Below are 264073 nucleotides of genomic sequence, written 5' to 3' on the forward strand. Positions count from 1 at the left end.
ATTCTAAACCTTCATGATTTGCGATGGTTATTTTAATTATCTTTACTTTCATTTTAAATAGTATGTGCTCGTCAAATTGTGGGATTTTAGAGTGTCAGCCTTGGCTCAGTGGGTAGCAGTTTTGCCTCTGAAACAGCAATGTGATAAAGACCAGATAATCTGTTTTAGTAATGTTGGTTGAGGGATAAATAGTGACCAGGACACCAGGGAGAACTCCCCTCCTCTTCTTTGAAATAGTGCCATAGGATCTTTTATTTCCACCTGAGAGGGCAAACTTGGTTTAACACCGGTTTAAGACAGCACCTCTGACAGTGCAGCACTCCCTCGGTACTGCACTCAAGTGTCAGCCTAGACTGTGTGGACTATGTGCTCAAATCTCTGGAGTAGGACAACCTTCTAACTCAGAAGTGAGAGTGCTACTAACTGAGCCACAGCACTGACACTATAATATAATGTAAAACAATACAATATAATGCAGTGCAATACAATACATAGTATTATATAAAACATAGCATCATATATAAGATCATATATAACATATAGAAATATTATATTATAAAATATAATAATAATATGTCTGTTATCTGTATGATTTCACCTGGTTGGGAGAGAAAAATACCAATTATTGGAAATAAGATGAACATTAATCATTTGGAAATTGTTACTGAGCTGTAGGGAAAGTGGAAGGAAAAACCAACCTGGAGCCAAGGACAAGGAGATGGTTTGATTCAGAAACTGGCTGTTTCAAGCTGGGGACTAGTATTTATTATGACCGCTGAAAAAATGCCCATCATTTGCTGCCTCAGTAAAGTTTTAGGTATATAATATACCAGCAATGGGGATGTGTTCTAGCTGCTTCTTATTTTGCCATTGGAATCTACAATGGATCCCTCTCTCCAGGTCTGAGGAGGGTGGGGTTTTGCACAGATTGATAGATGCTGGGTGTGGGTGAAGCCCCTGGCACTCATTCAGATGATCTCTCATATCACTTCCACACTTTGCATTAAGTTCTCATCATTTTAAGCCTACTGATCTGGATAGAATTCTGGCTCTTTAGCTCCTCTGCCCTAAACCAGAAGTAAACAATTTTACAACACCAAGTTATAGTCCAACAATTTTATTTGAAATTCACAAGCTTTCAGAGGCTCCCTCCTTCCTCAGGTGAATGTGGAAATGAAATCCTCGAACCCTTCGCATTTATAAATCACAGAACAATACCTGGTGATTACAGATAGTCTTTCCAACTACCCGTTGCCAAGGCAATCACAGTGTGCAGACAGAGAGGTGTTACCTACAGGGCCACCGAATATACAAACAACCAAAAAAAAAACAACACAAGAAGGACCAGGATCTCTTCCCTGAGTCAGGGTGCACCAGCAGACAGTAGAATTGCCCTGAATGAGAGCCCCCTGTGGGCATGGTATGTCCTGAATCAGGGTGCCCTGTGGGCAGGGTATGTTCTGAATGAGAGCCCCCTGTGGGCAGGGTATGTTCTGAATGAGAGCCCCCTGTGGGCAGGGTATGTCCTGAATCAGGGTGCCCTGTGGGCAGGGTATCTTCTGAATGAGAGTACCCTGTGGGCAGGGTATGTTCTGAATGAGACACCTTGTGGGCAGGGTATGTTCTGACAGGGTGCCTTGTGGGCAGGGTATGTCCTGAATCAGGGTGCCCTGTGGACAGGGTATGTCCTGAATGAGATACCTTGTGGGCAAGGTAAGTTCTTAATGAGAGTACGCTGTGGGCAGGGTATGCTCTGAATGAGAGTGCTATGTGGGCAGGGTATGCCCTGAATGAGGGTGCCCTGTGGGCAGGGTATGCCCTGAATGAGGGTGCCCTGTGGGCATGGTATGCCCTGAATGAGGGTGCCCTGTGGGCAGGGTATGCCCTGAATGAGGGTGCCCTGTGGGCAGGGTATGCCCTGAATGAGGGTGCCCTGTGGGCACTATTGCCCTGAATCAGGATGCCCACATGCAGCACTTGAGGGTGTCCAATCCAATTGAAGCTATTCAATGTATGTGCTGCGTGGCTGGTTAGCAGAACAGGAAACCAAAAGACACTTCAATTAGACAGTCAATATGCATCACAGCTGGGTTCAAATTGACAGACGGAGGTGATGTTCTTCCCTTCAAAGGAACATGTACTTCCCATCTAAATAGTCGGAATAAACATATTCACACTCTGTACTTGGTCAGAAGAAATGCATTCTTCTCAGGGTTGATAAGAACATATTCATAATAGCCATCACTTGAATTAAAAAAGAAAGACTTGCACTTATATAGTACCTTCTCACATTTTCAGAAACCTCCAGAAAAGCTTCACATGAATTACTCTGAAGTCACTGTTGTTATGTAGGCAAAAACGACAGCACACAGCAAGATTCCATAAATAGCAACGAATAAATGACCAGCTTATCTGCTTTTTTGACGATATCAGTTGAGGCCAGGACACTCCCTGCTCATCATTGTAAGATCTTTAACATCCAACTGAACAGGTAGCCCAGGCCTCAGTTCAACATCTCATCCAAAGGACAGCACCTCTGATGGTTCAATATTCCCTCTTACTGCACTAGAGTGCCAACGTAGATTAAGTGCACCAGTCCTAGAGTGGAGCTGAATCCACAACCTGACACAGAAATGAGAGTGCTCCCTGCTAACCCGAACTGACAGAGTAAATCAAATCTTCCATTCTTATGTAATTGGACTCAAATTGGAACTAAAGTTGTCCAGGAATTTATTCTGTTTGTCTTACTGCACAAACCTCCTGCCATTCAATTTTCTCTCTTTCCCTGCTGCAAGCACTAACACATGCTGGGGTACAGTTTCACGGGGGGTCGGCTGTCCTCCAGAATTTTGCCCATAGAATTAAAATTCTCCTCAGCATGGATTCCGGGTCCTGATCGGTATCCAGTGACCTGTGTTGGTCGGTGCATGTGCATAGATGCCCGGTGAAGACATGATTCGGCTTGGCTGAGATGCCCCCTGCTGTCAAATAGCCTGCTGGTACTCATTGCTCAGCTTGAGGAATGGCCACTTGGACAAGACACCAAAGAATAGCCAGTGGTCGTGGAACCATAATCAGCCCTTGTGATTAGATTTAACCAGAAAGAAGCCCTTTTTATTCTTCTCCATTTCTCTCCACCATTCCAGAAGGTGCTTGCTTTTGTTGGGCTAAGCTCCATCTGCAGCCCTCCAGTACCTCTCACAAGCGGCCATATTTCATGTGTGAGCTTCGACCGTATTCAACGGCATTCTGGCTGAGCCGGCTCCTGTTCCCACCCTACAAAGCACACATACTTTCCTGTACGTGTGGAAAACAGTCAGGAGCATGACCACTGGTTGATTTTACCCTTCTCTAGCCCAGGTGTGCTGAGGCTAACTTTTTTTCATTCATTCATGGGGTGTGGGCGTCGCTGGCAAGGCCAACATTTAATGCCCATCCCTAAATGCCCTTGAGAAAGTGGTGGTGAGTCACCTTCTTGAACCGCTGTAGTCCGTGTGATGAAGGTTCTCCCACAGTGCTGTTAGGAAGGGAGTTCCAGGATTTTGACCCAGCGACGATGAAGGAACTGCAATATATTTCCAAGTCGGGATGGTGTGTGACTTGGAGGGGAACATGCAGGTGGTGTTCCCATGTGCTTGCTGCCCTTGTCCTTCTAGGTGGTAGAGGTCGCGGGTTTGGGAGGTGCTGTCGAAGAAGTCTTGGCGAGTTGCTGCAGTGCATCCTGTGGATGGTACACACTGCAGTCATGGTGTGCCGATGGTGAAGGGAGTGAATGTTTAGGGTGGTGGATGGGGTGCCAATCAAGCGGGCTGCTTTATCCTGGATGGTGTCGAGCTTCTTGAGTGTTGTTGGAGCTGCACTCATCCAGGCAAGTGGAGAGTATTCCATCACACTCCTGACTTGTGCCTTGGTGGAAAGGCTTTGGGGTGTCAGGAGGTGAGTCACTCGCCACAGAATACCCAGCCTCTGACCTGCTCTTGTAGCCACAGTATTTATGTGGCTGGTCCAGTTAAGTTTCTGGTCAATGGTGACCCCCAGGATGTTGACGGTGGGGGATTTGGTGATGGTAATGCCATTGAATGTCAAGGGGAGGTGGTTAGACTCTCTCTTGTTGGAGATGGTCATTGCCTGGCACTTGTCTGGCGCAAATGTTACTTGCCACTTATCAGCCCAAGCCAGGATGTTGTCCAGGTCTTGCCGCATGTGGGCACGGACTGTTTCATTAACTGTAGCACGACTAGACTCCAACCGCTCCCCCCCACCACCCCACCCCTTTAGCTAAGATCAGCTAACTCAAAATGGACCAATATTCAGATCTTTCTTCTCTGTATATCTCAGTACAACATTGTGAACCATGTATAACCCCGAGGCATCGAAGGAGTCTACAATACCAATTCTAAATGCCGAATTAAGAAACAATCAAATCTATAAACACCAAGTAACGAGTACAGATGAAAGAATTCAATATACAATAGCAACATATCAAAATACAGTGTTCAGCTCTAAGAATAGTCAGAATGTTTTTAGTTGTATTGTTTCTCTAATTAACTGTGAAGATATCAAGAACTTTACAGTGACCCATTTCTGGAGGTCCGTGCTTTGAAAATTGAAGAAAATATTTTGTCCTCAGTAACTCACCCTGGAAAGGGCTGCAGCACAAATCACCACTCAGTACATACTTCAGTATAGGTCATCACTAAATCATTGTTCTTGGTTTTGAAGCAAGTGTGGAATGTGACCCCTAAAACAACGGGAAAAATCCTGGAATCCCATGTAATAAAAAACAAAATAGCTACTAACCCAAGGGTGGCAGATGCCTCAGTGCCAACAAATCTCATTAGCTGGGATTCCTGGTGAATGAACAAACAAGATCTTGTTTATCAAAGCACATGTTGAGTTTAATTTACTTCAATCTTTAGACTTACTTTCCAAGCCCGGTAAATAGTAAAAGGCTCTTCAAATTACTGTAGCACTTATTGAAAGGTTTGAGGCTTCATGGTAAAATAGATTACATATGACAGGGTAAACATGATGTATAGGATTCTTGTTCGTATCTTATTTTAGTACAAATTAAGCATTTAGCAGGAATTTGACTAACATTATATTACTGTATGATACCACTATATTACACCACTGTATTGCACCACTGCATTATACCACTGTATTATACCACTATATTACACCACTGCGTTATACCACTGTATTAACCAGTCCATTTGTACTCCACTATTCTGGCTATATATCCCAGCATTTTGTTAGATTTTTTTAATTGTGTCATTGGATTGACTAGATGTTGATAGTGATAAGTTCACTATTACTCCTAAGTCCCTTTCTGAGTCAGCCTACGCTGTCCATTCATTTTGTACTCATGACGCACAATATTTTGCATTTGCCACTATTACATTTCACCTACCATCAGTCTGCCCACATGCATAAATGATCAAATTATTCTCAGGAGTTACTACATGGTCCGTTTTTCAGTCCTCTGCAAATTTAACAATCTAGCAGTTGGTTTCAGAATCCAGATTATTTCCGTAAATAAAAAAACAACGCAGGTTGAAGCCCTGAACCCCAAGGAGCACCATGCAACATCTCCCTCCAGTCTGGCAAAATCCCCCTTATGAGCAGTCTGTGTTTCCTATCTAACAACCAACTTCATATCCAGTTCCATTCTCCTCCCATCATTTTCAGCTTAACTACAAGTCTTTCACGTGAAACTTTACCAAAAGCCTTTTGAAGGGTTAAGTAAACCATATAATCGGGAATTCCATTGTCTTTTTTATCTATAATGCCCCCACTGAATCTCACAACAAAGTGCCTTCAATCTTATTATTTATTCATAAAAGGAAAAGTGCGTAATGATAATTCTGGTGAGTGAGCAGAGAGGGCTGAAATCAGAGGACTAAGAAATAGCTGATAGTGGCTAATACAAACAATGAAATACTTTGTTTATAATCCAACAACCAAGTACAACATGAATCAGCTTAATTTATCTCCTAATATATTTAGCTACACTTAAGTAATTCAATACTAAACATTTAAATTGCTGAAAGTGAAAAAAGTTTTACTCAGTCCCAGTAATTGCTGAGCCTCTGAGTAAATGAATAACTAGAACTAAATTTATAATCGAACAGCAGCATATTTGGATTATAAACAAAGTATTTCATTGTTTGTATTAGCCACTATCAGCTATTTCCTAGTCCTCTGATAACAGCCCTCTCTGCTCACTCACCAGAATTATCATTACGCACTTTTCCTTTTATGAATAAATAATATGATTGAAGACACTTTGTTGTGAGTTTCAGCAGGGGCAATGAAATGAAAAGGGTGAACTGTCACTTTAAAAATATTGGTAATCCTACGATTAATAATTCATAAGCAAAATACTGCAGATGCTGGAAATCTGAAATGAAAACAGAAAATGCTGGAAATACTCAGCAGGTCAGGCAGCATCTGTGGAGAAAGAATCAGAGTTAACGTTTCAGGTCGATGACCTTTCGTCAGAAATGGAGGAAGTTAAAGAGTTAACAGTTTTTAAGCAAGTACAGAGCCAGGGAGGGGAGGAAAGAACAGAAGGGAAGATCTGTGATAGGGTGGCGGGCAGGAGTGATTAAATAACAAAAGGGATGATGGTGCAAGGCAAGGATGGTGATAATGGGACAGGTTAAGAAACAAACGATGGGTCTAGAGGAGCTGTAAACAGCAGAACCATTACCAGCACCTGCCGTCTGAAAAAATGGGGGCAGTGGTTAAGATCTGCTGTTATTGAAATCAATGTTGAGTCCGGAAGATTGTAAAGTGCCTAATCACAACTTCTAGCAAGTTGCAGCGCAAAAATTTCTCTGAGCTGAATGGCGAGGAAAAAAGTCTAACCAGCAGGGGCACAGCTCCTCTCCAGCAAATCCTCGGCCAAAAATTTTACCAAAGAAATGTACTGCTGTTCGATTGTAAATTTCGTTCCAATTAATCATTCACTCAGAGGCTCAACAATTGCTGGGACTGAGTAAAACTTTCATCACTTTCAGCAATTTAAATGTTTAGTATTGAATTACTGAAGTGTAGCTAAATATATTAGGAGATAAATTAAGCTGAATCATGTTGTACTTAGTTGTTGGATTATAAACAGAGTTTTTTTTTGTGAGTGAAGTAATGGACATTTATGATTTTTTTACAGTCAAGAATCAGTCATTAAAAAAGGTTTTAGGAGCCAAGAATCTTATCATACATGGTTCGAGATTCTGTGTTTTTATTCAGTAAATGTTTGAGGAGTTAATGTCCTATTAATACCTGCTGGACCCCCATTGCAACAGGGCTCTCTGTTGCTATAGAGACCAGACCCCCTGTTGCAACAGGGCTCTCTGTTGCCATGGACACCAAGAGTTCTTGCTGTGCAGGAAGCAGGTTTCCCACAATGCACTGCAGATATAAGCCTTGTTAAAGGATTCATTAAAATGGATCAATTCTACAATAAGATTCCTTGGAATAAATCCAACAATTTCGAAAATAGCACCATTATTTGTCAGGATTGTTCAATCACACGTCTATTATATTTTTTTTAGCAGATTCCCATTGTCGTTAAGTCCGTATCACCTCATATAATTGAACTTTTCTATCATTGAATATCATCTTTGGGAGAGCTTCTTTTCAGTAATCGCATGCGCTGAGGAATAAATTATTCAAACCTCATTTAACATTACCTCATTGAGCAAGCGCCCCCTCACTAATCCCATACAATGAAGGGTATGTTATTCAAACCTCATTTAACAGCAGCATAAAGAGGATAAACTATCTTTTCTATAATCCAACGCACTGCATATTATGTTTTATTCATATCACACCTATATGGTATGATCATGACAATCTACACTTGAACTCCTGTGGACTGTGTATAACGAAACTCAAGCCATAGACCAAAACCTGTTCAAATCTAAAATATTCCTAAACTTCAAAATCACTTTAAATACAAGAATGATGGTTGAATTCAAGCCATATGCCACTAGCTCCTACACTAACTCATTTTTTTTTCAAGACCTCGAAACTATGGAACTCCTACCTTCGATTATCTGCTTATCCTCCTACAACAACAACTTGCATTTATGTAGTGCCTTTAACGTAGTAAAACGTCCCAAGAACCAATTATCAGACAGAATTTGACACCGAGCCACATAAGGAGATATTAGGACAAAGAGTAGGTTTAAAGGAGCGTCCTAGAGGAGAGAGGTAGAGAAGTTTAGAGAGTATGTATTGTATTGGACTATTCAATACAAAATCTGGGCCACGGTAGTAGATTTATAGAAGGTTTTGGAGTTGGAGAGGAATTTTTGACTGAGGATTCCTGAACTGGCCATGATCTCTGCTCCTTTGCTTCTCCCATGAGATAAGGGGGAAGAAGGGTAGGTGTATGGAGATGAGTCCAACAAAAAATAGGGTGAGCATATATGGGCCTGGTGGCTATTTCTTGTCCTAGGTACATAATATAACATAACATACAGACTATTAAAACTCAAACTTGGTCTCATGTAACCACTATTCTTGCTTTTTCTTGTCTTTTCTCCTACTCTTTTCAAGCGTCTTGTACTATAGGCCCTGCCTCTTTATGTGTGTTTACCAAAGAAAGCAAGAAAAATCATACGGTATATTTTCCAGTCAGCAATGTTTTGGTACAAATGCTTAACATAATTGTACCAAATTCCTGTTTCCGCTATTTTAATGCCAGCATTAACTTGTTAATTTTAGTCAATTGTTTCCACATTATAGGAAAAGAAGTAAAAACACATGATATAGATCAGCTGTGATGGCTTTTTTGTAAAGGGATGTTCACTCAGGTGCAGATACAGTGATTCCAACTGTGCACGAAGTTGCACCAGCCCAATCTGTTTGGAACTAAACTAAGCAAAGAAAGGTGACCTACCTTGTACTTCTTCATTCCTCAAACAGTACGACATCTTCCACGTACTGCTGGAGTGGGCTGACACTGGCACATGGTACAATCCAATGGTGTGTGCAAGAAACTGGAATGAAGCAACATTCACTAAAGGGATGCAGGCTATCTGCTTTGTCGAACCTGCTTGACTTCTAGAAATCAGGGGATGGATGTCCCAACTTTAGTAAACTGGTTTCAAAAGTTTACATTCAGGTACATATATTTTGCCAAACCTTTGTATGTTTGAATTGCACTATGGATGTGGGATTAGTACATTTGTTTGTTGGAATAGCTGTGTGTTCAGCGAGAGCAATGCATGTTCAGGGTTGAAACGATTTGTCTGGTCGCAGTCCCCGAGGTTTGGTTGGGCTGGAGTTATCATAACTGATGACTGTGGATCAGATACAAAAAGGAGGCTGATTGCCACAGGTTGACTAAAACGACTTAACGGTGAAGCCTGTGATTGGCGTCAGCTAAGTTGCTTTTTGGCAATTTTCTAATCCAACTTGTTTCTCCAGGAAACCATGGGGGGATGGGGGGGTGGCAGGAGGGAGGAATTGAAATCCAGTTAATTTTGCAGTTGATGATATGGAGCACCAAAATGCAGTGAAGACTGCAAGTTTGATTCCTCCCGTTGCTGTTGATCCCACCCCATACACAGTGAAGATTGCAGGTTCAAGTTCCCTTACTGCTGTTGATGCCACCCCACAGAGAGAGACCTATGGGTTAGATCCCTCGTGATGTTGATTCCACTACCCCCCCCCTCCAATATACACACACATGATTAAAATAGTTACGTTCTCCTCAAAGAATATTAACTTTAAAAAGATTTGGAAGAAATGGCTACATCAACAACAATCTGACCCAAGATGGCATCACCTGAGTGTAGTTATAACTCCTATCGCAGGATTGGAGCCCAGTTGGTCTTTAAAAAGGAGTACAGGATCGGAATGCAAACTGACCGGCTTAACCACTACTAAAATTAGGTAACAATTCTCCATTACTGTCCTTTCACTATGTGGTGGCTCAGCTCCTTGTTCAGAATAAGACAGGCAGAGGAAACAAAAGGGGACACCGTCTGTTCCAACCAGCTAGTATCAGACGCATAGCGAATGGATTTTCGATCCTCCAGATGACTGCAGTCTTAGTATCAGACTGAGGGCCAACACTGATTAATAGGATTAATAATTTAGAGCTTGTGTGCTGACAGATACAGACAGAAGCTGCTGGCATCAAACATCAGCTAATGGTGGGTTGTGTAACTGCATTCATCCTTTAATAGACCTATTGCCATCAGAGCAGGCAGATAAGCAAAGCTGTCGGATGTGACGGACAGCTCCTTTCTCATGACTCTCTGTGATGTCTGGTCACTAGAAGTAGAATTTTCTGGTAGAGAAACATTGCTTTGCAGTCTCGTTACTTCTTTACTTTTGCTTCTTCACATGGACCCATCGCTCCCCCCGGTGAAGACATTGAGTATTCACCTACAGTGACATTTTAGAATCACAGAAGGAGGCCATTCAGCCCAATGCACCTGTGCCGGCTCTTTGAAAGAGCTATCCAATTAGTCCTACTCGCCTGCTCTTTCCCCTTAGCCCTTTAATTTTTTCCTTTTCAAGTATATATCCAATTTCCTTTTGAAAATTAGTATTGAATCTGCTTCCACCACCCTTTCAGGAAGTGCATTCCAAGGCATAACAACTCGCTGCATAAAAAAATGTTGCCTCATCTCCCCTCTGGTTCTTTTCCCAATTATTTTAGATCTGTGTCCTCTGGTTACCGACCCTCCTGCTTGTGGGGAAAAGTGCAGGAAGTGCAGAAAGCATGGAATAAGCAAATGCCATTCAATCAAATAAGTCTACTCAACAACTTAAGAAAATTCAAAGATGACAAAAGGCCATTCGGCCCATCAAAGCTCACCTCTCTAGTGCCTTAACGATTCTATCTTAGCATTCAACTGCATTTTGAATGCCTTGAATGGTTGGTCTCTATTGCCACACCTCACAGATTATTCCAAACATTTTTCACTCAGTAAAGAAGTTTTTACCTAGTATATCTGTTTTAAATTTAATTTTGATTAGTTAATGCCTTCAAGACCCCACTAGCCTGAATTATTTAGAAACAATATTTAGAGCCTTCACCCATCATGGTTTTGCACCCTGCAATTATCTTCCTCAAGCCTCCTCCTTGCTACATCTCTTCCCCTCTTTAAGTCTTCTCAAAATCTATGCCTTAAATCACCTCCACTATCTCTCTTTCTAACTCCTGCTCATATATTTCCCCCTTCCCATGAAACACCTTGGGATGTTTTACTATGTTACAAGTGCAAGTGTTGATAGGTTTATCTTATCAATATCATCCAATACCCATCATGTACCCAAATGAGATCTCTCCCCAACTACCTTCTTTCTAGACTCCTTCCCACAGATGCTTCATCAAGTCCCTCAACTTGTGCACCTCCTGAGGATAAAGCATTAGAGAAAATAAAGTTTAAGGCAATTTCCACCTGAACTTCAAATCATTGAGCAAAAAACTCACATTACAACGTACATTTTTCAGCCTGGTTGCCACAGATGATATTTGGGCCCAGCAGGCCTGGACCTTTCTGTTCCGTACAACACGTGATCATTTGAGCTCCTACTGACACCTCAGTGCAGTACTGGGGGAGTGCTGCACTGTCAGAGGTGCTGTCTTTCGGATGAAACATTAAGCTGAGGTCCCGCCTGTCCTCTCAATTGGACATAAAAGATCCCACGGCACTATTTCGAAGAAGAGCAGGAGAGTTCTTCCCGGTGTCCTGGCCAATATTTATTCCTCAACCAACATCACCAAAAAAAAATTATCTGGTCATGATCACATTACTGTTTGTGGGACCTTGCTGTGCGCAAATTGGCTGCAGTGTTTCCCTACATTATAGCTGTAACTACACTTGGAAAGTACTTCATTGGCTGTTCATTGAGGTCATGCAAGTCTTTCTTTCTTTAGTTATCCTTACAGACATATCTTTGCAATCATCAACTGAATAATTATCAAACTGCTTAAAAAGCTGTCATATTATTTGCTGTTTTTGATGGGTGCCCAGTGCATGTCTGTTACTCTGTACTTGTGACAAAAATAGAAATGTTTTCTTGCTAGGCTTATATCAATCTATATATTTTATAAAGCTTTAATAACTCAGATTAAGGTGGAGGTTGTTCCTTCCCCAAGTTTAAAAATGAATGACCAGAGATGCCCTATGAGAATAAAGGAAGATTCTTTTGATCAAGGCTTAATCGAGATAAAAGGTTTCTTTGATCTGGGAGTGACTGGGGACCATTTGTTTAAAATCTAAATGAAGATTGCATGGTGTTAGCACTTTAAAAAATACAGTGATCATTCTAATGCTACATCTCAGCAGGAAATTAGCTTCACTGTATTTTTTTTTAGAAGTCCACTTTAGCTGTATGTAATAGTCCCTGTAAAATTTCAATTTTAGAGAAATGTTAAAAGTGTACATTATCATGTGTCAAAATAGTACAAATATTTTGATGCTTGATTTAATGAAGATTGATTGTTAAGCCTAACTTCAAAAGTGTCCTTAAAACACGATAGTCCCTGTAGTGCATTTATCAATCTCAGCGCATTAAACAAAAGCCGGTATTACATGTACTCATGAGGAGAAATCTCAAGGAACCAAGACATTGCTCCAGGAGGACTTATTGGACTACTTCTGTCATTAAATACTGAAAACTTGTCAAGTAGAAGAAGCTGGGAGAACTAAGATAGCATCTCCATGTGGTGCATGTATGACAATATTGCACTTATAAGGGGAGATTTTCCTGGGTCTGTGCCCAGGCGCATTGGACAGTCTGGGCAGGATGAAGCGCACACTGGTAAAGGAAGCAAACCAATTCTCCACCATTAACTTAAACAGAGCAAAATTGGGTGGGTTCCTTTACAGCCATGTGGTCCCACTGCCCGTTTTCCAATATTCGCTGCAGCCAGGTGATCCAATGGTCCCAGGCACAGACCCCGGAAAATCTCCCCTATAGTACTGCCTAGTTCCTGACATCTCTATATACTATTAAATTAATACTGTAATAACTTTAGCTTTTCCCTCACATTATTGCCACCACCAAAAGCAGACTATCCGGTAATTAATTAACTTGTTGCTTGTGGGACCTTGCTGTGTGCAAATTGGTTGCTACATTTGCCTATACAATAATAGCGGACATAATAAGGTGCTATGTAAATGCAAGTTCTTTCTTTATATCAGTCTGGTTCTAAGTGTAATATTTCCATATTTGAATAGACTGAAGATATAGTAGGAACCCTACGTAGAGTTAATGCAAAATAAGGTAATTGTTAACCTTGGACTACACCACTTAAGACGTACACTCCAGGATCACAAAGGGTGCGGCTCGCTTGTGGCGTCTCTGGCATAATCATTGAAAGGAAAATGGTGTTCAAAGGCTGAAAACCTAACGCTCATGTCCACTTCGCAGGGTCAATCCCCTGACTCCAGTTTCCCTTCAGGAAGGAACGATGGTCGGGTAACTTCTGTCTGCATACTAAATGACTCCTTTCATTACACATTTTAAAAGCAGTCATTCCAAATCAGTTACAGGATCACAATCCATTTCGCAAAACAAGTGGACAAACAGTAAATGCACAAAGTTCTTTGGATTGAAAACTCATTGAATCACTGAAGTGCCAGCCTTGATTATGAGCCCAAGTCTCTGGAGTCAGGCTTGAACCCACGACCTTCTGACTCAGCGGTGATCCATGGATGTAAAACAGGTGCACTGAGGTCCAATTTCTACCCCCTGGACTCTGTACTGCAGTACCAGTGGATTCTGCCACTAGATCATCACACTGATGAATGGAAGCAATTCTCTTAGCCTTGAGTGTACCAATGAACTGAAAGTCGAATCTCCCAACGTTCAATACTCTGATAAATTGAAGACAGGTGCCTGCAGAGCGCAGTGCAGTAATAAACTGGAGGCCTCTTCTCCAAGCTATCAGCATGTTGAAGATGCGAAGGTGCATTTCCTGGGATTAATTTGCTGTCTTTTCTCTCAGTGTACCTTCATCCAAACAGAACATGTGTCACCTCAAGGCCACCACCAGGCTGCGTGGATATGTGCAACACAATAAGTATCAGCTCTTAGTCCCTCGGATGGTTCAGTGAGTTTATCCATTGGTAGCTGAGTCACAGAGACCAGGAACTTTTTAAAAAAAACTTATCTTAATGAGGAGCCCGGAGGAGCAGGAGTGCTTCTCCTGCCTCCGCAGCAATGCCGTGGGCCGTTGCCCGTCCTCGCTCGGCCCCCTCCCAGGACCTACCCGAGGGCTGCTGCTGCCGCCATCGCAGCGGTCAGACAGTCATCCTCGTTTTGCCAGTGAGCTTCTTGGGGACACACAGGCGTCCGTTGCTCGCCGGTCTTATTAAAACGAGGCCCGAGGCATGGTATCGACCAGGCCTCAAGCTCATTTGTCCCGGCACAGGGATGATTCCCTGTGCCCACTTCATGCCGGCCCCTCTATCCCAGCCGGAAGGCATATTTTCAGAAGGTGAGGGGAATGGAAAAAATTGTCAGAGAAATAGGAGGAAATCAATTAAATAAACACCAAGTCTTGTCATAAGCCAAAGCCTGGCAGCATTTATTCCTATAAGGATACATTTTCAATAATAGAATACCTGCAAACACAAATACTTCAATGGAATGCATAGTTTCCCTTAAATAGAATACAGTATAGATTTCAAATAATACACAATAGTGCTTTGGTTAACATTAAAGACTTAAACACTTTTCAAGTAATACAGTGCTGAATGTCAATTGGTTCTCATTAACTGCCTTGGGCTATTGATGGATCGGATGTCATTGGCACTTCTGTGCTTGAGCCATCCTCTTGGCTTTGGTATGCAAGTATCTGTTTCTTCCTTCGTCAAACCGTCTCTTTTCATCTTCCATTTCAATCTATTAATAAAAAAGAATTGGTGATATTAGTTGATTGAGTGTTTTAGTCAGGCATGGGAGGGGGGGGGGCTCAGGTGTACTGTTTGATCTGTGGCACATGGTAAAACCTGTTTTAACAGGCTCGAGGAAGGCATTGACAATCAAATTCAATCCAAATGTAGCCTTGTTCTTCTTTAATTAAGAAATATGCTATGCGTTGTTAGCATCTTTTAGCATAGATGATGAGCCTAATAACACAACACTTTTTTAGAAACAGCCTTGGGACAGAAAACAATCCCAATTAGCACCACCATACAGTATAACTGACTTTGTAAAGCAGCAAATCACTTGATTTACAATGAGCAATAGCACAGGAGAGCGGCGTGTGTATTTACTGATGAGTTGGCCACACTTCAAAGTGCAACCACTGTTATAACTTAGGCACAGTGTCAGATTGGCTCTTTTGGTGGCACGCTCTCCTCTAAGCCAGAAGGTTATGCGTTCAAGGCCAACTCGAGCATCTAATTTAAACTGAAACTTCAGTGCAGTACCAAGGGAGTGCTGCATTGTTGGAGCTGTTGTCTTTTGGATGAGATGCTAAATCAAGGCCACCACTGATTGTTTGGGTGGAATGAGAGATTCCATGAGCCTTTATGAATAGAAGCTGAGAGTGTCTTGGCCAACATTCACCCTTCAACCAATACTATCAAAACATACGATGAATGTTATCAACTTTGATCCAACAGCAGACATGATTAATTGAGGCACTATTGCATGATGCTGCCCCAGGCCTATTGGAATTTATAGCTATCAAAAGTTTTTTCAAAGAAAAAAAAGTGCTGTACTGATCATTTATCTTTAAAAATAATCCAATTGCAATAATTAGTTTGTGATTGAACAATATGTCGCAAGTAAGGACACCAGTTTGATAAAAAGACTCGAGGTGCAGTCTATTTCTGCCTATAATTCCAAGTTACTTCACTCTCGTGCGTCTGTTATTGTTTAATTATAATGAGGTTTCGGTAGTCCCATGTATTACTTGACCCACATTTCTTGTCCTTCAATCGAGCTGGTTGTCCCTCAATCCTAACCTACTGTAGACCTATTACTGATGATCAGTCTGGGAGGTTGCAGGCTTGAGCATGATGCTGCCTGACAGTTGAATCTGTCAGTGCGAACGTGATGAGTTTTGGCAGTTAATTGCCAGGCTGGTGTCATAAGCCCTCATGAAGAACATTACAGACAAGGAGCAATGGCTACCTCACCTCTTGCAAAGTACATGGTGCCACTGACGAAGGTGACTACAGTAAACTCTACAGCCCGTTATGTTATCCAAACCAAAGAAATCAAGAAACACGGGCATTGAATCCAGGATGTCTCACTGGATAACTTTAGTACCAGCCAAGTCACATAGCAGAGGGACCCGGTGAAAAGCAGGACTCCATTTACTCACTGTATCCCACATAGCATATACCTGTAGTTGCCTTAGAAAATAGGGGCATTGCCATGAGGGTCATGACACACTTCAGGACCTATTCCCTGCTCTTTTGACCAGAGAAACATGTCTATGATCACAAGCCAAAGTCAAATTCCATCAGTTTTAATGAGTTTGGTACTGGTTTGAAGAATTTACTATCTAAAGACTAAACGTGTTTCTTTTTTGCCCCTCTAATGTTCTCCACTCTGATGCTGAAAGTAACGACTTATACTGGGGTACGGTTCCATAGGTGCTTGGCATCCTCTAGTACCTTGCCCAAGTGGGTATGTGTGAGAATAGACAGTGAGTATCATCAGGGCAGCATCACGGCCAAGCCTGGCCGTGTTCTTACCCAATATTGACACACATGCACTTTCCAGCATAAGTCACTGGCTAGCTGCCAGAAGCGGTAACCCTGGTTGATTTTGGTAGGAAGAATAAGGAGGCCACATAATCCTTGGAAAACAAATCCAAATGGGGTAGAGAAGCAAAGGGATCTCAGGGTACAGATACACAAATCATTAAAAGTAGCGACACAGGTTAATAAGGCCATAAAAAAAGCAAAGCAAGCACTGGGGTTCATTTCTAGAGGGGTAGAATTGAAAAGCAGAGAAGTTATGTTAAACTTGTATGGAACCTTGGTTAGACCACACTTAGAGCACTGTGCACAGTTTTGGTCTCCATATTCTAAAATGGATATAGATGCACTGGAGATGCAAAAAATATTTACAAGGATGACACCAGAAGATTGAACAGGCTGGGGCTCTTTTCTCTAAAGAGAAGGCTGAGGGGCGACCTGATAGAGGTCTTTAAGATTATGAAAGGGGTAGACGTGGAGAAGATGTTTCCACTTGAGGGGGAAGATGAAAACTTAGGGCCATAAATAAAAAGTAGAAACTTCTTTATCCAAAAAGTGGAACTCGCTACCACAAGCAGTAGTTGAGACAAATAGCGTAGATGCATTTAAAGGGGAAGTTAGATAAACACGAGGACGAAAGGAATATAAGGTTATGCTGACAGGGTTAGATGAAAAAGGGAGGGAGGAGGCTCATGTGGACCATAAACACCAGCATAGACCAGATGGGCTGAGTGGCCTATTTCTGTGCTATATATTTTATGTAATTTTCCCCTTTCTAGCCCAAGGGCGCTGAGACCAACTTTAGTACCCCCGTTGCCATCACAGCTGAGCTTAGCTAACTCAGCATATACTTGGTCCTCATGGCTCATCGCTACACTGGGTAGTGCTTGTACCCACTAATTGGGGGAAGCTAAACTTTAACGAATAACATAAGGGTAGCAAGAACTTATAACCAAAAGAATGGCAGTAAGAGTGCAAAGAAATTGCGAAAGGTACTTTAACAATGCATTGAGTGGGTTTGTAAGCCCTCTAATTTATTGCTTTAGAAACTGACTGTAAAATAGATACATAGCCTCCTGTGCTGCAATTCTCTCTCAATGCCATTCAAAGTGTACTGCATTTTACACATTTTTTGCTAACGTAATGGAATGAATCTCGAGTGTCATTTCACCAACATTGCTCAACCATGTATTTGTCACTGAACATAATGGAGGTGTAGTTGGTGCCAAGGTCAAGAGACTAACCACACAATCACAGAATCAATTGATGCAGGCACAAAAAGAGCTATTAAACATTATTAGTGATATCCACTGAGCCATGAGTTAAACAATTGAGGCTAGCACCTGTCTAATAGCTGATGACCAGCACAGCAAAGAACCACTAGAGCAGTTTCTGGTTTAGAATTACGGTTGTAATGCTGAAAACTATGACATTTACCCAGTCGTGCCACCTTTTATTTCTCCTTTCTCATTGCATACTACAGCCTGCTTCTCTGCCTTCCGACTCTCCTGCCATTATCCTAGGCTTGAATCTCTCTAGGATAAACCCACAGCTGCCCTCTGCCCCTCTCTCGGCATTCTCCGAAGGGCCCATTAAGGCACTTGTCGCTCCCTCTTTATGAGCAGCAACACTAATTGCCCCAACCTCCTCCCTCATCGACCTCCCCACCCAGCGCACCCACTGGGCCTAATCCTGTCTTATGAAAACCCCACCCACCCCTGTCCATGGACACTGCCCCCGGATTCTTTTCTTCACTAACCACTGTCCCTCTCCCCTTTATCTCCAACAAGTGTAGTTCATGAACTTCTTTGTCACTAAAATTTAGACCATCCGTTCAACTGATTCTCTTGCTCCCTGCCCAAAGCCAAATTTCCCCCCAGGCTCTCCCTTGCTCCGACCCTGAATACGTTTTTCTCTAGTTTCTCTCCTAACTCCCACGATGCCCTCTTCGAGCACATCTTGTCCATAAGACCACCTGCTCCCTCCACCCACTAAACTGCTGGCAGCTCAACTTCCCTCCCTAGCCCCCATGCTAGCTGACATTGTAAATGGTTCCCTTCCTTAGGTACTGTCCTGCTCCCTTTCAAATCCACCGTCATCACCACCCTCCTCAAAAAAAACCCCGACACTTTTGTCCTTGCAAACCACCAGCCATCTTCATCCTCCCTTTCCTCTCCAAAGTCCTTGGATATGTTGTTGCCTCGCAAATCTCTACAATAAGGATTCCACCCCTGCCACAGCAACGAAATGCCCGAATCAAATTCACAAACAACATCCCCTGTGACTGTCACTGTGGTGCACTATCCCTTCTCAAATCTCTCTGTAGCCTTTAACATGGTCAACTCACACCATCATCCTCAAACACCTCTGCTCCATTGTTCAATTCGGTAGGACTGCCCTCGTTTGGTTTCACTCCTGCATATCAAATCGTGGCCAGAGTATTTTCTTCCCAGCCTCACACCATAACCTCGGAGCCCCGAGGACCTGTCTTTGGCCCTTACGTCTTCCACATCTACATGCTGTCCCTCGGTGACATCATCTGAAGGCATGGGGTCAGCTTCCACATGGATCCTGAGACATTGAGCTCTATCTCTCCAACACTTCTCGACCCCCCCCATTGCCTCTGTGGTGTCAGACTGCTTGTCCAACATCTGGTCTTGGATGAGCCGCAATTTCCTGCAATTAAACTTTGGGAACACCAAAACCATGTTCTTCTGCCCTTGCCACAAACTCCGTACCCATTCCACCGATTGCATCCTCCTCTAATGCTACTGTCTCAGACTGAACCAGACTGATTGCAACCTTGGCATCCTATTTGATCCTGAGCTGTGCTTTCGACCCCATATCCTCTCCGTCACAAAGACCACCTACATCCACCTCCGTAACATCGTCCACCTCAGCCCCTGCCTCAGCCCAACTGCTGCTGAAATTCTCATCCATGCTTTTGTCATCTCCAGATTCCACGATTCCATGATTTCCTGGACAGCCTCATATCCTCCACCCTCCATAAACTTGAGCTCATCCAAAACTATGCTGCCTGTATCCTATCCCGACCAAGCCCCACTTACCAACCACCCTGTCCTGCTAAGCTACATTGGCCCCTATCCCCCAATGTCTCCAATTCAAAATACTTATCCTCGTGTGTAAATTCCTTCATGGCCTCGCCCCTCCTTAGCTCTGTGATCTCCCTCAGACCTACAACCCCTCCAGAACTCTCCGCTTCTTGCCTCTTGCACATCCTCTCTCTCTTCACCCCGCTATTGGCGGCCTTACCACCAGTCATCTACATCTCATGCACTGGAATTCACTCCCTACTTAAAACCCATCTCTTTGAACAAGCTTTTAGTCACCCCTCCTACTATGTCCGCCTTTGGCTTGGCCTGCATTTTTGTCTGATTGTGCCTCTGTTAACAGCATTGGGACATTTTTCTCTGTTAAAGGTGCTATATTTTTCTCATCATTTTCTATTTAATGCTTCTCTCCTTTTATATTTTTAAAGTCCCATGTAGCATAGTTTACACCAGTGCTCCAAACTGCAAAGCTTCAAGAGAATTGCAAAAACATTTTGAATCATCCCATGCAAGATTTTTACTTGCATTTCCATTTTGTTAGCACACTCTCAATTCTGATGGATTTTCTGCATTTCACATGCTTGGAAATGAAAAGCTAATTATTCCAAGCGTTTCGTGCTTGAGGTGCTATGGAAAAAGAAAACACACCTAATTAACAAGGAGCATGTTACCAGAAATTAATTACATGCAGCTGTCACGTTTTTCAAACACCTTCAGGTAGAATCCTGACAGTACACCTGCCCAGGTATTTCCACACAAGTCACTGTGTTTCAGTAAAAGCATGATAAATGACACATTATACTTCATGAAGTATTCTATACATTTATGCAACAATCATTATATGTCACAAAACTGGGTGAGAGTATGGATTGAACCACACAATTACTGCATGAGATTTCACAGAATTATAGAAACTACAGCATAGGAGGAGGCCAATCAGGCTATTGTGCTTTGCTGATGCTAGCTCGCCAACTGGTGCTATTAGCTGTAATCCTGTTTCCCCATATCCTTTCTATATTCTTTAGTTTCAAATACTTGTCGAATTCCCCTTTAAATGATGTTACAGTGTCTGGGTCAATAGCCACGTCGTGAAGCATTCCATGTTCTAATAAACCTGTGCGTGAAAAAAAAATGCCTCTAACCTCCACCTGTATTCTTCAGATAATAGTGATGATTCACTAACCACTGGAAACAATCTTTAATTATTTGCCATTTCCAAACCTTTTAGAAGTTTTAAAGCCTCTATATGATCCCCCCCACAACCATAATTTTCCTTTTTCCACAGAATAATGGCTCAATTTTGGAAGCCTTTCTTCACAATCGCTTCGTATTATTCTAATATATCTAGATCTGTGTTTAATAACCAATAACAAAAGAGCAGGATAAATTCGGGATATGTAATGAGCATGATTCATATCAGATGAATCGATGGCTTGCCAACGTGTAAGTAACAAAGTCACAAGTGACATATGGTCGGTGCCATGAGTGGGATAATGTATGGCTTCTTGTAATGTTTTCGGTTTATTCAGCATCAGAGAAGTCGTTAACATATAAAAGGACACTGTGTTCATGACAAAGTGTTTGGTAAACTGTTTTGTTTTGGGAGGAGGAAGAGCAAACCACCATTATCACCATGGTGATATCATGTACAAGTGATGTAAAGATGTGTTTGGACAGTATTCGTGGCAACACGGGAGAGAAGAATTGTTCTAATCAGTGGGTACAATGGCACTGTACATCACTCATGAAGATTTCTTCTGGTTTGTTTACAAATACCAACAGAGAAACTCTTCCTGAACCTATTTACATTATCGTCACACATAGATAACAGAGCATGGTTCGTATTTGTAACAAACATGAAAATGGTTTTCCAAGGCACTATTTCATGAAAACAGTGACCCCCCTTCAACATGATTAATGGGAGAAAGAACTTGCATTGACATAGTGCTTTATCTGAGAACAGTGACCGCTCTGCTTGTAGTTCAAACTCAAATCCACACCAAAAGCTCAAAATGCAAATCCACAATCAAAAGTTTAAAAAAAAAATCAAAAACACATCAGAGCAAAAGCTTAGAATCCACCACTCACAGAATCATCTGTCTTTTTTTTCCCACAGCTTACTCTCTTCTTCCTCAGTGAAATGAGAGGGAAATTCTGCTGCTTATCCAACTATTATTAATTGCATTAATACTCATGAAAATAAGTCATTAACATTTCTTTTATTCCATAATTTCTGAAGTATAAAGCAGGCATTGTGCTATTGTAAGGACAGTTATACCAAACAAAACTATAAACCTATCAGCATAAGCTTCCAGCGATAGCAAGGATGTTTGTCCCTGTTTACTAATGTTAGCATAAAAAAGTTAACACGAGTAAACGGAGGAAAATGTCCACTGATTTTTTTTTACTAGCAAGAACTTGCATTTATATAGCGCCTTTAACACAGTAAATATTCCAGGGTGCTTCACAGAGGAGGGATGGGTGGTGAGCAGTAACAAAAGTGTCAGGGGAGATGACCAAAAGCATGGTTGAAGAAATAGGTTCCGAGGAGGATTTTGAAGGTGGAAGGAGAGGTAGCCAGGCAGAGGTTTTGAGGAGAGAGTTCCAGATTAGAGCCCTGAATGTTTGAATGCTCCAGCGCTGATGGTGAAACAGAGGGAGGGGGGATATACACAGAAGGCCAAGGTCGGAATACCCAAGGGTATGGGCTGTGATGTTGGGTGAGGAAGTAGCAGAGATAGGATGGGAAAAGGCCAGAGAGAGATTTGTAAATGAGGACAAGGAGTTTCAATGTGTTGGGGATAGAGAGCCAAGGGAGGTTGGGAAGGACTGGGTGATGTGCGAGTGGAGGACAGAATAATAGCAGCCCAGTTTTTAACAAGTTGGGAGTTTACACAGCTTGTGGAAGAAGCGAAACCTGGAGGAAAGAGAAGCACGGATATTGCTTTCAGTGGCAGTGGAGGTGAAATAAAGGTGCACTATATTGGAGGTAGAAATAAGCAGTCTAGGTGAGAATAGGAGGGATTTGAAACTCAGCTCAGGATCGAATAGGACACCTGAGGCCATGGGCCAGCCTGGAGATGGGTGGAGTCAGGGGTAAGGCCATGGAGGATGGCATTAACTAAGGGAACAAAATATACCCGGCACTGGCACTGTAGCAGAAGATCTCAGCTTCTGAGAGGAAACCAATAGAAATGAGAAGTGCTTGCTCTGTGCTGAATTATCTTTTGCATATTTTCATGATTTTCAACTACAAAGGCGATTGAAAAGGAGCAATGAAGTGTTTAAGAGCTGCAGCAGATGGGGCACACACTTCAGAGCAATTGGCTGCACTCCAGCATAAAAATAAAACATTTGATCTATTTTTCTCATGGCACCTGTGTTTAATATGAAAGAGAAAAATGCAGCTAGTGACTTTTCCTAATTGTGCAACAAGGTTCTATTTATATAGATGACAAGTTGCTTATGCCACTTGTGTTATCTTCAATGGCTGCACTGAGCGATGATAAATTCAGATCCTTTCTTCCTTCCCTTCTCTTCTAAAGGTGTTGATTCATGTTGGGCTACAGCGCCTTGGCTGCTAAGCATCCTCCACTACCTCACCCAAGTTACCATTCTTCCTGTACGAGCCTCCACAGCTATTCAACAGCGGTGTGGTGTCACAGTGTGAGCACAATCCAGTCTTCCTGATGTGGACTTTCCACGAGAGATCACTGGATCGTGATCAGGAGCGGGGACGCTGCCGAGTTTTCCCTTCCTTGACTTGGGGACGTTGAGACCAATTGTGGGATGTCTATTGCTACAACAGATGAGATCAATTAAATCAGCACGGTCCAGAGAACGAACCTGGGTCCTTCTGGTCTGTATGCCCTAGTCTCTCACCAGGTATTCGCATCCTTTTTATTTTCTAGATGCCGATCCAACGAGCCTCATTTATGTTGCCACGCTGGTTTCAGGAGAGCTGTACAATATCAACCTCCCTGTGCCACACTCCCCGTCTACATTTCCACTGTGAGTACACAGCAGTGAAAAGAAGTACTGGCTGCAAATGAAGGAGCGGTTACAATAATTTAGCACCGCGGGCATCACCAGAGTGATATTTACTCCACCAATCCCCCTCCCTTTGGGGATTTCAAGAGTGCAGATGTGTCATTAACAGCTATTATACGGCAAGGCCTCCATATGACACTGACAGATTAAAAGTAAAATAGGCACTGCCACAATTCACCTCAGGACTGAGCCAAGCAAGCTTGTGCAATACATCATTTCTTACATCCTGTTAAAAATTGTAATATGAAACAGACTGCTATTTTATATTGCTTTTTTAGTAGTTTCTTTAACATATTAAATAGACCCCTACTAGAATGCAATTATTATAATATACACATTTCTCAGCAGATGAGTCTTAATATGTGTGCTCAAGGCTACAATTTGCATCCACATACTCTGGTCTCACGCTCGCTCTCTGCCTCACTGAACACTCAGCCCCAAAGTCTCCTGTGTAATGCATTTCGAGCTCTGCAATGAGACAAAAGCCCCAATTTTAACCCAGCCCGTCCTGTGGTGGACGGTGCGGGCAGGGGGTTAATACGATGGCTGGGCGGAAGCTGCTGCGTTCCCGCCCCGCCGTTTTAACTGCCGGGATTCGGGCAGCGTGGAGACTGGCCCAACACAGGCGGAGGCCTGGTTAAAAATGTGAACGTTGCAGACCAATGACAGCATTGGCGCCGCGGCCCGACTGTAACTTAAAGTCGCGGGAGGCCCACGTGGGGCCAAACCCAAAGGCAGCACCTGGCGGCAGTCAGCGTGAAGGCCACGGTAAGTATTTAAATTTACCTTTCTGTTGGTCAGGAGGAGCAGGAGTGCTCCCCCTGACCCTGCAAGAAGTCCATGGGCGTCCCCAGCCCCGGCCTTCCCTCTCCCTACCTACCATCCCCCCCTACTACCACTAACTTCATGCCTGGAACGGTTCCCTTGGATCCCCGCCACCCTCTAGCTCCTGTCTCAAGTTCTGCTCCCGTCAGCCAGCCCTGACGCCACATCCACCGTTTTTCAGGTCGGAGACAGTGCCGGAGGCAAAATGGCCCAGGCTTCAGGCCGAAGTCTTCGCAGGAGTTTCTCGCCCGCCCCTAATTAAAATCGACCTTAGAATAATCGACCATCCGGCTTAAAGCCAAAAATACTGATTTCCCTTTGGCAGACATACTAAATAAACACTCTTAATTAAACCGGCTTCATTTTAGAAGCGGCCAAATTAGGTTGCTATTTCCTACAATCTGACTGGTCTCAAACGCCAGAGCTGAAAACACCCTACCCTTAGCAGTTAGTGTCCTTCTAACCTTTGAACTAGAGCTTAGCAATGGCATTGATCACATGGGTTTTTGACACTAACTGGGCTGTAACTACAGATGGTCCTTATACAGCACGTCAATTAGCAATTCTGATGGGGCCCTTCAGCAAGCTGGTGCTAGTGCACTCATCAGGGAAAACAGCTTGATCGGGAAACAGACACATCTCACTTTCATTAGACTTGTTTAAAGGGACACCACAAACTGGACATCTTAATAGATATGAGGAATAGCCACAATTTAATGGAAATAATTCATGACTGAATCAGATATGCACCGAAACCAATTAATAGTTTGTACAAACTATCTTATCATTATACCTCATAGGACACAAAGTACAAAATACTCAAGCATGGACATACACACAAGCACTCAACTCTCTCTAAAACAAGATCACAATGAACATGTCAACACATTATTAGCTAACTCCACTCTCAACAGTTCAGGGAGTCAATGTAGCAAGATGAAACTAATAGCCAGGTTTTTTACTTCTAAAATCAGGAGCTATTTACAAATGCATCTCGTTTTATGCTGAAACAGTTTTGAATACTCTTTTACATAGAATTACATAGAATGTACAGCACAGAAACAGATCATCGGGCCAAACGGTCTATGCCGGTGTTTATGCTCCACACAAGCCACCTCCCACCCCTCTTCATCTAACCCTATCAGCATATCCTTCTTTTCCTTTCTCTCTCATGTGTTTGTCAAGCTTCCCCTTAAATGCATCTATGCTATTTGCCTCAACTAGAGTATTCTAGTACTGTCGCATAACTGTGAATACCCTGTACTTTGCTCTGCTTCCCCCTTACATTATCATGATGTATCGTAAGATGGATGGAAAACACATGTGCAATTCAGAACTTTTCTTATTCATTTGTTAGCATATAAAATACGAAGGATTTGAAGCTACAATTATGTGGAAATCTGCTTCTTTACTTGTCCCAGCTGAATGAGGCTATACACTGCAAGAGGAGTCTGTAAAGGAGTCTGCAGTTTATTCTCTCAGCCTTCTGGCTAAATGGCAAAGAACAAACTCGCATTTATATAGCACCTTTCACATTTTCAGGATGTCCAAGTGTTCCCAACCATTTTTGAAGTGCAGTTACTTGTTATGTGGGCAAGTGCGGCAGCCAATTTAAGCACAGCACAGTCCCTCAACAGCAAATGAATGCATTAATTATCGGATAATCTGCTTTTTGTGATGATTGAGAGAGAAATCCCCGCTCATCTTCAAATAGTGCCTTGCACAGGCAGATGGGGCCTTGGTTTATTGTCTCATCTGAACGACAGATAATGCAGCACTCAAGTGTCAACATGGATTATGTGTTTAAGTCCATAGTGGAGTTTGAATCTACAACCTTCTGTTTAAGAAGCAAGAGGGATATCAACTAAGCCAAGATGAATCTGAGGCAACAGTCAGCAGCTTGCTTACCACTCTGCTAGCTATGGTCATTGTGTCTCTTGACCTTTCTTTTGTTCCTCCCAAGCTCCAATTATGCCTCGTCCACTCTCTTCCTTCTCTTTGCATCCTAAAGTCAATGAAATCAAGACCATTGCACTGATTCCCATTCTATCTCATTCATTCCCAGTCCTTCAAAACTATGGAACTTCCTAATTTCCTCAGTCTTTCCTTCCTTCTACGATCTTCAGGTTTCCAAAACCCAAGCTTGAAGGCATCTAATTTCTCCTCAATTTACCTCAAGTTCTCTTCTCAAACTTGGTGATATCCTGCACTCTGGACCTTAGACCTTCACCGAAGTTTCTCTATTAAAATAAAAATTACTTAAGGAGGGATGAATGTAGAAGGCTGTGCATTGCTTGCTCTTTGGACCTGAAGGACAATGGATACAGAAGCCCAAAACTCACTGATCACCTCAGTTTTTATGACAGAGTCTGAAGCCCATTCACTTGAGCACATTCCAGTGAGGTAAGAGTCTTTCTGTGAGGAAGGAATAAGATCTCATTTTTAAAGATTCAACATGATGAAGTAGTGTTGAATAAAACTCAGGAAGATGAGAGAACGAGTGTAATTCTACATGTTAAGATGGTAATGCCCAGTCTGATTCTGTGCTTCGAGCACTTTCAGCTGCAATGATTCATGTAGAGCGACTGAAATTGTCCTTATCCTCTTTGGCTGAGTGGCGCATCATGAATTTTTCATGAGTAACTGCGCTCAAGTACCATTCCGCATGGCCCAAAATAGCATCAGAGATGTTATTTATATCGTGTTATTATTTGCACAGGACAAAAATAGCACCTACAGATCCCTGCCATGATATTCATATTGCTCAGCCAACACAAAATCAATAAAGTGATTGCTCCTGGTTGTGTGTTGCATGGCAACATGTTTTCATCTAACCAGTTAGAAACTATTTTCTGCTTCATATTTTCACTTTTATCTAGTTTATAGTCAACACTTCAAAGCTGCTCACACATTCGCTAAATTCAGCAGGACCCGGGACCTTCAACAGGGAAAACTAAGAAGTGCACCTTCAAAATAGATTTTTAAGGGTCAATTGTTGCTGTTAACTGACAGGCTCAATGAGGAACTCTGCAAAGCATACTCGGAAACAGGGCGCACCGCGCACCGAAACAGGGCGCACCGCGCACCGAAACAGGCCGCACCGCGCACCGAAACAGGGCGCACCGCGCACCGAAACAGGCCGCACCGCGCACCGAAACAGGCCGCACCGACATTCCCCACGGCCGACTCCAAAACAGGACGCACTGAGTTACCCCATACTAAAACAGGATACACTGACAGACCCCATAAAACAGGATACATCTGTACAACCAACTCCCGACTCTAGATGTGGATTCACTGACACACCTTACACTGGACTCCAAAACAGGGTGCACTGTCACACCCATTACCTGACCACAGAAGAGGATACACCAACACACCCAAAAATCAGATTCTAAAACAGGGTACAGGACACCTGACTCTAGAACAGACTCCACTGACACACCCCACATCCATCTCCAAAACAGGATACACCAACACATCACACACCCGATCCCAAAACAGGATACACCAACACATCCCACATGTTATAACTGGAAAGCCAGGTGGTAAAGGATAGAATACTGGAGCATATCTTCAGTTGCTTCCAAGCCTTTATTCCCCCAGATCCCATTACATACCATGTAATAAATGGATACAAGATACCCCAATTGATACCACCACCTGAATACAATTAACACTAATTGATATAAATCACATGGATACAATTAACACCACACCCAATCCCAAAACAGGATACACTAACACACCCCACACCCAATCCCAAAACAGGATAAACTAACACATCCCACACCCGATCCCAAAACAGGATACACGAACACACCCCACACCCAATCCCAAAACAGGATAAACTAACACATCCCACACCCGATCCCAAAACAGGATACACTAACACACCCCACACCCAATCCCAAAACAGGATAAACTAACACATCCCACACCCGATCCCAAAACAGGATACACGAACACACCCCACACCCAATCCCAAAACAGGATAAACTAACACATCCCACACCCGATCCCAAAACAGGATACACTAACACACCCCACACCCAATCCCAAAACAGGATAAACTAACACATCCCACACCCGATCCCAAAACAGGATACACTAACACATCCCACACCCGATCACAAAACAGGATACACTAACACACCCCACACCCAATCCCAAAACAGGATAAACTAACACATCCCACACCCGATCCCAAAACAGGATACACTAACACATCCCACACCCGATCACAAAACAGGATACACTAACACATCCCACACCCAATCCCAAAACAGGATAAACTAACACATCCCACACCCGATCCCAAAACAGGATACACTAACACATCCCACACCCAATCCCAAAACAGGATACACTAACACATCCCACACCCAATCCCAAAACAGGATAAACTAACACATCCCACACCCGATCACAAAACAGGATACACTAACACATCCCACACCCAATCCCAAAACAGGATACACTAACACATCCCACACCCAATCCCAAAACAGGATAAACTAACACATCCCACACCCGATCCCAAAACAGGATACACTAACACATCCCACACCCGATCACAAAACAGGATACACTAACACACCCCACACCTGATCCCAAAACAGGATACACGAACACACCCCACGCCCGATCACAAAACAGGATACACTAACACATCCCACACCCGATCACAAAACAGGATACACTAACACACCCCACACCCGATCCCAAAACAGGATACACTAACATACCCCACACCCAATCCCAAAACAGGATAAACTAACACATCCCACACCCGATCCCAAAACAGGATAAACTAACACATCCCACACCCGATCCCAAAACAGGATAAACTAACACATCCCACACCCGATCCCAAAACAGGATACACTAACACATCCCACACCCGATCACAAAACAGGATACACTAACACACCCCACACCTGATCCCAAAACAGGATACACGAACACACCCCACACCCGATCACAAAACAGGATACACTAACACATCCCACACCCGATCACAAAACAGGATACACTAACACACCCCACACCCGATCCCAAAACAGGATACACGAACACACCCCACACCCGATCCCAAAACAGGATACACGAACACACCCCACGCCCGATCACAAAACAGGATACACTAACATACCCCACGCCCGATCCCAAAACAGGATACACTAACACATCCTACACCCGATCCCAAAACAGGATAAACTAACACACCCCACACCCGATCCCAAAACAGGATACACTAACATACCCCACACCCGATCCCAAAACAGGATACACTAACATACCCCACACCCGATCACAAAACAGGATACACTAACATACCCCACACCCGATCCCAAAACAGGATACACTAACATACCCCACACCCGATCACAAAACAGGATACACTAACATACCCCACACCCGATCACAAAACAGGATACACTAACATACCCCACATCTGACTCTACAATCTACACTTGACTAAAACCACGCACTTAACACCCGACAATGTCAGGATGGACTTGCTTGCTCTACTACTAACTGTGTAGTTGTGTAAACATATTTTAAAAATCAGCAAACTTGGCATCTACAGCAAGTGTGTGGCTTACTCACCTCTTGACGCTAAATGAGGCAGCATTGAGTTGGTGTATGGATCTTTCACCTCCTTAGTGCTACAAGAGGCTGTGTGAGGTGTCTGTGGACTGCTATTCTGGCAATGAGAGGACAGATATGACTACCTTATTTCATCACTCGACAGGCTTTTTGGGACACTGAAGTTGACAATGAGCAAGGCTGATATTTCTTTTTCACCAGCTTTTCCAGTGATCCTCACCACTTGTTTGTCTGAATGTACTTTAGAAGCTGAATGTATTTTAGAAGCTGAATGTTTGTGACTGAAGAGAGGCAGGCAGCCTAGTGGGTGCAGCACCCTCACAATCAATTCACTCAACAGCTATTGACGTGGTCTCCTCAGCAGCCCACATAACACATCATTTGACTGCCCACTCTTCCATGCTGTCAATATCTGCCTCTGGTGATTTAGTTTCTCTTTCATGTGGGGAGCTAGTCAGATGGTGACATTGTCAACAAAGTAGGTATTAAATTTTATGACATCAACCAAACCACTGATGAAGATGAGTAAATAGAATGGGGCCGCGAGAGGGAGAAGGATTGCCTATCAGACTTTTTTGTATCCAGCCCAGGATTGCAGGAGAGCAGCTTTATCCATTTCAAGCCATCAGAAATACTACTCAATGCCAGCTTCTCAATGCAGCCAGGATGTCAACATTTTTAAATCTCTAGAAACGTTATGCAAAGAAAGAAAAAAGATCTTATGTTTATACTGCAACTTTTATCTCCTCAGGACGACCCAAAGCCAATGAAATGATTTTTGAAATGCAGTCACTGTTGCTATGTGAGCAAACGTGGCAGCCAATTTTCACACAGGAAAGCACCACAAACAACAATGAGATAAATGACCAGTTAATCTGTTTTGGTGATGCTGGTTGATGGATAAATGTTGGCCAGGACACCGGGAGAACTCCCCTGCCCTTCTTCAAATTGTGTTATGGGATATTTTATGTGCACCTGATCAGGCAGGAGAGGCCTCCGTTTAACATCATCCAAAAGACAGCATCTCTGACAATACAGCACTCCCTCAGCACCGCACTGAAGTGTCAACTTCGGTTAAGTGCTCAAGTCTTGGACTGGAGCTTGAATCCACAACCTTCTGACTAAGCGGAGAAAATGCTACCACTGCCATGTTGACACTGGACATTGGACAAAACATAGGTGAAGCCTTCGGTAAATATTCTGTGATAGTTGGACATTCAGCACTGGAACTCCCTTCACTGAATAAACTTTCACTCTAGGAATGATTGGCAACCCTGGTTATCCTTTACAAAAGTGCATTGTGAAGGGTTTCCACCACTTTTCTATTATCAATAAACTGAGCTGGACATGAACTTAAACCACCAGGGCTGATGAGAGTAATCCTTTTAATGCCTTTGACTTCCCTGCAATCTCTTTTCCTGAATGTGCTTCTCTGCCAAAGGACATTGCAATTCTCCCCCTGATACTTGCTTAAACCATGAACATTTCAGATCATTATCGAACACACAGCTCAACACCGGGATGTGACAGTGTCTAATTTGCTCAGACAATATAAAATCAATGAATAAGAACTCATGTGATTTGTTTTCTCATTTACATATTCTCTGTTCAATTTTTTAAAAACAAACTGACAATCGCCTATTCTGTTCTGTTTATCTGCTACAACATTTGTACAATGTGGATGGCCAATTCTGAGATGCACTTAGAAGGAAACAAATGCCTCACACATTTCAACAGATAACATCCATAAGCCTCAACCTGTGAATATTAAGTGAAGAATGAATCAAATAGATTTCATAATCTGTGCTCTAAATCATACTTGAAACAGCACTGTAATACGTTGGTGCAGGTTATTAGTATTTTTGATGCTAACCTTAATTTAGGCTTTTTATTTCATAGAATTAAATAGAATTCACAGCACAGAAACAGGCCATTCGGCCCAACTGGTCTGTGCCGGTGTTAATGCTCCACACAAGTCTCCTTCCATTCTACTTCATCTCACTCTATCGGCATATCCTTCTATTCCTGTCTCCATCACATTCTTATCTAGCTTCCCCTTAAATGCATCTATGTTATTCGCTTCAACTGCTCCATGTGGTGGCGAGTTCCATAGTCTAACTGCTCTCTGGGTAAAGATGTTGCTCCTGAATACTTTATTGGATTTATTAATGATTATCTTATATTTGTGGCTCCTAGTTTTGGAATCCCCTGGAAATGGCTAGTCAGCTAGTTCCTCCCCTCCCCCCCCCCCCCCCCCCCCCGCACCCCCACCAAAAAAGAAATTTCCTCCCTTCTCACCTCAGGCAGTGACTGTCAGACGACTAGTTGAATGTTTTTACCTGATGTCCAACCTTTCCAGCAGGAATAATTGGATGATGACCAGGAGAGGATTGCGAGCTGCTCACCCGGCCTTGAAGCTAATATTGGGGACCTAATTGCAGCTTCGGCTAAGAGCAACTAATTCCCCACAGTCTGCTGACTGAAGCTAGGTTCTGCCTGGTCGGTACGGCTCAATTGCATAATGGACAAGCATTAATTCACCAAGCCATCAAGGACATTACATTTAACTTTTCTGTTATTAACTAATAACAGCACAATCAATTATTATGAATTTAATTGACTGTTACATTGATGACTCTTAATAATACATAAATCCATGACTCCGTAGATTAAGGGGACCAATTGTATGAAATCTGATCTCAATTCTTTTAAATTTCAATTAAATTAATGCTTCATACAATTTAATTGATGCAGGTGAGAGATCAGGACTGTTCCCTGACAGTGCTGGACACGGTGATACAATGGCAGACCAGGCAGCTGAGTCGAGCTCTTTCAAGTTGCATTCAAATTCTAATAAATAATCTGTGCAGGCACAACTACTAAATGTATTGGATTGCCCATTAATGTGACTTTATTTTGGATTGTCACACTCTGGTGTGCACTCTGGCAGGTGTAATCTGCTATAGCAATATATAATAAATTAGGATTTTATCAACACAATTAGATTACAAGGAGGAGTCATTATTTCAACTTCACAGCAGCTGCTTTGACATAAAACAATCTGCGTCAGATTGGGCATTTCTTGTTGGAATTTCTCGCAGGGCTATGCGAGGGGAGGAGAGGGGAGGGGGCGGAGGGGGGAGGGAGGAGGGATGGGGGAGGTAGCGAGGGATCGCGACAACTGTGGACTTGGGGGAGCATTCCTGCTCCTCCTGGCTCCATGGGAAGGTTTTTAAAGATTTGAAAAAACCCTCCTTTTGTTGGCGGCCACAGGGGCTGCTGTAGAATTCTGCCACCTTCTCCACTCATTGTACAATCATTTCAGCAAGGGGTCCTTCAACCGATGTTAGGCCACTCACAGGTGGAAAGGGGCCTAACACCCGTTTTAGGCAGCTGCCCGCTATACAGACCTATGCAGATACATGGGGCTAGTTGAGAAACTATATTCACCTATACAGATAATTGGGGCGGTTGAGAAACTATACCGAGGCGTTCAAATCATGAACGGTTTTCTTAGAGTAAGTAAGGAGAAACTGTTTCCAGTGGCAGAAGGGTCGGTAACCAGAGGATACAGATGTAAGGTGATCGGCAAAAGAACCAGGACGACATGAAGAAACATTTTTTTTACGCAGCGAATTGTTATGATCTGGAATGCACTGTCTGAAAGGGCGGTGGAAGTAGGTTCAATAGTAATTTTCAAAAGGCAATTGGATAAATACTTGAAGGGAAAAAATTTACAGGGCTACCGGGAAAGAGCAGGGGAGTGGGACTAATTGGATAGCTCTTTCAAGGAGCCGGCACAGGCACGTTGGGTCGAATGGCCTCCTTCTGTGCTGTATCCTAATATGACACTATGATACAGATCTATACAGATACTCAGGAGCAGTTGAGAAACTACACAGACCTATATAGATACTTGGGGCTGGTTGAGAAACATTACAGACCTATACAGATACTCGGGAGCAGTCCAGGATGCATTAGCTCAGGTACAAATGGTCACTGATGTCTATCTGGCACTGTGAGACATGACCGTACAATTCTTTAACAGGTCATTAATCAGCAATGAACAACTTTAAGAGGAGGATTGGGTTGTACAATTAAAAAGTAAGACCAAGAACATTAAACCAGTCAGTTGAAGAATGGCTCATTTCCTGGCAATCCCACTCCTCTTTGTATTGCTGGAGGATGTCCTGTTCCAGTCACAAGTCGATTTCACTGCTTGATTGCAGATTCATAGGAAATTTTATGTTTGGGCTTACGCTAATGAGTTTGCGTGGAAACTTGAGTGTAACTTCATCTCAGAAAAACCAGTGCAGTGTCCAGCGCATTGTGGATGCACTTTGCTGATTGCGCCAGTGGAAACTGCATGTCAGCATGTTTAAGAACCTGAAATCGGGGAAGCTTCTCAGTTTTTAAATGTGACAGAAAATACAATGCAAGGTCTCAGTGAGAATAAATCAAATTTTCACCTAAACTGTATTCAGAATTCCAAATACAAAGGGCCTTGAAAATTACACTGGAGCATAATAACACCTGAATGTTCAACATGTTTGTCTGAAACCCCTTTGTCTGCTCTTTTATGGGAGGCATTAAAAGCTGTTTAAAATAAATGGATTAACCTCTCTAAAATGGGAGACAAAGATATTTCAAATGTACACTATTATCCCACATTGTAATTTCAAGGGCAAGGAGAATTTGCTGGTGACTGTTAACTGCAACTCGCAATGTTTTGCTAACTATGAAAAAAAATTAATTTCAACCTTTCATTCTTTATCAGTGAATGCCACATTGATGTGAATGTTGCAATGAAGTGGGAACATTACAAGGTAAACGCAGAGCTCAGCTAATGAGTTCCTGAAGGAATTTTTTGTAAAAACTTTTGCGAAAGGCCTTAATGTAGTTTAGCCACGGGCTAAAGCAGAATGTTCAAATACATGTGCTTTTTTTTTAAAAGCAAAATTTGTTTTTTGAAATTAAAGGAGGACATTCTTTCTTTATTCTGGGTGTCCTTTGTGAAGGTGAGTGAGGACAGTGTTGTGGAATGAAATGGTTTCTTAGTTTGCCATTTGTGATAGTATCAAACAGGACATCACGCAGAAAGGAAACTCAATGTGGCCTCACCCTTAGAACAATGCCCCCATCCGCACTAGAGTGACACCTCCATTTCTCACAGCTGCTATCTTCGTGTTGTCAGGCTGTTCAGTTAGTGCCAACAAGCAATCTTATCGCTCAAACTCATGTCCGCAGAACTGGGATGAGACTTCTCAAGTCCGTTTTGTATACAAATCAAAACCCTCGAGTTGCTGCCATCAAGATAACTCTTTTTGGTGCACCTTTGCAACTTATGCCTTATCTCATCGGGCACTTTGACATTTGACCGGGTCCCTCTTAGCCAAATTTCAATGGTCCGCCTCCCGACTGGCTAACAAAGTGAGGGTTTTCAGCTAATCAGAGACCAAAGTTTAGTGATGCAGGACTTAGCTCCATGATGGATTGTAAGGAATACAGGAAAACTAGCAAGCTTATCACTCAAAATCAAGAAGATATCAGGAAAAATGTAAAAGAATGCAATACAGAAAAATGATAATACAACAGTTAAAATAGAGACTTGGGAAGGAAAAGGGAAGACAGGCAAAGAAGAAGTAACAGTTTTGGAACTACCTATTTCAATATATTCTAATACAATAATGCTACAGTAATAAAGGTACTATTGACATTGTGGCAGTATTAATACTGTAGAATAACTGCCACGGAGTCAGCAGAGATTTCTTTAAATGGTTGACTCAGAGAATACAGAATTCCATGGGGCTTCCAGCAATCGCGGGGTCAAAAGCCTCAGACTTTTTAATCCTGTCACAATGGACTGGATTTGAATCCTGGTCTTACTGCTGAAAATGTGGAAATACTGAATATATTTCACAGCGTGCGATTCCTATGTCGTTGGCATAGTTATAGGGTATACACCAACAAATGCAACAACGGAATAATGGGTGGGAAACTGGCTTGAATACAATAGTTGACTACACAGCAGTCTCAATTGGGATGGCTGAATAGGTAACACACTGGAACAGAGGCAATTAAAATTTGAGGCAATAGAGACTATTAAAACATGAGTACATTAGCCAGTCCAATTGATCTGGCTATAGATTATATGACTGAGAGGCACTACATTACAATGGAGGTAGGTGTCAGCACATTTGGACACAACTGAAGTCACATTTTTGTTGACTCATGACTATATCCTTTATCCTCGCTGTGTTGAAATGAAGATTCACTGCAGCATTTCCTTCTCTGACTCATTCTTTGACATGACCTTAAAATGTCCTCAACTCCCTCGGTCTTCCCTCTCTCTTATAATGCGCATGCTTTTCAAACCCAAGCTTGATGTCACTTAACCAGTGCATTTTGATGTATCTCAACTCCTCTTCTACTCTTTTTTAACCCTAGTGGGTGTCTGGATTGTGAGTCTTGGCTTTTCACCCAGGATTTTCAATTTAAAAGAAAAAGAAACGTCAGTTGTAGTTTATAGTCCGGAATTTCCTCAGAACTGCTTTGGCTCCGTTGCCATAAGTAACATCGCCAGACTTCCAGCGGCAGAGCGGGAATGGCTCCAAGGAAATTCCGGGCAAATGTGTCCCTTGCGTATGTCCATGTTATAACCCATGTTTATATTATAGTCTATGTTATATATTATCTGTGCTCGATCCTAGGGAGGGGAAAATAACCAGCCAAGGCTCCAATTCTGATGGTTGCTCAATGAGACCAGCTGGAAAGTGATGATTGTCACATGTGAGTGCAATTCTGTCCAGTTTCTCATGATCTGCTGGAAAAAACATTGCTGTGTTTTAGAATCATACCACTTAGCAGCACTTGGGGAATATTCAAAAGTTCTTTCTGCCAGTTATTAATCGTGGCTTGCAATAAATAATTCATTTTTTCTAAATTATTTAAAAATCTTCTATTCTCAGGCTTTCAATATGGATGTAGATGCAATGAAATGTAAACTTTTGTTTTAACTTCAATCCTTCCACGACATCCAATAGTCCACAGGGCAGTGATGAAATAATGGCATCCATTTATATCCTGGACTCTTCACTTTGTCTGAGAGTATGATTGTTTATATCTTTGGAGTATGCAAAGGAAATGTCCCCATCTTATTCACATTGGATTATGCAGGTGGTTTATTAATAGCAACAGAAAGACGATTCAATCTAGATCATGGAGATGATCTCTGCCTTGAGTGAGATCATGGATGATTTTCAAGAAAGAACTGATTTATTAAAGATAACAGCAAAAAAGATTGAATTAGATAACAGCAGAAGAGTAAGGCTAATAGGATACAAACTGCTGATAAAAGATCGATACAAATTAAGAGTTTACAGTTGAAAAATATGGTTTTACATATCTGTCAACTTGGCTCAATTGATATCAGTCTTGCCTCTGAACAGAAAGTCGTGGGTTCAAGCTCCACTCCAAAACTTGATCTAGTCGACATTTCAGTGCACTGAGGGAGTGCTACATTGTCGGAGGTGACGTCTTCTAGATGACACATTGAATTGAGACGCCATCTGCCTGTTCTGGTTGACGTAAAAGATCCGTAAGAGAAGTGTAGAGGAATTCTTCCAGTGTGTTCAGCAATATTTAGCCCTCAACCAACACCACCAAAATAGATCCGCTGGTCTTTTATCTCATTTGCCTTGCCGTGAGTAAACTGACTGCCGCATCTGCCTACAGAACAAAACAGTGGCTACACCTCAAAAAGTAATTTATTGCCTGTGAAGCACTTTGAGGTATCCTAAGGTTATAGAAAGTTTGTTCTTTCGATCTAGAAAGTGAAATACTGGAGACAATGGTTAGGCAAGATCTCACCTAGCAAAAGCAGCCACCATTTTCAAGAAACGCAGCAAGCATGAAATGTAAAAACTGTTCTCGGCGAATTGAAACAAAAATCCAACCACCTCTTGTAACCAAGGTGACAGAGGATGGTATTGTGATCTTCGACTGTTTGATTTGAAGAGAATATACAATACGGCCCAGAAATTCCTTGGGCTCAAGAGGGTGTAAAGAGAGAGTCCCGCCATGGGGCTAGAAATTTGGGGCAGAATCCACTTGTATTGAGTTTCTGCTCCACTTGTAATACCACTTTAAATTCTTGAGAGCTGCTACATAATTTAGTGAGACCCAGAAAAGGCCCCAGAGATAAGGATAATTGATCTCAGAGGGCTTAGAATATTTTGAAATGTCCCCAAATTGCTTCAGTTAGAGCAGCAAAATGTTCACTTGCCTTGGCTCTTTCTTTCAGCCCCTTTCCTGGCCTTGGGGTCCAGCCCCCCTGTCGGAGTGGCTGGGTGCTACTCCAACTTCAGACAGACAAACCGCACTGGCGCTGCTGATGCACCCTTGCAGACATGATGCGCCCGCCCCGGTCATGCAAATGTCCCCACCCACCGTGTACAGGGCTGGCCGTTTTGCATCCTCAGCTGCTTGCGGATGGACAGGGTCTGCTCTGTGGCACCTGCCGTGGCGGGAGAGGGGGGACCAACCCCCAGAAATGTTGGGGTTTATATTCTTTAAACAGAAGCTTAAAAGAGCATAGGCTGGCTCTCTAAAAAGGAAGGTTACTCCAGGCTGGCTGCGACAGTTACGATGAAAGGGCTCCCCTGAAACGTTAATCTTTTTTTTGCTTCAGATGCTGATGGCCTTACTTACATTTCCAGTATTTCACTTCAAAAACAGAACAGAGATACCAGTTCTGGTAAAAGATGATACTGGTGAATTTTGAGTGGTTTTTGTAAATAGATAAGCATCAAATGTTCAGTTCAGAAGCTAACTACGGATGTTCTGACTGTAAAAAGAGAAACATGCCTAATATATTGATTTGCTGAGCATCAAGACAACTAGCCCAGGGGATCAGCAGTAAGAGCATGGTTTGTGTTCAGCTTCTACCCACCCCCTCTCACTCACTCACAGTAGAGATGGATTTAAAAATAGCCTCAAAAACATCCTCAATGTCACCTGAAGACAGGAATATAAACAAACCAGTGGCTGGAAAAAGTGCTATTTTACAAGATACAGAGGTAGCAGTGCTACTTATACATACTGGAATGGCCACAGTGCTATTTATAGCCAGTGAGCAAGGTTATGTTCCTATTTTAGTGCATCAATAAGGATGCAATTTCTTCTCCTGTCCAACCATCAAATATGTTTTATTCCGTTTTTATTTTTGTTTAAGCTACAAATACCACTTGTACCCTGAAGGCCAAGGTTACTGCTGGGAGAATAATGAGCTCAGATCAGGGGGAAAATATACAGCGTGGACAGTGTTTGAAGATGAAGGGACAAATCAAATGTGACTGTGGGTCTGCATCACTTGTCCACTGCTTTGACACCATGAGGTGCAGCCGGGGTCTACTAGTTACAGAAAAAAACAATAAGGGGAAAAAAGTTTGTGATGTAAGAGGCAGATTGCAACAAATGCGATGCAACAAATAGGCTGTGTAGAGAAATATGGCTTTGTGACTCCATATTTCTGCTCTCTGTCAAAAATCATTAATGTTAACCTCAACATATTTCCCTGTTAATGGACAGTTGGTTTGTGTCGTCTAGTCTCGCACCACCTGCCCATAGTTGCCACCTGACATCAATGCCAGTGTTACGTCAGCTGTTCAGTCTTGAATTGGTATTGGGGAGACCAGCTGAAGTCAGCCCTGAAGGTAGTTGTCACTGCAAAGCCTGTCCTTCCTGTAGATGTGAACTAATGAGCTGTACAGGTACAAATCAGACTGTGTGCGAATAATATTTCACTTTCTGATCTTAATTTTAAAAAAAATTGTATTAAAAATGACATTTGGGGCTCGATTTTAAAATGGTGGCGGGTTGGCAGTGGTGGGGGGGGGGGGGTGAAGGTGCGCGTGGCAAACCCGAATTTAAAAAAAACTTATCTTTTCCAACGCGACCGCGATGTAAGTGATGGTGATTAAAGTTCTTTCTGGGTTTCGAGCCCGGCAGCCCCTGATTGACAGGCTGGCTGCTGACAGGAGCTGCAACGCCGGAGGGGGAGGAGGGTGGAGCGAGAGAGAGAGAGAGAGAGAGAGAGAAAAGTCATCCGGCGCTGGAACAGAGAGTGGAGGGCGCTGAAGGTCGGCTGGGGGGGAGGGGGAAAGAGGGGAAGATCGGGGAGGGGAGTGGGGGAGATCGGGGGGGGAGGGAGAGATTGAAGAGGGATATCGGGAGCTAAGAGGGACATCGGAGAGGGGGACATCGGACATCAGAGCAAGGTGGAAAAGTAGGTTTATTTTGTTCTTTTAACTTTGTGCAATGGTTTTTTATTTAATTTATTTCATTTATTTTTGCCTGATCCGGCCCTTCATACCTGGCTTCACCAGGCATGAATTGGAAGCCGTGGGAAAGCTGCCCTGGTGAGTTTAAAATCGTTTTAACTATCTACTATGTCAATGAGGTACATTTGTACAGTACAGCAGAATAATTATTCCTGTGTTCAAAAAATAATCTTTTGCATGTCCTAATGTAAGACCATACATCATACTATATCTATAACCCTGATCTAAATTACATAACTCTTTGGTTCGAGCTGGCACCAAGATGGCAATCTGATCATGGGAGATTGGAACCAAGTCTGTGGCAGACTCAGATAACTGAGTCAAGCAGGTACCCAGTACGCCAGGGTGCTTTTGACAATCGACCCACCAACATAGCTTGCTGATGGAAAATGGAGGTGTTGACTTGTTAATAGAAGCTGGGACTCTTCCCGCTTGACTCCGGATAACCAGGTAACCCAGTGCCTTAATGCATAGGGCGGTCCTAGCTAGACAAGCTGGGGAAGTTTCCCACTGCTCTCTAGTGGTTTTTAGCCGGTTAACCTCCAGCTGTAGAGCTCTGTGTACCCGATGCCTGAGCTCTGTTGACCTGTGCCTAAATATTCTGGGGTCAGTGGGGTGTATCCCTACACAAAGACAATGTGCACTCATATCAGGCAATTAGAAGTCTATCTGTGGGGAGTTCTCATTAGTTTGGTTTGGAGACTCTTAAGCATATTGGTACGGTTCCATGCTTGTCAGATATCCAGCTGACCAAAAAAAAATGCATCCTGAACTAACCCACTCTTTTATATTTCATTCATCCGGAATTCATCCCCCATTATTCTAAAATAAAGACAAAAATCAATGGAAATGCACAATATGTGTCAGTCAGTGTCTGAAAGAGAAGGATTGGTTAAAGTTGCAGATGTGGCCCTTTGCTGGATCTCTAGTACTGATTAAAGTCTCACCTGAAATGTTAACCTATCTTTCTCTTTTCAGATGCTGACTGACCTGTTGTGCATTTCAATTAGTTGTGTGTTTTGAATTCATATTTCCAGCATTTAAGGTTTTTCTTTTTGTCTGTGCCTATCATTCTGTAAGTACTATATCCCCAACTATTCTATCTATAATGCATCCTCACCTATTATATAAAACTACTGCACAGTACTTGCTAGTGACTAGTCCCAGTAAAGCTGAAAATGTAAAATGTTCCTTTTACAGGAAAGTGTGATGAGAACCCATTTCTAGGACATAAACACAACACAAAATCACTTCTCCCTATCCTCCCCCAACGGACAATGATTAATTTCACATATTACAGAAGGTTACACTACTTTGTGCTCTGTCAGGAAAGGTATTTCCTTACAATTTCAGTCCAAAGTATTTTATACGATTAAAAAAAGAGGAATCAATAAAAGGCTTTGATCTCCAAATAAAAATATCAGGCCTATTTCTTCAGCTTTCTAGCATTTTTCCCTCTGTTGCTGAGATCTCCCCTAGAGTTTAACTACAGCCATGCATCAGCCCCCCTGACAATTACATTAAGAAAGAGAGATAAGGAGAGGCTAAGATCTATGCAGTTATAGCTTTCTCCCTTCCCTCAAGATGCCATGGGTGCCAGCAGCCCTTCATTACCCCATCTGAGTGGCCATCCTTCATCTGTAAGCCCAAATAGAGACCATGGGGTCGATTTTACAATGGTGGCGGGTTGGCAGCACGGGGGGGGGGAGGGGTGTGAAGGTGCACGTGGCAAACCCGCATGAACAAAACTTACCATTTCCGACGCGATCGCATGTCGATTGCTGATGATTAATGTCCTCTCCTGGTTTCGCGCCTGATTGACAGGCTGGCTGCCGTTAGGAGCTGCAACGTGGGGGGGCGTGGCAGAGAGAGAAAGAAAGAGATCGAGACGCTGGAATGGAAGTCCGGGGTGGGTGGGGGTGGAAGATCGAGGGGGGAGAATGGAAGATCGGGGGGGGCGGGGGGAGAGTGGAAGATCGGGGGGGTGAGGGGAAGATCGGGGGGACGAAGAGTGGGATATCGGGAGGACATCGGGGAGGGGTGAAGAGGGGGAGATCGGGGGGTGTGAAGAGGGGAAGATCGGGGGGTGTGAAGAGGGGGAGATCGGAGAAGGAGACATCGGACATCGGAGCAGGGTACAAAGGTAGGCTCATTTTGTGTTTTAACTTCCTTCTATGGTGTTTTATGTAATTTATTTAGTTTCTTGTTCCCTGGATCCGGCCCTTCATGCCAGGCGTGAATCAGAAGCAGTGGGCAAGCCGCCTAGGTAAGTTAAAAATCGTTACAGTTACTTAATCTGTCACAGGTAAAGTGCTTTAAGTACCTCAATGAGGTACATTTGGCTCTTTAACTGTCATCCCGCTGGCTTTAATTGCCAGCGGGACTTCCGTTTTCGGGTCGTCCGCACGCACACAGGTGGGTCACTGCAGCGAGCGCACAGAACAAATCTTCCCCTTGGTGTCCACTTTCCAGCAGCCGTTACTGGATGGTCATCAGGAGAGGACATCCCTTCCTGGGAAGGTTTTTCCCTTCCTTAGCCCAGATACCGGGACCAATTGTGGCACCTTTACTGCTGCCTTGGCTGAGGTCAGGCATCAGAAGAGGCCAGGCACTGAGCCAGAGACATCTTGGGCCAAACTGAGCAAAACCTGACTGCCTTTTGCGAAATATTCAAATATACTTCAGCACTACCATTTATCTCCACAGTCCCATACAGCTGCATACTGCTGGGCTGACATTACAGCTTTAAACCTCAGCTTGCTGTAGATGGATTTCTAGTCTAAAGAAATACCATTCCAGAACACAGGTTAAAACTGGTAACACAAATCCATATGTACTCTCACCTTCAGCATGGGGATAGGAAGTGCCTTTCCATCCTTGTCCAAGGAAACATAAGTAAAGAATGCAGTCACAGCATGAGCCTTCCCTTTTGGACTTTCTAAGACATGGTCGACATCTACAAAAACTTCAATCTCCATGGATTTGTTGCTGGTAAATGTCATTCGACCAGACACAGTAATTACAGACCCTGTAAAGGGAAAACATCTCTGGTTAGAAAGAAGACATCAAATTCTGTCTTCAGAACAACTTGTGAAAGAAGAACTTGTATTCACATTGTGCATGTCACATCCTCATCACATCCAAAAGCACTTCACAGCCAATTAATTATTGCTGAAGTGCAGTCACTATCAGTAGAAAATTTTCACACTGTGTTGGTTGATGAATGGGAATATTGGTCAAGACACTGGGAGAACTCTTCTTCAAAAAGGTGTCATGGGATCTTTTACATTGCCAAACATGTGAAGGGGGCCTCTGTTTAGCAACTCATCCAAAAGATGGCACCTCTGACAATTAGCAATCTCTTTGTGCTACACTGAAGTATCCGCCTATATTTATGTGCTCAAGCCCTGGAGTGGTGCTTGAACACAATTTTCTGACTCAGAGGCAAGAGTGCTACCACTCAGCCAGGCTGACACTTGCGCTCTGTTACCTTGCACAGAAATCCAATGTATTCCACTTGACAATGTATTGGCAACACTCAACACTGCTCTACATGTAACATACTTGATTGGTGTAATATCCTTGATTATAGACCTCTTCCCCTACTTCAGGGGAATTCACCCCTCCTCTCATAACCTCACACATTCAATCATTTGCAATTAAATTAAATTAAATTAAATACTAAATCCAAGGTCGATTTGTGTCATTTTTTTTTATTCGTTCATGGGATGTGGGTGTCACTGGCAAGGCCAGCATTTATTGCCCATCCCTAATATATCATCATACCAGGTGTGTTTCAGTCCTGTTGTGATGTTTGTCAAAAACATAAGATTATTATCTCTGGGCTGCCTTCAGTGATGACAGTTTTTTCAAATGACTCAGCCTAACTGTGCACTTCAAGTATTTTATGTGAAAATTTAGAAACTTCAACATCATTATTGGTCAAGATTATATCAGTAAGTATGAATCATTATGCATCACTGACATACAATAATGAAGTGCAAGTAGTGTTCTAGGCCCTGACAGATAAAGGATGGCCAGTGGAGCATTATTTTTAAAAGGTATATTTTCTCAAGTGCACTGTCCAGTCTGGTGCTGAGCCACAGAGACTAGGAAAGTCCCCTGTCCTTGGTCTGTTAGCTGTTGAGTGGTTCTAGGAGCAGTATGATAGGCCGTGGCACCTCTAGGGTGATGGGGAGGAAATCAGCCTGCATTTCCTGTTCTTGATCACTGATCAGTGGCCCCACCCCCCAGCCGATGATAACTGCATATGAGAACAAGAGGTGAGCAAAGGATTGGGTTTAGCTATGATTGTTGGAACCTGTAATGTGTTTCTCTTTAAGATATTTGTCCAATTATGCCTTGAAGATATTTAAGCTTCTTGCCTCTACTACCTCCCTCAATAAGCTGTTCCAATAACCGACTATCCTTTCAGTGAAGTAATGCATCCCATCTAAATCTACCTAATCTCAGTTTAAACTCTTGTCCCTTTGCTATCTTGGTTGTCAAGATTATCAAACTACTCAAAGAATTCAGCAACAGTTCATAGCTGCATGCACCCACATACAATAGTTGCTAGGTTTTCTGGCATTGCGTAAACCTCAAACAACAGCATCTTCAGAATTAGCCAACACCTTGAGAAAATGATTGATAAAATTCTTAATGATACAAACTAATCAATGAAACACCAGCTACATGTAAACAGACTGAAAGAATAATTTCTTGCAAAATTGGGTGAACTGATCCAGAATTCTGATTCAGAATTCATGTTTGTGCAGCCTCCAAAGGAACAGTAAAGGAAGCAGAACAGGGTAGTGCTGTCAAAGTTGCTGCATTGGTCATACCATTCAAATGTCTTATCCGTGACTTTTATGTCCAGTGACCAAAGCATCTATTACACCACAGCATAGGTCACACTCAAGTTCGCAGGTCACTGAGGTACACCTATACACCATATTTTACAGCAAGGATACAGCCTGCGCTCTGGATCTGGCCTGCAAGGTCAAACTGTCTGATCCCCATATGGGGAGCACTGCTGCATTCCCCATCCCTTTAGCGCAGCTCTCAGCTCCTCCCGCTTTGGGGCCGCTGCCAGTTTCTACCTCCTATCGAAGCTCCCCCAGCGATTGATCGCTGCTTCAATTTGCACAATATCAGGAATTCCACCACACAATATGCGGCAGCCCTCACCTTACCTGGTGCAGCAGGAGGTAGGTAGTGGCAGCAGAACTGAGGGGTCAAGGAGCCAGGGGGCCCTCCTGAGGGGGAGAAGCTTGGAGCTACGGGAAGGATCGGAGAGTGCTAGCATGAAGTTGGAGGTGGGAGGGCAGAATAGTGGCAGCATGAAGTCTGAGGGGGTGGGGGAAAAGGGAACAAGAGAGCCACCTTGAATTTAGGGGGGTGGTGGGGGGAGGGGGGGAGGATTCAAGTGGCAATGCATCAAAAGGATGTGCCAAGGGTAGGAAACCATGGGAAGTCCTAAGCAGGTGCCTAACATTAATAGAAGTAGCAGTAATATAGTGTAAGGAATCTCACAACACCAGGTTATAGTCCAACAAATTTATTTTAAAATCACAAGCTTTCGGAGATTATCCCCTTCGTCAGGTGAATGACTCATTCACCTGACGAAGGGGATAATCTCCGAAAGCTTGTGATTTTAAAATAAATTTGTTGGACTATAACCTGGTGTTGTAAGATTCCTTACATTTGTCCACCCCAGTCCATCACTGGCATCTCCACCTCATCAGTAATATAGTGGTTATGGACTTGCAACCCAGAGGTCCAGAGTTGAAATCCTACCATGGCAAGTTGTGAATCTGAATTCAATAATTCTAGTAATCAGTGGGCCAGCACCAAGAATAAAAATGACCTTGAAAATTGCCAGATGTCGTAAAAACCCAACTGGTTCACTAATGAGCTTTATGGAAAAGGGATCTGCCACCTCTACCCAATCTGGCCTACATATGACTCTAGCCCACACAGCGTGGTTGACTCTTAATGGCCTCTGAAGTGGCCTAATGAGCAACTCAGTTATAAAATCAATTGCTTTGGCAATTAGGGACAGGGAATAAATGTGGCCTTGCTAGCGTCAGCCACTTCTCAAGAACAAATATTAAAAAAGTATACAACTTTTCACATAATCTGCAGGTTTCATGATAAGCAACTGAGTGGTCCACAAAAGGAAAACATTTGGATATCCCTGCTTTACAGTATTCGGTTGAAATTGCAAAGACTCTACGGCCAGCATAGAGCCTTGCGAGAAATGAAAGAGAGAACTTGCATTTATATAGTGCCTTTCACGACCTCAGGATATCCCAAAGTGCTTCACAGCCAATTAAGTACTTTTGAAGTGTAGTCATTGCCGTAATGTAGGAAACGCAACAACCAATTTGTGCACAGCAAAATCCCACAAACAGTAATGAGATAATGACCAGATAATCTTGGGTAAGACACCGGCGAGAACTCCCCTGCTCTTCTTCGAAATAGTGTCTTGGGATCTTTTATATCCACATGAGAGGACAGACGGGAGCCTCAGTTTAACGTCTCATCCGGAAGATGGCACCTCCAACAGTGCAGCATTCTCCCCAGTACTGCACTGGAACGTCAGCCTGGGATTACGTGCTATAAGTCTCTGGAGTGGGACTTGAACCCACAACCTTCTGACTCAGAGGCGAGAGTGCTACCAACTGAGCATAGCTCAGAGACAGAGCTACAACACCACAGTCCTGATTCTGCAACTCAAGCTCACGTGTAGCTTCGGCCCCACACCAGCAGTGGAGCCTTTCAATTCCGATCCTCTTACGTTTCTGCAACAGTAAAACAGTCAAGATAGATATTGAGATGAAGTTAACACCAATAAAACAAGGTGCAAAGGAAATACAGCTTTTTATCCATAGTGACAGATTTGCTAATTAACACTTTTCAGTCAGCAAGACTACTGGAGTGAACAAAATGTGACGCTGTTGGAAACAACAGCAACACTATTTTAAATTGGTTGTGGTATGGAAGACTCAGAGTTAGGACTTTCAATCTTTTCGTATATCTTATACAATTTTCTCTCCAATCTTGATGGGGCTATGGTTTGTTCTGGGTACAGTTGAACAGATGACGACAGCCCCTCCAGAGCCACACTCAAGCTACCATTCTTCAACAAAAAGAAAATGGGGAGAGATGTATAAAGGGCAGCTGTTCCGTTATCACCCATTTCACACTATCGCCCAAAGTCAAAATTACCCTCCATGGCTGAATGTGGAACTGTGCACCAGCAAGAGTCAATGCCTTCAGAAGAGGAGGGGAGGAATAAAAATGGAGAAAACCGGGAAGGAGGAAGGAAGTGGCATCAATATGAGCTGATTCCTCAATGGGGTGTGGGGTGGTGCTCACAGGGAGCACATCTCAAGAAACAGCAGGGGCACAACCCCTGATTTTCCTGTCGATTTGAAGTAATGGATGTAAAATCAGGGACTCCAAATCTGCGCGTGCCCAACCAATGCTCCCTGCGAGCCCTGAGCTGCGCCGGGGGCACCCGGTCGGAGAATCAGCCCCTATGGTGCAAGTGTTGAACATTACATTTATATTTTGCTCCAGCGTGCAGTCTGCCCTTAAAAAATGCTGAGAGCAAAACCCTTCCTGTTCAGGAAACGACATAACATGTAGTACGTGACAGATTAGAGGAAAAAGTATGGTTAATTGAGAATAATTTTGTACTCCCTGCAAATCTAGTGTTTGGATCTTATCACCTATCATTTTCCATGACAAAGGTTCTTAGTTTTTCCATGAATCACTTTTTTCACACAGAGAGAAATGGAGTTGTAACAAACAGCATAGGCAAATGTATTGAGTGTGTAAGTGTGAGTGTGTATGCATGTTAGTATGTGTGTGAGCGTGCACATATGTGATGGTGTGTGTGTGAATGTGGATACATGTGTCTGTGTCTATTTATTCTTGCACAGTTGTAGCAAGAATTCTATTTTTTAGCTATGATTTTTTTTCTCCCCAACAAGAGCGTGAATGTACATTCAGCAGTCATCGTTATGGTTAGTTATGGAAAGAGTTGATTATTCCTAAGATGTGTGGGAGGTCTCAGTTAATGATAGCAGAAGTCCGTGAAGACAGTTAATAATCAGGAATTGCTACCGAGTCCTGGAACAAAGATAAGAGAGTTTGATGTGCAATTATTTCAGCAATAAAAGTGGTGTCATGAAAAAGAGAGGGGAGCAGAAGCAACTCTGAATTTGGAGCAAAGTGAGTGGAAGGATTTTTCAAAAGGGATGAGGGGCTTGAGTTATGTGGGGAGACTAGAGAAGGTTAAGGGGAGATTTAATAGAGGTGTTCAAGATACTGAAGGGTTTTTGATAGAGTAAATATGGATAAACTTTTTCCACTGGCAGGAGGGTCGATAACCAGAAGACACGGATTTAGGGTAATTGGCAAAAGAACCAGAAGGGAGATGAGGAGACATTTTTTTTATGCAGCGAGTTGTAATGACCTGGAATGCACTGTCTGAAAGGGTGGTGGAAGCAGAAATAGTAACTTTCTAAAAGGAATTGGAGATATACGTGAAAAGGAAAAATTTGCAGGGCTATGGGGAAAGAGCAGAGGAGAGTGGGACTAATTGGGTAGCTCTTTCAAAAAGCCAGCACAGGCACGATGGGCTGAGTGGCCTCTTACTATGCTGTATCATTCTATGATTCTTTGAAAAGAAGGAAATAAATTCACGGAGCTGGTGAAAAACGACTTCTGGGTGCAGCCCGTTATGAGGTGGGTCAGGAAGAATTAGGCGTGGCCAGGTTCCCGTGTGAAGCCTCACTCGATGGGAGCACGGAATGGAAAATCGGGGTGCTCCCAACTTACCCGTAATTAAATTGAATCACTAGAAAATTCAGAGCGCTACGAATGGATTGCACTGACCGTCACACTGTGCTCCTGACAAGCGCCGGGAGCGGAACCTTACAAAATGTACCCTCTGAGCTAATATTAAGCATGAAGTTGGTGTTAAGTTTGGCAGGTGAAGCATTTGAAAACCAGCAATCATAAAGTCACTGCATTCAATACTGTGGTGCAGGTCTGGAACAAGGTATAGCAGCACCGTAGGACTTTAAAATTAATTTTCCCCAACAGTTTTGATTTTGGAAAACGTTGATGGTAATCTTAACTGCAGGGTATACATCCAAATTTATGGAGAAAACAATGGTGAGCAATTAAATTGTCATTAAGGGAGTAGTTATGCTACTTGCAGCAGTTTCACTGATGTGGAGCCAGCAGGCTTAAGTCATACTGCCAGCTCCGTTTTGCACTCTGGACTGCGAAAACGGAGATCTGTGCACGAATGGTTAATATTAGCTAAGACCTAACAGGAAAGTTGGCTCGTTGCCAATATTAAAAATCTTTAAAATGAAGTTTCAGAAGTTGTTGGGCAGTCCAACACATCTGGGTATCTGCAGACTTATTAAACTTCATTTTGCACTAGTTGCACTTATATTTCAGTTCAAGTGAAGCCAAAGTGACATGAGCTCATCTCCTTGAGGTGGTCTCACCCCATCTGCTAAAATACAAACCAACTCCAGTTCAGTGATTTCACACCTAAGTTATGCTCCACATTTTTGTGACAACACAGCATGAAAGCTCTTTGCAAAATGTACAGTGGAATTAAAATGTATAGTGGAACTAAAATGTATCGTGGAACTAACCCATAAGAAACAGAAGACTGTGATTTTTGATCAAACACTAGGGGCAGACAGAAAACATCTGAGAATATTGAAACAGATAAGGGTAGAAGCATGGGGTGAGGTTAATAAAATGTTAGATAGGTCATTAGATATAGACTGATACTAGAGGATGTGATGAGAGATAACATGAATCAGAGTTTTTGAAAAGAAGGATCTTGCATTTACATTGTGCTTTAACATGGCCTCAGGATGTTCACATACAATGAATTATTTTTGAAGTGGAGTAACCTTTGTTATACAGGCAAATGCAGCAGCTACTTTGTGCGGAGCAACATCTCACAAATGGCAAGTCAATGAATAACCAGATAATCGTTTTTTGATGATATAGGTTCAGGCAGAAATGTTGGCCAGGACTTCAGGAGAACTCTACTTTTTTTATAATAATGTCATGGGATCTTTTATATCCACCTGAGCAAGCGAAAGGGGACATGGTTTTAATGTCTCATCTGAAAGATAATGCAGCACTCCCTCGCTCCTGAACTGAAGCCTCAGACAAGATTACGTGCTGTTGCGGGTTTTAAAACTACAATCTTCTGACTTAGAGACTAAAAGAATCAGAAGCATGATTCTGTGAATCATAGACCTTTTAGCCAGATATCTATAATAATGAGTACAAAGTACTGGAGTCTATTATAAAGGAAGGAATTGCAGAGCACTCGGCAAGCGTTAAGACAATAATGGGTGATATTATGAGCATGTTATCACATTTCTATGAAATTCTTTTGCTATTTTAACAAGTGCACTAATCTTTTATTTTACAGGAATGTCAGAGGATCTTCAAACAAGTGCATTAATGCATTCATTGCTAATTTCACTCAGTAGGATTTCAGCAGAATCAAAGCCAACAGAGGTTAGGGAAAGATTAAGTCATGCCCAACAATTGAGAAGGTGGGAGATACATATTTTGATTTGGAGAAAACATTTAGTATGGTTCATTCTAGGAGATTTATGGCTAGTGTGAAAAATCACTGAAACAAGATGAAACATCACTGGACTATGAATTGACTGGGCAATCAAAGACAGATGGTAGTTATCAGTGAACATAGTTTTGAATGGGCAATTGTAATCAGTGGCGCCTTTCCAGGCATCAATGCTGGGAACCCTGCTGTTCACAGTAATTATTAACGACCTTCATAAAAGCAGCATCTTTAGATTGATTAAGCTGGTAGATGACACCAAGTTGCAAGGGAAAACAGAATGTTCCTAGGAGAGGAATAACATTCAAAAAGTCGTAGTCATTTTTGCAACTGGGCAGATGACTGGCAAATGGCATTTTATATTAAAAAATGTAATGGAATACAGATTGGTGCTAAAAGTAGTATAAGCAATTACATAATAAGTGGCACATCGTTAGATGAGATGAAGCAGAAAAAAGATTTGGAAGTGCTAATTGAACAAAGGTTGCATCATCACCCAGCATGCCAGCAATTGCCAAGCTAAATAGAGCATTGTGTTGCATAAGTAGGTCCATAGAATATATGTTCAAAGAAAAGACAATGACACTCTAAAAAGTACTCCACCATTTATGGGGTACTTCTGAATGTTGCACTTACAAAAAGAAAAAAAGCAATGAGAATAGTGTTGAGTCTTATAAATAAGTTTTGAGGAGAAGCTAAGGGAGCTAAATCTCTTCTCAATGGAAAGAAAAGGGGAGGGAGAGGAAATATGATCCAAGTTTTTAAAAATCAGTATAGAAGGGAATGAGCTGGCTGGACATGACAAAGTTCTTTGTTTGAAACTAGAGACCTTGATTATTAGCTAAAGAAAACTACAAACTAAATTTAACACAAGAAGTAACTACTTCATCTTATGGAACAGACTGCCACTTAGGAAAAAAAAGAACTTGCATCCCACAAACAGCAATGAGATGGTGATCAGATAATCTGTTTTAGGTGTTGGTTGAGGGATAAATATTGGCCAGAATACCGGGAAGAACCCTCCTGCTCTTCTTCAAAATAGTGCCATGGGATCTTTTACACTCACCTGAGAGGGCAGACAGGGCCTCAGTTTAACGCCTCATTCGAAAGACGGCACCTCCGACAGTGCAGCACTCCCTCAGTACGGCGCTGGAGTGTCAGCCTGGATTTTGTGCTCAAGTCTCTGGAGAGGGACGTGAACCACGTTAATTCAGTTAACGTGTATTCGATTTGAAACATTTGACAAGTAAGTTAACAGACTCCTAATTCAATGGGAAAGAGGAGGAAAACAGGCTTGGGGGTGAAGGCAGGTGGGAAACGAAAATGATCTGAATGGGACCTGGAAGAAGCCCTACATGGCTGGATAAGGTACTGGGGTAAGCACACATCCCCGGTACGAGAACCCACTGATCTGTACAGAGCACTGGACTCATGTGCAGCACCAGCTCTGGTGATTGCTGACAGTAGAAGCCAGATGAGCTGCCTCCAGGACCTCTTTCATAAATTCTGCTCTTACAGAAGTTGGAAGAAATTCAGAAAAGCCAGTTTCTCCCTTGAAATGGCAGAGTACTAGGAAGCAGATCTCTTGTTCAATTACCTTCCATCCTGACTGCATGCAATCTAACTGATGTTGGCTGCACAGACCCATTGTAACGGTTTTACAGCAGGGTGCGATCATTCTCATCTCATACATAATAGAACTGACCTTAAATATCATCATATAGCACAGGTTCATATTGAAAATGGATTTTGTCTATTCATATGTATAGTCAGCACATCTTATGAACAGAAATGCCTGCAGGTGACTAAGCCTCTGGAACTAAGAAAACCCTACAGCCACAAGACGAGGATCTGTGAAAAATAAAATCAATACACTGGCAAAAGAGAAAAATATTAGCTCCAGGGCTATCTTTGCAAGGCAAACATGAAGAGATTTCGTTTCCTCTGCCAGCAAACTCGTTAGTTCCTTTGTGTAAAATTTCTTAGTGTCGTTAGTGCAATTGTTACCCCATTGGCCAGGACACCGGGGAGAACTCCCCTGCTCTTCTTTGAAAAAGTGGGATCTTTTACATCCATCTGAGAGGGCAGATGGGACCTCGGTTTAATGTCTCATCTGAAAGATGGCACCTCCGGCAGTGCAGCATTCCCTCAGTACTGTACTGGAGTGTCAGCCTAGATGTTATGCTCAAGTCCCTGGAGTGGGATTTGAACCCACAAACGTCTGACTCAGAGGCGAGCCATTTACAACAATCTAAGAAAAATGTACAGTATTTCCTCGCCCCCAAGGGTGGGGCATAATCGAGAATGAGAGAGAATGTCCGAGCTACCCAGCACAATGGGTGCTGTTCAGCTAACAGGACAATACTGGAACAGCCAGCGACTTTTAAGATGGCTAGTCAATAATGTCCAGATTAACTATGTTTTAAATGGAGCCATAACTTGAATAACACACTGATCGTTAATGCTGTACTGGAATGATCAGTTCTCAGTCCTGCCTACGACAGAAGTCTTCTTTTACCTCGCAGGCCCATACGAGTATAACAATGCTAATGTGGATTACAGCACTGAAGTAAAGGGTTTGTATTGTTCTGTTAATCCAGAGGCTGTGATGACTGTTTAAAATGGAAGTTTTTGTAGGAAGTTTAAAACTTCCTACAAAAACTCAGTACCCACGGACCAGTTGAACCAGGAACACTTCTCACCATGATGGACGTCTCGGCACTCTACACCAGTATCCCCCACGATGACGGCATCGCTGCAACAGCATCAATACTCAACACCAACAACAGCCAATCTCCAGACGCCATCCTACAACTCATCCGCTTCATCCTGGATCACAATGTCTTCACCTTCAATAACCAGTTCTTTACCCAAACACACGGAACAGCCATGGGGACCAAATTCGCACCCCAATTCGCCAACATTTTCATGCACAAGTTCGAGCGGGACTTCTTCACTGCACAGGACCTCCAACCAACGCTATACACCAGATACATAGACGACATTTTCTTTCTATGGACCCACGGCGAAGAATCACTAAAGAGACTACACGATAACATCAACAAGTTCCATCCCACCATCAAGCTCACCATGGACTACTCCTCAGAAACGGTTTCTTTCTTGGACACACGAATCTCCATCAAAGACGGGCACCTCAGCACCTCACTCTACCGCAAGCCCACGGACAACCTCACGATGCTCCACAATTCCAGCTTCCACCCTAACCACGTCAAAGAGGCCATCCCCTATGGACAGGCCCTGCGAATACACAGGATCTGCTCAGACGAGGAGGAACGCGATGGACACCTACAGACGCTGAAAGACGCCCTCGTAAGAACGGGATATGACGCTCGACTCGTCGATCGACAGTTCCGACGGGCCACAGCGAAAAATCGCATAGACCTCCTCAGAAGACTAACACAGGACGCAACCAACAGAGTACCCTTCGTCGTCCAGTACTTCCCCGGAGCGGAGAAACTACGCCATGTTCTCCGCAGCCTTCAACATGTCATCGATGACGACGAACACCTCGCTAAGGCCATCCCCACACCTCCACTACTCGCCTTTAAACAGCCACCCAACCTTAAACAGACCATCGTTCGCAGCAAATTACCCAGCTTTCAGGAGAACAGCGTCCACGACACCACAGAACCCTGCCACGGCAACCTCTGCAAGACATGCCAGATCATCGACACAGATACCACCATCACACGAGAGGACACCACCCACCAGGTACATGGTTCATACTCCTGTGACTCGGCCAACGTGGTCTACCTCATACGTTGCAGGAAAGGATGCCCCGGAGCATGGTACATTGGCGAGACCATGCAGACACTGCGACAACGGATGAACGGACACCGTGCAACAATCGCCAGACAGGAGGGTTCCCTCCCAGTCGGGGAACACTTCAGCAGTCAAGGACATTCAGCCACCGATCTTCGGGTAAGCGTACTCCAAGGCGGCCTTCGAGACACATGACAACGCAAAATCGTCGAGCAGAAATTGATAGCCAAGTTCCGCACCCACGAGGACGGCCTCAACCGGGATCTTGGGTTCATGTCGCGCTACACGTAACCCCACCAGCGAATAAAAGTTATCTGTTTTTAACTCAACGGGTCATTTTCAGTCTTTCTCTTCCTTTCGGATGTTTCTCCCTCTCTCTCTCTCTGTTTTGTGTTCTGGCCGTTTGTATATTCGGTGGTCCTGTAGGTAACACCTCTCTGTCTGAACACTTTGATTGCCTTGACAACGGGCAGTTGGAATGATTATCTGTAATCACCAGGTATTGTTCTCGGAATATAAATGCGAAAGGTTCAAGGATTTCCTGACATTCACCTGACGAAGGAGGAAGCCTCCGAAAGCTTGTGATTTTCAAATAAAATTGTTGGACTATAACTTGGTGTTGTAAGATTGTTTACATTTGTCAACCCCATTCCATCACCGGCATCTCCACATCATGTTTAAAATGGGAGGAAGGGGCTGACAAAGTTCTGCATCGTGAAATAAATAATTTCCTGGGGGGGGGGGGGGAATCCTTCAATAGTTTGCATATTTCTCTGCTAGCTATTTTAACAGAGGCATTAACCTGTTTGTTTTTATCTTCAGTAAAACAGTGGACAGAGAAGAGTTGTACAATTGTATTAAATGTTCAGCCATTATTATCACCAGCAGTGAGCTGCAGGGAATTCAGGAGAAATTTCTTTACCCAAAGGGTGGTGAGAATGTGGAGCTCGCTACCACAAGAAGTCATTGAGGCACACAGCATAGATGCATTTAAGAGGAAGCTAGATAAGCACACGAGGGAGAAAGGAATAGAAGGATATGCTGATAGGGTAGATGAAGAGGGGTGGGAGGAGGCTCGTGTGGAGCATAAACACCGGCATAGACCAGTTGGGCTGAATCGCCTGTTTCTGCGCTGTAAACTTGATGTAACACTAGTCTTTAGAAAAGCCGTGAATATAAGAAAAGGGTGAGAAAAAAAACACCAGGCCCATCAGTGTTCATCCTATCCATTAGATGGTGATGCCCCACATTCCCTGACCAGCTCCCACTATGAGGATGCTCCTCGCCAGGAGCACCCAGTCAAGAATCAACACTAACGTCCACTTTTTGTGTAATAATCACACGCTTCCAGGGACGAGTTGGCAATCGGTGAATCAGCTCTGATTCTGCAGAGCAAATGAAAAGCGCTGTGTATGGCAAGCACATAGCCAGCTGATATACGGGGACTAGGGGTGGGCATTGAACTCTTGGCTACAGCAGTAAGAAAGGTGACATCCAGATCTTACCCAGCCATGGTTATCATGCACAGTGGTGTGGAGCAAGAGCGCACCGCACCGATCATTAAAAGCGAGATCTTCATTTGTGTTGCACTGGCAGAATGGTGCTCTGAGGTTTGATAGCACTGTCAGGCCTTTCAACTTTAGCAGCCAACTACATATAGTTTTAAAAAAAGAAAGCCTAATAACTAATAACAACTAATGTCACTTCTTCATGGTACTGAATAAGGTTTTAAGAACAGAAGAAAAGCCAAGGATGAGAAAAGACCATTTGGCCCACTGAAGCTCAGCCCTCCAGTATTTTAATTTTCCTAGTCAAGAATGCAATTGTGGTTTGCATGCCCCTAAAGTCTGCATTCTACTACCTTGTTTGACAGATTATTCTAGACATTTAGCACCTGTGTGTAGAAGTTCCTCCTGGTATCTGATCTAAGTTTATTTGTCATTAGTTTATATTTCTGACATCTGGTCAAACTATCCTCCCTTATTTTGAAGTATTATTCAAGAATTACTTTATCTAACTACAAAATATTTGTTACACAAACAGATTCCCCAGTTCCCCTCCTGGCTGTTTAACTGTTCATGATAAACAAGGTCACTGGTTTGAAGTTTTCATTGCAAAACAGATTATCTACAGAAATTGCATTAATTTTCTGGATTCAAAATATAATTATATTGTTCACATTTACCATGAAGTGACTGACATAAAATATATTCAGCATCATGAAATTTATGAGCTTGTGTCCTGTTTGCACTCCCAGAGCAGTATTTGTGTTAGCTCGGCTCAGTCTGGAGTATTCTTGTTGCTGGGCCAGAGGATTGTGTATTTGAGCCCTGCTCCAGGACCTGGGCACACAACTTCAGTGCAGTACTGAGGGAGTTCTGCATTGCCAGAGGTGGTGCCCTTCAGATTTGATGTTAAACTGAATACCTGGTATTCAGGTGGATACTGAAGAAACATGACACTATTTGATCTAATATGGGCAATCGTGGCAACATTTTTCCCTCAACCAATACAATCAAAAGCAGATTTAACTGGTCATTCATCTCATTGCAGTTTGTGAGATCTTGCTGCATGCACAATGGCTGTTGTGTTTGCCTACATAACAGCAATCAGTGTACTTCAAAGCAATTCACTTTATGTGAAGTGCTTTGCAATATTTGTAAGAGATGTGGTAAGGTGCTACATCAATCAAAATCTTTCTTTTTACTCAGTGCCTGATTATATAATCCTGTGAGTAATGTTAAAAATACACTTTTGAAAAAATGGAATGTCAAAACAGACCATTTTTGGCAAATAATTGACAATTTGCGAGCGAGAACCTCTTTTTCATAATTTTTCATTTCTCTTTGGATATGAATTTTGATGTATTGGATGTGTCACTTAACTCACCCACTTCTGCTGTACGAATACTGGAATGATACAGTCACGCTGAGAAGGACAGTCACTGCAGCATATTGCATGCAGCCAATGTGATGTCACCTGCATCCTCTCGATGCTAGTTTAATAATGATGCAATCCAGCACCTTAATGACCCCACGTAAACCAATAATGGGCCCTGAACTGACATTCAGTATGGGGGTTACTTGTATGAAGGAAAGACAAGGTTATCCCAAAAGATGATTTAATAAATTCTGTAATAACACAACATCCATAGTTTTGGGTATATTTCAATAACTGTGTAGTTTGTTTTTACATTAAATGGAATATTTTGGAAAAACTTGGGGTTTTCAGCGTGGAAAGGATACATCTGCGAGACAATTTTATACAGACCTTTAAGATAGTTAAGGGAATGGAAAAGGTAAATCTGGAAAATCACATTAAAGTAAATTGCAAGAGTAGGACTAGGGGACAAACTAGTAACAGGTGCAAACTAGTAAAAGGCTCATTTAGGACTGATATCAGGAAGCTCTTCACAAAAAAAAATAATCAACATATGGACTGAACTCCCAGATAGAGTAGTTGAGGCAAAATCCCTGGATTTTTTTTTTAAGAAACAGTTGCTGCAACTGGGGGAACTGTTGAGTCTTTCTGAGTGGATGAATTAAGATGAGCCAAATTTCCTTCCTGATCTGTAATGATTTTAAGATCTTGTGATTAGGAGAATGAACTTGCATTTATAGCATCTTTCACATCCTCAGGACGTCCAAAATCTTTTCAGAGCCAACGGATTATTTTATTAATAACCATGATGTGTAAGCAGTGATGACTGACAGATAATCAATAAATATTTATCTGAAATGCACTGAGTGAAACATAGTTACTGTCTTCATGCAGTTTGTCTCTGGTGCAATAGGGTGACTGTCTGGTGCCACAGTTTCAGTGTCCTGTGATGCCCAGCCAGACAAGAGGATGAAATGTGACTTCCAAAAAAGTGTGAGCGTCTCATGCCAAAGGGTCAGTTCCCAGACCAGCTAATGGGAGCTTCCCAGAACCTGTCTGTTCAACTGTTCACTGTAATGGAGCTTTGTCATTTTGCCATGTTGTGAGCACTGTCCTTTGCAAATTAGGCATTCTCCATTGTACAGTCAGCATCTGTACAATTCAGGAGCTTTCCTTCCAATCAGTATCAACACTTATCTGTAATGGGATGACTGCACTTGTTTACACAATCACAACTTTGCACAAACACTGAATTTGGGTATAATTCTACCAGAATAAAAAATTTATACATCAGAAATGAAAACGCCTTTCAATTATTTCAAAATATTGGGTTCTAATAAATTCTTAGTGAACTGTGCAGATATTTGATCAGTGTTCATTGTGACTCCCATTTTTTTTAAGCATGTTTCTGCAAACCTTTAGTTGATGCACTACCTTTGAGGTGTGATATTTCAGTACTGACGGAGAGCACAGCAGCGTAATCTGATCTGTGTGGTTATTTAATCACTCTTTAAGGAACATAATTGGTACATAAGCAAGCACAGATGTGGAGTGAGCAAACGGGAAGCGCTTTGGAGGCAGCAAGGAGCAGAAAGGCTAAATTTATTGGCAGTGTCTTGGAGATTTTAGCCAGCTGGCCAAAGGAACGCCCTTTATGGATCTGAAAGGCATCCAACGAATAAGCAGAAAGTCCAGAAGATCTGGCAGTCAGTCATCACCAGGGTCAATACAGTGGCTCGCACCCGCTGTACTTGGAATAGGTAAGGTGTCTGATTTAAACAAATGTGCCAATCTAAGTAAGAAGAATGACTGCAATTATCCTACACTACTATATATGGGACTGAGTCACAAATGACCTTGCTTAGCAATATCTGGGTCTGATTTTCAATTATCTTACACAGCTATATTTATTTATCTTACATTGAAGTCAGTGGCAATCTGGAGAGGAATTAGGTGTCAGCCATGGTTTAAAGGCTAGCTTAGTTAACGTGTGGCTATCCATTCACTTGATGCAAGTGCAGCTCAAAAGACAGATAGTAAAGAAACTAGGGTAGAAATTGGCAAGTATTGCGCCCGTTTTTCTGGCGTAATACAGGCGCAAAACGTGCCAATTTAGCAGTGGGACGGCCTGCACCCAATCTGTGCAGGTGTTGGTCTCACTGCTAAACTCATGGGGACCATTTTTAGGCGTCACAGGCGGACACCTAAAACATGCGTTAAGCCCCTTAAATATGTTAGTGAGGGGCCTAACTCCTGTTGAAGGATCCTGTGTTAAATTTGTTCCCGATGAGCGAGGCAGACCTTGGGGCTGCCAACAAAAGGTGATTGTTAAGTATTTGTTTTAAAGAACAAATTTTCCGTGGAGCCAGGAGGAGCAGGAGTGATCACCCCGACACCACAGTCCTGGCCACCGCCCACCTCACATTGCCCGATCCAAAGCCCCCCCCGCCCCCAAAAAAAAATGGGTCCAAACTAGTTCTACCCCATTAAATAAGGAGAAATAGAGTCTATAAAAATATGCATGCCATGTTGGGATGGCTTGTTCACTAACATTCTGAAATGAATCTCTCTCATTCAGTATGTGCAGCTAGTGAAGCATTTCACTGTACCAGCTGCAGGTATAAAGTGATGTAGCCTTCACTTCTCTACAAAATTTAATCTCATGTGAGGTATCCTACTCTTTTCTTCACAGAATAAAGGCCACATTCAAAAGCCTACATCAACTGGTGGAATATCAAACCCCTTACAGGGACACCATAACAGGATCATCAGGTAGAAGACCATGGAACCATGGAAGTTTACATTACAATTGGCCAATTGTGTCTAGGCCAATCCAAAAATAATCCCGCTGCTCTGTTCTCTCCCCATATACCTGTATCTTTCTCTGCTTCAAAAGTTTATCCAATTTTCCCTTAAAAGATACAATGGTCTCTGGCTTTCCCAATGGCAAAGCATCCCATTCCTCTAATCGCTCTCTCACTCTCTTAGTAACATTATTAAATTGATAACCTCATCACTGACTGCCCAGAGATAGTCTTTTCTTATACAATCTATCAAAACTCATAATTTTAAAAATCTCCTCAGCCTTCTCTGTTTCAGTAGAAATAGTCCCAATATCTCAAGTTTATCCTCATAACTTTAGCTTCGCTTTCCTGGCATCATCCTGTTAAATCTACCCTTTCCATTATTTAATGTGGGACAGGCAAATAGCCCAGTTGATGCAGAAGTTTAGCAATCAGGAATCATCCTATGTTAATTGCATCCATTCACTGTGTCAATGTTTGCCACTTGAACCAAATTCAGAGTAATACTGTATAAATGTAATGAGTCTCTAACATTGCTGATTAGGCCATGGTATCATGTGGTTAGCATGGACCAATCAGATCCCCAACACTGGTCCATTCCACCCACATGAAACCAGATGGACCAGATTGTTGGGAAAAAATTTAAATGGCTTTCAGTCATCATAATTGTTGCTTTCTTCCCTCTCGATAATGCTCCACCATAGGCATTTTATCAACCTCAGTTTCCTCTCAGTCCCCTCACCCTCATGCTCCAGCTTGTCTGCTTCCTTCCTCCTTTCCAAGTCCATCCCAAGAGATTCAGCTCTGGCTCCGCTCCCTGCTTTCCATTGAGTCCTGCCCAAGCACTCCAACCTTTGCTCTCTGCTCCCACAACCAACCCCCTGATGCTGCAGTCTACGGCCTCCACCCCCAAAGTTCTGCTGCCCCGCGACCAACAACATCCAGGCCAAATACTTTCCTTCTTGTACTCCCTCACTGATACAAACACTGTGACTAATATACAGAAAATCCTCTATTGTATGGAAATATTTATTTCCCCCTCTTTCTATTATGATTGTCGTATAAAAGAATATGGGGAAGGAGCAGGGAAACAGAATTAGAGTAGATAGCTCCAGCAAAGATGCGATGGGCCTGTAAAACCTACAATCCATTGGAAAATATTCGTTATTTAGCTTTGTAATGTTCGCTTGTAAAACTAACCTCTGTGTATAAAGCACGCCGCTTAAGAACATAAGAAATAGGAGCAGGAGCAGGCCATACGGCCCCTCGAGCCTGCTCCATCATTCAATCGGATCATGGCTGATCTTCGACCTCAACTCCACTTTCCCGCCCGATCCCCATATCCCTCGATTCCCTTAGAGTCCAAAAATCTATCGATCTCAGCCTTGAATATACTCAATGACTGAGCATCCACTGCCCTCTGGGGTAGAGAATTCCAAAGATTCACAACCCTCTGAGTGAAGAAATTCCTCCTCATCTCAGTCTTAAATGGCCGACCCCTTATCCTGAGACTATGACCCCTAGTTCTAGGCTCTCCAGCCAGGGGAAACAACCTCTCAGCATCTACCCTGTCAAGCCCCCTCAGAGTCTTGTATGTTTCAATGAGATCACCTCTCATTCTTCTAAACTGCAGAGAGTATAGGCCTCCCACACAATAGATCTACCTACTAAACACATTGGACTGGAGGAACACAAGAGAATTGTACATAATGGTAGCGATTCAACATATGCTGTGTATTGAAACTAATCTTGTATGATATTTGCTCTGGCTTGTGCTTTACATGAAAGATGGGTTTTCTGAATTATACACAGAGGCAAGACACTAGTGCATAAATGATTAATGTGTGCAATGAAATTCCTTCCTGCGTTATTTTAACGGCGGCGTTAACTCATTTAAAATAGATGATGTACCAACCCCATTACAATGGCGAAGAGAGAAATTTCAGCTGAACACTTTAAACATTCCCTGAAAAGGTGGTGAAAGCAGATTCAATAATAACTTTCAAAAGGGATTTGGATATATACTTGAAAAGGAGAAATTTGCAGAGCTATAGGGAAGAGCAGGGGAGTGGGACTAATTAGATAGCTCTTTCAAAGAGTTAGCACAGAAATGATGGGCTGAATGGCCTCCTTTTATGTTGTATAGTTCCATGGTTCAGACGCTAATAATGCAATTGCAAAGCTTGTGTTTAGTTCACACAATTTTGGGGTATAATACATACAGTGAACATGCTGAAAAATAGCAGCACTTTGTTATTTAGTATACATTTTGCACCATTATATTTACTAGAAGATGTCAGGTAGCTATTTGATTCTATGGAGGTAGAGCAATAGTTGACACAAAGAACTAATGTCCTAGCCAGTGGCCCTATAATCACACATTGCTCGGAGTAATAAGTCATGATGCAAACTATGTCATTGCATAATAACAGTTACCTTAAATTATACAATAATTATTGGCATTGTGTTGCTCCCGACAAGGATTCACTTTTTCAAAGGTTGCACAATATAGTCTACTCATTTGAAGTTGCTTAATTCAAATTATCTATTTAGTTGAATGGAAATTGTGCAAAAATGCCTTCTGTGTTCGATTGAAATTGCTTAATTTGCACTAGTAGATAAATCAGTCATCCCCCCAACCCCCTCCTCCCCCCACCCCCCAAGTAAAAAACGACTTTGTGATAGGAGTTGGCTGCAATGAAAATGCAGCACTATTTAATTATTCTTTTTATTATGAGAGAACCATAATTTAACTTTTATTTCAGCTAAGATCCAAGCCATGAGAGTAACAGTAATGTTACAATGAGTTAATGCCAATAACATAAATTCAAATGAATAATGACAGACAGGAAAAGACCCTCTGATCCATCCAACCTGTCCCACACAATTGTGATAAGTATATCACAATATATACACTCCCCATCCCACCCTTTTTAAAACCATGTGATCTCCTGGGAGCAGCAAAAAAAGATTAAAATCCCAGGTCAATTTGGGAGAAAAAAAATCTGGGAAATTCCTCTCCGACCACCCTAGGCAATTGAAACTAGTTCAGATCATCACTCTGGCCCTGGAAATTTTATGCTGTTGTACCTTTTGTACATCCTGATGGTCATCATTGACCAGAAACTTAACTGGACCAGCCATATAAATACTGTGGCTACAAGAGCAGGTCAGAGGCTGGGTATTTTGCGGCGAGTGACTCACCTCCTAACTCCCCAAAGCCTTTCCACAATCTACAAGGCACAAGTCAGGAGTATGATGGAATACTCTCCACTTGCCTGGATGAGTGCAGCTCCAACAACACTCAAGAAGCTCGACACCATCCAGGACAAAGCAGCCCGCTTGATTGGCACCCCATCCACCACCCTAAACATTCTCTCCCTTCACCACCGGCGCACTGTAGCTGCAGTGTGTACCATCCAGAGGATGCATTGCAGCAACTCGCCAAGGCTTCTTCGACAGCACCTCCCAAACCCGCGACCTCTACCACCTAGAAGGACAAGAGCAGCAGGCACATGGGAACAACACCAACCTGCATGTTCCCTCCAAGTCACACACCATTCCGACTTGGAAATATATCGCCGTTCCTTCATCGTCGCTGGGTCAAAATCCTGGAACTCCCTTTCTAACAGCACTGTGGGAGAAACTTCACCACACGGACTGCAGCGGTTCAAGAAGGCGGCTCACCACCACCTTCTCAAGGGCAATTGGGGATGGGCAATAAATGCTGGCCTCGCCAGCGACGCCCACATCCCATGAACGAATAAAAAAATAGTAGTACATAAAAATACTCAGATAGTAGGGATGTGTTGGTGATCATATGCTTTCAGGGATCATATATCGAAGATACAATGTTGTAGTTGTGCTTTCGATTTACGTTCCCTGGGAATGCAACTTCACCACTGGGACCGTGGGATTGCGGAAACACCCCAAATGTTCTGAGGTTTGCCAATTATTCCTAATCCAATTACGATTCCACATTTACCCGTACTGCCCATTCATTCCAATGAAAATTTAATTTCAGAATAAATCAAGAGGCATTGCAGATTAATTTTCTGCATTGATCCATCAGAAGTCCTCCCCTGCCCACTTGTAGAAATATTATGAGTGGATGGTGTTTATGAAGGTTCAAGATTATGATGCTCATGTACCTTTCATTCTTTTTCATACAAAGTCTGCCTGTGTCCATTCAGAAAATACCTACAGGGGGTCTTCTGATGGATCAATGAGTAAATGGAGCACATGCTGTGGTACTAAGCCATTCAGGCCTGGAAAGTCCCATGTTCTACTCCTAGTTTATACTGAGTGAGCTGAACTCAGCCAGGGCACCCCCCAAACTAAGGAGGGGAAAATTGGCCAGGTATTTTGCTCCTGATCGCAACCCAGTCCTCCCGCTGGGAAGTGCAGATGTGTGAACATCTGATAAGGATGTGATTGGGCTATGCTGTGTTGTATCAACAGTTGAAAAGACACTCACAGTCTAGGTTCACAAATAAAGGACACATCAAGTGAGGTGTCTGAGGACTGCTAGCTCCTGTGGAAACGTAGCCTAGCATGTGTAAGCACCTTCAGAAAAATAGGGCAAGATTAGGGGGGAAAAATCTTTTGCTTCTGGCAAGGATTAGGGGAGCAATGTACACACACGTGCAACTTGTATATCAAATAGTACAGTAGGTGAGGATGTTATCCAGAAGGATGAACATTTAAGTATATCTTGGATTTCAGATGTCAAGCTATGACAGTTTTGACTGCGTATCTGATTGAAATACATCTGATAGTAGCTGGTAATGGCATACAATCTTCAAATGACATTTTTTTTATTTCCTTTAAAATATGTAAATCCATTTTGGCTTATCCTGAGAGATGACCTAAAAAAATTATGTAAGCTTCTTTAAAGTTTATTTAAAAATCCTGAAGATAAAACACCTTGATTATGCGTTTTCGTCATACACTGCAGAAAGTAGGACGATTCTACATACATCCATTGAGAAACAGTGACTCCCAACTCAAAACAACAGGTTTAAAAAAAATATTTGCTATTGGGATGTGGGCAATGCAGGCAGGGCCACATTAATCACTCATCCCTAGTTGCCCTGAGAAGGTGGTTCATCCTAATTGCCCTTAAAACTGAGTGACTTGCTAGGCCATTTTAGAGATCATTAAGAGTCATGTCTAAGCCAGACTGGGTAGGGGTGGCAGGTTCCCTTCCTGAAGGGGATTAGTGAACCAGCACGGCTTTTACAACAAAACAACAACTTTCATGGCCATTCTTTCCTGGTGCTAGCCAACAAATTACCAGATTTATTGAATTCAATTTCACAATTTGCCATAGTGGGATTACGATCTCACATCCTCTGGGTTTCTAGTCCAGTACAATAACCACTACACTACCGTAACTTATACCCTCTCAATCCTCATTTCATCAATGAAAATAAGCTCAGTTCTGTTATTCTCTGTTCATAATTTGAAGTCCTAAAGCCTGAAATTGTCTCTGAACTCTTTCCAATATCAATATAATTCTGAAGGTAGAGTGCCCGGGTTTGTACATTCGAATGTGTCCTTACTAATGCATTATACAGGGCTAAAATAACCTAATTGAACTTGTAATCAAATACCTTTAACATGCACCCTCGTACTCGATGAGCCTTGCTAATAATACCTTCACACTGATTGGGTACTTTTAGTGAATGGTTGATTATCGCACTCAAATCATTTCCCATTCCCACTTTTGTTAATGCAGACCAATTTACTATGTAACTATGTTTTATGCATCCTTTTCTGATGTGCATTGCCAGGTGATGATCCATGTTAAAATGCATCTGTCATTCCTTAGACATTCACTTACTTTGTGTTCCACTCTCTACAGCATTGCTGCTGTAATGCAAGATCTGTGTCTCATGATAATATGTCCCACTCCAGGACATAATCTAGGTTGGCACTCCAATGCAGTACTGAGATAGTGCTACATTGTCTGTGTTGCTGTTCTTTGAAAGAAACATTAAACCGAGGCCCTGTCTGCCTGTTCAGGCGGACATTAAAAGATTCCACAGCACTATTTGAATAAGAGCAGGGAATTCTCCCAGAGTGCTTTTCATCTAATTGGAGATTATGCCTGGAGCATCATGTCTAGTCTTCCTAATACCACAAGATTCTATCTTGTGAAGTAGCCTAATGTGAGGTACCTTATCAAAGGTTTTCTAAAAATCCAGGTAGACGATGTCAACCAGGTTACCCTTATCCACTAACCTAGTAACCTCTTCAAAAAACGCAATCAAGTTTGTAAGACATAACCTTTTTCGGAAGCTGTGTTGAGTATCTCTAATGGCCCCTTCTCTTTACCAGTGATCATAAAGGGCATCTCTTAGGATCACTTCAAGCATCTTCCCAATGATGGATGTCAGGCTGATGGGCCTCTAGTTCCCTGGCTCTGATTTATCTCCTTTTTTGAAAATCGGAACTATGTGAGCTATCTTCCAATCTAAGGGAACTATCCCTAATTCTATTGGGCTATTGAAGATATGGGCAAGAGGCTCACAGAGCACTTGTTCCATCTCCTCGGGTAGATGTCTTCTGGACCCTACCTATTTTGAGATTTCCTATTCTATCCAAGATGATATTTCTCTCTATTTAAATATTTATAATGTTATTTAATTCAGGGCATCCCACAGCTGGAACATAAGCTGTGATAAAGCACTGTATAAATGCAAGTCTTTCAAGACCAATAAAGTGTTACGAATCAACTTAAAAAGTGAATTTTTTTTTGCAGTTGCTGGGTCACGAAAACATATAAGAAAAGATCATCAGTCTCCATGCGTGGCAGAACCCTCCAAGGAGATCAATTTAACACAGAATGCTGCGAAGCTGTCAAAAGAAATTGATACGTTCTCAGCTGGTGACATAAATGTGTCAGAATTATTATCATGATAATCCCCCTCATCTGTCATCCTGTCTGTACAGCACTGAAACTTCACAGAGTGAGTCACTGTGATTCCATTAGCAGTCCCATCCCAGCCTCTCTGGATGCTGGTATTCCGAAGTAGCTGCAGGCAACAGACAGCAGTGGAACTGAAGCAATGCTCTAGAGGTGTGAAATAAACAGAAATATTCAATTCAACCTCAATATCTTTCCACGTACTCTGTTCAGAGTTGGGCCCAAAATATCCCAAGTTAACCAAGTGTCTCATTAACAAGTTATTTGTCACCGAGCATACTCTTAAGTAATACACACCAGCAAAGACCCAGGTTTGATGCCCGGCCCTTACTGAGTTAGTTGATATCAGCTTGGTGCAGTGGTTAAGGATACTGCAATTGGACTCAGGACCCTTGGGCTTGAGAGTGTAAAGAAAACAGCCAGGGTTCCTGCTCCAGATTGATGTCGAGTGATCCCTCAACAGAAAAATGTGGGTATCAGTTGAAGACATAGTCCGGATCAGCTGTGATGTTGCCCAAGATTGAATACTAAACAGGTAAAAAAACAGTTCTCACCACAAACAGTATATTTAAAGTGATTACAAACGTGACTGTTCTTTGCAAAATGTCAAAAACACCATTCTGTACTCATTAAAGTTGGTATGAGTACCATCTTCCACGGGACATGGCATAGCTGCTGTACGTCCATCTCAAAAGAGACTAAATGAATGCATTCCAATCAGCAACAGGTCTCTTCAAATCTGTGATCACAATTGTTCACTTCCTCCTCTGTTGCATCAAGTAATAGTGGTAAGGGATGCGTGTGTTCGTGCTGGCAACACACTAATGCCCAAATTGGGAATCGCCTCCTGCCCCACTATCTAAAATGACCAATTACCCATAGCTGTAAATATGTTTGTCAGAGAAAAAAACCTTCTCTTCATAAAACAGATTTTATTTACAGCCTCTTTAAGTGCCACTGACTGGCATTCTCACCAAGGTTTCCTACCAGCAATGTTTTTGTAGCACTTATTTCACTGAACCACGGGCGCTGGTACAAAACATTACTAACACTGCCTCGACTGGAATTATTAAGAGTACTCCAACGGAATATTGCAAATGAACACCCCAGGTTAGTCATCTTGCGTTGACTGAATTAAAAAAAATCAGATATTCACAATAAAACTAAGCAAGAACATTTCCTGTGCCTCACAATTAGGCATTTCTGGAGACAATTAGATTTAAATATTATCGACATTATTCTACAACTCATTGCATTCAAACCTCAACTGGAATACTGACCTTCCAAGTTCCCCTCTGGATAGAAACAACCCATTTTTTTTATTAGCTTTAATAATCTTCAATCCAGGATTTGTTGTTTTGTTTTATTAAGCATTCATTAAAGAAAGAACCCCGAGCAGGAATATCTGCAACAAACATTTGTATTGGCATGGCCTGGTAGTCAAATCCCTGTGAAGGTCTTGGCAAGATAAGTACAACCAGTTCATGAGACTGAACACTTCCAAATCTGAAGGAGGAATAATTCATAACTAATTTGTGTATGTCGAAAACAGTCTCTGAATTCTACCTTTCCAAATTGTAAGAGTCCACCGCTCTGGAATGGGGTACGGAAAGCACTGCCTGAAAGGGTGGTGGAAGCAGATTCGACAGTAACTTTCAAAAGGGAATTGGATACTTGAAAAGGAAAAATTTGCAGGGATATGATGAAAGATCAGGGGAGTGGGACTAATTAGAAAGCTCTTTCGAAGAGCTGGCACAGGCACGATGGGCCGAATGGCCTCCTTCTGCGCTGTACGGTTCAACGTTGTAATAGGAAAAAAAATTGCAAATGGTGAAAATCCAAAATAAAAATCAGAAAATTCTAGAAATGCAGAGCAGGCCTGTCAGCACCTCAAACAGGAAGGGAGGTTAGTGTTTTGAGTAGAGGTCCCTCATCGGAACTGACGAGAGTCTGCATCTGAAACGGCCACCTGTTCTTCTCTTTCAGATACTGATGTGCCGGCAAAGAGCATTTGTATTTCTAGAACTTTTGTTTCTATCTTACATTGTATTTGTGCTGCATATTTTAAGCTCTCTCGAAGTTGTGTAAGCCATGGCTCAGTAGTAGCCTCTGAGTCAGAAGGTTGAGGGCTCGAGCCTCACTCCATAGACTTGAGCCCATAATCCAGGCAGACGCTCCTGGTACCAGTACTGAGGAAGTGTTGCACTGTCGGAGGTGCCATCTTTCGGATGAGACGTTAAACTGAGGTCCCGTCTGCCCTGGTGTCCTGGCCAATATTTATCCCTCAACCAACATCACTAAAAATAGATGATCTGGTCATTTTCACATTGCTGTTTGTGGGACCTTGCTGTGTACAAATTGGCTACCGTGTTTCCTATATTACAACAGTGACTGCATTTCAAAAGTACTTCATTGGCTGTAAAGCGCTTTAGGATGTCTTGAGGTTGTTAAAGGTGCTATATAAATGCAAGCTTTTTTTCATTTCCTAAACTTCACTTACACTTTGCACAGCCACTACTGTCTGCCAGAACAACACCCATCTAGAACAACAGTATAAGATAAAATTGTATCATTGAACGAGAAGGGAGGGTTAATGACATGACACAGATGGGTCGATTTCACCGCCTGCCCCATGTCATAGGCGTGAGGCCCGGGCCATTTTGAGGACCGGGCCACATTTACATTAGACCAGTGAGCTGCAAGTTCTGCTCCAATGCTCACAGGCAGGTTGGGAGTGGGAATTCCAGTGGCAATGACACAGAACCAAGCCGGGAATCTTATCCTGGGTATGGATGGTGGCAGCAGGCAGGGAGGTTATGCTCCTCATTCATGCTCCTCCTGCCCCAGAAAAATTGAAGCGACTTGTCTTTTCCCAAGTAGCCTGCAGTGGTCCCTTTAAGTACTGCTGGTTAACCGCTCAATGCTTGGTTACATAAGAACATAAGAAATAGGAGCAGGAGTAGGCCAATCGAGCCTGCTCCGCCATTTAATAAGATCATGGCTGATCTGATCCTAACCTCAAATCTAAACTCATGTCCAATTTCCTGCCCGCTCCCCGTAACCCCTAATTCCCTTTACTTCTAGGAAACTGTCTATTTCTGTTTTAAATTTATTTAATGATGTAGCTTCCACAGCTTCCTGGGGCAGCAAATTCCACAGACCTACCACCCTCTGAGTGAAGAAGTTTCCCCTCATCTCAGTTTTGAAGGAGCAGCCCCTTATTCTAAGATTATGCCCCCTAGTTCTAGTTTCACCCATCCTTGGGAACATCCTTACCGCATCCACCCGATCAAGCCCCTTCACAATCTTATATGTTTCAATAAGATCGCCTCTCATTCTTCTGAACTCCAATGAGTAGAGTCCCAATCTACTCAACCTCTCCTCATATGTCCGCCCCCTCATCCCCGGGATTAACCGAGTGAACCTTCTTTGTACTGCCTCGAGAGCAAGTATGTCTTTTTTTAAGTATGGACACCAAAACTGTATGCAGTATTCCAGGTGCGGTCTCACCAATACCTTATATAACTGCAGCAATACCTCCCTGTTTTTATATTCTATCCCCCTAGCGATAAACGCCAACATTCCGTTGGCCTTCTTGATCACCTGCTGCACCTGCATACTAACTTTTTGATTTTCTTGCACTCGGACCCCCAGATCCCTTTGTACTGCAGTACTTTCCAGTCTCTTGCCATCAAGAAAATAACTTGCTCTCTGGTTTTTCCTGCCAAAGTTTTTCCACCCATTGGTACCTAAAAGTTATGTCAGGATCCCACATGAACCATAGGACTTCGATTAACAAATGGGAATGAGGTTCCTGCCTGTAGCAGGTGCGCACCTGGGCCACCCATGCAGAGATCCCAGGGAAATGGCAGCGGGCGGAAATGGGGTGCGAATGGAGCGGTAAGTACAGTACCTCGATTTTCAGGCTGCTACCACCCCACTCCCGCCCGGCAGAGCAACTTGAAATTGGCCCCAGAGAGTTAATTACAATTCTGCGATACACAGCACGTCAAACTGGTGCAATACTATTATACACAGAATCTACCAAATGGCTGGAATGGGAGAGCTGATTTTGCAAGCACAGGAGCACAGATTTCAGAATCAAGCGACTAAAAAGCTATCAATGTTTTTTTGAGGCCGTGGAGCCACCCATTTTGCCTTCAAGTACCAAATGTATGGTAAATGGTCCCATGCCAAATCTCACAATTTCATTTAAAGTTGACTTCGTAAAAGTTTGTACTACCTTTCAATTTTGTTTGGAAACTTTGCATTTCTTTCTTCTTATATTGCACTTTTTTGATGCGTTACATTTTGTACATTGCAATACTATTACTTACAATTCCTTTTCCTAAAATTCTTGCTTCCATCTGCTATTTCAGACAAAGTGGGCAGGATGGGAATTCTTTTAGGGATTCCGAGATTCGAAGAAGGAAGAGCGGGCCTTGAGGGCACAAGGAAGTTAGATGCTACTACGCCTCAGGCGTCAAGTACGTACTTGTCCTTACCCCAGGACTAACATTTACTGACTCTTCTTGGTCATGTCTGAGGAGACCTGTCTTTGGCACTTCCGCTTCACAAAGCTATGCCATCTCCTGCAGACAACCGGCGAGGACAGGATCAATATCCTGCCGACAGCCACTCTCTGCACTCACACACAAAGAATGGCCATTTGGTTGAGGTGTGGCCACTTGGTAGTCAGCCCTTTGTAGATAAAATTGAAACGTTATGAGTGGCAGTTGAGATTCAGTCCACTTTGACGTCATTTTCTTGGAGAAATAATGAAGATGAACTATAAATTTTCTTGTTTGTGAAACATTGATATGGAATAGATAAAATGAATGCATTTTCTAAAATAATACTCAAAAGGAAAATGGTTCGAGACTGGGTACAAATGAAATGGATGCCAACAGCTGTATTAACAAGATACAGAATTGTATTTCCAGTTAGCAAGGGAAGCGTAAATTTAATTTGGATAAAATCATTTCTGGAATTGTTCAATATTTCCAAGTAAGTAAACAATTTCCTGGAATGGATAAAGTAGCATGGATGAGCAGAAGAGGAGTGTTAATGTAGTGCCAATTCGTTCAGCACTAAATGATCTTACTATTAAACAAATTGTATAGTATTTCCAAATTGCAAATTTTTGTACTCTTGTGTATTTGCATTGGATGCATACAATGCTGATAATTTTTGAACTTCATATTATTTTCACTTTGTGAATATTTTCAAGAGATTCAGAGCTGGAAATCTTGTGCATTTGCAGCTTGTGTCCTGAAACACGGAATGGTCCCATGTTACAATTGTCAGATAATAGCCTTCAATTGCGAAGATTCGTGTACAAACTCTTAAAGCATTCATAATTAAATAATTAAATTCCTGTTCAATCAACACCCCTTAAATTAGCGGGCCAACAAACTTCATAGGAATGTGTTAGATATCTCACCCCATAATTTCAAGGCTGGGATTGTATTTTAAAGTGTGACACTGCATATACTGGAGAAGGAGCAGAAGTCAACTCTGTGTAAGGAGATGGTAATACCACTCTCACAGAACTAGTGAACCATCTGAAAGAGTAAATATATTTATATGGTAAAAATTTATTTGAAAATATTGACGAGTAAAATAAATAAGTTTAGTAGTGCATTACGTTCTTCTGCAGATTGGTTCCAGTGCCTCTGGAGGTAGTGTGAGGGCTTATTAATTTTAATGTTGTTGGATAAGATTTTGAAGCAACTTTCAAAGGCCAAGTTATCCCAGTAATTAGGCAGCGGTCATATAATCTGCCTTTAATATGCAAAACATTTCATGGAAATGGTATCATGACATATACTGTACAAAATGTTCATTCAGCAATGCGCGAGTGCCAACTTAAGCACTCTCATAATAAGGAGGGTGAAAGTAGCAGGCTTGGTACCTTTCTCAATCTTCTGGTGAAAATTGATGGCGTCCACAGATGCAGTCACAATGTTGGTCTTGCAATGACGAGCTGCCACGATGCCGGCCACCTCATCCATCAGCTTCATAGTGACACCTGAAATGAAAGGTTCATTTAAATAATTGGCAAACACAACATATTGCCAACACCTGAATAAACCTTGACTTTGCTGTTTATGTATCGATATTTACAGACGTTAGGTTCAGAAAAGGTAAATCCAGTGCACTATTTCAAGGTCAACCTTGACTGTAGGATTAAGGAGTACGGGTTTAAATTAGTGAAAGGCAAATCTAGAACTGATGTCAGAAAGACCTTCTTCACACAAGGAATGATCAAAACTTGAAATGGACTTCTCAGTCGGGTAGTGGAGGCAAAATTTTTGGGAGTTATTTAAGAGACAGTTGAATGATGTGACAGTGGACCACAAGATTAATGGATTGATGAGCTCAGATGGACATATGTCTTTCCTCACCATATCAATCTTGTGAGCGTGTGTGGACGACTGCTGCCTCCATGATAAAGACAGTCCCATGTTTGTCATATTGTTTGCCAGTAAACTTGTAAAATACAATCCAGCACTTCAGCAGATTTGCCAGTAGCTGTAACTGCAATGTGCTATACAAACACTCTCATTCCGCCAGTGGACTCTCATCACAACATCTGGAAACTAGCTTCTTTTCCAGTTTATTTTGTTCTCATCAAGGGGAGTGCTATCAGGGCTGGGCAGTGGAACACTTTCCATCAGGTACCCAGTGTCAGCACCTAGTACTCCCAGATCAGGTGTAGCACAGCCTGCTGCTGAATAAAGTTCCCTCTACTGTGCCCCCGCAATGTGGCCGAGTTCCAACACAACCCTTACTGCACCAGTGTGACATTCGTTTCCCCACACCTGGCATATTACATTTTTTGAGTGAGATGACCAATTTTGTACCAATCAATTCCAAATTAGTGGCAGTTTTGAGTTGTGGTCCATACCAAGTATGCACCGAGTTAAGACTGCCTAAACTCAATTCATGTAGGACTCTTACAGCCAGGAAACAAGAGAGATTTTCAACCCATCAGTGTGGATTGTATTTGAGCTCAGGTACCAGAAGTAGCCTTTACTATTTTTTCAGTCAGTGAAGTTTATACTGAGCTCTAACTGCTGGCCTGAGGCAGAGGTCAAGTTACATAAAACTCATTGCTACATAATGATACTAGGGTAGGCTGCAATGCTGTTAAGCAAATACTACCATAATGGATCATTTCATGTTGCCAAGCAAACAATCCCACAATAGGTTGCTAAGCATTCTCCAATATTGATGATTTCTCAAATCAAAATCATCCAAAATTCAAACTCAATGTCTGTTTGTAGTAATCTAATATATTGGCACAGACACGATGGGCCGAATAGCCTCCTTCCGTGCTGTATCGTTCTATGATTCTATGATCAACAAATTGCAATGATGCAGGTGAAGTACCATGGCTGATTTGAGATAGAATTATAACACAGTAAGGCAGCCACAGAAGGGATAGGTATATCAAACGAAAATCTGTAAATATCCTGAATCACATGTGCCTGCTCCCAATTCCGGGAGTAGCAGGGATTCCTCTTGACTGGGCTGCACCATTACCCTCTCTAGGGCAGCAATAGTGGGGAGGTCTGTCAACAAGACATGAGCCAGTAGAGCTAATCCAGGACCCTCCGGGATGACTTTTAATGTAAAGTCTTGATCATGAGTCTCCTGGCCATCATTCTGAATGAGAAATGAATAAAAGGCAAAGAGCACTGCTGTCTATGTCTTGTCCTCTCCCCATCCCATTTATAAAAAGGATCATTCTCGCACTTGAACACTGAAGGTGTCTGTAGCCCTTTCAAAGACTATCATTAAGTAAATGTCTACACCCAGTGTTCAGTGGCTAAAGAAAAGACAAGGCATGAAAATAAAAATCAGTGTGTAATGTTAAAATTGATGGTCCAGATTGCACTTCTTTTCTGGTTTTAGTGACATACTGATACTTTTCTGTCGGCGCAGGCTGCAGTGGTAAGCTCGGGGGCACACTGAACCATTTCTCTACAGGATGAAGTGACATTAAATGAATAAGTGTGGGAGCATTTTTCTCTCTCCTCACTCCATTTGAGTGCTGGGTTGGAGACGCGCTATTGAAGAACACTGATGCGTAAGGTCGGTGCACTGTGTCTTTCCGAGCATCCTTTTATCAGGAGGAAGGAGGAGAGACGTTAATAGTGAAAGCAAACAGGTCACGATTTATGAGTAGGCAGTACAAGTCACGTTCAGCCCTTTCATTACTGAGCTCTGTGGGGTCAAAGGAAGACGAGTACACACAGTAAAACAGCAGCAGCCAGTTTTATGGCAGATTCCTGTTAAACTGCAATTTTCAGAATGTATTAATAAATAAGATTTATTGTTAGTTTGCATGAATGTTCTTTTTTAAAAAATCTTTAAATTTACTTCCACCTTATCCCCAATTTACTTTTATGCTAAAAAGCTGCAAGCAGACTCCTCCTGCTGGGAGACCATGGGTTCAATTTTAAACTTAAATTGCAAGTACGTTGGGGGCTGCGATATTTGCAAAAATGCAGAGCGGGTTCGGAAGCCGTCTCCAACCCGCAATTAAAGCCGGCAGGATGATAGTTAAAGAGCCAAATGTACCTCACTGAGGTACTTAAGGTACTTTACTTAGGTAGTTAGAACAATTTTTTTAAAACTTACCTGGGCGGCTTTCCCAGGCTTCCGAAACCAGGCGTGAAGGGCCGGATCAGGCAAAAATAAATTAAATAAAAAACCATTGCACAAAGTTAAAACAAAAAAATGAACCTACCTTTCCACCCTGCTCCGATGTCCGGGTCTTCCTCTTCCCCCCCACCCCCGATGTCCCTCTCCGATCTCCCCCTCTTCCCCCCGATGTCCCTCTCCGATCTCCCCTTCTTCCCCTCCGATGTCACCCCGATCTTCCCCTCTCCTCCCCCCGATCTTCCCCTCTCCTCCCCCCGATCTTCCCCTCTCCTCCCCCCGATCTTCCCCTCTCCTCCCCCCGATCTTCCGTTCCGCTCTCTTTCTCTTCACCCTCCCCCACCCCCCCCACCCCCAACATTGCAGCTCCTGTCGGCAGCCAGCCTGTCAATCACTTTAATGACCATCAATTACATTGCGATCGCGTCGGAGAAGGTAAGTATTTTTTTATTTGGGTTCGCCCCCGCCCCCCCCCCACCGCCAACCTGCCACCATTTCAAAATTGAGCCTTTATGTCACAGACTACTTCTGCTGGGAGGGCAATCACTCCTCCATGCCGCCCAGTGCAGCTGGGAGAAAAGGTCACTTCCGCACAGTTGAATTTGATTGAGAGCTGTAGACCTTTTCATGCAGCCTTAATCGGCTGGACGATTTTGTGTTGAACTCATCCAATAGTTCTGCTTTATATTCATTATCAAAAGCCATTACTCCAGTATCTCAATGCACCCAGATGTAACACTATAGATGTCATGTTGCAATGTCACACTCCAGACGTCACACTTTGTTACAGGTGCACAACAATGTTAAAATGCTTCTGACCTGCACTTCTAGTCCCCATCTTGAAAATGACAAGCACAGTCCAATATGCAAACTTCTCTGACCAAACAACAATTAAACTCTGAATGACCTATTCTATTTTCTTAACAACAATTAGATTATGCTGTCTTAAAGGAACACCTTAGCAAAATAATACAATATACATTACATGGTCTCAATCTCCTGTCCTTGTAAGCGAATTATCCTTAGTGTGAGAAATGCCACTGGAAATCTGCTAGTACATATAAATGCTTTACATCCAGCATGCAGCCATCAAACTCCAGACTTGACACTTCAAGGTGTCAAGCATTTTTACACAGATGCAAACAATCATATAAAAAGAGAAAGGTAATCATTTCATGCTGGATTCTTCTGACCTGGAGCCAGATACTTACCAGCAGCTACAACTGTTCTCTAACCAACGTCAGGAGCTTACAAGCAGCAACTGTAATCTGAATTTACCTATTTGTACCACTTTCTTAAAGAAAATACTTGAGTGATGGTCTTAAAAGGACAGGCTAGGTTAAACACAGCTCCAACTTTGCAGCTAAACATCACAACTATGCTCCAGACCATGAGCAATGCCACGGGAGATCCACCAGCTTTAAATAAAAATCCCTTTTCTGAACAGAATTAAGTCTCTAAAATGCTCTTCCCCCAATCTGTAATGTGCTGATAAAGAAGCCCCTCAGAAATATTGCCATTTCCAGCTGCAATCTTTTACATTAGACTGTGTGAAAATTGCTCTGTTTCAATTAATTCTGTTGTAACAAGCAATACGCACACTAGTAATAATTTGTCTAACCGCTAGATAGTAGTTTTTAAATACAGCTTGCGTAGGTCAAGTAAAACACTCAGTTTATTTCTTATTAATTCCCTAGAGGTGCCTAAATTATTCGAAACGCCAGTGTTTATTTTAGTTGCCTTTCTAATGGTCTAGACTGGATTTGAAGTCATATTCCAGAAGTGAAAGGATGGCGTGTTAATCCTATCCGCAATACAATTCCCCAAACAGTGTCATGATGAACCCTTTGATTACAGAAACTTCCTTACAAAATCTGCACACTTGGCCATGTCAATCTTTTTTCTTAATTGAGAAGACTTGGCGAAGGGCTGAGGTTCAGAGTGATGGACACCACCAAGGTTAAAATGAGTAGGAGAGAAGACAAGGAAATCAAGAAGCAGTGGAAAATGCTAGAAGTACACAGCGGGTCAGTCAGCATTTGTAAAGAGAAAAAACAAGTCAATGTTTTGGGTGTAGACCCTTCATCAGAACTGACAACCAAAATATAAGCAAGCATTTTAATAAGGTAGGAAAAGAGCGAAAAATGGGAGGGGGAGAAATAACAGATACTCCGATCACAGAGAGGGAATTAATAAGTTGCTTGACCTGCAATAAAGAAAAACTGCTCGATCGTATAAAACGTCATTCTCAGTGAGGCAATGGAAGGATATTAATAAACAAAAGATGTGCAAGTCATTAAGAGGATGAAAAGAGGTGTCCAATGCACTTCAGCATATTGGGTGCACGCCCTCGCATTCTCAGGCCTGTAGAGTAATAGATTGAAGGTTTCATTTTGGTGCTGAATGTCTCCTTTGGTGTGTTGATGGATGATGAAAAATTATTATGACATACCAAAGATTCTGGACTGAATTTGCTGAAAACTTATCTACGGCATACACCATTATTATGGTGCAGACACTCCAGGAAATTATGGCGAGTGACTTATGCCATTACGTACGCCACGCCATAGTTTTCTGGGACCTTGGTGCTGCTCCAGAGACCCTCACCAAAAAAGCTGAACATCTACTTATCATAGCTCAGTGTCACCCCCCCCCCCATTAAAATCAACAGCGAGATCAAGTTCGCTGAATTAACGTCAGTGCTCACTTCAGCTTCTTAGACCATTGTAGAGTGGTGCTGGAGGGCTCTGAATCAGTAAAGTATTCAATCGCTCAGCATGTTTTGACACAGTTTGCATGAAGTTCCCATTAAATAAAATTCCCTGGGTCTAAAATGATGCAGGAGAGTTATACTCAAATGTAGCTATTTTGGAACAACCTGATTACATGACGAGGGATTGTACTGATTTATTTAAAAACATAAGTCTAGTAACAGGAGATGCAAGGACTTCCTGGAGTTATTCAGTGTGGGTTTAGAGAAATCTTCTTTCATGTAAGTCCATCTTATCAGGAAAGGAAATATAAACAATTTTACCAAATACCTTCGACCTTTGTTAGAAGTACAGCTTGTAATTAATTGAACTCCTGGCACTTGGCCAAAAAAAGCGCCTGGCACCCTACAACCCCAAATCAGGTCGATACGATAACCTTGTTTGGGGTGGAATGGGAGTGAAATGAACCGGTATTATACGGAGGTGTGGGTTGTGTATGCACGGAGCTAACAGCTTCAGTCATTCTCTATTAAACCAGCCTTACTTCATAACTTTGTTTAAAATAAAGCAACCAGCCACTTACTGATGAGACAGGCCGTCAGAAGTGAAATTAACCAGGCATTGGGGGATTTGCAACGACGAGTGGCCCATGTTTTAGCAGCCTGATGCCCTATCGCGCTGTCATGATTATAGGCAACGAGAATTACAAAATAAGAAAAAAAAAACAAACTCCAATTAATCCTAATCAATTTTTAAAATCTGAAAATGGAAAACCTGCACTAATTGTTTGGCTCTTTTACTGTTATGAAATCGTTAAATAAGCTGTTGCTCTGCTCGGTGTCAGGCTCCAGACATAGGCCGCACTGCTCCCGATCTGTCGCTATTCTCGCTGTGGTGTATTCTAATTATTTTTCCAGCAGACTGTGGCGTGAATTCGCCACTGGAAGAGTGGGGAGCACACAGCTGTCTAACTTATGGCATTCAGTGCCAATATCTCCATTGCAGTGAATTCTGGGCCTCTGGGCCAGAATTTACTGTCAAAATAACCTGAGGCGAACAGCATTCACCGATATTTATATAAAACTTCAGGCAATGGTCGCTGTGCAATGTCTCCCTTTGTTGGCCCTGGTGAGATTGGGAACTGTCAGCTTGGTTCAGCTGGTAGGACTCTTGCCTTTGAGTCATAAAGTTGTGGGTTCATACGGACTTGAGCACATAATGTAGACTGACACTTCAGTGCAGTACTGAAGCAGTGCTGCACCGTCAGAGGTGCCATCTTTCAGATGGGATGTTAAGCCAATGTAAAAGATCTCCTGGCACTATTTGGTGAAGTGCAGGGAGTTCTCCGGAGTTCTGGCCAATATACCTCCCTTATTCTTTTTTAATTCACCTTATGTGGAATCACAGTCTCAAGCCTATGTCCTGCCATCGGCTGGGGCAGTACGTCTACACGCCTGAAGTAGGCAACAGTGATGCCCCATTTGTATGTATCTGAGGTGATTACTTGGGGTTCATGGACAAAAGGCATAAAATCTGCCCACTCTCTGTGGCGAAGGGGCCTCAAACCCTGCCACGTACACCCAGACCACCCAGGGGTAAAAGAGACGACCAGTGAGGAAAGGGACCACAAGAAAACTCCTCCCAAAGCCCTACAAAGGGCAATAAAACAACCTTGCCAGATCATCACTTCACTTAGGGAGAACCCTTGTTTTTTTATGTGGCCCAGTTGATCTCCAGGTATTGTTGACAAATTATCTTAACTGGGAAAACAGTGCACTATCCTCAGTGTGTGTACAGCTTTGTTAACAACTTCAAGGTACCAATGTATTCTCTTGTAGGTATACTTTGACAAAACTGTACAGCAACGTCATAAACCATCTATATTAAAAATTTTATGTATACGTGCATTTCCTGTCAACAAACTTCATTAAAATATATAAAACTGTGGAATAAAGAGATATGGAAAAAATAAAATGATATTCAACAGGATAGTCAATTGTGGTTGATTTTTTCACGACATAAATTGAGCCTTTGAAAGGAAAAAATAGAAGTTGCCAATAACTGACTTCTGACGGCAATGTCCAAAGTCGTAAGACGTGATCGGGCTGACACAATCAATCTATGTTTCCCAGCGCCACAGAGTATTTTAATTTTCAGAATTACTGTCCAAGATTTGCTTGATTATTTTAATTGGTCCTGCTGGGATTTGCTACCCACATACCATGTAGACAGAATTCAAAAGCTGTTTTCCAGAATCAGTAACCACTGAATGTAACAAAGTATTTCCAGAATATAAAATAGCATTTGGCTGGGATTTCTAACCAGGGTGTATGTTACCCTTTATGATCTGTCCCTGATGGTAAACACGGTCCCCTTTCCAATTCTTCTCTTCCACATACCACCCCAACCTAACTAGGATCATATACACAGCACGATACATTCTTGACCGCCCATTAATAATAGTTCTTCACATATACCACAATCTAGATTAGAATACAGATCTGGCTTGCCACTGAATCTGCTCTGGTATTTACAAGGAAATCATTTACTAAAATTAAAATGATGAGAGAATATTTCACCAACTTTCTTGTGGTACCCGTGGTGGCCGGTTACATGCTTCTATCTTCAATCTTCCAGTAGCCTGTCTTTGTCCCTGTAGGGGTGCATTATGGAGGGGGTCTTGTTTTAGGGACTTCCAGGAAAAGGGTCCAAACTGCACTGTTCTTGAGAAGGCTGAACTTGAAACTAAATATCACTCACGTTGACTCATGCTGTCTTCCCCTCTCCCAAAGGAGGTGATTCTTTGTAGGGATGCTGGCTGGCTTTCGGTACCTTGCCCAAGTATCATTCACCACGTGAGAGTCCAGACAATGAGTGTCAGCACACTACTTGCCCATAGAGGGCTTCACAGCCAAGCCCAATCCTGTTCTGAAGCGGCATCTCCACATATGCACATAGGGGTTATTGGATTGTGATCAGACCCTGGCAGTTTTCTCCCTCCTTAGCTCTGGGATGCTGAGGCCAATTATAGCACACCAGCTAAAGTACTGGCTAAGATTAACCAACTCACCATGGTCAGGAACCAAGCCTGAGACCTTCTGCTTTCTATTTAGTGCTACTTGGCACATTTACCCAATCAGCCATTAGAGAGGCTCCGTACTGGTTTTTATCAATGAAATAGAACGTGATCTTCCGCTGCAAATTTGTGTGTTGATATGCACTCCGAAGTTCAGTTGAAGAAAAAGTTCATACAATAGTAAATATTTTCAACTCAGCAAACTTTTGCAGTGATCCTACTAAAACCATTAATAGCAGTAACTTCAGCTTTGCTTTAAACTCTGCATGATGATGACAGCACACTGGTCCTTGAAGTTCTAATTAAAATCCATAGCTATGACTCCATTAATCATAATATCATGAATTTACAATCTTTGCAGAATTTTTACTTAAAGTTTAATTCAGCATGTATAGCCCTAGCCAGTTCCGAAATTCATCAGCAGTGATCCCGAGTTAGTCCAAACATACACTGCTGGACCAGGCTTATTACATATATTTTTTAAAACTCTGTTTCACTTAGTTTTACAATAAACAAGTGCATATATCTTGGACAATGGTGCAGTTAAGTTAGCAAATACACTCCCACCCTGGAAGGTCGAACAGTATTGCTTTCGCACAGTGCTCCATCCAGCCGTCTGACTGAGAACAATATTCCAGGCATCCCTGGAATACAAACTTACAACCTTCAGGTCAGGAGTCAACTGGTAAACTACTGACCCAGCTGATAATTAGTTACCAAAATTATTTCAAAGTGTAACTAACTAGCTGAATGTAACTTGATTACTTATAACAGCATGGAGGTTTACTGTTAAACTTTGGGGGGGTGCAGGGAGGGGGAGTGAAAGATACATATCACCTACATGCATACCTGATTGCTCCCATCCACTGTATATTTTCCACTGGCATATTCCTGTAACTATGGTCTTAGCATGCTGATATAATAATTACAAAACTGTGGGATATTTTAATTTCTGTCAATATTAACATAGGAATCCATTCTGCTGATCAGAATTATTGTGTTAAACTAAGATTTCTAAGACAAGCAGTAAAGAACATAATGCAATAATCAGTAGCTTCACATATTGCTCTATATTAGCACAATCCAGAACACTTTGCTACACTTTGACCCCTATTTAACACGGGCCTTGACTTTCCCCAGATGGTTAGTATTGGCTCATACTCTTCCCTGGACTGTTCGCTTGTGGCTTAGAAATCTGGGCAGTTGGCCATGATTTGGGACTTGGTTCTTTCCTCAGCTGATGCTCTTCACTGAATATCCCCTTTGCTGGTAGCGTTGACTTGGCACCTTGTGCTGACCCCTTTTGTTTCTATGAAGAACTGACCCCCCCTGAGTATTAACTCCCACTTGACCTTACCTTTGCCTCAAGGCCTCACTGACACCCAGGCTGCTAACTTAGTGCCTGGTGCCACCAAACATTGGTATCTTCAAACCTTTACAAGTCTCTAAATTCAGCTTCAACTCCAGTTTTCCATATTTTGATACACTTATGAGCCATAATATTTCTGTTCTTCACAAATGGAATTGTTCACACAATGACACTATTACAGCAACTACAGGATTTCTAATAGTTATCCATGTCAATGCTTCACAAAGCACCAGGTTTATAGATCATTAACCTACCATTCTGATGTCTCCTGAAATATTATATGCACTGTCTGATAAACGGCAATAACATTTCAGTAATACAGTGAGAAATAAATCATAATCAGAACGGTAGTCTAGGGATGATAATGGCCAGCAATGAATGGCACACCAGGTTTCGACTGATAGCAGCCATTAAATTTGTCACGTCACCATAAATTGAATAAATAAATGGAACGCCCAGCGCAAATATTTCAGCACAATGGTCTGAAGGCTACAGCAAAATTATTAGGTCCAATGGAACATCCACCCTGCAGATTATGTTAGAGTGAAAGGCATGTGTAACATGAACTAATAAGTGTACTGGGGTACAGTCCTGCGACAGGTATCCATGTAAACATGGAACTGTTGTGTTATAGTTTGGTTCAGTTGGTCGTCTTCTCAGATTCACAGTTACAGGTTTAAACCCCATAACAGGACTTGAGCATATAAAGTAGTTTGACCGTCCAGTGCGGTACTTGCAAGAGTGCCTCACTGTCAAAATGGTGAGACTTTAAACCGAGCTCCCATTTGCCTGCTTAGGTGTAGCTAAATACCTCGTGGCATGGCTTGAACATGAGCAGAAAGCTTTCTTTGTGTCCTGACCAACATTCCTCCCTCAATAAATGCCACCAAAAAAAACCAATTAACTGGTTATTCAACTCACTGATGTCAAAAGTAGTGAAACACTTTGAGATGATCTGACATTGCGATGAGGTGCTTTGTAAATGCAAGTATTTCATTTTCTCTGTTGAGGTAAAACAGCTAGAACTCACTAATTCCAGTAATATGGCAATTTTGACTAAAGACATAGTTCAGAGCCATTATTCCTCGCATTAATTAACACACAAGAAGGAAAGAAGAGTGCAATTACCAGATCACTTTTTTTCTATCATGACTAAGATGGATGGGTCTATTGGGTGCAAGAAGATTTGTAACTAGCTCAGAGAATATTTACTGCTGAGTGACTGTGATTTAAGGTAACTGCTAACATTACATCCTGTACCAAGGAGTAACAAATGTATTAATAAAAGTACTGCTGAAAATACACAGCAGGGCAGTCTGCATCTCAAAAAGACAGGTTAATGTCTTGGGTTGAATTCTTTAATGTTCTAATGAAGGGTCTATACCCAAAACATTAACCTACCTTTCTCTTTCAGTCGCTGACAGACCTGATGTGCATTTCTAGCATCTTCTACTTTCCGGCATTCAGAATTTTAAAAAAAATCAGTAAATCTGTTGCTTTGCTCAGAGTAAGTCAAATTTAACTTCAGTAAACCTTTATCCAGAAAATAAAACAGCTGATTCCGTCTCCTGTGAATTCCTTGATATGCTATGATAGACAAAGTTAGAACAATTTTTACAGTCCTTACTGTTTGTGTCACTGACTACTGACTGCAAATAAGTTGAGGACAAATTTAGAACACCAGGCCTCGCATCAATAAGAGATTTATGCTCAGTGTCAGGACATGCTCCATTTGCAGACTGACTGTCACTGTCCTGCATTCATCTTCTTTCATCTCACTCTGCAAACTCAGTGATGAATATGCTGACTGCAGTCTGCAACTAAATTAAATGGTAACGGTTCAGGGCGTCCTGATTCTCATTAAAATAACACTGGCAATGTAACAGACCCTCAGCTTTTCTGAGTGTGTGGCGGGTGGGGGGTGCGGAGATGAGGTTGACAAATATGTAGTGGTTTACTGGTTCAAGGGGATTTTGAAATGCTTGGAGAAAAAATGAACTACGTTTTTTTTGACTGGTGAAACTAAGCAGTGATGCAGTACTCTGCACGAACATAGTGGGTCTGAATTCTCAGAAAGGGACAGAAAGGCTGCTTTCCACGATGGCTCAGGTGGTTAAGTCAGTGAGTATTAAGGCAGTGTGTAGCGATTTCAGGTGAAGGGCTCGTCGGCTCGACTGCAAGCTCCACAGAGGTGGTGGCAAGTGCCACGCCATATTATTGTTGCGATTTCACCAGCCCACGGAGGAGATGTGTATATGTGTGTGCGCGTGTGCGTGGGTGGGGGGGCGGGGGGGAGGGTCGCCAACCCTCCAGGATTGCCCTGGACTCTCCAGGAATTTAAGATTAATCTCCAGGACACTGCTCCGAGTAACACCAGGGAGAAAAATCATAGGGATATTAAAATTTAATTTTCTTCAAACACTTTCGTTTATTAGTTACAAAAATATCAGATGTGGAAAAAAAAAGGCTGTTTCACTGAGTGAAGAATCACCCAATCCGGTAATGAAGAGTCTATTAACTTTCCGATTGGCGTAGGGAGGTGGTACACCGTGAGGATGGACATGTCGGACAATCAATGGTGGGAGCGTGGAGGCGGGGCAATTGGAGGCAGGAGATCATGTGATGAAGCTTCCTGGACTATGTCCAACCAGAGTTGGCAGCCGTAAGGAGGGGTGGGGGAGATGATAGAGGAGCTGCAGCTGTTCAACCACGGCCGAGGGCTCAAGGGAAGGTAGAGAGAATGCTCACCCCTTACCTCACTGACTGAATTTTGAAAAGGCACGATTCTCTGGGAGAGTGTGCTCAGTCACACCGGGATCATGGTCACCTTGTGTTACAGATGATGGGATAGTCTAATAGCATTCACTCTCACGGGAGAGGGAGTCTAACCAAATCTTGACACCGACATTGGCAATCGGCCTGTAGTGGAAGTACACAGAATGCAGCAGAGCTTGTAGACAATCTCTGCCTGACAAAGTGGACTTGCGTACAAGAAATTACATCGATAGTAAAGAGACTAGATGTTACATACATAAAATCAATTTCTCTATATTTCTAGATGACAGGAAGTTTATAATTTCTTGCTATTTTCTATGGATGATGGTACCTCCTATATGAGCCAACCTCCATCTGTGAATCGAGGTAAAATTGCATCCACGGAGGGAATCAAAGTCAAGCCCAATCCTGCCCTCACCTGACAACCATACACACACTCAGCTCCCAGAAGCAGAAACTCGACAGTGATCAGAAGAACTCTAGCTGATTTTCTCTTCCAAGTCCCAGGATGTTTGATCTGTATGGCTCAGTGCCACAATGTGTGTTTTTTTTTTAAAGATTTATTCTTGGGATATGGGCGTTGCTAGCAAGGCCAGTACTTATTGCCCATCTCTATTGCTCGAGAAGGTGGTGGTGAGCAGCCTTCTTGAAACGCCACAGTCTGTGTGGTGAAGGTACTCCTACAATGCTATTAGATAGGGAGTTCTAGGATTTTGACGCAGTCACGAGTGGGTTTACCCATCAAGAGATTTTGGGAACTTAGATGATTTCTGTGTTCGCTGGATATCTCTTTTGTGCATTTGAGCTGTTTTCCAGTTTTATTTTTATGCTATGCACAGTAGTCTGCTTAAAGTACAGCCAGTCAGATTTCTACAGATGCATGGCTTTTGGAGAAGGGGCAGGGTAATGGTAAGAGTAAAAAAAAAATCTCTGCCAGAGGCTGTCAGTCTGATCTAGTGGAACTCGATTCTGGGAAAAGTCATGAGTTATTCGAGGAGTTTAGTGAACTTGGCACGGCAGTTGGAAACTGTGTTTTAAATTGTTTATGAAACCGTATTTTTTTTTTTAAAAACATATTTTATCCCAGTGATACAATTCACAGCAGAGATCAGCAGAGGCTTACTATGTGGCTGTTCAATTTTTAAAAAAAAAAGTATATACTGCTGATTTCTGAAGACTATGGAGATCCTCATTCAGGTTTAGAATCATGCAATCTTACAGAACAGAAGGAAGCCATTCGGCCCATCGTGCCTGTGCCGGCTCTTTGAAAGAGCTGTCCAATTTAGTCCCAGCTTTTTCCCCATGACCCTGCAAGTTAGTCCTCTTCAAGTACTTGTCCAATTGCTTTTTGAAAGTTCCTATGGAATCTGCTTCCGCCCCCCTTTCAGGTAGTGCGTTCTAGATCTTTACAACCCTCTGTGTGAAAAAATGTCTCTTCATTTCCCCTCTCGTTCTTCTGCCAATTATTTTAAATCTATGACCTCTGGTTACCGACCAACTTGCCAGAGGAAACAGTTTCTGATGAGATTTGCAAAATATACAGTTCAAGAGTTCCACAGAGATTTTAAAAAATAACATCACGTCCATTAAAACCAAGCCAGGGATTTAGTCCAGAGCAAAGGCTTCATAGCAAGACAGTAATTGTGGGAGAATTGCAATGGTACAATACCATTCAGATGAATGTAAGGAATCTTACAACACCAGGTTATAGTCCAACTGTTTTATTTAAAAATCACAAGCTTTCGGAGGCTTTCTCCTTCGTCAGGTGAGCAAGTGTGAAGTTAATCCTAGTTGGGGTTCTGGTATTGTAGTATGGTACTATAGTGGTTATGTCACTGGACTAGTAATCCAGAGGCCAGGGCTAATAATCCAGAGAATGTGAGTTCAAATCTCACCATGGCAGTTTGAGAATTTGAATTACATTTTTTAAAATCTGGAGATAAAAAGCTGGTATCAGTAAAAGTGACCATGAAATAAAAACATAAAATGCTGGAAATACTCAGCAAGTCAGGCAGCATCTGTGGAGAAAGAAACAGAGTTAATGTTTCAGGTTGATAATGGTTCGTCAGAACCATGAAGCTGTTGGATTGTCATAAAAACACAGCTGGTTCACTAATGTCCTTTAGAAAAAGAAAAGTGCCGTACGCACCCGGTCTGCCCTATATGTGACTCCAGTCCCACACTAATGTGGTTGACTCTGAAGTGACCTAGCAAACCACTCGGGTGTTAGGGATTAGTAATAAATGCCGGCCTTGCCAGCGATGCCCACATCCTGAGAATGAATATAAAAAATAATGGTCAGATAGGGCTAACAGTTTCACTATCTTGAGAATATTATGGCCCTCATCAGCAGCAGCTTCACGTGCTGTACTATCTCTGTACAAATAGCAGTTACTAGAAGTCTCAAGAAACCAATAAAAATCAGAACGTTTTAGCACAAGATTCCTAACAATTGACCTATCAGAAATGAGTTAAATACTCCCCAAAATACTGTTGTACTGTATTAATTTTTTTGCATTTTTAGTCTACAATAATCAACTCATGACAAGAATTCAATATAGAATCACCACCTTCTTGCCCAGTCTAAAACTGGACGATGGGAGTGGTTTTGGGCAGGAGACAGGGTTAAGACATGGACTGGCTTGTGCATGCATGGAGTGTTTTTAAAATGTAGCAATTGGAAAACCTGGCTTCTGATGTAAGGTTGTTGGTTATTAAAATTACTGGACTGCCAGAAGCCGGACAGGTGACCAGCTTAGGTCACCACTTATGACCCTTTTTGTACTTGCCAGCCTTATGCAACAGCTGGTGGTAGGGGGTGTTCCAAAACAGCTCAGTTGCGATTTGAAACAACTTGCATTTATATGGCGCCCTTAAAAAACATAAGAGTAGGCCATACGGCCCCTCGAGCCTGCTCCGCCATTCAATAAGATCATGGCTGATCTTCTACCTCAACTGCGCTTTCCCACCCTATCCCCATATCCCTTGATTCTCTTAGTGCCAAAAATCTATCGCTCTCAGTCTTGAATATATTCAACGACTGAGCATCCACAGCCTCTGGGGTAGAGAATTTCAAAGATTCACAACCCTCTGACAGTCAGTTTTCACAGGTCCACTTGTCACTTGAATTCTAAAGATTCACAACCCTTACCTACTGCGAGGATGAGCTACAACACGGATTCCAACAAAGGAGGATAAAAATCTTCCCTCGTCCTCGCTCTAAATTTCTTGATCAAAGCAGGGATTGCAGAGTTTCAGAGAGAAACAAGTTAAGAAGTTTCACTGCAGCCATTCGGTGGCTGCTTCAGAGGGGCTCCCAGGCGAAGGCCGGTGGAACCTGACAAAGTTATTTAAACAACCCTGAAAAGCGGACCAGGGGGTCAGCAGCGTGTCCCTGTGCCGAGCAGGAAATCTAGGACAAAAACTGCTAAGAGCTGGACTATCTTGCCACAGTCAGTTTTCACAGGTCCACCTGTCCCGGAATAATTTGGAAATCTTTATTGTGATTTGAATTCTGGCAAGAATGCAATTGCCTGAATTAATTGCTTTGATAATGCGCAATGATATCTTCTCCCCTCCCTCCAGTAAATGCGCCAGATGTGCAATTAAAATTGGCTATTTCTGGCAATTTACTGCTTCTATTCAGGAAGAACAAATCTGACCTGAGGATTTAATTACTCCGAGGTCACTGCGCACGAAGACAACTATTCTCTGTGGCTTGTAATTGATCTCCTTTATCAGAAGATGGGTGCAGATTCTCAACGTCTAATGTGCTATTGTTCATTCAGCGGTAAAGCACAATGCCATTTCAGCAGTTTCGATTAAAGAATAAATTATTCCTGCAATGAAACCCTATACTGATTATATCTGAGGGTAGTGCCAGGAGAAGAACCACACACAGTGTTAAGAATGAACTTGAATTTATACAGTACACTTATTATGTCTCTCAGAAAGCTAGTAAAGCACTTCATGTGCTACGAATTACTTTCAAGTGCAGTCATTGTTATGTACGTAATACTGCAGCCATTTTGGTCCCACAAACAGCAATGAGACAAATAATCAGTTAATATATTTTTAGGTGATGTTGATCGAGGGAGGAATGTTGGCCAAAGCCTCATGATCTCCTTCAAGTAGAGCTATGTGATCTTTAACATTCATCTGAACCACTGAAACAACCAGATGGAGCCTCAGACAAAGTTTTAACACACATTTCATCCCACGCACCCCTTCCCCCCACCCCACTAATCCTCTGGCTGCTATGGTAATTTTAATCCCTTGAGAGATGGATTTAACTAAATCGTAGCATTATTAACATAAACTGCATCAAGATCCTCCCATCATCAGAAATCCCAAAATGTGGCAGGGAGTGATATGGCATTCAGAACCCAAATACTGGTATTTCCATGACAAGAAATAAATACACTAAGAGTGCAACACTCAACTCCTATCTCTTTTCACTAGAACGAAAAAGATTAAAAGGAGATCTAATAGAGGTGCTCAAAAATTGAAGATTTTGATAAAGTAAATCAGGAAAAACTACTTCCACTTATCAATGAGTCGGTGGCCAGAGGACATTAATGTGGGAAACAGAACGAAGGGAGAGGTTAGGAGAAATTTTTAAAACAAAAAGCATTGTTAGGACATGGAATGCCCTACCAGTAACAGTGGTGTAGTAGAATCCATATTAACTTTTAAAAGGGAAGTAGATATAAATTTGAAAAGGAAAAGTTTAAGAGGGTATGGAGAAAAGGCAGGGAAATTGGATTAAGTAGATGGCTCTTTCAGAGAGTATGATTGGCCGAATCACCAACTTCTGTAGTGTAAAATTCTAAGCTTCCAGGTGGTAATCTGGCAAAAAAAAGTGCAACTTGGAGGGAAAGGGGAAGCAGCCAACTGTGAGCTATATGAGGAAGAAGGGAGTAAGCAAGAAAGAAGAATTTTTAAAATGCTGAAACATGCAATGCTCTCAACTATGATTTACCAAAGTACATGAATTTCTCTACACAGCAAAGAATGTACCACGTAAGCTACATCGCCTGTCTTAGTATGCGTTTCTTGTAAAAGAGACGATAGATCAGTCAAACTATGACAGAGTTGAAACACAAAATCGCCACGGGAGATTCTGCTACTTTTACGAAACTTGAGGCCTCGACTTCCAGGGCTGCAATTACTGGTAACAAAAACATTCTAATTTTAGAACTGTAAATTAATTCACTCCTTCAGAGAATATTTTCTAATCACTGCCTGAAGCTGTATAATTAAAAAAAAGGGAACTGCCCGATAATGAACTGTTGCCATGGTAACCAACTTCTCGGATCACAAAAATTGCACTTCCTAGTCTTCAGCAGCGTCGATGTTTTCAACTGATCATACCATTACACTGGTTAAAGGGAGTTCTATGACTATCATTCTTCTTTCCTCCTTTGAAATCTTTGAGTTTAGCACTGAGCCTAAAAGTTCTACATTACTTTTCATTTTAAATTTTCAAAAATAGTAAGTTTTCCCCCATAGATAAACAAAACATCAATTAATAAAAGGAAAGAGTATACTGAAACTGATTGCCTTAGTTCCACTGCTGTAATTTCCCCACAGAATACTGCCTAAAATAGTTAATGTGTTTGCGGTATATTGACATACAACCTTAGTTATTTGTTGGATGTTAATGCTAGGGAATGGAACACTTGCCTTTTCAGGCAACCAGTGTCAACATCAAACACTCTCAAGTTAGAAAAAACACAGCTAGATGCAGAGTAAAGTTCTCTCTACTTTGCCCCATCAACGTGCCTTATCCCTAATCTCAGAATAGTGCTAATTGGAGACTGCAATTCCAGTTCTTAGCACAAGCGGAGACTGCCCAAACTCATTTCGCTTGGGTCTCTTACAGTCAACAGAAGAGTTTCAGTTCATCGTCTGGGCTGGATTTGAACCCAGGTCCAAGAGATGAAAGGCCAGTGTCAAGCAGTTCTCCAAGCTATGATATTACAAAGTCAAATCAGTCCCAACAAATAACTAACGTTGTATATCGATGGTATGTCACATCACTCAGTGCGGAGTCACTTTTCAAATGTCAGGATATGATTGCAGGTGTTGCCTAGCCATCATTAACCACTAGGATATCCCACCAGGAAAATAAATAAAATAAAAACAGCAAACAATGGTCTGTATATATTCTAAAGAATAACATGCTTTATAGTGTTACTGTCTGCTTTATAACGCCATCTCAACTGCTCGGTGCACTACTGACATAGCAACAGAAAATGTTTGACCTGCTGTGCATTTCCGTCAGAATCTGAAAGAAAATAGACCGGTTAACATTTTGGATGGAACCTTTCATCACAACCTGACCAACCCGCTGTGCATTCCCAGCATTTTCTATTTTTATTTCAAAATTTCCACCATTTGCAGTTTTTCTTTTATCTCGTGTACTATTGTCTTGCAATACTGCAGACTGTGTGCTAATCTAAATTTATACTTCTAACTTTATCAGCAAAGGCTTTCATTGCTATCAGTTAGCTCTTTTAGAAACAGTCATCTCCAGGGTACCTGAAGCAATTCAGGCCAGCACTGGGTGCAAATCAAAAGACAGAAATTGCAATCTATAGGAATTGTCCACTTTGGCCCTTCGAGAAAGAGTAGTTTATTATTCAAAGGCAATTGAAAGTAATTTTCCTTCAGCCTTCAACTTGTAGGTACCTACTCCCTACATTGCCACCAAGAGGCTCTATTACTTCAGAGCTGAAATACATTTAATCAAAAATCATTTGCCGTCATCAGTTAAATACAAGTATAACAGTGTGATGGAGTTCAACTCATCAGCCTTGGTGTGTCACAGGTGATTTATATCCTCCCAGCTGCTGGTACTGAAGAAAAGGCAACATGTCCAGTAATTGGCTCCTCCTGGATGCTAGAAAATGGTGTTAAAGATTGATCTGGTCATGTTTATCATGCACCCATGTCAATCTTCAGACATCTAAGCCTTAATTGGCTAAACGATCAACCTTTGGAGCCAGTTATCAGCCACAAAGAGGCCAATTTCCACCTTCAAAATAGACGGCAGGATCCACAAGGCAATGGAAAATAGCTATGTTTATTTTTAATTTTCACTTTTGCACTGCAGGGTTAATATTACATCACTAAAACTACTATTATGTAAGTGGCTTTTCCATTTACTGTATTAATAGCTCTTCTTTCAGTATTAGAATGAGTAAACTAAAAAGATATCTGCTACAAAGGAGACCAGAATTCCCTAGCGTTGCCTTCAGTCTAAGGGTTATTGACTATCCAACTTGTTCAAAATAGATTGAACTCTATTTTTGTATTCAATTAGTTATTTTGATAACATTTTAGATTTTGCTTAAGTTTGTCATCAGGCACTCACTTGCAGCTTGCATACAAAAGACTTGGATAAAACCAATAACGAGGCAGAAGTACACATCACAGCAATCCAGTTCCCAGTGCTAAGCCAAGGCAAGGTTTGGGATGATAAAAATATGACAATGCAATGCCAGCACTCTTAGCGCCAGTAAAAACAAGCTGGGGAAATGTTTACAAAGCTAATGTTTAAAACAGATATCAGGAATGCCTTCGTTACATAAAGGGTGATAAACATCTGAAATAGCCTACCAGACAGGATAGCAGAGACAAAAACACCAGGGCTGTTCAAAATGCAGCTGAATGTTAAGTTGGGAGAGTTAAGGTACTAGAGGGATGAGTCTCGGTGGGCAAAAAGGCCTTATCTCAATGCCAGTTTTTCTTATGAAATTGTAAAATCTATTCAAAAGAGCCTTAGTTCCCACGGCAATTCCTTTCTGATGGTGTCCCAAGTTCTTTTAACAAACTCTATGGGGAGGGCATATGGAAAAATTGACACTAAATCTATGTAGTGTCATCATAAAAATGTAGAAATGGCCAGGAATCTGCAGAACTGAACCATCATTACACACTATGAAGACTTTTACCTTTCAGCTGTTTTTAACCTCCTTTAACATATATTTCTGACACGTACCTCAATTGTAACATTGGGGTGCACAGTACAACCGCATACTGAGCTCACAAGTGTATATGAATTATGATGGTGAATGATTATTAAGAATGTATTTGTTTTGGCAAATAAGTATTACAATTTTTCTTGTACTGTTGTTCAGTGAGTTATGAGGCCTCACTTTAAGGTGTGACACTGGACAGACTTTTTTTTAAGATATGTGAAAACTTCACCAGCAATTACAGTATGTATTTTTTCCAAAAATGTCACTATTTACAGAAAAATGGAATTCAGATGATATATTACAAAAATTATACATTTCAAGATATAAATCAGGTTGCTTCTTAGAGGCCACAATATAAATCAGCCACTTGCATTCCAATATATGAGAAAACAAATGTGCAAATTTGGAATCAAAAAACAGAAAATACTACAAATACATTTTTTATATGATGGTTCATTATTATCCAAAAATTGTAAAGATATATTTACTTTTTTTTTGGTGTAGACCCTTTGTTAGCAGCAGAAACTGGATGGGAAATAGATGGTGCAGTGGGTTAGACAGTGGTCTTTCACCTCTGGGTCTTGGGTTCAAATCCAGTCCAGACTAATGGTCTGAAAGCCTCTTCTGTCTGCTGGCTGGAAGGATCTGATTTGAAATATCAGCCTCCATCCAGTTCCAAACTGGTAGTCGTTCTGACAGGCTTAAAGATAGTTATTGTGGGAAGTGGAAAAAAATGCTACACTGGTGCAGTGGAGATGTTCTTCTGAGATTGGGGCTGAGGGACACTGTTGGGGTGGAGTACGATAACTGACCCGGGAGAGCTTTACACGTGGTGCCTGAAATGAAAATGTTCCATCTCTTAGCTTAACGAGCACAAAAAAATAAATTAAACTAGAATCATAGAATGATACAGCACAGAAGGAGGTCATTCAGCCCATCGTGCCTGTGCCTGCGGAGAAAAAATGAAAAGAATTGGAAAGTGTGAGATAAGCAAACCCATTTTGTAGGATAGAACAAAAGGACGAGAGGAGTGCACAACAGGTAAAGTTATGATCCGGGGATGGGGTCTTTCAGTGCATCTGAATACTGTAAAAATCTGAATACTGTAAAAATCCGATTACAGTATCAAATAATCAGAACTGCACACCAAAGTAGTGTAAAACAATGAGGTTTCTATACAGCTCCAAGGTAATCTCAAATATGATTCATACAACACTCTGTAATGTGCTTTAAATGCCAGCCAAAGACCATCCCTTAATGCAACAATATGCTGTCTCTATTGCCTCAAGCAACCATCCTTCTGCTCTTTCTGAGCAAGGCTGTCAATTTTAGTACTAAATTGAGGGTAGTTTTATGCTGTGAGGTCATGCCCACAAGAAAGTGGATTCAGACTGCCCAAATTAATTACACTTAGCATCATATCAAATTGGGCTGAGTGAAAGTATACTGTTCTAAGCTACTGTGCCAACCATCCCTCCGGATGCATTTTTAAGTGAATGAAGTGACAAGTTTGTGTCCACTGTCAGTCACGGTCACAACTCCATTGTAAGAGCAGATCTAGAAAAATGTAACCGGGCCCGTTTCGATGTTTGATATAGCACCACCTGAGGAGCTCACTCCATGGCTTAGTGCTAAATATACTGTCCAATATGGGACTGAACCATATAGAATAGGAAAACTCCGGGTTTAATCCGTGGTCTGAGATGTTTGATTTCAGGTGGGGCAGCAGGTGGGGTACTACAGTTGACCTCGGTGCGCTGGGGTTGGGGATTGGAAAAAGATCAGCCAGGACTCCTCCTCCTGAGCACAAAGTAGTAACTCTGACGGAGAATAGTGTGGCCGGAGCAAAATTGCCAAAGCAAAGTATTTCTCTAGGTTGACTGGAAAATATATAACTCTCTTCTCTTGGTTTTGCTTGCTGTTTTTCATAGGCCATGCACCAACTGTTCCCAAGACAGAAACCTGCTCACTGGCATTCGCTAATGCTGCACTGAGCCAACTGCTGGAAAACTGTCCCATAACGGCTGAACTGCTTATAGCAGTGAGCAGTTGAGGTTTGGCAGACCAGGAAAATTTCAGGTCCAATCCCCGGTCTGTGCTAACCTAGCACTGATCGTAGTCAGCGGCAACAGCAAGGGTGCGACAACTCGCCTGACCACCTTTGGGTTTTGGAATGGAAATTTGGCCAGGGTTTCTGCTCTTGCTTACTCTCAACAACAACTCCTTGCATTTATATAGCGCCTTTAACATAGTAAAATGTCCCAAGGCACTTCACAGGAGCATTATCAAACAAGATTTGAGACGGGGAAATATTTGGACACATAAGGAGATATTAGGACTGGTGACCAAAAGTTTGGTCAAAGAGGTAGATTTTAAGGTGCAGAGAGAGGGAGAGAGGCGTAGAGGTTTAGGGAGGGAATTCCAATGCTTAGGGCCTAGGCAGCTGAAGGCACGGACGCCAATGGTGGAGTGATTAAAAACGAGGCTGCGCAAGAAGCCAGAATTGGAGGAGTGCGGAGATCTCGGAGGGTTGTAGGGTTTTTGGAGGTTACAGAGATAGGGAGGGGCGAGGCCACGAAGGGATCTGAAAACAAGGATAAGGATTTTAAAATTGAGGCGCTGCCAGACCGGACGCCAATGCAGGGCAATGAGCACAGGGGTGATGGGTGAACGGGACTTGGTGTGAGTTAGCATACAGGCAGCAAAGTTTTGAATGAGCTCAAGTTTACGGAGGGAGCAAAGTGAACAAAGAAGAATGTGCATTTTGCCCAAGGCGCCGGAGAGTGTCTGTGGTACCATTCCCCACGAGCGAGTGGGTGCCTTCAGGAGGAGGAGAAGGGTGAAAAATTGATGAACAAAAGAAGGGGAACAAGAAAAAAGAAAGTACGCATCAGGGACTTGTGGGCAATTCTTGCTGTGAATCTCCACCCCCTTCCAGCACTCCTCCGTCACTGAGGGGTCACCCCTGGCCTTTACCTTCTGCGACATGGGGCTGAAAATGAAAACTCAAGTGGCATGAAATTGAACTTAGGTCCTGCTGCTGGCGAAGTGCCACAAGTTAATGCTGCACCACCATGCCAGGAGGGAATATACAGAATTTGCTTTTAGATCTCCCGACTGGAAATAGAAATTAAAACATAGAAACAGACCATTCGGCCCAAGGAATGAGAAATAAAAATGCACCATTCATGATTCCAGCTATGCTATTTAAGTTATAAACTACAAACCAACTACTAGGCTGCAGTCTAATACAGCAGATCAGGATATTCTAAAATATGGAGTTGCTTCAAAAAGATTCAGTGAAATCCCATTAGACACTGCACTGATATCTGAATTTAGTTGGAACGATACACCTGCAAGCCTACTTCGTGTTTTCAGTAATCAATCCTGGTTTCCATGGCAACAAGCAAAAAACCTCTCCTTGGTAGCAGAAAAAAGGTACATCAGAGCGTCAAAAAAATTGCAACAGTATGCAAATCTGAAATGTATGAGAAATTCCGTACATGTACAGTGATAGAGAATATTCAAATACAACAAGGAATAGAAATTAAAAACACTGCATCAAATGCTGAAAATCTGAAATCAAAACAAGATTACATAGAATTACTTGGAATTTATAGCACAGAAACAGGCCATTTGGCCCAACTAGTCTATGCTGGTGTTCATGCTCCACACGAGCCTTCCCCCATCTAATCCTATCCACATATCCTTCTATTCCTTTCTCCCTCATGGACTTATCCAGCTTCCCCTTAAATGCATCTAAGCTATTCGCCTCAACTACTGCATGTGGTAGCAAATTCCACATTCTAACCACTCTCTGGATAAAGAAATTTCTCCTGAATTCCTTATTGGATTTATCAGTGACTATCTTCTATTTATGGCCCCTAGTTTTGATCATAAATATATTTAAATAAATATAAATATTTAGATGCTGCAGAAATGCAGTAGGTTCATCAGTTTCTGAAACTGGAACAGACAGGTTAAGGTTTTCAGGATAAAGGGTCTCCACACACAGCACGAGTCTGTCTGATGCTGTCGGATCTGCTGCGCGTTGTCAGCATCTTCTGCTTTTAAACAAGAAATTGAGTTTCACGCACAGACTCTGATCCTGTCAGAACTCCACAGTATTCACTCGCTCCAGCCCTTGCTTACATGCTCGAGCAGCTCAATGTGTGCCCTGTTTAGATGGAGAATTGTCAGCGCTGTGAGTCCAACTACGTTTAATCTTTCTCTACTGCTCAGCAGCATTACTGGCAATGAAACACAGAGAGCTAACCTTTCTCTTAAGCAGCGGATCACCATATGAAGGAAATATAAAATATTACTGAGCGGCTGCAGCCTTCTGGTAAAATCCTTGCTGCTAAATTCCGCATCATAATTATAGAATCACAGATATTTCCTAATAGATCATCATGCCAGTGCCAACAAACATTCCCCATCGCAGCTCTCCAATCCCATTCTCTGCTCTCTCCCCATACCTTGCAATATTTTTCTCTTAGTTTTTATCTTAATCCCCCCCTCCCTTAAATGGTGTGATTGACCCGGCTTATAATAATGCATGCCATATCCTAATAACTCAACGTGGAAAAAATTACTTGTAATCTGCCCCTCCAGTACTAATCCTGAGTTTATGCTCCTGTGTTAAAAATTCAACAACCAGTGAAAATAATCCCTATTTACCCCCTCAAATCCTTTCAAAATTGTGAACACATATTATAGCTCTCTCTTAACCGTCTCTCATCTATGATTATAGAATCATAGAAAATTTACGGCACAAAAGGAGGCCATTCAGCCCATCGTGTCCCTGCCGGCCGAAAATGAGCCACCCAACCTAATCTCATTTTCCAGCACTTGGTCCATAGCCATGTAGGTTACGGCACTTCAGGTGCACATCCAGGTACTTTTTAAATGAGTTGAGGGTTTCTGCCTCCACCACCCTTTCAAGCTGTGAGTTCCAGACCCCCACCACCTTCTGGGTGAAAATTTTTTTCCACAGCTCCCCTCTAATCCTTCTACCAATCACTTTAAATCTATGCCCCCTGGTTATTGACATCTCTGCTAAAGGAAATAGGTCCTTCCTATCCATTCTATCTAGGCCCCTCATAATTTTGTACACCTCACTTAAATCACTCCTCAGCCTCCTCTGTTCCAAGGAAAAAAATCACCCCAGCCTATCCAATCTTTCCTCATAGCTAAAATTCTCCAGTCCTGGCAACATCCTCGTAAATCTCCTCTGTACCCTCTCTAGTGCAATCACATCATTCCTGTAATGTGGTGATCAGAACTGTACGCAGTACTCAAGCTGTGACCTAACCAGTGTTTTATACAGTTCTAGCATAACCTCCCTGCTCTTATATTTTATGCCTCGGCTAATAAAGGAAAGTATCCCATATGCCTTCTTAACCACATTATCTACCTGACCTGCTACCTTCAGGGATCTGTGGACATGCATTCCAAGGTCCCTCACTTCCTCTACACCTTTCAGTAACCTCCCATTTATTGTGTATTCCCTTGCCTTGTTTGCCCTCCCCAAATGCATTACCTCACAATTCTCTGGATTGAATTCCATTTGCCACTTTTCTGCCCACCTGACCAGTCCATTGATATCTTCCTGCAGTCTGCAGCTTTCTTCCTCACTATCAACCACACGGCCTATCTTTGTGTCATCTGCAAACTTCTTAATCATGCCCCCTACATTTAAGTCCAAATCATTAATATATACCACAAAAAGCAAGGGACCTAGTACTGAGCCCTGCGGAACCCCACTGGAAACATCCTTCCAATCACAAAAATACCCGTCGACCATTACCCTTTGCTTCCTGCCACTGAGCCAATTTTGGATCCAACGTGCCACTTTCCCTAGGATGCCATGGGCTTGTACTTTTCTGACCAGTCTGCTATGTGGGACCATGTCAAAAGCCTTGATAAAATCCATGTAGACTACATCAAATGCACTACCCTCATCTACCCTCCTTGTTACCTCCTCAAAAATTCAATCAAGTTAGTCAGACACGACTTTCCCTTAACAAATCCCCGCTGACTGTCCTTGATTAGTCCGTGCCTTTCTAAATGACGGTTTATCCTGTCCCTCAGAATTGATTCCAATAATTTGACCACCACCGATGTTAGACTGACTGGCCTGTAATTACTCAGTCTATCCCTTGCTCCCTTTTTTAAACAACGGTACAATGTTAGCAGTCCTCCAATCCTCTGGCACCATGCCTGTATCCAGCGAGGATTGGAAAATGATGCTTAGAGCCTCCGCTATTTCCTTCCTTGCTTCTTTTAACAGCTTGGAATGCATTTCATCCGGCCCTGGTGATTTATCTACTTTCAAAGATACCAATCCCCTTAATACTTCCTCTCTCACTATGTTTATCCTATCCAATATTTCACACTCCTCCTCCTTAACTACAATGTCTGCATCGTCCCCCTCTTTTGTGAAGACAGACGCAAAGTATTCATGAAGAACCATACCAACATCTTCCACCTCCACACATAGGTTACCTTTTTGGTCTCTAATAGGCCCTACTCGTTCCTTGGTTACCCTTTTGCTCTTAACGTATTTATAAAACATCTTTGGATTTTCCTTGATTTTACTTGCCAATATTTTTTCATGCACCCTCTTTGCTTTCCTAATTTCCTTTTTACCCCTGCACGTTCAAAACTCCTTTAGGCTTTCTGCAGTATTGAGTTCTTGGTATCTGACATAAGCTTTCCTTTTCTGCCTTATCTTACCCGGTATACTCCTTGACATCCAGGGGGCTCTAGAATTGGCAGTCCCACCCTTTTTCTTTTTGGGAACATATTTGCTCTGAACCTTCACTATCTCCCCCTTGAATGCCTCCCACTGCTGTGACACTGATTTACCTTCAAGTAGCTGTTTCCAGTCCATTTTTGCTAAATCACTTCTCAGCTTAGTAAAATTGGCCTTTCCCCAATTGAGAACTTTAACTCCTGTTCTATCTTTGTCCTTTTCCATAACTATGCTAAAACTAACTGAATTATGATCACTACCACCAAAATGCTCTCCCACTGCTATTCCTTCCACCTGCCCAGCTTCATTTCCTAAAACTAAATCCAGAACTGCCCCCTCTCTTGTTGGGCTTGCTGCGTACTGGCTAAAAAAGTTCTCCTGAATGTAAAATGTTATGCCCACTAAGGCTTACACACTATTTGTATCCCAATTAATATTAGGGTAGTTGAAATCCCCTACTATTATTGTCCTATTGTTTTTGCACTTCTCAGAAATTTGCCTACATATTTGTTCTTCTATCTCCCTCTGACTTTTGGGGGTCTATAGTTTGGGGATCTGTGTCTATTGATAACAAACAAGGTTTAGAAGATGAGAAAAGCCCATTGAAAAGAAAGTGTTTTTCACAAACTTCGTTTTAGAAAGAAGACACAATATGAGATAGATTTTCCTGTTCTTGCACCTGGGATTGGATTTCCTAGAAGCAATGGTCAGAACATTGAATGCAGGAGTTGGGATGTCTTGTTGAAGTTGTACAGGGCATTGGTGAGGCCACACTTGGAGTACTGTGTACAGTTCTGGTCACCCTATTATAGAAAGGATATTATTAAACTAGAAAGAGTGCAGAAAAGATTTACTAGGATGCTACCGGGACTTGATGGTTTGACTTACAGGGAGAGGTTAGACAGACTGGGACTTTATTCCCTGGAGAGTAGGAGGTTAAGGGGTGATCTTATAGAAGTCTATAAAATAATGAGGGGCATAGATAAGGTCGATAGTCAAAATCTTTTCCCAAAGGTAGGGGAGTCTATAACGAGGGGGCACAGATTTAAGGTGAGAGGGGAGAGATACAAAAGGATCCAGAGGGGCAATTTTTTCACTCAAAGGGTGGTGAGTGTCTGGAACGAGCTGCCAGAGGCAGTAGTAGAGGCGGGTACAATTTTGTCTTTTAAAAAGCATTTGGACAGTTACATGGGGAAGATGGGTATCGAGGGATATGGGCCAAGTGCAGGCAATTGGGACTAGCTTAGTGGTATAAACTGGGCGACATGGACATGTTGGGCCGAAGGGCCTGTTTCCATGTTGTAACTTCTATGATTCTATGATTCTATAATAAGGGAGTCAGCCCTATTTTCCATCGGTTTGCATTAATGGGTGGAAAATCAGGCTGGCTGCTTTACATTCGCGTGCGCCTCTCTGCCCGGTTTATGCCTGCATTCACTACACTCAGACGACCCAATAGGCCCAGGAAAATCTACCTCCACATCTGTCGATGCTCCATTCACCCTCCTTGTCTCAATAATTATCTTCACCCCTGTACTTGCAATGATTTTGTTATTTTCCTTATTGAGAAATCTAGGCCCATACTGAAGGACACCATTAGGATGGAAAGAGTGGGTTAGAAGCCAACATAAATCATAGTAGTTGTTAGGCACTGCCAAGCTTTAATAGCTTGTAGACCGTAAGAGGAAAAGGAAGGGAGGATAAGAAAGATGATGAGTTCCAGGCTTTTGAAGTCCTGGGAGAGTAGGACATTCCCAAGCATCAGCAGCATAGTGGCTAAAGGTTCAGTCTCTGATGGAGAGAGTGGGGAACAAGTAGTGATGACAGAGGAGCAAAGGTTTAGACAAAATGCTGGAGACTATTTCGTAGATAGGATGGAACTAGGCCATGGAAGGACGGAAAGACGAGAGCAAGGATCTTGAAATCAATTCACTGGGGCACGGGATCAAGGCAGTTTTACTGAAAAATCATCGTAACTTTGCTAAAATAAGTGTGCGTTTTCCACGTTATATGAGTCACAGAAACAGTTGGAGTCGGTTCACTTCCTCTTTATTAATTTGCAATAAAATATTTAACAGCATTACAGGCTCCACTAGGAAGAGAGGCAGAATTTTCTAAAAATAAAATTACTGACAGAAATGTAAATGATTCATAGTAGATTTATGGGCACAGGACAGGGACTGAATCCAGAGTAAGACTTCATTAAAATCAGTTGCAACAGGGCACAATCTACCTTTAGTGTGACAAATGTAAAACCTCAAACTGGAAATTACTGTTACACCAAGTGACACGAAAGCCCAGATTTTCTGGTCCATGTTATTTTTAAAGTAGGCGGCATCCGTTCATTTTAAATGGGTTGAAGCCAGCATTAAAATAATGGCTTAAGAAAATCTGGGCTGTAGTATCCATCCAACAGGTAATGTCTTTGTCACTGTGGAGATAAGAAATACTGCCACTGCCTTGGTAAATTTGTCACAATTGCTTACTTGCGACACAATAAAAATGTTTTTGAAGCAAACGCAAAAGGTTTGCCAAACATTTCAGCCCAAATCTGTCCTCAGTTGGATGACACACACAGGCGCTTCCCAGCAGCAGAAGCAGGATAGCAATCAGGATCTGCAATCCTGGCTGCTTTTTCACCTCCTCATCCTGCCCCACCTGTTACGCTGGCCGAGATCAGCTAGCTCACTGCAGGCTATAAAATCGAAGCTAGGGACTTCTTGCTTCGTAGAGCTCAGTCGCATGCTAGCCTGAATCTCTGCTTAATCATTACACTGGCGTAAGTGCAGTGGGTAAGGAATTCTGCCTACCATAAGGATGCTCCCCTGACACCTGCCCATTTTCTACTCTGATTTTGGTGGGCCCCTGAGAATCATTTACATAATTTTGGTGGGGTCACCACCTGGAAAGGAGGGGGCAGAACTTCAGAGGTCTCTGTGCTGCCAGTTTAAATTGGGAAAGAAAATTTATTAAAAAAATTAAAATGACGCCTGTGCTGCCATAGCAACGCTGGATGCTGGGGACAATCAGACATCCCTCGTGTCCAATGTTGCTAAGGCACAAATGACAGAACATACATCAGATGATATATTTTGGTCGTTTACGTAGCATTTCATTACACTTGCCCTTATATGGAAAGATATATTGTACACCCCTGGCATAACTTCAGCAAAAAATCTAGGCTACTGGGTTTACCAACCGAGCAATCAGGATGACCACTATGGACATTTCTTTTAATGAAAAGTGCATCCCTTTAAGGAGACTGTGTTAACATCAGTTCACCTTGAAACAAAAATATTTCCAGAGAATTATAATTCATCTTCTTTGTGTTCCTTTTGTTTATTTTTTAAAAATATTTTAGATAAATGGTGAGCACCAGTAGGGAAAGATATGAAGGCCCCAGTTCAGGGTCCCTTTTGCCCTCTTCACCAGAGATCACTTTCAAAGACACAGTTAAGATTCTGTTGGAAAATGGGATAAATCTTTCAACGTGATAAAATTACAAATGATGGATGGATTACATAGAAACACAAAAGGGCATGCTGTTTTGTTGGTAATCCTGTTTTAATTGTCTACTAATTAAGAATTAAACAGTATAAGGGTTCAGATCATCAAGGGACAGCTTGCCACCTTAGGGGCAGTAATGAATCGGCGTCCACCACAGTGTGATCTGGAATAGTTTCAAAAAGGGCTCTGGCTTTGTCTCCGACAACTCTGGCAGAAAAGGTGTTTGATTGGTGTGTTCTCCTAGGGTAGGTAATTAGAGAAAGTCTCCTCTGCAAACATTACACATTATTACAGTGGAACTACAATGCGTTCTTCATCTAGATCAGTCTGGAGCAAAGTCAAGTCAATATTTTCCTGGATGTGGCCAGCTTCTCCTAGTGTGCTGATGCTTTTAGAAGTAAGGTACCCACCCTGTCCCAGTGACCATTTGCAGCTTACTTCTGAATCAGCGAGGTTAAAGTTAAGTAAGGGAGGATCAAAGATTGGATAATGGTTGAATGATGCAGGGCTCACCTTTAAATTGGTAATACACCTATTATTCCTGCCTTCCAGTCATATACAAGAGAACGCACTGAGGGCTTGAGAAGATGTCAAACCCCAAGCTTGAGCAGTTCAACAAATCATCAGAACAATGTTCCTCAGTTTTGGGATACTGGAAAAAGAATGGGTTAGAGTAGGAAATAGTGCAATGAGTCTTTATTTTAATACAATGAGGATCCAGGGAGGAGGAATAGTCATATACGATAATACATTTGGAACTTACAAAGAACGAGAGAGGAAAGTTCAGAGGAGCAATGACCATAGTAGCATCAATAAAATATAGAGAAGAGAAATGTTGCTGATGTAAAAGGGAAAGAAAGTCTAGGGAAGTACTTTTTTTTGTTCAAAGGAAATATTACCCCTGAGAATTTTGATTTACTATTTTAAAAAAATTGTCAATTTTGTTACCCTCAAGTCGTGTCTCTCTCGACATTAGACCACTATAGTGAGATCAATGACTGAGAGCATCAGCTTGTATTCTGGAGCTGTTCTATTGAAACAGCAGGGGGGGGTTCACAATTTCAGATCTGCCTGACAGCCTTGGGGGCCACAGTAAACTTTGCTATTGGGTGACAAAGCAACATTACCAGTCAATAGCCCTTCCAGGGTATCACAAATCTCAATTTGAGGGTCTCCATGCCAAGAATCAAATTGATAACATTTTATAAAAAGCATCGATCAAAATTCTCCTGAGGCTAATATTTTCTTTTAGAAAATGGGAGAGTACTTTCAACAAAAAGTACTCCCCCTAGATTGTCCATCCCCTTTACGGATTATTTCCTTTGTTAAACCTTTATTGTATGGGTGTTTTCCAGCCAATCATTGAAATCACTTGGGTTCATGTTCCTCCGTTTGATAACGTTAGTGAAAAAGTTGGGTCCTTATAAAATGAGTTTCTCTGACTTTTTCTTTGCTAGTATTAGCAAATGGGAGAAAATATCCTCCCACTGCTTTTAACCTATAGGCATCAGCTCCTCAATTCTGGCAGCAGCAATGATAGGTAAGCAAAACAGCAATCTGTTGGTCAGATCAGCAACATTAGATACCATTCAACAATCCCACGGAAACCAATCTAGGTGATTTTTCCATGCTTTTGTGAAGAAACAAACAAACAGCCTGATTCAGGAGGTAGCCATGATGTGGAGATGCCGGTGATGGACTGGGGTTGACAATTGTAAACAATTTTACAACACCAAGTTATAGTCCAACAATTTTATTTGAAATTCACAAGCTTTCGGAGGCTTCCTCCTTCCTCAGTGAATGTTGTGGAAATGAAATCCTCGAACCCTTCGCATTTATAAATCACAGAACAATACCTGGTGATTACAGATAGTCTTTCCAACTGCCCGTTGCCAAGGCAATCACAGTGTGCAGACAGAGAGGTGTTACCTACAAGGCCACCGAAAATACAAACAACCAAAAAAAAGAGAGAGAGAGAGAGAGAGAGAGAGGCAGAAACATAGAAACATCCGGAAGGAAGAGAAAGACAGCAAATGACCCGTTATATTAAAAACAGATAACATTTGTTCGCTGGTGGGGATACGTGTAGCGTGACATGAACCCGATGACGACGAGCACCTCGCTATGGCCATCCCCACACCTCCACTACTCGCCTTTAAACAGACACCCAACCTCAAACAGACCATCGTTCGCAGCAAATTACCCAGCTTTCAGGAGAACAGCGTCCACGACACCACACAACCCTGCCACGGTAACCTCTGCAAGACATGCCAGATCATCGACACAGATACCACCATCACACGAGAAGACACCACCCACCAGGTGCATGGTTCATACTCCTGTGACTCGGCCAACGTTGTCTACCTCATACGTTGAAGGAAAGGATGCCCCAGAGCATGGTACATTGGCGAGACCATGCAGACGCTGCGACAACGGATGAACGGACACCGCGCAACAATCGCCAGACAGGAGGTTCCCTCCCAGTCAGGGAACACTTCAGCAGTCAAGGACATTCAGCCACCGACCTTCGGGTAAGCATACTCCAAGGCGGCCTTCGAGACACACGACAATGCAAAATCGTCGAGCAGAAATTGATAGCCAAGTTCTGCACCCATGAGGACGGCCTCAACTGGGATCTTGGGTTCATGTCACGCTATACGTAACCCCACCAGCGAACAAATATTATCTGTTTTTAATATAACGGGTCATTTGCTGTCTTTCTCTTCCTTCCGGATGTTTCTATGTTTCTGCCTCTCTCTCTCTGTTTTTTTTTGGTTGTTTGTATATTCGGTGGCCTTGTAGGTAACACCTCTCTGTCTGCACACTGTGATTGCCTTGGCAACGGGCAGTTGGAAAGACTATCTGTAATCACCAGGTATTGTTCTGTGATTTATGAATGCGAAGGGTTCGAGGATTTCATTTCCACAACATTCACCTGAGGAAGGAGGAAGCCTCCGAAAGCTTGTGAATTTCAAATAAAATTGTTGGACTATAACTTGGTGTTGTAAAATTGTTTACAATGATTCAGGAGGGGGTGGGGTGATAAGTCTTCTTCAAGCTGAGGGAACTAGTTCTCCGGAGACAGAAGGGCGCAGATTTGTCATCTGTGCATTGCGGAAAAAGCAACAGGTTGCTTGGACTTCAAGGTACACCTGTTGGCGCTGTTTGAAATTCATTGAGACACCTGACGTCAACTCATATCCAAACAATATGTAAAAGCTGTCATGCAACTCTTGTGACACCATCATTTTAATTAACGCTTCCATGACTGATAATCTCATCTGCAGATCCACTAACTTGATAAACTGATCACAAAAGCTCACCAGAGCCGTTTAAGTACAGTCATCCTAATAAAGTGGCACATTCTTTATCATTGTCCATTTACACAATTTTTCACTAATTTTGATCGTGGTGATATTGCCACACCTTGTGTAATTGTGCTTACTTGTGTACTTCAATCATCTGTGTTTCTTTCCAAGGTCGTTCCCTTTAGCTTTTTACTCCCTCTGGGGATGAATTGTTCTGCATTCTGGTCACTAAAGGGTACGTTTTCCAAGACTTTGCTATCCAGTGCTTGATGGAAACACAGATCAGACAATTGAGCACGGAGGTGAGCATGCCTGACTCTCCGATCTGCATTCCCAACAAGTAAGACTCCACACAAGAAACAAAGTCTAACCAAACTTACTGCTATATGTAGCAACATTGCAAATGCATTACAAAAAAAACTGTTCATGATTTTGCTACACAATGAAACCAGAGAAATCCTTGCCCCTCTGTTACTAGTTACACTGCTAGACAAAGTGCTGATGCAATGGAAATTCTACAAGCTAAAGCCATGCCCCAGTGAAAGATGATGTAATCAGATCTCTGGTAGAATCACTTCAGTTGTCCACACATGCACAGAAGAAAACATTCTCCCCTTAATATACAATGCTGAATGGATATTTATCGAAGTAACAGGTGGAGCAGTACAATACCTCCTTGAACGAATTTGTGGAGGGCACAGTCAGATGGTCCCACAAGGTGAATCAGACTAGATTGGCTGTATCCTACGGTAAATGGCTCTGCAATAGAAGAAAGTAAGAGAAAAATATTCTGTCATTGTTACTGGAACAGAAACACTCTCCGAGCACTTTGAACAAAGATGGACTAATTGGTCAATCGTCAAGGTGATCTCCAATTCACTTCACACCAATGACCCCTTTCATATCACTATCTGCTTTCCAGTGCATCAATCAAAGGCACTCTGCAGCTGAGTTCTATCAAGATGCACTGAAAAATAGAATCAACAACAACTTGCATTTTTACAGTGCCTTTAATGTAGTAAAACATTCCAAGGCGCTTCACAGGAGCGTAATCAGACAAAAGTTGACAAAATCATAGAGATTTCAGCACAGGAGGAGACCATTTAGCCCATCGTATCTGTCCCGGTGCTGGCTCCACCTTGGAGCTCTCATCCTATTTCTCCGATCTATCCCCAAGATCTTTAATAGCTTTCTTGAAGTGTTGACTCAGCTTCAATAGTCACTTGTGGCTAAAACATTCCATATTTCTCTAGAATAAAAATATTTCTTTTAACCACTCCTTTGTGCATCCAGTACTAATCCTAAATTTACGCCCGTGTTACTAACTCACTGACTAGTGGACGTAAACTTTCCATATTTACCCTTTAACATGATTCCATATCCTTTTATAATAGAATGCTCAAAACTCCAGTGTAAATACAGAAATCTGTTCCTGCAACCTCAGATTCCTGACATTTAGGCGATAATTTTCAACTTCGCCGCCTATGGAGATACCTGGCGGAACGGATCGCCCACCCAATGTACAACTTGTCTGATTTTTATCCCATTGAAATGAACAGGATGAAAATCGGGCAGGTTCTGTTCTACAACAGAGGACAATCCATTCTGTCAGGTTACCAGCCAGGTGGTGAGGTTGAAAATTACCCCCTTACTGTTGTATTTCTCTAACATCTCTACTTTAAATTCACATCAAAGCAAATGGCCGAGTGGGTAAATGCATTGACTAGTGTGGTACTGAGTCAAGAGACCAGAGAGGTTCCAGGTTCAATTCCCTATCTGTTCTGTGCTAGCTGACATCAGCCAGAATGGCAGGATGAAACCCCAATTAGGCTCAGATCGCGGCTGGAGATGGGGAAAATCAACTTCGGCTCTTGCTCCTGAACACTATTCCGCTTAGCCCGACTGCAAGGTGTACATGTGCGGAAATCAGATGAGGACATGATCCAGCTCAATTATAATAATATCTAAAATTGAAGTTCCTGGCACTACCTATTATCCAGGCTCAGGATATGAAGATTGGCCAATTGGGTAAGGTACCAGATGGCTACCAGCATCTGTGAAACCATACCTTAGCGAGAGTCAGTGTCTTCAGAAAAGAATGAAATATGGCAAAAAAATTCACATCCTGCACCTGATGTTCTTCCTGTGCTGTGGAATTGCAAATATAAACAATTGGCTGTCCCTGATAATGGATTGCAAATTCCAAAATTAATGAATTGGAAATAAACCCATTATGCTCAAATGTGGTTGGTCCATGAGACATACAAAGGAAATGGTTCTCTTACTATAACCAGCTGGGTTAATGATCTGTATTTCATCTGCTTTGTCCATGGATCACACAGCTTCAACAGAGTACAAGATATCCTGTGCTACATAGATTTTAATGATCTGTTATATCAAAATGCTTGCTTTTTTTTTTACAAAAGGCACTTAAAGCTTTGTATCAGAGCTGAATTATAGAAGTCATGGAAAAAGCCTGAGCTACTTAAGACAGTGAACAGCTGAGCCAAAGAAACCTCAAAGATCCCAGGTTCAACACCCAGACTGTGCTGAGTTTATTGATCTCAGGTAGGGCAGCTGTGTGGCTTTTACTCCAATTGGTTTTAATGCCCAAGCTTGGAGGAGAAAGTCTGGATAATGCTCCGGATAGCTATCCTGAAACTTCTGCAGGCCAAGTTCAGCGAAAAGCTTTGTCTGCTTTGCCGTAAGAACGCACCTTAACCCTGACCTAAAAGAGGCACTCCCTACCACATTAGTTTGATACTTCCATTCCACCATATCAGCCATTCTTATGGGGTTTGTAAGTGAGAGTGCCAATTTGTGTTGTATTGTAGACAAGTTTGTTCTGAAAACTAGATCACCATTGCCCAAACTACTCACTGCAGGTTGCAGGAGAAAATCAGACTTTCTGGATTGAAACTCAAGTCCCAGAGGTGAAAGAGCATAAGAAAGTAAAGAATGAGAAAAGGCCATTCAACACATCAAACTCATTCCAGACTATATACAATCCATTCTATCATGGACTCTGCCCCACCCATTTAACTTCTAAGGGAAAGTTCTGTATAAATACTTTCTGATGCTCACAACTTCACTATTCTACTCTAGTCTCCTGTCCTCGACAGAAAACTCCCCTAATCTACTACTAAAACAACTTGCATTTAATGACATCATCAATATAGAAAAACATCCCAAGCTGCTTTACAGCAACATAATCAAAAAAATAGATGCCAAGCCAAAGGAAAGATTAGGAGGGTTTGGTCAAAGTGGTTGAACCAAGCAAGGGTAGTCCCATTGAGCTGGACAACGGAAAAGTGGCATTGGAGGAGGAAGGTGTGGTCAACTGTCTCAAAGGCTGCAGAGAGGTTAACGACAAAGACAGTCACAGTAAATCTCATTTGTGACTTTAGTTAGGGCTGTTTTGGTACTGTGGCAGGGGCAGAAACCTGATTGGAGAATTCAAACAAGGAGTTGTGGGAAAGATGAACACAGATTTGGGAGGCGATAACACATTCAAGGACTTTGGAGAGAAAATTGAACATGGTGGGGGAGGGGGGTAGTTTGCAAGGGCAGAAAGGTCAAGAGTGTTTTTGAGGTGGGGGGGGGGGGGGGGGCGGGATGATGGTTGTTTTGAAAGGGAGGGGGAACCATTTATAATGTCAGCTAGCATGGGAGCCAGAAAGGAAGTTGGGTAGTCAGTAGTTTAGTGGGAATGGAGAAGATGAGCTCAGAGAGCTCATCAAAGGGGATGGGAGAAATCTAGATAGAGATGTGGGGTCATGGCTAAGGCAGGGGAGATTTTGCCTTGGTGGACAAGGAGTCGGGGAGGGAGGCAGTGGAGGCAGCATCTTGTCCATCAGTCTTTCAACTGTTGCATCTGGAAGTCCACAATAGACTCAGACTGAGGTCGGGGGGTGGGGGGGGGGGGCGCGAGACCATGTGAATATGGTAAAACAAGGTTAGTCGTGGCATATTACTCAGTTTATCTCCTTTTTATTTTTTCATTTGTTCATTAATCACATTTTCATTTGTCAGTGGCTTGTTTCCTGCACACTGAAGTTTTTTTAAGAAACAAATTTCTACGGTAAAATGGAATGCAGTTCACATACAGATAAATTTGAGAAAAAATGGGTTGTAAATAAATACATATTCTTCCAATTTTGTTTTGATTTATTTTCATTGCCCTTCCTTATCATTTGCCGTCTATCAGCACCTTTCCTACTAGGTTCCGCGACAGTACGAACTGAGAGCACATTGAGATTTAAAATGCTAATGCTGTTAACGATCAATCTCCGTTATGAGAAAATCAAATTTAAATTTATGTCTAAGACTAATGTTTCATTCAATAGGTTTTAAGTGAAATTAAATTATCTCTTAAATTAACTGCAATAGCTCTAAAATTGTAAGCCTGGTCCCAAATTAAGTTAGAGTCCAGATAGTTAAAAGCCAAGGAAGGAAGAAACAAATTAATTCAGGGCATCATAATAGAGCATAGTTTGTTCCTTGTAATCGAGAGCACCCACAGTGAAGTCACCTGCAGATAAGTGATCGAGTTCCCAGTGGTTGCAATATTATCTCAAAGGATTTTCATGTGAAGAGCCAACTACTGAGTCCATTCAAAATAATACTTATTGTAAGCTTGCAGTGAACTTGATCAGACTTCAGTCACCCTCAATAACACCAGAACCTGAGCCTGGCAATATTTGTTGCTAGATGCTGCAATAAGGGTAGTCGGAACATACTGGCTTCATGAGCCACTCAGGTGCAATTACAGAGATCCGCAGGCCAAATATAAACAAACAGATACATACAGATGTGGGTCTGGAAGACTGGAAACAGCAACTCTCTAATTAGTGGATTTAGATCCTAAATCTGCCAATGAGAGAGTAGCCCTTTCCAAACCACCAGGCCTACAGAATTCAAAACAAGTAAAACGAACAGCAGAATGAACAGAGTTTAAGCCAGCAATCACGCAAATGGAAAATCAGAGACTGGAACGTCGTGGGGTGGATAACCAGAGTTCAAGTCTATGTGCGGAAGTTTGGAAACCCCAGTGCAAAATGACTTAGGAGCTTTCCATCATCTGAGCTATGTTTTGGTCAAAATGGGGGTGTGGCATGGAGCTTCACCATGACTGAATTCAGGTTAGGTCAAGGTGAGGGACAAAAAGAAAGTAAATTGAGCAAAGTAAGACGAGGAAAAAATATATAAAAGCAGCAAACCCTTCAAGGAATGTGGTCTACAGACCGCCGTGTCTCAAGACTAGAGAACAACAATTCAGCACAGAGTGGCAATCACGCTCAGAGGCCATGAGGATAGCTGACAAATGTTATAAGGTGTCTGTAAGAATGCATTATCAGAGTAACATTCTAATACAACAAATCACTGTCAGTAAAATAGTACAGGATCTCTCATGCTGTGACAAAGCTCTGCAATTCACAGACATGTAGATGAAATAAAACAATCTGTTTTCCAACTGTGCAAGTTGTACAGGAAAAGCAATTGGACATAAGACATGCTGTAAAAGGGCTTAGTGACCACAATGTTATCTTGAGAATTGCAAATATGCACTGTCCCCGCACAGCACACCAATATCTAGGGGCCCATTCTTTTCTACCTAGTGCCTTGCCCAAATTAAGCATGTGGGGAACTGTGGGTTCATACCCATATCCTATAGCTCCATGGTGAAACCCATTAGTGTGCCGAGCCACCACATTGTCCTTGGAACTAACTATAAGTTATTACTTCCATTTAAACTATGAATAGCAGTTATTAAGCTGCAGTATTCCAATGCCTTTCCCCCCCCCCCCCAAAGTATTAATTCCCCTACACTCTGCCCACTTGTCTTGATCTCTCGGATCATGCACTCATTGTGGGCAAGAAGGCGAATGAATGACCACGTTCCAGGTTCTGCCAATTGCATTCTGAGCCAGCTACTAAGAAGTGCCACCTGAGGATGACTCTCCAAGCTTTGCGTTGCCTGACCACTACTGCTTCATTCTGCTCCTTTCAATCGTGGTCGTATCCTTTAGATGGTCTTGGCCATTCACCTAGGTTTCTCAAGAAAACTTGCCCCTGTCCCTTTGGGAAAGCAAAGGGCCTCCACTCACTGCAGTGATCTCAGCCGGATGAGTAAAATGAAACCCCTGTCCCACCACTCTGTGGTGGCATTCATTTGTACTCAACCTCTGGGCTGAACAACACCAGAATGTTTTCTTCTTAAACACAGAACTCTATACAATAACATCAGATCATCAGACAGGCCATCAAATTTCGTATGTCGTATTCTGAACCCCTTCTTACGCTTTCTCAATAACAGGTACTTTTATGTAATCTCTCAGACAGACTATGCAGCAGTATTCACCTATACTTTTGCTCCAGGACCTTGAACCTTGTGATGTAAAATGCAGATTAGTCGTACTTATACAAGGGAGGTTCGAAGAACTGGTAATAGTAGAATGAGGCGGAGCTTACCTTTAGACTGTCGGTCTGTCAGGGAAAGTAATAATAAAAAGGAAAAAAGTAAACTAAGGTTAATGTAGTTCAAGGAAAATGGATCCTTTATGTGGTACAGTCTTAACTTGATAGAAATTCTTTAAACATATTTCACTTCCATAAACATTCATTCTATTTTGATCTGATTCAAGTTCGGCGTAAACTGTGGCAGAAAGTTCTATAGCATTTATGTCCTGTTGTGCTCCAGTGGACTGCAGATACAAAAGGAATTAGAAATATGAGGCTAGAAAGTACCAGTAATAGAGAATGAACATTTAACATGTTCACATGACAGTCCTCTGTTATTTTAACCATGGGTTAATGCTTCTGTTAAAATAGCATGATGTGGAGATGCCGGTGATGGACTGGGGTTGACAATTGTAAACAATTTTACAACACCAAGTTATAGTCCAGCAATTTTATTTTAAATTCACAAGCTTTCGGAGACTTCCTCCTTCCTCAGGTAAATGTAAAAAATAGCAGACAGAGGAAATACATAGAAGTTACTACACGAAAACTGGCTATTTGGCCCAACCAGTCCGTGTTGGCGTTCTACTCAGATTTACCAACCCTACATTCATACAACCTAACATCATATTTCCTGTCGTGATAGGAGCTAGACATTGCCTTGATGTCTTGAGGGATCTATTTAGAATCATAGAATCATACAAAGTTACGGCACAGAAGGAGGCAATTCGGCCCATCGTGTCCGTGCCAGTCGAAAAAGAGCTATCCAATTTAATCCAACTTTCCAGCACTTGGTCCGTAGCCCTGTCGGTTACAGCACTTCAAGTGCACACCCAAGTACTTTTTAAATGAGTTGAGGGTTTCTGCCTCTACCACCCATTCAGGCAATGAGATCCAGACCCCCACCATCCTCTGGATGAAAAAAAATTCTCCTCAGCTCCCCTCTAAACGATTCTTCCAATCACTTTAAATCTATGCCCCCTGGTCAATGACCCCACTGCTAAGGGAAATAGGTCCTTCCTATCCAGTCCAGTCATAATTTTATATACCTCAATTAAATCTCCCCCAGCCTCCTTTGTTCCAAAGAAAACAACCCCAGCCTATCCAATCTTTTCTCATAGCTAAAATTCTCCAGCCCTGGCAACATCCTCGTAAATCTCCTCTGTACCCTCTCTAGTGCAATCACATCTTTCCTGTAATGTGGTGACCAGAACTGTACGCAGTACTCAAGCTGTGGCCTAACCAATGTTTTATACAGTTCTAGCATAACCTCCCTGCTCTTATATTCTATGCCTCAGCTAAATAAAGTATCCCGTATGCCTTTTTAACCACTTTATCTACCTGTCCTGCTACCTTCAGGGATCTGTGGATAGGCACTCCAAGGTCCCTTTGTTCCTCTATACCTCTCAGTATCCTCCCATTTATTGTGTACGCACTTGCCTTGTTTGCCCTCTCCAAATGCATCACCTCACAATTCTCTGGATTGAATTCCATTTGCCACTTTTCTGCCCACCTGACCAGTCCATTGATATCTTCCTGCAGTCTACAGCTTTCCTCCTCACTATCAACTACACAACCAATTTTTGTATCATCTGCAAACTTCTTGATCAAGCCCCCCACATTCAAGTCCAAATCATTAATATATACCACAAAAAGCAAGAGACCTAGTACTGAGCCTTGCGAAACCCCACTGGAAACAGCCTTCCAGTGGCAAAAACACCCTTTGCTTCCTGCCACTAAACCAATTTTGGTTCCAACTAGCCACTTTCCCTTGGATCCCATGGGCTTTTACATTTTGACAAGTCTGCCATGTGGGGCCTTGTCAAAAGCCTTGCTAAAATCCACGTACACTACATCAGATGCGTTACCCTCATTGAATTTTTTGAGGAGGTAACAAGGAGGGTTAATCAAGTTAGCCTGACACGACCTTCCCTTAACAAATCCACGCTGACTGTCCTTGATTAACCCGTGCCTTTCTAAATGACGATTTATGCTGTCTCTTAGAATTGATTCCAATAATTTGCCCACCACCGAGGTTAGACTGACTGGCCTGTAATTACTCAGTCTTTACCATGACTTCCAAATCCCTTTCCTGATTTGTCTTTGTCAGTATTTTCCTATTAACTTTATAATTCCTCTGCTTATTTCATATACCTAAGTGCATGACTTTATATTTATCTATATTAAACTGCATCTGCCAATTGTCTGCTCATTTCCCAGCCCAAGTCTCCCTGTAACTTGTCCCCATCTTCTATCATATTAACCAACTCTGATATTTTGGTGTCAACCACCCACATAAGCAACAGTCATGCCCTTTAAAGTAATTCACTGTATCGAGCCCCAAGGCTTTTTTGAGGCACACGATAAGGAATTTTATCAATTGAATTTTTTCTTTTTTTCTCTAGGAGAGAAGAGAAAATGGGGAGATAGGAGGGGAGAGTAAGTCTTGTAAATTCTCACTATAATTCCTAGGTCCCTAGTCGTCGTTTGGCCTTGTACCTATTCATAAAGGGCCAATTTTCTGAGTTACTCTGCTGCTGGGGAGCCTTGCCTGCCAGCCACACCTAATGAAAAATCATGGATAGCATACCCATGATCTCCAGATAAGTGTGCCCGATGGGTAAGGCTCCCCACCGGCAGCACAATCTCAGAAAATCGGCCCTATAGTCTCCCTCTTTAGCTCAATGCTATTTTTGCTTTCTCCTTCTCTCTGATATATGTGACTGAAAGTTATGGCAGTTTTTTAAACAAAAAATAAATATTGCTGAACTGTGAGTTATTAAGCAATGCTTAGTGTATTTCATGTGAGAACGTACAAAAGAACATCATAAATACTCATTATCTAAATATTTTTGAGGAAAACAATTCATTATGCAACTGATGTAGTCTCAACAATTATACAGGTCTTAGTCAATAATAGCATTGGTAAATGCCATTGACAAGTGACAGTTATGTAAGCTGTTGGGAGTCAAAGCAAATGTATGAATATAAATCCAAGGAAGTGTTGCTAACATTTTATGAACCATTAATGAGATTACATGTGCAGTCATCATTCTTAGGGACGTTATATTGATGCTGGAGGACTGGTAGAGCATTACCTAAGTGGAGACCAGTGACCTGTGAGAACACACTCTCCTTTTTACATTTACCAACGTGTCTCTGTTGCGGTCACTGCAGGGCCTATAGACAGCAGCTCCATATATATCTCTTAGCCACTCTTAAGACCCAGGAAAAGTCTCATCCTAAATACTAACAGTTTGCCTCCTTGGTTTCAATTCAAATATTCTCTGATATACAGTATCATATCCTCAATAATACGGAACCTACATTTAGAATCCACTTGATAAGCCACCTCCTTCCTCGTTACAATCTAATTTCTGCACATGCCCACACCCCTGGTCCCCCACAAACCTCAATATAAAGGGGCTTATAGCTTTTATACTGGAATATATTAAGATACCTAGAGTTATGGCCTGGAAATTACACTGTGATATTATCGAGTTAACTTCTGTATCAAATTCTCTCGTCTCTTATTTTAATGGGGGCATTAACCCATTTAAAATAAACGGGTAAAATAGTGGACAGAGGAATTTGGTGTAAACACATTAAGTGTCCGTACAATAATATTGCACAGGGTAATTTCAAGCCTTTTAAGTCATAAGATCACATTCCAACTACTTGCAGAATGTATATAATCGGTGGATTTTATTTTACCTGCGGATGGAAAATGATCATAAGTAAATACTATTTTTCAGAACGAGCCCAGTAGCCTTAGAATTCGTGAAGCTGCACTTAACATTTTAGCTTTTGTGGCTCAGAATATTCCTGAACACTCAGTGGAGTCCATAACAGCCCCATAATTGTTGGCCATGATATACTATGCACAGAACAGATCACAGTGACCTGCCCTACACTGATGTATCACAGTTATACTCTGCATGGAACAAGAGGAAATAAAGCGCTCTGAGAAACCAAAGCCTCTGCCAGCTTTTGGCTATCAATGGATCCATTAGCAGCGAATGCAAGCTATTTAAGTGTAGTAACTAGAGTGGTACTGCAGTAGAGCCTGTGATTTAATGTTGTGGTGATGGGCAATGGCACTGCAATGCGCCACAGAGATGGGCAGCACCAGTGCAGCCACTTTATGGCAGTAAGATAACTGTTATTATGGCTGCTGCAGCCAATTCAGAGAACAACAGAGAATCAAGAACATTTTAAACCAAACAGCATGCACTGATTTCAGCTGGGCCATCTGGAAAGGCACTGAGTGAAAGCAAAGATACATTCATCACTGAAGAGATGAAAGCTGTAACAACCCTCACCACTTTTAGCCAACTCCCAGCAGCAAATTCAAAGGGGCACAGACACAGGACTGGCAAGAGGGAGCACCATCACTATAAGAACTGGAGTAGTTGAAAAAAGCAGGCCACCAGTACCTTCTCACAACAAGTAGGGTGAGCAATAAATGCATCCATGCCAATGTCACCTGGTTAACAAATTCTGAAAACCCTGCATGTCCTTTTCTTTGGAGCATGACACATGACATGGAAGGGCATTGTTGAATCTAAGGAAGTAGAAAAATACTTTCACAATACAGAGCAGCAAGAACCATTAGTTGTTACAGACTGTAGGTAGCAGTGGTGCTAAGATCACACCTAACTGAAATGAAGGCAGTAGAGTGGTGAGAAATCTCTTGGAGGAACATAGGAGCCAAAGAAGATTAAGAGGTGATCTACATGAGGTGTTTAAGATGATTAAAGGAGTTGGTAGGGTAGATAGAGAGAAACTATTTCCTCTGTTGGTGGAGTCCAGAACAAGGGGGCATAGCCCCCTTAGAGCTAGGCCATTCAGGGGTGATTTTAGGAAGCACTTCTTCACACAAAGGGTAGTGGAAATCTGGAATTCTCTCCCCCCAAAAGGCTGTCGAGGCTGGGGGTCAATTGAAAATTTCAAAACAGAGATCGTTAGACTTATTGTTAGGTAAGGATATTAAAGGTTACAGAACCAAGGCGGGTAGATGAAGTTTTTTTTAATATTCATTCATGGGATGTGGGTGTTGCTAGCAAGGCCAGCATTTATTGCCCATTCTTAATTGCCCTTGAGAAGGTGGTGGTGGTGAGCCGCCTTCTTGAACCACTGCAGTCCATGTGGTGAAGGTACTCTCAACAGTACTGTGAGGAAGGGAGTTCCAGGATTTTGACCCAGTGACGATGAAGGAATGGCGATATATTTCCAAGTCAGGATGGTGTGTGACTTGGAGGGGAACGCGCAGGTGGTGGTGTTCCCATGCTGTCAAAGAAGTTAAGATACAGTTCAGCCATCCATGATCTAACTGAATGGCGGAACAGGTTAGAGGGGCTGAAAGGCCTCCTCCTGCTCCTATGTCTGAGACTAAAGGTAAAGCCCTGGAAAGCATCTTAAAAAGCATATCACTGAAACTCATCACAGAGAAGGGGAAAACAGCAAGAGTTCTTGCTTCTGATCACGATCCAGTAATTCCTGCTGGAAAGTGAGCAAGACATTCACGTCTTCAGGAGGGGCAAAGATTGGCAATATCTACCTGCCATCACTGACTAAAATAAAAATTCACCAAGGCAGCCATCATGCAAGTAGTTAGCAATGTGATTTTACACCGCATTACGTAACTCGATAATCATCAAACTGAGCAGTCTCTCTATCCCCCATATATACAATGCAGTTTCACTAAACCATCTGTTTGGCAGCAACTCTCCCTGCTCCTTCCCCCAAAATAGACCTGCAAGCATTAAAAAAAACCCAGCAGGCCAGCCTTTTAATCAACCTGCTAAAATTCCTGATAAATATGTTTTTAAATGGCTGCCTTCATAGTTCTTACTACTTTTATATTTTCCCTGTTTTTCACTATTACAGCTTGAGGTGTAGTGGTTGCTAGATAGTGAGTCAGATATTTTGATAAACTAACAGGAGGGTGTTAGTTCAGGGTGGGCTGAGTATTGGGAATGATGTGTACCTACCTCAGTGTCAATCCACACTTTTGTCATGCCACTTTTCTAAAATAAAGGACTCCACAGGAGAATCCTTTAACTACAATTATTGAACAAATCTCTCAGCCTGCAATGTGTCAAAAGGGTGGAATTTGGGTTGGTGCTTGGGTGCAAGTGTGTTGTTCTGTAGAACTGGCAAGTCTGCTGATTTTGTCAGCTTGGGAATCTTGGTTACCACTGCTTTGCACAGTGGTGTTATTTTTAACATCCCCAATTTGAGAAAGGGCAAAAATGCTAGTTGCTTATGTCTGGAAAAGTACAAACCATGCTGTGTAGCTAGCCCCTATACCAATGAGCACTATCAAAGATGCACTGTTAGGAGTTTTTAAATGGGTGTTTTGTTTCATTTGGATTATAGGACAGCAATGTCGATGTGACAGCTCCCCCCCAAACTATAAAAGGTAGAGACAGATTCAAATGCAATGCTGAACTCTGTCTTCCGGCAAGAGACTACCTTTAAAGTTGATGCCGGTGACAAAATAGATCAACATGAACAAAACCACCCCAGATAAACCCACACCCGTGGTTTATGAAAAGTGACAGCTTTCTTGACATGTTGTTTTGCTAGTGAAGGATTTACGGTAGTGCTCGAATTGTGAAATGAGCAGCAGGACCTCTGTTCTCTTACAAACGTGGGTTTTCTGATTTTTGTTTTTTTTTCCCCCTGAATTTGAGTCAAAAGGGTCGGGTGAAATTAGCCGCAAGTAAATAGAATGAGATGAAGTGCTCTCTGCACACAAGTGGCTGTATACACCACACCAGAATTATAGTGAGCTGGTGTCAATGGTTCCACGTTTTATAGGGTTTAAACTAATAGTTGGGGATTAATTTTTCAGGGTAATTAATGAGCTTTATCAGGTTTAACCCTAAAATCCTAAAAGACTTAATTTCAAGTGCCATTATATTTAATCAACTTAAATAGCATCATGAAAGGGTAAAGGCAACAAAGCAAGGAGAAACTGATGGACTAATCACCCCACAACTATCTTTCAGCTCATTACAAAAATGGAAATAAGGTTATAGGTGCAGCTTACCCACATTGATGGCAGGCAAGATGTTATCTTCATTCCTTTGCTTGGTCTCTATTCGGTCTAGTTTCTGAGCTTCGTACCTCTTTCTGCCTTCCTCTTGCTGTTCTGGACTTATATACTAAGTGCGTGGGAAGAAAAGAAGAAAATTCCATGTTTACGATGTGATTTTTCTTTTACTATGCAGCATTTTTGATCTTTCCAGTCAAACCCTCTATCGCTTCTTAACAATTCCTCAGAGGTCCACTTCAAAAATCAACAGCAACAATGACTTGCATTGGTACAGCGCCTTTAACTTAAAAGAATGTTCCAAGGTGCTTCACAGCAGAGAAACATGCACCAAATAGAAGAATTACAAGAGTCGCCCGAAGGCACAGATGAAAAGACAGACTTTGAGGAGGCTTTTGAAGTTGCGGGGAGTTGCAGGTGGGAGAATGCTCGGGTGGAGCATAATCACCGACATAGGCCAGTTGGGCCGAATGGCCTGTTTCTCTGCTGTAAATTTATGTAAATAACAAGGCGAGGGGTTTAAGGGTAGGAATTCCAAACAGCAGGCCCAAGAAAAAGGATGTCTCTACCACCAATATTGAAGGGGAGGGGAGGGGAGACATTCAGGAGGCCAGAATCAGAGGACTGAAGAACATGGGCTCGGATGGAGGGCTGGAGGAGGTTGCAGAAGTAAAATGGGGGCAAGGTCATGGAGGAAAAAATCTGGGTATTTGCCTCAGGACCTAATTCAGTATAAATAATGGCAGTTTGTAAGGCAAGCGGTACTCGGACTGCCATTGAGGCATATCAATGTAAATAAGGTGAACTCCGCCTCTTACTGCGATTAGGACCTGAAGTCTCACGAGTCTCCTGTGTAATGAGTCAGGATTAATTAATAATGTCCTAGTTAAGGATCCCCTTGGAACGAGCGACCACAACATGGTTGAATTCCATATCCAATTAGAGGGTGAGAAGGTTGATTTTCAAACAAGCGTACTGAGCTTGAATAAAGGAGACTATGATGGTATGAGAGCGGAATTGATTAAAGTGGACTGGGAAAATAGATTAAAGGGTAAGACGGTACATGAGCAGTGGTGTTCATTTAGGGAGTTATTTTACAACTTTCAAAATAAATATATTCCACTGAGGAAAAAAGGGTGTAAAAGAAATGACAGCCATCCGTGGCTAAGTAAAGAAATCAAGGATAGTATCCGACTAAAAACAAGGACATATAAGGTAGCCAAACTTAGTGGGAGGATAGAAGATTGGGAATTCTTCAAAAGACAGCAAAAAGTAACTAAAGGATTGATTAAGAAAGGGAAGTTAGATTATGAAAAAAAATTAGCAAAAAATATAAAAACAGATAGCAAGAGTTTCTATAGTTATATAAAAAGAAAAAGGGTGGCTAAGGCAAACATAGGTCCCTTAGAGGATGAGACCGGGAAATTAATGGTGGGAAACATGGAGATGGCAAAAATGCTGAACAAATATTTTGTTTCAGTCTTTACAGTAGAGGACACTAAGAATATCCCAACACTGGACAAACAGGGGACTCTCGGGGGGGAGGAGCTAAATACGATTAAAATCACTCAGGAGATGGTACTCAGTAAAATAATGGGACTCAAGGCGGATAAATCCCCTGGACCTGATGGCTTCCATCCTAGGGTCTTGAGGGAAGTGGCAGTAGGGATTGTGGATGCTTTGGTGATAGTTTTCCAAAATTCCCTGGACTCAGGAGAGGTCCCGGCAGATTGGAAAACTGCTAATGTAACACCGTTATTTAAAAAGGGTAGTAGGCAGAAGGCTGGAAATTATAGGCCAGTTAGCTTAACATCTGTGGTGGGTAAAATTTTGGAGTCTATTATTAAGGAGACAGTAACGGAACATTTAGATAAGCATAATTTAATAGGACAAAGTCAGCATGGCTTTATGAAGGGGAAGTCATGTCTGACAAATTTGCTTGAGTTCTTCGAGGATATAACGTATAGGGTGGATAAAGGGGAACCAGTGGACATAGTGTATTTAGACTTCCAGAAGGCATTCGACAAGGTGCCACATAAAAGATTATTACTTAAGATAAAAAATCACGGGATTGGGGGTAATATTCTGGCATGGGTGGAGGATTGGTTATCGAACAGGAAGCAGAGAGTTGGGATAAATGGTTCATTTTCGGACTGGCAACCAGTAACCAGTGGTGTTCCACAGGGGTCGGTGCTGGGTCCCCAACTCTTTACAATCTATATTAACGATTTGGAGGAGGGGACCGAGTGCAACATATCAAAATTTGCAGATGATACAAAGATGGGAGGGAAAGTAGAGAGTGAGGAGGACATAAAAAACCTGCAAGGGGATATAGACAGGCTGGGTGAGTGGGCGGAGATTTGGCAGATGCAATATAATATTGGAAAATGTGAGGTTATGCACTTTGGCAGGAAAAATCAGAGAGCAAGTTATTTTCTTAATGGCGAGAGACTGGAAAGTACTGCAGTACAAAGGGATCTGGGGGTCCTAGTGCAAGAAAATCAAAAAGTTGGTATGCAGGTGCAGCAGGTGATCAAGAAAGCCAACGGAATGTTGGCTTTTATTGCTAGGGGGATAGAATATAAAAACAAGGAGGTATTGCTGCAGTTATATAAGGTATTGGTGAGACCGCACCTGGAATACTGCATACAGTTTTGGTCTCCATACTTAAGAAAAGACATACTTGCTCTCGAGGCAGTACAAAGAAGGTTCACTCGGTTAATCCCGGGGATGAGGGGGCGGACATATGAGGAGAGGTTGAGTAGATTGGGACTCTACTCATTGGAGTTCAGAAGAATGAGAGGCGATCTTATTGAAACATATAAGATTGTGAAGGGTCTTGATCGGGTGGATGCAGTAAGGATGTTCCCAAAGATGGGTGAAACTAGAACTAGGGGGCATAATCTTAGAATAAGGGGCTGCTCTTTCAAAACTGAGATGAGGAGAAACTTCTTCACTCAGAGGGTGGTAGGTCTGTGGAATTTGCTGCCCCAGGAAGCTGTGGAAGCTACATCATTAAATAAATTTAAAACAGAAATAGACAGTTTCCTAGAAGTAAAGGGAATTAGGGGTTATGGGGAGCGGGCAGGAAATTGGACATGAAGCTGAGTTCGGATCGGTCAATGCCCTGTGGGTGGCGGAGAGGGCCCAGGGGCTATGTGGCCGGGTCCTGCTCCGACTTCTTGTGTTCTTTAGATTTGTGGTTGGGATCAGATCAGCCATGATCTTATTGAATGGCGGAGCAGGCTCGAGGGGCCGATTGGCCTACTCCTGCTCCAATTTCTTATGTTCTTATGAGTCCTAACAGCTGACATCAGAAAAAGCAGAAAACTGTAGACTAGGACTGTATTCTCTCGAGTTTAAAAGAATGAGAGGTGGTCTCATTGAAACATACAAAATTCTTACGGGGCTCGACAGGGTAGACGCAGGGAGGATGTTTCCCCTGGCTGGAGAATCTAGAACTTGGGGTCACAGTCTCAGAATAAGTGGTAAGCCATTTAGGACTGAGATGAGGAGAAATTTCTTCACTCAGAGGGTGGTGAATCTTTGGAATTCTCTACCCCAGAGGTCTGTGGAGGCTCAGTCATTGAGTACATTCAAAACAGAGATCGATAGATATTAAAGGCATCAAGGGATATGGGGATGGTGCAGGAAAATGGCGTTGAGGTAGAAGATCAGCCATGATCTTGTTGAATGCCGGAGCAGGCTCGAGGGGCCGGATGGCCTACTCCTGGCTCCTATTTCTTATGTTCTAAAACATGTGCCTGCAACCCTTGCCATCAAACAGGTCCAATATGGACCTGCAGCATGCCACAATAGAAAAATGGAAACAGTAGTCCTCATTGATCGAGGGTCTCAGCTTAACACTGCTCTCGTGGCGCCTTATCTTCAACATAAAATGGCTTTTGAGTTACTGGTTTAGAGACTACATGAATTGCAGGTTACCAGTTCAACAAATCTTATTGATTTGGTCCGTGAATGTAGGGCGTTGACTTGTTCTAATGCTGGTTTACTATTCTATGAAAAATATGCTGAACAGATCTTCCTGGGGACCACAAAACAGAATGGGTAGTTCCCTGAACCTTTTGGATAAAGAGGACTGTAAACTCCTCCACTTTAATGTTAAAATAGCATCTGCTCAATAGGGAGCTCATATTGACTACCCTGTATCTTTCCCACAGACAGGTGTCCTTCCAACCTGGCTCAGTACTAGTGCGATCGCGTGCATACAATGAGGTACATGTTTACTCCTTCCCAAAATCCTGTAACCACAATCACTCTATTTCAGCCTTATTATTTAATCTAAGATTCAATGTATCCAAGAGGAGTTTTGTTTTAAAAGTTAAAATTTGTCCTTGGCTAGGAGTGTTCAAGCTTTTATTGTTTGTGCACTGCTTAGGTGTATATCAAAGAGCCTCGTGGGCCTCATCTATATGTCCAAATCCATGTTTCCATTAATTTGGATATGTGTCAAGTTGCCGATACCATAAGACCTTGGTGTCCTTATGTATGTTTTATCCAGCAATGAAGTGACAGCACTAAGAACAGCCCTTTGCAAACCTCCAGGCTTATAAAATTCAAACAGGTCAAACTACCAAATAAGAAATATAAGCACAAATAGGGCTGAGGATCGAATTGCCAGCGTTCTAGGGCAAATATGACTCACTGGCATTGTTTGGTCACCCCGTTCTTCACTATTTAGCAGAGCAGTGCCAATTTCTTTCCTCATCAATGCCTCTTATGGCAAGGTATCAGTTGCACCTCTTCAGTGCACAGAAAATGCCTACTGTGTTGATGCACTGATTATTATTCCTAACTTTATACAGATCAGGAGTTTGCTTTTTCTACATTTTCTATCTGCTGCCAAAACTCTGTCAAAATTTTATTTATCTGCTCAAGGCAGTGAATGATCACATAAAAATTTCTTTTGATTTGAAGGATTCAACTCCTCTTCATTACCGCCAGCACTTGATGCTGTAAACAAGACTGTTCACTGATCTCTTCACTGGTTTGTGGTGGTAAGATTTTCTTATGTGTAGTTTGGATGATACAACAGGTCAGAGAAAGTGACCTTTCACTGGATTCAATGATGGGATGAAAGTCTACTCATCTGTTAGCTGTAAGGATCCTCTGCGAATTGAATTTTTGGGCATTCGCCCCAGTTCCTATTGGTTGTGGTCCACAACACAGAACTGCCCCGAACTGAAATCTCACTCAGAGATAGTGTAGAAAGTGGAAAAAATTCACACTGGTGGAGGTGGGAGGGTTTTTCTTTTGGGGTTGGGCCTAAGGAATAAGGAAAATTTCCTTGTGGTGCAGTGAAATTGTAAACGTGTTGCTTCTGAATTTTCTTGGCTGTTCCAGCAGAGTCTCATTGGCCCCGATTTTCAAAAGGAAATTGTGGATGCGTTGGGGGCTGCGAAAATCGGGAAAATCCCGAGCGGGTGAGGAAGCTGGCCCCAACCCGCCGACTTCCGGGTTTCCCACAGATGCGCCTGTTTTCTGCTTCCCGAATGTGGAAATCCCGCTGGCAATTAAAGCCGGCGGGATACAGTTAAAGAACCAAATGTACCTGAGGTACTTGAGGTACTTTATTTCTGACATAGTAGATAGTTAAAACGATTTTAAATTTACCTGGGCAGTTTTTCCCATGGCTTCCGATTCACGCCTGGTGAAACCAGGTGAGAAGGGCTGGATCAGCCAAAAATAAACAAAATAAATTAAATAAAAAAACCATTGCACAAAGTTAAAAAAACAAAATAAACCTACCTTTCCACCCTGTTCCAATGTCCGAAGTCCCCCTCTCTGATGTCCCCCTCTCCCCCCCACCCCACCCCTGATCTTCAGCGCCCTCCACTCTCTGTTCCAGTCGGATGACATCTCTCTCTCTTTTTCTCCCCCCCGCACCTCGGCGTTGCAGCTCCTGTCGGCAGCCAGCCTGTCAATCAGGGGCTGCCAGGAGTGAAACCCGGAAACAACTTTAATCACCATCAATTACATTGCGATCACGTCGGAAAAGGTAAGTTTTTTTAAAATTCGGGTTTGCCACGCGCACCTTCACTGCCCCCTCCCCCCCTGAAGCTGCCAACCTGCCACCATTTCAAAATTGAGCCCATTTGTAACTGAACCTCCTCTGATATGTCGGGTCCCACCCTTATACTGGAGTTTCCAGTGGTCCTGTTTGGTGTTCGGGGCTGGACCATCAGAGACTGGAGGGAAACTTTTTTAGTACATTTTTTTAAAAAGCAACACAGGGGTCCACAGTGGGCATCAACTACCACTTTCTGGGAGGAACCTGGCATTTCTACCCCCTGCCCCAAAGATCAGACCTTTAACCCTTGTGTTTCCAAGCAGCAGGGTGGAGTGCCGCAGAGGAGTCCCCACACCAGTGAAGATCAGCTCCTATCAACTCCTCCCCCTGACCCTGTGAACCTCTGTGCTATCAGTGGCAGGCGTGCTCCCAGCGTGACTGCCAGAATCGCGCTCTATGGATTTCCGATGCAATTCTTCATAAACGGGTTTACGAATTCATTGCGCATAATGAGCAACTGACATCTTGCCAACATTATTGGGGCAGAACAAAGGGAGTTTTATTCTGCAGCTGGCTGTGCCATATTCAGACTGAGAGTGTTTGATGCTGGGTGAAAAGAAGTGGAAAAACGCAAGATGCCCAGCATCCTGCAAAACAACAATCCCTGCGCTCCAAAATCAATCCACCGCGTGAAATGTTTTCATTTGTGATGTGATAAGACACGATATAAATGCAGGTATTTCTAGTTTATTGCATCCTTCACCTCGATGAGCATAAAGCGCACTTGGTAAAAGAAATACATTGATGATTTAATACCACATATTGTTAATAAGCCTGTAAATTTCCAAGAAAGGTTATAGAATCATAGAAAGATACAGCACAAAAGGAGGTCATTTGGCCCATCGTGCCTGTGCCGGCTCTTTGAAAGAGCTATCCAATTAGTCCCACTCCCCTGCTCTTTCACCGTAGCTCTGCAAATTTTTCCCCTTAAAATATTTATGCAATTCCCTTTTGAAAGTTATTATTGAATCTGCTTCCACCACCCTTTCCAGATCACAACAACTCGCTGCGTAAACATTTTTTTCCTCATGTCGACTATAGTTCCTTTGCCAATTGCCCTAAAAAAAATAGCTTCATGGTCAATTTTTTTTCCTCATACCATTATTTCTCTATGAGGTGACAGGGTCAATTTTAACTTTTGGTACAATATGGGAGGACGGAGTGTGCCTGCCCGCTGCCTGCTGCGGCTGCCGTGAGGTCTGAGCCACTGTGAGGGTCGGGCCTCATTGACATCGATCTGACGAGAGCTACGCGCGTCAAGCCAGCACTCTGATGCAGCTCGCTCATTGGGGAAGGTGGGAAAGCAGCCTGCTCCTGGAGGGTGAGGGGGGGGGGGGGGGGGGGGGGGGAGGTGAGCCTTGGGGAGGGAGGGGGGGGGCGGCAGCGGACCAAGTATTTTTATGGGGCTAGGAGGAGCGTTCCTAGCCCCACGAAAATAAAGGTGACAAAAGTTTTTTGAATGGCCTCCAACAGTTCTTTAAGGTCCGCTGGTTAGATTGCTCAACGCCGGTACATATGGTCTCTCAATTGTGGAATACAGTTTCACATCAAGCTACATTTTCTCCTTTTTGTAGTACAAGAGCAAGGGACGGAGATCTGGGTAGACCACATTCTTTAGTTTGTATCTGACAGAAATATTCTCAAAGTGAAAATCAGGCTTCCTCTAGACACAAGGTCGTGGGAAACAATCTGGGCGTGAGATGTAATGGAAATATGGTACAGTAATGGGAGGATTGAACCAAATGTCAAAAGTTCAATGAAGGGAAGTGCAGACTAATGCTGATATAAACCCACAAGTTTTTAAACTGAAAACATCTTATTTTTTTTTGGAATGTTATTCTGAAGAAGAAATTGTTATACTGGGTATTTCCTGGACCTATTTTGCAATTCTTTTCAGCTGTTGGTAATTTTGTAATGTTGTTCAATCTTCAAGTTTTGTCATAAGATTATGATGATAATTGTGAATGAATTTCTGTCCAAATATGTTAATTGTACTTCAGAACGCCAGGTCTTTTTTTAAAATCTCAAACTTAATGGGGGTGAATTTAGGAGGTGTGTTGGGGTGCGTTGGGGGCTTCAGAAATCCCATTCGGTTTCAGAAGCCGGCTCCAACCCATCGACTTCCGAGTTTCCCAGGGACCCACCTATGTGCGAGCAGTTGACCCGAAAACAGAAGTCCCGCCGGCTTTAGGGTTAAAAAGCCAAATGTACCTCATTGAGGTACTTAAGGCACTTTACCTGCAACAGATTAAATGCTTAGAACGATTTTTAAAGTACCTGGGCGGCTTGCCCACCGCTTCTGATTCACGCCAAGGGCTGGATCAGGCCCTTCACCCAAATTAAATTTAAAAAACCATGGAAAGGAAGTGAAAACACTAAATGAACCTAACTTTGCACCCTGCTCCGATGTCTGATGTCTCCCTCTTCACGCCCCCCACCCCCGATGTCCCCCTCTTCACCCCCCCCACTCCCCCACCCCAGTCTTCCATTCCAGCGTCGGATGATATCTCGCTCTCTCTCTTTCTCAAGCCCCCTCCCACCCCCGCCTCGCGTTGCAGCTCCTGACGGCAGCCAGCCTTTCAATCAGGCTAGCTGCTGGGCGCGAAACCCGGAGAGGACGTTAATCATCATCAATCAACATGCGATCGCGTCGGAGACGGTAAGTTTTGTTCATGGGGGTTTGTCACGCGTACCTTCACCCCCCCCACCCCCGCTGCCAACCCGCCACCACTGCAAAACCGAGCCCAATCAGTCCATTTTGCAAAAAAAATCTAAATTAAGATACTTCCCTTTACTCAAACACAAAAGATATGATTGTCTTTATGAATGTGTGTGGCAAACTTTTGCTTACAAACGCAGACTGTGATGACAAAATCACATCAAAACACATGAATTCATGAACTTCTAATGAAGAGACCCACCTGAACGTTAGCCTTTCTGAGATGCCAATTGATTTGTTGTTCATTTCCAACGTTTACAGCCTTTATCTCAAATTTTCAACATTTGTGCTTTTCCTTTATCACCACAACACTTGTACATGACATCACTGTGACAAAAAATGATTCTCCCCAACCCCCCCCCCCACCCAATTAATGCATAGTGCCCCTTTAACTTATGAGACACCACACTTATCACACTTCTGCTGCTGGACAACTTGCCCCAATGGGTAGAGGATATGCTCTGTGATTAAGAGTCCTGTCCAACAGAAACAAATGACAGAAAAAAAGCCACAAATCCTGGAAACTAGAAACAGAATATGCTTGAAATGCACAGCAGGTCAGAGTGTGAGAAAGAAAGACTACTTAATATATCAGTTCAAACCCTTCATTAAATAAATGTGTGATTGTCTAAGGAAAAATTTGCAGGGCTATGGGGAAAGAGCAGGGAAGTGGGACTAAAACCTCGGGTTCTTTCAAAGAGCCGGCACAGGCACGATGGCCAAATGGCCTCCTTCTGTGCTGTATGATTCTATGATTCGATGCAAATAATTCATTGAATTGGATTCAAATTATATTTAGATCAAGTACAATTGTATCAGACCAATCAGCTTCTAAACAATGCACATCACCCACACTGGAGTAATATCTGGAACCAACTACCCTAGACGTTACAATACCTCGGGCTTGCCAGCGTGGGTTATGTTCATATCCTGATCTATCCAACAAAGGGCTGCTGTGGGTTCAAGTTCCATTCCAGAGACTTGAGCACAAAATCTAGGCTGGCACTCCAGTGTAGGACTGAGGGAGTGCTGCACTGTCGGAGGTGCCGTCTTTCAGATGAGATGTTAAACAGAGGCCCTGCCTGCCCTCTCAGGTGGGCGTAAAAGATCCCATGGCACTATTTCTAAGAAGAGCAAAGCAATCCTCCCCGGTGTCCTGGCCAATATATATCCTTCAAACAACATCACTAAATTAGATGATCTGGTCATTATCATGTTGCTGTTTGTGGGACCTTGCTGTGCGCAAATTGACTGCTGCGTTTCCTATATTACAATAGTGACCACACTTCAAAAGTACTTCATTGGCTGTAAAGCGCTTTGGGACGTCCTGAGGTCATGAAAGGCGCTATATAAATGCAAGTCTTTCTTTCTTCCTTCCTTTTGCTGTAGAGTTGCGTAAAAGCAAATCTAACCTTCAATTTCCCCAGACTAATGCAAGTGATTTTTGAATAAGCTGCAGCACCAAAATGGCAGCTCCCAGTGCACCTTAGCTCTGAATGTAATCAGAACTCAGGCCTCAATGGAAATCAACAGAGCGTCCTTGGATTTACTGATGGAATTCCATTGTTTAATCGTTCTAACTCTCCTTTCCATCGGTTACATTTATCAGAGAATATATATTTAATTACTCAGCATACATCATGCACCATCTAGCTACAAGTTGCATCTGATATTTTGAAGATGTACTTCCCCCCTCCCTACCCACCGCCCCCCCCAACCGTCCCTTTACCCACATAAGCCATTAAGCGGAGTATTGAGCCATTTTGATCCCAGTGACTGCAGAAGGCACTACAAGGATGGCTGTGGAATAAGATGAATGCAATACCCAGCTTCATTTACAATGGCATGACAATATATCACAGCTGCAACCTGAGAACAGCACTGGTTATGTTATTTTCCCTTCTCACACAGGGTGAAAAACAATTGATTAAACTATTGATTCAGATTTCTCAACAGAAAATTTACATTAGTGCAGTAAAATGGCTTATTCTAAAGTTGGGATTAAACTGTATTATTGGGAAAGAGCAGAGGGAGCATTCCTCTTCATCTGGCTTGTACATGCCTGATTTTGTTTTTTTTTTTAAATATACAGTCCCTGGTATCCATATGCTTTGTGGATGCCTGCTGTGAAAATGGGCACTGCAGCATTGGACCATTTACATTTGTGCACCCATTTTACTTTCATTTAGGCCAGTTTCAGTGCAGCCAGCTGTTTAGTGTGGTTTTGCCTTGAAAGAGTAAGTTGGTAAGACGAGCCTTTGTCCAATCTTAATAGGTGTGTCACGTCCCAAAAATAGATATATGCTAGCAGAGCCCACCAATGTTTACCAACCACTTACAACATATTCATACCTGGGAAAAGACCTATTTTAGATTAGGCATGTGTGATATGGTGGTGTTCATCCACAAATGCACCATTTTCTATGGGTCACTAGGACTGGATAGTGACAAATCCCACTCAAGACAACCTAGTGCTACAACATCACCAGTTCAATTGAGAAAAGCTAAATAAATCAGAGATGGACGAAGGAAACTACCATGAATGAAACATTGGAAAACGAGGAGTTAGAAAGATTAAAACAAAGAAATCTAGCTGAATACAACTTCATGTAAAAATCCAGTGTGCTTTTGCAATTTTGTTGTTCATTTTTCTATATTTCCAAATGATGTATTTTTACTTATGGGTCAAAATTTTGTGCAGCATTCTGTATCAAAACTTTGTCATCATGTTACCATTATAGACTATTATTCGGAATGCACTGAATGAAAGAGAAACTGTGGTGGCCCCTGAGGTGGAAAGTTATTGGTTGGATTTCCCCACACAGCTGCATGGGGTTTAAAAATTTTGTGCCAAGCATTATTTTTCTGAGCAAAGTAGTGAAAACTACTACCCGTTAAAAAAGATACATTGGAAATGATAATCAGCTCAGTTCCGATGAGGAGTCCCAACTGAAATGTTAACCTGACAGGCTATTTTAAATGCTGACTGACCTGCTGTGCTTTTTCACTATTTTCTGTTTTTAAATCAGATTTCCAGCATGTGTGTTTTTTTTCTTTTTATCTCATCTTTTAAATAGCATTGAGTTCCCCTTTTTACAAAATCAAGAACTGAAATGTGCAGCACTGTAGATTAGTTACCTGTATTGAAGGAATATCGACCACTTTATCTACATTCTCTAGAGACAGCGCCACATACCACAGTGTTGCCCTGTTGGTCAGTCGTTTAGCACCTGGTAAGGACAATAAAACATATTTTCTCAATTCAGATCATCTACAACAACTTGCATTTATATAATACCTTTAATGTAGTAGAACATCCCAATGCGCTTCACAGGAGTGTTATCAGACAAAAATTGACACCGAGCCGCATACAGAGATATTAGGACAGGTGACCAAAAGCTTGGTCAAAGAGATCGGTTCTAAGGAACGGCTTAAAGGAGAAGAGTGAGGTAGAGAGGCGGAGGGGCGGAGGGGTTTAAGGAGGGAATTCCAGAGCTTAGGGCCTAGGCAGCTGAAGGCCACCAATGGTGGAGCGAATCGGGTAAATCAGAAATCTAGAAGGAACACAGTGTAATACTAGTGATTCTGAGATGGGAAAGCCGTGTGGGCGAATGTACAAAACTACACAATGGCCCTTTCACAACACTAATAGTGTTGACATGTTGCTAAATTACCAACAGAAGGCAAAAGTGTTCCCAACTGATTTTACTGAAATGAGACTTGCATCTATAGAGTGCCTCATTGTGTTTCTCAGAAATGTAGGGAAGTACATCACACAGAATGAATTACTTTGAAGTACAATGACTGCTGTTGCACAGGCACATGCAGCAGCTATTCTAAAGCATTAATGTTTTGCAACTTTAACGAAGGCCTGCATTTATTTAAGACAGCCAGATTAACTACTTTGTTAAAATAGCAGATAACGGAATTTCATATTAACACATTAACTCTTTGTTGCGCAGTAAGATTTCAATTCATGGGTCTTCAGACATAATTCAGAGTTTTGGATTCACTGGATAAGCTTTTGAGACCAATAATTGAGATGTGCCTCATTGTTCAGGCACAGTAGCCAAGTTGCTTGTATTCCAAAGGAGTGTGTTGGGTTGTCAACCCTCCAGGAATTAAAGATTAATCTCCAGGACACTGCTGCGAGCAACCCAGGAGAAAAGTCAAAGGGAATTAAAAAGAAATTGTGTTTTTTTTTCCCATTTTCTTTGAGCACTTTTGTTTATTAGTTATGAAAATATTGTAGATGGGGAAAAAGGTTGTTTCTCTGACAGTCAAGTGTTATCCAATTAGGTAAGGGTCTGTTCGCCTTCCAGTTGACGTGGAAAGGCAGTGCATCGTGAGGATGGACTGGTCAGTCGACCAATGGTGGGAGTGTGGGGGCGGGGCGGATCGAGGCAGGAGGTCGTGTGATGAAATCTCAAGAAATATATCCGACCAAAGTTGGCAAACCTAGGAGTGTTGGATTTGGTAAACTAGCATACGAATACTAAATGCAGCATTGGTTGGTAATTTTAGCTTAAGGCTATTTAAAATCAGACTCTATGCCCTCTTTCATCTACACATGTTAATCACCCCTGTGTGACTGGGTCTTGCTAACTGCAGATCAAGTCTTAACATTCCTAATGTGAATGTTAATGAAACACTCTCCGTGAGTGCTTGCTTTGCTGAGCTCGATGCCTCATCATGCCCATTAATTCCCCACACAGTTTGTTCCTGATTTAAGCAAGGCTCTGAGGTGCCAAGCTGGGATGAGGGAGGGATTGGGTTGTTGTGATGTTGTGAAAGCTGTCCAAGCCCATCCAAGCCTGTTCATGACTATCTAAAGCTATCCAATAAATCTGCACGGTGTTATAGTATTACAACACCATCAATGTTGTGTTGCTATGCAAGCTTATTGAAGTCTACTCAAGCTTGCTCATATAACATCTGTCAATAAACACAAGTAACACATATAAACTGTCTTTTTAAACCAATCTATCAATTCCCTTGTTGGTAATTATGCCAAAAGACAAGCTTAAAAAAAATTATAAGTCCTACGTTTGAACCTTCCTCCTGAAAAACATTCCGAACATTATGAGTTCGAAAATTATTCTGCGAGGCGTTTCTTTCAAAGTATTTTACTATAAAAAATAAAACAGTTGTTAAGAATATTATATATATTTTCCAACTAGCACATTTATACCGACTCACGTGAAGTTGCGGGGCAGGATTGCCCGGCCCTCATGTGCATTAATTACAGAGTTCCAATGAGGCTCGCATACTTGGAGCAGCAAAAGCCTCCTGCTCCTCCAGAGCTACCGAGCATGCGGTGTCCACCATTGCTACGCCCCATGCCTTCCATGACTGGTGGGCAGTGCAGGATACAGAGGCGATAATCGACGCTCACAATCACATTATGATTCAATTATCATTTATGCAATATCGCTGTATTGTACATAATTATTAATGTTTGCGGTGTCCAAGGGCACTTGCTTTGTGATGTTTTCTGTTCCCTTCTGGTGACACTGGGGAAACTCAGTACCATCCCTGCAGGTATTTTTTTTAAAAAGGCCCAGCCAGAAACTGCTAGCCAGCAAACAACCATTGCATTTCGGGTACTCAATCTCTGCACCCCCTGATTTTCTGTTCCTTGCATCTGGCCTGCGCTATTGCTGATTCACAGGATCACAACTGTTTGAAAGTACTGGTGAGAAATCAAGTATTCTATTACTGTACTCATTCTGCTAACTGATTAAATCAAAAGCAAAATACTGCAGATGCTGGAAATCTGAAATAAAAACAGAAAATGTTAGAGAAGCTCAGTGTGTCAGGCAACATCTGTGGAGAAAGAAACAGAGTTAACATATCAAGCCTGAAACATTAACTCTTTCTTTCTCCACAGATGCGGCCTGACCTGCTAAATGATTACTTTTGCTCAGGTGTTTTTTTCCCCTCCTTTAATAAAAACTAAATTCGTCATGTTCAGCCTGAATATGGTCCGTCAGCACATTATTTTCTGCCATTTTGGAAAGGTTAAGAATTATAGGGACAACCCACGTGGACTCCAGTGTACATACCACCAGTAAAAGGCTTCTTGTTTGCCCTAGGGATGCCACCATCCTAGATACTTTGCACATAAGGTCAAGTTTCAGTTCATAAGAAACACATGCTCAGCTAAAAGATGACTTAATACGAGCAGAAAATGAAACTATCCAGATGTTCATACCTTGGGGTTTATTTTATGAGTTAGCACTCCAGGTGCAGAGCTTCATGTGTCAGGAGCCAATATTGTGAATTGAAACACGGAGGTCAGTGTGCCCCGATTTGTAGCCCACACGACTTTCTGTCCAATTATTTTAATGGACAGAAAGTCGTACTGGTCACTAATCGATTGCACAGACCTCCACGCCTGAAATTCCTGAGATGTGCTCCTGACACACAAAGTACTGCACGGGAAGGGCTAAATCGTAAAGTTGACCCATTATCTGGTCCCACTGTGGTCATTGCTTTGGACTTCTAATTGCTGCTTCTCTTTAAAACACACAGGTTGTTTATCGTAAGCGCTGAGCATTCTCGCACAAACCCAATGGATCAACCAAATGCTCATTTGCAGTTCCACCAGAGACTGTGTCATCAGACCACTTCAACACTCACACTTTACATTCTTGTAGGCTTTACACATGAAACAACTGAAAATGTTATCAAAGGTCGGGGAAAATTAAACTGAACGAAGCACTAAAAGAAACAAATTAACTTGCAACGATTAAACACATATTATTTATAACCTCAACAAGACAGTTATCAGGTTTAGTGAAGCAAAACATTTTTGATCGTCTCTGATTATTCCAGTTAAAGTGCTTATAATTCATCCAAATTAAAAATGATTCCCTACAGTGGATAACAATTCAGGAGTCATTTATGATGATTCCTTGATGGTCACTTTCATAGTTGAAGTGTTTTTTTGAATTCCAATGCTCCAGCCTTGGTCAGACCCCATCTGGAGTACTGCATTCAGATTTGGGCATCAAACTTCAGGAAGGATATATTGGCCTTGGAAGGGTTACAGCGCAGATTCACCAGAATGATACTAGGTTTAAAGGGTTAAATTATAAGAACAGGTTGCATAAACTTGGTTTGTATTCTCTTAAGTTTAGAAGGTTGAGGGATGATCTAATTGAGGTGTTTAAAATTATAAAATGATTCAATAGGGTAGATACAGAGAAACTATTTCCTCTGGTGGGAGAATCCAGCACAAGGGGACACAATCTTAAAATTAGAGCTAGGCCATTTGGGAACAAAATTAGGAAGCACTTATCCACACAAAAAGGTAGTGGAAATCTGGAACTCTCTCTCCCCCAAAAGGCAATGGATGGTGGGTCAATTGAAATTTTCAAGACAGAGATCAACAGATTTTTATTAGGTAAGTGTATCAAGGGATAAGGGTCAAAGGCGGGTAAATGGAGTTGAGGAATAGATCATCCACGATCTGATTGAATGGCGGAACAGGCTCAAGGGGCTGAATGGCCTACTCCTGCTCCTATGTGTTAAGGGGCAAAGGGACATGAAGCACTTGCCATCCACTTGTTGTCACCTCACAATGGAAGACACAGGACTTGCATTTAAGCCATGCGCCCCTATCCCAGTAGTCCACCGAGCTGTTCTTCACCCCATTCCCATTCTGACCTCTGTGTCTTTGGCCTTCTACAGTGTTCCAATGAAGCTCAATGCAAGTTTGAGGAACACCACCTCGTCTTTCAACCTCTTCAGCTATTCTTACACTGTGTCTTGTAAATGTCTTTTTTTTATTTCTCTCATTATGCCTCCATTTATTTCCTGTGCATATCACTTCTGCCATTTAACCATCTCCTGTTCTCCACCTAAGCACTTTACAGATTATTTGATTTATTTTCGTGTGTGCAGTCGTTCTATGTCTTTTCTTCCACCTTTTCCTGTTCCTTTTTAAATACAGTTCATCTGTAATATCTTCAAGTTCTGAGGAAGGGTCCTATACCCGATACATCGACTGACTTAGGTTCTCTCGACAGATGGTGCCGAGTGTCTCCTGTGTTTCCTGTTTTTGTTTCAGATTTGCAGTATCTTTCTTTTTAGTCAACTCTGTCACTTATTAGGGGATGTCTTAAAAACAAATTAAATTGGTTTTAAAATAAAGGTGACATTTCCTCTCTGAATTCTTAAGACTATTTCTTGAAGATATTCACGGAACTTTGAGGTTTATGTCTGTCACCTCATCCTTGAGGCTGGATTACTGTAATTATGTGAGGCGGATAATGAGTCACTTGATGTTATGTGACGCCTCTTTTGATGTTGTAGGCGTCTTAATAAAGGCAGGTCTGTGTTACAAAGCACATCATGTTTACGGAGTAACACAAAACGTTGAGGTGCAGCTCCAATAATTCCTGCGTCACTGGTCCAAATTTAGAGGCCTGGCTTAAGCACTGATCCAGTAATGATCTTGTACAGACACCAAAATATTCACCATCTACTATATTTTATATTCCAGAGCCTTTATATTCGAGAGATTCAATCCTTGATCTTTGCCACCTTGGCTGATTTCAGCTGGACCAGTGGTGGGGTGATACAATTGTCCTCAGCACATCTGGGCTAGGGAGGGAGGGGTGGGGGAAATCAGCCATGGTTGCTAGTCCTGACCACTGCCTGGTGACCCCTGCTGAAAAATTTCCATGTGTAGATTTTGGATGAAAGCAGGATTAGGCATAGCTTTGATGGCTTACATGGTTAAATATCCAAATTGATATCCAATGCCATGAAGGAAGGCTATTCAGGTGCGGTAACGCTGGACAGCCAGCAACCATGAAATAGTTCCCCAGCATGAGTCAGTCTTTTCAGGATAGGAAGGGAGAATTTTTTCTATTAATAAGACAATCTAGATTCAAAGGGGTCAAATTGGACCCCAACATGCCTGTTTTTTGGACCCAGAACAGGACGAAAAAAGCATCAATGTATGGGGCTATGTTTGACACCCGAACAGCACCTGAAGTATGTCCGATGCCATATTGGGTTGGGCGATATATATAGGCATCACTGGCAGGCACCTGATACAGGCGTTAGGCCCCTTGCATATGTTAATGAAGGGCCTACGGCCTGTTTTCACTACCCTGATCCGAAATTTGGCAGGACTGAGCGGAGTATACAGCTTGTCGGAATTATGTTGATGTAGCCTGAGGCCCAATTTCGGATGAGCCTCGTGTCCCTAGTTTCTGACACGCGCTCCAACCATTTTGTGCCCGAAAACGAGCCTGGGCCTAAACAAATTTCTCCCCCAAAGCTTTCAGGGGGCCTTTCAACACAGTGATTTCATTGAGTCTCTTTTCCTACACAAACCAAAACAATAATTCAATGCAAAACAACTGGAATAACACTCAATAAGCCACATGAGAAACGGGTGCCTATATTGAAGGACAAAGTGGCAATCACTTGTTTTAGAAATATTAATCATTGTCAGTAAATTACCACTGCTTCATGACTAGCAAATTTAATTGTAAGTAGAAAGGTCAAGTTTAACGTTCTTGAAATAATGGATATTTTGTGTCAGGCATGCTTCTGCAGGAGCTCATTACCATAGAGCCCAGGATGAAAAACAACAGTCATTGTCAATTTATTTGCTTGATTTTGTGCCACAATGTAAACTCTATATATTATCACGCTGATGTGTACAATTAACACTGAATGATAATTATGAAACTCCTGACTGCACTCATGGCTAATTTCCTGAGCAATGCTTTACTCAGGTAATGTATATTACAACACTACAGATGGCAACTGAGAAATGGGAACAAAACACCATACACGTTTGTTTTTCCCTCTATTTATTTGTCTTTTGTTCTCCCTCTCAGGTCACAGATGTTCTTTGCAGGTGAAAGGGTGTTAATATAGATTTTAGAAAAGTCTGGCAAAATCCTTATCTGTAACTACTTGCCTATTTTAATCAGACCAATATGGGTTGATTGGCAACTGGGTTGCCCTCATGTCACCAGACAGAAAATATCAGAAATGCCCCTTAACTATTTGCTGATTTATCTTATCTTCTTCCCGTCCCTGGTCAACCTCGATGATGTCCTATGTCATGCTCCTTGGTTCTTCATCTGCATTCCCAATTCTCAAAATTCTGCTGCATTACTCACTCTTTCTAATATTTAACTGGTGTGAATACTTTACAGTTGATTCTTGTGTACTTAAAGGACTAGGTGCTCACTGATTTAAATCCCTTAGATTACTATTGAAAACTTTTCCTGCAATTTCTCTCCGTCTCTCCTGAAATCAGTGGAGTGAAAACTCGGCACTGCACAAGCAGCACATGCCTGAAGCAAGAGGCCCAATAATCATTGGAAACTACTCCTTGGGTGTCGTCTGTGTAATTGGGGCGAGCTGCCACCGCTGGTCACTCCTCCACAGTCGGCTCGCCTGACGGGAGGCATCTATTATGGGCTGTATGTGGGACCGGGCTTGGGGAGGGGGGGGGGAAAAGGGAGAAGCTGATTGCGGCCCCTGTGGAGTCAGGAGAGCACCCCTGCTCCTTTTGGCTCCACAGGAAGATGTTTCATTTTTCTTAAAATTAAAATACTTCCTTTTGGTTGGCAGCTGCTAAAGAATCCCGATGCCTGCCCGGCTCATTGGTCACTAATCTCTCAAAGTGGCCCCTTTATAGGTGTTAAGCCTCTAATTTACATATTCAAGGGGCCAATTACCTGTTTTAGACATGCGTCAGGGACACCTAAAACTGGGCCCCACGAATTTGGTAGTGGGACCAACGCCTGTGCAGATTGGGTCCAGGTCATTCCATTGCTAAATTAATATGCTTTACGCCTGGCAAACAGCCGCAACGCATACCAATTTCTATCCCACTGATTCTTACCATAGTATGGTTCAATGGGTGCCAGCAGCCCTCTCACGCGTTGCCCAAGTGGCCATTCCTCATGTGCGACTTTTCTTTTCCTGCTTTTTAATCCAACGCCATTCACTTTCATTGAATAACAACTTCAACAACTTTCCTTATGTCATTTTTTCCTCATTATAATCAACTTTATCTCTCTTTTCTTGAACTATGATGTGGAGATGCCGGTGATGGACTGGGGTTAACAATTGTAAACAATTTTACAACACCAAGTTATAGTCCAACGATTCTATTTTTAATCCCACAAGCTTTCGGGGGCTTTCCCCTTCCTCAGGCGGTGTGGAAAACCGCCTGAGGAAGGGGAAAGCCCCCGAAAGCTTGTGGGATTAAAAATAGAATCGTTGGACTATAACTTGGTGTTGTAAAATTGTTTACAATTTTTCTTGAACTAGTTCAAGGACCCTTCCTGTCCGACTAATTTTCAACATGCTTAGAATCGTAGAATCTTACAGCATAGAAGGAGGCCATTCGTCGTGCCCGTGCCAGCTCTTTGAAAGAGCTGTCCAATTTAATCCCACACCCCATCTTTTTCTCCATAACCCTGCATCTGAAGCTTAAACACTTCCTTTCTTTAGCTTTCAAGGTGCAATTTTCACATCCGTACAACACCATTCACCATAAATAACACTTGAACATTCCACTTCTTATCACCAGCTTGATTTTACAGTTGCAAACAAGCTCCTTCATGTTGTTAATGCCTCCTTTGCAATTGCTATCTTCTGTTTAACTTCTTTGTTGCTTGCCCATCTGATGCCATCACGCTAACCAAGTAAACAAGTTTACCTACTTGTTCTACTTCCATATTGTTCAATTTAAGTCCAATTTGTGGGAGGTCCTCTTTTCTTGTGATTACCCTTGACGTCATCTTCTTATAGAATTTATTTTCAATCCATATTTGATTTGGCTTCTGAATTTTGCAATCTCTCTTTACCAAATGCCATTTCTTTATTGAGTGGTAAATACTGTTTGTCATAAGGGTGACTAATAGACCAGGCCACAAGGCAAAATGGCAGCAAGGTCATGTAGCTCCACTGGCCAAATGCTGCAGCCAAACAGTAGGAAACGCCTTGTTCATCAGCCAGTTTGGTTTTATCAAATGTATAACACTACAGAGATGAATAATTATACAGTTTGTCCTGCCCATTGTCTAATAGTACATACATATGGAAATTTTGCTAATAAATGTCATCAGATTCTTCAAATGTAGTAGAAGAAAGAAAGAACTTGCATTTATATAGCACCTTTCAAAGGTCAATTGTGGCATCAACTGTGATACGGCGCTACAACTGTTCCAGGTGTCCCGGGGCTGAGATCAATTGAGACACATTGATCATTGAATCATCAGGCGATGCATCAGTATACAGTAAAGCACCACACTGGGTGGTGCATCTACCCAATAAGGCATTGGGGGAGGGCGACCTTAAGTGGGTTCAGATATATGTGTAATTTGTATGTTGCGTGTTTTATTCACTCTTGCCTCTGAGTCAGAAGGTTGTGGGGTCAAGCCCTACTCCAGAGACATAATCTGACTAGCACTTCAGTGCAATACTAAGGGAGTACTGCACTGTCGGCAGTGCCACCTTTCAGATGAGACGTTAAATTGAGGTGGACATGAAAAATCCCAAGGCACTATTCAAAGAATAGCAGGGGAGTTCTCCCAGCTACCTGGCCAATATTAACCTGTCAACCAACACCAAAAAAAACAGATGATCTGGTCATTTATCTCATTGCTGTTTGTAGGACTTTGCTGTGTGCAAATTGGCTGCCATGTTTCCCTACATTACAACAATGACAACATTTCAAAAGTACATCATTGGCTGTAAAGTGCTTTGGGACATTCTGGGGTCATAAAAGGCTCTATGGAAATGTAAGTTCTTATTTATTTCACTGCTGTTTGTGGGCCCTTGCTGTGCTCAGTGGCTGATGCGTTTCCCTGCATTACAACAGTGTCTGCACTTCAAAAGTAATTCATTTGCTGCAAAGTGCTTTGGGATATCGTGAGGTCAGGAGAGGCGCTATATACATGCAAGTTCTTTCTTCTTTCTATCTAATACCTCAAGCAAAAATACAGCCTAAAATTATTAAGTATCCCCAAGTACTGAGAAACCCATAGAGTAACTGATTTCTTAAGAGATATTCAGATTGAAGCTATTCTTAACTAAGAATGGTGCATTGGAGTGTTATATAATAATGAATGCCCATGGTGAGTCAGAGGTTACACTGTTAAATGTGATTCTGTAGGGGGGGGGGGGGTGGGAGGGGACATGCCCACTGAAAGGATTTGATAAGAAGTCTCTGGAAAATGTGATTTTTTTTGTGTGGCCAACACTTCACGGATGTGGTGATTAGTCATACATACAGTTTCCTACTTATTAATACTGACAGGACAGGGGAATGTCGAGTCTTGCTGTCAATCATAAATGTAATCCTGGTGTGTTATGCACCCCTCTCCCACTTCAAAATATAGCATTCTTCATTACACTCAGAGAGGAAGCCCTAACTGCATTCTGCCAGTTGTAATGCACAAACTGCCTGCACCGTGATACTGGTGCTTTCTGGAAGTGCTTACACAAAAGTGGTTCTTCAAAGGAGTTTTAGTTTGTTACTTGGTAAAGTTTCTTCATTCAGCTGGCAGGGTGATAGCTCTTCGAAGCCCCATAAGCTCACACACAGGCTTCTCAGGAGGGACAGGTATCCAATGGAAAATACTGAAGGCAAACCAAAATAGGGCAGCAAGTGGTATACCCCCTATTTGCATTGTGCTACCATCCTGCTCCCGCCCAAAAACGGGCATGAAAATCGTCCCCCCTTATATTTAGTACTCTGTTCCTACCTTCATGAGAAAATATGATGGCGGCTGAAAAGATTTTCAAAAAACATTTGGAGCTATTTGCTGATTCTGGAACGAATGTGAGAGAGAAGCTTTTGGAACTGCACAGTAGTTATTCAAGGCTAGATTCCAGTTAATAAGCTCAAACTTTATACAATACAATAAAAGAAAGAAAGACAGACTAGCGCCTTTCACAATCTCATGACGTCCCAAAGTGCTTTACAGCCAATGAAATACTTCTGAAGTGTCATAGGAAACGCAGCAGCCAATTTGCGCACAGCAAGGTCCTACAAACAGCAATGTGATAATGGCCAGATAATCTGTTTTAGTGATGTTTTAGGGATAAATGTTGGCCAAGACATTGGGGAGAATTCCCCTGCTCTTCTTCGAAATAGTGCCGTAGGATCTTTTACGTCTACCTGAGAGGGCAGACGGGACCTCGGTTTAATGTCTCATCCGAAAGACGACACCTCTGACAGTGCAGCACTCCCTCAGTACTGCACTGGAATGTCAGCCTGGATCTTGTGCTCAAGTCTCTGGAATGGAGCTTGAACCTACGACCGTCTGACTGAGAGGTGAGCATGCTACCCACAGAGCCACGGCAGACAACACAATCTTAATAGGATGGGGAAGTAAACTGCAATCCTAACCGTGCAAGGATTGGAGTACCTTGAACGTACCGGGGTAAAGATTTCCTCTGTGCGCTGTGTGTACTGAAATCATAAAGACATTCTCTGCAACCAGGTTTACGATCTCACTATACATAGCCCGCAGAGAAAATCCTCTCTGCTGTAATACACCAAACTTTTTTTTTTATTAAAGATTTCTTAATTCTTTCTGACACATCATTGTGAATGAAGATGCTGCTGTTATTATACCTAAGGGACAAAATTATAATTTAGATATATCTGCCTACATCATTTTCCCACAAAATGATCTTGGCTCCCAGAAGTATGGAAAGATTAAACATTTAAAAAAAAAAGTAGTTGTTATTATTTTATTCATATATGTTTTTCATAATATCTTAATAATGTGTTTGTGTAACACAAACATACATCTCAATACAGCAGTCAGAACAGATGACATAAACTAAATAGGGTCTCTTTCCATGTGTAACCCCTCCCTCACATTTCATATTTATATATACGAATTTTATCCATTGTCTGATCCATAGCAACCTGTTCTAATTATTCACTGAACTTTGCCAGAACTCAACCCTTTTTCCATCTTAAAAAGCATTTAAAATGCATAAGAGAAGCAGACTGCTAAGAGGTTTTGTAAACCATTTCTCGTTTCTGGACGATCACAAAATAATAATTACATGCAGCTAAAAATGTACAGGGGTCTTGACTCAAACTGAATCTGACAGTATGCTTTTGGGAACAAGATTTGCATCACACCCAACCAAAACAATCCTGACAGGCCGGTCTCTATAGCAACGATATGGAAATGTTGTGGGTCTCTTTTCTAGACCAACATTCAGCTAACCAAAAGCCACTCTCACCCTTAATTTTCTTTTGATTAAACACAAATTTTAAAAGTACTCAAGGTGCTGTCACTGTCCACCCAAACATCCCGTTTATTCTTACATAAAAGAAAATTCACAAACTCAACTCAAATAGACTGGGAAATAAGATGAGGGAGGGGAGGGGGTTACAGAAATACGTGATGTGCCCATTCCGTATATTTCAGTCTCCTTTCCAGAATACAACACACTCCCCGGAAACCTGAGGCTAATTGGAAATGACAGACAGCTAATAAAGTCTGCTCCAATTATTTTCTGTTGTCAGATGCTATAAAATATTGCTTTAAGGGAAGTGCTCAGGAAAATATGCTTTTGTTTTAGAATTCCCCTCTCTTCCCCCCCCCACTTTTTATTAATTGCAGATTTTACATTAGCTGTTGATTAAACACTTAGTGATTCTTTTTTGCACTGAGATACAATAGTTTGCCACATCTTGGGAAGCAAAATCTGAAATCTTTATACCATGATTATTTTCACGCTGCAAGGAACAAAAGTGAGCATTTACATATGAAGAAGCGACAAGACTAGTGTTATTGTGCAGTATAGCTTAACATTAGTGTGTGTGATAATAGCAGACAAATCGTTCACACATACTTTTGATATTCTTCTGTCCATTATTTTAGTGGAGGAGTTAGACTATTCAAATATAGACAGGTTAACACCTCCATTACATGATGGCCAAAGTTATATGAATCTGTTACACATTCAACCACTAATATCAGCAACAAAATTTATAAGTTTATGGGTCACGTTGCAGGGGTGTTAAAAATACCACACAGGTACTTGTCTCTATAATGGTGGATTACACATCTTTAGATGCTGCAATCACAATTGTCCATAGCTTCACATACCATGGGTAAACTTAGGCCAGGAAAATCAGTAGGATGTTTATCTCTTTAACAGCCTTTCCAGCCAAAACTCACTTTGTCTTTCTGTATGGCATCAATAATGCTTCTTCATGGGTCACCATTAATCCTTTCAACCAGAGAAGCCACTTTAGCATGAGTTTCTATAGAAAAGCACTGATCCCACTCCTTCTGGCCCAAAGAAAGTGTAGAAAGCCCCGCCTTTTATGCTGAAATAAAAATCTTAGCATAATAGTAATGATATAGCTATTTTAACGTGACGAACTGTTAAAAAAAGAAAGTATTTTCAAATCAGAAGAGGTTAAGGCATACAGTGGGTCATTCTCCTGCAGTATCTCATGGGGATCCTGGGAGTAGCAATAAGCATACCTGGAAATGAACCCAAGGAAAACACATGCTGATAAGAATTGCATAGCCCAATCCTTTAGGGACCTGAAGCAAAATTATAGTTCTTCAGATTGCTTCACAAAATGGTCAGTAATTCAATTATCATCTATATACACTCTGCTGTATAACAAGGATCACTTTCCACTACAAGTGTCAGCTTGGCTCAGTGGTAGAACTCTTGCCTCCGAGTCAAAAGGTGTGGTTTCAAGACTCAATCCAGTATTTGAGCACATAATCTAACCTAATACTCCACTACAGTACTGTCATCTTTCAGTAGAGATGTTAAACTAAGACGACGTTTGCCTGTTCAGGTAAAAGATCTCATCATGCTATTCAAAGAGCAAGGAATTCTCCCTGGGTCCCGGTTAACAATCCTCGGTCAGCCAACACCACTAAAAAGAGATTAACTGGTCATTCATCTCATTTGCTGGGACCTTGCTGTGTGCAAATTAGCAGTTTCATTTGCCTATATAACAATGGTAATTACAATTTGGGACATCGTGAGGACATGATAAGGTGCTATATAAATGCAAGTTCTTTCCTCTTAACTCTCCTATTACCGCTCACTACGTTCTCTCAGATATGAAGCACCTCGGGGTGACTTGCATCGCTAAGGGTGCTGTACAAATACATAAGAACATAAGAGATAGGAACAGGAGTAGGCCATACGGCCCCTCAAGCCTACTCCGCCATTCAGTAAGATCATGGCTGATCTTTGACCTCAACTCCACTTTCCTGCAAGTTGTTCCTGTAATAAAAAGCATAAAGAAAATGGGTCCTTGCAGTGTTGTCACTCCTGTAGTCAAAAAAGCTGAAAATGATAATGAATCAAGTTATTTCATTGAAAGAACACTGATAACTATACCCACGATAACTGAAAAGTATATGCCTGACCTTTCTGATTGATAGTTTTAGTAAAATTGACTTCAGGATCTTGGTCCTTCTTTTCAAATCCCAACCTATCTTACCGATCTTCTCTAGCCGGACATCTCGACACACACCCTCTCCTCCTCTTACGATCACTGCTTCTTGCCCACTCCACCGCTGGTGGCTGGCCTTTCAGTCATTACACCACTTGCCCTCAGCAATTCTCTCCCAAAATCTCTGCCTTGCTAGCTACCTCCCACCCTACCTATTTTCAGAAGCCTCCTAAAAACTCCTCTCTTACCTCTCAACACCCCCCTCCACAAAAATGTTTCCCCCTTTTCTACCTCATTAAGCATATTGAGGCATTTTCTTTTAAGTGAGGATTGCTGTAAAATACAAGTTGCTGTAATAAATGAACAAATTAGATTTTATTGGAAAGACGTATTCCCTTTGTGATTTAAAAATTTTTTTTGGGCAGGTTTAGCCTATTCTCTCTCCTCTGTCTCTGCTGGAGGTGCTTACTTCATCTGGGGTATCTCATCCATTTGGCATTTCTCCATTAAGTCTCGACAGTGAGAATCGGCGGGTTATTCAACTGCAGACGGGATTTATATGTGAATCCGATCCCATCCCCATCATATTTCATCTGTACGAACACCACCAGAAAAGTTTGTCAAATACTTTTCAGTGATGACGATGATGTTCCTTTACAAAATGTAGACAATGTTCCATTTTCAGCTGTTTTATATAAATGGTAATACATGTACAATATTTGACTCATTAATGACCTACCTTAGAGGCTGAGATAGCATGTCAAGGAAAGGAAGGTCTGACACAGAGGCTGGAGCAGAGTAAATGAGCACAGCTGATTCATGGATTGGGTCAAAGTACACAAGCAAACCTGACATAAGGTAGGTGATTAACTGCAGGAGCCAAGCCAACTCAATTTTTCAATGTGTTGTACTGGAGCCAGCAGTAGAGATTTTACGATCTTAATATGCCCATGGAAAGAAGGGGTGTTGCATGGACTCATCATTCATTTTCTTGTAAACGTATAAACTGCACAGCCTCTTTCTAATTTAATTACAGAAACATGCCCCATTTCTGTTAGTCACCATGTCACCTCATTATATCATTTGAAAAACAGAATACTGCAGTTTCTAAACACAGACATTTCAAAAAGGTGAAAGTATGCATTAATAGTTTATCATTTGATGGATGGTCTTTCTTTCATTCTAGCATCTCTATCAGAACCTTTCTTGTTTCTTTTCAATTTGTTCTGCTATGGCGATTGCTCTTGTAAAGGTTCCTCTCTTGTTCCTCCTGAGTTTCAAACATGCTGTCCTACAGGCATTCCCGCCTCCCTGTGTCTTCAAACAGCAGAATTCCTTATTTTCCTTTCCTCCAAAACTCTACAGACTTTGAAAACACAAGCTTGCTGGCAACTAATTACTACTTCACTACTTCTTGCTTTACTCTGTCTTCTGTCCTACACTTTTCAACCTTGCCACTCACCGGTTTTCGACAATAAAAATACAATAATCTATCCCATTCTCAGGAGACAATCATCTAATCACAAACTGGAAAGTTCTCTACACTTCAGGAGTGTACAGTTCCAGTACAAGTTTTCAACAGTCACCTCCCAAATTAAACTTTAATAGACATGAACCCATTGAGATTTATTCTGTAAATATTGATTGCACTATTTTCTGATTCAATACGCAATTAATGACTGATTCTAGAATAAGAATCATCAGTCTATTCTCATTCATCAGCAAAGTGATGGAAGGTGTCGTCGACAGTGCTATCAAGTGGCACTTACTCACCAATAACCTGCTCACCGATGCTCAGTTTGGGTTCCGCCAGGACCACTTGGCTCCAGACCTCATTACAGCCTTGGTCCAAACATGGACAAAAGAGCTGAATTCCAGAGGTGAGGTGAGAGTGACTGCCCTTGACATCAAAGCAGTATTTGACTGAGTGTGGCACCAAGGAGCCCTAGTAAAATTGAAGTCAATGGGAATCAGGGGGAAAACTCTCCAGTGGCTCGAGTCATACCTAGCACAAAGGAAGATGGTAGCGGTTGTTGGAGGCCAATCATCTCAGCCCCAGGACATTGCTGCAGGAGTTCCTTGGGGCAGTGTCCTAGGCCCAACCATCCTCAACTGCTTCTTCATTGACCGTCCCTCCTCATAAAGGACAGAAATGAGGATGTTTGCTGATGATTGCACAGCATTCAGTTCCATTCGCAACCCCTCAGATAATGGAGCAGTCCGTGCCCGTATGCAGCAAGACCTGGACAACAACCAGGCTTGGGCTGATAAGTGGCAAGTAACATTCACGCCAGACAAGTGCCAGGCAATGACCATCTCCAACAAGAGAGTCTAACCACCTCCTCTTGACATTCAACGGCATTACCATTGCCATCAACATCCTGGGGGTCATCATTGACCAGAAAATTAACTGCACCAGCCACATAAACGCTGTGGCTACAAAAGCAGGTCAGGGGCTGGGTATTCTGTAGCAAGTGACTCACCTCCTGACTCCCCAAAGCCTTTCCACCATCTACAAGGCACAAGTCAGGAGTGTGATGGAATACTCTCCACTTGCCTGGATGAGTGCAGCTCCAACAACACTCAAGAAGCTCGACACCATCCAGGACAAAGCAGCCCGCTTGATTGGCACCCCATCCACCACCCTAAACATTCACTCCCATCACCACTGGCGCACCGTGGCTACAGTGTGTACCATCTACAGGATACACTGCAGCAACTCGCCAAGGCTTCTACGACAGCACCTCCCAAATCCGTGACCTCCAACCACCTAGAAGGACAAGGGCAGCAGGCACATGGGAACAACACCACCTGCACGTTCCCCTCCAAGTCACACACCATCCCGACTTGGAAATATATCGCCGTTCCTTCATCTTCGCTGGGTCAAAATCCTGAAACTCCCTTCCTAACAGCACTGTGGGAGAACCTTCACCACACGGACTGCAACGGTTCAAGAAGGCGGCTCACCACCACCTTCTCAAGGGCAATTAGGGCTGGGCAATAAATGCCGGCCTGGCCAGCGACGCCCACATCCCATGAATGAATTTAAAAAAATTAAAAGGGGTTCCTGCCACTCAGCCATTTTGTGCTATGCCAATGACCTCGTGCATATGTCTATCAGCCATTTCTGCCTTACTCCCTGTACTGCCCCACACTCTCAGACGCCATTGCCAGTTGTATATCGAGGGGCTAAATGGTATTAATGTCACAGGAAACCATATTGTTTGGACTTAGAGGGAATCTCTCTGATCCAGGACTTCAACCTTGTCTCCTACTCTTCATCAATTAGATACCAACCCTCGGCAGAACCATTAAGAACCACAAGTTCAGCTTTCACGGTATGCTGACCACACTTAGCTCTATATCTCCACCTTTTCTATTAGCCCTAGGGCTAACTGGACTCTCACCAACTGCCTGTCCAAACTGAATATCTGCTGGAGCCAGAACTTCCTCCAGCTAAAAAGACAGCGAACGTGAAGCCATCCTCTTTAGCTTCCGCAAAACAGATAAGCATCTCTGGCCTCGACTCGATCAACCTCTTTAACTGGCCTCTCAGACTAAGTCCACAGGTGAAGGGCCTTAGCGTACCGTTCAAACCAGAGTTCAGCGTCCTCCACCACATCTGATCCAGTACTAAGATCACTTTCTTTCATCTCTAAAACAATGGCCACCGTGTCCATATCTATCCCTCTCTGGCACTGAAATTCTCCAGTGCTCTCTTTGCCAGTCTCTCTACTTCCATCTTTCATAAGCTACAAGTAAACCAGAATGCTATGTTTCACCCACACTAAAGCCCGCATCTCCAATTCTCCTGTCATCGCCAAGCCCCACTGGCTCATGTGACCCAGAGAATTAACTTTTCTCTTTGTCCTCATTTTCAAATTCCTCCACGGCATCATTCCTTCCTACCTCTGTGATCTCTTTCAGCCTTATGTCACTGCATACATTCTTTGCCCCCCTGACATTGGCTTACTTCTGATTCCCTGCGAATCTTTGCACTATCAGTGGCTATTCCTTCAACCACTATGACCCAGCTCTGTACAGCTACCTCTCTCAGCACCTCACCTTCTCATCTCCCTCTGCTTTTAAAGGCCTTATAAAACCTTTACCGTTGATCGTGCTTTCACCACCCCCATTTTCTTTCCCTTTTCCCTCCTGCTTGTTGCCTACTCATCCCTCAATCTGTAAAGCATTCTAAGATGTCTCTCTGTATAATGAAGATTATTGTAGAAATGTAAGTCATTGTAAAAACACCTCCTACCCGCTGAGAAAAGCAGAGGGGGAAGATTTTCTCTGCCTGTTCCTTATAAACAGATTTACAATGTTGTTGCACACACTGCACAGAGCAGATCTTTCTCCCAAAATGCCTTAACACTTTGTTGTCAATGTATGTTGGAGAAAGGATTTCTGATGCCTCTGCTGCACTTTTTTCACTTGCTGTGAGTGGCCAACTCTAGAGAGATGCTCTTGATTGTTCTAAACCACCCCCTGCCCATTGTGAGGTCACTGAATGATTGAGCACTGCCACAGAGACACATCTTTCTGTTCCTGCATGGAAGCTTGTAGCCATGATAAAGATTGAACAATTGCAGATCAGAATCTTTTTGCAACTTTCATTCAGTGCACTTCCTTTTACACACAAATTCATAGAAAACATTGTGTTTAATATCAAATCATATGTAGTGCATTCAAACAGCAAGGGTTATACTAGGAAAATATTTTGCCATACAGGTACCTCTACAGGTCACATCTTCACAGGCACTGACTTATGTGCACATTCCCAAAGTACTACTAAGATGAAGGGCTGCAACGAATAAATACATGTGAAAATTTCCCCAAAGAGACAGACAAGAGTGACCTTGAATTGTATAACAACACATGTTGCAGGAAAACTATTTACAGAAGGCAATAGACATGCCTTTCCCAATGGGATCTGATAAGCAACATTTAGAGAATGAATGCAAAGAGGATCTTGTGTCTGCCCTACATACTTCTTTCACTGCAGACGAGGAAGTTATTCCTCTGGTAACTAACCCTCATGGACAAACCAGAGAGAGTGTGTTAAGGAAATATACTCTATAATCTGTTTGTGTTCTGCTGTTCGGTGAATGGGTAGCCTACTTTGCCTCCTTTATTGTAGACAAAGAACAAATGTGAAGGCCATTAGGACTCAATATAGTCAACACAAAAGCAAGCAGCATTGTAAACGTTGAAGAAATGCATCTTAGGCTCAAGGTTAGGTGTGCGTGGAGGAGAATACAAATGCTGCAGTATCGTGAATTTATTGAGATGAAAGGTGGAGATGATTTGGGGTCAGACATTAAATATCTGTAAAAGTGGAAAATCAATGAAGAGAGCTCAAAGTTTGCTAATGTGTTCAACTGATATTATGCCAAAAAGCAATACCAAGGTCCAAGGCAGAAATATCATATCACATATTACTGCTAATTCAAATTGATAGAGATGTACTTTGAATTGCTCTAGCACTATGTTTGGGTCCCAGACTGGAAGGTTGGCAACGTACCTTCCAGAAGGAGTACTAAGCAGATGCGGATGAAGGGTGCACACCCAAAACTTTACAGATGCTGACTTACCTGCAGTGTATTTTCATCACTTTTGTTTTTTATTTTCAGATTTCCAGCATTTTCAGTTTTTCCTGGCCTGGTAGGTTTAGCACTAATGCGGCCAGGTTTTATGAGCAAGGCTAAAGCTACAGGTGGAGCCTTGCCTGAACATGTGAAATTCAACATGGAATCTTATTTGAATACATCAGCAGCTTAGGAGAGGCTGCACATGCCTCCTTCAACCACCAAAATCGCCATCAGAAAATCGGTGTTGTGAGCCCAATTTCACACTCACGCCCATTGCCTGCAAGGCCCCACGCTATTGAAAGGGCCTCACAAAATCAGGGATATAGAAAAGGCCTGTAGTGAAGAGGCTTCCAAAGGAGTACAATCCTAGCTATGCTATCTTAATGTAGAACATGGGGAAACAAAGCTTAAGAGATTTAATTTCAGCTATCCAATTTTTTTTTAAAAACTCAAGCAGAGTTGTCTGGCTTTGAGAAACTTGCCTGCAACAAAAATCAGAAATTTGTGAGCACCTAAACTTTCGATTTGCACTGCTGGCAGTGTGTACTCATAAAAATTAACACCACCCCCCTCCCCACATTGTCCCCCACCATCACCCAGTAAGATCTTATATTTCCCTACGAACTGGATTGATATAATTATACCGGCCATTTAGAGTGATCTTTTGAAGAATAAATATTTTAAGTCTACAAAGATTTTTGTCTCCCTCTCAACATGTTAAAAGGTGCAGAATCATTTGAAGAGCACGACATAATGGTTTGTTTCCAAAGTAATGATAGTCTTGAGTGGAATATGTTATTGATCCTGCTTGGAACAGTGACCGGTGGAGAAGTCATGCCAAAGTTTGATTTCCGTTGTTGTCCTAGCCAAAGACTTTGCTCTGAAATTATCAGGCATTTGGAAAAGGGTGCAGCATGAGATGAGGAAAGTCATGCATCTCCATGAAAGTAAAATTTGCTCCAAAATATAAGACAATAATGTTTTGAAATTCTCTTCTCAAGGAGAGTTGCTCAGTGAATTAATAAAATGAGCAATCTTCTCAGCCTCCTACAGTCCCCCATCCTTATCTGTGTTTCTCCTCTATCTTCCTTCTCTCAGTTTTTCTCACAAACTAATTCTTCCTTATTATGTTCATTACACCTTCCCTTCCCTCATTATACCAATTACAACCTCATTTATCTAGTTTATATGTTCAAGTCATTTATTATTTCACATATTGGGATTTAGTATCCCCTATGTGCTACCGTAATCGTCATTAAATAGTGCAAGCTAGACTTGAACTTCAAGGTATTAACCAGTTCGACAAAAATAGCACAAAGTAATTAAACCCTATTCTTTGATTACATCCTTGTCTTTTCACTCTGCTCCACATCTCAGCATTTTGTCGTCTTCCTTTCCTGCAGGTTGCACCTGAAGAAGACCCAACAGTTGAAATGTTCTTAACCCTTTTCTTTGTTCAGTGCCTATCCCAGAACCACCTGTCTTACCATCTGCTGCCAGCACAGTGAAACAGCGACCATGCCAATGCAACTCTCTCTTTGGACTTCTTGCCAACATTTCACTTTGAATCAGTGTAACTTAACTCAACTCAGGGGAAATGATCGGAAGAACATTCTATATAACCTATGGACATTGTAGCGTGAATTGGTCATGTCATTGAAACAAGGTCAAATCTATCATGTTTTTTCAGTTGTAAACAATTTTACAACACCAAGTTATAGTCCAGCAATTTTATTTTAAATTCACAAGCTTTCGGAGGCTTCCTCCTTCCTTCGTTCACCTGAGGAAGGAGGAAGCCTCCGAAAGCTTGTGAATTTAAAATAAAATTGCTGGACTATAACTTGGTGTTGTAAAATTGTTTACAATTGTCAACCCCAGTCCATCACCGGCATCTCCACATCATGTTTTTTTCAGGACATTAGGCACACATTCAGTAGCCCAGTAGAGCACACAGTTCGGGCACCACTGAAAGGAAGTGGCATCTGAAGTGTTAAATATAAACAACCACATCAATTAATTAGAAAAAATATGGGCACAGTATTAAATCTATTAGAAAATAATTTTCAAAGATTTTTTGGTGTGCATTTTTTGTTCAAGTAAAACATTAAAAAAAATACAAGATGGGTTTTATGAAAAGGACAAAGAAATAAAAAGAAAAATCACATTAGCTCCAACATTCATTCAGCAAGTAATAACCTGGGCCAAAACAGCTTCATAAATTAATACTTGATTCCCAATAGCCAGTCACCTCTGGAGGCAGATAAGGCTCAATTCACAACATATGGTGGAGAAATCAGAGCTCCTTCTGTGGTTATAGGGGTCCTCTTCAAATAAAGAATAATGAATTTCCAGGAATGATTTCAAAGTAGTCATATCATTGAGAGGGGTCCAGGTAACATGATAATCTGTGAGAATAAAGCTCGACATTTGAGGTATCATGTGTCCCAATGTACCCAACCATAAAGAATTATAAATAGATGTTTACCAAACAATAATTTGCAGCCAATTACGAGAAATAACAGGCAGTATATATAATAACTATACATGTTACATACACACATACATAACATATATAGTTATTATATACAGTTTATAATGAAAATGTGCCATTTTCCCTACCTTTAATAATATTTTCGGCCATTACGTTTACTTGGACTTCAACAGAGTGCTTTGACGTGTAGGTTATCTCAGCACTGACATGAGCCACTTCCCCAATGGACATTGGCGAGAGGAAGTCCGTGCGCTCCACACGAGCCAGTACAGCCACGCAGCGTTCCTGAAACGAAAGCAGAGAAGATAAACTTGCTGACCACCAACAACACACCCAGCAACAGCCCCTCTGATCGAACTATGTTTGTTTTTCTTTTACCTACAGAAGCAAGCATCAGTCTGGATTTCTTTCTAATTTACTGGTCCAACATCACTAATTAATCCAACAAATCTAGCACCAATTTATGGTAAGTCAATCACTCCTCAGAACTCTAACACTGTTCTCCGTGCTACCAGTAACACCATAGTATTAGACGGACATGCAATGCAACTGTCACGGCACTGGAATCACATCTGCATCAATGTAATCATCAAAGGGACCGACTCATTCAGTGCTGGCACTTTCACCTGAATCAGAACGTTTGGAGTTCAAATCCCACTCCAGTACATGAGCAAATAATTTAGGCTGACACTTCAGTCAGCACTGAGGGAGTGCTGCACTGTTGGAGGTGCTGTCTTCCAGATGTGATATTAAAACAGAGGCCATGTCTTCCTGTTGAGTTGAACGTAAAAGAGCCCACGGCACTGTTTGAAGAAGAGCATCCAGGGCAACATCCATCCCTTAGCCAAGACCACCAAAATAGATTAACTGGTCATTTATTTAAATTGCTATTTGCAGTACATTGCTGTGCACAATTTGGGCACTGCATTTTCATACAAAACAATACTTCAAAAAAAAAGTAATTCAAAGGCACTATAAAAGTGCAAGTTCTATCTTTATTACATACAAATGCCACTTGTTGGGTGAGTCCAAAACTAGGGGCCATAAATATAAGATATTCATGAATAAATCCAGTAGGGAATTCAGGAGAAACTTCTTTACCTAGAGAGTGGTTAGAATATGGAACTCGCTACCACAGGGAATAGTTAAGGTGAATAGCATAGATACATTTAAAAGGAAGCTAGATTAGCTCATGAGGGAGAAAGGAATGGAAGGATATGCTGATAAGATGAGATGAAGTAAGGTGGGAGGAAGCTCGTGTGGAGCACTGGCATAGACCAGTTGGGACAAATGGCCTGTTTCTGTGCTGTAAATTCTATATAATTCTATGAATACTGGATTTATTAAAACATTAGAAATGTTTAACTGCACTTGTTAAAGTTGGATTCTAGGAGACCAGCATCAGTGAGCTAGTCAGTACTTACACTGCTCAATTCATCTCCATTATGCTGGGGGCAGAACCATAAACCAAAAAATATGAGTCTATGAGACTGCTACCAGGATAAAACAGCTGGATTTAGTAGTGTAAGTATGAGGCCAGTCTCCCGGAATCCTAATTAAACAAGTGCCAACATAGCAGCGTTTATTCTTACTGTGGGCGCTACAGAAATACTACATCTAAATGAAACAATGCATCAGATTGACTAGGAATGTGGATAATGAGGGAACCACAGCAGACGGGTATATACCACAGTGGTAACTGCAGAATATGTACCCCAGCTGGTTATATATTAGCAGAGCAGGTTTATAACAGTACAGCAAAGTGGTTTCAGCAGTTGTTATGACCTGGAATGTACTGCCTGAAAGAGTGGTGGAAGCAGATTAAATAGTAACTTTTAAAAGGGAATTGGATAAATACTTGAAGGGAAAAAAAATTCAGAGCTATGAGGAAAGACCAGGGGAGTGGGATTAATTGGATAGCTCTCTCAAACAGCCGGCACAGGCACGATGGGCTGAATGGCCTCCTTTTGTACTGTATGATTCTACATCACAGCACAACAGAGAAGGTTGGGATTGACTGTGCAACAGTACAGCAGGGTAATTGGAGGGGCTAGCTGGACACATGGAGCCGCAGTATGAAAGAGGTTGAGGGGCTAGCTATAAACAGTGCAGTAGAGTGATTGGAGGGGCTAGCTGGACACATGGAGCCGCAGTATGAAAGAGGTTGAGGGGCTAGCTATAAACAGTGCAGTAGAGTGATTGGAAGGGTGGCGAAATGCACAGAGCACCATAACAATCCAACAACGCCTCAAATTTAAAATTCTCATTCTTGTGTTCAAATCCCTCCATGGCCTTGCCCCTCCCTATATCTGTAACCTCCTCCAGCCCTACAACCCTCCAAGACCCCTCTGCACTCCTCCAATTCTGGCCTCTTGTGCACCTCAATTTCCTTTGCCCCTCCACTGGCTGCTGTGCTTTCAGCTGCCTAGGCCCCAAGCTCTGGAATTTCCTCCCTAAAGTTCTGCATCTCTCTACCTCTCTCTTTACGATGCTCCTTAAAACCTACCTCTTTGACTAAGCTTTTGGTTACAATTGCAAGTTGTTGTCATTATGGAAAGAATGCCTGGGCAAACCGTGTATCAGAAACATGTTCTTTCTCTGCAGCTGATAGATATTATTATGTAGTAGCAGGAAAAGCACCCATTACAGAAAATAACACTTCAGCTTTATTTACTGCTTCAGCAACACAAGTAAACCAACCAAAGCTATTAAAGATGAAAAAGATGAGTACTTTTCTTCTCAACATAATGCTTCTCGAGTGCCTCAGCCTAAAATTAAATTGCCAGAGTTCACCAGAGAATTGTCTCAGAATGCTACAATCTGGGGCATTTTTCTGTGTTCTACGGTAAGCATCTTCCCATATAACTGCTGTAGTTACAGGAGGTCACCATTCATCACGTCCACAGACAGCTGTACTCAGTGTGTTTTTCAAACAGTGAGGCTGCAATCGCATATTGCCAGGCGAATCGCTATCTGTATATTACTGTTGTCACTAGGTTTATTTAGCATATTAGTACCAATACACTTTGCCAACATGATTTATTAATTTGGCAATGTGTTGTGAGAAATTCTAAATTCATTGCCTCAAAATCATTCCCACCACCAACCACAGATCTGTAACCACAAGTACTTCACCCTTGTGTTGTAGTCTAAAAATGCTCTCTCCCGACGCAACCCAATTTGAACAGACAGCCACTGTAATCATACAACCAAGTGTTTTTCCACGTTTCAAAAGTGGCCATAATATGAAGATTTTACATGCTTACCGTTATGCTTTACTGAAATGCTAGTGACAACACTGGTATATGCCTTTTCTCTCCACATTTATTCTTCATCACATGTCACTTCCTGGAAGCTATCTCGAAGCCTATCAGAATGGCCCAAGTTAACTGCATATGTCAGGAGGTGCAACACCTGGCTAATGGGGCTCAGCAGGTCCAGCTATTTTATTCAAAAGTCTCATTGTGTGAAGATGTAAGTGAAATGGTAACGTGGAGCAATCAATTTTGCTTTCTCATGTAGAAAACCTCAGCTACCTGCCATCTGCTCAAAGAGGCCTGTCAGATATACAGCAGGACGGTTATCACCAGCAATATCAACGTGTGTCACACCAGGCGAGTGACATTCACAAGCTCTAGCAACAACAACATGCATTTATGGAGCGCCTATAATGATGTAAAACATCCCAAGGCGCTTCACAGGAGCATTATCAGACAAAATTTGACACCGAGCCACATATGGAGATATTAGGACACGTGACCAAAAGCTTGGTCAAAGAGGTAGGTTTAAAGGAGCGATTTAAAAGGAGGAGAGGTAGAGAGGCAATGGAATTCTAGAGCTTAGGGCTTAGGCAGCTGAAGGCCCGGCCACCGATGGGGGAATCGAAGGAAATCGGGGATGTGCAAGAGGCCAGAATTGGAGGAACGCAGAGATTTTGGAAGGTTGTGGGGCTGGAGGAGGTTACAGAGATAGATAGGGGCAAGGCTATGGAGGGATTTGAACACAAGGATGAGAATTTTAAAATTTCTTGGTCATGAAGCAGTGCCAAAGCGCATCACGGTTTAATTATACTTTGTTCAAAGCTGTAAAGGCAGCATAAACCTCCTTACTAAATAGTTGCCAGCAAATTTTAACTAAATAAAGCATGTTGCGCGAGTTTTGTCTCCATGGGCCACGTAGATGCAGACCAAAGAGCCATTTATTGGCGCAGAGTTTTGCCCATGGTGCTTGGGCATAATTAGTCACCTGGGCAGAGTGCATAGAGGAAAATGGGGCAAGGAGGATCTCACGTTCATAACTGAGCCTGCCTGGTTTTCCACTTGGGCGCGAAATCCTACCCGTCTGACTTATCTCTTTGTGCTCTGCTCAGGCAATTATTTACACCCAAGTGCCAAAGAGAAAAATCTTACCCATAAAGTTTAAATCCATGTTCCCATTAAAATACATCTATCTGAAGCTGTTGGTGTTCTGATTTAGGATACATCCACCAAAGGGGCAACAAGACTAAAAATAGCCCTTTCTTAAACTCCAGGCTCACAAAATTCAAAGAGGACAAAACAGTGACTAAAAATATAAGCACGGATCACCCTGAATTGCCTGGATTGAGGACTGGATTGTCAGGGCTCTGGGGTTGCCTGTGGCTTGATATAAAGAATTCCAAACTACAGACTTACAAACTACATTTCAATTATCTTTTTAGCACTTTAACGAGTCCCTCCATCCCTACTCTTCAAAACAAACTGTGATAGAGATATTTATTAACTTAATTCCTGCAGTTTTTTTCATTGTTCAAATTAAACAAAGCATTGTTGATAATACCACCAGGGAACTGAGTGAAAGAAAGGATTGAGGAAAAAGAGCAATTTTATATAAACCCATTCATATAGGAATTTCTACCTTATTGAATCCAGTAATATCAGGGAGGTGTGTTAATACAAGAGACATTTACACTTACAGCATTGTTTTTATTCCTTACTCAAAGGAGCAATCTTTATACACTGCTCTTTCCCCATTATACAGTAGAGCCAAGTGTTAGGCTCCATAGGCGTATTGGGTTCTGCTATGTACTACGGATGAGCAAGATCAGCTTCCCGTGTTTAGTTGGTGGGAACGGATACCCTAACCTAATGTAGATTCCCTGGCCCATATCTTCATGGGTGTGTGCTACCGGCAGTACCTGCTATTTAAACCTAGGAGTGCAGCCAGTGGCAGGAGAACCACAGGTCTGCAGTTGCCCTACATTACAGCAGTGACTACACTTCAAAAAGTACTTTGTTGGCTGTAAAGCACTTTAGGACATCCTGAGGTCGTGAAAGGTGCGATATAAATGATAGTTTTCCTTCCTTTCCTTTCTCCACTCTTGTAATGTAAAAACACAGCTCAATTGGCACAATAATTGAAGCACCCTGGGTTAAATGAATATAACGTCACTGTAACAATTCATCTCTCTGAAAGGAAACACAAGCCTTCTATGAAAAACATTAGAACGTTCTGAGGCTATGAAAATGTGTTTATATAAATGCAATTTTTTTCTTTCTTTCCACAATAAATTAAGCAGTTTGTTTGTGCTCCCTGTGTGGATGTGCTGGGCCTCCAACCTCTATCCCCCTCCCCTTGGCATGGCCAAGATCAACCAGTCACAGGGAATTATAGGCATGAACCTACTTCATTATGAACCCACTCTTACTTACTTCTGGTCTCTCTCTCTCTCGTGTGAATCTGTATAGCAGTCTTCACTTTTCAAATGAAATTCTCTTTCATGTGCCATTTCTAACTATCAGAAGCTGCTGTTGTCCAGACAGGCAGAGGGGGAGACTTCAACATTCCTGCCACTGTAACAACTACTTCATATTGTGGAATCTTCACTGATCCCTGTAATATCATTCCCCAAGTTATCTGTCTTTATTTTCAACTGCTGGAGACCAAGATGGCACCAATGCCAGTCAACAATAATTTGCATTGAAATAACACCTTTAATATACAAGCTATTTTACAGAGTTGGGGGGGGGGTGGGGGAGGGAGTAAATAGGAATAGATAAGGGAACAGTCAGTAAGCCATGGAAGAAGAGATTAGGAGGGGTGACTGAAAGCGTGTTTGAAAAGATGGATTTTCAGAAGGTTCTCAAAAGTGAAGAGATGGAGAAGCTCAGAATGGGAGTTCTAGAGAATAGGGCTGAGGTAACTGTATGCTCTGCCAGCTATTGTGGGGAAAAGTGTGGGGGGGGGGGGAGGGTTATGGGTGGTTGCACAAAAGAGTTGGAAGACTGAAGTGTTCAGGAAGGGGTATAGGCTGGAGGACATTGTAGAGATAGGATGGGGCAAAACCATGAAACGATTTGAAGATGAGGACAAGTATTTTAAATTGATTCTTGTTGGGGGACTGATAGGTCAGTGAAGACAAGGTGATGAGTGAGTGGATCATAGTATGGGACAAGATACAGATGCCCGAGTTTTGAACCAGTCAAATGGAAGGGCTTTTTCCTCTTGAACACAAAATATCATAAAATTGGTTATTTTTGTGAATTTTGCAACTGCATCTTTCATAGTGAAAATAATTCTCACACAAATATTCGCCCCAGTAATAATCTTATCCGCACGTTACAGTTGTAAAACGTGTGTGTGAAATTTCTCCAAAGCTCTCGGCCACAAAAAAGTTAGATCCGCATAAATTTCCCAATTCACAGCAGACAGCAGGCATTATGGAATTAACAAATATTCCACGGTGATCCATCTGTATAACTCACAAGGTAATGTGGAGGTATACCATGATTGGGTCAGCATGGATTATTTTCTCTATATATCATGGGCACTTGCTTGCGCTCGCTAAGAGCAATGTACTGAAATAGAATACTGTCTACATTTTTAAAGGGACATTTGTCAGTGAAAAGTGACAAATCTTTTCAGTGGTGTTTGTATATGCACAATAAGAATAGTATCACCTGCATGTTCAACGTCTAACTACTCCATCAGTGCTGCACTGCAACACTTCACACAGTACATGGCCCAACTGCTGTAAAGTTCCCCTGCAGCCAGTACACTAGCTCCAACCAAACTAATCCAGCACCTGAACCTGCCCAAAAGCTCCATAACTGATGCTAACTCTTTAAGGCTGTAGTAAACCCTTCAGCCCCTATGGCACATCATGGGGCCTTAAGCAGTGCACAAAATAAATCGATTTATTAGCAGATTTATCAAAATACCAAGCGAAGACAGTCGGCATGGTCCACTTAGCTGCAGCACCCCTGGGCTAAAGAGAAGGAGATCAGCCAGGGTTCCTGCTTTTACTATGCAGTGACACCTGCTAGGAAATGCATGTGTGTGGATATCTTATTTGCTGCTTGTGGGATTGGGCTATATGCAAATTGGCTGCTGCATTTGCCTACAGAAAAAGAGTGGCTATACTTCAAAAAGTAATTAATTGGATATGAAGCACTTTGGGATATCCTGAGGATGTGATAAGTTGCAATATAAATGTAATTTCTTTCTTCTTAAAGAAAGAACAATGAACGGACTAATATTTATACATGACCTCAGGTGAGGGTGGAATCAGCTCAAATATACCGTCCACAGTGGAATAGCCTAATTATTCTCACTGTTAAGGCTCATACATGGAGAAAGGCAATGTGGGTGAGTTACCTGAGAATGACTGGTGCCCATGGATCTAAACCTCAAGCCGAATTAAACACCTTCAGCAGAGACCGAGGGAAGAAACTTGGCAACAAAATCCTAAGAAATACTGTTTTCTACTAAATTCTAATTCATATTACAACTTACATTTACACAGCACTCCTCACATAATAGAAAGTACCTCAGAACACTTAATGTAGAAAAGATGAAATTCAATCAGGAAAAAAAAAATTGAAGAAATATTTTTGGAGCGTGGAGAGACTGAAAGCATCAAAAATAAGGGTTTTAGGGATTTCAGAAGGTAGGTAGATAGGGAGGGATATAAAGAGTTGCAGAGGGCATGGGTGTAGTGCCTGAAAGGATGGCCTTAAGTGCAGTGGAGGGAGTAGGGAAACAGTAAGAGCAAGAGGAACATAGTGTAGGAACGTTTGACTAGAGAAGATCACTCAGATAGGTAGGAAGAAGGTCATGGAGGGATTTGCAGCAATGGTCAAGGACCTTAAAGTTAATTAGTAAATTTGTCCATTATATAAAGTGAGTTATACAATTTTCAGTTATGTCTGATATAGCCGTCAGTATTTTGTGAATGAAATAACTTCATTCAGCATCACCTTCAGCTCTTTTCACCACAGAAAGCATCTTAACGTGCACGATGAGTCTGAAAGGTCATGTTTCCTTTACAGCACATGTACACCAACCTGCATTTGTACAGCATGTCCTAAGGCACAAGCTATACAAATGCAAGTTGGTATGCATGTGCTGTAAAGGAAACTTGACCTTTCAGTCTCATCATGCATGTTAAGATGAGCTACACATCCGAGAAGGGTGGGGGGGGGGGGGGGGGGGGAAGAGAAAGAGACCTCATCGGCTGTTGGGAGAGAGATTGGGGGGAGGTGGGGGGGGGGGGAAACAAAGGTCGGAATGGGGCTTGAACCCACAACTTTCTGACACAGAGATGAGTGTGCTACAGATTGAACCAAGGTATTGATCGAAAGGATGGCAAAAAGCATCGATACTAGCAAACTACACTTGCTTAAACAACAACATTCTTTATACTGTTGTAAGAAACAGCATTAATAATGGTTTTTAAAAAAAGGGACTCGACAACAAATAACACACAAGCAAGCTGAGTAACAGTCAGCAATTTGAAGTGTGAGACACCGAAGACCAGGTTGCTAGAGATTAGAACGCCCTCCATTATAAGTACGCATTAAACAACTAAAGAAATATGCACAGCCGAGAGCTCCCAGAACAATCTGCAGGGAGGAAGGTGTGAATTATATTTGCATTGTGCATATTTTAGTTGATTGGGATCACAGACTTGAAATTCCATGGTGAAACATCAGTGCACGGACACCTTGCATATTTATAAGAATTCTTTGCCCAAAGTTTTAATGGAGGCATGAACCTGAAACAGATGAAAGGAATTTCATACAAACACGCTGAACATGATTTTGACCTCGAATTGGAAGTACGGGTTTCCCGGACATCCTTACAATTTTGACGATTTGATAAGTCTTTAGGTATGTCTCTGATTGTATGGATTGGCTCGGGGGGGGGGGGGGGGGGGTAGGGGGGGAGGTGCGGGGGAGCATGGGGGCACCCCTGGGCGTGGGGGTGAGTCACGGGGAGGAAATCAGTCATGGGGGGAGGGCTCGGGGGTCAGTCACGGGGAGGGGGGGTGTCGGAACCGGAGTCACCGTGGGGGTCCGCAATCATTTGGGGGGGGGGCATTGGTGGTCATCGCAGGGGTCCACAATCGTTGCAGGGGTCCACAATCGTTGGGGGGGGGGGGGGGGGGAAATCGGGGATTGGGAGGGGGGGGGGTCAGCGATCATTGGGTGGGGGGGGGGGGGGGGGGGTGGTTCACGATCGTTGGGGGATCATTGCAGGTAGGCTGTTGGGCCTGGGGGAAGCTCTCCTGCTCCTCCGGGCCCACAAGCTGTGCCACAAAGGCACTTACTTGCAGTTTCGGGCCTTCTCGCCACATTTCACGCGGCGTGAAGGAGAAGGCCCGAAAATCCTGGCCCCCAGGGGTTGAAATTGCAAATTCTGCAAAAATGGAAACCCGCAGCCTCCTTGAAAGATTTTAGTCGCCAACCCGTCTCCTGAGAGCGGGTTGGTTGCCCACCCTTCGTCCCGCCCCGGTGAAAAGGCGGGTTGGGGGCGGATCTGAAATGGTTGCAATTTTGAATGCCCCCCGTCCCCAACTCACCCGTTTTTCAATGTTATAATCGTTCCCATTAAGTGTAACACATTACATCAACATCGTACTGCAAGATTTCAAGGCCTAAATTACAGAGCTGTATTAATTTGCAACTTAATTTGGGTGCTTTTTTGTATAAACCCAAAATTAATATATGCAAAATATATAAAAGAGACAACTCGTTGCCATGAGAACATGAAGCCTGTGAATGAATATCCTGATTGGAGACTCTTAAAATCTCCCATAGTCACTGAGAATCTATACTACCATCTAATGGAAACCACTGGTAATTGCTATCAAAAGCTGGGTGTTTTATAGTTATTCAACAATTCACACACTTTCTCAGTTTATGGGCTAATGCAGAGTACAATACAAAGTACCCGGCAATTTCAAATACATACACTGTGGGACGAACACGTTCTGGTGCATTTGAGTACGATCACTTACTGACAAGGCACAAGGTATCCTTGCCAGGTGGGGCTTAGGTCAATTGGGGAGGGAAAGATAAATGTGTTGGAGTTTCGACCTAAATTAAATGGGATCTGTAGAAATTCCACTGGAGTGTTTATCTTCTTGAGGGTTTTATCTTTTGCCATTTCCCCTCTCTTCCACTCTCACTCCCTCCCCAGTCAATAAATGAGTTAGAGAGAGTCCATGATAGTGCATATTGTACCCGGTCAGTTAGGGGTGGGCTTAATGCCCTGAAATGTCCTTTCTCATTCTAGACTCCACGGCATTGAAATTATGCTGTGCCAATAAGTGCAGACAAAACAAGTCAATTGTTCCATTAAAATAACAGACAAGGGAATTTCTTTCAAATATTTTAAGCCTTCATATGCTAATATTCATAAAGTTTAATATTAAGACCTATGTTTATATTCACAGACCACACAGTAATAAGTTTGCACTAGGTCCCAATAAAGAAAATACTGTACTGAAGACACCTGCGTCCTGCCCATTATGTAGCTTTTCTTTTGGGGTGTCCAGGTGACAGGTCAAGGCCCGTATGGGGCAGAAAGGGTCAAAGTTTAAAACAGTGGCAGCAACATCCAGGTAAATTGAGTAATAGTCAGAGTGGTGCTGAATTTAAAAGGAGGAAGGGAAGACTGAGGGAGCTAAGGAATTCCATAATTTAAGTGCCTGGGGAAAAATAAATAGCCAGAATAAGAGATGCTCCAATCATTCTTGATTTCAACACAGTGAGGAAGAAGAACATGCAGGACATGTATCCTGTTATTTTCTGCTCAGTTTTTCATGAGATGTTCCAGAATGAAAATTTACCATCTACCATTCAGCAAAACATGGGAACAAATGGAAACAAGGGCATTGCAGCTAGTCACAGTCCGGACCTCACTTCCAAGAAGAATTAGAAACAACGAGGGAGGAGGAAAGAGCAGCACAAAATTAGAGCTTGTACAAAGGCTGCATTAATAGGATGGTGCTGTCAATTCGTTTTCAACAGCAAGGCATGGAACAGTGATGACCATCCAAGCTCACAGATACTGTAAACTGATAGATATGTGCCTATATGCACTTGTTACAAAATCAAACCACAGCAGGATTTGATAGGGTAGATAGATAGATAGAAACTATTTCCTCTGGTGGGAGAGTCCAGAACAAGGGGGCGGAACCTTAAAATCAGAGCTAGGCCATTCAGGTGTGATGTCAGGAAGCATTTCTTCACACAAAGGGTAATGGAAATCTGGAACTCTCTTCCCCCAAAACGCTGTTGAGGTTGGGAGTCAGTTGAAAATGTCAAAACTGAGATTGATAGATTTTTGTTAGGCAAGGGTATTAAGGGTTACAGAACCAAGGTGGGTAAATGGAGTTAAGGTATAGGTCAGCCAGGATCGAATTGAATGGCGGAAGAGACTCGAGGGGCTTTTCCTATGTTCCAGACCTCAAATCCAGAGATTTATGTCTGGAGCTAGGCCTCTTGGTCTGGAAGCAGGGAGCTACACTTGAAATGCTTGCAGAAAGTAAACGCATATTATTGTACTTTTCAGTGTAGAAGATCAATTTAGCTCTGTCATCAGTGGGGTTGCTGACTCTGAGTTGACAGTTGTTTGCACGCAGGCTCTTCTTGATATCAAGTCTTCCATTTGTATGAAAATATTATTGATGTATTTTGGTGATGGTTTGGACCCCTCTATTTACCACAACGTTCCGTAATTTCCACGGCTGGAAACGGTGACAACCACACCGGTCGCTAAGAGCACACAGTATACATCAGAGTTCATTGCGAACTATTATCACCCGTCACTCTTTGGTGGATGATAATAAAATCAGAGAACTCAGTTCATTTTTACCACATTGAAAGGCTAAGCTGTTCCAGTCCGACAATCAGGATTGCTTCTTTCTTGCTGCTTTAAGTGGAAGAGTACTGACCCCAGCTCAGCTTGACTTTCCCACTATATTAAAATAATTCCAGCTTGTTTTGACTGCCTCACATTCAAGCATCTTGAGATCGATTTGACTTTTAAATTCCATTAAAGGTAAGTGCAACACCATCTTTGAAGTAAGGTGTACAGGGACCTGACTGACTTGCTGTCCTGGAAAACCTGCTGTTGCTTGAAGTAACCTCCATAAACGATTGGTCCTAAACCTGTCACACGAAGACGGTGTTGCAAGACAGAAAATAATGCGGTGCGAATGATATTATTAAATGATCTGGAACAAATGAATATGGTGTTTAAGGTGATTAAAGGATTTGATCAGGTAGATAGAGAGAAACTATTTCCTCTGGTGGGGGAGTCCAGAACAAGGGGGCATAACCTTAAAATTAGAGCTAGGCCGTTCAGGGGTGATGACAGGATGCACTTCTTCACAAAAAGGGTAGTGGAAATCTGGAACTCTTCTCCCCCACCCCCAACTGAAAATTTCAAAACTGAGATTGATAGATTTTTGTTAGGCAAGGAACCAAGGTGGGTAAATGGAGTTAAGATATAGATCAGCTACAATCTAACTGAATGGCAGGATAGGCTTGAGGGACTGAATGGTCTCCTCCTGTTCCTATGGACCAGTGTATTTCCCGTGGTGCTGCTCACGGCGAGCTGGAAGTTATGTTGTAGCAAAAAAGGTTGCTGAGGGGAGGGGGAAAAGAGTGCACACGGCCACTGAACGGATCTGGAAGGAAGTCTGAGACAGAAATGCTCAGAGGCCGTGAAGAAACTCTTAATTGGTTCCCAGAAAATAAGAAAATCTCCCAGTGCGGGGAGATTAATTAAAATTTCTCCTGCTCACTTACCACAGTTACATAAATAAATCTGTACATGTAATTTGCTGTAGTTTCATAAATAAACAATCCCTTGTACATAATCATTTTTCCTGTCAAACTTACCCCAGATGAAATTTAAAAGTTCAAGCTTTATATTATTTTGATCTTTTCAGTCAAAACAAAACCCAATTCACAGTTGCCATCAAGGCCCTAATAATAGTTTTTTTGACTTTTTCATGACTGGAAGGAGGAGGAGAGAAGTGGGGTTTATAAACAGTAATTCCAGGCACACTCTGTAAACAGCCATTTTGCTACCAATTATAAAAATAAATCTTGGACTATTATCCTCCCCATCCCTCCTCCTCCTTGACCCCTCCCTCCCCAACTCCATTGGACTTGGAAGGGAAGCAGTTGAATTGGATTCAAGAGCCAAAACAAATGGGGAGGGGGCTTGCTGTGATTGACATGGACAGTGGCCAATGAGGGGGAACCAAGGCCTCAGCAGAGAAAAAAAAATGGACAACTCAATAATTGAAAGAGAAAATGCTGGAAATACACAGCACATGTGTCAGCATCTGTAACAAATCAAAAACAGTTGGGAAAGAAAGAAAAAGAACTTGTATTTATACTGCATCTTTCATAACTTCAGGACGTCAGCACCTTACAGCCAATGAAGTACTCTTTGAAATGTAGTCATGGTTGTAATGTAGGGAAACACGGCAGACAGTTTGTGCACATCAAGATCCCACAAACATTAATGAGATAAATTATCAGTTAACCAACATCACAAACAGATTAACAGTAACAATAAGCAACATGTATAGAGCAGAAAGATGCTGGAAATCTGAAATAAAAATAGAAAATGCTGGAAATACACAGCCGGTCAGTCAGCATCCGTAGAAAGGAAAGACAGGTTAACAATTTGGTTGTGTACACTTCATCAGAACTACAAGGTGCACATCCGAAATATCATAACCCATCTTTTCTTTTTAGAGATGCTTACTCTTCCTCATAGAGTTGGCTGTATAGTATTGTAAATTCCTGAAAAGCATTTTGTTGCAAAGCTAATCCTCGTGTCAGGACCCTGGGGTTCAATTTGGAGTATGTGCTTGGAGCTTCAAATCATTGAAAAATATAATGGGGGAAAAAAAACTGCAAATGCTGGAAATCTGAATTAAAAACAGAAAATGCTGGAAATACACAGCAAGGTCAGTCAGCATCTGTAAAGAGAAAAGTTTAATTTTCTGTTGAATTTCTTGTATCGCTTAGTAATATTTTAAGAATAATAGAAAATTTATGGCACAGAGGCCATTCGGCCCATCGTGTCCATGCCGGCCGAAAATAAGTCACCCAGCCTAATCCCACTTTCCAGCACTTGGTCCGTAGCCTTGTAGGTTACGGCATATCAAGTGCACATCCAAGTACTTTTTAAATGTGATGAGGGTTTCTGCCTCTACTACCCTTTCAGGCAATGAGTTCCTGGCCCCCACCACCCTCTGGGTGAAAACATTTTTCCTCAGTTCCCCTCTAATCCTTCTACCAATCACTTTAAATCTATGTCCCCCCTGGTTATTGACCTCTCTGCTAATGGAAACTGGTCCTTCCTATCCACTCTATCTAGGCCCTTCATAATTTTGTACACCTTAATGTTCAGTTGGGTGTAGATGGTGGCTCAAACCAAGTTCAGAAAATTATTCCAGCCATTTGATTGCCTAGCTCATATTACTTGCCAGTTCAGGATTAGCAGCTTTGAAAAAAGAACTGAATGGTTTTGATTACTCAGTTTTCTGTTGAACTTGTTCATTGGTACCCATTGACCGTTTCTGATTTGTTCACATTTAGTCAATTGGATATTTGATTGGTAACATAACAGATGCTCGTTTCAGCCAATCACAAATGTTTGCCCTATAAATGTTCAACACTTTGGTTCCAACAGCTTTCAGTGCAACACTTTTGAAGCTGGATGCAATGCTATCATATCAGTGCCAATTGCAAGGAATAACTTTACACCAGTGCCAATTCAGAGGCACGATTTTATATCAGTGCCAATTCAAAGGAATAATTTTTATATGTGGTCCAATTTTAGAAGCTTTATACCTTAATCTTCCAAACATCCGTAAATACGGAGGTGGTGCCAGAGGACTGGAGAATTGCAAATGTTACACCCTCGTTCAAAAAAGGGTGTAAGGATAAAACCAGCAACCATAGGCCAGTCAGTTTAACCTCAGTGGTGGGGAAACTTTTAGAAATGATAATCCGGGACAGAATTAACAGTTACTTGGACGAGTGTGAATTGATTAGGGAAAGCCAGCACGGATTTGTTGAAGGCAAATCGTGTTTAGCTAACTTGATAGAGTTTTTTGATGAGATAACAAAGAGGGTAGATGAGGGCAATGCGGTTGATGTGATGTTTCTGGACTTTCAAAAGGCGTTTGATGAAGTGCCGCATGGTAGGCTTATCATCAAGATTGCGGCCCATGGAATAAAGGAGGCAGTAGCAACATAGATACAGAATTGGCTAAGTGACAGGAAACAGGAAGTAGTGGTGAACGGTTGTTTTTCAGACTGGAGGGAGGTGTACAGTGGTGTTCCCCAGGGGTCGGTGCTGGGACCGCTGCTTTTCTTGACATATATTAATGACTTGGACTTGGGTGTACAGAGCACAATTTCAAAATTTGCAGATGACACAAAACTTGGAAGGGTAGTAAACAATGAGGAGGACAGTGATAGACTTCAAGAGGATATAGACAGGCTGGTGGCATGGGTGGACATGTGGCAGATGAAATTTAACCCAAAAGGTGCAAAGTGATACATTTCGGTAGGATGAACAAGGAGAGGCAATATAAACTAGAGGGCACATCTCTAAAAGGGTTACAGGAACAGAGAGATCTGGGGGTATATGAGCACAAATCGTTGAGTGTGGCAGGGCAGGTTGAGAAAGCAGTTAAAAAAGCATGCGGGATCCTGGGCTTTATAAATAGAGGCATAGAGTACAAAAGTATGGAAGTCATGATGAACCTTTATAAAACACTGGTTTGGCCACAACTGGAGTATTGTGTCCAGTTCTGGGCACGGTACTTCAGGAAAAATGTGAAGGCCTTAGAGAGAGTGCAGAAGTGATTTACTAGAATGATTCCAGAAATGAGGGATTTTAGTTACGTGGATAGCCTGGAGAAGCTGGGGTTTTTCTCCTTGGAACAGAGACGGTTACGAGGAGATTTGATAGAGGTATTCAAAATCATGAAGGGTCTAGATAGAGAGAAACTGTTCCCATTGGCAGAAGGGTCAAGAACCAGAGGACATAGATTTAAGGTGATTGGCAAAAGAATGAAAGGTGACATGAGGAAAAACATTTTTACACAGCGAGTGGTTAGGATCTGGAATGCACTGCCCGAGGGGGTGGTGGAGACAGATTCAATCATGGCTTTCAAAAGGGAACTGGATAAGTACTTGCAAGGAAAAAATCTGCAGGACTATGGGGATAGGGCGGGGGAGTGGGACTAGCTGGATTGCTCTTGCATAGGGCCGGCATGGACTCGATGGGCCGAATGGCCTCCTTCCGTGCTGTAACCTTTCCATGATTCTATGAAAACACTACCGATGATAGAAACTGTGTTTCAAAACCACGGGCACAGCTTTGAAAGCCAAGTTAATTCCACAGCAGCTCAACTGGAAAAACCAAAATAACAGAGCTATTCAGTCCACCGGTTTGGGCATTGCAACTGAGCTCAAACAAGATTAGTAAATAAAGAGTAATGAAAACCGATAGATCAACTTCCCCATTCCATTTGCCGTGTTCTGGATAAAGGGAGATTATGAAGAATTATTCCAAGTGAAACTAACTGGAATCTTGTAAAGCTGCTAATTTATTGTCTATAGCACCACGAAGCACTTACGACTTTATGTGTCTCAAGGGAAGACTCTGTACTATAGCATATCAAATGGGTATTATGCTAATTAATTGAGCACGTGATAATTTTTTTAATTAAAAAAAAATTCAACAAATTAACTGACGTGCTACTGAGCCAATAGGCATGTTAATGAGCCATTAATACGCAAACATGCAATTTGATGGTTCTGTCGGAGATCAATACAAATTTAGGACTGATGTCAGGAAGTTCTTCTTCACTCAAACAGTGATCACCAGACGGAACTGACTTCTAGACGGGGCAATGGAGGCAAAAACCCTGAAACAGTTGAATGAGGTGGGAATTATAGATTTGTTCTGAGCGAGTGAGCCATGCTTGGTCAAACAGCCTTTCTCATATGATTTGGAATTTGCTGTGGTGATAACCAGAATCAAATCAGTTTTAGTGTAAATCTAATTAAGACGACATACAGTGAGCAGCTCCTTTAAGCCTGCTGGGTTGTTTTTGCTATTCACACTGTTTTCCAGGTGGTAGACACATGCTTTGTTAGCTTTGTGTTTCAGGTGTCTTACCAGCTGAATCACATCTCAAGGCTGGCCCTTTTATCTACTCCTTCATGTTGATTAAAAATGATACATAGTCAGCTCTGAAATAAATGCCATCATCTTTGGAATCCCCAACAATCTCATTCACACCGACTAGCAATCAATAGAATGCCTCAGTTTTGTTAATTGTAAACAATTTTACAACACCAAGTTATAGTCCAGCAATTTTATTTTAAATTCACAAGCTTTCGGAGATTTTCTCCTTCCTCAGGCAATTTGCCTGAGGAAGGAGAAAATCTCCGAAAGCTTGTGAATTTAAAATAAAATTGCTGGACTATAACTTGGTGTTGTAAAATTGTTTACAATTGTCAACCCCAGTCCATCACCGGCATCTCCACATCAGTTTTGTTAATACTCGTTTGGATTAGACAGTGACAAAAATGATGAGCAAAGACTGTGCACTCTGATTTGGTGAGTCAAGTACCTTCCTAATTGTTCATAATACTGTCAAGACAGTGACTGAAATGGAGAAGCCACTCCACATTTTGCTGACCGTGAGGCCACGTGAATTTATGGGCCTAACATTCGTCAGAGCATTAGTAGTCAGAAAAAAGGAAATGGGCTTGTAAGATTAGAGCTTGTACAACACAAAGAACCATTAATACTTATAGGCCTACCAACAGTTTATCTTGAACCAATACACTATGGTAAATTAAATAATTCAAGGTACCCGAGAACCAATGGGCAACAGGACTCAAATTCATTGAAAAGAACTGTATTACACAGGAGACGGGAATCATGTGTGTGAACCTATGACACACCAGTCCATCACCATGTGCATTGCCACCACTCTATTTTTCTTCAAGTGTTTGACCTAAAGCGAGTTGCACCCAGTTCACAGATCATCTCAGACATGAAACCCTCATCCATGCCTTTGATGCCTCTAGATTTGACTATTCCAATGTGACCTGGCCTTCAGCTGCATAGGCCCTAAGCTCTGGAATTCCCTCTCCACTTCTCTACCTCTCACTCCTCCTTTAAAACTATGTGGCTCGGTGTCAAATTTTGTTTGATAATGCTCATGAAGTGCCTTGGGACATTTTACTACGTTAAAGGCACTTTATAAATGCAAGTTGTTATTTTTGCTACAAGAAAATGAAACAGTTATAAAAATAGTTTTTCGATGGTAGATGAAAATGATTCTTTCACAGTCACCAACCCCCACAAACAAGTAAGCTTGCTGCTTTTCTTTGTATTTAGTATGTTTCAACATAGATTTATTAAAAAGTTTTAAACAGTTAAAGTATTTTTGAATTAAATGGCAAGGGTGTATGATGTAGAGGGTTATATCATTCCAACGAATGTGTGGACCACCAGATGTAAAGAGCTAATCATTCTAATGCAGCATCATGAAGAATCAATGCATACATAGAGTTAATATACAAATTTAATTCTGGGCCGTCTCAATTCAATCCCCAGTGAGTGTGGCCCCACAGCATAAAATCTGCCCGTAATTCAATAATAATTGTCACCCAACTGGCAATCTCACTCAGAACTCTCACAGGATGGCTGCTATGGGAAATGGAAACTGTCTCCCTTGTGCAGTAGGTGGCACTTGAGAGATTGGGGCTGAGGCACATTGTTGAGACAAGAGTAAAGAAAGACTGATCCACATCCAGTCAGGCTACACCCGATCCTGGAGCGTCTCCCTATCTTATACTTGAAATTTTTTTTTTTTGCTCGTAATTGTTACCAGGGGAAAATATACCCGCTTGATGCTGACACTGGGTGTCCCGAAATGGAGAGTGTTTCATTCCACAGCATCAATATCCCCCGCCTCGAGGAGTACTAAACTATAAAAAACGAGTTGAAAGTAAATTCCTGGGGAGTCAGCACATAAAACGTTAAAAAGTGGGCGTGTCACTATCAAAATGTAACCTGCTGCAAATCGATATTGTTCCATTCATTTTGAATCACAAGAAGGTATAGTGTGGCATTCCAAATAATTACCACAGACATGTAGCTAAGAATGAACATTCAAACTTGATCATTTTGTCAACTGGTGCTTTATACACACTTTTCGGGTCAGAACCTGCCCTCACAGGCACTCCTTCATTTCCACTCTACATCCCAAGTTTGGAAATTTCACACAGACTCCCAGTCGCATTTTCCCCAAAGGCAGCTGCAATTATTCTTCGTTCTTTGTCCCATTTCCAGGTTGCCAGCGTCACAGTGGGAGCAGCGCAAGCCTGCTTTCCCACTGGGATAAACATGGGCTTCAAGGAAGAACAGGGCTGCATGCTGCGAATGCAGACTCCAACTAAAAATACCCACTGGACTTACAACAGAACAGTTTCACTTTTTTTGCCTGTAATGAAACACCTCCTCCATGTTCAATAAATTGATTTTCATTTGGTCTGAGAACAATTACTGGCGATTTTGCCGCCGTGGTTTATTAACAGGCGTGTCACACAATTTCCAGTTGAAATCTGGAGTCAAGCATCTCCATGCCAATTACTGGCACAGCTGTCAGTGGGGTAATGCTTTTACGCACCTTTGTACTTGTGAGTTAGAATACTGTCAGTGGCTCGGAGGAGCAGAAAATTTAAAATGAATGATTCAAGAAGAAAGGAAGGAAGAAAGACTTGCATTTATATAGCGCTTTTCATGACTTCAGGATGTCCCAAAGTGCTTTACACCCAATGAAGTATTTTTGAAGTGTAGTCACTGTTGTAATGTAGGAAACGCAGCAGCCAATTTGTGCACAGCAAGATCCCACAAGCAGCAATGTGATAATGACCAGATCATTTGTTTTTAGTGATGTTGGTTGAGGGATAAATGTTGGCCTAGGAGAACTCCCCTGCTCTTCTTCAAAATAGTGCTTTGGAATCTTTTACATCCACCTGGGAGGGCAGAAGACCCCTATCATCTGAAAGCCAGCACCTACCGACAGTGCAGCACTCCCTCAGTACTGCACGGGGAGTGTCAGCTAAGATTTTGTGCTCAAGCCTCTGGAGTGGGACTTGAACCCACAACCTTCTGATTCCGAGGCAAGTGTGCTACCTACTGAGCCATAGCTGACAGATGGACCCAGCACCATTGAAGCTAAGAAGATTATGCAAACCACCTTGTGGGCCTGGGGCCAACTCCAAGTGACAGTTGACGCACTAATCCAGTACCAATTTTTTTTATATCCAAAAGGTTTCAACTCTTTTTCATCTCTAAAAACTATGTACCAACCAGGATCGCGGCAACTCAATCACAATCGTGCAGAGTCTGTGTTTGATGTCAAAAATTAAAAAACAAATGAAGCACATACATGCAAGGAACAATGAACTTGCATATAATTTTATACAGTTCCACCAATATTCTAATATTAATAATGTTTGTTGTGGGATTTCAGCTCCACTTCTTTTGAAATCTAACCTTCCTTGATTGATCAAAGAATATCAAGTCAATAAGGCTAGCACAACATATGCTGTCACTGGCACTTTAAGAAGAACTCCACAAAATCACACAACAAAGGCTGTAACCAGTACATTAACCATTGCACTGCTGAATAATTAAGTAATTCCATGCAATTAATACAACAAATGCTACAGCTATTACTGTACTTAACTGCTGCATTGCTGAAGAAAAGGAAACGCTATACAGACACTCAATGAATGTACTAACTACTCAGCTATCCACTTATTAAATTACTTGTTAAAACATTTGTTGGGTGTCCATACAAAATTCCTTTTTATTCAGCAGTGCAATGGTTAAAGTAGTTTGGAGAGGTCAGTATGGCTCAGTTAGTACCACTCTAGAGTTGAACAGTTGTGGGTTCAAACCCCACTCCAGGGCTTGATCTCGGCTGGCACTCTGGCAGCACTGAGGGAGTTCTATGTTGTTGGAGGTACTGTCTTTCAGATGACGAGTTAAACCAACGCCTCTTTCAGTAAATCAGACGGCTGTTCAAGGTCCCATAATTTGAAGACCTTGGGGCTTCTCCTAGTCCCCTGGCCAATTCTCTTCCCTCAAATAACACCAAATTAACATGTAATTCATCTCTTTTCTGACTGTGCACAAAATGGCTGCCATGTGTGCCTACGTAGCAACAGTCCCTGCACTTCAAGGTAATTCATAGCATGTGAAGTGCTTTAAAAAATTCCTGAGACACATACGGTACTACATTAATACTTGCTTAGAACAGGTTTTAACTAACATTATTTCACTGTTCAATAAACAAGATGTAACTAACAAGAACTCCATTCAGTTAGGAGAACAAACACTGCAATTAACAATTGTGATCAGTCAAGCATTCTTGTTTCTATATTTATCTGACTTTATAAGTACTGTCACCATTCTTTTGTTGAAGTTATATGAAATCATAGAATGGTGACAGCACAGAAGGATCGCACCCGTGCTGGCTCTTTGTAACAGCAATCCAGTTAGTCCCATTCCCCCGCACTTTCCTGGTAGCCCTGCAAATTTTTTCCCCTTCAAGTATTTATCCAATTCCTTTTTGAAAGCCACGACTGAATCTGCTTCCACCACCCTTTCAGGCTGCCCATTCCAGCTCATAACTACTTGCTGCGTAAAAAAGTTTTTCCTCATGTCAAATAATGTAACTTTAACAGCCATTCCATAATCGCAGGGTTAATAAGATTTGCTGGAAGTGACAACAGCCCTTTGACAGTTTTTAGTTCAGACCCTAACTAGTTTAAACTATTTTGGCTGCTGAATGCAGCCTTAGGGAGAGCTCTTAAAAGCAGCAGTGCACCAGAAGGTTAAACGCACCTCCTGGTGGTTGAGCTATAACATAGCTGAAGAGCCTTTGTTCCAGGCAAGAATAAAGAAATGCTAGTCATGGATCAAACTGAACAACGAGCCATTATATAGACCGTGAATATATCATGTAGTCTCAGCTCTTACTAACAAGAACACTGCATAAAATGAAACTATTGACTGCATGCCATCAAATCCTATTGGAGTTTCATTCAGAGGGAATAGATTCAACACCTTCTCCTGATCTGCACACATCATGAAATGGATTCTTTCAATCTGATACTTGCAGGTGGCCCTTTTAAAATGTTTTACATCATGGCAACCTCCACACAGCACTGGGCCGTAACAACTGCTCTTTTATTATTCCAGTGTTATGGTAGTGCCATCAGCTCCCGACATGCAGGTCTCGTGCAGCCAAGAGCAACACCAAAATAAACTTACCGGAATCCCTATAAACAACCGGTCTTCCCAGCCACCCGCCTCAGTGGATCTGGCAAGTTTACTTTGGTGTTCTCGCAAACTGAAGGAGACCCAATCATTAGGAGCCGGGGATGCTTAGCACGTTACAAAAATAACTACACGTCCTAATACAGTGCAGAACCATTTCACAGAGAATTTTTTCAATACAGCCCCAGGCTGCCAGCGCTAAAAATCCACCCCTCTTACACTGAGCGGTGGATTTAACAGCATCAGAACAACTGGCTAACCAACTGCACATGCGTAACGGTTTGCGAGTTTATGTTCCAGCCGCTGTACTTCTGTACAGTGAGCAAACCCCCTCTTTTTGGCAGCTAGTCTCTTAGTAGGCAGCATTTATATTTGCTGCTGCATCCAGAGATGCCACAAAAACCTCTTCCCTAAGTGTGTCTTGGTACGTCTATAGAAACAGCTCTTAATTTGTAACGCAGCTGGTTAGGCTTCAGCTACCTTTGGCACCATAAAAGTTGCATTCACTCTCAAAGGTACAAAGTCCAGGCTGACACCTCAGTGCAGCTCTGATGAAGGGCTCCATTGTCGGAGATACCGTCCTTCGATGAGACGTTAAACCGAGGCCCCCATCTGCCTGTTCAGGTGGACATTAAAGATCCTATGGCAGTATTCGAAGAACAGCAGGAGAGTTCTCTCTGCTCCTGGCCAACATTCTTCTCTCAAACAAAACCACCAATAGATTTACCGATCATTAATCTCTTTGCTGTTTATGGGACCTTACTGTTGAAAAAATGGCTGCCACATTTGCCTACACAGCAACAGCACTTCACAATAATTCATTGTATGTGAAGTGCTTTGGGATATTTCTGAGAGATGTGATAAGGTGCTACATATACACAAGTGGTACAGTCTTCAGTCAATGTGCTGCTGCATTCAGGAATCCCTGTTCTAACACCTCTTCACCTTTCTACCCACCTTTGAAAGCCTCCTTAAAAATGATCTCTTTCACCTTCCGTCACCTCTCCTAACTCTGCCTTGCTTCCTGCTGTGTCTACACTTCCCCTGTAAAATGGATGTTGTGTTACATGAAAACTGCTGTATAAATGTAAACTGCACTGTGGTTACATCTATCTCGAATTAGTGACTGCCCAATGGCGTCAGAGGAAGGTCCTAACAGACCGGCAATGCAGAAAACACAGACTGAAAAAAATACAGCCCCAGCATTTGTTTACAGCTGCCTTTGGTAGATCATCAGGAAATCACCTCCTTGGGTAGTTACTAGTTCCTCTGGTGCCTCTTTCATACTGTAGTGCTGATACTGCAGTCAGAGGCAATGCTGTGATATAAATGGGTTATAAGATTTTAAACTTTAGCTCGAGTAACATAGCCTGAAATTAACAGCCAGACATCAACAAATGGTATAAATAAGCCTATACTTCATCACTAAGTGCTGCTAAAGTCTTCCAGCAATAAATATTCCCCATTGTATTGCATGAATGGCACTGAATGAATTTAATTCCATTTAGTCAATGTAGAACCAGAAGACAATTCTTCCTTTTCCCTCAATTTTTCAACCCAGAATTCACATCAAGCATTGCCAAGTTAGGTAGCATGCACAGTTAAATGCAGGCTAATGCTCAGTCTATTCTGCCCCAACAATGTGCCTCAGACCCCAAATACATCTTGTTGTCACTTTGACATTTGCTTTTTCTGTCACACCAGCCTTTTTCATAACTTCACTGAGTGAGATGGCCAATTTTAGTGCCAATTAGTAAACAGTTTAGGACAGTTTTGTGCTACAGGCCCATAGGCACTGGGAATTAGGTTGAAACTGTCCAAAACCCATTACAGCCAATAGACAGAGGAGACTTGCATCCCTCAATCAGGATGAGATCCAAACTCAGAGGTGATAGGTCCCAACGCATCATTCAGATCCACTGCAATCCCCCTCCCCCCACGATGAATCATTTACTCTATAACCTTGGTTTAAAAATCTGCTTGAGAATTTAAATCACTTTTTAACTTCCTCTCTGCTCCTTCAAGTGGTTTCTATGATGGCAAAGGAAATCACATTCCTTGCACTTTTCTCATTCTCAGCACGACAATTGTTCTTTATAGAACTGCTTTAACCATCATCCAAAACATTCATAGGTTCTGTAAATGTGGAATATGCTACATTAATACAGGCTCTCACAGAATAAAATGTTTACACAATAACACAGGAGGGTTTAGCTAAAGATACGCAAATATTAACACTATTTTATTGCAGCTTTACACAAAACAAAAATAACCTACATTGTGGATAAACTGCATGATGTATTTCAGATATGTCAATCCCAGGTGTTGATCTGAGTCATTTCTGTATTTATATGGCCACGAAAGTTCAATTCAGGAAAGAAGGAAGAATTTTTTTTTTAAAAAACTACATAGACAGGTTCTACTACTACTACACAACAGTGCCACAATCGGTGAGTGCAATGTTATTTAGTAGCAAACAATCTGTACACATTTCACTCTGCCCAACCTGATCTGTAACCGCACTGCAGGATTGAGGCTGTATCAGTGCAATGTTTGATTCTTGCGCCCTGACACTGCCAACACATAAGCAACACAGCAGTGTGCTACACTGTCATTTACTAAAATTAGCTAACAGTTTTATGGATAGACAGAAATACATATAGGAAGAGCAAGAGAGAACGAGAGATTGAGCGAGGGAGAGAACTCCATGAGCCCGAGACTCCCAATGGCTTTTGTACAATTTACCCTCCCTTTTGTTTGTCTGCACCACTAGGCATGAAATGTCCCCTTTAAACCTCCTGTGTCATCGGAGTTCACTTCCTTCTCTGTACAGTAGCCTAATTTCAGTGCACGTTGAAAATGAGCTAATTCATATTAATTCAGCATCATCAAACAGAATTCCACGATTGTAACTAGTGCACAGAAATGCGATGTGCGCTGCACTGAAAACAGAATTCAGCCTATAATTTAACAGCAACGATGAACTCAAAGATGTGCTCTTATCTCTACGTACATCAGTGGCTGCTTCAATAATCTTTTTTTTATATATTCATTCTCAGGATGTGGGCGTCGCTAGTGAGGCCAGCATTTATTGCCCATCCCTAGTTACCCTTGAGAAGGTGGTGGTGGGCCTTCTTTTTGAAGTGCTGCAGTCCATGTGGTGAAGGTGCTCCCACAGCGCTGCAGGTGGGAAGTTCCAGGATTTTGACCCAACGACAATGAAGGAACGGCCAACATATGACCAAGTCGGGATGGTGTGTGACTTGGACGGGAACTTGGAGGTAATGGTGTTCCCATGCACCTGCTGTCCTTATCCTTCTAGGTGGTGGAGGTCGTAGGTTTGGGAGGTGCTGTCAAAGAAGCCTTGGCAAGTTGCTGCAGTGCATCCCGTAGATAGTATACACTGCAGCCACGGTGCGTGGAGGGAGTGGATGTTTATAGTGGTGGATGGGATGCCAATCAAGCCGACTGCTTTGTCCTGGATGGTGTTGAGTTTCTTGAGAGTTGTTGTAGCTGCACTCAACCAGGGAAGTGGAATGTATTCCATTATATTCCTGGCTTGTGCCTTGTAGATGGTGGAAAGGCTTTGGGGAGTCAGGAGATGACCCACTCACCGCAGAATACCCAGTCTCTGACCTGCTCTCGTAACCAAGGCATTTATGTGACTGGGCCAGTTGAGTTTCTGGTCAATTGTGACCCCCAGAATGTTGATGGTGGGGAATTCTGCGATGGTAATGCCATTGAATGCCATAGGGAGGTGGAATACTATCTCTTGTTGGAGCTGGTCAATGCTTGGCACTTATGCGGCGCAAATGTTACTTACCACTTATCAGCCCAAGTCTGGATGTTGTCCAGGTCTTGCAGCATGAGGGCATGGACTGCTTCATTATCTAAGGAACTACGAATGGAGCTGAACATTGTGCAATCATCAGCGAACAGACCCATTTCTGACTTTATGACGAAGGAAAGGTAATCGATGAAGCTGCTGAAGATAGTTGGGCCTAGGACACACTGCCCTGACAAACTCCTGCAGCGATATCCTGGGGCTGAGATAATTTGCGTCACACAAAAAACAAATGATGTGGAGATGCCGGTGATGGACTGGGGTTAACAATTGTAAACAATTTTACAACACCAAGTTATAGTCCAACGATTTTATTTTTAATCCCACAAGCTTTCGGGGGCTTTCCCCTTCCTCAGGCGGTGTGGAAGTGACAATTTCGAATCCTTCGCATTTTAAGATCACATAACAAAGCCTGGTGATTACTGCCCGTTGCCAAGGCAATCACAGTGAGCAGACAGAAAGGTGTCATCTAAAAGGCCACTGAATATACAACCCCCCAAAAAAAAAGGAAAAAAAGAAAGAAAAAAAAGAAAAAAAGAGAGAGACAGAACGAAGACAGTCAATGACCCGTTATATTAAAAACAGATAACATTTGTTCGCTGGTGGGGTTACGTGTAGCGTGACATGAACCCAAGATCCCGGTTGAGGCCGTCCTCATGGGTGCGGAACTTGGCTATTAATTTCTGCTCGACGATTTTGCGTTGTCGTGTGTCTCGAAGGCCGCCTTGGAGTATGTTTACCCGAAGGTCGGTGGCTGAATGTCCATGACTGCTGAAGTGTTCCCCGACAGGGAGAGAACCCTCCTGTTTGGCGATTGTTGCGCGGTGTCCGTTCATCCGTTGTCGCAGCGTCTGCATGGTCTCGCCAATGTACCATGCTCTGGGGCATCCTTTCCTGCAACGTATGAGGTAGACAACGTTGGCCGAGTCACAGGAGTATGAACCGTGCACCTGGTGGGTGGTGTCCTCTCGTGTGATGGTGGTATCTGTGTCGATGATCTGGCATGTCTTGCAGAGGTTACCGTGGCAGGGTTGTGTGGTGTCGTGGACGCTGTTCTCCTGAAGGCTGGGTAATTTGCTGCGAACGATGGTTTGTTTGAGGTTGGGTGGCTGTTTAAAGGCGAGTAGTGGAGGTGTGGGGATGGCCATAGCGAGGTGTTCGTCATCATTGATGACATGTTGAAGGCTGCGGAGAACATGACATAGTTTCTCCGCTCCGGGGAAGTACTGGACGACAAAGGGTACTCTGTTGGTTGTGTCCCGTGTTAGTCTTCTGAGGAGGTCTACGCGATTTTTCGCTGTGGCCCGTCGGAACTGTCGATCGATGAGTCGAGCATCATATCCCGTTCTTACTGCGACAACGGATGAACGGACACCGCGCAACAATCGCCAAACAGGAGGGTTCTCTCCCTGTCGGGGAACACTTCAGCAGTCATGGACATTCAGCCACCGACCTTCGGGTAAACATACTCCAAGGCGGCCTTCGAGACACACGACAACGCAAAATCGTCGAGCAGAAATTAATAGCCAAGTTCCGCACCCATGAGGACGGCCTCAACCGGGATCTTGGGTTCATGTCACACTACACGTAACCCCACCAGCGAACAAATGTTATCTGTTTTTAATATAACGGGTCATTGACTGTCTTCGTTCTGTCTCTCTCTCCTTTTTTTTTTCTTTCTTTTTTTCCTTTCTTTTTTTTTGGGGGGTTGTATATTCAGTGGCCTTTTAGATGACACCTTTCTGTCTGCTCACTGTGATTGCCTTGGCAACGGGCAGTAATCACCAGGCTTTGTTATGTGATCTTAAAATGCGAAGGATTCGAAATTGTCACTTCCACACCGCCTGAGGAAGGGGAAAGCCCCCGAAAGCTTGTGGGATTAAAAATAAAATCGTTGGACTATAACTTGGTGTTGTAAAATTGTTTACAACAAAAAACAAAGCCAGATGTCTGAAGCCCCAAAACAACCAACACCTCTTCGTCCATTAAAGCCCTCTTAATATTCCAAACATAGCCTAAGGCTGACAGCACTATGGAATCTCCTTTTCCTACAATACTGGACAGATTCCACCACAAACAAACACCTGTGCATGTAGATGGTCGACAACTTATTTTTTGGCAGCTGGATCATTTTCAATGGCCAGAAAGGTTTTTATAAACCAGTGAGCAAGAAATCATCTCACTTTCCTATACAAGTTGGTGAGCACTCAGACCACCCTTAGCCAGAAGAGATAGTGGCCCTCCCATCTGGCAAGGGCCCTTATACTTCCTCCCAGACCTGTAGTCACAGCATGGGTTCAGACAGGCAGCACCCTGTTTACACTGCCTGTCTGGAATTCCAGTTGTTCTGCCCAGGAGAGAGTCCTGTGCTGTGTGCACAGAGCAGCTCAAATGTAATTGTTTAGAAAGCACACTCTACACATCTAAATTAACATCAGATAGGTTTAAAATGTGCCCAGAAGGACTGAAAGAACCCTTGTAAACAAGATCGGACAATGCCAGATTTACAGTGCAAAGCCCCAAAGAGCTGTCAGAATCACCTTGGATTAGTTTAACAGAGGTTTCTAATGATATTTATTTACTAATTTAAGTTAATTATTTTCTCCCCTTTTCCGTTTTGTGTTGGAATTCCTCCTCAGCAATAAGACAGACTGGAACTGATTCCTGCCCATCTTCTGGGGCTCTGACTCACAACTGTACCGCCCTTTTTAAAAAAAAAAATCCATGATGCAGACCTTGGTCAAACTTGCTGTCTTACTTCACCTCTACAGCATTTTAAAACTCTGAAAACCAAACCAGGAGAAATGTCGGTAAATCCACCACAACAGCTTGGCTCAGTTAGTGGCACTCTTGTCTCAGAGGCAGAAGGTTATGGGTTTAAGACCCACTGGAGGACTTGAGCACAATGTCTATGCTGACAAATCATCTGTGCAGTACTCAAGGATTGGTGCTGTCCATAGACAAGACATTAAAACAGAGACCCCGAGTGCCTGTTCTAGGGTTCAGGTAAACGTTAAAGATCCCATGACACTGATTGAAGAAGAGCAGGGAGTTCTCCCAGTGCCGTGGCCAATATTTTTCTCTCAGCCAACACCACCAAAAATAGATTAACTGGTCATTCATCTCACTGCAGTTTTTGACACAATGCTGTGTGCAAAATGGCTCTTGTGTTTGCCTACGAAACAACACTTCCTATGTAAATTAATTGCTTTGGTACCTTTCTGAGAGGTACGATAAGGCGCCATGTAAATGCAAGCTCTTTCTTACAATACCCTAATTACCTCAATCTACCCATTCGTTAGGAACTCTAACAATAGGGGAAGGAGAGTGAATCACTGTACCTGGCGGCAGCTGCTGCTCAGAACAAATAAGCTTCACTTTAAAATTATCTGGTAGCCTTCCCACCTGGTGCAAAATCCAAGCTGGGAATGGTTATCAGCGGTAGGTCCCAGCACAGAAATAAAAGAAAACTCCACACAATCTGCATTCTTATTACTGAAGGATAAAATACCTGCCATATTGCTGCCTCTTCTATAAACCAAAGCGATTCTACTTTGCAGGAATGAATATCTGGCAGTACCATATTTAAATGAAAAGCAGTTATCATTTCAAATGCATGACTCATCCAAATTACTGGATCTCATCACTCTATTTGCCTACATATGTGCCAACTGTAAGCAGTTCATGCTAACAGTCAGCATTCAAGGGCCCACCATCAGCATGTCAGCACTTGCTGAGACAAATCAGTGTCAACAAAGCTCCGGACCCACTGTTAATTTATATACTGTCATTTATCAAGACTCACCTCATTCCGGCTGTTGCAGTGCCTTGTACTGATGATGACTCCAGCCTCCTCTATCATTTTCAATATTGTACCTCCATGGACGTTGCCTGCGATGTTGGCATCATCGGGGCGCATGACCCTGCAAGTGTTTAAAAAAAGTGTCAGACCTCTCGAGACAGAAACGGTGAAAGAAAGGTTAACTAAAGTCAGAAATTATTAAACACAGAATATTCTGAAAATACACAGGAGGCCAGGGCTCCAAACACGCCTTCTATGTGAGACAGCAATTAGCGTGTACTTCCTCTGACTGCATTCACTGCTCATGGTGCAACCTTCTCTACATTGGGGAGACCAAATGCAGATTAGGTCAGTCCCTCATTTTCTGGTGCAGTGTTACTCAGGTTCCTGCTCCCAGCTGACCTTTTACTCAAAAGCCACTCCCAGAAATGCTGCAACCCTCTGCACCATGGAGTGACAAGGCATGAGTCTGCATCTGAAATTCCCTACACCCCCTGAGGGCAGTTTCTAGATGGAGGTCAGACACTTCATAGAATCATACAACACAGAAGGAGGCCATTCGGCCTCCTTCTGTGCTGGCTCTTTGAAAGAGCTATCCAATTAGTCCCACACCCCTGCTCTTTCCCCATAGCCCTGCAATTGTTTCCTTCATGATAAGAAACTAGAGGGGCAGTGATTCTATTTAGTAGTCATATTTTAATAGGGCTATTTCATTTGTTATATGGAGGTTGGAAAGCCAGAAAAGCAGGAGGAGCAGCTTTGTATCTCAGTTTGACCAACATTCCTCAACTAGGCAGGCCATGGATAGAAGCCCAGAGGCAGGGAAGCAGCAAGACTGCAAAGTGCTGTATGCTGAGTAATTCTGCAGAAAATGAGGGACTTACAAAGCCGCCCTTCACTTGAAATAATTTCATCTTTTCTGCATTTCTACTATCAGTGATCAAAAGGATGAGTCCACAGACTTCAGCAGAAGTACAGAGCCACTTCCTGTGGTAAATCGATACCAAACACCCCCACACAAGTCTGTCTCTTCAAAATTTTTGTGGGTTATACTCTTTACTTTGCTAACTGTGCACTCGGTGCTTTAAAATGTTAAACCAGTGGAGATTAGAATACTGGCAATGGTCAGGTATAGCCTCAAGTTCCCATTCTTATCCCAAAACATTCATGGTCAGAGTCCCCTTGAGGTATCTCCGATTGCTGATCCCTGCAACATGAACAAATGCTCTCCATCACTTTTTTCCACAAACAAAGCCAGGTACTTTCATTTTTTAAACAAGAACAGCCACCCCACCATCTACTTTTTAATTTTTAAAAAAATCTGTCCCGACTATCTTTTGTTAAAAACACATACACCAAGTGGCTGTTCCTGTTTAAAACCACTCTAAAACAGACACCTTTCACTATTTTACAATCCAATATATGAAAACCCTAGCGGGGAGGCTGCAGAATCCGACATGTCCTGGGACAACCTGATTAATCGTGGCGTCTTCACCAAACCCAAATATTGGTCAAGGGAGTAAAGAAAGGCAGCCTATAACTGAAGGCATAAAATCATACAGCACAGAAAGAGGCCATTCAGCCCATCGTGCCTGTGCCGGCTCTTTGAAAGAGCTATCCAATTAGTCCCACTCCCCTGCCCTTTCCCCATAGCCCTGCAATTTTTTCTTTTTCAACTATATCCAATTCCCTTTTGAAAGTTATTATTGAATCCGCTTCCACCACCCTTTCAGACAGTACATTCCAGATCATAACAATTCGTTGATTTTTTTTTTAAAGTATCTCTTGAACTTTGGTTCGGGGATAGGGTGTCGATAGATTAATCATTTGCCTCCAACTAGGTCAAGGCAGAAAGTCAGATGTCAGATTCCAGCAGTTCAAAACAGTGGGCCAGATTTTGCTGTGAGTGACGAACAAACAATGCTAGCCATTCGTTAGACTTGCACTTGCCCACAGACTTTCTATGCACTTTTGCATGGCAAATTGCTGTCAACCAACCATCCAAATAGCGCGGCGCCCACTACAGGGCATCTGGGACCTGTGTGAACAGGGCAAGCAACTGTTCATCTCCTTAACCAAGCGGATTGAAGAATCGTTTATGCGCAGCACAGCGTCTGAACCAGGAAGTGTCAGTTGGAATAGTGAATTCAATGTCAAATCAGACACAGAAAGCGAAATAAAGAGAGGGAAAGAAAGATTGGATTAAAAGAGAGAGAGAGAAAAAAGAGACAAAGAAAAGTTTTTAAAAAGTTATTTAAAATTTTAATTAAAAGCTGAGGGAATAAGACTGCACACTTGTAAAAGTTAATTTTCAATGCCAGAGAGGTTGTTCGGCAGTAATTAAGAGTTACCACACCATTAAAAGGGGACTTAGACTGGAATGGACAAGCCCTAACTTTTTGTGGCGAGTTTAGTCCGTAACTACGTCAGTACAGGAACTTCACGCCGTTCACTACATTTGAACGGGGAGCCAGACGGCGAGATGCCAGTTCCACGCAGCTTACGGAGGAGCGGTGCATCTTGGACAGCAACTTCCGAATTTTCAAGTTTAACAGCACCTGTGCATTCGCCGGCAATTGCTGTCCAATTTGTGCATAAATAACGGTGAGCTCTATTAGCCTCACCACTATTTTCACAGCAAAATCCAGCCCATCGATTTTTTTTATAATAATGATGTTAAGATGAAAATCATTGAGAGCACAAACTGGCCTGAGTGAGCGGGAGTCAATCACGCCAGTAGAATGCGATGGGGGTAGCGGATAGGGGCATAGCTGCTTAAGGCCCACATTTTCCCCAAAACCTCCACTGGAAAATAAACCCTCTTGTGGCGGTGATTCCTTCCCCCCCCCACGCCACATGGCACCCATCACCTCCCACCCGCAGGGGTGGAAAATAAACATGTTGCCTTATAATACTTTTAAGAGAGACAGAATAGATAAGAAAGGAGGAGGAGTAGTAATATTGGCGACGGAGGGACTATCGTAGAGAGGACTGATGTACACAAAAAAAGGTTCAGACAGCGAATATGGATAGGGATCAAAAAGATTTTAAAAAGGGATTATTACATTGGTGGCGTTGTCTACAGACCCCTAATTATGGGAGGAAAATGGAAGAAAAATCAGTAGGAGTAACAAAATTATAGTTCTAGGAGATTTTAATTACTAACAAGAGCAAGAAGACAGTATGAGGAGAGAATCTCAAAAAATATTAAAAGAGCAGTAAAGTACTCTACAAATGTATCAGTAAGAAAGAAAGAAGTTAAGAACTTGCATTTATACAGCGTCTTTCACAACCTCAGGATGTCCTAAAGCGCTTTACAACCAATGAAATACCTTTGAAGTGTAGTCATTGCTGTAATGTAGTAAATGCGGCGGCCCATTTACACACAAGGTCCCACAAACAGAGATGAAATAAACAGAGATAATCTGTTTTAGTGATGTTGTTTGAGGGATAAATATTGGCCTAGGACACCAGGGAGAACTGCCCCGCTCTACTTCAATATAGTGCCACAGGATCTTTTAGGTCCACTCGAGAGGGTAAGCGAAGCCTCGGTTTAACAGCTCTTCTGAAAGACGGCACCTCCAAAAGTACAGCACTCCCTCAGTACTGCACTGGAGTCTGCCCAGATTATGTGCTCAAGTCTCTGGAGTGGGACTTGAACTCACAAGGTATTGATTCAGAGGCGAGAGTGCTACCAACTGAGCCACGGCTGACACTTGAATTGTTGAGTGTGAGGTGGGACTCCCGAAAGACGAGACAAATCAGCTGCATATTTGAGGATAAGCAAAAATTGGTGAGGATGCTTATCAAATACTTCAGTGTTTACAAAAGGGAAAAATATTGGGGAGGAGGTAATCCTGAATTGGTAAATGAACCGGAAGTCCTAGACAGGCTAAAACGCTCAAAGCAAATCCCCATAAAGAGAGCATTGGAATAGTCGAGTCTGGACATAACAAAAGCTTGGATGAGTGCTCAGCAGCGGATAAGCTGAGGCAGGGGCGGAGATAGGAAATGTAACGAAGATGGAAGTAGGCAGACCTTGTGATGAGAGGATATGGGGTTGGAAGCTCAGCTCAAGGTTAATTAGGATGCCAAGGTTATGAATAGTCTGGTTCAGTCTGAGACAATGGCCAGGGAGGGGGAATGGAATCGGTGGCGGGGAAGGGGAGTTTGTGGAGGGGGCCAAAGACAATGGCACCGGTCTTTGCTTAATTGTTTAATTTTAATTCCTCCAAATTTGCGGCTCATCCGGGACTGGATGTCGGACAAGCAGTTTGACAACACAGAGACAATGGAGGGGTCGAGAGAGGTGGTGGTGAGGCACAGCTGGGTGTGGAACCAGATGTCATGTCTTCAGATGATGTTGCTGAGGAGCAGCACGTAGATGAGAAATAGGAGCGGGTCAAGGGCAGATCCCAGTGCGGGGGTGAAAAGAGAAGCCATTGAAGGAGATGAAGTGAGTCAAACAAGGTCAACAGGGGTTCTGGATGGCTCCCCACAATGTCAAACAGCCAACCATCTACAAGTGAACTTAATCACACAGTTTGGGGTCAGCTCAGTTTCTCATATTCCTAATCAAATCTCGTCAACAGAGTGCTACAAAACCCTTATGATTTTTCAATCTACTTGGAACACTATAACGCTCAGAGATCTCTGCGCTCCTCTCATTCTGGCCTCTTGCGCATCCCCGATTTTCATCACTCTACCATAGGCGGCCGTGCCTTCAGTAGTCTAGGCCCTAAGCTCTGGAATTCCCTCCCTAAACCTCTCCGCCTCTCTACCTCTCTCTCCTCTTTTAAGCCGCTCCTTAAAACCTACCTCTTTGACCAACCTTTAGGTCACCTATCGTTATATCTCTTTGTGTGGCTCGGTATCAAATTTTGTTTGATAACACTCCTGTGAAGCGCCTTGGGACATTTTACTACATTAAAGGTGCTATATAAATGCAAGTTGTTGTTGTTGAGATACTCTCTCTAGCTTGGAAATTTCCAATTGCAAATACTGTGCAGGCAAGCGACTAATAAATTTGTACAGAACAATACAACAAGTAACATTCATTTAAATCCCCTCACAGAGGAATGACTTTGGGTGTGTAACAGCGAGGAGAAAAAGGAAATGATAAATAGGTTTCATTTTAAATGCACCACAGTAAGTTTTAAGCCATGTGATATAAACCTTCGCAAACAGCTTCCCCTTCAGAAATATTATTTCTATTGAAACTACAACTTATTTACTGTACCTGATTATCGTCGTCATTAGAAGTCTGAGAGGTCACACTTGAGTACAAAACATAAAAGGCTTGTCACAGTGATGTAGGGTGCATCTGTTGTTATGTGCTTCAAGCAGCAGGCTGCTGAATAAAGTACGCCTCTAATACTTTAGTCAGATGCTTTAGCTTTCTGTTTGTGCTACTTCTGATGTCATTGTTGATGTCACAAATGCCACAGATACCACAAGATACTTGGAAAACTGTACATGGCTTGTGGTTGTCCTTCTTGAACTCACACATCATGTATCAGACGACGACAGAGCTGGCACCAATCCAGTCAGGCTTTTAGAATCTCATTGTCGAGACAAATGATTTGCAACAAATTAAAAGATCAGTAAAGACAATGAAAAACTCTGTCCCTCCCTTAGTCAACTCCCCAAAAATAAATTCTAAAAATCATTCTACTGCCTCCTTTCCTGGAAGGAAGGGCCTCAGTGTGTTTATAGTGTTCCTGGCCCAAATTTCCCAATCTCCTATGCTTGTTTTTCCTGTGTTTCTGTTGGTTGTTTTCTTGTCTGTCCCTGTGAGTGAGAATAATTCAAGGAAATCAGGGAAGCCTCAAAAGTGTTGAAATATTTTGATCCAAACTTCAAAGTGAGTTTGCCTTCCACACAAGCAGAGGTTGCCTTCGTACCAAAGACAAAATTGGCAGGACTACAATCGATTTTCTCCCCTCCTCTCCCAAAAAGGTGCTGACTCATGCTGGAGATTGGTTCCACTGGAGCCAGCAGCCGTCTGACCTCACCCATTCTTCAGGTCAGCCTGAACAATGAGGACCAGAAGGATATATGATTGAAACACAGGAAGAACAATCATATGAGAGAAGAAAGTCCAGACAAAGAGCCAGGAGCACTGCATTACAACAGTGAGTACATTTCAAAAAGTATTTCATTGGCTGTAAAGTGCTTTGGGACGTCTTGAGGTGGTGAAAGGCGCTATATAACTACAAGTCTTTCCTTTTATAGGCACACAGAGGCCTATTCCCCTTCCTCACAGGGAAGGAGGAAGTAGAATGATTTTTGGAACTGACACTGTCAATCTTCAGTCACTTGATCGCTCATCACAGGTATTTTTTGGTGATGTTACAAGCAGTGCCAGCTACTCGTAACCATCTGATGAGCTATCCCGGACCTTAAGGTCTAGCTCTGATACCTCCATCTAGGCCCATTTGTGGTCAGGTTACAAGTCACAGTTTCCTATACACTATGTTATTACTAAATGTTATTCATATACTATATGGAACAGAAATGCCAATTGAAACAGCTTGATGTATGGCTCGGGCTTGTGCAGAAGTCACTTAGAATCATGGAATGATACAGCACAGAAGGAGGCCATTCGGTCCATTATGCTTGTCTCGGCTCTTTTGAAAGTGCTATCCGATTAGTCCGACTGCCCTGTCCTTTCCCTATAGCCCTGCAATTACCCCCCCACCCCTTCAATTATTTATCCAATTCCCTTTTGAAAGTTACTATTGAATCTGCTTCCACCACCCTTTCAGGCAGTGCATTCCAGATCATTACAACTCGCTGCGTAAAAAAAATTCTCATCTCACCTCTGCCTCTTTTGCAAATTACCTTAAATCTGTGTCCTCTGATTACCAACCCTTCTGCCAGTGGAAATAGTTTCTCTTATTTACTCTATCAAAATCCTTCATGATTTTGAACGCCTTTATTAAATCTCCCCATAACCTTCTCTGGTCTAAGGAGAACAATCCCAGCTTCTCTAGTCTCTGCATTTGGTAGAGCTACTTTATTTGATGGCATCAGTCCAGTCGTCAACAAGCTCAGCTTTATTCCAGGGTCGAGTGGGCCTCCATGCTGGTTGGCCCGACGCATAGGTTCGGAGTATTCCCCACATCTAATGACTCCGCAGTAATCGAGGCCCATGTGGCATTCCAGACTCCCTGCTACTTTGTCCACTAACAGTGGCACGACCACAACACCTGAAACCATGGCTGGTTTGACCACTAACAATTCTACCCTGGCTGCCATTACAGAACGTGGCCACCATTTTGTGACTGTAAATCTCCAACTTAATTTGCACCTTTAGAAACCCACATGCGTAAAATCTAACAAAAGCTGTACTGTACACTACACTACGCAGACAATGCTTTTTTTTTTAAAAAGTCATTTTCTTTTCTTTGCACCTCACTGATTCACTCCTGCTTTCCTTCATTGTCTCTTTCCTCTGGTAACTCTGCTAGATTCTGCCCTGTCAGCTGTCCAACAGATCAGCCATCAAATATTCAGTTTCATTTTTATTTATTTTATTCAATTTTGCTGAGTCCAATTGCTGAGAAGGTTTGGTTGTGCATTTTCCTGTTATAAATAATAAATTTCCACAAAATAAAAGCATTAAAGTGCTTTCTGAAAGCTCAGTATTGACCTCATGAGCTGCTGCTATTGGCCTCAGTGTCCCTGGGCTAGGGAAGGAAAAGACATCCAGGATTGCCACTCCTGATCCCTGTCCAGTGACTCTTTCTGGAAAGTGCATCTGTATGGATCTTGGGGAGAACAGGTTCAGCTCCGACACCTTCCATGGTTAAATAGCCTGCTGACACCCACTGTCTTGGGTAATAGATCTGACTGGATCCCAGGTCTGCAGCACCTGATTCTCTGCCCATTCATTCACATTTTTGATGAAAATCTGTTACAATTTTTTTTAATTGGAGTACTGTCAACAGTTCTGGTTTCCATATTATAAAAAGGATACAGACGCACTAGAGAAGGTGCAAAAAAGATTTATTCGGATGATACCAGAGCTGAGAGGTTATACCTATCAGAAAAGAATGAACAGGCTGAGGCTCTTTTCTGTAGAAAAAATAAATCTGAGGGGAGAACTGATAGAGGTCTTTAAGATTATGAAAGGGTTTGATAGGGTAGACGCAGAGAAGATGTTTCCACTTGCGGGGGAGACCAGAACTAGGGGCCATAAATAATCACTAATAAATTCAATAGGGAATTCAGGAGAAACTTCTTTACCCAGAGAGTGGTTAGAATGCGGAACTCGCTACCACAAGGAGTAGTTGAGGCGACTAGCACAGATGTGTTTAAGGGGAAGTGAGATAAACACATGAGGGAGAAAGAAATAGAAGGACATGTTGATGGGGTTCGATGAAGAAGGGTAGGAGGAGGCTCATGTGGAGTATAAACACTGGCTTGGACCTGTTGAACTGAATGGCCTGTTTCTGTGCTGTACATTCTATGTAATACTTGTCATTCAACAATTAATTTGTTCATATTAATTATTCATTCATATTCATTTTTTTTTAAAACAACTTCAAAGATTAAGGGTCAGAATTTGCTGGTAAAATAACGCCGAGTTTAATGGCCCTCACCCTTATTAGTGTGTAAATCATACAGGAACTTGTGGCGAGGAAGAGATACCCCGTGAGTTTCGAATCGCCACAAGTTACTGGGCGATTTGCACCGCTCCACTGTTAGCCTCGCGAAAACGGGAGCTCGCCCTCAACCTCCCCGTGAGTATCAAGAGATTGCTGCATTTGTGCAGTAAATACAAATTACATTCACCACAGAAAGTTAGGGCTGGTACTTAACAGCGCAAGGACCCTTTTAATGACAAGATTTATGTTCCTGCAATGTCACTCAACCTCTCCGGCCCAGAAAGGGAACAATTGAAGCTGTGGAGTCTCATTCCTGCAGGTTCTTAGAAGTTTTTTTAAATTATAATTTTTTTCTTACTTTTCCTTTCTGTCTCTTTTTCTTTCTCTCTTAATCCAATCTTCCTTTCCCTCTCTATTTCTCTTTCTGTATCTAATTCGACTCTAACTCACCCTCTTTCTCTGTCATTTCCCTGTTTCTTTCTCAACCTTTAAATCTCATTGGATAAGGAGACAGTTTATGGGTCCCATCGTTCACCAAAGTCCCAGGTACCCTGTTGCCCACGCCACATCATTATCAGCTCGCACTTCCAACAATTCTGGGCCTAAAATTTCACAAACTAGTTTTAAATTGCACACAATTCGGTGCAATGCAATTAAATTCCTGTTGATGGTGCTAGTGAGCTAGTTGAAGTCACCAGTCCAAGCAACACTCCCAGTCGGAACTCAGTGGAACTGCAGCCCAATATCTTCTGCGACAGGTGGTGTCCAACCTCTGGCCCTCAACACTCTCCTATTGGCCCCTATTTTTCTCCTAAGGGAGAACCTTCACCACACGGACTGCAGTGGTTCAAGAAGGCGGCTCACCACCACCTTCTCAAGGGCAATTAGAGATGGGCAATAAATGCCGGCCACGCCAGCGACGCCCACATCCCATGAACGAATAAAACAAAATTGCTGGTTTGTCCTATTTGAGGTTTGTGGGCCTAGAGGTTTGAAAGGGGCTGTTTTTAGTGTTGTTGCTGCATTGACAGTGTTCAGATTTAAGATTTATCTAAGATAAGTAAACATCAGCAAATTAATGGGGGCATTGATTTAAGCGTCTTAGGGGCGATTCTATGATCTGGCACTCCCACCTGGGAGCGGTGCCCGCATAGAGTGGGAAACCAGGAAATTGCTGGTGCACAGCCTGTAACTTGCTATGCATTAAATTTAAAATCAGTGTAAAAATCACTGGGTACATAGAATTTTACAGCACAGAAACAGGCCATTCGGCCCAACAGGTCTATGCTGGTGTTTATGCTCCACACAAGCATCTTCTCACCCCTCTTCATCTAACCCTATCAGCATAACCTTCTATTCCTTTCTCCCTCACGTGTTTATCTAGTTTCCCCTTAAATGCATCTATGTTATTTGTCTCAACTAATCCATGTGGTAGCTATGTCATCACAAATTTCCCAAGATACATTCCCTGTGAGCACCGCTCCTTTCTGGAAGCGCTAGATCATGGAATCACTCATTTGTGGCCCACTGAGGCTCCATGGTATGCACCTCTACAGCCCACGAAGACAAGATCTTTGACGCCCTGCTCTACAGTGATTTAGTACCCAGACATTCTGCAGCTCATCAACTTTGTTTTTGCATTGTTAGTTTTCACAATAATTTTGCTATACTGAACAGAAGTGGGGATCATAGCTTCCCCACATGATAAAACGTCAGTCTCACTGGGTTCATATTCTTTAGGATCACATTCGTCCAATGGGAGTGCGCAAGTGGTTCACTTAGTCTGCCTTGTACGTACACCTCAGAGTCACAATCACTTCCTGAAAAAGGGAGGGAAGTCAAGACAGTGCCATGGTATGGTAACACATCCCTAACCATGTTGTCCACATAATCAGAACATTGCCATTTGCTTTTATTGTCAGCTGTTCAGAAGTAACAGGCCCAAAGCATTCTCCAAACAGTGTTCACAATGATCAGTTACGTTAAAAAAAGACAATATAAAAATGACAACCTCCACTTTTTTGGTGATTGACCAACAGGATATTAGCCCCAGCTTTTGGAGACTATTTAATGCCAGCCACATAAATATGGTAATCAAGTAGAGACTCTGGTTTCACCATGTGAGGGAACTGTTGACAGTCTCAGCAGATTTTTTGTAAGAAAACCAATTTGGATTTTATTTTACAGGAACAAAACAATAAAAAAAAACTTTCTTGAATAACTATTCTATCCAGTTGCCTTTCGGTGGGTAACTGTTGGCATTCTGAGGTGATGGCTCAGCATGTCTTTGTAATTATAGATCTTTCTTTGAGGTTAGGGAAGTTCAAATAGATGTAGTGATGATAAATGAGATGCGGTTCACATATATTCATCAACAAATTATACCCTCTGGTATTTGTTCATTTAAGCTTGTACTTTATCGTGCAGGTATCAGATTTCAAAAGGTCACTGTTTCTGCCTTGTTCGGTATGTTACACTTTTGGGTTTTTTTTTTACTCGATATTTTTCTCAGGTTCAGCCTCTGGGACCATTCCCACACCAGAGCTTTCATGACCCAACGTGTTGTTTACCTGCTCAATGGCTCGGTAATTTGTAACATGCCCAGGGATCAAACAGAAAACCCAGCTTCCTGGTTACATCACATAATCTTGACTTCAAAAGGCGGTAAAATAAACACTTTCTCTAAGCCATGGCTTAGGCTATAAACTACCAATCAAATTTATTGACCGATAAGTAGATAAGTGAACAGATGCAATTTAGATTTACAGTAGGTGGAACAAACTCCCTCAATATTAACCCTTTCCAGGTAGTTTCTTGTTGATCGTCCAGAGTTTGTCTCCAGCCTATCTACCTCTCTGATGCCTTTCAGACGAACTCAATTTGTACAAGCTAGTTTGAAATATACTTTTCAAAAAACTGACCGGGACAAATAAAATCTAAATATGTGTCTGTTAAACTCAAAACAGAGCTGCCGATCAAATAGGTTTTCAAGCAACACCCATAAAACACTTGAATTATCTTTGCTGAGGGAGGAATGTTGGCCACGCCACTGGGACAACTCCCTTCTCTTCTCCAAGTAGTTTTGTGGGATCTTTAACCAGAACAAGCAGTCAGGAGCATGGTTTAACATTGGATACTGCTCCAAATGACAATCCATGTTTCTCAATATGTAATAGAAGGCTTTCACCTACACCAAGCAGTTAGTGTAATAGGTCAAGCCATGAGATTGCATTATTAGGCTCCATTTTCTTATAAATGATGTGCCATTTCACTGCCAACAGTACTGTTAACTTTATGAAATCTATCCCTATCGACTCATACCGAGTGCAGAATCCTGCTCTAGTACAGAGAAACATGTGCTTTTTACTAAATGCCCATCACCATGCCCTGATTTCACACATGCTGGTGGGAACAATTAAACTCACTATTTTCCCCCCTTTTTTAAAAATAAGCTTCTTGACATTCTTCTAAGATTAGAAGCTTTTTGTCTCCCACTTAGTTGCACATCATGAAACCTCGAATAAAGTTTAAATCCCTGTTTCCATTAATTTGCATCCATCACAACCTGCAGCGTTCTGATTTTGGATTCATGCACTAATGAGAAAAAAAAGCAGCCTCCACAAAATTCAAACAGGGCAAACCAGCAAGGAAGACCGATAGTAGTCTGCGCACTCTTATTCTAGGTTCCATTTGTCTCCTCTGTCAAATATCAGTTACAACAAACAGAAATAATCAAACGGGCAAGTCAATGACAGCTCCTGCCAGCTCCTTATGGGCTGGATCCTATATCCTGAAGACTTACATCCTTGCTCTATTTAACAAGCAGGCATGCTATTCATCGCTGTCACCAGCAGATGTCAATAGACATCAATTCACCCAAAAGTGCTGATCACACACCTCAGGTCAGAACAGTTACACTCTTCCCAATCTTGCACAAAAGTAAATACTATTCCAGATATTTGTCTATTTTATTTTTCAGGCATAAAAATTTGTTTACAATACTGCTTTTAAGGCTATATCCCTTCGGTTATTCTTTAGTGCATTTTTTTCTGATGACAAATTTAAATTAAACAATTTTTGGTTAAATTCCAAATGCACATTCCAAACGCACGGTAGAAACATAAAAATGAAAATGAAAAACTGCAAATACTTAAAAAATCGGGAATAAAAACAGAAGTTGCTAGAAACACCCAGCAGGTCAGTCAGCATCTATAAAGAGAGCAGACAGGTGATGGTGTTTCGAGTTTGTTCCTCATCGGAGCTAATGCATGGTAAGCACCTGAACCGCTAACCTGTCCTTGCTCTTTACAGGTGCGGTGTATTTTCAGCATGTGTTTTTACTGTGGAAACATACCTTTGTTTTAAAAACTTCACTGGCCAAGGAAGTTTCAAACAGAATTTAGAATTTAATACATTTCATTTTGCACCAGTGGATCTCCTGCAGCCTGACCACCCCTTGTTCGAAGCCTGTACTTCCCGAGCCTCTGCTCCAGGCTCAGGCCTACTTAGTTTTCCTACTCCGGGCCTGGAGCAACTGGATTGGAAGGAGGTGGGGGGAGGGGGAGGGGGAGGGGGTAAAGAGGGGAGGGGGAGGGAGAAGAGGGGAGGGGGAGGGGGAGGGAGAAAAGAGGGGAGGGGGAAAAGAGAGGGGTAAATGCCTCTCTGAGCTGGGAGTAGACCTACGGCACAAGAAACGAACCTACTGTCAGCCGTGGCTCAGTGGGTAACTCTCTCGCCTTCCGAGTCAGAAGGTTGTTCTGGGTTTCAAGTCTCACTCTAGAGACTTGAGCACAAAATCTACGCTGACACTCCAGTGCTGTGCTGAGGGAGTGTCGGAGGTGCCGTCTTTCGGATGTGGCGTTAAACCGAGGCCCCATCTGCCCTCTCAGGTGGGCGGAAAAGATCCCATGGCACTGTTTTGAAGAAGAGCAGGGGCGTTCTCCCTGGTGTCCCGGCTAATATTCGTCCCTCAACCAACATCACTAAAAGACAGAAACAAAATACTGCGGATGCTGAAAATCTGAAATAAAAAACAGAAATTGCTGGAAATACTCAGCAAGTCAGGCAGCATCTGTGGAGAAAGAAACAGAGTTAACATTTCAGGTTAATGGCCTTTCGTCAGAACTGGAAGAAGTTAGAGATTTAATAGTTTATGACAAAAGATCGTCGACCTAAAACATTAACTCTGTTTCTTTCTTCACAGATGCTGCCTGACTTGCTGAATATTTCCTGTTTTTATGACTAAAAACAAATTATCTGATCTGGTCGTTATCACATTGCTGTTTGTGGGACCTTGCTGCTGTGTTTCCTACATCACAACAGTGACTACACTTCAAAAGTACTTCATTGGCTGTAGAGCGCTTTGGGATGTCCCGAGGTTGTGAAAGGCGCTATATAAATGCAAGTCTTTTTTTTCTTTTTATTTGGGCTGCGAGTGTAGCAGATTGAGATTTTGAGGTGGATTTTGGCTTTGTGCAATAGTGTAAACCGGGCGATAGTGAATTGGCAGCCTGTTTTACATCTCTCCAATTCGCTATCACCCGTTTTACACCATCACGCAAAGTCAAAATCTACCCCCTTGAGTCTCGGCTGGGATTGAGAGATCGAGCGGGAGGCCAGGTTTAAAGGGAGCTTGTAACAATGGAACCTCTCATTGTGTATACTGGAGACTGTGAACTCACACATATCCTCTTGTGCATTTCTGTCTTCCAGAAGGCAGACTGAGGAACACTCGAGTGAGACAAGGGCAACTGTAATCTAACAAAGTTTTTTTCTTATTACACATAATATATGAAGGAACAGAATGAAGTTTACAGCCAATTTCAATCTATTGTATAACGATCCTCACAACAGAAAATAACAAAGCAGCCACACTATCCCAGCACTATCTGTCTGCACACTGATTGCCTTGGCAACGGGCAGTTGAAAAAACTGTCTGTACTCACCAAGCATTGTTCTGTGAATTATAAATGCGACTTCATTTTGAGGATTTCATTTCGACATCGTTCACCTGAGGAAGGAGGTAGCCTCCGAAAGCTTGTGAATTTAAAATAAAATTGCTGGACTATAACTTGGTGTTGTAAAATTGTTTACAACTATCCCAGCAGGCTAAGTTCACTTTACTTAGTGAATTAGATGGGTTTCGAGAAGGTTTTTTTTATAGATGCAGAGATTTAGGCAGGGAATTACTGCTAACAGAAGCAAAATGCCTGAAGTCTCGACTATCAAAGATAGGGGGAGGAGTATGAACTGAAGGCCAGAGTCAGAGGAATGGAGTGCTCAGAAGGTGGTATAATGCCGGAGGAGATTGCAGAAATAGGGGGTGGGTAAGATTATAGAGTGATTTAGAAACAAGGAAAAGGTTCTTAAATTTAATGCATCGGGGGCCAAGGAGCCAGCAAGAACTGTTTGGGGGGGGGGGGGGGGGGAAAGAGGGGGGTAAATGTGCGGGACATAGTGTATGATAGGATAAATGCAGCAGACTTTTGGGCTAGTTGGAGTTTATGGAGGGTGGAAGATTGGATTCTAGTAAGAGTGAACAATCAAGTCTGGAAGTGCCAAAGGCATGTATGAGGGTTTGAGTGGGCATTGTTATGGAGATGGAAGTAAGCGGCACTGGTGATGGTTAGGACATGGTGTTTAAAGCTCAGCTCAGGGCCAATGAACACAAAGGCCCCGATATTACAGGGAGGTGGTTGGCAGCGGGGGGTCGACTGGGCGCGTGGGTAACCCGCCCAGTAAAATCGGTGGGGTCCCCACGCGATCACGAGTAAATTGAAGCCACTTACCTTGGCTTCCAGGTTGGAAACCTGTGCAGTGGGCGGACTGCGAACCCGCATCATAGGCTGTCAGCTGGAGGAGCCCTATTTAAAGGGGCAGTCCTCCAATGCTGCTCTTGCAGCAAACAGCCAAAATTATAGCATGGAGCAGTTCAGGGGAAAGGCTGCTCCCAGGTTTAATGATGCCTCATTCTAGGTCTTACTGGATGGGGTGAGGAGGAGGAGGAGGGAGATCTTCTACCCGGCGGACGGGAGGAAGTGGCCTGCCTCTGCCACCAAGACGGCCTGGCTCGAGGTGGCAGAGGAGGTCAGCAGCACCAGCAACATATCCCGCACCAGGATACAGTGCAGGAAACGCTTGAATGACCTAACTAGGTCAGCCAAAGTGAGCACACTTACTCATTCTCCTACACTCCATCTTCCACATCACCGCCCCCACCCCACAACTCCTTCTGCACTGCTAACACCACTCTATCACATCACTCCTCACACCCACTCAAACCTCATCCTCAATTTACCTGCACTTACTCACCTCCCCAGTACTCATCCCACCACTACCACTCAACCCAATCCTCATACAATCTCATGGCTCTGTCTCATACTCACCCTCTGATGCATCTCTTTCACGGTCACCCTCACCCAACCTGCCATTACCTCTGGTAAAGCCAAAGGGAATGCATCACGTATGAGTAGTAGGAAGCGTAAGGCAAAGGTTTCATGAGCACAAAGGGAATGCACAAGGGTGTTTGACGGTTTGTCATGTTTTTTTTATTTATATTTAATTTTGGTTCAACTCGCATTAAATATTATATTCTCACCACTACTGCCACGTCTTGGCCATTCTTGACTAGCTTGTGCAAAAAGTCCCTTTCATGAGGTTCTCCATGAACACCCACACTTGATGCCACCCATTGGCTCACCCTGCAGTGGGTGAATGTGTAGTTGCACGACTATTTTGTGCAGGTGCCTGTGGCGCAGCACTGTGTTATGGAGCTCCACGTGGCGGAGGTGGACGGCGTGCCTGGCGAGGCTGGTGATGTTGCTCGTCCTCGGATGAAGTGATGAATCTAGCCATGGTGCCCCCCATCCTGACGGTGTGAGTTTGAGGGGGTCCGCAAAGTAGGTAAATGTGTTTGCACAGCACAGTTTAGGGTATAAATTAATAATTTTGAGTGGAAAGACAAAGATGTTGCAGCCAAAACTTTGTCTGAAGTGACAGAGTGCCCTACTGCAATAAATGAGGTATTCCCCCCCAACTGTCAAAAAATCCTTTGCCTCTCCCACTGGCTGCTGACTGAAACACGTCTGCTCCAACAGGGAGTGTTTCCCACAGCACGGGAAACACGCTGAGAATCCATGAAAATTGCACCCCTGCCAAAATCTCCCGTCAATGAGGTCTGTCAAGTACCTCAACTAGGTAAGTATTTAAATTGTCATCCCGCCAGCTTTAATTGCCGGTGGGAGTCCCGCATGCAGGAGCTGCACGCGCACCCGAACGCATCACTGGGGAACCCGGAAGTGGGCGGGTTGGAGCCGGGCTCCGGACCCGCTCCGGGATTCCCCAATTTTATGAGCCCCCCAGCCCCAGCCCCCAACGCACCCGGTCGGCCACCCTAAAAATCGACCCCTAACAGTCTGGTTCAGAATAAGAGAGTGGCCGAGGAGGAGGGGGTGGAGCCAGTGGTGGCAACGACAATAAGAACTTGCTCAACATCCCAAGGCGAGTCACAGGAGCGTTATCAGACAAAAAGTGACACCGAGCCAGAGGAAGCATTAGGTCAGGTAACCAAAAGCTTGGTAGGTTTTCAGGAGCATCTTAAAATGAGGAGAGAGTGAGGTAGAGAGGAAATTCCAGTGAGCGGAGTTTCGAGTCTGAACCAAAAACAATAGTTTCGGTCTTGCCAATGTTGAGCTGAAGGAAGTGTGGCTCATGTTGTTACCAAAATCCCAATGCATCTCCTCTACCCCCTGAGATGGCATCACCTACAATCAACCTCTGGAAAAGGTAGAAATTACATGGGAACAGAATCAACCCTCCAATCTTTGAACAGCTACTACAATATTTATTTGCATCGGTGTTAACAATGATGGGGTTTAATTGAGACATGTAGAATTGGCTTATTTATGTTTCTGGAAGAGTAAAGCTGAGTTAATTTGCTGGAGAGGAGGAGGAGGAGGAAGGGAAATCCGGCCGTGACCTCCATGTCCTTGTGTGGCCTCTCTCGGCACCTGAGCTCCTCACACCCCCAGACTCACTTCCGCAGACGGGAGCCAGCGACCTCCCTTCACCTGCCACCGGCCGCTGCTGGGCGGCTTCCCCCCCCCCCCCCACCCACGCCAGCGCGGGGATTGAGGGCCCGGTCGGCGGTTGCTAGGGGCGGAGGAGGGGGTTGTCCGGGGCCCTCAGTGTCTCCCCTCCTCTCCCAATCCCTTTACCTGCTGACTTGTATGGAGCAGTCGATGCTCCGGCTGTACAGCTTGGCGACGGCCTCCATCCTGGTGCTGGGGTTGGTGCTGATCCGACTCCTGGTCCTGGTGCTGCGGCGGCGGCGGCGGCGGCTCCTGATGCTGCCCGAGTGAGGGAGATGGAGGCGGGAAGCTGAGAGAAAGGGCAAGGGGCAGTGCCAGCATCAATTACACCTCCTGTATTTAAACACAACCCTCTGACAACAGAAATAAATGAAATTTAATATACCTTTCTATTTTTATATCATTTAAAAGTTTGGGATCTGCATCACATTTCCTGTTGCCAGATGGTCCAACTTCCTGTTGCCACCACATTTTGAGCAACTTTTTTTTCCAACATATAAAGGAGTTGCATTCCTATAGCAGCTTCCACATCCACAGGAGGTCTCAAAATGCATCATGGCCAATTTTTGAAGTGCGCTCACTATCGTAACGCAGGCGAACGGGGCAGCCAATTTGCACACAGCAAGGTCCCGCAAACAGCAATGAGATAAATCACTGCCGGAGAATTTATTTTTGTTGGTGTTGTTTGAGAGATAATTGTTGGCCAGGACAATTTCCCCCCCGCACCTTTGAATGGAACCATAGAATGATACAGTACTGAAGGAGGCTTTCCGGCCCATCGTGCATGTGCCTCTTTGAAAGAGCTATCCAACTAGCCCCACTGCCCTGCTCTTTAACATAAGAACATAAGAAATAGAAGCAGGAGTGGGCTGTGTGTCCCCTAGAGCTTGCTCCACCATTCAATAAGATCACGGCTGATCTTCGACCTCAACTCCACTTTCCCATCCAATCCCCATATCCCTTGATTCCCCTAGAGTCCAAAAATCTATCTATCTCAGCCTTGAATATACTCAACGACTCAGCATCCACAGCCCTCGGGTTAGAGAATTCCAAAGATTCACAGCCCTCTGAGTGAAGAAGTTTCTCCTCATCTCAGTCTTAAATGGCCGACCCCTTATCCTGAGACTATACCTCCTAGTTCTAGACTCTCCAGCCAGGGGAAACAACCTCTCAGCATCTACCCTGTCAAGCCCCCTCAGAATCTTATGTGAAGGGTTTCCCCATAACCCTGCAAATATTTCCCCTGCAAGTATTTATCCAATTCCCTTTTGAAAGTTATGTATTATGCATGAGATTGTTTACATCCACCTGAGAAGCCAGATGGAGCCTCAGTTTAACATCTCATCTGACAACAGCATACTGCACTGAAGTATCGGCCTAGATTATGTGCTCAAGTCTCTCAGTAGGGCTTGAACCCACTGACATGAGAGTGCTACTATTAAACCACCGGTGAGACCTAATTAATTCATTTTCCCCAGAGAAGTCCTGACTTTAAATTAATTTTGTTGACTAAAGTCCAGGTCTTTATTAATTAATGTTGCTGATATGTAAGGGCCCTTTCCAATTATTAACCCCGGATCTTTATTTATTTAATCTTATCAACTTTCTCTCCAGTTTATTTAATTCATTTATCTGCACCATTGCCAACTTTCTTGAATTTGTGTATTTGATGCCATTCCTCCCCATTCTGTGTAAGGCTCCTTTAAATTCATCAATCAACCATCTTCATTTAATTCATCTTTCTCAGTTCCATTTTAGTGTCAACTAATCCATCCCCTTCCCTCTCTCCAATCCCCTCTTCCCCCTCTCTCCCTGTTTGTCCTGACCTCTTCCCCTTTCCTGACTTCTACCCTCTCCTCATCCTCTTCCCCCTCCCTATCCTTTTTCTCTTTATCTATCCTCTCTCCATCTCCTCCCCGTTCCCGTACCCTACCCACTCTGTACTCCCCATCTCCTCCCTCCCCACCTCCTTCCTGAGTCCCCTTCCCATCTTTTCTCCCCTCCCTTTCCCTCCTCCCCTATCTTTCTTGTGCCACTAGTTCCAACAGTACAACTACTTCCTTTATCCTCCAACCCACGCTGACATCCTCGAGCAACCTTCAATTCCGCCCCCCCGCCAACAGACAGATCTCTGTACTTTTTGTGGCCTCTCACTATACTCTATCCTTCATCTCCCCCATCCTCTAATCCTGCTCTTCCTTTCTCTTTCCGCAGTCGGCCAGTTTCCATCCTGGCTTACTACACCATACCACCCCTTCCTCGTCTGTCCCTTTCTCCCATTCTTGCCCCTAGACTCCTACCTCAGGCTTGGTCCAATTATCTTCCACCCTCTTTGACTTGAAAACTCTACTTAGTATTGACTCCCTGTGTGCAACACAACAGAAGACTAGTGACAATATAAATCTCATTTTTAACATTTCCTTAATAATGACAATTTCATTTTTAAAAATTCATTCTGGGGATATAGGAGTCTCCAGCATGGACAGCATTTATTGTCCATCCTTAATTGTCCTTGAGAAGGTAGTGTCTTCTTTTTGAACCGCTGCAGCCCGTGAGATGAAGGTACTGCCTCAGTGTGTTAGGTAGGGAGTACCAGGATTTTGACCCAGCGACAATGAAGGAACTGTGTTTTATGTCCAAGTCAGATGGTGTGTGACTTGGAGGGGAACGTGCAGGTGGTGGTGTTCCCATGCACCTGCTGCCCGTGTCCTTCTAGGTGGTGGAGGTCACGGGTTTGGGAGGTGCTGTCAAAGAAGCCTTGGCAAGTTGCTGCAATGCATCCTGTAGATAGTACACATACAGCCATGATTCACCGGTGGTGGAGGGAGTGGATGTTTACGGTGGGATGGGCTACCAAACAAGCTGACTGCTTTGTCCTGGATAGTGTTGAGCTTCTTGAGAGTTGTTGTAGCTGCACTCATCCAGGCAAGTGGAGTGTAGTCCATTACACTCCTGAATTGTGCCATGTAGATGTTAGAGAGGCCTTGGGGAGTCAGGAGATGAGCCACTCACCGCAGAATACCCAGCTTCTGACATGCTCCAGTAGCCACGACATTTATGTCGCTGGTCCAGCTAAGTTTCTGGTCAATGGTGGCCGCCAGAATGTTGATGGTGGGGGAATCGGAGATGATAATGCCATTAAATGTCAAGGGTCATTAGAAAACTAGTGACAATATAAATCTCATTTTTAACATTTCCTTAATAATGACAATTTCATTTTTTAAAATTCATTCTGGGGATATAGGAGTCTCCACCATGTCCTTGAGAAGGTAGTGTCTTCTTTTTGAACCGCTGCAGCCCGTGAGATGAAGGTACTGCCTCAAATAAACACAACTCCATATGTCTAAATGACTTTGTGATCTGGCTTTCCTTTTACATCACTCAACAACAACAACTTGCATTTGTATAGCTCCTTTAAAGTAGTAAAACGCCCCAAGGCGTCCTAATGTGTTTGATGTTGGGTGTGCTTTCCAGTTTCAACATACAATGCATACCAAACCATTAGCTGCCTTTTGTGACCAATGCACACTGCATGATCTTTAGTTGTGAAACCTAAGTAAAGGGCCAGAGCGCAATAGTGTGGGACATCATGAAGGTTGAAAAGAGTCTCACAGACTAGTAGAGGAATATAGTTGGAGCCTGATGTTTTACTCTTCTCCCAGTTAGGTCCCAAGCTGCTGTAGTCTGACATTTCAAAGACTCATCTGATTTGAATAATTAGCTGTTCCGACAGTATTGTCACTATGTACCTTAGGCTATTGTGATATCATTCAGGAACAGCTTGATCCCTTACATAAGGCCTCACAACATGCCACAACCTGCATCCACCACTGCCGAGGAACACACTGTTTTGCAGCAGACACTTTGTCTGCTTCTGTGCAAATTATTTTTTCTCTACGGATTATACGAGTCTATTTTTATTACACTTTCCCAATGCCAGATCTCGGCACACTGCCCCCCCAGGCCACGCACATCCTGCAGCTGTGAAATCAGCCAACCAACCTGTTCCTCGAACACTACTAATACATCCATGAGCTCACCGCTAAGAGGCACATGGCAGCAATCAGACTCGATTTATCTTCCAACAGTTGCTGGCCTCTGTATGGAGTCTGCCCTACAACAAGGCAGCTGAGATTGGGAACTCACTAGCATGCGGCAATAGGACCTGCGTCCTCTACTGCTGTGGCACCACAGGTTGGTGCTCTAGTGTATCATCACACCGCTTCATTTGAGTCACACACAAGGTGTTTCATTCAAAATCAAGGCTGACGCACCCAGTATACTGAAGGGAAGCTGCCTTGATGGAGGTACCATCCTCCAGGTGAATTGTTAAGCCAAGATCCCATGACACTATCTGAAGAAGGAGTTCTCCTGATATCCTGGATAAAATTCTTCACTCAAACAGCACCAAAAAAACAACAGATTATATTATATCTCATTGCCTGTTTGTAGAATGTTGCTGGTCATTGCAGAATGGCTGCCATCTTTGCTTGTACAACATTGGCTATACTAGCCTCTTTAGCCAAGGGTCACTAGGGCCAATTATAGCCCCATTGGCCGTCATGTGCTTTGGATTGTCCTGGGGACACGAAAGATGCTATATAAATGCCGTTTCTTTCTTTTTTCATTTCTATAAGCTGGCAGCCTTGTTCAGTTCCATTATTACAGACATGCCAGATTCTGATTGTGTTTGAAAACTAATCGAAATGAATTCTTGGATCCAGGATTATGGGAGGAAATGGGAATAAGAAGGATCTGAAGTTTTTTTTTATTATTAATGATGAAACTGAGCTAAAAAGGCCAAGACTCATTGTGCAGGCCACCATCAAGATTGGAAAGACTAAAATAGCAGGTAAGGTAAATCAAGAACACTGGGTGATTTGCTGGTGTTAGTGGTGAACTCTGGAATTACTTGGCTGATTGCATTCCGTTGGCAAACTTCATATTATGAAGTTATTTTAAAATTAACATTGAAATGTGCGTTAGTGTTCAGTCAGAGATTCAAATACTAACTTAGAACTGATAAGAAACAATAATCAGATGCACTCTATGGTGCTATTTATATTTTGGCCACAGGTTGTCACTGTTCAGTCTAGTGTGGAGAACTAACATTTCTTAGCAGCTTTCACGACCTCCAGACGTCCTCCGGGCACTTTACAGCCAATAAAGTACTTTTGAAGTGTAGTCACTGTTGTAATGTAGGAAAATGCAGCAGCCAATTTGTGCACAGAGAGGTCCCACAAACAGCAGTGAGATAATGACCAGATCATCTGTTTTAGTGATATTGGTTGAGGGATAAATGTTGTCCAGCACATTAGGAGAAATCCCTTGCTCTTCTTCGAATAGTGCCATGTGATCGTTTACATCCACTTGAGAGGGCAGGCGGGGCCTCGGTTTAACATCTCATCCAAAAGACGGCACCTCCAACAGTGCAGCACTCCCTCAGTACTGCACTGGAGTGTCAGCCGAGATTTTGTGCTCAAGTCTGTAGGATGGCTTTTAAACCCACGATGTTCTGACTTAGATGTGAGAATGCTACCATTGAGCCAATGCTAACACATTATGTATACCTTCTCCAGAAAATAGACCAAAAACTGTAATTTAAAAAATATATAATTATTGATTGGGCTTGCTGTTCTAATATGTTATATATATATACACATCAATGTGGAGCTTTACAATTGATCCCGTGTGGGTTTGGTCAATTTTTAGTTTTGTTGCTGTTGCCTGGATCAAAGCAAACTTCTTCAAAGATTTAAAAATTCACGTTTTATGTTATGCCCTATAATCCAGCGTAGTCTTGTATTAATGACATCATTGCTTCACAGCTTGTTTTTGTGATATGTAAATGAATGTCAGATATGTTTCCCCTCCTCTCCTGAAACACTCACTCTTGCTGGAGTATAGTTCCACAGGTGCCTGCAGCTCCCCAAATGGGCAGTCTCCACGTGTGAGCCAAGATAGTGGACCTTGGCAGGCTATTTGACCATGGGAGAAGCATAAAGTGTAATCCCATTCTCCCCTGACATTCAGACATTCATTCTTTCCAGCAGGAGTCAAGCTGTTTGTTTTGTACCCCTGTCACCCCCCCCCCCTTAGCCCAGGGGCACTGGGGCCACTTATAGCCCCAAGAACTGCCTGGCTGAGATCAGCTAATTCAACACAGACCAGGAATTGAACCTTCCCTTTCCAGGTATTTTAGGAAATAGGGAAGATTTTTTGCCATTCATCCCTTTCTAAAAAACTTCAAAACCTCGATGGACTGTCACATGATGAGTGTTTGAGTTTTCACTGGGTAGAAGATAGCTGTTCTGTTAACACCGTGAAACTCATTGGCCACCTGTTCTATTTATTTAATCCAATATTTATAGCATCATACAATTTTACAACGCAAAGGGAGATAATCGGTCCATTGTGCATTAAGGTGAAAAGCTTTTAATTCGAGCTTCTCCAGAAAAGCTGTGTGCTCATATTAGAGAAGAGAGACAAAAACCTTTGCAGCGAGCTTTTGTTATAGACCAGTCAATAAAATAAGAACTTTTAGGAACAAGGAAAGGCCAAAAAGTCCTGTTCCATTTTGATAGATCTCAATCCCACCCACTCATCTTAGCATCAAACCCCTCAATCCCTTCTCTCCACAGAAAAAATATCTCTTTCCAGAACCTATGTACATTTTCTGCTTCAATGGGTACTCATGATGCACAAGGTCGTACCCTTTGAAAGTTGGGAGTAACTAGGGAAATTGGGCAGAACCTGAAACAAGTTATAAGGGAAGACCATTAGAGTAGACAATATAAATGGGTTCAAGAGGACACGTGTGTTTCCAATGAGATTAGTGACTGAAGGATATGGCAAGAAGGGCAGAGGAGTTCTCCCCAGTGTCCTGGTCAATATTCATCCCTCAACCAACATCACTAAAACAGATTATCTGGTCATTTATCTCACCGCTGTTTGTGGGATCTTGCTGTGTGTAAATTGGCTGCCGAGTTTCCCTACATTACAACAGTGACTTCACTTCAAAAATACTTTGTTGGCTGTAAAATCCAAGGACGTCCTGGCATCCTGAGGTTGTGAAAGGCACTATATAAATGCAAGTTCATTCTTTCTTTCTTTGCAGTTTTCTTCGAACTTGAGTTTAAAGACAATGCAATTTTACTTAGAGCCCAGCAAGCATAGACCAGGTTTTCAGACAAACTGCTGTCTTGGATTGAGTTTTGTCACAAATATATTAATGTTTATGAATAGGTTTTTTAATAGATGTTTATGAGCTATCATGAGTTTGCTTTTCATATTTATTTAAATCCTGCTTGAGGGCATCTTAAAGGGATTTTGTAATTTTTTAATAAGACTAAATCTATAATTGTAAAGAACATGCAAGAATTCATGCCTAGATCTGCCCCGAGTGCGAAACAAAACAGTGACCCATCTCATCCATTGTTCAATGAATAATAGACACTCTGTGAGTCTTAATATGCTCTGCTGGGACATGCCCGAACATACTTCTGCTCTGTTATTGCAAATCTAACAGGGGCAGAATTCAAGGTAAACTGCATTTTTTTCTATTATTGTTTCTTTTTTTATAATTCTCCCCTCCTGCCAGCTACCCGTCCCCTTTGTAGTTTCCTTTTTATCTGCGAATCCCACTGTTGCTGATCGCCTCAGAACTTCTTTCCTATAAACCGAATATGTGTAACTATTGGTGTCCGCCTTGCTTCAGTCGGTAGAACTCTAGCCTCTTAGTCGGAAGGTTGTAGGTTCAAGCCCCACTCCAGCGACTGATATTCCAGTGCAGTACTATAGGAGTGCTGCACTGTCACGGACTCGTCTTTCGGATGAGTCTTTAAACCAAGGCCCCGTCTGCCCTCTCAAGGTGGATGTTAAAGATCCCATGTCACTATTCGAAGAAGAGCAGGGGAGTTCTCCCCGATGTCCTGGCCGATATTATCCCTCAACCAACATTACTAAAAAACAGATTGTTTTGTCATACATCACATTGCTGTTTGTGGGACCTTGCTGTGCGTAAATTGGCTGCCGTGTTTCCTTCATTACAACAATGACTACACTTCAAAAGGACTTCATTGGCTGCAGTCACTTTGGGACGTCCTGACATTGTGAAAGGCCCTGTATAAATGCAAGTCCTTTCCTTAACTAATTTGTTTTGTTTCTTTAATTTTTCTCCCCTCCTCTCCCTCCTATTGGGCTATAGTTTCAAAGACATGAGTAGACCTCCAGTAACTCCTCACTTGTGAGCCAAGACAGTGAATGCCGGCAGTCTATTCGACCATGGAAGGCATCTCGCTGGTGTCCACACCCACTTTTCCAAGACAAATCATTGCATGGCAATCAGAACGCTAGCTGATTTATTGTTTTTCTCCCTGCCCTAGAGTGGTTCTGAAGACAATTGTTGCATCTATGGTTTGCTTGAGGTGTGCGCCCTGGACGCCTATGGAAGAGCCCTAACCAAGATGGCAGCGGGCGCACTTCCAGTGCGGAATAATCGCGTGCAACGTTGCCCGCCATATTGGACCCTCAGGCGCCCATTTTATGCCTGTAAAATGGGCAAAATGCGATCCAATTTCTAGCCCTACAACATGTAATGCTTCTCTCCTCCAGTGAAACCTGTTAAATTGTAGTATCAGTGATCATAGACTTTTTCAGGCACAGTCTCCATTCATGTAATGGACTTCCAGGTGGAATAGCAGAGGGAAAAACTTTGGAATCATTTATGAAACAGTTGGATTCTGTAATGGGGGAATAATATTATAGGTTTGTTCTGGGTGAATGAACTAGAATGGGCCAAATGGCCTTCCTGCTCTCTAACTATCTTGTGTACTGAAGGCAGAAAGAGGGAAGATTAGAGCAAATTTCCTGACTCCTATTATGTCCAATCCACCTTTTCCCAATATACGTTCTCATTGGGCAAGGGTTCACGCCAAGAAGATGCAATTGGAGAATTGACCTTAATTTCTGAGAAAAGTTCTGACAGGGACATGACAGAAGAAGGGACTTTGAGTGAGGAATAATCAGAGATGGCGCGACAGGTGAGGCAAGTGAGGCACTGCCTCACCTAGACTTTCAACACAGAAGATGTAGTTGTGTCTCGGACTCAGAGTGGCCAACTGTTCTCCTTTAGGGTTGGCATGCCTTCCGGATTGGCCGGGAGTCTCCCGGACTGGGGCATGGATGTCCCGGGCGCTGCTGCTAGTAGCCCAAGAAATCCTCGTGTTTTAAATTTCCCGCCGCAACAGCACCCCCAACCACCCCCCCCACCCCGATCTGTGATGTCACCGGCTGCTGCCGCAGAGAGTCAGGGCTGCCTGGTGTGACGGGAACAATCGGGAGTCAGAGGAGGGAACTCGGGCGCCCGGTGGAGAGAGGGAGACTGGGGAATGGGGGCTGGGGGATCAGGGAGCGAGGGACAATAATAGAGGGAGACTGCGGGTCGTGAATGGGGGGGGGTGTCAGGGAGAGAGGGAAAATAAGAGGGGGGGAGACTGAGGGTCGGGGATGGGGGTCGGACTCGGATAGAGAGGGAGACTGGGGAATGGGGGTTGGGGAGAGAAGGTGACTGGGGAATGAGGACGGGATTCAGGTGGGAAGTGGGACTGGGGGCGAGGCTCGAGCAGGGTGAAAGAGGACGACTGGGGAATGGGGTTGGTGTGGGGACCGGCATTTTCCACAGGGCCGGGAGCAGCGGCAGCAAGTGGGAGCGGCGCTGAGAGAGGAGCAGCCTGTAAATGGGTGAGTGAAACCTGGGGACTTTACTGTGGGTAAACAGTGAAGGATTGTTTCCACTGGTGGACAAATGGGGAACAAGGGGATGGGGACCGAGGATTCTCACTGGAAGAACCAAAGGAGAAGGAAGGTTCTTGAGCTGAGAGCTATTAGACCATGGGATGCTTCACCACAAGTGGCTCCTGAGGTAAGAGGCTAGGGCACTATTTAAACGGGAATGGGATAAATATTTGAAAAGGAGGACTATAAATGGGTCTGCGGAAAATGTCAAAGAGATCACCAGTCGCCACCGGGAATAATCCGCCACATTTTAGTGGGAATTTCTGCATTCGGTACGTTTATCAATTACAGTAAAATCCACAGTAAACACAATGATCCACTCAGTGAAATGGGATGTAGTTATAGAAATTATACATCATTCAGTCACCACAAGATGGCCCACAAAACCCATCTGTAAATTGACTGTTACAAGCACCTTAGAATGCCTCAGGAAGGGGTGAGATCATGTACTCTGCCGTCATTATAGTGACAGATTGCTAATGAGCACTCAGCACTTGCTACATGGCTGTGAACAGTTTCTCAGTGAAAAAATTAAGGAGAGTTATGCCACTTAAAAAAAAATCACAATGAAGTTCTTTTCAAAAACATGACCTTCAACTGCATTATATTCCGTAAACAAATAAAAATACATTGATATGTTTAATTTTCTGCAGTTAGTGTGTTAGGATGCATTATCTGAGAAAGAGAGAGAGAAAAAAGCCTACATTTAACATTTTCTTTTGCACAATATTATTAGTTAACATACAGGTGCTGAAATGATCTAGAAATACAAAGCAGCCACATCAGCATCCGAAAAGAGAAAAAGCAAGTTATCCCTTGGGGAGTAAAGGAGACCCTCTTATAGCATGAGCAAAATGAAGGAAGAACATAGCAGATGAAAGTTAAAACTCAGGCTAACTCCTGTGGTGGAGACGCAGTTAAATGGGTTAACTGCCTGTTATGCTCTCATCGGGACAGGAGTGGGCCATTCAGCCCTTCTGGTCTGTACCGCCATATTTTGTAACCCTTCATTTTGTTCATTCTCGCGCTCTCTCTTACTGTACCGTTTCTAGTTCTGACCAAGAATCTGCGCTGAAATGTTTTTTTTTTCAGATGCTGATCGACCTGCTGTGTTTTTTTTTCAGATTTCCAGCAGTTGCAGGGTTTTTTTTCTCTTAATCGTAGCCGAATAGCCAAGACTAACCAAGTAGCATTTCGTTTTTCAAGATTTTCAAGTTTTTTTTTGCAAGTGCACTCAAAATACTGGGGATGGGGACAGTTTTGACTTGTGCAGACTTGGAATGAATGAAAGCACAATGTAACCTTCTGGAACGGATTCAAAGTGTTGACGAACTTGTTAAACTAAATTTACAATAATAACAATGATATTAGATTTCAAACTGTGGACTGCCTGACCACAGGGCTAACTTGGCTTCAGCATCTGTATTGCAGCTTAATAAGTGCGATCACAAGGTGGAAGCAATTTGGAACGGAAAGCATTAATCATTAAATAGACCAAGCGCTTTTAATTCAACTTTTACTACATTAGTGAACTGAGGGATGGGGTGAAGAGGGTGTCAGCTTCTTTACAACACTTGGCTGTGGTCCTCCATAAAATGGGATCACAGAGCTGATGTTTAATTCAATTGCGTTTCCTTAAGCTATTTAAAAAGTGCTTGCGGTCTCGAAACTGTTAGCACAATTTCTTGTGGCTGCTGTGAGCAGCTGAATGAATCTTTGTCCGGCCGTGGGAAAGGTGCTGGAAGGAGAGGACAGATATGTTGCAACTTGCAGGCGAGCTTGAACCCACTTATCTCCCAGGCACAAGTCCAACTCCTTAATAAGTTTTAAATCAAACGTCTTGACAGCTGATTAAGAAATCCTTAAGAGGCACGTCTGTGTTGTCTAAAACACCTTAAATGGCACGGGTGGATTGCCCTGACTACACTTTGCACATCCCCAACCCATGCATGAAGGTATTACACACTACACAAGGGAGTTTGGTTTCGGTAACACGCCCTGTTGCTTTGAACAATCCAAATCTGCTAACCTCAGGAGTAACATCGCACTTTATCTTTTTAGTACTCATGAGAGTTTCTGCAAGTTGAATGGTATCAGCATGGCAAACATTTTTCTATATATGAAACGGATACTAGCCCTGTGCTTATTAGCTAAATGCTTGCGTTCCAGTTTTAACTGTTGACAGCAGTACCGTATCTTCAAAACCATGTTAAATCTGAACAAATCTTACACGTGTGCCACTATTCATAATATTAAACTATCCCAATTCCATCCATAGCCTCGCCCCTCTCTATCTCTATAATCTCCTCCGGCCCTACAACCCGTCCCCAACCAAACTCTTCATTCCCCTGGCCTCTTGTACATCCCCCCTGCCCACTTTACTCCACAATTGGCAGTCGTGCCTAGGTCCCACTCTCTGGAATTCCTGCCCTAAACCCCCTCCACCTCTCCCATCTCCTTTTAAGATCCTCCTTAAATCCCATCCTTTTTATCCAAGCTTCTGGTCGCCTCTTTTCTAATTTCATCTTCTCTGGCTCAGTATCCATTTCTTTCCTCACACCTTGCAAAGTTTTTCTACGTTAAAGGCGATATATAAATACGAGTTGTTGTTAAAGACTTTTGAGTGGAAGATTCGTGTTACATTATCGCAGAATGTCATCAGTACCTGTTCTCCCCATCTTTCCACACTTTTTCCCCAACCTCCCCTGAAGCCACTACCTCCTATGCTGGGGTCTGATTACACAAGTATCAACTGCCCTCTAACACCTCATTCAAATGGCCATTTTCCTGGCCTGAGCCTGGACACTGAGTGTCGCAGGTTGTCCAACCACAGGGGCGTCCCAACTGACCCTGATCCCATCATCGCCCAATACCCATCTACACCCACTTTTGAACAGAAGTCATGGAATAGCAGTTAGAAGTGGGAACCCTTTCTAGAATGTGAGTCACAGGGCCAATTGTGGACCTACTCTTTCTCCCAAACTTGTCAGCAGTGGCTCAGTGGGTAACACTCTTGCCTCTGAGTCAGAAGGTCATGGGTTCAGAGTCCCACTCCATAGACTTGAGCACAAAATCCAGGCTGACACTTCAGTGCAGTGCTGAGGGAGTACTGCACTGTCAGAGGTGCCGTCTTTCGGATGAGATATTAAACCGAGGCTCTGTCTGCCCTCTTAGGTGGGTGTAAAAGATCCCACTGCACTATTTCTTAGAAGAACAGGGGAGTTCTCCCCGGTGTCCTGGCCAATATTTATTCCTCGACCAACATCTCCAAATCAGATTATCTGGTCATTATAGCATTGCTGTTTGTGGGACCTTGCTGTGTGCAAATTGGCTGCCGTATTTTCCACATTACAAGTGACTACACTTCATTGTCTGTAAAGCGCTTTGGGGGACTCCTTGAGGTTGTGAAAGGCGCTATATAAATGTAAGCCTTCCTTCCTTTCAGGACTCAATCGGTTGCGGAGGTTATACTGTGAACCTTACATCAGCATGACTTTGACAGCAGTGGGCTGCTTCAGAGCTTTTGCAATTATATTGCAGCCAGTGTGAAGCTGGCATGGTGTGAGAACGCCTCCTGCAGCTGCCATGAGTCTCAGTGCAGTTTAGGGGTCCACAGCTGTGTTACACTACATAGTTTGCATCAATCCAAAGCCAAAACTGCTTGGTATGGTGCCTGTTGCATAATGATCTCTTTATGCTACAGATACCAGTCTCAGACTGGTAGTGTGCAATGAATCACTGGTGGCTGTGGGTCGTACTTTGCAACAATAGAGTATGCAGAGAGCTCCATTCTCTGGCACATCAAGGTTAGAAAAGTATGGCCAGGGTTTCCCCAGTGGTTAAATGGGTTTGCCCAGTGAGTAGCTAAGACTTACAGACGAGGCACATTCCAGGTTCAATCCCTACTCTGCACTAAATTACCTGACCTCAGCCAGGGTAGCATTAGGGGCACCATAATTTTTTCTAATTCATTTTTGGAATATGGGCATCACTGGCAAGGCCAGCATTTATTGCCCTTGAGAAGGTGGTGGTGAGCTGCCTTCTTTTTGAACCGCTGCAGTCCTTGTGGTGAAGGTTCTCCCACAGTGCTGCTAGGTAGGTAGCTCAAGGATTTTGACCTAGTGACAATGGCGATATATTTCCAAGTCAGGATGGTGTGTGACTTGGAAGTGGTGGTGTTCCCATGAGTCTGCTGCCCTTGTCCTTCTGGGTGGTGGGGGTCGTGGGTTTGGGAGGTGCTGCCGATGAAGTCTTGCTGCAGTGCGTCATGTGGATAGTACGCAGTGCAGCCACGGTACTGCTGTGGTGGCGGGAGTGGATGTTTAAGGTGATGGATGGGCTGCTGATCAAGTGGTCTGTTTTGACCTCAGTCACCGTGGTTAGGGAAGGTGAAAACATCTAAAGTTCCTGCTCCTAATCACTATTAAGCAACAGGAGGTGTGAGGGCATGGACGTCAGTTAAGGACAGGGTCAGAATTGGCTGTGATGCGGCATTTGATAAAATAAATTGTGGAATATCACTATCAAGGCTCGTCCAAAAACAATGGGTACACAATGGATGCCCGGCGCCTGTGGGACCTTACCCCAGTGTGGAGTTAATTACTCTCAGAAGAGGTGGGGAAGGGGAGAAAATTAATGAATGGAAAAAATAGATAGCAGATTTCCATTATGTTCAAACAATAAAAAGCATTGAAATTAGGTTTAAAAAGTCTGTGAACTTTTCAAACTTGATTTTGCACCTCATATCTGAAACAAATCATTTCTGCATTGCTGGCCCATGCTGGGGAATTGGGACATGATTTTCCATCCAATAATGAGTCCGCAATTTCTTGACACCACAGTGAAATATCTCTCCTTCAGTATCTGAGCGTTCAGCTGCATATCTCCTCTGGGAGCTGTGTTAATGTCCATATCCATATAATCTCAATATCATCTATTGAGGAGTGTTCGTGTGTACTGATGACACCCAGCTCTACCTCACCACCACTCCACTGCCTCTAATTTGTTATGCTGTTTTTCTAACATCCAGTGCTGGATGAGCAGAAATTTCGTTCAACTAAAGACTGAAGCCATTGTCTTCTGTCCCCGCCACAAACTTCGTTCCCTAGCCATGGACTCCACCCCTCTCCCTGGCCACTGTCTGAGGCTGAACCAGACCGTTCGCAACCTTGGCGTCTTATTTGACCCTGAGATGAACTTCAGACCCCATATCCCCTCTATCACCGAGACCCCCTACTTCCACCTTCGAAACATCACCCATCTCTACCCCTACCTCAGTTCATCCGCTGCTGAAACCCTCATCCATGCCTTTGATACCTCTAGACGCGACTATTCCAATGCTCTCCTGGCCGGCCTCCCATCTTCCACCCGCCGTAAACTTGAGCTTATCCAAAACTTGCTGCCTGTATCCTAACTTGCACCAAGTCCCGCTCACCCATCACCCCTGTGCTCGCTGACCTACACTGACTCCTGGTCCGGGAACACCTCGATTTTTAAAATTTTCATCCTTGTTTTCAAATCCCTCCATGGCCTCGCCCCTCCCTATCTCTGTAAACTCCTCCAGCCCTATGACCATCCGAGATCTCTGCGTTCCTCCATTTCTGGCCTCTTGTGCATCCCCGATTTTAATACCTCCACCATTAGCTCCCATGCTTTCAGCTGCCTAGGCCCTCAGCTCTGGAATTCTATCCCTAAACCTTTCCGTCTCTCTACCTCTCTCTCCTTAAAACCTACCTTTTTGACTAAGCTTTTGGTCACTTGTTCTAATATCTCCTTATGTGACTTGAAGTCAAATTTTGTTTGATAATCGCTCCTGTGAAGCACCTTGGGATGTTTTACTACTTTAAAGGCGCTATATAAATACAAGTTGTTATTGTTGTTGTGATATATATAGAGCACTGCTAATATGATATAACATGAAGTAATATTTATGTTTGCAAACTAAATGCTCAGTTAACACCGAGCTCAATGCCCTCCTCTCCAGCTACCTGACCTCCACCCTACAAAAACTCCAACTCATCCACAACTCTGCTGCCTACATCCTATTCCTTACTAAGTCCCGCTCACCTATTACCCCCATTCTGCTGACCACCAGCGGCTCCCCATGCCCCATTGTATTGATTTCAAAACTCTTGTTCTCGTTTATAAACCCTTCCATGGCCTCTTTCCAGCAGGACAAATCCAATCCGGCCAATTACCGCCCCATCAGTCTACTCTCAATCATCAGCAAAGTGATGGAAGGTGTCGTCGACAGTGCTATCAAGCGGCACTTACTCACCAATAACCTGCTCACCGATGCTCAGTTTGGGTTCCGCCAGGACCACTCGGCTCCAGACCTCATTACAGCCTTGGTCCAAACATGGACAAAAGAGCTGAATTCCAGAGGTGAGGTGAGAGTGACTGCCCTTGACATCAAGGCAGCATTTGACCGAGTGTGGCACCAAGGAGCCCTAGTAAAATTGAAGTCAATGGGAATCAGGGGGTAAACTCTCCAGTGGCTGGAGTCATACCTAGCACAAAGGAAGATGGTAGTGGTTGTTGGAGGCCAATCATCTCAGCCCCAGGACATTGCTGCAGGAGTTCCTCAGGGCAGTGTCCTAGGCCCAACCACCTTCAGCTGCTTCATCAATGACCTTCTCTCCATCATAAGGTCAGAAATGGGGATGTTCGTTGATGACTGCACAGTGTTCAGTTCCATTCGCAACCCCTCAAATAATGAAGCAGTCCGAGCCCGCATGCAGCAAGACCTGGACAACATCCAGGCTTGGGCTGATAAGTGGCAAGTAACATTCGCACCAGATAAGTGCCAGGCAATGACCATCTCCAACAAGAGAGAGTCTAACCACCTCCCCTTGACATTCAACGGCATTACCATTGCCGAATCCCCCACCATCAACATCCTGGGGGTCACCATTGACCAGAAACTTAACTGGACCAGCCATATAAATACTGTGGCTACGAGAGCAGGTCAGAGGCTGGGTATTCTGCGGCGAGTGACTCACCTCCTGACTCCCCAAAGACTTTCCACCATCTACAAGGCACAAGTCAGGAGTGTGATGGAATACTCTCCACTTGCTTGGATGAGTGCTGCTCCAACAACACTCAAGAAGCTCGACACCATCCAAGACAAAGCAGCCCGCTTGATTGGCACCCCATCCACCACCCTGAACATTCACTCCCTTCACCACTGGCACACTGTGGCTGCAGTGTGTACCATCCACAGGATGCACTGCAGCAACTCGCCAAGGCTTCTTCGACAGCACCTCCCAAACCCGCGACCTCTACCACCTAGAAGGACAAGGGCAGCAGGCACATGGGAACAACACCACCTGCACGTTCCCCTCCAAGTCACACACCATCCCGACTTGGAAATATATCGCCGTTCCTTCATTGTCGCTGGGTCAAAATCCTGGAACTCCCTTCCTAACAGCACTGTGGGAGAACCGTCACCACACGGACTGCAGCGGTTCAAGAAGGCGGCTCACCACCACCTTCTCGAGGGTAATTAGGGATGGGCAATAAATGCTGGCCTCGCCAGCGATGCCCACATCCCGTGAACAAATTTTAAAAAAATCTCTGCAACCTTCTCCAGCCCGACGTCCCAGCTCTGCCATTGCAAGTCTTCACCCGTCCCTCCTCCCTCCAAATGTCAAAGATTTCAACCATCCCTGTCCTGCACTCTGGGGCATTGCAGGCCACTCATGAAGAAAGAACTTGCATTTATATCACGCCTTTCGTGACCTCAGGACTTCCCAAAGTAATTTATAGCCAATGAAGTACTCCTGCAGTGTAGCCACTGTTGTAATGTAGGAAATGCTGCAGCCAATATGCGCACAGCAAGGTCCCACAAACAGTAACGCAATAATGACCAGATAATCTGTTTTTACGTGTTAGTTGAGGGGTAAATATTGGCCATGACATTTGGGAGCAGTCGCTTGCTCTTCAAATTAGTGCCATGGGATGTTTTATGTCGCCTTTTTTTGAATTTCAAAATATACTTTATTTCATAAAATTTAATGATACATACAGTTCAATGTAAAAAGCACAATTCCAAGCAATACAGTTCAAAACAATACCATACACAATACCATCCCCTTATTATAATTCAAAACACACCTTTTATGTCCACTTGAGAGGGCAGATGAGGCCTCGGTTTAATGTCTCATCTGAAAGACGATACCTCCGACAGTGCTGCACTCCCTCTGTACGGCACTGGAGTGTCAGCCTAGATTTTGTGCTCAAATCTCTGGAGTTGGACTTGAACCCACGACCTTCTGACTCAGAGGCGAGAGTGCTACCAATTGAGCAACAGCTAACACCTAAAGCTTAAATTAATGCCCCCATTAATTTGCATAGACTGCAAGTTGTGGTTATTGGTGTTCTGATTTAGGATTTATCAACTACTCAGACAACAGCGCTAAAAAAAAGCCTGTACCAAACCTCTAGGTGCATAAAATTCAAACAAGACAAGGCAGTAAGAAACATCAGCACAGATCAGCGCTAGATTGCCAGAGATTGGGGGCCTTAGTTTGGACCCTATGATGTAATTCAGAAAAGGGATTTGTAATTAATTGGTGGGACGTAGGGAACACAATTTTTAAAAATTTCAGAGTATACTTTATTCCATAAAATTTAAAGATACACACGGTTTACACACAGTTCAAATAAAGGGCACAAAATGCAGCACAGCAGTTCAAAGCAATGCCGTACAGATCCTATACGCTATGATCTCATTGTTACAATTTTAAAAACACAGTACAAAATTTCTATACATTCTGTACAATACAAGGTGGGGTGGCTTTATACAATGGCCTTTCCCCATAAACCCTTTGTGTAGGTCGCACCTCGCTTCAGTGCGTCCCACAGCACGTACTCCTGGACCTTGGAGTATGCTAGTCGGCAAAACTCTGTCGTGGACAGCTCCTTCAGCTAGAAGACCAGCAGGTTTCAGGCAGACCAAAGGGACTCCTTCACCGAGTTAATGATCTTGCAGCCGCAAGTGATATCTGTCTCGGTGTGCATCCCGGGGAACAGCCCGTAGAGCACAGAGTCCTGTGTTACCAAACTGTTTGAGAGAGATACCAACGCATCTCTCTCCACACCTTCTGAGCGAAGGGGCAGCCCATCAGGAGGTGGACAACTGTCTCCTCCCCGCCGCAGCCTCGAAAGCACTGACGATGGCGCTGAGGTTCTGTGCGTGTTGGAAGGACCGCACTGGGACGGTCTTTCTCACCAACATCCAGGCTACATCCTGGTGCCTGTTGGTCAGTTCCGGCAATGAGACCTTCTGCCAAATGGCATCAACCGTCTGGTCGGGTAAGAAACCGATCGAGTCCACTCTCTTCATTCCTTGCAGGAATCTTAGAACGTTTCGTATCGACCACAGTCTGACGGCCTTGTGGTCGAAGGGGTTCCTCTTCAGGAACTTCTCCACCTGGGACAGGTAGGGGCGGATGGTCCAGATGGACAGGATGACCTGTGCCTGCTCAGCCAGCGTGGCCAGACCCATCCTTCTCTTTGTGTTGGACAGGTAGAAATTCAGCATATTGTGACACTTCGTGTTTGCTTACTGGGGCTCTACACATATCCTGAGGCAGCCACACACAAAGGTGGCCATCAGGATCAGAGTGGCTTTGGGGACGCTCTTCCCCCCCTTTGTCTGGGGGCTTTTACATGGTGGCCCTGCAGACACATTCTACCTTGGACCTCCAGGCAAAGTGGAAGATAGTTCGAGTGACTGTGACAGCAGAGTTGTGGGGAATGTGTCAGACCCTGGCCACGTACAGCAACACCGCGAGTAGCTCACACCTTATCACCAGGTTACTGCCGGTTATGGAGAGAGATCGCCCCACCCACATACCAAGCTTCTGTTTGGCCTTGGTGATCCGCTCCTCCCAGTTCTTTGTGCAGGCCAGGGGCCCCCCCCCGAACCAAATCCTCAGCACCTTCAGGTAGTCCGACCTGACGGTGAAGGGGACAAGGGATCGGGTCTCCCACCCACCAAAGAACATGGCCTTGCTTTTACTTCGGTTCACTCTGGCCCCTGAGGCCAGCTTGAAATGGTCGCAGATGCCCATCAGTGAGTGGACCGACTGCTGACCGGAGCAGAAGACAGTGACGTCGTCCATGTACAGGGAGGCCTTAACCTGAGCCTCCATTGCCTGGGATTGTGACCCCCCCCCCGTTACCTGCGTCCTTCCTGATGGACACAGCAAATGTCTCGATACAACATATGAACAAGACGGCGGAGAGATGGCTGCGAGCTAAGAATGACAGGAGGTTGACAGTCAATCTACGGGTGGAGGTGCATGGCCTCTGGTCTTTTTGGTGAGGTTTGGTTCCCTAACGTGTGGAGCCATGAATTTGGCTGCCTAGGCGTGCGTTTGCGATGCAGGTGTTGTGACATCTGGCAGCTCCTCTCTCTCCGGCGCGTGGGAAACTGCACCGAAACTGCTTACTCAATGCAAATGACTGTGGGCGGTGAGCTGGGCAGGCTGCAGGTCCAGGCTCGTTCGCACCAGCCACACTGCACAGGACAAGCTATATGTGTGTGCTTTTTTTTTTGTTGTAATGCACCATTGTTCATTGTTTCAGACCCTGCGCCACAATGTTTCCTGACTTTTTTTTCTCAAATTCTCATTCCTAAACGGCACACGTAGGGTTAGTGAAGGTGCCTCCCCGTCTTAAAGGGATATGCACCACACTGCAAAGTCAGCAGTTGGAAATATCACGCAGCCTTCCCCCAAATCTAAAAGGAAGGCCTCAGAGGTTTAACAGAGGAGCAAATAGAAAGTGGGCAGGCAACCAGCCAAAATAAAAGGGGACCCCAAGGCATGCAATTTTAGGCACCCCATTATGGGAAGGATATTAAAACCATGGGAAGGATACAGCAAAGATACTGGGATTGAGAGATCACAGTCAAGAAATAAAAATAAAAAGTGCTGGTCAGGCAGCATCTGTGGAGAGAGAAACAGAGTTAATGTTTCAGGTCAACGACCTTTCAAGTGCCTGGCCTGCTGAGTGTATACAACATTCTCTGTTTTTATTTCAGTTTTCCAGCATATGAAGTATTTTGCTACTGTATTACAGTAATGAAGACAGACTTGAATAATTGGGCTTTTCCCCTGGAACAGGGAAGGTTAAGCGAATGTTTTCAAAACTATGAGAGGTTTAGAGAGGGTAAATAGTGAAAGATTGTTTGCACTGGTTGGCGAATCAGTAACAAGGGGGCACAGACTGAGCATCATTGGAAGAATAAAGAGGAAATTAGAAGAATTTTTTTCACGCCCCGATTTTAACCTAACCTGCCCGGCGGGAATGGGGCGGTTTTGGGTTGGGTGCCCATTTTACACCACATCTGATTTTACACTCTACTGACCCGTTGGGTGAGTTAGGTTAAAATTGGGCTACAGTGTCTTTACCACATGGAAGGCTTTACCACAGTTATTGAGGCAGACACTCAAACACCATTTAAAGGTGTCGATGGTAGCCATGATGTGGAGATGCCGGTGATGGACTGGGGTTGACAATTGTAAACAATTTTACAACACCAAGTTCCACACCGTTCACCTGAGGAAGGAGGAAGCCTCCGAAAGCTTGTGGAATTTAAAATAAATTTGTTGGACTATAACTTGGTGTTGTAAAATTGTTTACAACCATTTAAAGGGGAATTGGATAGGCATGTGAAAAAGGAACAATGTAAAAGGGTACAGGGAAAGGACAGGAAAATTGGATTAGAGCAGTTTTAGTAGAAGAGCTGGCACCAGTTGCAATGGCCTCCTTCTGTTCTGTAATTTCTATGACAAAAGGGAGGATAATTAGTGAGGGAGCAGTACAAAAGGCACTGGGCTTGTCGGAGACTTTTGAAGGCAAAGCAGAAAATGGCCAGCCAAAGTGGTTGGGGACAGAATTCTAGAGTCAAGGGCATAGTAACTGAAAGATCAGCCTTTGATAATGGAGCAGAGGAGCTGCAGAAGAAGCAGCAGTCTAGAGTTAGAGGAAGGGAGGGTGCAGGCGATCAGGAATGGCAATAAGGAATAAATAAGGGGCTTTGAGGAAAATAAAGTTGAAAGTCAAACCTTAAATTATAAATTACAATGGCCAGAATTTGCTGCAGCAGGGCATCTAACGGTGTCTGCCGTTAGTTAGACTTGCCCCTACATCCTTCAGCTCAAAAAATGTTTTCCCACAAAGTTGCTGGAAGTGCAAGCTGATAACGTCACAGCGAGGGAAACAAGGCACTTGGGATTTGAGTGAACGGGGTAACCAACAGGCTATCTCTTTAACCGATGAGATTTAAGGATTGGGAAATAAACACAGGTAGGACTGAGAAGGAGGGTGAATTAAAGGGGGTGGAATGTCAAATCAGGTACAGAAAGAGAAATAAAGAGAGGGAATGAAATACTGGATTATGAAAGAGAGAAAAAAAGAGACAGAAAGGAAAGTAAGAAAAAATAATTTAAAATTTGACATTTGACATTTTTTGAATCGCCCCAAAAAATTCTAAACCTGAAGGAATAACTTGTAATTGTTAATTTTCAGTGCCAGAGAGGTTGAATGGCAGTCATTAACTCTTATTACATTGTTAACAGGGTACTTATATGTGTATTGGCAAGACTTCACTTTCTGTGACGTGTTTAATGAGCAATTAATGGGGCGAGTTCCTAAAATAAAGGAAGCTAAGGGCGAGGTGCCATTTTCGCTGACAACTCTGCTGTCTACATCCTGTCTAAATCCCACTCACCTATTACCCCCATTCTGCTGACCTCTGGAGGCTCTCCATTCCCCAATGTATTGATTTCAAAACTCTTGTTCTCATCTACAATCCCCTCTATGGCCTCATTCCAGCCTACCTCTGCAACCTTCTCCAGCTCAACATCCCAACCCTGCCATTGCAAGTCTGAACTACAGTCTGCCCCCATCTCTGCTCCATCCAAATGTCAGTGACTTCAACCATTCCTGCCCTGCACTCTTGAATTCTCTCCCTAAACCTCTCCACCTTGCTACATCTTTCTACATCTTAAAAAGCCTGCTGAAAGCCTGCCAGTCTGACTGTGCAGTTGGGTCACCTCCTCTACCCTTCTCCCTATTTCCGCCCAATATATGTACTATATAAGTGTAAATATTTGTGGGTGCTTTTTTTTAAAGAAGAAAGAATGAATTTGCATTTATGTTCATGACCTCAGGACATCCCAAAGTGCTTTACAGTCAATTAAGTACTTCTGAAGTGTAGTTACTGTTGTAATGTAGGAAACATGGCAGCCAATTTGCACACAGCTAGGTCCCACAAACAGCCATGTGATTGTGACCAGATGATCTGTTAGTTGATGGATAAATATTGGCCAGGAGAGGAGACCTCCGCTGCTCTTCTTTGAAATGGTGCCATGGGATCTTTTACATCCACCTGAGAGGGCAGACAGTTTAACGTCTCATCCGAAAGACAGCACCTCCGACAGTGCAGCGCTCCCTCAGTTCTGCACCGAAGTGTCGGCCTAGATTATGTGCTCAGGTTTCTGGAGTGGGAGTTGAAACCACAACCTTCTGACTCAGAGGGGAGAGTGCAACCACTGAGCCACAGCTGACACTATGTTCCTGGGATGTGGACAACAACGGAAAAGCAGTAATTTCAGTTACTCTGAGTGCATTAAGAGTCAACCATGTAATGCAAGACTGGAGTCATGTGTAGGCTGGATCAAAATCCTGGAACTCCCTACCTAACAACATTGTGGGAGCACTTTCACAGCACAGAATCAAAGGTGACATGAGGAAAAACTTTTTTACGTAGCAAGTAATTATGATCTGGAATGCGCTGGTGGAAGCAGATTCAATCGCGGCATTCAAAAAGGAATTAGATAAATACTTGAAGGGAAAAAAAATTGCAGGGCTACCAGGAAAAGAGCAGGGGAATGGGACTAACTGGATTGCTCTTACAAAGCGCCGGCATGGGCTCGATGGGCCGAATAGCTGCAGTGTTCAAGAAGAAGGAGCACCACCACCTTCTCATAGGCATGAAGGAATGGGCAATAAATGCTGGCCTTGCCAGCAACACCCACATCCCGAAATTGAATTGCAAAAATCCAGACCAGGTAGTGGTGGCAGGTTCTCTTCCCTGAAAGGGATATTGGTGAACCAGTTGGGTTCCTGCAACAATCCGCAGCTTTCGTGATTATTGTCAATTTTTTCTGGTACCTGCCCACAAACTACCAGATTTATTGAATTCACTTTCAGTTGGGTTGCTAGTCCAATGCCAAAACTGTGAAGCTACCTTACCAACTCTTTGAAGTCTTTCCTTCCTCCTACAATCTTCCGGCTTTTAAAACTCAAGCTAATACAAGTTAATCACTCAATCCTCCTTTACCTCATTCATCACTTTTACTGTCCTGGGCTTGGCCTTTTACAGAGGCTTCTCAATTTTAAAAACAGCGGTATTATAGAATCATAGAATGGTTACAGCACAGAAGGAGAATTTATCCAATTCCTTTTTGAAAGCCACGTTTGAATCTGCTTCCACCATCCTTTCAGGCAGCGCATTCCAGATCATAACTGCTCCCTGCATAAAAAAGTTTTTCCTCATGTCGCCTTTGGTTCTTTTGCCAATCACCTTAAATCTGTGTCCTCTGGTTCTCGACCCTTCTGCCAATGGCAACAGTTTCTCTTTATTTACTTTATCTAATCCTTTCATGATTTTGAACACTTCTATCAAATCTCCTCTTAACCTTCTCTGCTGTAAGGAAAACAACCCCAGCTTAGAAGTTTAGAATCATAGAAGTTTACAACATGGAAACAGGCCCTTCGGCCCAACATGTCCATGTCGCCCAGTTTATACCACTAAGCTAGTCCCAGTTGCCTGCACTTGGCCCATATCCCTCTATACCCATCTTACCCATGTAACTGTCCAAATGCTTTTTAAAAGACAAAATTGTACCCGCCTCTACTACTGCCTCTGGCAGCTCGTTCCAAACACTCACCACCCTTTGAGTGAAAAAATTGCCCCTCTGGACCCTTTTGTATCTCTCCCCTCTCACCTTAAATCTATGCCCCCTCGTTATAGACTCCCCTTCTCCAGTCTATCCATGTAACTGAAGTCCTTCATCCCTGGGACCAATCTAGTAAATCTTTTCTGCAACCTCTCCAAGGCCTTCATATCCTTCCTAAAGTGCGGTGCCCAGAATTGGTCACAATACTCCAGTGTGGCCGAACCAGCGTTTTATAAAGGTTCAAAATAACTTCCTTGCTTTTGTACTCTATGCCTCTATTTATAAAGCTCAGGAACCCGTATGTATTATTAACCACTTTCTCAACCTGTCCTGCCATCTTCAAAGATTTGTATACATATACCCCCAGGTCTCTCTGTTTCTGCACCCCCTTTAAAATTGTACCATTTAGTTTATATTGCCTCTCCTCATTCTTCCTGCCAAAATGTATCACTTTGCACCTCTCTGCATTAAATTTCATCTGCCATGGGTCCGCCCATTCCACCAGCCTGTCTATATCCTCTTGAAGTCTATCACTATCCTCCTCACTGTTTACTACACTTCCAAGTTTTGTGTCATCTTAAATTGTGAAATTGTGCCCTGTACACCCAAGTCCAAGTCATTAATATATACCAAAAAAAGCAGTGGTCCTAGTACTGACCCCTGGGGGACACCACTGTATACCTCCCTCCAGTCCGAAAAACAACCGTTCACCACTACTCTCTGTTTCCTGTCACTTAGCCAATTTCGTATCCATGCTGCCACTGCCCCTTTTATTCCATGGGCTTCAATTTTTCTGACAAGCCTATCATGTGGCACTTTATCAAACACCTTTTGAAAGTCCATATACACATTGCCCTCATCAACCCTCTCTGTTACCTCATCAAAAAGCTCAATCAAGTTAGTTAAACATGATTTGCCTTTAACAAATCTGTGCTAGCTTTCCTTTATTAATCCACATTTGTTCAAGTGACTATTAATTTTTCCCAGATTATCGTTTTTAAAAGTTTTCCCACTACCGAGGTTAAACAGACTGGCCTGTAGTTGCTGGGTTTATCCTTACACCCTTTTTTGAACAAGGCTGTAACGTTTGCAATTCTCCAGTCCTCTGGCACCACCCCGGTATCTACGGATGTTTGGAAGATTATGGCCAGCACCTCTGAAAATGTCCACCCTTACTTCCCTCAGCAACCTAGGTTGTGTCCCATCCTGACACGGTGACTTATCCACTTTAAGTACAGCCAGCCTTTCTAGTACCTACCCTTTATCAATTTTTAGCCCATCCAGTATCTCAACTACCCCCTCTTTCACTGTGACACTGGCAGCATCGTTTTTCTTGGTAAAGACAGAAAGCCCCATGGGATGGTGTCACGCATCGTCTGTCGTGCTGGATATATGCAGATGACTTCTACAGAACTGCAAACCATGTTGTTTCACGTAAATGTTACAACACCCTAGTTTCCTTAATGACGTGTGCAGGAGTACTACGGGAAGATGAACACCTGCACGTATGCGTGTTAGGAATAGACAGTAGACGTCCAATGCTGACGTGACATCTGAAACTCTTAACCCGCGCTTCACCCTCCACAGACAATTCGTTTTGGTCGCAGCTTAACATGTCCATACGTGGACAATTGGGAGGGCGTGCATCGCCCTAGGAGCGCACGGGTAGCCTTGTTCAGCTGATATATAAAACTGATCCCAAATTATAAAGTGTATTTAAAGCATCTCCCAACAGCTTGACAATAAATCTGACCTCAGCAAACAAACGCTCCAGAATACAATTTTAGCATGGCTATCAAATGAAGGAGAATGGAAGTCCCTGAGAATTTATTCCCTGCTGCTACATGTGCCTTAACTGTATTTTCTTTCTCCGGCGGACAGATAAATTGTAATCACACCAAGTTATGAAGAAAGATTCAAACAGTACACAGGGATTTCAATCCGTTCACATCGCACTTTCCACAGGGATCGAGTCTTACCCCAAACGATACAAAAAGATTTTGGTGATGCGGATTTACCTTCAGTACTTTTACACATTTTTAATTTGCACATTTGCTGAACGATATTCCAGGTCCAAACATCAATTTCTTATTAACCTCTCAGGTTGTTTATTGTGAAGTGGTACCAGAATTAAATGTCTCATTTTTTATTACGCTTTTGTGAAATACCTTGGAATATTTTTCTACTTTTAAAGGCGCTCTATAAATGAAAGTTATTTTTGTTTATTGTGAAGTGGTACCGGAATTAAAGATCTCTTCATTCACGTCAGTTGATCTTTGATAATAAATGAAAATACACGCTGTATATTTCTGGGCAGGAATCCTGCCCTCAAAAAGTTAAAGATTTGTTTTCAGTTTTGTCCTAAGCCGGTGTTATATTGGTCAATATGGGGAAATATATGCACCAAAGCATCTGGAACTCACAGGCAACGGACACATCGAAAAGTATTTAATGTTTGCTAATAGAGAGAACGATGTGAATCAATCACTGAAACATGAAGGACCAGATTTGTGAGGAATGCTATGTTATAGTCTTTTAACACTGACCACTCGTGGCTCCTATGGTATTCACTTCTCTGTGGTATTTCGCTGATATTGTCACTGAGAATGAAGGCAAAACTGTAGCAGTGACTTAACATTGAGGGGGATCCGTGATTATTGGGACGCATTGTACATTAACGGAAAGCAAGTATTTAAAATCGGCTTTACCAGAATTCCGACTCATATTGTCCTTCATTGTGTTTATTAACTGTGAGGTTATACTGCAGCTCGCAAAAGCAGCACAGTTAGCAATACAAAGACTGTCTGTTAAAAGCTGTATTGTACTGCAAACGAGGTCCCAAAGATGATAACTACAGGGATCGTTAGAAGACAATTTTATTCGTGAATGTAATATTGAAATGATCTCATATTCGTTTAAACTGTGTTTTAAATCTAGGATAATTTAATGCGGTCTGTACAATCCGTCCTCTACCCTAAAAAGAATGTTAAAATACATTAAAAAAATGTGGGTTCATTTTTGAAATTCCAGTAATCTAGAAGAGAACAGCTTATTGTAAAGAACATCTATTTTAGCGAAAACTGAAATGCATCTACTCGCAGCCGGGGGGTAAAATTATTAACTAAAATTAGACTTGGAGCATGTGGCAGTCCATGTTAACAGTGCCAATGTGAAGGCTGCAGAACGCGTGGTTATATCCTGTTTAAAATGTTCTATACACCGTTGCTAAGAATGGGTGCATTGTGCATCTAAACATTCCATATTAATGACTGCGGAATATGTGTGTGTGTAACCTACATAAGTAATGCAGGACCCACAGATATGTCTCGTATTATGGGTGATGGGATCTACCGATATGACGTAGACCATGCAGATGTGTCGTGTAACAACAGCTCTCGTACGTGTGGATTCACCCGTATGAAAAATTGCTACCCAAGCCCGTATTAAAAGACGTAGGATATGCGGGTATGTTCTTTATTGAGGATGTAGGATATGTGGAAATGTCCTGTATTGAAGAGTGTAGGATATCGAGGGTGTAGGGTACGAGTGCATGTCATATATTGCAGATTGTAGGATATGTGGGAATGTCCTGCATTGAAGAGTGTATGATATGCGGCTATGTCCTGTATTACAGGTGTAGGATATGTGGCTATATTCTCTATTGAGGGTGTAGGATATGTGAGTATGGCCTGTATTGAAGGTGTAGGATATGCAGATATGTCCTATATTGAGGCTGTAGGATATGCGGATATATTCTCTATTGAAGGCTGAAGATTATACGGATATGCCCCCCTATTGTAGGGAGTATGGATATGGCTTATATTGAAGACTGAAACATGTGCTGATATGTCCCGTTTCTAAAATCTGCTCATTGCCAGAATGGAATTGAATTGGTTTACCTTGTTTTGATCGACCTGGAATGTTATTAAACCTCTCCACCTTTCTACCTCTCTCTCCTCCTTTAAGGCGCTCCTTAAAACCTACCTCTTTGATCAAGATTTTGGTCACCTGTCTTAATATCTCCTCATGTGGCTCGGTGTTAAATTTTGTTTGAAAATCGCTCATGTGAAGCGCCTTGGAACATTTTACTACGTTAAAGGAGCTATGCGTTGTTCTTGTTGACATTTAATTTTTAATAATTCAGTCTTGAAATACTTCTACTTTCTTTAAAATTCCTTTTGAATTCGATACGAAACATTCTCAGTACTTTTTCCCAATGAGTGATGATATTTTTTCAATGGAATTTTGCTCTGATAAATTGGAAATAAAGTGGAAAGGGCGCCAGATACACGTACACTCACAGATAGGTGAGTGCCACCGACATGACGATACTACTGCTTCACTGCATCCTTACAGTTGGTTTGTAAAGACGTGGTCAGTTCAGTCACCTGACTCCATCATAACGGGGAGAGCAAAGTGAAACCCCTCTAACAGCTGCTCGTTTCCAACCCCCAACTGCAGATCCCTTGCTGTGGTGAAAATATGCTCCCAATAACTCCAGGATTGCTCTCAGTTCACGCCCCACATGACCTCAGGTTCAGACTATCCCACTCTCACACACACACATCCTTGTCCCTGGTGAATGAGCCTAAGATGGTATATATACATTCCTGTTTTATAGTTCTCTCTTCTTACTGCTAAATGTATAGTTGTTATATTTATCCATCAGTATTAATTGTCAACATGAAATGTATGTAATGTTCACTTTGTGCAGATTCCGTCTAATGCAGCAAAAATCTAACCACTGTTAAGAAACACACCATATAAACTTTTTTTTATTCGTTCATGGGATGTGGGCGTCGCTGGCGAGGCCGGCATTTATTGCCCATCCCTAATTGCCCTTGAGAAGGTGGTGGTGAGCCGCCTTCTTGAACCGCTGCAGTCCGTGTGGTGAAGGTTCTCCCTCAGTGCTGTTAGGAAGGGAGTTCCAGGATTTTGACCCAGCGACCATGAAGGAACGGCGATATATTTCCAAGTCGGGATGGTGTGTGACTTGGAGGGGAACGTGCAGGTGGTGTTGTTCCCATGTGCCTGCTGCTTTTGTCCTTCTAGGTGGTAGAGGTCACGGGTTTGGGAGGTGCTGTCGAAGAAGCCTTGGCGAGTTGCTGCAGTGCATCCTGTGGATGGTACACACTGCAGCCACTGTGCACCGGTGGTGAAGGGAGTGAATGTTTAGGGTGGTGGATGGGGTGCCAATCAAGCGGGCTGCTTTGTCCTACTATAACGGAATGGAAGAGAATACATTGTTGGGAGTCTGCATTTATAATTCCAGTTCTTGCTGCACCCTGGCTCTAACCTCACATCAATAATCCTAACTAACTCTATCTTACTTACAATAATCACTGCTCTCAATCCCCTTTTACCTCATTGCTGATTTTTTAAAAATTCCCACTCGTTGTTTCTTCTCTTCTGAAGGCGTTGGGACAACATTCCAACAGGCAAAGGAAATGCCCTAATTCACACTGTTAGGCTATTCTTCGAGTGTGGACTTGGCCAGAGGGCATGGGCAGACCTAGAGGCCATTACATCCACGCCCTATCCCGTCCACACAGGCCACCTCGCAGCAAGGGTCGCTGCATAGCACGATGAACAGAAACTCAGCCAGTCCTAGGGCTCCAAGCACCCTCCCCAGCTGAAAGCAGCGTACCTCGTCACAGGTCAGGAAACGAATCTGGGGGCTTCTGATTAAATGGTTTAGTGACACTTGGCTTTTTTGATAGACCAATAAGGGTGATACTGGGTTGCCCCATGGTCTTAATGACACTGGGAGAGGAAAGGTCTCCCCCCCCCCTCTCCATTTAACACTTAGCTCCAACACTAATGTGACCATTCCCGTGGTTCTATCCTGAATCTCCGAGCGTTCCTGCCCCAACATTTCCCTTCACAAAGCGGCATTAAGAAAACTTCTTGAAAATGAGACAACTTGTTCATTTCCACTTTGGGTTTATTTTCAGAAATCTCTTTCATACAATCATTGAGCACCTTTATATTATCTTTGAATTCTCATTTAAAATATATTCCCTTATTTTACAAAAAAAAACAATGCTAACATTACAAAGTGCCCCACTGTGAATCGACATTTCATCTGATCGAGGTAAACGACAAGTTTCTGTTTTGCATAGAAACTGTGCAATTCACAAAAAAAAGAAATGTAATTGACTCGGATAAAATATCATGCAAAGCAATTTCATATGTACACTTTTTCTTTACAATTGAACTCTATACATTGTATTTATACTTATTAACAGTCTTTTTTAAATTCGTGTGTCCATGCCGTCTACCATGGCCTCCAGATCTCCTGACAGGCTGGGGTGTCTTCTTGTCTGCGGTGAGGGCCGAGATTGGATGGTGACGGACGGTGGTTCACCGAGCTCCCAGCTTGGACCAGATTCCGTGTCCCCTCGCGCGAAACCTCTGGATCGGCCGGGGTCCTGATGCGAGAATACGGACAATAGGAGACCAAAGGCAAGTCCATGCACCTCTCCAGGTAATCTGTGAGACGATCGCAAGCTTCCGTTCCCATGAGCTTTGAAGACGGGAGAAGGTTGCCCAGCTGACGGAGGCAGGCACTGTAACCTTCCCGGTAGCTGTTCAGGCGATCTACAAGGAGGATAGAGAGAACATTGGTTATTTCCCGCCTCTTCACTCTGTTTCAAATGTCATCTGTCTTTAAATTCACCAACAGGACAGTTCCCTTTTGCAAAATTGGCTCGTTTGTATTTGAAAATACAAGGCAGAAAAAAATACATTAATATATTTAAAAAAAAATACCAGTAAAACAAATTAACTGGTCGTGTATCTGTATTGTTCCTGGGACCTTGCTGTGCGTAAATTGGCCGCTGCGTTAGCTTAGATAACAGTGGCTACACTTCAACAGTAATTCAAAGGATGACCCGAGGACGCGAAAGGCGCAATATAAATACAGGTTCATTTTCTATTTATCATTAACCCTTTTCAATTAATTAGTAATTTAAGATTTAAATGTTACAAAGTGATTGAATTGTTTTAAGCAATGCTGGAAAAACAGTAATGTTTCGCCAGTATAGATTTGTTCAGCTATTCTGAGTAATTCTACAAACAAAATCATTGTCTTTTTAAGTTACAGCCGAGCAGTTAGTTTGTGCAAAGGGCTGAGAACGCTCAAATCGTAATGATTAACTTCGAATATAATTTTCTTTTGTCCATTGCAGCTTGTCCGCACAATGGAAACATTTTCAACTTTAAAAAACGTAACTGTACTCACCGTAAAGTGGGGTTTTGGGCAAATCCTGAAGAAATCGAACAGTCATTTCCAGAATATCAGCCTTTTCCAACTTGGAATATCTTGGACTCTGCCAGACGGGAAAAACAAAGTTTTATTAATTAACTTATTCCCTTGTAAATCGGATTAAGATGAGGTTAGTTGAGGTTATCGTTATTGTTCAACAGTTTATGAATAACCAACAAATGCCCACTTACATCTTTCCCAATTAGAGGCAGAATCAGAGTCTTTAACTGATTCAGACTGTCGTTAATCCGCGCACGTCTCCTCTTTTCCATTAATGGTTTCAGAGACTGCAAGGAAATAATAAAATAAAATCAGATTTCAGACACAAGAAACACAGGAGAAAACCACACGATGGAAAAATTAGAGGCACGAACGGGAGCGAGAAATGGGTCGCGTTTGGATCCTGGTTTAGTATGTATGATGTTAGTTACCTTTCTCAACTCGCTGGCTTCTCTTTTTTTACTTTTGCTCAGTTGTGCAGAGAACTGTCCGTGCTCGGGTGTACTCGATTCGTAGAGATGAGGAGGCATTTTGTATGTGTGTATGTCTGTGAAGGAGAAACGGTTTTCTTTCAGAAGATACTGGGCGAGAGCTGCTTATCCAAGTAGAGCGTGGGAATGGCTGTGTTAACCCGGTTGCTGACTGTATTTATAGAGGTTGGGAGTGTCCGCGTCCTGCCCACAGGTCTTTGTGCAATGAGAGGAGACGCCTCTGTGCTCCTCAGCAAAGAACTCATTCAAATAAAGTTACCATCTGTCCTGCGACTCTCAATCTTAAGTAGCGTTCAAGTTAATGCGTAAAATAAATTCTAGAGCGAAAAACAACTTGTAATCAGTAAAATTAGACGCGAGGATAATATAAAATTCCTGTTTCGAAATGTTTTATGTGGCGTGTCTATATTAGTTGAAAAGTACTGCAGAAATCTGCCATTAGACTGCCCGAACCCTCGCTGTGTAAGGCTCAACATAAAGTCAGAGAATTTAAAACAACTTTTCGTGAATTTTTTTAAAGTATTTTAGAAATGGTCACTTCAATAAAAGAATCCCAAACCGCTGAACTAGAAGTACCGAAACGCTAAACGAAAGTTAAAAAAAACGTTCCACAAAGTTTGTTAAAGGAGTAATAACTTCTATAAATGTTGATTATATATAGTTAATGTATTGCGAACTATAAGACGGTAATGATTGTTCCTTTTTGAATTGCAAATATGTGCGTGTTTTGTAAAGTCAATCTGATGCATCTTTTCCAATATTTCGGGTTGAAAACAAACCTGTTCCCAAATGGAGAAAAACAGCTTCCCAAGCCGAAAGCTACGCCGTCTCGTCAAAAAAATCCCCCAACAACACCTGTCTCTTCAATTTACAGACAATGAATTGGGCATTTAAACTAAATATTTGATTAATACCAATTCGGATTGGGGGCTGAGGGGGGCTCAAAAAATTGGGTCAAAATGACCAATTCGACGTTGCCCGTGTTTTAGCAAGCCTTTGTTTTATCGCTCCAATGCAAATTATATCCTTTTATTTGTACATTGCAAGTTCTGGTCACTGTTTCTCCTGTTCTGCCCAGAAACACGAAATTGTCTAACCCGAGTTAAACTGAGTAATAGATGCAGAAATGTGCTGAGTCCCAGTATCTGGGTTAATTTAGAAAAGGCAAGCGGTGTTATTTAACATGGATAAAGGTAATATAAAATATATCAAAGTTAATGTAAAATATATAAAATTGAGCTGAGAGTTGAGCACATTCTCCCCTCTCTCTCTCTCTTGCTCACTCTCTCGCTCCCTCGAGGATTAATAGACTTGAATTCAGGCCACGCGTCGGGCACACGCCAAGAACAGCCCAGCCAGTCCCGACCCGAGGCATCACCCGAATATAACCACCTCCAACAACCCCAATACCAAATCCACATTTGACTTAAAAATATAAAAGAAAAAATATAAACGTGTGGCGCTTGCAATCGTTAAACAGATGCACAGAATCGTTTCATTCTGGTTTTAAAACACTTCTGCAACTTTGCATTGTATTCTGTAACATTAACACGTGTTAAATGGAGAAAATCGGGAATGTATCTATTCAATTGTGGTTTAAAATATACATCAGCAAAATGTTATTATTTTAGCTCCACTTAAAGTACATGATCCTTTGTATTTTAATTCAATGGTGCTGAATTTTTTTTCTGAAGTTATAAATAAGTAATAAAATAAAACTGAAAACATTTGCTGCAAAGCTCAGAAATGATTCAATATGATAACGGGAGATTTTTTTTTATCCTGTGTAAGGACCTCCCTTTCAGCAACAATTCTGGACCAGACATAAGTTATATTTTCAAATGTCTAGCCCGTTGTTGGATTACCAAAATGACATCCAATCTGTCCCAGAATTAAAAGACCGCGTTTGTTTTGGCTTGGGAAGCTGTCTTAAATGAAACATCTGTCCTTAGAGCCCCCCACCCCCCTCCCACAAAGAGATTTTCAATTTATTGGAGGGTTAGGTCCAAAGGATCACGTGATTCAAAAGTTTTTATATAGAAGTCAACCGCGAGCAACAGCAAATTCTGTGCATAGAACTGTTGTCAGCACGGAGTCAGAACACATGCAGTCTAATCCTGAATACACCAGTCTTGTACAAACTGCGAACGGCCTATTACATTTGTATATTATTTTCCCGTGGATAAAATTCGAAATTTTAATTCTGAATTCTCATTAAATCGGCAGAGTCAGATTCCTACTGTTAGCCCACTAGTGGTGACTGGACAGTAATATTGCGGTTTGATTTCAGCTGAGACGGTGCATTAAGTGCTGAAGCTGAGTACATTCTTGTGCATTGCTCTCTGTCTCTCTCTATCACTCGACAGGGTCTCAGTGGGATTAATTGAGTTGAACTGAAGTCATGCACTCGGCACGCGTCAACAGCAGCTCGAACAGACTGCGGGGGACTGCGGACCCCGGGCGCTTGGCCAGGGAAAGGACGATTCGAAAAAATGGTCTGAGATATAGGTGTAATAAGATACTATTTAACATTTGTTTAAGAGATTGAAAGGTGTTAATTATGTTCCAATCAAATGTTCTAGCTGGTCATTTTAACTCAGTAACCCAATATTGACCACGTCTGAAAATAGGTAAAACGCATCAATAGTATAACATCAATAGTATCTTCGACCTGAAATGTTAACCCTGTTTCTTTCTCCACAGATGCTGCCTGATTTACTGAGCTTTTCCAGCATTTTCTAGTTTTATTTCAGATTTCAGATATAGTAGTTATTGTAGAAACACGTGTTGGCAGTTTAAATCACCCTTTTGCAGTCGTATAAATAACTTTTAAGTCATTGGAATGTATTTAATTGGCTCAGGTTAGGCAAAATTGCTGTAGATATTTGCCTAGCTCTGCTCTTTCTCTAAACTCTCGCCAAACGGCCAGTGTTTCTTTTACTGTTACTGTGTGAAACAGGCACTAACATTCCATACTCTTGCTATTTAAGATCAATTGCGGCGTGAGGATTCATTTTGCTTCCCTCGCTGACGTTTTTCGATTGCAACATTTTAATTTCATTCAAAATATATATATATTTTTAAAAAAGCAGCGTCCCAAAGCTGAAACGAACGCTGTCCGGGTGAAACATCTGGCCCGAAATCCACAGATACACAACGGGGCTTCCTCTTATTTGTTATTTCACACTATTAAAATAAACCTTACACTCCGCACAAAAAATGTGAAATATCTAAATGGAAGTTCACTGCATTCACTATTAGTTATAAATAATGGGAAAATTTAAATACCAGAGAAATTCACAGATATTCACAATTTGTAAAAATAAAAAAGTTTTTGAATAAGGAGCAAATCAATTGCGGATTTTAACCGCAAATATGGTGATTTAAACCGAGCCAAACCAGACCAATGCTGATTTTGCATATTTTCTTTATGATGAGCATTTTATTTCTCACAATCGCGAAAGTGTATTTCGGCGGAGTACTGCGGTGTTCGGAGTTGAATGCATCCTTTTGTACGGTGCCTCCGATCAGGGTCATTGTGGCATTAACTGAGACGAATCGATGCCACGCGTCTGACACGAGCCAGCCCACAACTCAACCAGACGGAGGGTCCGAAAACAAGTGAGACGAGCCATCTCAAAGCGCAGCCCCCTTCTGAAGGTTATTGCCCTCCCATCTTCTCTCTGAAAAGTTCCTTATTCCCATTTCGTTTTAGTGGGGTTGTTGTGTTTCAAACAATTTTGGCGTCAGGGTCCCATATGCTCACCTCTCTGATTGTCTCGGTTTTTGAGGGATTAGATTGTCCCTGTACGTGATGCACAGATTCTGAAGGGGTTCAGTGTTGTCAGTCACTCGGTAACTGTGGACAGAGGTAAGGGGTTCCTCCAAACAGGCACCGATTCTTTTCCTTTTAAAACCGCTTTCTATTTTTAAACAGTTTTATTACACCATCATTATGGCTACTTTGTAGTTTTATAATTTTAGTGCCTGTGAAATATATTTTGAAGACACTTTAACATTTTAAAGCAACTTTTTATACAAATGTGCATCCAACTACAGCACTGTACTGTATTTAAAACTGATTTTTAGAACTATGCATTCTCTATAAGCATTGATAGAGCAACATGTAGCATTTTATATAGTACTTGGAAACCGCCCTATACTATTAGAGGTCGGATTTGGTACATAAAGCTACATTAGGGTTTTATAGTGCGGTACGTTCAGTGTGAGCTTTATAATTTATACCAATTCTATGCAGCATAGCAACAGAGAGTTATGTAATATTGGATCATTATAACTTGGAGTGTAAATTATATACTATCTCAAGGAGATGCCCTGTAAATTAGCGTAATAGCATGTACTAGTGCATTGTATGTCAATATATGTCTATGATCACGCACTGTTGTGCACCATACTTAGAGTGAATCATAGTGTATACTCATCGTATGTTGTATAATCAGCCCTAGTGACTTCAGTCAAACACCTGTTACATTTTTCCTAATACCTAGAATGCAGTAATAAGCAGGCGTTTATGTGATATGATGAAATGATAAATTAAATATTGTTTCACGTATTTTCACGTTTATATATGCCCAGAACACTTAGAAAATGACATGTTATATGTTTTCTTATTCCTATTCTGTTTCTAATTATTCACATTGACCAGATTTTAAACCAATTGTGTGTCTTCGACGCAGCGGCTGATGCCCAACAATTTGATGTAAAACCCATGATTCGTAAACGCTGCACTTGCAGCTCCGCAGGTAAGGAGTGGAGACAACAGGTAAGGAATAAAGACAACAGGTAAGGAATAAAGACAACAGGTAAGGAATAAAGACAACAGGTAAGGAGTAAAGACAACAGGTGGGGAGAACGACATGTAAAGGAGCTCCTTCAGGTTGAGCTCCTTGCTCGATAACATCCAGAGGATGTTCTCTGAAATGTGACCAAGAAGCGGTTTATTATGTAAATGCATTTTATTTTAAGTTACTATAATCAGTATAATCAAAATTATAGTTTATAAAATCTTGCACCCTCGGAATAAATCACATTTAAAAATCAATTCTTGCATGATCTGTCTCCGTAGATTAGATTTGAAATCCCACCTACTGTCAGATGGTTTTGCGTAATAATGTTACCCAGAGCTGGTTACCAGTGCGAAGTCTAGTTCTCCACTTCCCCATTCATTGTGTCCTCTTCTAACTCCAGACGGTAAGAAGCTAATTCCTGCTGGTTGTCGCGTGCCGTTTTTCCCAAGTATTATTTGGCAGCAGCTGGACTGAGGAAAGCTTTCATTGGGTAAATGATCTGGTCCCCTTCACTCAATTTTTGCTAATTCATTTCCGCCGTCAATTGAAGTCCATTCCCTCGCAGGGTATTGTTAGGATAACACTAACGGCGGATAACACTAACGGCAGGATAAGGCAGACTGCAGGATAACACTAACTGTAGGATAAGGCAGACTGCAGGATAACACTAACGGCAGGATAAGGCAGACTGCAGGATAACACTAACGGCAGGATAAGGCAGACTGCAGGATAACACTAACTGTAGGATAACACTAATTAAGTAAAATAGGTCAGTTTTGGAGAAGCGAGGAGTTGGTGGGGTAGGGGGATGAGGGCTGGAGGATGTTAGAGATAGGGAAGGGCGAGGCCATGAAAGGATATAAACATAAGGATGAGAATTTTAAATTTGAGGTGTAGTGGCACCGGAAGTCAATGTAGGTCAGCGGGGACTGGGGTAATGGGTATGGGATAAGATGGAGCAGCAGAAATTTGGATGAGCTGAAGTTTATGAAAGGTGAAGGATGGGAGGTTGGCCAGGGGAGCACTGGAATAATCGAGTCCGGAGATTTACAAAGGGTTTCAGCGGCAGATGGGCTGAGGTGGGTAGAGACGGGCAATGTTACCCAAGTGGAAGTAGGCCGTCTTTGTGATGAAGAGGATAAGGGGTCAGAAGCTCATATTGGGACCAAATGAAATGCTGAGGATGTGAACAGTGTGGTTCAGCCTGAGACAATGGCCATGGACCAGGATGGAATAACACAGTCACACAATCAGATATAACAGTGTTAAACAGAGTCACACCGCCAGAAACGTGTCCTACAGTGTCACACAACTATAGCTGTGTTCTGCAATGTCATACAGTCAGATGTAAATGTTATACAATTACACGTTCATATGAGATGAAGTGTCACACAGCCAATGTTATATGGTATCAAACAATTAGATATAATTGTTAAACAGTATCACCGAGTCAGATATAATAGTCACACAATGGGGTGTGACAGTGTCACATATCAGATATAACAGCGATAAACGGTCAGATGTAAAGACGGTCATATAGCAGCGGATGCAGCAGAAAACTAAGCAAGCGTTTATATTGCTGGTTTATTTTTAGCTGAACATTACAGTTGAGGACACAATGCTTCAGCGAGGGGATACATTGCGCTGGAAGGAGAACCATTTTTCATCAAACCTTTTAAACTTTATTTTTTTAAATTAACATTTTAGTAGTTCGAAGTTCTAAAAATCGCCAAGAGTTGCTCATCTGCTGTCAAATCTGTCCTGAAATGAAACAGCGCTTGGTCCAGCCCGAAGCTCGACTGAAATAGTGACACCTGCCCATAAAACACCCAGTGCGTGTCTGCTGTTAGAAACATAGAAACATAGAAAATAGGAGCAAGAGTAGGCCATTCGGCCCTTCGGGCCTGCTCTGCCATTCAAAATTATCATGGCTGATCGTCTAACTCATTACCCTGTTCCTGCTTTTTCCCCATATCCCTTGATCCCTTTAGCATTAAGAAATCTATCCATCTCCTTCTTGAATACATCTAATGACTTGGCCTCCACTGCCTTCTGTGGTAGAGAATTCCACAGGTTCACCATCCTCTGAGTGAAGAAATTTCTCCTCATCTCGGTTCTAAATGGCACACCCCCTATCCTGAGACTGTGACCCCTGGTTCTGGACTCCCCAGCCATCGGTTCCCACAGATACAGGTATGAACATTTCTGATTATGATCTTGTGGGGACGGAGAGGGAAAGGATTGAACTAGCCATTATTTTGTACGAATGCGAAATACACCCAACACAGATCTTACATCCCCAGGACTATATAGATTAAAGACTGAAGATAATTTTCAGTTCAGTCCCCTTTCTGCTCAAAAGTAACCAGCACCAAAGGGGAAACCTTTTAATTCATTTAAAAGCAAGACTGAGAGGGTCAATATATACACGAACAGAAATTATTTGTCTGACTTAAAAGGTTTGAAACGTTAATTTTAATTTTCCCTACACGTGCCTTTTATGTACAACGAACGTTGGGAATGGAGTCTATTTGCGCTCTTGGGGGATTCATTGGGTACAATAGGAACCACGCGTCTGACACGGGCCAGACAGCCAGCTCAGAGCCGGAGTCTAGACACTCTGCCAGGGCGAAGGGAAACTCGAAAAAAAACCAGGGTTTTGATTCCACAACATCTGAACTTCCAAAAAAAAAGAGAGAACTATCTATTTCCAGCCTTCGCAGTTGTCCAACAACCCGAGATAACGGAGGTATCGCCTCTTCATCGCTTGTTTCAAATGAACACCGACACTGAGGGAGATTTCGGTGACACGAGATTTTTCAAAAGTTATATTACAGTCTTTATTTGTCGGTTTTATGAGATTGCGTTCAGACTCGAGACGCAAGATTTAAAACTAAAGAGGCGCTGTACGAGATGGGGGAAAATATCGCAAGTTTTTTAAAACGATGCTCCAAATCTGCTCCCAAAAGTAAAACCATACAATGTGCTGAGTTCTTGCAACGAAAATTGTTTTTCTAATAGCGGTGTGTAGTAAATATACATCGATTTTAATCCGCCGTGTATTTGCATCGCAGCCAGAAGAGTTTGTGAAGTTAAGGGTCAGCCTTTTCGATTACTTTTGGTTTAATCCAACTGACATCAAATCTGTCCCAAAATTAAAGGACAGCTACCCAAGCTAAAATCCACGCTATCAGAACAAAACATCTGCCCCTACAGCCTGCACACAACAGCTTTCTGTTTTTACATATAGACCTGGTGTCAAAACAGCGCCGAATTACACTAAGCTTGTATTGGGGGGGCATAATGTGAAGCTTCTTACAATAATAATTTGTGCCTCATCTATTAGGGACAATTAAAATCAATTAGTGTTAAATGTTAAGCCGAAGTTTTAAACCATTATGTCTGACTTGCTGAATGATTTAGTATACATATAATATATTTTGCAGAGGATGCATAATTCAAAATACTTTTAATAAAACAAACATTACATGTAAAGTATTATTGCTAAATGATCCGATTTTGAAGTATAATATAACTGAAGTCCGCCCCAGATTGTGGTTTATTGAGAATACTGAGAGTTGAGTGCATTCTTGTGCATTTCCCCTCTCTCTTTCTCTGGACCTGGTCTCTCTGGGACTAATTGATTTAAATGTAAGCCACACGTCTGGCACGTGTCAACCTCAGTTCTACCAGATGGGACCCTCCTAGTGATCAGATACGGGCAGCAGTCGCTGGAAAGTCCAGGTTTAGTCCCTCCTTTAACCATACCGATTCTTAGTTCGTTTCATATCTTTCAATCAGCGCCAGGGTTCCCGCTTCTTCTCAAATTACCCGTTCTGTCTGAAAGTTTTCGAAAAAGGTCGTGTAACATGTGGCGATTCCAAGTGCCTATTCTGCAGTCTTGGTGATCGAGGCCCTCTTCCTTGTGTCCAGACCATTATTCTTTTTTTTAACTAGAACCTTGTGTTTAGTATGTGGTGGATGGCCGAGGACTTCCTAAACCTTTCTGCCTCTCAACCTCCTCTTTTAAGAGGCTCCTAAAAACCTATCTCTTTGACCAAGCTTTTGGTCACTTGTACTAATATCTCCTTATGTAGCTTGTGTCTATTTTTGTCTGATAACACTCCTGTGAAGAGCCTTGGGATGTTATATAAATGCAAGTTGATGGATTTTACATCACTCTTTCCTTTGCACAAGTAGGAACTTAGGAACATAGGAATAGGAGAAGGCCATTCAGCCCCTCAAGCCCATTCCGCCATCCAGTGAGACCTTGGCTGATCCATATCCTAACTCCATCCAACCACCTTGGCTCCATATCCCTTAATACCCTTGGCTGGCAAAAATCTATTGATCTCAGATTTAAAATCATTAATTGAGCTCGCAATTTTTTTGTCAGACAGAGTTCCACACTTCTACCACCCTTTCCGTGAAGACGTGTTTCCTAACTTCTCTCCTGAATGGCCTGGCTCTGATTTTAAGGTTATATCCCCTTGACCTAGACTCCCCCACCAGCGGAAAAAGTTTCTCTCTATCCTATCAATTCCTTTCTAAATCTTAAAAACCTCAATCAAATCACCCCTTAACCTCCCATATTCCAGGGAATACAAGCCTAGTTTATGTAATCTCTCGTCATAATCTAACCCTTGGAGCCCTGATAATATTCTGGTGAATCTGCATTGCACTCCAGGGCCAGTATATCCTTTCTAAGGTGTAGTGCCCAGAACTGTACACAATACTCCAGATGTGGTCTATCCAGGGCTTTGTATAGCTGGAGCAAAACTTCCTCCCCTTTATATTCCATCCCTCCAGTTATAAAGGCTAACATCCCATTAGCCTTTTTGATTATATTTTGAACCTGACTACCGCATTTTAATGATCTGTGTACATGGGCCCCTAAATCTCTTTGCACCTCCACTGTTCCTAACTTTTCACCATTTAAAAAAAGCTTGGATCGATCCTTTTTTGGTCCAAAATGGATGACCTCACAGTTACCTGTGTAGAAATCCATCTGTCACAGTTTTGCCCATTCACTTAATCTAGCAATGCCTCTTTATAATTTTATGCTCCCGTCTACACACACCTCATTAGAGTACTTTCATCACCTGTGCTTCGATGCCATGTCATATTTTTCCAGTTCCCCTTGAATTAGGAACCGTCTATAGTCTGGGATGTAGGCTGTCAGAAAAGTAGGGACAAATGAAATTGGGTCCCCTGTATGGACTTAAAGTGGGTTGAAAGATTTCGCAAATCTTTTGTCCAGGGCCCACATCCAGCTAGTTATTCTCTATCTATCTATTCATCCATTTAATGTGGATCCCAGCTCCAGCATCATCTAAGGTTAAAAGAAAATTTGTGCCTTTTGGAAATCTGAAATAAATCCTGGGTTCTGACCTCAACCCTCAACCTCAAACACTAACCCCTCTTTTCCCTTTTCAGATTCCAGTGGGTAAACTCTGGTGTTTTCTGGTTTTATTTCAGCATGGAAAAGCTGCCAGGCTTTGGAAGGAGACACATGGAGCAACAGATCTACAGAGAGCCAACAGGTGAGGTGGGAGCTGTAAGTGGCTCCCTCCCAAGACGCATTACGAGTCCCATTGCCTTAAAGGAAAGTGAAAGCTAGTTACACCGCATTGTCTTTTTCCCGATTTATATATTCATTATATACTCATGACCTGGCGGTATCCTCATTATCCTTTTTGTAAATGTCCCCATTTTATTCCATAAGTATGGAGTTTGAAACTGGACACATTAATTAAATCTAATGCTGTACTAAAATTCTGCGGTTATTCTGTGCTACAGCCCCAAGAGTATGGTTGCAGAGTCCAAAGCACAACCATCAAGGCTTCTGTTATATTAGAAGCATTGTAGTCCTCACACCTTTCTAGGCCAATCTAAGTGTCAGCAGCGAGAAAAGAAGCGTTCATTCAGGAAATTTGCAATCACCATTGATTTTAATGGTAATGACCTTAAATACTATTTCGGTGAGGGGAACGGTGGAACGGCGTATAAGTCCCAGGAAATTTTGGCGTGGAGTAAGTAATGGCGTAAGTCACATACACCATAATTTCCTAGGACTTTTGCACTGTGTATTGGACCCTGCAACATAGATGCATCTACAATGATGTGAGTCTCCAAGAAATTCTGGACACATCTTAACTTTAGCTCTCACTTTCCTTCTGACAGGAGAGGCTGGCAATGTCAGATGGGTGTGTTGGCGTTTGCGAGGGAAGGTGGGTTGGTGCTTGGGTTGGGGACTCTCCACCACAAGGTCCTGCATGTGCTCATGGCCATAGTTGCAGTTTAACTGTTCTTCTCAAGAATGGTCTGAGGCATAATTAGCCATTGTTATTTAATTGTATTTCAGAGTCAGCCAAACCGTTGATATTGTAACTGATATTTTCTATTATTACTTTGCCATTTTTGTGACGTTCCTCTTCTCTTATGTCTGATTAGTTAATGTCGGCCCCATACTAACCCCTACCCGATTTTAAACAACAAAATCATTGCTCTTTAATAAAATCTCTGCCCGCCTTGTCTTTACATTATCACTTGGGAGAACAAACCTTATCACCAGGCTCATCACCAACTCCCAGTAATATATGCTGCACCTCTTAAAGCAGGGTGATAATTAACCTTCAGACCAGAGGAGGAAATGAGATCCGATAGTTCAGCACGATTAATGTGAATTAATTGCAGCAATCTTTAGTTTAAGAAAGAGAAAATAAAATAAATTATTATTGGAGACGGAAAATTGGAATTCCTTTCAAAACTCAGGTTTCATTTATAATTTAAACACTTTACAATATAACCTAAGAAGTAATAATTTAGTTGAATAAAACAGATTTAGAAGATAGCGTATTCACAGTTTCGCTTAAATTATATGTGACAGTAATAGAGAGTAACATTATATTTTTTGTGTTTATAAGCTAAAATTGTAAATTAGTTTATTTCTCTCCATTTTCTTTTGAAGCTATTTTTAAGGTTCAATGAGAAGCCAGCGTTAGGAGAAAAGACCTTTACCATTTTCATATAAATTGCATCAATTATTAGTAAATATTCCATGATATAAGGTTAATTGATGAATATATATATATACACACACAAGATGGTGATAGAGTTGGGGGAGATAGTTCAAAAACTTGCTCCAGAGCATCACCTACTGGCTAGAGCCTGCAACTATATTGTTACAGGCAACTGTTTACATACAGGATTTCTATTCTAAATGTTTACATAGGCAGTTTCAATGTAGAATATTGACATAAAAGCATGACCAAAAATAGTGACAACAGGAAAATTGGACAGGAAGTGTGTGCATATACAAGATTTTTAATAATATATAGATGGTGCCGCTGTAAGTTCCTGTTGTATCTGCTTCAAAATTCCTCCTCTTTGACATAAGGGGCCTCTTTTGATTAGGTGCTTTAGTGCACCTTCACCAGTGGTTTATAGGTGGCTAAATTCATGTATTGGTGCTGTCAGCCTTGGCTCAGAGGTAGCACTCACACCGCTGAATCAGACGGTATTTTTTCAAGTTCCACTCCAGAGACTTAAGCACATATAATCTAGGTTGATACTTTAGTGCAGTACTGAGGGAGTTCTGCAAAGTCAGAGGTGCCGTCTTTCAAATGAGGCATCAAACAAGGGTCATGTCTGCCTTCTCAGGTGGACGTAAAAGAACCCAAGGCACAATTTGAAGATCGGGGTGATCTCCCCGGTGTCCTGACCAATAATCACTCCTCAACCCACATCACTTTTAAAAAAGCAGATTATCGGGTGATTTATCCTGTTGCTGTTTGTGGGATCTTGCTGTGCATATATTGGCTATTGCATTTCCCTACATTACAACAGTGAGAACCAAAGGAGGGTACATTTCCTGAATCCTTGCCTGTTGCGACTTTGTATTGGAAAATCATAGGCACACTGACTACAATTTTCCTTCCACTGATTTCAAAGAAAACTGTGAGCAGCTCGAGCCCAATTTTACGATACTCCTTTGTGGTAGGATAAAGACTTGGGCCTCTACCTGAAATATTAGGGCAGTAATCTTATAGCTGACTGTGAAATCTATCCATGCCTGCTATCCAGCGACTCACTGGATTTTGCTGTGCCTGCTCTTCAGTGACTCACACTGCTAAATCCATGTGTGGAGACATGGGATGACGACAGGATTGGGCTTTGATGCCCCCCACGGTTTGACTATCCTTCTGACAGTCAGGAGGTATCAGAGGGCAGCTGGCCCATTGCAAATGTACCCCAGCATCAGTCAGTGCCTTCAGGAGAGGAGGGGCGAAAACTGGAGAGAAAAGGGAATATATCACTGCATCATTCAAAGATCATTGCATCAGTTAGAAAGAACTTGCATTTATACAGCATCTTTTACGTTCTCAGGACGCCCAAAGTGTTTTACAGCCAATGACGTACATTTGAAGTGTAGTCACTGTTGTAATGTAGGAAACGTGGCAGCCAATTTGCACACAGCAAGGTCCCACAAACAGCAATGAGATAATGACCAGATAATCTGTTTTGTAGTGATGCTAATTGAGGGATAAATATTGGCCAGGACACCAGGAAGAACTCCCCTGCTGTTCTTCGAAATACCTTTTACGTCCACCTGAGAGGGCAGACAGTATCTCACTTTAATGTCTTATTCGAAAGACAGGACCTCCGACGGTGCAGCGCTCCCTCAGTTTTGCACTGGGGTGTCGGCCTAGATTTTGTGTTCAAGTCTCTGGGGTGGGACTTGAATCCACAATCTTCTGCTGCAGAGGTGGGACTGCTACCCACTGAACCAAAGGTTGCATGTAGTGCAGTCGTAACAAAGATGTTATGGAACTGTTCCTCTATTCTCCCTCCCTCGGTGACCAAAGTGGTGCCTCTTTAAAGTCTTCCCACATCACACACCAGTCCTGGCCAGTTTGGTCTCTCCCAAACCACTGTGTAAACAGAAACTAGGAGGTGTCCCAGAGCTGCTTGCTGTTGCCTGCCCATAATAGACCCCTCCCTCCCTATGTGAAAGTGGAAGCCGTCACTCAAGCATCTCCCCTGAAGATACAGCAGAGATCACAAACTTGGTGTGTGGGAATATGCCGTTTTTTTTTCTCTTTGTTTAAATAATATGAATCATTTTCACTCCAGTTGTGTGGTAAACATTTCTTATCTATTTGCAAAAGGTAGAGATTTTTTTATACAAAATCCCTTCTGTAGCTGTCACCGTGCACCATCCTTTGCAAACAATTTGAGTTCCTCTGGTGTCCTGGCCGATATTTATTCTTCAGTCAAAACAGACAATTTGGTAATGTATCTCATTACTGATTGTGGGAATAGGCTGTGCAAATAGGCTGCCCCACTTGCTTACAGAATGACAATGATTGCACTTCAAATGTCATTCTTGACTATGAAACACTTTGGGATGTCCTGAGATTATGAAAGGCACTAAACAAATGCAAGTTCTTTCTTTCAATTTAAATTAATGAACAGAATATCAGGAACCATGGGCCCACAATTTCCTGATCAGCATTCTTTGCGATCACGCTCTTCACTACGATCGTGGTTCCTCACTACGACCGTCGCTCCTCCTTGCGACCATCGTTCCTCCCTGCGACCGTCGTTCCTCTGTCGCTCCTCCCTGCGACCATCGTTCCTCTGTCGCTCCTCCCTGCGACCGTCGCTCCTCTGTCGCTCCTCCCTGCGACCGTCGCTCCTCTGTCGCTCCTCCCTGTGACCGTCGTTCCTCTGTCGCTCCTCCCTGCGACCGTCACTCCTCTGTCGCTTCTCCCTGCGACCGTCGCTCCTCTGTCGCTTCTCCCTGCGACCGTCACTCCTCTGTCGCTTCTCCCTGCGACCATCACTCCTCTGTCGCTTCTCCCTGCGACCGTCACTCCTCTGTCGCTTCTCCCTGCGACCGTCGCTCCTCTGTCGCTTCTCCCTGCGACCGTCGCTCCTCTGTCGCTCCTCCCTGCGACCATCACTCCTCTGTCGCTTCTCCCTGCGACCGTCACTCCTCTGTCGCTTCTCCCTGCGACCGTCGCTCCTCTGTCGCTTCTCCCTGCGACCGTCGCTCCTCTGTCGCTCCTCCCTGCGACCGTCACTCCTCCCTGCGACCGTCACTCCTCCCTGCGACCGTCACTCCTCTGTCACTCCTCCCTGCGACCATCGTTCCTCTGTCGCTCCTCCCTGCGACCATCGTTCCTCCCTGCGACCGTCACTCCTCTGTCACTCCTCCCTGCGACCATCGTTCCTCTGTCGCTCCTCCCTGCGACCATCGTTCCTCCCTGCGACCGTCACTCCTCTGTCACTCCTCCCTGCGACCGTCGCTCCTCTGTCGCTCCTCCCTGCGACCATCGTTCCTCCCTGCGACCGTCGCTCCTCTGTCGCTCCTCCCTGCGACCGTCACTCCTCTGTCGCTTCTCCCTGCGACCGTCGCTCCTCTGTCGCTCCTCCCTGCGACCGTCACTCCTCCCTGCGACCGTCACTCCTCCCTGCGACCGTCGTTCCTCCCTGCGACCGTCACTCCTCTGTCGCTTCTCCCTGCAACCGTCGCTCCTCTGTCGCTCCTCCCTGCGACCGTCGTTCCTCTGTCGCTTCTCCCTGCGACCGTCACTCCTCCCTGCGACCGTCGTTCCTCCCTGCGACCGCCACTCCTCTGTCCCTCCTCCCTGCGACCGTCGTTCCTCCCTGCGACCGTCACTCCTCCCTGCGACCGTCGTTCCTCCCTGCGACCGTCGCTCCTCTGTCACTCCTCCCTGCGACCGTCGCTCCTCTGTCACTCCTCCCTGCGACCGTCGTTCCTCCCTGCGACCGTCACTCCTCCCTGCGACCGTCGTTCCTCCCTGCGACCATCGCTCCTCCCTGCGACCGTCACTCCTCCCTGCGACCGTCGTTCCTCCCTGCGACCGTCGCTCCTCTGTCACTCCTCCCTGCGACCGTCGCTCCTCTGTCACTCCTCCCTGCGACCGTCGTTCCTCCCTGCGACCGTCGCTCCTCTGTCACTCCTCCCTGCGACCGTCGCTCCTCTGTCACTCCTCCCTGCGACCGTCGCTCCTCTGTCGCTTCTCCCTGCGACCGTCGCTCCTCTGTCACTCCTCCCTGCGACCGTCGCTCCTCTGTCACTCCTCCCTGCGACCGTCGCTCCTCTGTCGCTCCTCCCTGCGACCGTCGCTCCTCTGTCGCTTCTCCCTGCGACCGTCGCTCCTCTGTCGCTCCTCCCTGCGACCGTCACTCCTCCCTGCGACCGTCGCTCCTCTGTCACTCCTCCCTGCGACCGTCGCTCCTCTGTCACTCCTCCCTGCGACCGTCGCTCCTCTGTCGCTTCTCCCTGCGACCGTCGCTCCTCTGTCGCTCCTCCCTGCGACCGTCACTCCTCCCTGCGACCGTCGCTCCTCTGTCGCTTCTCCCTGCGACCGTCGCTCCTCTGTCGCTTCTCCCTGCGACCGTCACTCCTCTGTCGTTCCTCCCTGCGACCGTCGCTCCTCTGTCGCTCCTCCCTGCGACCGTCACTCCTCTGTCGCTCCTCCCTGCGACCGTCACTCCTCTGTCACTCCTCCCTGCGACCGTCACTCCTCTGTCGTTCCTCTCTGCGACCGTCGCTCCTCTGTCGCTCCTCCCTGCGACCGTCACTCCTCTGTCGTTCCTCCCTGCGACCGTCGCTCCTCTGTCGCTCCTCCCTGCGACCGTCACTCCTCTGTCGCTCCTCCCTGCCACCGCCCCTCCTCACTGTGACCACCCCTCCTCCCTGCGACCATCGGTCCTCACTGCAAGGGCCCCATCGGGGAATCAGCCAGTATGAGAGAAGACAAGGTGAATTAAGAAGTATTTATTAGGTGATGCCGAGTTTGGATATGAAAAGCCTTTTGATTCTAAGGTCAATGGAAGGCAATGGAAGACAAGCTGCATGGAAGGTAATACAGAAGATGTGGGGCAAATCACGGTTGGCACTGAGGGGCACCGTGAAGCTGGCACAGAATTGAGATTTGAACTTATTGTAATGAAGATGAATTCTAATCCTTTATTGGAAGCACAAATGTTATTTTAACCCTAAGTTTGAAAATTCTAAAGTTCAGGTCAAAGCAAGCAGAGCTAGTCCAGCTGCTATTTAAGATACAATGTTATGATTCTTATTAAATGTGTTAATTTCCCTCTTCTTGGGTTGAGTTTATTGCTGTGCTTTCTCTCTCTTTTCTCCCCCTCTCTCTCTGTGGCTTGGGTTCTCTCTATTGGATTAATTGAGTTCAATTGAAGCCATGTGTCCTGCATGAGGCAGGAGCAACTCAACCAAATGGGCTCCCAGTGAGCATCGAAACAGACCCTGCAGCCTGGCTGAAAGTTGTCATTGTCAGTTACTGTGTTAATCTGAGCTAATTTCTGTCCCCCTGGCACGTGCCGTATCTTCCCATTGTCTGGCAACAGATGGTCCTGTCACAAGCCCCTGAAATTCAGAGCAATAACTGGATACAAGTGTGTTTCATCTGAATTTCCTCATTCACTTTTTTTCTTTCAACAGGTGGAATTTTATTCTATATAGGGTACCTTTTATTATTGTTTCTTTCCCTTCTCATTATTCTTCAAGGATTTTGCTTTGATTAAAAATCAGCAACAATGCCTTTAATATTAATGGAATTAAAATTAGACACAGAGGAACTAATTTTCCAGAGAGGGACAGCCACGTGCCATTTTTACATTACAACAGTGACTAACTTCAAATCTACTTCATTGGCTGTAAAGCACTTTGGGACATCCGGAGGTCATAAAAAGCACTATATAAACACAAGTCTTTCTTTCTTTGATGTGTCACGCAAGCAGTGCAGTGACACATTTAAACACGCATTGCATTATTGTAGCCAATCTTTTCAGTTTGTCAAATGCTCTTTGATGAAGGGTGTATTCCGTTAAGATTCCCAATCCCATGAGTCCAACTGACATCTGTTTCATTAGAAAATCACAGAGACATTGAAAGATCAAACCATTTTTCTCCACGGCCATTGCACTGCTGGGGGGGAAACCAGTGAACCATGACCTCTAGTAAACAATTTTACAACACCAAGTTATAGTCCAACAATTTTTATTTGAAATCTACAAGCTTTCGGAGGCTTCCTCCTTCCTCAGGTAAATGTAAAATTGTGTAAAATTGTTTACAATTGTCAACCCCAGTCCATCACCGGCATCTCCACATCATGACCTCTAGTGGCAGAGAGTGAGATTGTGGTGCACTCTTGAATATTTTTTAATCTCGCCGTTGTCATAGGGACCCTTCAACGGCGCAATAGAAAGACGAAATTATGGAGTAAGTTACTTATGCCATTATTTATACAGCGCCATATTTTCCTGGGACTTTTCTGCCACTCTGCGTTACCCTCACCGAAAACAGTTAGAAGGTCATTATCATAGCCTCACTCACCCCCATTACAACCAATGGCTTAACGCCTGTTTTCATTTCGCTGCCACTTAAACTTAAAAATAATAGCGCTGGTGGCCTGGCTGCATTGTAATTTATTGACTGATTACATTTAAATGGCGTACTAATGTGTTTGCAGATCAGGACTTGTTGAAAGATGGGTTCCTAAACCACTGCTTTGTCATGTCAATAAAAACATATAATTAAGGATTCTGTACTTTTAAGTATATTTTTAACTATGATCTTCTTAAGCATTGATTCTTGCTATGGAGAGTATACATGTTTTGGTATCAAGGGATATGGAGCAAAGGCAGGGAAATGGAGTTGAGGTGCAGATCAGCCATGATCCAATTGAATGGTGGAGCAGGCCCGAGGGGCTGAATGGCCTACTCCTGTTCCTGATGTTCCTATATTCCTACATTTTGAAACAGTGACACAAAGAAACTGGGCTGGGGCTGCAGCAAAAGCTCTTCCAAAGAATATCGGTGAAAGTCAATCTTGTGTATAATCGCTCCTGTGAAGCATTCTGGGACCTTATACTACGTTAAAGGCATTATATAAATGTGAGTTGTTGTTGTTGTTGAGGGGGTTCCAAACTGATATGTTTTGTGCCAATTGAGGCACAATTTCCCCATACCCCTTACCCATCTCCAGCCTCTCCCTCGCCCTAGCCCTGATCACTTAATACTCTCAAGCTTCTCGCCCATTTCTCACCACCTGATCCCACCAGACTTGTCTCTTGCATGAGGTCCACACTCTGCTCCCTCGATTCCTTCCCTTTCCCAAATCCTGACTACACAAAATACTTTTTTCTTGCCCCAGTGCTTGCTGATATTGTAAATGGCTCTCTCCCCTTCAAAGCTACCATTGTCACCCCTCTCCTCACAAAGCCTACCCTAACTCCTCCATCCTCTGCAACTATCACTCCTTTCCTTCCTTTCCCCAAGTCTTCAAACTCATCGTTGCCCTCCAGCTCCTTTGTAATTTTATGACATTGTATTTGGAAACACATAAAGTTGGCCAGATGCATCTCCATGAAAACAGTGAGCCTACCGTGTCTGAGGCACGATTCAAGTAAAGGCCCTGAAGATATAAGACTAACAGGTCTGTGCCTGCAGGATTTGTGTATAATTGTTGTGGGCAATGACTCACTTGCCTACGTGTTAATAATGCTGTTTTATTCTTCACAGTGCAGTTGCTTTGCTGAGTATATATCTTTCTGTTATACCATGGAATTATTCCATTAATCTTGGAGCATTACTGAAGTGAATCTCTGTAATCTTTGTTTGCAGGGAATGAGTAGTGAGCCAATTTTCCTAAATGGGCCATTTTAGGTCACAGGATAACAAGATAAAGTATAAGGAACCATAATGCCACAAATCAATATGCCACAGCCTTGGGCTTGAAAACCAGAGTCAGGTGAGATCTCAATCTTGGGTTGGGGAGGAGCCGTCACAGAGCAGAGGCCAGAAGTTACATCGAGACTACAGCACCGAAAAAGGCCATTCGGCCCAACTGGTCTATGCCGGCGTTTATACCCCACATGAGCCTCCTTCCATCCTGCTTCCTCTAACCCTATCAGGATATCCTTCTATTCCTTTCTCCCTCATGTGCGTATCTACCTTCCCCATAAATGCATCTGCTATTCGCCTCAACTACTCCTTGTGGTAGCGCATTCTACATTCTTACCGCTCTTTGGATAAAGAAGTTTCTCCTGAATTCCCTATGGGATTTTTAGCAACTATTTGGGGAGAAAGAGAGAATTGGAGAGTGAGTCACCCGGATGTGTACCCAAAAAGGCCAGTTATTTGCAGGCTCAAGGACAGCGAGGTAATAGGAATCAGGCCGACTGCCTTTTCAACAGGGAAATGCTACGTGAAACCTACAGAGAGGGTTACACTTGGGAGCAATGGGATTGTAGGTGCATACACTGACCCCACCAAGATTGCAGGGTCACTTCAGAAGGTTTGAAAGTATCCACCACTCCTTACCAGATTCCAAATGTCAATCAATGAATAAGTAGGGCTGTTCCTCCAGTCAGATCAAGAGCATACATCCTCCTGTACAGTTCAGAAATCCGCACATAAAATGATGCAATCTCATGCATTTCCCTAATCCATTTATTAATTTATTTGTCTTTGTTCAAGAGTCACAGCTTAATACATAGATTCAGAGCCGGACTAATTACTTCACATTGATCTTACCACAGCACTATTCGAAGAGGAGCAGGGAAGTTCTCCCCGGTGTCCTGGCCAACATTTATCCCTCAACCAACATCACTAAAAAAAACAGATTATCTGGTCATTTTCACATTGCTGTTTGTGGGATCTTGCTGTGCGCAAATTGGCTGCTGTGTTTCCTACATTACAACAGTGACTACACTTCAAAAGTACTTCATTGGCTGTAAAGAAATTTGGGATGTCCTGAGTCTTGAAAGGCGCTATATAAATGCAAGTCTTTCTTACACATGAATATAAAATAGCATTTGTTGATGCAAAGACAGGGAATTTGAACCAAGGCGGGTAAATGGAGATACAGATCAGCCATGATCTTAATTGAATGGCAGAACAGGCACAAGGGTCTGAATGGGCTACTCCTGTTCCTATGTTCCTATGTTTCGACATTCAGGCCCCTTTCTCATAAGATATCAGCTTGGCTCAGTTGGTGTGGATACAAATCATATAATCTAGCACTGAGCGAGTGCTGCATTGTTTCAGGTGTCGTCCTGTCTGAGCTGCTCAACTCAGGCTCTGTTTAAGCAGACATTATAGATCCTAGGACACAGCTTCAAAGAAATGCATTATATCAATGCAAGTTGTTGTTGTAGATTTTCTGATCAGGCCACTGATCGGGCATCAGTCATTCAACGCTTTATTAGCAGCGGGTTAGCGCTGACACTACCTACTTTAGTAGAGTCGCCTTCATTTTCTTTCCTTTCCCTTATTAACTGAGGCATAGAATATAAGAGCAGGGAGGTTATGCTGGAACTGGATAAAACACTAGTTAGGCCACAGCTTGATTACTGTACAGTTCTGATCACCACATTACAGGAAAGATGGGATTGCACTAGAGAGGGTACAGAGGGGATTTACGAGGATGTTGCCAGGACTGGAGAATTTTAGCTATGAGGAAAGATTGGATAGGCTGAGGTTTTTTTTCATTGGAACAGAGGAGGCTGCGGGGAGATTTAATTGAGGTGTATAAAATTTGAGGGGTCTAGATAGAGTGGATAGGAAGGACCTATTTCCCTTAGCGGAGGTGTCAGTGACCAGGGGGGAATAAATTTAAAGTAATTGGTAGAAGGATTAGAGGGGAGCTGAGGAGAATCTTTTTCACCCAGAGGGTGGTGGGGGTCTGGAACTCACTGCCTGAAAGGGTGGTAGAGGCAGAAACCCTCAACTCATTTAAAAAATACTTGGATGTGCACTTGAAGTGCTGTAACCTACAGGGCTACGGACCAAGTGCTGGGAAGTGGGATTAAGCTGGATAGCTCTTTTTCGGCTGGCATGGTTATGATGGGATGAATGGCCTCCTTCTGTGCCGTAACTTTCTATGATTCTATGATTTATTTACGTAGTGTGGGTGTTCTCCTCAGCCACGCTGCACCTGGCCTTGGGAGTTCATCGGTGTGGTGGGGGAGGGAGGAACAGGAAATAAGATGTAAGCGCCTTTTGATGGGCTGCTTACAAAGGGTAAATTTAAAGGGATGTAGCCATTTAAGGTGAGTGGCAGCATATGGAAATAAAAATCTTTAAGGCGGCTAATATTTTTAATGTATATATATATATATTTTTGAATGCATTCTCAGGATGTAGGTGTCGCTGGCAAGGCCGACATTTATTACCCATTCCTAACTGTTGTAGAAAACAAAGTACTTTTAGATCTGTAGTCACTGTTGTAATGTAGGAAATGCAGCAGACAATTTGCGCACAGCAAGCTCCCACTTGTGGTAATGTGGTAATGACCAGATAATCTGTTTTAGAGATGTTGGTTGAGGGATAAATATTGGCCAGGACACCGGGGAGAACTGCCCAGCTCTTCTTCAAAGAGGGCGATGGGATCTTTTACGTCTACCTGAGGGGGCAGACGGGGCCTCGGTCTAACATCTCATCTAAAAGACGGCACCTCCAACAGTGCTGCACTGCCAGACTAGATTTTCTTGTGCTTAAAACCTCTGGAGTGGGACTTGAACCCACAACCTTCTGACCGAGAGGCAAGAGCTACCCGCTGAACCACAGCTATCATCATATCCGTTTCAGCGCACATGAAATGGTGGCAGTCCCCCTTTAAGGGCCCCGTTCCTTCCTCGTGCTGCCTCTATTCTTGAGTTTGAAAGCCAGACAAGTGCTGGCACCACCTGGAATGAAGTCACTGGGAAGGTGTGCCGGACTCTTCTGAAATGTCGCTGCTGCCGTCTGTCATAAACCACATAAGCCTGTAACTGAAAGGAGCAGCCAAGTCGATGTGCCTGCAGGCAGCTGAACGTATGGCAACTTGCAGTGCCTCGGAACCACCGCGGGGCTTCACCAGCACACTGTACCTCCGCCGATGTGGCCCGCGACAGCCTCAGTCCCGCCCCATCCTTTCCTCACAAGCAGCACTTTAAGTAACCGGTTGATTAGCTTTAATTCTGATGAATAAGCTGGAATTTCATGGCTACACAAGGTGTGGTTTAGCGACTGCTTTGACTTCCACCTCCGTAATATCGACCGTCTCCGCCGCTCCCTCAGCCCCCTCTGCTGCTGAAACCCTCATCCGTGCCTTTGCCTCCCCCACACTCGACTATTCCAATGCTCTCCTGGCCGGCCTCCCATCTTCCCACCCTCTGTAAACTTGAGCTCATCCAAAAAAAACTCTGCTGCCCCTACCGCATCCTAACTTGCAGCAGTCCTGTTCACCCATCACCCCTGTGCTTGCTGACCTACAGTGCTTGTGGAACTGTATCCTGGCATGAGTCAGTGCCTTCAGCAGGGGAGAGGATTGGGTAAAAGATAAGACTGTGATCGGAGACAGCAAGATGTTTTATAATTACCTGAGATTCCTGGTCCCCGAACTTACTTGGTTTTAAAATTCTCATCCCTGTGTTCAAATCCCTCCATGGCCGTGCCCCTCCCTATCTCTGTAACTTCCTCCAGCTCTACAACCCTTCGAGAACTCTGCGTTCCTCCAGTTCTGGCCTCTTGTGCATCCCCGATGCACCACTGGGGGCCGTGCCTTCAGCCGCCTTGGCTCGAAGCTCTGGAATTCCCTCCCTAAACCTCTCCGCCTCTCTATCTTTCTCTCCTCCTTTAAGACGCTCCTTAAAACCTATCTCTTTGACCAAGCTTTTGGTCACCTGTCCTAATATGTGGCTTGGTGTTGAATTTTATGTCTGATTACGCTCCTGTGAAGCACCTGGGGACATTTTGCTATCTTAAAGGCAGTTTATAAATGGAAGTTGTTGTTGTTAACTGGCCATGATCTTAAAAGAAAAATGTTTAAGCCACTGTGTCATCGGCAAAAATGGCATTGTCGGGCTGTTTAATTGTTCCCCTTCCCTAGGCACAAAGTTTAATCTTCTCCTCGCTCAATAACATGAAGATTGTGTGATCACAGAGTGATGGTTTAACATGGGAACAAGCAGCCATTCACATCTAGAGAACCTTCACTTCTACTGAGGTACACAGGAACAGGAGTAGGCCATTCAGCCCCTCGTGCCTGCTCCGCCATTTGATAAGATCATGGCTGATCTGTGATCCAACTCCATATACCTGCCTTTGGCCCATATCCCTTAATACCTTTGATTGCCAAAAAGCTATCTATCTCACATTTCAATTTAGCAATTGAGTTAGTATCAATTGCCGTTTGCGGAAGAGAGTTCCAAACTTCTACCACCCTTTGTGTGTAGAAATGTTTTCTAATCTCGCTTCTGAAAGGTCAGGCTCTAATTTTTAGACTGTGCCCCCTACTCCTAAAATCCCCAACCAGCGGAAATAGTTTCTCTCTATCCACCCTATCCGTTCCCCTTAATATCGTATAAACTTTGATCAGATCACCCCTTAACCTTCGAAACTCCAGAGAATACAACCCCAATTGATTAATATTAAAAACGGAGTAGGGATCTCCCATTGGCAGCTCACGAGTAGCTGAAAAGTCTGATCCCTGCTCCATGCTGAGTCAGTTGATCTCAGCCAATGCGACAGTAAGGGGCCAGTAGGATTCATCTTTCTAGACACAGAAGGCATCAAGGGGTGTGGGGAGAGAGCAGGAATATGGTATTGAGATAGAGGATCAGCCATGATCATATTGAATGGCGGAGCAGGCTCAAAGGGCCAGCTGGCCTACTCCTGCTCCTATTTTCTATGTTTCTATCTCAGTGCAGCTGGGCTGCAGAAGGGGAAAAAAATCAGCTTTTCGATGTTACCCAGTGACCCGTGCTAGAATGTGCGTGTGTGGACACTGAGTGAGGGCAGGGTCAGGCTAGGATGCGATGCCCCCCTTGGTCAATTAAACCACCATTTAATTTCGCACTTGAAGAATGGCCACCAGATGAGATTACCAAGGGCCCACAATCAGCGCATGTGGGACGATACCCTGGCACGACTTAGTGCCTTCTTTGGGGGAGAGGAATGGGGAAAGAAAATTATTATAATTGGAGACAGCAAGGTGTTTCATAATTACCAGAGGTGAGTAACCTGTCCCTTTAAGGAGCACAAAATAACTCGTTACAAAATGTCTCCTGTTTAAGGACCAGGTTTTTCCTGTTTGTTGAACAGCGTGGGGGGTCCAGCTGTTCATACAAGTTTCTCTCTCCTCATCCTGGGCACCACACCAGGTATCAGTAGAACAGGATCAGTCTCTCTCTGCGGCCGTTCACCTCACTCGGTTGAGCACATTGCTTTTTCCCTCTCCGTTCTCCCCCCACCCCGACCCCCACCAACAGTCTTGAGCCTCACTGCTAGGCTGTACACTTCTAATCATTAAAGCTTTAGTCAGCAAACTCTCCCCCCCTCCTCTTCACCCACCTGCATTAACAGCTAACTGGAGCTAAGGTGATGCATTGACTTGGGGACCCAGCTCTCACCACAGTAATGGAAAGAAAGAACTTGCATTTATATAGCGCCTTTCACAACCTCAGGACGTCCCAAAGCGCTTTACAGCCAATGAAGTGTCGTCACTGTTGTAATATAGAAACCGCGACAGCCAATTTGCTCACAGCAAGGTCCCACAAGATAAATGATGAGATCATCTGTTTTCAGGGATAATTGTTGGCCCAGGATACCTTTGAAATAGTGCCATGGGATCTTTTACGTCCACCTGAGAGGGTGGACGGGGCCTCGGTTTAACATCTCGTCCGACAGACGGCACCTCCGACAGTGCAGCTCAGTGACAATGTCACTCATCGACGCCACAATTGACGATGACATCACTCACCGATTGGCAGTGCCAGCTTCACCTTTGGCAAGCTCGAGCGGAGACTCTGGCAGGAACGAGGGGTGCATCTGCCAGCAAAAGTCGCCAAAGACCAAGCTGTTGAATAATAAAGTGCAAGAGAACTTGCCTCTGATTTCATTTTGTTTCATCCTGTGGGCTGGGATTCCCTGCCGCCAGCGTGTTTAACAATCCGTGCCACATAAACGCATTTTGCGTTTAGCGCCGCACAGCTGGTGGTGATGCCTTATCCTCCGTGCGGGCAGAATACGGCAATTGGGTTCACCGCCAAAACTACCAACTGCTTCCAACTTTGGATGCTTTTAAAAAACACTGCTGAGGGGGCAGGGGACAAAAAAAATCATGAGATACATATGAATGGCTCATTACCAATTCTAGAGCGGATACCTGCAGTGCTGTTCATGCTGTTAGAATCATAGAATCATAGAAAATTTATGGCAAAGAAGGAGGCCATTCAGCCCATCATTTCTGCGCCGGCCGAAAATGAGCCACCCAGCCTAATCCCACTTTCCAGCACTTGGTCCATAGCCTTGTAGATTACAGCACTTCAGGTACATATCCAGGTACTTTTTAAGTGAGTTGAGGGTTTCTGCCTCCACCACCCTTTCAGGCAGTGAGTTCCAGGCCCCCACCACCCTCTGGGTGAAAATTATTTTCCTCAGCTCCCCTCTAATCCTTCTACCAATTACTTTAAATCTATGTCCCCTGGTTATTGATCTCTCTGCTAAGGGAAATAGGTCCTTCCTATCCACTCTATCTAGGCCCCTCATAATTTTGTACACCTCAATTAAATCACCCATCAGCCTCCTCTGTTCCAAAGAAAACAACCCCAGCCTATCCAATCTTTCCTCATAGCTTAAATTCTCCAGTCTTGGTAACATCCTCGTAAATCTCCTCTGTACCTTCTCTAGTGCAATTACATCCTTCCTGTAATGTGGTGACCAGAACTGTACGCAGTACTCAAGCTGTGGCCTAACTAGTGTTTTATACAGTTCTAGCATAACCTCTTATATTCTATGCCACGGCTAATAAAGGAAAGTATCCCATATGCCTTCTTAACCACCCTATCTACCTGTCCTGCTACCTTCAGGGATCTGTGGACATGCACTCCAAGGTCCCTCACTTCCTCTACACCTTTCAGTAACCTCCCATTTATCGTGTACTCCTTTGCCTTGTTTGCCCTCCCCAAATGCATTACCTCACACTTCTCCGGATTGAATTCCATTTGCCACTTTTCTGCCCACCTGACCAGTCCATTGATATCTTCCTGCAGTCTACAGCTTTCCTCCTCACTGTCAACCAGTTTTTGAATCATCTGCAAACTTTTTAATCATGCCCCCTGCACTTAAGTCCAAATCATTAATAAATACCACAAAAAGCAAGGGACCCAGTACTGAGCCCTGCGGAACCCCACTGGAAACAACCTTCCAGTCACAACAGAAATAGCTGTGCTCTGTTGACGCTATGACTACACCCCCTCATAATTCTTAGCCCTTTCACCTTGAAAGTGTTTCATACATTGGGTAGCAGTGACACACATGCCATTGAGTGATGTCACGGTAACATCTCACACGAGCCACAGGTTTAAACGAGACACAGACCCATCACCCAGAGTATTGTGGCTTTCCATATACCCATGGCTGCCCAGCCTACTTTATATAGAAAGAAAGACTTGAATTTATACAGCGACTTTCACGACCTCAGGATGTCCCAAAGCGATAAATAGCCAATTACATTTTGAAGTGTAGTCACTTGTAATGTTGGGAAATGCGACAGCCAATTTGTGCACAGCAAGGTCCCACAAACAGCAATGTGATAATAACCGGATTATCTGTTTTAGTGATGTTGGTTGAAGGATAAATATTGGCCAGGACACCGGGGCTTTGAAATGTCACCATGGGATCTTTTACGTCCACCTGAGAGGACAGACGGGGCCTCGGTTTAACGCCTCATCTGAAAGACGACACCTCCGACAGTGCAGCACTCCCTCTGTACGGCACTGGGAAATGTCAGCCTGGATTTTGTGCTCAAGTCTCTGGAAAAGAACTTGAACCTACAACCTTCTGACTTGGAGGAGAGAGTGCGACCGACTGAGCCTCGCCTGACACCCTAAAGCACGTCACTTTATTTTTTAATCATTTTTTTAGGTATTAAAGCGAAGTACACAAGCACAGGTTATTGTTTATAGGATAGCTTAACTTTCCTGCGCTGCCTGAGGCCTCCCTCGACCAA

At 42.9% G+C, this 264073-nt stretch overlaps 2 protein-coding genes across 6 annotated transcripts; both read right to left on the reverse strand.

Moving 5' to 3' along the window:
- Positions 1 to 14537: 14537 nt before the first annotated feature.
- On the reverse strand, positions 14538 to 204074 carry acot7 (acyl-CoA thioesterase 7). 5 transcript variants are annotated; one of them, XM_067970274.1, is made up of 10 exons: positions 203811 to 204054; positions 185987 to 186104; positions 155786 to 155942; positions 133265 to 133356; positions 121314 to 121428; positions 114269 to 114283; positions 108470 to 108556; positions 73554 to 73670; positions 43440 to 43624; positions 14538 to 14883 (listed from the first exon to the last, which is right to left on the reverse strand). In XM_067970274.1, exons 1-10 carry the CDS (start codon positions 203867 to 203869, stop codon positions 14785 to 14787), a joined length of 1044 nt encoding a protein of 347 aa, XP_067826375.1. In that variant the 5' UTR covers positions 203870 to 204054; the 3' UTR covers positions 14538 to 14784. The 5 variants fall into 5 exon arrangements, with proteins under 5 accessions (XP_067826375.1, XP_067826377.1, XP_067826376.1 ...); XM_067970276.1 differs by lacking the exon at positions 203811 to 204054 and adding an exon at positions 191223 to 191428; XM_067970277.1 differs by lacking the exon at positions 14538 to 14883 and adding an exon at positions 37604 to 37984 and having other exon boundaries at positions 203811 to 204074.
- A 30303-nt stretch (positions 204075 to 234377) lies between these two features.
- hes2.1 (hes family bHLH transcription factor 2, tandem duplicate 1) lies at positions 234378 to 236329 on the reverse strand. The gene is made up of 4 exons (XM_067970073.1): positions 236153 to 236329; positions 235913 to 236008; positions 235698 to 235785; positions 234378 to 235054 (listed from the first exon to the last, which is right to left on the reverse strand). The coding sequence occupies exons 1-4, from the start codon at positions 236249 to 236251 to the stop codon at positions 234732 to 234734; spliced, it is 606 nt and encodes a 201-aa protein (XP_067826174.1). The 5' UTR covers positions 236252 to 236329; the 3' UTR covers positions 234378 to 234731.
- Positions 236330 to 264073: the final 27744 nt, after the last annotated feature.

This window comes from Heptranchias perlo, chromosome 32, assembly GCF_035084215.1.
Source record: "Heptranchias perlo isolate sHepPer1 chromosome 32, sHepPer1.hap1, whole genome shotgun sequence".
NCBI classification, from domain to species: domain Eukaryota; kingdom Metazoa; phylum Chordata; class Chondrichthyes; order Hexanchiformes; family Hexanchidae; genus Heptranchias; species Heptranchias perlo.

Bases quoted from the DNA above. Each gene is read 5' to 3' on its own strand.
- hes2.1 (XM_067970073.1), bottom strand. From the start codon at position 236,251: ATGCCTCCTCATCTCTACGAATCGAGTACACCCGAGCACGGACAGTTC. The intron at 235,786-235,912 runs GTAAGTGGGCAT...CCCGTCTGGCAG, and splicing joins TGCCTCTAATTGGGAAAGAT to AGTCCAAGATATTCCAAGTT. The intron at 235,055-235,697 runs GTGAGTACAGTT...TCCTCCTTGTAG, and splicing joins GCCCAAAACCCCACTTTACG to ATCGCCTGAACAGCTACCGG.
- acot7 (XM_067970274.1), bottom strand. From the start codon at position 203,869: ATGGAGGCCGTCGCCAAGCTGTACAGCCGGAGCATCGACTGCTCCATA. The intron at 121,429-133,264 runs GTAACTAATCTA...CCACGCACTTAG, and splicing joins TCGATATTCCTTCAATACAG to TATATAAGTCCAGAACAGCA. The intron at 73,671-108,469 runs GTATTGTACTGC...CTTTCATTTCAG, and splicing joins CCACAAATTCGTTCAAGGAG to GTGTCACTATGAAGCTGATG.